Below are 288,358 nucleotides of genomic sequence, written 5' to 3'. Positions count from 1 at the left end.
CCTTAGGAAATTATTCTGTTTAACTTGTAGCCGATTTATATGGTGATTTGCAGCATAGCCCCAGACCTCGCAACCATATAGCAACTGCGGGCGTACAATTTGAGTGTAAAGTTGGAGTTTTTTCCTGCGTGGTAAATTAGGTGCTTTTAACATTGGGTACAGGCTTCTTAAGGATCCTGTTGCAATGTTTGTTGCTCGAGTAATGTGTTTGCTCCATAGTAATGTCCTGTCTAGCGTGAGTCCTAGATATTTTGCCTGTGAAACATTAGGAATAGGTTGGTGAAAAATTTCTATTTCCCTGTCTGGTCTGCCTCTACGTTTTGAAATTACAAGCGTGGTTGATTTAGCTGCATTAATTTTAATTCGCCACCGAGTGTAGTATTGCTCAAGTGCAGTTAGCTGCCTTTGGACGCATACCATGGCATATCTTAGGTTACCAGATTGTTTAATTATGGCTGTATCATCCGCATACATCTGTACGTAGGCGTTTGCATGCGGTATGTCGGCTGTGTAAATATTATAGAAGAAAGGAGAGAGTGGGGAGCCTTGTGGCACTCCAGCTGTAAGTTCGCGAGTAGTCGATTTAGCCCCGTCCAGAGCAACATAAAAGTTACGACGCCATAGATAGTGGGCCACCAGGTATATATATGTGTCTGGAAAATTGAAGTTTATTAATTTTTGAATAAGACCCGGAATCCAGACTTTGTCGAATGCTTTTTCTGCGTCGAGCATTGTCATTACTGTGTAGGCTTTAGATGGGTTATTAAATCCGTCGGTAGCATCTTCAACGATTTTAATTAAGGGGTGGATTGTTGAGTGACCTTTCCTGAAACCAAACTGAATGTCTGGAATCACGTCGTGTTCCTCTGCGTGTGTTTGAAGGCGCGAGAGTAAGGCTTTTTCAAAAATTTTACTCATACTGTTTAGAAGACTTATAGGTCGCCTGTTTTCTGGGATGGCTGGGTTTTTCCCTGGTTTAGGAATTGTGATAATTTTTGCAAGTTTCCAGGAATCGGGGTAAGTTTTGTGTGTTAGTATTGCGTTGAATATCGCCAGTAAATATTCGAGTGCCTCGAGAGGGAGTTTTTTAAGTGTTTCGTAATTTATTGCGTCCGTGCCGCCTGATTTGTTGTTCGGACTGGCTTTAATTTGCTTTAAAAGTTCCCTTAACGTTATGGGTTCAGGAACAGACTGCGTGCCTGTTTGTAAAAAGTTATTTACCGCCTGTGTTGTTGTTAAAGTGAAGTTTCTGTCATTTACGTCTGTGTTCTGGGAGAATTGTTTCTCCAGTAGGTCTGCGACTGCGTTGGCCTTGTCTTCTGCGATGTATTTAGCCCCGGTGGCTGTTATAATAGCTGGGGTTGAAATAAATTTTTTGTTGCCGCGGAGCCTGCGAGATAGTTTCCACATTTCCTGCGGTTTTGTGGCTACTTCGTTTATTAAGTTTCCGAATTGATTTATTTTTTCCTGTTTTAATTTGCGCTGTACGAGATTATTCAGTCTGTTGTATTCGTTTCTGGCTTCTGTTGTGCGGAGCCTTTGTGCTCTGTTTCTGGCTTGCCGCCTAAGAGAAATGTAATAATCCAGATCGGGGTAGTGTGTTCGAGTGAACTGCCTTTTTGTTTCAAAGCGAGAGTGTTTTTTAATGGCATTTTTTACTGTGTCCGTGAAAAGTTTTACGTGTGGATTTATTTCCTCGGGTGAATTTATTTCGGGGGGCTGATTTAGGGTGTCTATAAGTTCTATCTTAAACCCGTCCCAATCTGTAATCTTTAGTTTATTATTAAAGAGTTGTATGTTGGATGTAGCATTAAAAGTTATTTGTGTTAGCACCGGTAAATGATCGGAGTTTAGTTCATCTAAGGTTTCTGTATTTATCTGAGCGTTTGGAATGTTGGTTAGGGCTATGTCTAAAATTTCTGGGGTGCCACCATTTACTGGATAGCATGTCGGGGAGTCAGGCGCAATAATGATGTAGTTTCCTGCAACCGCGTGGCCGTGTAGAATGTTCCCGTTGGCGTTTGTTTGGGTGCAGCCCCAGTCAGTGTGTTTGCTGTTTAAGTCTCCTGCTATAAAAAATTGATCTTCGACTTCCATTAATTTATTGAGGTCCTGTGGTGTGAGTGGGTCTTGTGGCGTCTTGTATACCGCGGACATGCAAACATGCGAATTATTATTACGGACGTTTATGCTGGTGGCCTCAATGTGTTGTAGTCCATTTATTGTTATCGGGTGGTGGTGAATTCCGTGTTTTATTAGTATGGCTGTACCGCCGCCGTGGAGTGCGGGGCGGTCTGTTCTGTATATTGTGTAGCCGCATATGTACGCTCGCATGTGTGGTTTTAGAAAAGTTTCAGAGATGAAAGCGACATCGATTCCGTATACAAAAAGTAACTGTTCCAGTTCATATATTTTATTTTGGAGGCCGTGTGCATTGAAAATTAGGACCTGTAAAAGCTTCCCCGGGTTCTGTGCCATTTTAAGGTGTAGCGAGATTCAGGATTGCGGATAGTAAGATCATCTGTCGCTTCGATGCGTCTGTTTCAGCTCGGATGGCGGCGTAGTGTGGCGAGAGTGTAGCAATGAGCTGTGAGAAATTGCAGAGTTTCAGAATCTCTGCCAGCTCGAATAGATCACCGACGGTGTTACCTTCTACTCTGTCCTGCGCTGGAGTGTGTGTGGTGCGAGGTTCCTTCACGGCTTGCGAATATTTACGCTCCGATCGTGTCAGCTCGGTGGTTGTTGTTTGCGGCTGTGTCTGTGGCTTGTTGACCACCTGGGCGCGCGGCTGTGCGTGAGCGGGGCGGGTGGGGGGGAACTCCACCTGGCTGTGCGTGGCTGGCGGTTGTTGTTTTGTCTGCGCCTGTGTCTGCACGGATTGTCGCTGTGACCTACTCGTGACCATTTTCAAAAATACTGGACACTGCTTCCATGCTGCAGTGTGTCCCCGCACTTTACAGTTAAAGCAGAATTTATCTGCGTCGTCAGCTTTCGGGCAGTCCTTTCGGGTGTGATTTTCGCCACACCTGACGCATCGCGGTGGCTTACTGCAGCGAGTGTGGGTGTGATCAAATTCACCACAGCGCTTGCACTGGGCGATGTCTTGTGGGCGGGCCTGGTATTTTTGAATAGTCACTGTCGTATAGTGAAGTGTACGAACGGCGAGAATGTTGACGTCTGAGGCCGCGACTGTCGCGCAGAAAGTTCCCGACCTAAATCGTTGTTGCTGCCCTGTGGCGTCTGACCGGGTGACTTCGAAATTACGCACGTCATGAACTACGAATCCCTTCTCCGTCAGTTCCGCGGCAATGTCGGCCTCGACGACCTCCGGGTACAATCCCTTAATAACGACCTTTGTGTTGCGCTCGTCGGGATGCGCAAACGTGTGGTGGTAGATGTTGTGGCCTTTCAGGTATGAGAGAGCTTGAGAGTAGCCCTCTCTGTTCTCAAATGTCAGTCGCAGCTCTCTCCTGCGCGTGATCGTGTTCCTGAACGCGATTCTGTGTGTGTTCAGGAAAGTTGCGATCTCCTTGAGCTTCGCAACTTCCCTGACCATTATCGGTACACCCCTGTACCGTGTGCCGGCCGCGGTTGTGGTCTGTGGTTGTGCACTTGTCTGTGGTTGTGTGTCGGCAGGCAAATTTGCCAGCACGCCGTAGCTGTTCTGCAGCGGGATTGCGGATGTCGCTGCTGTGTGTTGTTGTGCGGAGCCGCGCCTCGAAATCCGCGCGTCCTCACTGTTCGCCAGTACCGTCTCCCGACGCCTACCGAGTGATGTGCTCCGGTTTCCCCTCAAGGCCTTTTTACCCGAGACCTGTTGGAAGTCGATCTCATCGTCAGCGCGTTCGCGTTTGGCGTTAGCCTGTTGGGTTTCCATGGCCTGTTCGTGTGTTGTTGTACTCGTACTCGCCATGATCCCTGTCCCTGTCGCGGTTCCGATTCGCGGGCTATCCGACCCGCCGGGTCGCCTAATACCTGAAGCAGTGGTGGCTGACAAACACTGATATGAACAGCGAAGCTAGGCCTTAGAGAGGCTGTCCTCTCTGCACCACTGCCTGGTGCGAAGTGTGAAGCCCCCGACGTCTCACACGACAATTTATAGGTAAATTCCCCCCCTTGGACACAGGCTCCAGCCAATCAGGTTCCGCGAAAACTGCAGCATGGTCAGCACTATTTTGAATTAATGGGAGGGATGAGGGAAAAGTGGGAGGAGCGAGTGTTGCGGGAATCAGGAGGGGGGCAGGAAATGTCGACTGTTTGGTGGGGGGGATACTCACTAGCCAATCAGAATCATTCAGCTCCTGGCAGCTGGAAGAGTTGCCACGCGAATCGCCATGCTCCAGACGAAATAATTACCAACTTATTGAAAATTTATATATTATTACACTTTATAGATTAGGTTATTTTCATCACTTTCATATTTAAATAAGTTACTGAAAAATATCATTTGTTTTTAATTTTATGATTACTTTTTCAATTCCAAATTATTAATTTATAAACGGAAGGGGAAATAAAAAGTCATAACAATAGTTTTTAATTTTTTTTATTACTTCAAAACATCTAACAAGGCAGAGAGTACAGAACACAGGGCGGTGCGAATGGTTTTTACAGAATCGAATTCGTAACAGTCCGTGGCATTATCACTGTAGATGTGTGGCGTATCGGCGCTCAATCCACGTTTCTTGATGCTTCGGCGCCGAGTTGCCGGTTCTAGTCTGGGAGAGGGCCGACGGCGAGTCCTAGTCTTGAGTTCAGGTCTGGACATGTCGCTGCGCTTCGAAGCGACGAGTTTGGACAGGTCGCTGCGCTTCGAAACCTCGTGTTTGGACTGCTCACTGCAGCCCGGGGTGCCGGGGTCGATACCGCTACAGTCTTCTGGCGTGCAGTCGGATGCGTGTAGAGTTGTACCGAGAATTTCCTCCTTGGTGCATGGAAGAACGGATGTTGGTCTGAGGTTAAACACGACGCACTTTTCCGCTCCGCAACAGTTTATTTGTTGTTGTGATGGCTCATAACTGCGTGGCGAATGGACCATTAGGAAATGCAAGACTCCGCCGTAACATATTTCCGTATATGTGCGTAAGTTTTCTTCTTCGTCCAGGAAACTGTATTCAATACAGCTGTAGTCTGGTTTCGCACTCAGGTACTCGGTTTCCGGCTGGAATGGCGTCATCGTGTCCGAACGTAAACTGATTGATAGAGCATGGTTTTCGAGCTATTTATACTAAAATTACAATTCAGGTGTGCCAATATTTGGCACAAAAAAAACGGGTTTGCCAATATTTAAAAAAAAAGTTATTCGCACTGCTGCGCGTGCCATTTCTGCATTAGCTGCGAGTTTGTGCAGGCACAGACACTTTCAAACTTGTCGCTTGGATGCTTAGCTTCGTACATTGAACAGAGTTTGCGCAGGGAAGGACAGCCGTAGTCGGTCTGTATATCTACGATTTCAGCTGCTCCGACGTCACACAGTTCTCGTAGCCATTTCTTCTGTTCAGGTCCGGCGACGTAGATTATTTCGTTTTGCAGTAATAAGTCTTGAAGTGTGTTTTTCACTTGGTGGTACGGAATTTTTCCTTCGTCCCACTCTAGTCCGTGATAATATTTACATAGCCATTCGTTCGACCGTTTACTTTTTTCGTCTAGTAGTTTCCACGGATACGGGGGGCGGAAGCTGCGGGTTCGAGTCCGGCCGTCGTGAGTGACGGCAATTTCCTTGAGCACGAATCCATTTTGGCTCTGGAACCCCTGCATGTTACAGTACATCCTGAGACCAACTGATGATGGGACGGTACATGCAGACGTATTTATATCTAGTTCATTATTTTCACGAGACCTGAAAACGCATCATAATTAATTACTCTGTCGTGTAGGATTAGACAGAACGCCGTTGTGAGTGGCGGTACGTCATCTTTCGTGGAAATTTCCAATCGACAATCAATCATAGAACTGCGAATCGATTCGTCTTGTTTGCTCACGTCAAATACGATTAGCGGAGCTAATGTTTTATAGGTGTCTGGGCTCAGGATCGGGTGCGATTCTCGTCCGTGGTACGAAGATTGGAACTGCGTGTACATGTGATATACGGCAAGGAAATACCGCCATTTTCAAAATCAATGTTCATGTCCACGTACGGGTAACTTTCGCTGTTTAAAAATAATTTTACATTTTCCATAAAACAGTGGTAAAACACCGATCTGTCGGTCTTGAGGTTCATTTGTCTGTCTGTCTGCAAAGCTAATATTATATATCTAGGTTTTTCCGTACTGCTCGACGTCTTGACGACCCAGTGATTGCGTCTATTCTGGGTCAGTAAGGGGCACGTTACGAGATTCCAGCTCCTGAACGCAATTTCGACCGTCTTGTCCTTTTTGACGTAACTTAATAGTCTGAGCCTTTCTTTCGTGCTGACGGTTATGTGCGGAACAAACCACTCGGTGCTCGTGACGGTGACTGCGACCGGCTGGGGGTCGTTTCCTGGTGCTCCCACGACGGCATTCAGGTGCGATGTCGCTAGAATTAACACGAGTTCTTGGCGGGCTTGAATCAATATTTTCTTGTAATCCTCCGCGAAGCCGAGAAGCATCGATAGCGGTATGCTAACTTCGAATTTTCCAGATTCGTAGATGGGAATTTTGAAATCCGGTTCCATTCCAAAACCTGCGATTTTGGTCGCGCTCAGGTCGTTCGGTGTTAGAGACAGGTAATTTTTCATCGTGGCAGTAATGCCCAAGTCCCACGATTCATCGATCGCAATATTATTCAATTCGAAAATAACTCGTTCGAATAAATGCAATATTCCGTTTCGACCGAAGTATGCAGTTGTAGGATGTGATCCGTCCGCCTTTGTCAGCGTGCCTCTTATACGAATAAACGACTGGCAGGGTAGAGTATAAACGTCTTGTTTCTGTACCGGGATGCGTATTTCCCTACCGGGCATGTACGGCCCTTGGAGGTAGGGTGCGTAGCAGTGATATTCAAATTTATTTACATCGTCGCTAAACTGAGCTTTTTCTGACACGTTTAAATAATCTTCCATGCTTGTGAACTTTGTAGCCTAAACTGCGGAGATACTTAACGTTAAGAGGTGTTAACGCGCCGCGGCCTCGCAACAGACTGGTCCTGGGTTCGTGTCGCTTATTTGATTTATAGGTCTTGAAAATCAGTCCCATCGCTTCAAGTGTAAACGTAGTGTAATTTCTTCGTTTCTAAAATTTACTAGTTTATCGTTTTGATCGACAATGTCCACTACCACTTCGTGTACTGTTTTGGCGAGCACAGGGGCGTAAATGATACTTTGCGGTACTTCGACCAGTTTATATCCGGGCGAAACCGTTGGCGAAAACTCGTGTAGCATGTTGTTTAGTTTTCCGTCGAGGTACGTTCCACTTGCCAAATTACAGTTTATGCGTATTACATTTGTCGACATGATATTTACAGGTCGCGTGGAGACGTGCAAGGTCTTGGCTGCGTATATTTTCGGTTCGAATCCGAGCATGGTACCTATGGTGCCAGGTTTCGTAAAGTCGACATTTTCACTGCAGTAAAGTTCGCACTGTAGCGTGTTTGGATTATCTCGCAATTCGAAAATTGTGTTTGGAGACAGGGCTTGCTTGATGTAATTTGTAATATCGCTCAACTCGTATGCGCCGGTAGGTATGGCAACTTCCCGAGCTGTTGTTCCATCACTTTTCAAGAAGCACATTTTGCAGTTTTCCTCGTCGATATTAGGTATGGCATTATACGTTTGAAAATCTACGAGCCCGATGCTCCATTCTCCGACTAAATCCAGAGGCGGATAGAATGTGGCTCGTAGCTGCGAGCTACGACCTGTCAATATGAGTGTTACAGACATGACTGATTGATTTTCGCTACTGTACGTTTATTTTATATACGAAAAAAAATACTTGTTTTTCATACTTCATATTTGGTCAGAAATCTCAAGCACAAGTGACCACAGTTTGTTTGATTAGGCCTCTGTTCCGTTTCGTAATTGTAAAACAACGTAGTGGTCCGGCCCAGGTACTGTCGCAGTTCGGGCGGAGGGCGTAAATTACCAAAACTGTCGTAGTAAGTTGCTTTTTTTCCCGTCTTTACATAGGCCACCCAGTGCGTGCCGCGACCCACCGACGTGTCTAAATTAATTATGGCGCGCTCACGTGTGTTTGGCTTGCTGGGCAAAGTGTCTCGCATAAACACGCCACGGAAATTTGGTATTTTAAGTTTACGAGCGTACTTTATTAAATCTACGTTGGTGAGCGGTCGTTTCGGTAGGGAACTTAGGATTTTCTCTTTACTCGTTTCTTTTTCATGCCTCGGCCTGCCTTGTTTGGCCGTAGGTACAGTCCTGCGCCGTTTTTTTTACCGATGGCAATGGCTTCCATGCTTGAATTATGTCTACGTGCTTCCTCCAACTGCTTTCGCTGGTTCTTGCTAGTGTTGACTGCTCTAGCGATATTTGCCGCGGCTGCTGCGATCCCGCCTAGTGCACCTATAGCAGGCACCAGCAGCGGTAGAAATCCGCCCTTTTTCTTGTTCTTTCGTTGTATCTTGCGCTTGTGAGACCTGGTCCGGCGACGAGCACCCATTCCTAATTTCGTCTTTGCCTTCATGATTTTAGATACGCTCCAGGCCGCGATTTTCTCTCCTAGTCCCGCGTCCGGCGATTTGCTTATATCTTCGGCTTCCTGTGCCAATATCTGATCTGCTCTGTGCCTAGATTCCAGATCCTTGCTTAATGAATATGTGGTATCGTGCTGCTTGCACTTTTCGTCCAGAGAATTAATTCCCACGTCACCGCGAGCTAACCTTTTCGCTAGTTTAGTTCCGGGGCCGCAAAATCTGTAGCCGGGAATGTGTAGCTCGAATGGTAGGTTGTTTATCAGCGAGTTTACGAGTCCCGCGCCGATGTGTTTTTTGTTCTTACCTCTTCGAGACATTACATGCAACTGACCTAAAATCAATAAATACGATTGCTCTTATAGAATTTCCGTCAGTACGATGGAGGTAGTCAAGCAAGACATTTGTTTTCCAGTGTGCATTACGCAAGACGATGAAACTATCAGTCGTGAATCGCGACATGGTATATTATTACCGTCCACCGTACGTTGCATCATAGCGGGACCGTCAAACTGCGGCAAGACGTGTGTTTTACTGAGTTTACTGGAGGAGCCAAACGGTCTTCGGTTCGAGAACGTTTACTTGTATTCCAAGTCGTTGCAACAGCCAAAGTACCAGCGCTTGGCCACTGTTCTACGCTCGGTGGATGGTCTGGAGTATTTTCCGTTTAGCGCTAATACCGATGTGGTGTCTACCGACGAAGCAAAGCCTAATTCCGTGTTTGTGTTCGATGATGTGGCTTGTGAGAAACAAAGCATAATACAAGAGTACTTTTCCATGGGCAGACACGTCAAGGTAGACTGCGTATACCTGTGTCAGACGTACGGTAGAATACCCAAACATTTGCTGCGTGATAATGCGAATGTCATAGTTTTGTTTCGCATGGACGAACTTAATTTACGCCACGCTTACGACGATCACGTAAATACCGACATGTCGTTTCAGGAATTCAAAGACATGTGTTCCTTGTGTTGGAAAGATGAACACGGATTCCTAGTCATCGTAAAGGACTGGCCTCTATATAAGGGCAGGTACAGACAGGGTTTCGATCAGTTTATCGTCAAACATGAATCATAGCATTTCTAAATTTGGACGCAGCAGTCGAGCTCCGCGTACCGAACTATGCACCGTGAAACACGATGATGAAATACGTAAATACATTTCGCTACTTGGCCAAGACATAAAACGAGCAAAAGACGAAATAATAGTGTACCTCGTAGCCATAGACCAGCGCGTGGAAGCTTCGGATTCTCGAATTCGCGACATGATCGAAGTTTCGAATGCGCAAAGGCGTGACGACCTAAAGTCTCTTCTGTCAAAACTTAATTCACGTCTGGTGTCTAAAGGTGCTTCGAAATAAAAAAAATATGGATGTTAACACCGATTTGGCTAGGCAACTGCACGATGTCATCGAGGCCATACGAACAAAGTACTTGCTCGCCAAGCAACACAGATTAAGCGACGAGGTTCGAAGAGAGGAAAAATTGAAGCTCTTGAGTGCACGTCTGGATAGTTTCATAGCCAGACGAGGGGACGTCGAAAACGAGAAACCGACTAAAATCGAAGTAAAAGAAGAGCCGCAAACTACGTCCACGGGCAAACGAAAGCGAAGTCCACAATTAACAGACGATACCAACGTATCAACTAGCGAAGACGAAGTTCGTGTCGGTCGAACTCTTAGGAAGAAACCTCGAAATAAAAAAGGTTTCGAAGTCGGTCCTCTGGCTAGCGAGTACCTGGCCTCCTCTGTGCCTCGAAACAGCGACGCGACGTATGGCGTGCATAAACGAGGTAGTAAATGGGTCCTTGGTTCGAAGGAAGTACATTTCGTGTCCGGCGATAATATTGAATGTGGAAAAGAGGTGATAAAACTTACTCGTGGATTATGCGAACTTTTGTTTCGTAAAAAACCGCGGCGGTATTCAGAGGTGGATTTGCGAAAATATAGAAGATTGCTGGATGCTTCCAACGCCGTTTACGCGAAAAATGACCCGAAAACGGGTCGATTCAAAGATTATGAACATGAGAAATATCCTTTGATAGCTAGTCTTTTCTTAGACATCGAAGGGGCCGGACTTTATAAACTCGACACTGGTAGAAAATTGGACTATGTATATTATGACGACCCCAATGAAATAGTTGATCGTCTTAGACTGCTGCAGGCATCTCAGAGTGTGGGAAATAATTCGCACACCAACGAAATCGCTTCCATACTTGAAGAATTACGGGAAGCGGGATATATTGAATAGTTATCATGTCAAAGTTTGCCATTGCGGGCGAGTTGCATAAACCCGCAAGACGTAATTATCCGCGTCGAAAAATAAAAATCAAAGGATTGGACGACAATTGGCAGTCTGATCTGCTCGAAATGTGCGAATATTCGCGTGTGAACAAGGGCTACAGGTACATTCTCATAATCATAGACACCTATTCAAAGTTCCTGTGGGCTAGACCCTTAAAACGGAAAACCGCCGTGGAAGTTACGAGTGCCATGGCGAATATTTTGAAACATAAACGAAGACCTTCGTTACTGCAGACGGACGACGGGAAAGAATTCTACAATGCATCATTCAAGACATTGATGAAAAAGTTTGACATTACGCATTATTCTACGTTTAGCGGTGTCAAAGCGTCAATGGCAGAACGTGTGGTTCGTACGATGAAGAATAAACTGTATAGGAATTTTACAGCGAACGGTAATTACAGGTGGCTGAGTTTACTTCCTAAACTCGTGCGAGAATACAATTCTACTGTGCATTCTACAACGAAACTCAAGCCGAAGGACGTAAAGGACAATCGACTGCTTCGAACTGTGTACTCCAAGACGAATATACTAGATTCGCGAAAGAAAAAAGCGAATATCGGCGACATTGTGCGGATTTCGAAAAATCGTGGAATTTTTCACAGGCCTTACAAGGGGAATTGGACTAGTGAACTTTTTCGTGTATGTAGAATAAAAAATACGTATCCACGTACTTATTTTCTCGAGGATCTGAAAGGAAAACGTATAACAGGAGCGTTTTATGGAGAAGAGATTATGAAAACTAAATTTCCAGATACTTTTCTCGTTGAAAAAGTGCTACGGCGTAAGAAGGGTAAGGCATTAATACGATGGTTGCATCATGGACCAGAGTTTGACTCGTGGATTGATGAAAAGGATATTTTAAAACAATGAGTTTGTGTAAAAACTTGTGTGTAAAACATATTTTGTATAAATAAATCTTTGTATGTAATAAATTGTATTTTTTATTTATTTCTGTACGTGTATATATGCGTCATGCGGGGAGCGTACAAGAAGCGCGACCGTCCCGGCCGAAAGACGTTGGACGACTGTCGTGGCTTTTACCCCCTCCACAGCGCCCGTGGCGGTGGTGGGGGGCCCGGCGTCACCTGGCCGCGGCGGTGGTGGCAGGGTGGGGTGGTGAAAATCTTACTTTGCAGAAATATGATCCCTCCTCACACCTGCCCCATGCAGGTGCATCTTCCCCCTCCATGCCGCTCGTCGGACCGTGGGACACGGCGCTGGGGGGCACAGACTAGATGTCCTCTTCCAGGACACGTGTGCTGGTCGCCGCTTGCTAACAATATATTACAAAAATTATTTTATTAAGAGTAACTTTTAATATTTTTAACTATAAAGACGAAATGAAAAGGTTTATTCCAAGTATAAGGTTATAACGAATTAATTTTCTTTACAAGTATAAAGTCATAAAGAATTTATTTTTTTACAAGTATAAAGATGTATAATTTTTTTCCAGGTATAAAGTTTTAAAGATTATATTTAAAAAACAATTGAGTATAGTGACTCGAGGATTTATTATTACGATAAAACACAAACATTACATTTTTTTTCTACGTAATCGTACATACATATATACATTAGTTTTTACCTCAATTCCTCCTCTCCCCTACCGAGTACCTTCTTCGTGACAAATAGACGTAGATTTTTTTTTAATACATACTTTATCATCTAAAACCTTATTAGGTTTTTTTATTTATTTTTGTAGAGGTACATTGAAAAGAGAAAATAAATTATAAGAGGGTGGTGGGGGAGGGGCGGATCTTCATGTGCGAGAAAAAAATAATAAATTAAAAAAGGGGGGGAGGGGGGTTTAAGTTCGTATATGTGTTGGTAAAAGTGGTGGGGGTCATTCTGCCTGCGTCCACCGCGGGGGAAGGATCGGTCGTAATTTTTTAATTTTTTTTTGCCTCTGTCGGGTTCGAACCGAGGACTCCGAGCTCCGTGTCGAAAAAGTAATTTTTTATTAATATTTTATTAAAATTTTATTAAGTGAATTTTTTTATAAATTTAAAAAAAATCGTTAAAATCGGATAATAAATAAAAAAGTTAAAGATGGCGGCCGTAACGAAAATTGCAACGGTGACGTCATCATCCAATATGGCGGAAAACACATAACCGGAATTTTCTAGAACACACAATTACGTCATCCAAAATGGCGGATCCAAGATGGCGGATCCAAAATGACCGCCGTGATCTACTTGTCCCGTTACGTTATCTCCCGTTACGATGTGTCCCGTTACGCTGTGTCCCGTTACGCTTATCCAAGATGGCTGCCGTGACGTCACAATCCAAGATGGCCGCCGTGATGTCAGAATCCAAGATGGCGGACACCGGCTCCCGGCTCCACACCCTGAACCCTGATCTCGGACCGGCTATCCTATACTACTTTCGTTGTATTTACTTTTATACGCCAAGTCGTGCACCATTGTTCGAACTCAGTGAGCGCGACTTGCAGTCTGTTGGTAGCTAGCCGGAGGTTGTGGGACCTGCTATACAGCACTGTGTCATCTGCATAACAGCCCAGCTTTACTATACGGTGTGCAGGGCGTGGCATGTCACTGACATATATATTAAAGAGTACAGGGCCTAAGATGCTTCCCTGCGGTACACCTGCTCTTATTTGTTTTATGTCTGATAGAGCTCCTTCAGTAGATACTCTAAAGGTTCTGTCTGCTAAATAGGACGCGACTAGTTTAATATAACAGTCTGGAAATCCTGTTTGTAAGAGTTTGTAGATTAGCCCCGCATGGAATACTCTGTCGAAGGCTTTCTCTACATCTATAAACGTAGCGACTACGTAATCCTGTACGTTAAATGCGCTTGTGATTTCTTCAGTCAGGCGCACTAGCTGATGTACTGTCGAGTGTGTACTGCGAAAGCCGAACTGTTCATTCGGCAGTATGTTATTCTCGTGAATGTGAACATTAAGTCTGTGTAGTATAATACTCTCCACGACTTTAGACACAGTACTTAGCAGACTGATAGGTCTGTAATTCTGTGGCAGTGTTTTATTTTTACCTGGCTTGTGGAAGACTATAACTCTAGCTTCTTTCCACTGTGAGAGAAAAATATTTAACCGGAACATTGCATTTATGCACTCGGCTAGATATTCGAGTGTTTCGTTCGGGAGTTGTTTGAGAACAACAGCCTGTATGCCGTCATTCCCGGGAGCTTTTCGCGGCTTCATTTTTTTGATCGCGCACTTTATTTCTTGCGCCTGTGTAAGTAATGGCTCAGAGGTTGTGGGCAGTCGAAATTTAACACGGAGTTCGCGGTAAATTTGCTCCGTGAATATCCTATCGCAGGGCTGCATGATGGGCTGGAATGCTGCTTCCAGTGTGTCGGCGAAAGCTTGTGCCTTATCACGGGGCTGAAAAACTACGCCATTGTTTGTTTCAAGGGGCGGGTTTTTGTCCGATTTATTTAAAATCCGCTTCGTCATTGTCCAGGCACTTCCGTCCTGGGTGTCGAGTCGCGCGATTTTAGTTTCCCACTGGCTGCCTCGCCAGAGTGAGATTTCGTCTGAAATGATTGTTTGTAGTTCGTTTATTCGGCGTTTCGTCTCTTGAGTACGACGCCGTGTGTATTCACGCCGCAGTCGATTTTTTTGTGAAATCAAGCTGCGGATGTATTCTGGCAGCTCGTCGTGTGCTAACCTAACCTCCTTTTCTGGGATGCACTGGCTAATACCATCCTGGATTTTTCCTGTTAGTTCTAATATCGCGGAATTTAAATTATCGCTGTTTTCAATGGTTATTTCGGCCGCGTCTGGGAGATTTATCGTTAAGTAGTTTTTAAATTGTTGCCAGTCCGCGTTTTTATAGTCCCTGATTTTTCGTGGCTGGTTGGAGTCTATATTTGCGTCATCGAATATTAAATGAACAGGGAAATGATCCGATGACATGTCGTGTACAACCTCGAGTTCGAATCCCGTGTTGACACGTTTGTTCAGGGCGATATCTAAAATATCAGGCATGTCGTTCAGTCGACCAGAGTCATGTGTGGGCTCTGAGGGAGCATGTACAGTGTAGTTTTTGTTGAGTTGGTGAGTGTAGAGTAGTCTGCCGTTCGCTGTAGCGCGCCTGCAGTTCCACTCTATGTGTTTGGCATTTATATCGCCTACAGCAAGGAAGCTCGGGGCCGCTCCATATAAAGTATCCAGATCTGCCTCGCTGAGGGACCTGCCTGGTGGGGCGTACATTGCAATTAATTTAATTTGTTGCCGATTTATGTTTAAATTAATTTCTATAGCCTCCAGTTGTTGGAAATCAGGGAGCTGGCAGGCAGTGTGTTGTACACTAGTGTGTACAGCAAGGGCTACTCCGCCGCCTCGTGCGTCTCGGTCGCGCCTATGTATGACATAATTTAATATTGTCAGCCTGTCTGTCGATTTTAAATGGGTTTCATTGATCGCAGCTATTTTTATTTTATGTTTATCCAGGTGGTTAATAAGTTCCGGTAATTTATTTTTAAGGCCGCGTGCATTCCAGAATAGGAGGGAATGTAACTTATGTCTAGTGGCCGGGGTTGTGTTGCAACTCGGGGCCGAGTTAAGGCTGGTCATTTATGACGCCAGCAAGCGCACATACGCAATCCATGGTGGCTCGTATTTTGTCGGCCATGGATTTGGATGTGTCCAGCCAGATGACCAGAAGCTGGCACAGAGGGCCGATGGCGCTCTGCAGTCGGGCGTCTCCACGAACGGCTTCGTGGGAGTAGATGACCGCCTGGATGTCCGCGAGCTGCGGCGCCAGTGCGCTGGTGGGGGGTGTCGGCTGGGCAGTTGGCAGCTCTGGCGCTGCGTCAACAGCCATGGCAGCCTCAGGTGCGGCCTGCGGCTGTGCGGGAGCTGGCGTCCTCTTCGCCGGTGTTGGAGCTGGCTTGGTGGCTGCCAGCTTGTCCTGGGCAGGCTGTCGGGGCCTGTCCTGGGCGGGGCGCTGGGGCTTTCCTTGGCCATTTTTGTGGCCCGTGGGGTTCTTCTTGAACCCCTTCTTCCTCTGCCACGGGTTGTTGGCAAGGACTGGGTAGTCCAGCTCATTGTGGCTGGGCTCCCAGTGCTGCTGCAGGGGCGCAAACCGGCTCCCACTGGCCTGCGCCAGATAGTCGCCGAAGCACGGCGGCGGTGGGCCCCAGGGGTTGTGTCGTGGGGGGGCGTGGTGCCCCTGTGGTGCCCGCTGTTGAGGTGGCTGGGGCTGGTCCGTGGCGCGCATGTTGTCGCGCATGTCGCGGCGGGACTGCTGTTCCCGCTTCTTACGCTCTTGGGGGGGAAGGTGCCTCCGCGTCTCCTTCTTGTAGGCACTGCACCCTTTGAAGTTGGCGCAGTGCTGCTCGGTACAGTGGGCACACTTCTTGTGCTCTTGTTTGCCCCCGTTCGGGCAGTCGGTGGCGCTGTGCTGGCCGCTGCACCATCGGCAGATTGGTGCCGCACTGCAGCCCTTGCCGACGTGATTAAAACGCTGGCAGTTGCTGCACTGCGCCGGGCCCTTAGGACGTCGGTAGTCGTCTACGCGAATCCGCATTCCTGCGAACTCGCGCAAAGCCTGTATGCGAGCCGTGTCGCACGATTGCGGGACCTCGATGACGAGGGCGTCGCACTTTTCCCGCCGCTGCCTGTTTTCCAGGAACCAGTGGTTCTGGACAGGCAGGTTTAGGGCGGCGAACTCCTCCTGCAGGAAGTCCGTCGGCGTGTGTCGGTGGACGCCGCGCAGCACGAATTTCTTCGGCACTTCGTGCTGTTGCAAGAGCACCGAATGCTGTGCCCCAATGGCCTGAAGGGCCTTAATCGCGCGTGCGTAGTCCGCGATGGAGGCGGTGTTCACCATGAGTTCGTCTTTGCCGCGGTTGGTACATGTAAAACGCTCGGTGAGAGCGTTTTTCAGCGCATGGTATACACGCGGGTATTGGTGCCCCTGGTCAAGAAACACGAAGAGTGGCTTGACGCGAGGAGCCTTGGTCGCTGCCGCAGGTGGCTGTTGAGGGGGGGGGGGGGGGGTCCCCCGCCTGCTGGTCGGAGGTAGAGGCCGCCATATCATGGTGCGACCTCTTTGCCTTCTTAGTGGCGACTGTCTGCCAGTCACCGTCATTCATTCTCTCCTGAGGGGAGGACGTCATTTCGTCGATTTCCGTCGTCATTATGAAGTCCGTGCCTCACACCCTAGCGCACCCACTGACCGTCCCCCGGGGCTAAGTTAGCCGGGTTCAGGCTAGGCTGTAGGGGATCTAACTCCCCGGGTGTCACAGGGCTCGTTGGTCGTCAGTAATAAAATACTTTTACCTGCTTACCGTAGCTCAGATTACCTGCCTGCGCACACTGAGTGCACAGGCTACCTTTTCAAGACACGGGCTCCGTAAAATCGAGGTTCTAGTGTACTCTTAATTCTGAAGTTAAGTAGGTACTGAACATGTTATTTAAGGGTTTATCAGGGCCGTATTTACACGCAGGCTATCTAGGCTGTAGCCTATGGGCCCGCACCACAAATGGGGTCACCACAAATACGCGTCGACATAGTGTCCAGTTGTTTTGTGTGGATTAATTGCGCCGAACTAAACTCTTCTGTGGAAAGTTGATATATGAATTGTGTCAGCATTTAGAAATTTTCGATTATTTTCATTGGTTTTGGTGTCACTTAATTCCTTAACCTCTAAATACTGTTTGGTTAAATTTTCTAGTTTAATAATAAACTAATTTTTTCAGCGCTTTACTATCACTAAATAAACTTATAGTCATCAACTACTGAATCCATGTGTGCTAATTCTAAATGATAAGCAATTATGATTCATATCGAAACATAGTAATATTCATTTAATTGTGAAACAATTTTTGACTATAATTATAAGCGTAGTTCAGGTGTTACATTTAAAAACAACTATTTTCTGACTGTGATAACTTATTAAAATCGTTTCCCTCCCAAAGTTAAATCTTTTGACCAACACGTTTTAAACTTTATAATCATTTTAATTTAATTTGTACGCAAAATTTTTTTAGGGGTAAAGAGAACAATTAGTCCACGGTGACCTGTTTATGATTTGTAATAAGTAAAAAAGTAAAAAAAAACAAAAGCCTGCTTACATTTGATTGTTGACAAAATCTTAGGCAAACGTGATGTATTTGAGGCAAAGAAAAATTTTTTGGGGTGTCCGGCCTTGAAGGAGTGGCTGGGGGGGGGGGGGGGGCATTAAGGTTTTTCGCCTAGGGCACCAATTTACCTTGCACCAGCCCTGGTTACAGCAACGAATCGAGTCGTATCGCGTACGCGTACAGTATGACGTCGCGTAAATAATAATAAATCTAATATAAACAATTAACAATATTTGATAATTAACAGCTGTTGTTAACCAAGAAACAATTAAATCTCATTACAGCGGCTTTATTGTAATATCTCTTTTAAGATAAGAAAAAAAACGTGAAAATACGCGATATTAAAAAAAAAAAACATATATATTTATAATTTGTAAAAAATACTTTCTTACGTTGTTTCTGTTCCAATCTCAAACTTTGTCTACACACAATACCTTTAATAAACAGTAAAAAACTTGGACGATAAATTTCCAAATTATACTTTACTTATAGCCCAGTTAAAAGACCCTGACGTGGAAAAAATTGTTGGAAAGCTGGAAATCATCTTAAACCCTTTGGTTGGCATCCAAATAGAGTATCCTGAGTAATCGCCCTCACAGGTGGTGAGCTTAAGGAGAGGGGTGGAAAAAACTGTGAAATTATCGGACTTTTTTTGTGTTTTTCACACGTAACTCGAAAACGACGCATCTTAAGTTAAACTTAGTAGTTAGCATAATTAAAGTGTATTTTAGTATGCGTCGAATAAGACCACGAACTCCAAATCGGTTAAGTGGTTTGGCCGCAATCGACATTTTAATATTATACATTTTTTCTATATTTGTAAATATTTTAATTTTTCGCCTGTTTACCGTCAGATATGATCTAAACCACCACTCAGATCAACAAAACGCACAAAATAAAGTTGTAGAGTATTAAATTCTAAGTTGAATAGACATCTTAATTGCAAAATCCGCTTGATTCTTTGCGAGATATGTCCGATAATCTGAAATCCCAGTTATGAAAATGTGCCAACCACTCACCCTACCCTATATCTGTGTGTGTGTGTGTGGGTGTGGGTGCGCGCGCGCCTAAAAAAATGTGTTATATGAATGAATGAGGCTTTTTGTGGTTGACACAAAAAAGTAACTATACTACAAGTAAACTCCCAATTATCCGTATTAATTGGGACCCACAGATGCCTGGATAATTTAAATCCAGTAAAAAAACCCGGATAATCCATTTCACGGTAAGGGCTCTGCCATATATGAGGGCCGCACCATAAATTTGTTTCCAGTAGAATTCTGAGCACAATATAAGTCTTTGTGAACTGTGTCACAGCTTAGTGGAACGTAAACACTATGGCTCTGTGTCGCTATGCGGTCTTACTCCGTCTGCTGGAGAGGAGGCAGTCACCCACTCCTCTTCCTTCCCTCATTTTTTTTATTTATTGTTTATACCCTTCAGCATCAAGTAATTCTTCCTCCCCTCCAGTTTCTCTCCCACCCTCCCCCTCTTGCTCCACATCTTTCCCGTGTGTCCATTCGTTCAGCCGAATGCCAGCCAGATACATCACTCATCCGGCACCAGCTGGGCAGATTGTCGGCTGGCAACACCGGTGTTGGGAAACGAGAGACGGGAAGCAGCAGTCAGGTCATTTCCCTCGGGTCTTAATAGTGACAAAGGTTGACTCCTGAGGGGGTGGGAGATTAGAAGGGTCGGACCAGCTATTTTACGCGGTAACAGGGTGGTTTAAAATATAGACAGGCCAAGCATAAAAATGTGCCACCCTCGCCCCTTGGCCGAAGTGGAAACGTCTTCTTAGGCATCACAAATAGCCCTCCATCCCTTCCCCCCTTCACAACCCGCCCCACTTCACATGATTAGTCTTCACAGTAAGAAGATATGACAAATTTTAGTCTGGCCTATGGTCAGATATGGCCATAGACCTTGATGAAATCTATGAAAACGGAAGGAGGTGTAAGTCGCGGAAGAGGTGTAATGAACAGTGTTCTAATGAAGTGGGTATCGTCCATGCCTGCAATCTTGGAGATATGTCTACAGTTAGAAAATTTTTGTGGGGTCACTTTCAGTACAGTAGAGCAACACGTGGATGCCAGGCCATCAAGGATCACTAGAGACGAGCTGGATGTGTTGAAATTTACTGAGTGGTTATCAACACACAACCCTTTCCTGGAAGTAGAATGCATTATGTCAATAGGCACCGGAGTGGTAGGGGACGGTACAATAAACTGTCACGAGGCATACGAAATTGGGCTGAAGGTCATTAGACAAATAATTGGCAGCAATTTCAAAGATGTGAAATTTCAAAGGAAAATGCGAGTGACTCCATTGGAAAGTTTCAACTCCAAAATCACGAGCCATGAACAGGAAGTGCCAGTCAATCCTGACACAATCTTCAGGAGGATCTCTTTTTCAAAAATTCCAATTCCGATCTCAAAACATACTTTGAATTCGAATTGGCACCCTACCCTCTTTCCATATTTGATTAATCAGGCATGAGGAAAACTCGAAAATCCGTGTTATATGACTTATAAAGCCCCTGGAGAAATTAAGATGAGGAAAATCATGATTTGTATGACCCATTTTATGTCATTGATGGAGGTTTTCTTTTGCACAGAGTTTTTTGGCAGATAAGGGAGAATTATTCCAAAATATTAGGTAGGTAGGTTCAGGGGCGCAACAACAGGGGGGGGGGCAAGGGTATTTCCCCCCCTCTCTCTGAAACCTTGAATTGTGGGCAAACGGGGGCAAAGAAAGTGCTGTGTAATCAATTTTTAGATAAAACTGCTTAAATAGCACCATTTTCCACCTTGAAATACAAATTTTCCCGGGGGAGGACCCCCGGACCCCCCACTTCAATAGAGGGGGTTGGATGATTCTTTATAAAAAGTGATATTGCCCCCCCCCCTTCGGATATTTAGTGGTTGCACCCCTGGGTAGGTATGTGGAATATGTGAAAAAACACTACAACAAAAAAGGCACTGCCATAGTCTTCGATGGTTACCCTGAAAATGCCAATGAAACCAGCACCAAATCAGCAGAGCACCTTCGTCGGAAATCAATTTCCGCTGCATCCACTGTACAATTAAATGAAAGTATGATAGCTACAATGCCGAAAGGAAAGCTTCTATCTAATGACAGCAACAAACAGCGCCTCATATCAATGCTCGCAAATCGTCTAAAACTTGAAAAAGAGTGCGAGTTTGCAGTGAAGATAGCCAAAGAAGATGCTGACAAAGACATTGTCCTAGCCGCTTTGGAACTTGCTGAAGAACATCGATATGTAGCAATAGTGGGAGAGGATACAGACCTACTAACACTGCTTACTGCATTGGCACCAACTACAACCACGGTTGTGCTCATGAAACCAGGGAAGGGGGCAAACTATAGCACTCGTTACTCACCCTCCAAGTTCAAGTTTTCAGACACTGCAAAAAAACTATTCTTTTCTTGCACGCCTTCAGTGGATGTGACACAACCTCAGCATTTTTCAGACAGGGAAAAATGAAATTTGTCAAGACCCTGGAAAAAAAGCAAGGAACCGCAAGATGCTGTGCCTGTATTTCTTTCACCTGTAGTCGACAAAGATCTTATTGCAGCAGTGGGGGAACAATTTCTCGAGGCTGTTTATGGAGACAAGGTTTCCCTGGATGAACTGAGGTACAAAGTGTTCGCCAAAACAGTGGCAAAAAGCAACATGAACCTGGCTTCCTTGCCCCCCACAAAGGCAGCAGCTCGAGAGCATAGCTTTTGGGGCCTACCATCAGGTCCAAAAGTGGCTCGGTGTCGATAAAGATGCACTCAACTGGGGATGGAAAAACAGCAAAGTTGGATTGGTCCCCATCACTACTGAGAAAGAGGCAGCTCCACTGAATGTACTCAGACAATATACTGTCAATCTGAAAAAGGATGCAAGGGATCAGGCTGTAGCTGCCGTAAAACGGGGCTTAACTGCTCCTACATTTGTGTAGCTTCCGAGGGGCAGTCATGTGCTAATGCACCAAATTTAGACACAGCTAAAGCCACTAACTCAGAGCACGATTCTGCAGCTGATGTATTGTCAAGTAAGTCTATTGCCATTTAATGCTCCTGGTAATATTGTTTTAGTTTGTACAGTTATTTACACCACAATAGGTATCAATGTTGTTCACTTATTCAAATTACCATTCATTTACTGTTGCTGATACATCATTCTACTTCTTATTCAGATGCTGAAATCATGGACCCCGACCAAATGAATGACGGTGACGAAACAAGCGACGTTGAACACGACCTATCCTGTGCCTGCACTGAACAGCAGCCATCTACTTCCAGGCTAGTTGATCCCCAGATATCCACATATCAAGATCACCAACCATCAACATCTAAACGTAGAAGATTATCTTCGCTTGTTTGAATTTTGAGAATGCACATATTTCTTCGCAACTGTAAATATAGTTATTTATTTTTTTGGTCAGTCACAAGCCTCATTCATTCCTTTCTATAACCCATTTGGCAGTATGTATAGGATTAGGAAGGGGGTGGGGGTGCACAACAACTTCATAACTGGGATTTCAGATTTTCGAGCATATCTCATGTTGAATCAAACGGTTTTTCGCAATTAAGGTGTCTGTTCAACTGCTTTACAACTTTATACTTTGGGTTTTGTTGATCTGAGTGGTGGTTTAGATCATATCTGACGGTAAACAGGCGAGAAATTAAAATATTTACAAATATAGAAAAAATGTGACGCCACTCCCGCTGCCTGTCTAAGTTTTTAAATGATTATTAATGTTGAAAGTGATCTCAGGGATTTTTAACGGGGATTCGGCCTCGTGGCTACAGGCAGGAGCGCGTCGCGATTCGAAACCTACCCGGGCTGTTCAGGCCACCCAGGTCGCCTTATAAATAACTGGTAAACGAATTGACACGACACTGCACTTTATTCCGAACCGATACACTTATTGGTCCAGGTACTGGCCGCGTCTGTTGTCTGACCGCTGCGACACGCGTATCTCTCTGCGTAAATGGTACGCGCGACCAGGATAGGTTGCAAAGTGGTGTACACGGACTTATACAGTGGCCGATTATAAATGTGAAAGGTGCGGCGGATAGTCACAGGTCTCCTGTGCTGCAAGAGCTTCTACAGGCAGTTACGTTAACATGGAAAACAGCACACATAAACGGACGTTCCAAAGTTATTTGCAATCTAACCTGTGGCGAAATATGAAGGTCCCGAAAAGTACGTAACCCGGTACGCTGGAAACATACACTTTACAGTCACTTATTAATCAGAAATTACTCAGATTGCACGTTACAAGTTACACATTTACATATTATGAAAGTTAAGAGACGTAAATTAACGGGTAAGAACTCGACACACGTTACTAAGAGTCTTCGACGATAATGATTATATGGCTTTGGAAGCCGGAAAGCTGCGTACCTCAATTACGCTGTCCTTAAACTGGACATGGAATTACGTAAAATATGTAAAACTCCCTGCTGGTAAAAGGATTTAAAGAACTTACACTATTGCTGAGACTTGGATGAGGCGCGAAATCTGAAGGCTCTGCGTTCGCGGAGCGACCGACCCCTGCGAGTCCCGGACGGCAACTGGCGCGAGACCGCCCTGCGGCCTTGCGCCTCGACACGTGCAGCGCGGGAAAACATCTACGACCAGTTTTGGACTTAAATGACATATTTCACAATTTATGGTTTTGGACATAATTTCCCTTGAATTAATTCTCTTTTAAATTGTTATTAAATTGGTTGTTTTTGATTTGAACAGAATAATTACATATTTAATTAGGCGCATTGCCACACCCGGCCGGGCACTGTCGTCGCTTTGGTGTTCGTCGCGGCGCACTTTTACACACTCGGCCAACATCACGCTCGGGCGTGTTCGATGCACTTCAGAGTAAGTGTTGTTGTGACATAACGGCCTGTGCGAACCAGAGGGAGCACCGGCGGTCGGCGTCAAATATATAATATTAAAATGTCGATTGCGGCCAAACCACTTAACCGATTTTGACGTTTGTGGTCTTGGTATAAGTATTCATCCCTCAACAGCAACGGCGGTCTCAGGTTTCACATTTATGGATGTGAAAACTTGGAATGTAGAAAACTTTATTTCAAAAGTATTTTCAAAACTTTCCTTGCTCTACATAATCAGTAAGTAAAGTTTCTTTTGTTAGCATGACGCCGTCCCCACTGCCTGTCTTGAAATTAGGTTAATTGAATTTAGATATAGTGAATTTAGTCTCAAGGGCGGGGTTCCTGGCCTCGTGGCTGCAGGCACGGACGCGTCTACAAAGGGCCCCCCGGGCTGTTATGGCCTCCCAGGACGCCGTATCAGAGAAACACACACGTAAAGTTAAACTATTTATTTCGGTAGCACACGTTACAGAACGTTACACGAGGCACTGGCACGTGACTGGCCATATCGTCGTCGACCTCCACTCCGCCTACACAGCCCTCGAATGGCGGCACTGGTTACATCTCGCGGTGTTCCGGAGACTGCTCCACCGAGGGGTGCAGGCTATCCTGAGCTACGGTGACAACGGTTTGTGGCGCGGCCTGTCTGGTGCATAACACGTGGTAGTTCGTAATGCCCTTCCTGACTGGAATTAATACTATCTAGGTGAATTAACTATTAATACTAACTGATGCACGGGCACGATGACGACGACATACACTACTCTAGAACACGTTAATTGACACTGAATAATTATTGATAAGTCCCGGACTCGAAGTGGGTACGGCCTCCAGACTTCTATTGGTCACGGAAAGTGAGGCTGGTCCTCGTAGTGGCGGGGCCACGTTTAAGCTGGGCACGGACGCGACGGGACCCGACGTGGTCTCTCGTTCGCGGCCATGGAACGTCCCAGGTATTGAAGCATTCGTACGTTGATGGGGCGCGTTTGGCGCAATGCCGCCCTGCGCGGGCAAAGTTCAAACTGCTCGTGTGGGAGGTCTTACAGCGTGAGGCGCAGGCACCTCGGCGGGCTGCCTTGAATTATAAATACGTATTACGTTAAAGACCCGTAGTCGGGTCACACACTTTAATTATGGACCACACGACAATTCGTATGGCCGGTTAGGGCCGACCGGGAAGCTGAAGAAAGATGATTCGGAGATGCTAAACGTGGTTATTGGCGCGAAAGTTGGATGCTCCCCGTGCGCGGGGCTGCCGGCCCTGGCGAGTGCTGGATGGCTACTGACGACTCTCCCTGGCGGCCGGGCCAGGGAGGGGAGGAAAACGCGCGGGAAGGCGATGCCGGACAGTTTTGTGCACGGAATTAATTTACAACATTATTAATTAATGAAACACAATTTTTATGCTTGTTAGAATTGTTAGTTTCTGTTTGTTAAATCATTTGCATGGGCACTGAATACCTCATGCGCATGCCACACCCGGCTGGGCGCTTCGAGCATTTAGGTGACCGTGACTGACGTCACGCCGTTCGAGGCACTGCGCTAAACTACACACGCGGGCGTGTTCGGCGCACTGACACTGATTCAGGTGTTGAGGACACATAACGGCCTGTGCTCTCAGAGGGAGCACCGACGGCGGTGTCAAGCATCTTCCACTACTTGTCGGTTACAGTATTGTTACAAGTGGGAAATATTAGTCCAGAAATGATAGCCCAGTTAATTAATTTCAGTTTTATTTATTAAATAATATGTACACTATTAGTTAAATTAGACATCTGTACAAACAAAAATCTCACTTTTGTAGTCTACTATTTACTCTCCCCACTGGAACTTGACTCAGCAGTGGCTCTGTATACTGTATGTCACTGCGAACCTCAGTCCCAGCACACTGATTCGCACTACTCACTGGTCCATTGTACATATAAAACTGTACCAGATACTCCGGTCCCTCATGATTCAATCTTCACACAAAGCTTGTTGGTTGTTACTTGCTATCGATCACAAAGGGGTCACTCATTCACTTCACTGGCCTCGCAGGTCATCCACCCCGGTTATAATCCTTTCAACTCTGCCTCCCAGGAAAGGTCTTGTAGCTGTTGTATCACATTATCAATATCCTTCACTTTACACTATTAGTTGCTAGAACAATGGTATCCCTAGTTATGCCACTTCATGCAGGTGGGGCTCTGGAAACATGCCGAACTTTCGAGGGAGGTAGAGCAAAGTCGCTGTCATTAGGAGTTTAAATGCCAGTATAAGACGGGCAGGCGCCAAGTGCATTGTGTCCCTCCCGCCGGCTGGCCGGCCAGCCAGCCTTGTCGCTAGCCCACCGTAACAGTATGTTGTAATTAAATGATTACTTAGTCTGAATTTTTCATCGCCTATCTTTACATGAGTCAACACGATGTTTGAACTGGGCAAATTTGGTGGTGGAAATATGTCTCCATTTATAACAAGTCATTCCATTTCAGATTTACTGAAAATGCTAGCGTCACCTTTACCATAGGAACTCTTATTGGCTATAAGAAACTTGTAATCAGCATCCACAGTTGCGAAAAGCACAAAATAGAAGTATCTTTTGTAATGGTATAATTTACTTCCTGTTTGGACTATTCTCACATGCAACAACATTCGGGCAATACCTGCGAATCCAGAATTCATCTACCTTTTGTTACTGGTCAATATGGTCTTGAGTGAAAAAACTAGGGATCAATTTTTTCTTGAGTGCCTTTAGAATTTTTGTTACGATTTTACAAATGGCTGAAGGAGATATACAATAGGAAACTGTCGATGACTAAACCCTCTCCAGTGGCAAGAAATCTGTAAAGAGAGGACACAAAAAACAATACAGTAGTGATGAAAAAGTTATTAGATACCTATCACTTTATAAAAAATATTACTATCATAATTAATAAATGTAAATGTCTGATAGTTGTAATAGTAGATTATATTACTTTTAATTAATAACCCCCCCCCCAAAAAAAAACCCAACTAAATTGAACATAATCAGTGGTGAAGCCAGGGAGGGGGGGGGGGTTAGGTGTTCAACCCCCGCCCCCCTTAGCACCAAATCTTTAATTAATTTCTTATTCATCACTCAAACAAATTCCATATTAAAATTAATAAAATTTTTACCATTACAATATTTAAATTTAAGTACCGAAAACTGCTAAAATATCACTATTTTACACCTTAAAATCCAAATTTTCTCGGGGGAGGACCCCCGGACCCCCCGCTTTAATACAGGGGGGGGGGGGAAGCGGCATGCTTCTTAACACCACCCATACACAAATCCTGGCTACGCCACTGAACATAATAATGTGATTGGCTGGTACACATTCATTACTATAAATTCTTGATCATGCTTGAGGGAAATACCCAAGTGCGAAAGCTTCCCAACCTACGCCACCTTGGCCCTATCGGCAAACGGGTGAAGGAATACCGAAACAACGAGACGCTGCAATGTTTTCGCTGCCAGCGATATGGCGACAGATCCAAAGATTGTTATTGAACACCATTGTGCATAGCATGAAGTGTACACAAAAAATAAGAGCAGGGACTGTCATATGCCCTGCACTGTCAAACCCGTGTGTCCAAAATGCGGTGTCGATTTTAGGGGCTCCAAGGAATGCTCGGTTCGGCAAAAACACATCATAGATGTCATACTGAAACCCCAGACACCTCCACAACTTACTCGGGAGGACTTCATGAAGGAGATGAAAATAATTTTCTCCAAAATCTCAAGATTTCATATCAGTAGTTTAGCATGCCGTCACACAACTTCGTAGTGCCCGATCAGCGGCCAACTGAGTAATGTTCGATGGGCAGCAAGATTAAACTTGCCACATGGAACATGCGCTCTGTTCGTAGCAAAACTGTGGATCTACTGCAATTCATCTCACAGTTTACCCCCGATGTTCTCAGTCTCACCGAAAAATGGCTCATGGCGATGGAAACTTTTGCGTTCCTGGCTATGTCTGCATCAAATGAAATCGTAATAGATGTGGAGGAGGCATCGCACTTCTCATCGGAAAACCTCTTCAATGTCATCACCATCAATTACCCCAGCTTTACGTTGAGGAAGAAACTATGGTAACAATATACGACAGACAGCCAGTGACCATAGTGGCAATCTATATACCTTTTGGGCACATGTTCCTAACAGCAAACTTTGAAGCGACGAGGGATTTGGACACCCACCTCATCTTTGCCAGTAATTTCATTGCAGCTCACTATTCATGGGGTTGCACTTCCAACTCCCACTGTGGAGTGAAACTCTTCCATTACCTCCAGCAAACACTGTTTGTAATGCACTTGCTTGACTACCCCACCTCCCTGCTGCTGCCAATAGGGAGCCTACAATAATCGACTTTTTTCCTTACTATGCTCCCAGTGACAATTTACGATGTCGACGTCATCACTGTAGGGTTGACACCGGTCCGGCTGCCTCCTCGTCAAAGTTATCAAGTTTTTGCGGAATGGGTCTCGGGGTTTGGGTTCGGCCAAGTGGCAGGAGGCAGGAGCGTGTCCGTAGAGGTGATCCTTGGGCTGTTTAGGCCACCCAAGACGCCTTACTCAACAAATACACTCTACTACGTGAAGTGTGTTTTTATTACATATCAACCTTTACACGGTGATATCCATCCCCGGGCCGCGACTGTTCGAGGTTGGTGAGTTCTGCACGTGCACGTCTGTTCAGTGATGACCCCGCTTATAATGGTGCGAGGGGGAGTTTGATGAACAATACGTGGCAGACATTGCTGCTGTGATGGTGCTAGGCGCGCGACGGCTTTTAAGACCTGCGCGGTGACGCACGACCGGTGAGGGTCATAACTCACGCTCTTGATGAGGCTGCAGAATTGGCGCGAAGTTGACTTCTCAACATTGCGCGAAGACGACCAGCCTCTCCGAGCTCCCAGTGGATACTCCCGACTCCGTGTAGCGCAGCGCTACAGCGGGCCTGCTAATTGCGCGCCAAAAGCACAGCGTGCGGGGAACAGACGCGGCCATGTTTAGGACATAGTCGCACGTTGAACAATTACATTAATAAGTAAAAACGTTTGAAGAATTATATATTCCATAGTTTATGTCTGTGTTAGTAAACATGTGCCCTTGAATGCTATAGTCCGGCGGAAGCACATTGCCACACCCAGAGGCGTAGCCAGGGGGGGGGGTTAGGGGTTCAACCCCCTCCCCTTTAGCACCAAATCTTTAATTAATTTATTATTCATCACTCAAACAAATTTCATATTAAAATTAATAAATTTTTTACCAATACAATATTTAAATTTAAGTACCGAAAACTTCTAAAATATCACTATTTTACACATTAAAATCCAAATTTTCCCGGACCCACCGCTTTTTTACGGGGGGGGGGGGGCATGCTTCTTAACACCCCCCATACACAAATCATGGCTACACCACTGGCCACACCCGGTGGAGTGCTTCCGCCGATGTGGCCGGTAGTGGTACTAGCTGTGGGTTGTTCAGTGCACTCACACTCTTTGCACCATGTTGCACGCGCGGGCGTGTTCGTGGCACACGGCTTTGAGAGGCGTCGGTAAGGCATCGCGACCTGTGCGACTATGAGGTGCACTATCTGCTGGCGTCAGGGTTTTGAGACCAATACCATGTCACCGGACTGCTCTACTTCTCCGCGAATACCACCAACTCACCTCCGAAATTCGACTACCCGAAGGGAAACTACACACTGTTCGAAAAACACATCTTTATTCACCTCCATCTCGACTTTTCCTCTCCGCTCTACCGATAAATTAGAACATCATACCTTCGGGTTTACGACAGTGATCAAAGAGGTGGCCGATTCCTCGATTTCGTACATCCAAGACAAGAATGCCATGCAAACTCTTCCAAACTCTTGCGAATGGCGATTTTCTTGAGGGATCGTGTCTGTTATATTTGGCAAACACAACCCCATGCACTGCCAGGGCTACACACTACTTTGAGGAAGGTGCCATAAATTGTTTCAACATTGGCAGGTCTTAGAAGCTTTGTGTCGACTAGCCTTCCTTGCCCATTACCCTTGATGGTACTTTTCTCCCACATGATATACCTGGAGATTTGTCAGACCCAAAAGATGCTGCGAACGCTCCCATGACGGTCACTGACATGGCTCTTTTACCGTTGCCAGACTCACGGATGTGTGCTTCCACATTTCCAATTTGGCTTTCGCCCATTTCACTCTACCATGCACGCACTGGCAAGAGTCACCAGGGTTGTTCATGAAGTATTTCCCAGAAAACAAAGAATTGAGCTTCTCCTTATGGATATAAAACATGCCTTGGACTCTATCGACCACATAAAATTGTTGGCGTGCTCATTTCAGCAGAAATCCCGTGAACCCTTCTGCGATTGTTATGGTCCTTTCTTACTCAATGAACATTCAGGGTTTGTGTAGACGCTACCCTGTCCGAGCACTTCCGAATACAGGCGGGAGTCCCACAAGGCTCCATACTAAGCCCTCTACTATTCGCTTTGTTCCTTCTGACGTCGACCCAAGTGTCTCCTCTGCTCATAAAGTCCGTTATGCTGCGCCAACTCCTGAACCACCCCTGCCCGTGCGGGGTGACATTTTAATTTGTATATATTAAGAACGTAATTTTTATTTAATAAAGGGTCATGTATTGTTTTTATGTATTATTTTCCAGTAATTTTTGCAGTTTTATTATTGGTATATGTCTTTCTAAAGTATTATGTTAATTGCTGTCACCGGGCGACTAAGCCAAGGCCAACACCCGGAATCTCTCCGAGCGCTGCACGTGTCGTGGAATGGGGGGGAGGTCGGGCGGAGAGGCAGTCGCGCGGCAGTCGGAGTCTGGCGGCCGGAGAGGACAGACGTGTCCTGGGACGAGAGTCGCAGGGCAACGACGGAGTAGTCATCTGGCGGCCGAGGAAGGCGGCCGCACGGCGAGACGAGTGCGGCAGCGAGACGTGAGCCAGAACTGGTGAGACTGGATCCGGGCGATCAGGACTTTCACGTTCACGGGCGTTATGCTATTGGTCGTCATTGTATCTAATTTAATTGTAAATAAGTATTTTCTTGGTTTTGTTAAGGCGGGACATTGCGCGCATCGGCGGACACGTGTGTGCCGCAACGGGACGGACTTCACGTCGCTGGCGACAGCATTCCAACTTAATTGGTTTCTCACTATCATAAGGAAGGGGCAGAGACAGTTCATCATTCGCATAAAGAACCAGGGGGTGCAGTCCGCACTTGGCGCCTGCCCAACCCCAAACACGTGCAGCCGAGCCTCACTCCGCGGAGGGACTGGTGTGCCACGTATAGTCCCTTTTACCTAGATTACGCGAAGGGCTCAATAAATACTTGTGGTCAATCTGTCGAAACATCATTGTAGCTCGGATAGTGTTAATTTCCCCCGCCACGTGGCCTGAACCCTCCCTGAGAATACTAAGCAAACCCGCATCACGGGGGTGATATCCGGGGCTACGACACTTCATCATGTACCAGTACCTCGTAGCGTAAAACTCGCAATGTATGTCGATGGCACTGCGATCATCGCCTGCAGTGCTACCGATGAAGATTGATGTTACATTACGAACAGCATTATGGTGTTTTTCAACGATTCTTCAACTCCAGGGGTATCAGTGTTAATACCCAAAATACCTCTACCATATACTACTCACGCCTTCGAAATAAATGCTTCCCTGCATTCGACTGGCAGCCATAAAGGTTGAATGGCAATCGAGGGGGAGGTATCTTGGTGTGTTACTAGGCTCAAAACTCAGTTTTCATGGCCATGTCCGTTGGCAATGCCAAGGCTGCACTAAGGCAACTGGCTCCTGTTCTTAAGCCGCAAACTCCCCTCCTTCTGGAGACATGTATATGGATATATGAAACCTATTTTTTACCACTACTTACTTATGCTGCTCCCATCTGAATAACAGCGAGGGAATCCACTTTCAGGTCACAGTTTACGGTGTACCACCAGGCCAGGCGCTACAATTCTTGGCCGGCCCCGACCGACTTCTCGATGTATCATTCTCAAGATGACGCCGACCTCCAATGCTCCTCTATGTCGCATAGACCGCTATGCCTCATCAACGTCTCCTAGAAGCGTGTGCACCGAACGCGCCCGTGCGCGCAGCTAAGTGTAGTGCGTGCGTCGAGGCGATCGCCGTGCAACGAGTGCTGCGCCGGCGGAAGGATCCGGCCGGGTGTGGCATATCCTTCCGCCGCACTACAACAAATTGTTATAATTATGTTTTTCCACAGGATTTTATTAAACATTATTTTTCATTAATTAATAATTCAGTCTTTGCAAAACCATGTTTCACCGTGCGATTTGTCCCGAACCTGGCCGGTTCAGTTTCCCGCGAAATTCACACGTTTCCGCGGGAGGGCTGGCGGGGGAGGGGGGTCGCGCGCGGCGACACAGGCAGTGTCCTTCCGGGAGCTCGAGAGGCCGGCAGCCTGCGCGCAACGCGGAACCTTCAACCTTTGCATTCACCGACATGTAGTTTTTCAATAGTGTAGTTTCTCTTAAACCTTTTACGTACAGTTCCGCGGTCGGCCTACATTTACCATGAGGTACTTAATTTAATTCATCAGTGCTCCGAGATGAGTGTTCTACGTCTTACGTAAGTACTGTGGGGAGATTAGGTGGTTTTACGTCGGCGCTTCACGCCCAACCTAGCCTATCGGCTACCTAGTTTTGGCCCGCACGGGGCAGCCAGCAGGCGACGCGTGCCATCAAACTTTATAACGAGTCAGTCCCTGGGACACACCTAGGCACCACGTAGAGTCGCCGGAGACACGGGCCTACGTGTTGCTAGCCCAGTTTAATTAGAGTTAGGTCATAGTGTAGTGTATTGTGCGTCAGAAATCATGTGCCATATCAGAGTGTATTTTTTGTAACTATCGCATCACGTGTACAAGTCCGCCCCTCACGCGCATAACAATCGTGAGCCGCCACTGAGGAAGTGAGCTGCGCGTGTGACTAGTCGCGTCGGGCAAACAGTTACGGCCAGAACGGGCAGCACCATGTATTGGGCTGTGCTGTATTAAATTCACCAATTATCTTCAGAAGCTTTGTGTTATTATTCAGGCGTCCCGAGCGGCCATAACAGCTCGGGGGGCCCTACTGCGTTGACCCCTACCTCTAGCCACAAGGCCGAACCTTCCCTGAGATCTCGAACTGAACAAAAATCACGTCTAAATAATCGGAGGTAGTGGGGACGGCGTCAAATTGGCGCCCGACTAGTGTGGCTTTCATTTTCTAAAAATTAACTTCCAAATTTTGTTTCAAATTTTTCAAATTTTTTCTCATTTTTTTCAAATTTTGTGCTTCAAATTAGTGTACCAGTAAGGGCTCGCGTAGGAAGTCAGGAATCGCGCGGAAACGGACGCGACGCGCAGACAGCCAAAGGAGCGGGCACCTGGCGATAGGCGCGCGTCAAGTTACACGCCAGACGCGCATCAAGTGACGCGCCAGGCGAGATAACGGCTGTGGGAGCGGAAGTCCGCGCGCCTCACACACGGATCAGGTGGCGCAGCTGCGCAGCTGCTACGCGCCGAACATGAGCACGAACAGGAGTCGTGACGAAGCGGCGAGCATGCATAGTGGAGCAACGTCACAAGTCACCACGAGTCACTAGAAATGAACGACTTCCAGGAGGCCTACGAGGCATGGGCAAGCGAGGGCTACCCATGCCCAGGGGACAACTGGGAGTACGAAGAACAGGACGAATTGAAGGAGGACGACACCGCAGCGGACACCGAGGGGCCGGACGTAATCCGGACACCGCTACGACAGCACATAACGCAGCCCGCATCGCCGCTGCCACACGCGGCCATCCACCACGCCGCGGTAACAGCCATGATGCCGCCCGCGTCACTGACAACCCAGACGTCCGTCCTCAACAGGACGCCGCCTCCGACGCCGCCTCCGACGCCGCCCCCGCCATATGGGGTGGTGACGACCTCACCGCAGATGGAAGACGTCACACCCGTCCAACCACTGTGGTACGATTGGCACGCGGAGACCGGGTGGACACGTCAGGCCGACTCAACCACGCCACCTCCAGCACCTCCGACGCCGCCCCCGCCATATGGGGTGGTGACGACCTCACCGCAGATGGAAGACGTCACACCCGTCCAACCACTGTGGTACGATTGGCACGCGGAGACCGGGTGGACACGTCAGGCCGACTCAACTACGCCACCTCCAGCACCAGCCCTCAGCCGCTGAGAAAGCGACAGGCGCGGCCGTGCACACCGACACAGCCACAGGGAGATGCAGCCTGGCAGGCAGCCAGGTCGCCAATCACACGCAGCGTCACTGCGGATCCACCACGCCACCTCCAGCACCACCGACGCCGCCCTCAGCCGCTGAGAAAGCGACAGGCGCGGCCGTGCACATAGACACAGCCACAGGGAGATGCAGCCTGCCAGGCAGCCAGGTCGCCGATCACACGCAGCGTCACTGCGGATCCACCACGCCACCTCCAGCACCACCGACGACGCTGCCTCCAGCCACTGGGAGAGTGACTGGCACGGCCGCACGTCTCAAAGCGGCCACATCGCGACCCAGTCCGGGAGACAACCAGGTTGCCGACGACATACCACAATGCACTGGGGGCATGTCACCTCTGCCCGCCGCGCACGTCAAAGTGGGCGTGTCACCTCCGCCCACCGCGCACGTCAAAGTGGGCGTGTAACCTCCGCCCGCCACGCACGTCACAGAGGGCGTGTCACTTCCGCCCGCCGCGCACGTCACAGAGGGCGGGTCACTTCCGCCCGCCGCGCACGTCAAAGTGGGCGTGTCACTTCCGCCTGCCGCGCACGTCACAGAGGGTGTGTCACTTCCGCCCGCCGTGCACGTCAAAGTGGGCGTGTCACTTCCGCCCGCCGCGCACTTCAAAGTGGGCGTGTCACTTCCGCCCGCCGCGCACGTCAAAGTGGGCGTGTCACTTCCGCCCGCCGCGCACGTCACAGTGGGCGTGTCACCTCCGCCCGCCGCGCACGTCACAGTGGGCGTGTCACCTCCGCCCGCCGCGCACGTCACAGGGGGCGTGTCACTTCCGCCCGCCGCACACGTCACAGGGGGCGTGTCACTTCCACCCGCCGCGCACGTCACAGTGGGCGTGTCACCTCCGCCCGCCGCGCACGTCACAGGGGGCGTGTCACCTCCGCCCGCCGCGCACGTCACAGGGGGCGTGTCACTTCCGCCCGCCGTGCACGTCAAAGTAGGCGTGTCTCCGCCCGCCGCGCACGTCACCGAGGGCGCGCTGCCGCCACGCACGCCACTGTGGGCGCGCCACCGGCGCATGCCATGCGTGCCGCTGAAAGCACCGCGCCGCCTCCGCATGTCATGCGCGCCGCTGAAGGTGCCGCACCGTCGTCGCCTGCCACGTGCGCCGCCATGGGAGCGCCGCCGCCTGCCACGTGCGCCGCCATGGGAGCGCCGCCGCCTGCCACGTGCGCCGCCATGGGAGCGCCGCCGCCTGCCGCTGAAGGCGCCGCGACGCCGCCGCCTGCCACGTGCGCCGTCATGGGAGCGCCCCCGCCTGCCGCTGAAGGCGCCGCGCCGCCGCCGCCTGCCACGTGCGCCGCCATGGGAGCGCCGCCGCCTGCCGCTGAAGGCGCCGCGCCGCCGCCGCCTGCCACGTGCGCCGCCATGGGAGCGCCGCCGCCTGCCGCTGAAGGCGCCGCGACGCCGCCGCCGCCCACCTCGGCCGCCGATGACGCTGACCCACATGTACCCGACGCCGCCCCGGGTGTACCAGGTCAGTGTGCCGACGTATCTTTAAGTGTGTGTGTGTGTAGTGAGGCGTTGATGCACATAGCGGTCTCAGAGAAGGGGGGGCATTTGACGATGACCGCCAATGCTCCTCTATGTCGCATAGACCGCTATGCCTCATCAACGTCTCCTAGAAGCGTGTGCACCGAACGCGCCCGTGCGCGCAGCTAAGTGTAGTGCGTGCGTCGAGGCGATCGCCGTGCAACGAGTGCTGCGCCGGCGGAAGGATCCGGCCGGGTGTGGCATATCCTTCCGCCGCACTACAACAAATTGTTATAATTATGTTTTTCCACAGGATTTTATTAAACATTATTTTTCATTAATTAATAATTCAGTCTTTGCAAAACCATGTTTCACCGTGCGATTTGTCCCGAACCTGGCCGGTTCAGTTTCCCGCGAAATTCACACGTTTCCGCGGGAGGGCTGGCGGGGGAGGGGGGTCGCGCGCGGCGACACAGGCAGTGTCCTTCCGGGAGCTCGAGAGGCCGGCAGCCTGCGCGCAACGCGGAACCTTCAACCTTTGCATTCACCGACATGTAGTTTTTCAATAGTGTAGTTTCTCTTAAACCTTTTACGTACAGTTCCGCGGTCGGCCTACATTTACCATGAGGTACTTAATTTAATTCATCAGTGCTCCGAGATGAGTGTTCTACGTCTTACGTAAGTACTGTGGGGAGATTAGGTGGTTTTACGTCGGCGCTTCACGCCCAACCTAGCCTACCGGCTACCTAGTTTTGGCCCGCACGGGGCAGCCAGCAGGCGACGCGTGCCATCAAACTTTATAACGAGTCAGTCCCTGGGACACACCTAGGCACCACGTAGAGTCGCCGGAGACACGGGCCTACGTGTTGCTAGCCCAGTTTAATTAGAGTTAGGTCATAGTGTAGTGTATTGTGCGTCAGAAATCATGTGCCATATCAGAGTGTATTTTTTGTAACTATCGCATCACGTGTACAAGTCCGCCCCTCACGCGCATAACAATCGTGAGCCGCCACTGAGGAAGTGAGCTGCGCGTTTGACTAGTCGCGTCGGGCAAACAGTTACGGCCAGAACGGGCAGCACCATGTATTGGGCTGTGCTGTATTAAATTCACCAATTATCTTCAGAAGCTTTGTGTTATTATTCAGGCGTCCCGAGCGGCCATGACAGCTCGGGGGGCCCTACTGCGTTGACCCCTACCTCTAGCCACAAGGCCGAACCTTCCCTGAGATCTCGAACTGAACAAAAATCACGTCTAAATAATCGGAGGTAGTGGGGACGGCGTCAAAGAGAATGGATATTGCATAGAGGTGACGATGTATTACTTCTACATATACCATGCATTCGGACCGACATAGCGTTAGAGTTCGATTGGCTTCAATTTCCAATATGCATTGTGTTTGCTATGACTATCATTATAGTGCAAGGATAATCTTTGCAAGTGTGCGGTTTGAAAATAGAAAACGAATGCTTCTATCATGGGCAATGGTACGGCGCAAGCTGAAGAGTCGGTAAACAATCAGATTTTTATGTTAATGTAGAAAACGGACAAACAAAAAATGTAGTCCATTCACTTGTTTAAAAAAATTATTTTATGTAGAAAAAAAATGTTTATTTTCCTTTTTTATCATTCCAAAGCATAGCCACAGAAATGCAAAGCAGGGTAATAAATTGAATGATGTGTTTCCTCCCAGTTTGCTATCATACTTTAAGTTTTTTTCCTATTCATTTGATTTCAGACTGAGCTATGGCGAAGCGTGGCCGGGTTTAACTAGTACCTACCCCTCCCTTGTCAATATATGGTTCCTTTCCAAAACATAAGAGCCCCAACTACAAACATAAATGGCCCAGGGCCCCTCAAAGATTAAAACCACCATTACAGCCAGTCACCATGGAGAAAGTTCTGATGCCAATTTCTTCATTTGAAGGCCCATTAAAATTGTCAATGGTCCATTAAAATAGAGAATTGCTCGGTAAGCATTTAATGCATTGTCTATTCAGTTTTTAATTTGTTACGCCCAGCATGGACAATACAAATTAAAAAAAAAACGGTTTACATTTTTTCTACGGTTGGTACTTCTCTTCGGGCGCGGTCGTAAGTTGCAAGGGAGTTGTTTGAATCACGTGACCACGCCATCAATGTGATGATTTGTTTGTGTTGTTTCTGTGTAAAATAATTTTGTTTTTGTTGTAAGCTTTATTGTGCTGCAGACGTCTTTGTAATTATGGAATCGTGTACAATGTATTTATTTTTAGTTTTGGTTTTAACGTGTACTCTTCAAACAAGTAAGTTTAGAAAATGTGTAATTGTCATAGCTTCGTTAGGGAATGCATTTGTGTTAATATTAAGTTACATGGTTAAAATTAAATTTCTGAAAGAGAGACACTTTGCTGAAAATAAAATTTGAAATACCTTGATATTTTTTTCTTTAAAAATCCTGACATGATTTTGAATTATTTTGTAAGAGTGTGTTGTGATATTTCAAGAAGTGAACCATTAGTTAACTGTTTTAACGGGTTTTAGGTATTTTTTGATTACTACTTATGTTACGCACTTATTTTTATTCCAAAATGCATTAAAATAATTCCTAACATGTTTTCTAATTATACTGTAGTAGAGCATTGCATATGAACAAGTGGTTCCCCTGTGATAAATCACTTTTAAGTAGTGGTAAGGTTAAGCTCACATGTGAAAAATGGTATTTTCGGTTTAACGGTTTGAGTAAAATTAATGTAAATATTATCTTTGATGTAAATATAATGATGTAAATTTATTTGGTGCTTTAACAACTGTGTCATAGAATGGCTAATCTATACAATGTTTATTTTTATTTGTTTAGTTTTAAGTAATTTGTTACTATAGCAGCTCATCGGAAAAGAGGTAAAATTGGTTTTATAAATACGGAACATTTGAAAAATTATTTTGTAAAGAGGCATTGCGATATTCTAAGTATTTTGCAATCTTAATTAACAGTTGTCTAGTTTAGTTACATTTAATGAAGCCTACTACTGTAAAATATTGTGAATGGTTGGTTAGGTAGGTCAAATAAATTAATTACATGTTACATATTTATCATGTATTAAATATAGTTTAGGTGTGAATTATTTTAGTTAACATAACCCATTTAACCTCTCACTTGTCAACAAACATCAACGGTAGAAATATTTACAATCGCGGTAGATGCCAAAAAAATTGCTAAAAATCCGAAAATACTTTTATTCTATGCTCTTTCACTTCCTCTTTTCAAATCAACCGGCGGAGATAAGAAATTCCAAATACTTTAGGAGATATGGAATTTTTAAATTTTGAACATGTAGAGTAGCGGTATTTGCGAAAAATAATTCTAAAAATCTGAAATTACTTTTATTATATGCTCTTTCACTTCCTCTTTACATTAAAACCGGCGGAGATAAGAAATTCCAAATACTTTAGGAGATATCGAATTTTTAGATTTTCATCACAATACCTGTGAATTCAGGCGGCCACCATTGTTTCTTGTTTACGAGACGAGTATGATTTTTTTCCGCGTAGGTGAACCGACCATTGTTGCTTGTTTACGTTTATGATTTTTTATTTTCGCGACGTAGGTAGAACGACTACATCATTTTCTACTAATGGCAAAGGAATGTACCCGCCTCTAACGTATCTGAGTTTTTAACGTTTCAAATTTTAATGTTTTATTTGTTGCGCAAGTAATAAGTAAAAAAATTACGTGAGTTCCTACCGTTCATCCTTTGTCCCGGTTTGTTAGGTCAGGTCAGCTACATTATAAATACTTTAAAACTAAACAACAATTAAAATTAATTTATATTATTTTTAATGTCTGCTTAGTTTGAAAGTATTAATAATGTAACTGACCTGACCTAATCGACCATTTTAATTAATTAGGCATTCACGAACGGTAAATCGAGACGCACATAAAGTTCTGCCATTCCCGATTACACCCGAACCATTTACCTTCGGCCAACCTCGGTTTTATTTATTAATATTAATATTTATATTTATCTGTTTATTTTAATGTAGCTATACTAACCTAACTAACCGTCCATAGTGTTTTAAAGTGTTTTAATGTATCTAACATAACATAACTATAATAAAAGTATTTTCAGATTTTAATAGTTACTCCTAAACAAGCAACAATGTAGTCGTTCACCTACGTCGCGGAAAAAAAAATCACACTAGTCTCGTAAACAAGAAACAATGGTGGCCGCCTGAATTCACAGGTATTGTGATGAAAATTTAAAAATTTGATATCTCCTAAATTATTTGGAATTTCTTACCTCCACCGGTTGATTTGAAAAGAGGAAGTGAAAGAGCACAGAATAAAAGTATTTTCAGATTTTTAGCATTTTTTTTGGCATCTACCGCGATTGTAAATATTTACCACATCAACTTGTTCGAAAACCTAACCTGTGAAACATTTAGCTATTAAATAAATCAAACTTTCACCAATGCTATGAAATATGAATAAACCTGAAATAAATCACCTTTGAAAATACCTACAATCGGTCACAACAACTTCTAAATTTTAAAACAAAATTTTTTGAATTCTACATGATGAAAATTATATTCTTTCCTAAACATGCTTCTGGAATATTTTTCTGCCTTAGGTAAATAAGTAATAAAATTATAACTTTGACTTTCACGTAATCATAATAATATTTTAGAACTAAATAACATATCGATGTATGGAGTTTTCTTTTCCTGTGTGTCAGTTTATTAACAAATTACCTAATTCTTTGTAAAGTACATTGTGTCAGATCATAGAAGATAGAGGTAAGTAAATATTGCTGATGGTGTTCTGTATTAATATTTTTCAGAATTATATTAAAAATGTTGAAATTTTTTTAACAATTTCTATTAAGATCCTTAGAGGGGTAAAAGATATATCAACAAAATCAGTCTTGCCTTGCATTTACTTTAAAACTGTTAATATTTGTTGGAATAATAAAATGTGTATAGGCTAGGTACAAGTATAAAATTAATTATGTTTAATTTTTTATTTAATTTATGGCTACACTGAACTTAACAACTCGTGGAATTTTATTAAAGCTGCAATCCAAACAATTGCATTTTGCTCTTGTCATTTCCTTATAAGCACATTTAAAGAAGTATGTATTTTGTGAATTAAAACATCTTGTTCATCAACAAACACACTAGTGGTGGAGAAGGGAATGTCATTGTAGACCCCTAGTTTTATTAAAGAAAACAAAAAAAGTTAAGTTTCATGTGAATTTGGTTGCCTGCGGACAATAACTTCTGAATTTCTATATCAGTATTCATTTGGTACTTTTTGTGACAAATCTTTAGCTACATTTTGATAGTTTCTTTTTTATTAATTCATACATTTGATGTCTGGGAAATATACAGATTTTATTAGAGTGATTACACTGCATGAAATTGGGCACCACCACGTGGATTGGCACACGGAACTGGCTTACGACTCTATCCCAGGGCCTTGACTTGGCCAGTGTGGTTGCTAGGCTCGATTTACCCTGTGTTCTTATTTATAAACCCTACCAACCCGCTCTGAGTAGCAGGCACGCTGTTACAATACTGAACGGTGGTTGCCAGTGGGATCTTTAGAAGGCATCCCACAAGCCTGGGTCCGTGTACAAGTGCATTCGTGGCAGAAAGAAGAAGTACTCACAGTTTCTGGTAAGATGGTTTTTATTCACGCAGTATTCCACACGAGAAATGCAATTAACATCTCTACGCACAATTATACTGTAAACACCCCAACAGCAATTCAATCGGCTTAGGCGGACCAGGACAACACAGGACCTGCCCTAGATGTTAGTTTCGTCGTCTCACTTCAAATGCCCATTAACTACTAGACTTAAATCGTAGGTAAAACAGTCTACCACCCGAAGATGAAGAAAAGGTTTAAGAAATAATTATAAGCAGAGGATGCTAAGGGATCAGGAATACAAGCATTCAAGTTCCGGAGGTGCTGTGGTTGCTTCCTACTCAGGGTGGTGGTCAAGGAAAATTGGGGAGGGGTCCACGGGTCATTACCACAGGAGTCTTTAGAATTACCGTTCAGCCATTAGTATCAATTATGTGATGATAATAGTAACATAACATAAAACCCTAAAAACTCTTTCAATTAAATTACAAGTGGAGTTCAAATCTAAACCGCTTGGTTGGGGTTTCTTTCTGACGGGTTGCGCATAGCGTCGCTTAGTCCTTATTATAATAACCTGAAAACACACTTGGGACTTCAAATAAAAAGTATTAGTGACAATTACAGTAATTAGGTAACTAAACATTAGTGGTACATGGCACAGATTCTACATGCGCCTCTTGCGGTGGCGGACATAAAGGGTGGTGATGGGTGGAAAAGTGTCAAGAGACAGAGGGCTCAAACGAGTATGTATGTATGCGTGTGTGTGTATTTGTATGTGTATATAGCATGTACATGTGTGTGTGTGTATTAGGACTCATATTTGATCGTCACATTTATAAACTGAATGTGAATGCTTGTTCAGGGTGCAGTAGTCTATGTTGCGATAAACTCAGAATATGTTTGAATTGCGTGTTCCAGGTATGGCCATCAAGTGTTGGAATTGCAGATCGGACGAAGACCCTAAATGTGCGGATCCGTTTGACAACTCTACAGTTCCAATCACAGATTGCAAACAAGAGCCAGACCTAGAGCATCTTCCTGGCGTGCGACCTAACATGTGTAGGAAGGTGCGACAGAAAGGTATCAAAAACTGTATTGCTCGTAATATTTTTTATTTATTTATTTATTTAAATTTGGTGGGTGGGGCAGAAGATTTAGCATTTGATTTGAAATTTGCTACTTTATAGTAGTCCATTTATGCTAATTCCAAGCAATTTAAATAAACAATATTTTAAATACCAAGAAGTGAAGCTTTGATTAGGTACATTAAAACTTTAATTAGGACATTAATGAAATGAATGGTATTATAACTGAGCACTTTCATGATGTTTATATATTTGTAGTAGTTTTTTTTATTATTGCGTGTATTTTCATGCGAAAAAAAAAAAAGTAGTGAAAAGGTTTTTCTTGCAGTTTGGACCAGATGCTGAAAAATGCTGTTCTGTATGTGAAATTGAAATTGCTAAAGTCATTTTTGAGAAAGCTAGTACAGATGTACAAAAATGGTTTGTTTAAAAATCCATGCCAATGAATTGTCATAATTTAGGTGGATATACCCATCCTTATAGTTTTATAGATAATTATTGATTGTTTGAAATGATTCTATGGAATCTGAAAATTAGTGATACTATTCTCCGTTCACTCTTACCTGAGTTTTGGAATAAACAAAGCCTCTTGTAAACAAACATTCTCATTGGCTGCCGGCCGCCGCGCACATTATTCGTGCGCAAGAAATAGTCCCTTGGTTACGTACCATTTGTAAGTATTTTTACACTGCCTTTTTTATAACAATTGTTGATATATAGCATTATATCGTTTCACCATTAATTTCCAATACAGTTTAATGTGTCAGCAAGTATTTACTCACAATTATGTTAGCAGACGCCGTGTGTACGTGTACAGTGTACAGTTGATGCCCGGCGCAACAGTTGCATTTCGGATTCGCGTGCGCACGGTTTGTATGGCTGACGTCGGACCGAGTTTTGTAAAACACAGAACGGGAAAGCCTTTGAAAAGTGCACAGAAAACTATTGTGTTGAATGTTTTTAAAACATTTTCAGTCAAATATCCCGATTGTCGTGTGAACGATATCGCGAGTTTAACTGCGGAATTTACGGGTGTTTCGAAGAGCAGTGTGCTTCGTGCAAGGAAAGAATTACAGGACACCGGGACATTAACATCTTCCGGGAAGAAAAGGAAACGTGAGAGTCCTGTTATAAAAACTTGTTATGATTTTGTGAAGACTGTTATTAGGCATAAAGTGCATAGTTTTTTCTTCGCAAATGAACCATCTACTCTGAACAAAGTGCTACGGTGCTTCCTGTTGTATTACGTCTCCGTTATTTTATTAGCATCGACTGTACTGAAGTGTGTCTGTTGCAACTAGTGCTTGGCGCGCAAGATGAATTCAGCCTATCACTTGCTGACGCGGTGCAGTGATACGGCGGTGTTTGTTTATTTCAGAACTCGGCTAAGAGTGAACGGAGAATAACATGTGTCTTGGAAAAATATACTTTTCAGTAACTTGGCTGCCACCTTAAAAATAGAAAAATTACACTTCTATGTGTGGTATTTGGCTGTTAATACATGACTGTAATGTGTTTCTGCTTGTAGTACGTGTATAAGTTTTGACAGACCATTACATAAATTTGGTCACTTTACTTGATTATTGAGTATATAATACTGTACTGGATTTGTTGTTAATCTAGAAACTACAGCAGCTAAATTGACTATTTATGAGTTAATGGTGCGAGACGTGGGTCTGACTTCTGGACGAAATCGACAAAAAAGTGAGCTCTGCGCATGCACGGAATTTGGGCAACAGAACAGCTACGGATTGGACACCAAAATCTGTTCCCTAAAAATAAGGGACTGGTCGTGTCCTATTGTGCACTAGGAATACAGTTAGGATACAGGGGTAGCATATTCAACACCTAAGCCCTTATTTTTGTGTCTTGGAGTACCGTTCTTGGTGTCATGTTTGTTTCTCTTGCACATCTATGAAGACACCGAGTAATTGGGTGTGGCAAGGACTGCAGATACATCAATTGAACATTGCACACATTATTCTGAAGCGACGAAATGCTACTAGAAACTGAATTTTCGGGGTTATATAAAATTGTAAAAACATAACGTACATATAACCTGTAATTGTATTGTATGTACTAGCATTTTACACTAAAACGCCTTGAATCGTGAATTTATGCATTATATTTTAGCAAAAATTTAGCTATTGAATTGCTTTGCTAAAAACACAGATGGCTGCAGCAGCACTGACTGTAGCACCGTAGTCAGCCACGTGTCTGTATTTTTTTTTTTGGTTTATTTTAGTTTTACATGATGTACCTGTCACCCTACATTCTGTTTCCAGTTGTAGATTCAGTGCGTGATGTATTTCCAGTGAACGGACAGTGGCGCTACTACCGGAGCTGTGCCTACCTGGGCCAGGTGGGCACTCTAGGGGACGAGCGCTTCTGCCTGATGCGGACGGGCACCTACAACATCTTCATGGAATACTGCACCTGCAACAGCAAGGACGGCTGCAACTCTGCCCCCGGGGCCCACGACATGGCGGCGCTGTGCAGCACAGTGGCGACCTGTTTCCTGGGACTCTGGGTGGCCGGCATTGCGAGGGCCATGTAGTAGTAACTGCAGGGTGTTGAGAGCTCCGCCGCCTGCAGGAACCAATGCTTCCAGCGAGGTGCACTATACTCGATATCTGAAATTAAGTCCGTCCTGACGTGGCAGCTGGAAGGAATGGTATTTTGTATTCAATATACATTTTTATAGCAAGTATTTTACATAGTTAATGCCTTTTTAAGATTGATATGTGTAAAGTTTTAATCTTGTTTGATTGACTGGTACCACTGTAATAATTTGTGTTCAGAAAAGGCACAAATTTAAAGCAATTTTTGTACAATGTTGTGTCAATACTGTCTTTTTGTAGGAATCTAAATATAAAAAAAGTTTAGCATTAATTAGGTATAGTCTAGTCACTTAAATTATATATTTAGCATTTTGATGAAAGTTACACATAGATTTTTGTTCAGACTTTTAGAAAACACTTATTCATTAGAACCCCAGTTAAGCGCGACTTGATCGTCCAATTTGTGGCTTAACAGTGATGTTTATTTGATTGTGTTAGTTCTGTTCTTTCATCAAGTATAAGTTGCTTACTAAACGTTGTTTACTACATCACTTTTATATTAGACACCTGCGAGTACTCGAAATTCGAGTTTCGAGTCGAGTTTTTTAGTAATACTCGAACTCGAGCTCGTGGCTTTTCAACAACTCGAAATTCGAGCGAGCTTTTCTTGCACTGTACCTATAGAAAAAAAACTCTCATTATATCGGAATAAAAGTCTTACAACACTATTATCCTTTACTTTATAATGTAACATGATCGACCGTATACATGAACACATCATTTTTACGTACCCGGGATTTACGAATTTCCGTGATTAATTTTTTTTACTTCTATAATTTTCCGCATAGCATTAATGTATCACTTTCCTCCTTTATGCGGAAGTATTTCCCGCCTTATGCGGAAACATTTCCCGCATTTTACTATAAAAAGCATTTAAATTGTCCGGGGTCTCATCATTTACACCATTAAATGTGTGATATAAAGTCCCGTTTAACATTTTTATGAAAATTCCTGCCAGTAATGGCGCACGTAAATATAAATATGAAGAAAATACAAATGAACAACAACTTACGAAGAAATATGGATGATGTACCATAACTACAGTACAATTCCAATAGTTATCTTAAGATAATTACCATAAAAAGAACTAAAGATTCTTTGTAGATACCATAACTACTGCAGAAGCATGATAGTTACCACATTTGCACTATAGTTGCCGTAATAACCGAGATGTGTATTTACCGTGATGGTAATGTATTTATTTAGGACATATTAAAATTAAAGAACATTATTGAAAAAAAAAAGGATGTTAAATCTTGATATGTACGGTTGGCACATGTTGCTAAGAAATAATGTGATCTGAAAGAATGTAGTACTACTACGAAAAGTGAAAAGGGTACTCGTGGATTTTTAGGTTATGGCAGTCTCTTTCGTTTTTCAGTAATATCGGTCGAAAATTAACAAGAGTATTGGAAGTTGGCAGAAATGCCGATTCAACTAAATATTGGCAAAATCGGCTTCTTCAGTACAGCTCTACATTTGATGACATGAGTAAACATATTTCAGACTACAGGACATTGAAAAAGACTTTAATTTCCAAGTAGGTTTATTGTGCGTAAGTTTTTTTTGCAAGTGTAAATTGAATTAAGTAAAATGCTTCTATTTTTATTACTTTAAATTGATTAAACTTAATGACAAGTTACAGATATTTGACACTAATTTTGAGGTTAAACAATTTGGTAAATATGTAGAGTAACGGTATATGCGAGAAAAAAAATGCTAAAAATCTGAAAATACTTTTATTCTATGCTCTTTCACTTCCTCTTTTCAAATCAACCGGCGGAGATAAGAAATTCCAAATACTTTAGGAATATCGAATTTTTTAATTTAGTAGGCTAACAATGATAATGGTTTCTTTTTTTATTTCCATATTTTTCTCAAAAGTTCTCACATTTTATTACTCCATCACAGTAAATTTATGTGCAATAAACTTAAAAAAAAAACTCGAACTCGACTCGATACTCGCGAGTATTTTAGCAAACTCGCTCGAGCTCGACTCGAAGTGAAAATCTTCTGCTCGCAGACGCCTATTTTATATTAAGTAGTAGTTGGCTCCTATAATATTCAGATGTACACAATATTTAATATCAGATAAACCCAAGAGAAACAAATTTTTATTTTTCTATGTTCACACAGTTAAAGTCTGTATGAACAGACTATATAAATCAGTGCGCCACGTGACAAGGTGCAATGGAAGTCTCACTTTTGCTGGCTATGCTGGCTTAGAACTACCAGTGACCACCTATTTGTTTAGTTACACCTAAAATAAGATTACTGCTAGAGTACAGTTTAGATATTCGGACGTGTAGTAGCATTTTTTTTAAGTGTTTTGTTAAGTAGAGTACCACCTACTGCATTATGTCAGAAAAGGCTCAAAATATAAAGTTTGTACAGTAAAATCCCATTATTATGACCCTTCATGGATCCTGGGAATAGGCTCAAAATTAGGGAGGTTTGCAATTATAATTTTGGACATCTTGACCCACCCAGACCCTTATATGTCAAAATAAGCCATTTTTTGTACCAAGTCCATCTTCAGTGGTCCTTGGCACAAAAATGGAATAGTTTCCTAAATTAAATATAAATTTATTTTAATACCTAGTAGCAGACATCTTCTGAAAAGAAAAGATACAGAATAAAAGCATATTTAACCACCTACTACTGTTAATCAAAACTAGTTTAAACACAGTGCAATGCACTGCACAGTTGTATCTTTTAACAAGCACTAAGTTAATTGGACACTGATTTCTCAACTAAAGTAAAAGTTATTTACACAAAAAATCTAGATTGAATTTAGTCACAAAAAAATTGACACATTGAGTTTTAAACTAGTTGCCTAAAAAAAAACTGTAGTGATGACTATGAAGATAGTACTGTGTCTGACAGTACTTCAAGGTGTGGTACCAATCTCTCTCACGACATTGTAATGTTGCTTTTACAAAAAAGAGCTATGTACATGTCTGATATTTCTTACAGATATTTATAAATTGAACAAAACATTCCATTTGAGAAGTGTATTAACCAAACATTCCATTTGAACAGTGTGTTGTAAATTAGCGAGCATTCCATACTTGATACACATTTGAATACTTTATAATCATTGGGTTGCATCAATGTTATTATTCCATTTTACATTACAGCATTTCTCTATGTTATATACAGCATTTCTCTATGTTATATAATCTTTTATGATAAATGTTTTTACTGTAGTTTTTGCAGTAATAGTCAGCTGCTCAAATATATTACCACTTATGTGACATTCATTAGTTGGGGGTAACTGTGTGGAATATAAGATTTGTTATTAAATGTTTAAATTTTCTTAATACTAAGCTTTTACAGAGCAGGTTTACATGCTTTGACAGTTTTAAATTAAAGTAGTTTTTATTCATTGCTGTTTTTATACAGTATACATTAAAAAATATAAATATGTACATTAATGATGTTTAAATCATTAATTTTACAGTATAAATTTATGTTTAAAAAATTGATAGTCATTGATTTGTAATGGTGTGGGTGTATAAAAAATTGGAGATTTTTGGTACACTGTAATTGTTTGTGTCTAATTGCAAGTCACTGTCTCACATTGCAGAAAGTAAATATTTTGTGTGTCTGAAACAAATTAAAATGTGTACAGTGGTCAGCTACACTTGTCATTGTCTAGTAGTTATATAAAATGTATGGCTTGTTTATTGTTTTAAAAAAAACTTGCGGTGGGGCCGTGATGGTTGAGAGTTTTGATCACGTGCCTCCTTCCAAGGTGTTCCGGGTTTGATTTCCAGCAGGGTATAACCAGGAATTTTTACGAGCAGAAAACATATCCAATGGATTTTCTCTGGGTACTCCCAATTCCTCCACCCATTAATTTTTTCAATGCTGCATTAGCATCTCATCGCCTTTCATTGCCTGCAGTGATTTAGAGTTGAGTAAAGTTTAAGCTCAGTTCATTTAATTTCATGGCTTGCTGCTGAAATTAATTGTGTTGCACTGCGGGTATTTTTACTAAGAACTTGACTGTTCAAATGTAGCTCATTTGTTTTTAATTATATGGCAGTTCAAATATAGCTCATTAGTGTGAAATTTTAGAAACACTGAGAATTATTACTTTAATTGCTTGCCTAGCTATTGATCTGACTCCTATGTTTATATACATGTCCAACAAAATTAGCTGGCAACAGGCATTGGTTTGAAATTACACAGAGCTCGCGATTTCTGCTTTCTTCTGAATCCATTTCTGCCATAGATTCAAAAACATCTTTTTGAGTACTACAACAATTGAGTTTTGTTTGCAGTGGAATTAACGTATCTTGAAGAGACAATGCAGCTACATATATGATATTGTGTCTAAAATATTTCATAAAATCATTTATAGTACTTGTTTGAAGCTTAGTACTTAACTTTTAAGTGTTAGTGGTATTTAACACTATTGACTGAAGATAGTTTGAAGCATAGACAAATGATATAAACTCACAAGCTACACAGTAAAAAGAAAAATTTGTGTATCCTACACTGAATGATTTATTGGTTAATAGAAGAGGCAAAACATTTATGTAATGTCCCATTGTTTGCTGTTGTAAAATCTAGCATTTTGCATGACTGATTTTCAATGTGATATTGTCTGATGTCTTACAACTACATAGTATGTTCATGAAAAAACACGAAAAAAAAATTACAACTTTACACACGGTTCAAACAAAAGCCTATATCTAATATAACTTTTTTGGTTACAAATCACATGAAATTGAATGCATTAGTTGATTTTGATAGTTATACTGACACATTGTACACCCAAGAGCATAAAGACAACTAGAATTGGCTTACACCCACTATTACAGCCCTTTCACACAGGCTACTCGAGTTCTGGTAACTGACTGGTGGGCTATGAAATGCTGGATCATTGTCATGATAGGGATTTCCTTAGAGCGCCCACACGGGCAACTGTACCGTCAGCTTTCGGGCAACTCTCGAGCGATGGTTGCTCGGGGGTTGCTCTCCCTGTTAGTTGTCCGCCACCGCCGTCAACCACTGTTCACTTCAGTTAAGTGAGAGATTTTACACAGGCAACTGAGTCTCGTCAACTTTCCTAATTTTTGGCTGCAGAACACGTGTGCTACGTTTGGGTACACATCGTTTGCCCTACAGGCGTTTGCCCTAAACGTAGGGCAAATGCCTGTAGGGCAAACGACTTTAGTGCAAATGCCGTTTAGTGCAAACGACTGTAGGGCAAACGCCGGCAAGCACTTATGTTTTGGATTAACGAAAACACGCCAACTTTTTGGGCAGACGCGTGTAGGGCAAATGCCTGTAGGGCAAATGACTGTCGAAAAACTTCTTTTAGGGCAAATGCCTTTAGGGCAAATGCCGGAGCTTGGTCCGAATGGGATTATCAAACATTTTGTGCAAACGCCTTTAGGGCAAACGCCTGTAGGGCAAACGCCTGTAGGGCAAATGCCTTTAGGGCAAATGACTTTAGGGTAAACGAAGTTTAGGTTATTTTGGGAAATGTAGGTTTTTTCAATTATGTATTGATTCAAACAGTGTTCTTGTAGTTTATATTTCCTCCGCAGGTGGCAGTACCTAAATAAATGTTTTCCCTCTAAATGCAAAGTTTACAAAACCGTCGCTAGATGGCAGTTATGTAAGCCTCTATCGAGGTTTGGTGGGAATTCATGTGGTATGAACTTCCTAGATTTACCAACAGATGGTTCTCTGCGCTAAGTTCAATGTTATCGAATATTTTTTCTGTAAAATATTTCGGAAAATTAGGTGATGTAAGGTCTTCGACCTAAAAAATCGTATAATAAAAAAACAGTATTGGCGATTTAACAAAAATATCGCTGGAAAAAGTTCAACTTTTTTTCCGGGGCTTTTCTTATTTCAATTTCAGCTGTCAGACGCGCATTACGCTATGATTACTTAAAATATTACGAGCATATAGGTAAATAATGCGAATACTAGCTGTTAATTAGCCTAATAGTACTAATGCGGTTAAACTCCTGCATATTGTTCATACTATTTTATTCTGGAATGTATACACAACATACAGCTGAAGTACACAATGAAGAAGTACCTTTTCCAGTTCGTTTTGTTCTGGGTTTTCCATAATTTGCACTCAGTTTGTAATGTTTGGGTTAGATCATTTTGACGTTCAGTTATAAGAGTTGGCCGATAATAGTCATTGGTTGGCATGCTTCTTAAAATAAGCTACATCCGTAATATAATATATATTTAAATATATCCATAATATTTCCCATATTTCCATAGTGGATTCCACTTATATTCCCAAAATAAAATAATGAAGATACGTAATGGTATTTCTCAATAATAATAATGTCACTTTAGCCCACTGCACACAGAACGACTTTCCTTGCGGGATTGTATGCATATTTTTTGTTCCACAATATTCCTTCCTTCTTCCAAAGTGACTTGCAGTGACGCGATGTAATGTTCACACTTACTTAATAGTTCATTTTCAGGAAGATCACGCCCTTGTACATCAGTAACTTGCCCTGATGAGGATCCATAGTCAACATTTGGTTTAGTCGATTGGAGTTCACGCCGTTTTAGTTTCAACAAACTATCTTCTTGGTAAGCCAGTTTACGCCGAGTTGTGCCGTGTCGAATCTTTTTACGAATGACTTTCTTGTTTATTGAACCAGGGCTCCTACCTGACATTTTTTTGAAAGGACTGTTCTCACAAGCTAAACCTTTTTTGAATCTTGTCCTGCCATGTAACATTTACGCTGAAAAGAGCCTCGCTGTGTCTGTGTGTAGGTAATTTATTATTTTGCGTCCATTAAATTTGGCAACGAGGCTCGTATAGAATTCTGCCAAATTACTGTTTTTGTTTTCTTTGAGATATCTGTCACAAAAAAAATGTCTTATTAAAAAAATTAAAAACCTTTCGTTCGAACAAGATTGTTTTAGATATGAAGCGTCTGTGTGCATAATAGTGTGAAATCATATATCCCATAATTATAAATGAAAAAACCCCGATGGCAGCCAGTCGGAAAGGTAGATTTCGCCGTGCGGCCTACCAATATAAAAATAAACTTTCTGAAAAATTCCATAAGTTTCATTAACTATGTAAAATCTTATGAATATTTCTAGAATATCCAATGTAACAATAAATTGCAAATTAATTGTTGGCTCAACAATATGTATGGGATATAAATCCAATCCAACAATACATAGACATTCATATTTACCTCAATTAGAAATTCTGAAATTCATAGGACCTAGATCGGAGAAAATATCGTGAAATTTTCTGTAAGCCACTCTGCGAAATCTACCTAAAAACGATCTCAGGAGAAAAAAAAATTATAGTCACGTACAAACTTAATTTGTGGAGATGAACTGCGCGTGCACAACCAATACTATTTTTGATACATGATTGTTATGCTAACAGTTTTTGTTATGGTTTGCTGTCCTGTAAGCTTGCCCCGCACGACGCCCAATTTCTGCTTTATATTCTATTATACATATGGGTATAAAAGTGGGTATATAAATTTCATTAGCAGAAGTGAAGAAAGAATTCATTACTCCATACACACGATACCCAGAGTTCTAACAGAGAAAACAGCCAACATATTTGCCGACCTAAGCTAGCAAGTCGGGTTGGATAAACCTATTGCGTACATTTAACCAAATACTGTGTGTGTGTGTGTGTGTGTGTGTGTGTGTGTGTGTGTGTGTGTGTGTGTGTGTGTGTGTGTGTGTGTGTGTGTGTGTGTGTGTGTGTGTGTGTGTGTGTGTGTGTGTGTGTGTGTGTGTGTGTGTGTGTGTGTGTGTGTGTGTGTGTGTGTGTGTGTGTGTGTGTGTGTGTGTGTGTGTGTGTGTGTGTGTGTGTGTGTGTGTGTGTGTGTGTGTGTGTGTGTGTGTGTGTGTGTGTGTGTGTGTGTGTGTGTGTGTGTGTGTGTGTGTGTGTGTGTGTGTGTGTGTGTGTGTGTGTGTGTGTGTGTGTGTGTGTGTGTGTGTGTGTGTGTGTGTGTGTGTGTGTGTGTGTGTGTGTGTGTGTGTGTGTGTGTGTGTGTGTGTGTGTGTGTGTGTGTGTGTGTGTGTGTGTGTGTGTGTGTGTGTGTGTGTGTGTGTGTGTGTGTGTGTGTGTGTGTGTGTGTGTGTGTGTGTGTGTGTGTGTGTGTGTGTGTGTGTGTGTGTGTGTGTGTGTGTGTGTGTGTGTGTGTGTGTGTGTGTGTGTGTGTGTGTGTGTGTGTGTGTGTGTGTGTGTGTGTGTGTGTGTGTGTGTGTGTGTGTGTGTGTGTGTGTGTGTGTGTGTGTGTGTGTGTGTGTGTGTGTGTGTGTGTGTGTGTGTGTGTGTGTGTGTGTGTGTGTGTGTGTGTGTGTGTGTGTGTGTGTGTGTGTGTGTGTGTGTGTGTGTGTGTGTGTGTGTGTGTGTGTGTGTGTGTGTGTGTGTGTGTGTATATATATCGTGCCCACTGTTAAAGTCGTAAGACTGTGGGCATGTAACAAATATGTAATTAACTAAAATTGCAACGGTTTGTATTGAAAATTATGTAATTAGGTGAATTATTTTTTTAAATATTTATTTTCTAAGCTTCACTTACAAAAAATATAGAGAAGTTGATTCAGTGTTTAAAAACAAGATCATAGCAATTTTGAAACTAAATTTTTTTGAAAATATATTAACTAAAATTGCACTTTTTTTGCTGATTCATTAGCATCTGAAACAGAGTTATATTTAATGATATTTCTTTGTGTATTATACTTTTACGTAATTCATTATTGTACATTCCACGACATATCAAAATCGTTCCTAGTTTACACTCATACCTATGACATTCATTCAAATATTGTGGCAATATGGATGATATGATTAAATGCATTTTGAAAAGTTGTACATTTCATTGGCTGTCACACATAAAATCAGTCTTTTATCATAGTTCACTTGTTCCCATAAAACTTATTAGGGGTTAAGCTATAGATGGGCTGGGCGAATTAGCAAAATATGCACACTCTCGATGGAAGTATTTTCACCGCATTCTACAAACATATGAATAAATCGACAGATTCAGTTGGACACATGGTATAAAAAAAATTGAAAATAGGCATGAAGGTCTCGGAGGCTATTTCAACAGTAACTTTTAAACACTGAAAATGTTTTTATAAATGCATATGCATAATCTTCTGCCTTAAATTATTTTAGGGTCATCGTTTTTAACACGACTTTAAGTGAAAATTTCAGCCGGCAAGGATAATAAAATTTTGTAAGCTCCTTTTGTTAACGCTTGTTTTTATATATAGCAGCAATATTAAATTAAGTTAATTCGTTCGCTAGTTAACCCCCCACCCCCCCCATCTTGGAAAATATTACATCATCAACCTCTCTGTTAAAAAATGATTTAAAAAATACAATCTAGTCACTGAGATTGGCGCACCATCTGTTGTAAGGTTCAATTACCAGCTGCATTCTTAGACTTCAACATTGGGAAAGCAAACCGTATGTGCTGCCATCTAATTTGTGAATTTTGTACTTTGTACTCATTTGGAGAATGGTTCCAACATTTGTCAACAGGGGCGACACACGTAAGGACATCTATCTTCGAAAATATTCATAGGGCAAACACCTGTAGGGCAAACGACTTTAGGGCAAATGCCTGTAGGGCAAACAACTGTAGGGCAAACGCCGGCAAGCATTCATTTTCGGATTATTGAAAATTCGCAAACTTTTAGGGCAAACGCCTGTAGGGCAAACGCCTGTAGGGCAAACGACTGTCGAAAAACTTCTTTTAGGGCAAACGCCTTTAGGGCAAATGCCGGAGCTTGGTCCGAATGTGATTATCAAACATTTTGTGCAAACGCCTTTAGGTCAAACGCCTGTAGGGCAAACGCCTGTAGGGCAAACGCCTGTAGGGCAAACGACGCACTCCCCTACGTTTGATACCGAGAATCTCATTGGAGTTGGTTCATGAACTGCCAGCCCTGTGATTTAAGATTTACTGCTGTCCCTCGGAGCTACGTAATAAGATTCCAGGCATACTGCTGCACTCGATGCATTTTGAATGGTCAGAAGGCAACATAAATTAGTCTTAATACTTTTCATTGACAATTTTTTTTTAAATGTTAACAGATGTACAATCATACATTTGTTTTCCAGTAACACTATACTGCGACTAAGTGTCTTTGCTGTCGCAGGGTCTGTTTAGATTATGTCATTACGTTTTATGATAGTTGGCCGGTCTGATAATGGTTTGTGAAGCAATGCTTATTGAGAATTATTTATAAATTTTTTCATGTACTTTGATATTAATTTACATAGTGTGTAAACTTTGTAATTATTCCAAGCTGGATTAGTTATGCTGTGTATTTTCCACGGTTATAAATTTGGTTGGAGAATTAAGTTTACATTTGCATATAGTTATCAAGTTGAGTTGCTCTGTTACCCACTTACAACTAAATTGTGGTCAGAAAATTTTAGTACTTTACGTATGGTACAAGAACTCTCCAGCAATCCGTCCAAGTGCAAGGAAAGTTTACATGTGAAGATATATTCTATATTTGTTACTGTACATTTTATGTGTAGGGCCTACTGTTTGAAATGTGCCTTTTTGTGACCATGTAGATCAACTACTGACACAGTTAATACGTACATATCTTGGAACAGCGTGCTGTATTATCAAATTAGACAGTTTTGTCTGTTCACGTTGTCTTTTTTTGTGTACAAAAGGGTTATGTACTGTAATTTTTTTACTCGTGGATTCGCTGTGGTTGAATGAAACTGTACTATTTGCCTTGTAAAAATAAGTCTTTACCTCACATTGAAGTATGCAAGAGTTGTTGATCATTTTTTTCTGGGCATTATATATATATTTTTGGTAATATGATTCGTAGTTATTTTGCTGTCTTAGCACTTATAATGGTTACAGTTGAGCTTTACATTGCACACTTACGGTATGCTCCAAACCACTTGCAAATATGGCAAATAAAACAAAGGTACCCACATTAAGATATCTAGAAAAAGGTCAAAATTGAAAAGCAATTTTAAGGATGTATCAAACAAATGTTTTAGTACTTTTTTTTTACACTTTGTGTACAACTTTAAGTTGTTTTAGACAGTAAATAATTATTTATAATTATGATATTCACTATATAATGCAAAATGCAAAATTTGTCTTCAAAGTTCACTTCAAATGGAGCTCAACCAAAGATCTTCAACACATTTACTTATCTTTCCAGTTGTTCCCATAATCAGAATAATGTAGTTTGACTCCATATAAATGAATAATTTTAACATGCTGAAAAATAATGCAGAGTTAGCAGATATATACAAATATTCATGAACCGTAAAAAATATCAACTCATTTTATTCATCAAATAGAATAATTAGGCTGTATAGTTATTATAGTTATATTACTTTTCACAAAATACTAATGTAAGGTCTTATATTTGAAATTTTGTTTGTAAAAAAAGTTATTTTTAAAGAACCTGTTGTGTTTCTGTTATTTATTATATCTATAAATTTGGAACTAACAGTTTTTTTATTTAATAGTTTTTTTTCTCTTGTTTTAAATCATAAAATGTTGAAAGTTTGTATTTTTATACTGTACAAAGGTATTTTTTAAATGTCTTTTGTTATTGGAGTAATGTCCAGTTACATAATTATCTTTATTTATTAATGTCCCTACATTGTGTTCAATTATTGATACAGTTGTAGAATATTATCACTGTACAATATATAGAAACTGTGAAAACAAAAGATATGTATATTGTTATTTTATGGAAGTATGAATTACTTTAACCTGTAGACATTAGAGTTTTGTTCTGAAAATACTGCTTGTTTTCTTTAGTGTTTTAGGTTTTGTTTTATTCAATAGTTGTATTTTACAAACTTCCTACCTATTCATCTTTTAGTGGAACTCGATGCTTTTGATTATTAGTTTGGTGGTTAAACCAGAGCTCAAAATGTTATTGCCCCCCCTCCCCTCCAGCTCTTCTTGCAGTATCATTGTACATAACATAATTTTTACTGTAATTACAATATTTCTCAAATACAATCTACTTTTCATATATTTTTTTTATTATATCTGCATGTGTGTGCAACATATCTGTGTGCTTGTCAATATTGCATATAGTTTGTTTTTTGCGATAAAGATGGTGTGTGTGTGTGTGTGTGAGTAAGATTGAAGGAGGTGGGTGGTTTTCATGGTGGTTTATGGTTTTTACCACTCCTGTGTTGCTAGAGGTGCTTACAAAAACCTATCACGTTTAGTTAACTCAATTCACTCTGTCTTGTGATAGAGTTACTCTATCATTTTAAGTTAAACATTAAGTTTCCAAACTAGTAAATTTTTGAAACTTTTGCAGTTCAAAAATATGGATAAGTTTTTATATTGCAAATGTTAAAATTCACAAACATTTGAATCTTTAAGAAAATTTTAGGCAAATAAATACAAAATATTTTATACAAAACCATAACAAGCTAATATCTATTTTCGGAATAAGTAAGAAACTGCTCATTGACTACCTTAATCAGGTGATTAATTTTATTTAGTCAATTTATTTCTTGGTAAAATTATGTATGATTGCACCAAACAAATAAATTGCTTTTACTTGAATTTCAATAAGTGTTTACATTTTCTTCCCTTCTTAGGTAGGTATTTGTTTTTTGCTTTACACAACTCATCCTATATTCATGCAGGGTTTAACCATAGGCGATAAAGTAAAGGATCTAGTTTACCCAATTCAGATTTTGAACACTGGTAAACTATTTCTGAGTTTAATTTCCGAATGGGTAGAATAAACTTTTATTCTGAGTTAATTTGGAAAGGTTTCCTCAAGTGCCTCAGGTGTAATTCAAATTTGGAGGGCTGAAGAGTTGTCCTGGTCATAATTTGACTTGAGACACCTAAGTGATGGAGGAAGGACAGTAACTGTTGATTAAAGGCATTTGTTGGCTTCCTGCACATGCAGAGGCAGTGCATATGGGCCATTTTTATTAATTTATCCTCCATGTCATTCCTCATTTATAGTAGCATTCAAATGGCAGCTCATCATGGTCAGACCTATGTTTTTGTGCCTGTTGAGGGTAAGGAAATGCATTGGAAGGCTGCATTTCCACACCTGTTGACTACAAGGATCATGAAACTTCAATTACTGCTTAGTAAACATTTTTTTAAAGTGTTTAAAAAGTTTTTTACAATTGTATGTTGTCTTCATGGGCATCTTGTGCATATTAAGTAATAGGAAAATGTAATTATGAAGATTAATAATAGGAGATGTTTTTTCTTTAGTTGCTTGACGTAAGTAACACATCAGACTTAAGTTGTGGTTGAGATGATCAATCACTCGCTTGCCGTGATGGCGATTTAACTCTGTTTGAACCATGACGGGGTTCGTATGCCTCTTTAACATCCTTAAAAAGTCCTTAATTTGTCATTAATTCAATAAGGGCCCCAAAAAAGTTCTTAAATGTCACCAAGAATATTTAAAAACTCAAATTTAAAGGTATGTCCTGGATGCCACGGACTAAGGCACATAGAACCTGGACATCTCGGGGTGTGAAAGTTTGCGGTGTTTCTTCTTACGGGACGTCGGTACATTCCCGAAGTGCGTCCGGCCGGAAGGTGAGCTCTCAGTCGACTGTCTGCTGCCCGCACTCCCTGCAACCCATCCTCCACCACAGGTAACATTACCATGCAGGGCAGCTCAGAACATAGGCGTCCAACCCGGTCTCGGGTATCCATGACGTAGTGCCCAACCACTGGGTCGGGAGATGTACAGGCTGTATGGCAATGTAAACACTGTTTTTGATACTATTATATTTATTTAAACTGCATGGTCCAAATTCAAGTTATACAATGCTCTTTTCAAAGCGTTCTTACACTTTGCGGTTACTTATTATTCAAAAGGTGTAAATTAACTTTCTCCGCATGGAATCCCTACAAGCATGCTACGTGTAGACTGGGCGGTGTGATCATGGTGACATAGTGCGTAGTTGAGGATGAGTTCAAGTGGCCGCACTGTTTCACCTACCCTTACTTCCTCCACGATCCAAGGTGTGGTTTGTCTTTATCAAGCATCAGTTTGTGGGCACCAGCTGTCTTCCGCTTGCTTCGCTGATAGCTGGATGGCGACAGATGTGTTCTCGAGTGACATGTTCATTGGAGGAGCAGCTGTATGGTGTATCAATAGGCTTATGATTGGGTTTCATAAACATCTGCAATGACCTGTAAAATTTTTTGCTGAAATTACTTTTTTTTTTCATGGATGATGATGGATGAGAAGGCACGAAACTACATAGTGTCTGCTGTTTCTAATGATAAAAAAATGTACACTGTATAAAAGAAGTATGCTATAGTCGAGACAAACTTACAGTTTTTATGCATTTTGATGACAAACTTTGGAAGTAAGGAGTCATGTTAAGACACTAGTTTTTAAGTAGCAAATCATACTACTACTATGTAAAACATTCACTTTATAAGTGTTAAATTTAAATTATCTGTGCTATCAAAGCTTGTAACTTACATTAATTCTATGACCTACAGGTAGTTTTTGCTTGGCATGGTAGTGATAGTGAAAAACATGACCCAGTGAACTTGATGTTGAAAAAAGGAACTTTTATTACAGACAACCAATTGCAGACAGAAAGTTCAGGTATAAGCAAGTTGGCATAGAATCTGTCTCATATTTAAAAAAAAAAAGCACTATTTTTTAAACTGCCCATGAAGAATTTAATTCACAGAGAAAAATTAGTTCTGAATTTTTTTTGTATTAGTGAGTGTAAGGGCACATATCTGTAGGATTCGCAAGGGAGGGCAGTGGAAATTTCCAGAGGGGGCCTGCACGGCCAGTTTTGCACTTAGGATTAACTGATATGACATCTCTAGATATGATGCTTGTATGTTGTATTGTGCCCATATTTTGACCTACATGTATGCAATAAGAAGAAAACTTAAAAATATACAGAAAGTTTTCCATAAAACATAGTTATTACATAAAACCTGTTTCACAGTCACGCTTTTGCAAGCACAGGCGAGTTCCTTCAGTGAGGGGCTTCTTAATTCCAGGGGGAGCTGGGCCCCTCTTGCCCCTGGAATTTAGGTCCATGAGTCAGTACATGAAAACTGTAAACCTAATGAAAATTTTATTTTTCTTCGTTAATCTGTTTTGAAAACATTTCCTTTTATAATTTTTTCCATGACAATTATCACTGGGGTTGGATAGTTAATAATGTATTTAGTATTCTTAAAATGAAAATTTATTTTATATCACTAATACAGTTAAAATATTCCTGTCTATATATTTTTTTTTGGCTGCAACATGGAGACAAATTTTCATATAACTTTATAGTTACAGTATTTATTCATAGGGAAAGACTTATGATACAAAGACAGTAAAAAATATTTTATTTTAGTTTAAATTTGATTTTTTTGCTTCATAAAATATAGTAATAATAAAATTTATATGATAATTTTTCTCATCTTGAATAAAAATAATTACAGTTATAATAAATTAGGGTTACAATACACAGAACTCTTAAATATTAATTAAATCTAACTCAAAAGCTAGGCTGGATTTACACTAACCCATCCCTTCATCATGTATCTTTAGCTAATTAGACGAACAAAATAGTTATAACATCCAAAATATTTGAATGCCTATCAACTCTTATTATGTTAGAAGGCTTCGAGTACTAGATGAGTGTTATGATCGAAAGGCATTTTTTTTTAATCAAACAATTTATAAAGCTTTACTGAAATTTTTTTATATAACAAAGATTCCATGGAAGCAGTTTGCAGCTGTTGGGAGATAGTGCAATTTGTGGCAGGTTTTATTGCTAATCTACGCTGTGCTCAGCATTCTAGCCCGGCTGTAGGAGGTATATCATCATGTGCAGTAGTGGCTGTAGAAGAGCATGTGTTTGTTTAAACTGTATGCTTAACTGTATTTGTATAACTATATGTCATGGTTAAATTGTGTCGGAAAACATTTTGAAGTTTTGATGGTTTTGAAATCTTGCACAATTGTCAATCTTATTTACATTATACTAGACAAAATTCCTCCAAAGTTCAAGTAATTTTTATGGTTGGCAGCATTTATTTGGATAATTATTGTGACAAACTGGGTTATAGAAAAATCTCTGTGCAAAATGACTGGTGCAATGGGCTGATATATATCCATATTTACTCTAGAAAAGTTCAAAGATAATATTATGATAAATAAATTAGCTTTAACAACCTTTGCTCTTAATCAACTGTTCAAGTCTTTAATCTTTGTTTAAGCTTAGAAATTAATATTACAAAGACTAAATACTGAGTAAATAAATACATAAAGGAATCATTGCACAATTGTAAAAAAAAATTAATGATTACCACTAATGACAAACATATTCAGGAAACTCCAATTCAAAAGTGTCATTTGATCATCATTTACTGACGCATATCAATCTCCCTTTGTTACTTTGAGTGTCACACTTTTCTGAAACACATTAGAAGAAGAAACTGGGTCCATGCCTCTGGTACACTGGCTTTACTAATGCTGGTGGTGCAGTTGTATCATGGTGGTAGCTGACGAGCAGAATATTCTGGGTCTGCCCCCTCTGATCCACTGTGGGGATACTGCCATGATGGGTGAAGCTCGTAGAACCTGCTGTAGGATGGAACACACGGAGAAACTGGTCATTGCTGAGTGATTCGTGGTATTGTGTTTGCCCACGATTGGTCCTGCCGGGTTTAGTTTGTGTATTTGTGAATACATCACGATGGGTGCCGAATTCGGGAGCCTGTACTTCAGTGAAAACATCGAGTGTGTGCTCTCCACTTCGAAGTTTGGAACTAAGTGGTTGAATCCATTGTTGGTGATACCGTTGCCGTTCTTGCTGCTGCCATTGTTGCTCCCATGATTGCTGTTTTTGCTGCTGTTGATGCTCAGGTTGTTCTAGCTGCTGTCGTTGTTGCTGCCAAAGTTGCCATTCTTGCTGCTCTGGCTGTTGTTGTTTTTGGTGCTGCTGCTGTTGATTCTCTGTCTGTTGCTCTTGCTGCTGTCGTTGCTTTTCTTGTTTATTCTGTCGATGCTCAAGCTGCTGTAGTTCTTGATGTTGCCATTGTTGCTGCCTTGTCCTGTGTTGTTTTTGGTGCTGCCCTTGCTGCTTTTGCTGTTGATGTTGAGCTTGTACCTGTTGTTGATAAGGTCGCTGCTGGTTTTCTGACTGTAACTCTGGATTTCTGTTGAGTTTTCTTGACGTTTGTATAGTACTATGCACACTTACAGGAAGCTCTGTTTGGAAAATTTCATGTTCGGTGTATTTCCTAGTGCCACGAGGTCTCGGAGTAGTTGACTGTGTTGATGACTCGTGGTGGTTTTGCAATTGTGTTCTCGGTGGTAATGTTTGGTGTTGTGGCTGGAAGTCGTGAGATTCTGTATTTGCTTCTTGTGAGGTTTTAACGTGGCTTGGTCGTGTCGGTGAGATCGAGAGTTCCTCTTCAGCATGTTTATTGCTTGGTGTCGTAGAGTGACTTCTTGGCGACATCTCAGTTGTAGTTCTGGTTCTTCTCCTTTGGGAGCGCCCAGGGTATGTTCTAACTGTCGAAGACACCTGCGGCGAACTTTGATTTCTGGTACCAAAATCAATATTAGGTTTGCGAAATCTACTTTGACCCTCCTTCGGTCTAGACCTAGTGTTGACCTCTGTTGTAGTCGAACTGCCAATGCTCTGGCCATACTCTATATCATCTCTGGTATTGCTTTCCATGTTTCCTTGATTTTTTCTGAATCTGCTCCTGTAAAAATTTCTTGTATTACTGGGATTGTAAATGTCATTTTTGTTTCGTCTCCTGTGCGTCCTTGTTGGAGGCTTTGGTGAAGTTAAAGTGTTGTAGATGTCTTCAGTGACTGTGGAAGTTGTGGGTGATTTTGAGAATGAATTTTCTTCGATGTTGACATAAGGCTCAGAGTGATTTTCTTTCAATTCCTCATCTGGAATCTCTGCTAACCGTGGTTCTTTTACACCAAATATACTTTTTTCATTCATCTGCCGTACCATATTATTCCCGATTAACGTTCTGCTGTTGAAATCGAAGTAGTCTGGGAGTTGATTTTGTGATGATAATTTATTATTTTCTTCGTCTGTTAATTTGCACTGCTTAGCATTTGAATTCACCCATGTTGAACTGCCACTTATGTGTCGTCTTTGGTTCTGCCCGTTGGCCTCATTGCAGTCTCGGCGCTGGAGTATGTTTTCCATAGGTTCCAGTCTCGCGCGTTTGTAGATCACAGGTACCTGGTCACTATGGGCAGGCACTGGCAGGCCTTCTGCAGCGTTGTTTATTTGAAACTGAGAGCTGTCGAATGGAATTTCGATCGACTTCATCACTTCGAATTGGGTTGAAGGGAATTTATTTGTCGGCGGTGGTGCGCGTATGGCCGCGAGTCTTTGAGCAGCGTTCAAGGAGAATAAGGCTTGGTTTATTTTTGGTTTGGATGCCCTCCTGGCAGTTTTTTCCACATTTATAATGATCTCGGAAGGTGGCAAAGCTACGGAGAACGTATGGAAGGTTTCCTCTGCCTGCAAATCATTGACACTCGTGGTCGACGCCACAGCTTCGGTGGAACTGCTTTCATCTTTCACTTCGTTCTGCGAGGTGGCTTCCGAATTTCCACAGAGTTCTGTGTGATTTTCGGGATTGACGCAGAGTGAAGTTGTGGTTTCTTGTTGTTCGTCCAGCTGAGAAGCAGTTGTTTGTTCGGTGATTGGTTGCTCATTAGTTTTTTGAAGAGCGCAGTCAATGTTGGCATTTAGTATTTTGCCACAAAGAGCAGTGTCTCTAAACTTGACGATTCTTTCAGTTACGTTGGTGGGTATGGCCTCATTGCCAGATGATGTGCGGCCTAAGAGTGCCGTGGTCAGGAGAAGTAGTAGTGTCTCGTGCATCTGTCAAAAAATTAAATATGTTAAAAAAACATTAATAAAACAGTAAATGATGAAATAAAATAAATAATTCTAAAATTAAATTATTTTAAATAATGCAGAGTGATGTTTTGCTATAGTCACAGAATTAAACGAAAAAATAAAACTGCTACTTAAAGGTAATAAAACAGAAAATTCATATAATATTCTAATTAAAAATTTTATATTGATGCTGTACTTAACAAAATTTCAGGATAGACCGTTGTATGAGGATCTATTTTGGTACAATATTATAGTGTTTAAATTTAAGGTTAATGATATTTTAAGTACGAAACTTTTTTTCTTTTGGAAAATTTGTTCAGTGTTCCTTAGAGAATGGTAGCGGCTAATATTAATTTCCTAAACATATTTTGTGGTCGTAGCCGCCAATTTTACCTGCAAACCATTGAGCTTTCGCAACTAATCTAATCGTATCTCAGATGATTAGTGAATCGATATCGTTCGGTTTGGAGAGTCAAGTTCTCGTCGCCTTCCTTCAGACACTGACGCACAAATTCGCGAAGTGACATGCGAACGTTGTAACTGTCGTAACTCGCATTCTGCGTGCATGCAAAGTGTTTTTAGTAGTGATAAGGTGGATATATAGTACCACGCTGGACCTTAACATTTTGCATCATAACTTAGCAATGGTCTTCAACCTTTGCATAATCAAGGACCAATTGTTTCCGCAGCCAAAGTGGCGCGGACCGTAATGAATAATCAGTGTCACGAATACTTTATTTTTCCCACGATGATTTATTTGCCGTTACTTCGCAAGAAGACGAAAGAAAAAACAATCAAATTGCATTTAAGTAAAACATGTTTTAAACATATCAATGTCATCTTTATATGTGATAAAAATTATATTGATGAATAATATGATAAAAGTATTAAATGTTTTATTTTAATTCATGTTTCTCTTTTGAGTCATGGTACGAATTCAGGCGAGATTTCTTTCTTTAGTTGTAAAATGCATCCAGTAGACAGTCGGTAAAGTGCCACTAGACGTCATTGTTTTTAGACGTAGTAGGTACTTTTGGAGGTTAAATAAAAAAAAATGCTAGCTGGAACATGTATGCGGGTCGTGGGTTGTATACAAGTGATTTAGAGATAAAAATCTGACCCCATAATAATAATAATAATATCGCGACTATTATTTTATATATCATAATATTTAGCTGTAATTAATTTTGTCACATTTGAAACCATACTTATAATTCAAATAAATTTTTATTATCTCACCCGAGAAATAATGAACGGCACTCAGTATGTACCAGTAGCAAAAACAAAGCCTGGCTCTGTATATCGCAATGACCTTTGAATTTTTGAAACTATGTCGGTAATGAAATTTAGGAAATGCTATAAAAAAAAAACACTTTCGTTATAACACGGTGTTAGAGATGGGTATAGCTGTGAGTTCCAAGTAGCAGCCTGATATTATTGCTACCGATTCCTGTACCTGTTTTTAATCTTGTTTTGTTAGGAAAAGATACAGAATATTTGACATTAAGGACTGAAGGCTACCTTAAAAACTTATTATTTTTACATTATTTAAAATTAAAAGATTCTATATATTTTTTAAGGAAAATACTTAATTGAATAAATATAGGATTTCCTGTTGCTAGGAACTAGGCAGATATATTTTTCAATCCAGTAATTTTCATTTGTAGCTATAATAAAAATCGTTTATGTTGTTTTCGAGAAAGAATTTACAATTTCAAGAATTGCTCATAGAAAACACATTTAGCTGGTTTGGCACATATCTGCGCACCAAGTGAATAATAAAAAAAAGGGTTAATTCCAATGGCTGGCTTCCAGTTAAAATACCTATTTTGGCCGATACGACGTAGTAAATAGCCATATGTTCACTCACACGATGCTGTAAAATAGATTAATAAATTACCGTTTACGACATTCTGATAGTGCTATTATTTCACAACATAAATGGTAGTTATATGGGAAAAACTAGCAACGTTCCATTGTACTATTTCACATGCCGTTAAAAGCTAACAGGTTGCTATTTCACAGCCCATCTCTACACGGTGTACAAAAAGCGATGGCCTGCTATGTATATTTCCCAAGGACTGGAGTCGATCTAGTCAGTCAATATATAAATGTGTAAATTTTTTGAAAATTTTATGAACACGTGCCCTTGTCCATGACGTAAGAAAAAAAAACATTTTATTATTTTTAAAATAAAATTTTAATTTTTATTAAATTACCCTTGCCGGGATCTAACAGAAAACCCCGGACTCAATGGCGTACGAAAATACCTTTTATTTGTATTCAATTATTTATTATTTTTTTAATAACAATAGTGTTTTTTTTTTTTTGTGATTTCAGGTACATATGTAATCGGGGTGTCAAATTACACACAGCCCCAACCTGTAAATGTGATGCATACGTATCGCATAACTCAGTGTTTTTCAATCTTTTGGATTTCGCGACCCCGGCGACCCCCTTGTGTCACAGAAAGACAAAGAAATTATTTAATTAAAAGACTACGTTAATGGTATTTTATATTTTGGTACAATTATCTATTATTCGGATCTACACTCTGCAGGAAGCCGCGAGAGTTTTGAAAGTAAGTACGAGGTAAGTTGGTAAGGCTACGTGCGACTTAACTTGGACGCCAACTCGCGCGGGCCAAACTGCGTCGGCGACGGCCACGTTGCCACGCCGCATTGTCGTTGCGGCGACAGGAAGCGACCCGCGCGCGCCACCCGCCGCCGCCCGCAATGTTCTTTTGTTTCAACTCTCATCTCACCCAGTTAAGCGTAGTCACCGATGAGTACGGACGTCATTCTTTTGTTTTTTACTTGCTCGGCGCGTTTGTAAAGTGGATAAGTTTCTCAAAAGATCGCAGCCTTCAACATCTGGTACGAGTGTCAATAGCGGTGGTGGTGAAACAAACACCCCCCCCCCCCCAAAAAAAAAAGAAAAAAAAGACATTACGATGACAGTTATTTGAGACACGGGTTTACAGTCATAAATAATAAACCTCAATGTGTAATTTGTGGCGATGGTTATCACGTGAGAGTATGAAACAGTCAAAGCTTATGCGGCATCTCACAAACAAGCATAAAAAAGAAGCTGATAAGCCGTTGGATTTCTTTGAACGAAAGTTGAAAGCTCTTAGTCAGCAGCAAAATACTATGATTCAGGTAATAAAATAGTGTTTCCCTAGTCTCCACAAAGTGTTGTTAAGACCCTCAAAACGCTAGCGATAAGTTCAAGTCGAGTCTATTCTGTTGCTGTTTTTACTGTTGATGTTTTATGATGTTTATTTCTTTGTTGTTTGCATACAACTTTTTATTGTACTTCATTTTGGTGTGCAAAGGTTCCGCGTACTTATTTTTTTTTATTGGCTATTCACTTTTATATTGTCTGGTTTATTTTCAGGCATCCAGTGTTAACGAGTCAGCATTATTAGCTTCAGCCGGCGACCCCCCGAGTAAGGCTTCACGACCCCCCTCGGGGTCGCGACCCACAGATTGAAAAACACTGGCATAACTTGTAAGGTTTCCAATGAATTCTATTAGAAGTATACTTGTAATTTTCGTCCCCTAATATCGGGGCGTAAACTCAGGCATAAAAAAAATCTCGAAACTCAAGAGTTTACAAGGATTCCTCCAAAGTTTTTCTATTAGGCCCTGACTGCACAATTTATTGCATTTCTTTGATGTAGTAGATGTAGAACATTTTCTCCCCTCCACCTCCACCCTCGCACGCGCAGTGTAGGTAATGATACACGCAGTTTCTAGTGGAAAGTGGAGACTCGAGAGTGGTGTTTATCCCCGGTCACTCTAGCGTGGGCAATTAAGAACGGGGGAGTTGCCCATCCGCCTTCGTGTCTAACGGCAACCACCAGATGGAGGCACGGACGTGAACTGTGGAGATGAGGTTGTATTAGGTCGATTCGCTAGCTTTTGAAGCATAATTGGTTTGCACCGGACTGAAATCCGTGGAAAATATTCTCCCCTCCCCCGATTCTTTTCCAGCCACATTCTGTGCTGCAAAACTACATGCCGAGCATCGGGTGTCCAGGCGCAATTTACAAACCGCTCGAGATTTATCAAAGGTGTTTCATTATGAACAGTTTTTAAGAGCCAGTTAAAGTGTGTGCTGAACCGTAGAACCTTTTACTGTATCTACTCATTACATGTCTCCTGTTGCATTCGTTATGTAAGCGCGCATGTCGCTCTGTTTTAGTGAAGTCGTGGAGTGTGAGGAGTTCCTAAAGTTAACTCACCATCAGGTTTCCAGGCTAATTTGCAGCGATCGACTTTGATAGTTTAGTCTCGCGGTTTTAGTTTTTAACGTGTATTGTTTTGACGGCGTTTAAAGGATAAAACAGGTGTTTTCGCGGGCGATTTCAAGCGTAAAACATTTGGGACACACTATTTTCAGCAGACTAGGGACGTGCAGGAACCTTTATCTCTAACATTTCTCCTTAAAATGATAGGGTCACCTAGGCGAAGACCGTACGCCAGTTCAGTGTCTCGCGCGTAGAGGCGAATAGACACATGATGTACGAGCCAGTATCGCCCTTAGCGCCCAGCCGTTTGGCTATTGACTTGATGATGTGCATCGATAACTAAAAGCTATGAAACTCTCAGAAACGTGCTGTTACAAAGACGCAAAGACATATAATTTTTAAGTAACTAGCAATTTAGACTTGGAACTTCAAATGAAATTTTTGGATGTAAGGTATTTTATTTTTGAAAACGGATTGAGGTGGTGTTTTGACAAAACAAAAAGGCTCTCATTGCATATAGTATGGGTTCGTATGTGTCCCTTTCGACCTGTTCTGATTGCAGTTTTCTCGAAACCAGTGCCGTGATCAATTCCTTCCCCAAAAAAATACCTTTGATTTGTGTCGCAGCGTGTCAATAAAAATATAAACAATAAAACATGTAATTAACTGAAATATATAGATCAGGCGCGGTAGCATGGATGTTCAGTGCTCGGTTCCCTATGGGAGCAGGAAATTTTCATTTGAGTGCTTCTGGAACGGTTGGGCCAAAATTTGTTGGAGATCCCTGTTCTATTAATTTGTCGCACTTTCCATATTATTAATATTTTGTGTGCTTGGTAAAATGTTTTATCACGGTGCATTAATAATAGTGTCCCAAGTATTTAATTTTTTTTTACATTCTAACATGGCTTGTAAGTGTTCGAAGGAAATAATTTATTCCACTGTGACAACAATATAAACGTCTATTTAAATACTCAGGTTCAAAGAACCTCAGCTTCGAAAAGTGTACCAAACTAGATCCCATGCACTTTCGGGCAAATAAAACGTAATGTTAACACACGAACTAAGAAAAAAGATGGCGGGGATTAATCATGCACTTGGTAAGTAAGTTGTCTAAAAATATATTTTCTTGTACTTGGCTTAGCGTCTTGTAAACTACGACGAGGCATATAACGTATCCAACCCTACAATTTACATAAGCGATTTTGGGGAATCATGCAAAGCAGAAATCAGTATTTATTGGAATGTGAGTGCAGTGTCTTACCACTTCATCTGTTAAAAAAAAAATTATATATACATATTTAATTTTTGGTATTTTCTCATTACATAAAATCCTCTCCTATTATGACACATTCGCTAACATTTTATAACAAGTTATGACTGATGAACACTGTTGATTGAATTTATACCTTTAAGCCGCAGTGAATGAATGGATTTCGATTTTGTTTTGTCTGTTTCTGTTTTATCTTTGAATATATATACTGTATAGAAGTCGCGAGTGGATAGGATTTACTCTACGTTTTTCAGAAGCTTATGATGAGCAGCTTGGGAACTTCACCGCTGCAGTGCGCTGCCGTAACGCCCTGTATCGTCTTAGTTGTTATTTACACGTTAGAGCGCAGCGCTGTCGCCCGCTGTCATTCCCCGCTCCCCTCTTCCATCATTCACTGCAGCTCAACGTCGTTCAACGGGAGGGGGAAGGGGTGTTTGAAGAGTTCGAGACGTCCGCTAGGGACCACCACAAGTCGATGCCCTAGAGATGGTGGCGATTGCGGCGGTGAATTAACCAACTACCTCAAAACCGTATTAGAAGTTTTAACCTGGGCTGGCGACTTCTATACAGTATATATATTCAAAGGTTTTATCTACGTGTATTTTTCCTCGAGTAGCATTAATGACCTTTGGATTTTTTTAAAATGTGTAACATCTTAGCTCTAGATACAATGCATTTGGTAGGAATAATTTCGTGAGCGGAATATAAGTCGCATGGAATGGAAATGTGTTACCACGGTGCTGCCATCTGTGGCGGATGGCGCTAAACAAAGTTCACAAAGCCAAAGGGAAACTTTATAGTATTAATTGTTTAACAAATTTTAATAAGATGGGCAATATTTTAATAAAAATTTCTTGTCAAAAATCAGTTCTAAAACCGGGGTTTATTTATTTTTTGTATTTTTCGCTTTTATCGGAGCCTTTTCATTATATCATTTTAAATTTCGGTCTGCTAATCAAATGATTCAATAGCTGAGGTAGCTGCTTCGGCAACGAATTCTAGCGGCGGGTGCGTAAACTACGTGTGATTCACGTCAAGAAATATAACTGAAAACACAATTTGCGTGTATATTTATCACGCTTGCATTATTTAAAAAAATTATAAGTTAAATTTTGTGTCCTAGTTTCTAATTATAAGTGTATTTGCAACATGAGAACACATGGATTTGCTCGTTACCGAAATTAGATGTTACACATTTCTGGCGAGTACTAAAAGATTCACTCACATATTTTTTTTAAAAATGTTTATTGGGCCATGTATCACTTTTGAACACAGTAAAGTTACACTGGAAGAAAGAGCACTGTCGTGAAAACCTTTTAACAAAGACAAAACTCAAATTTACGCCCATGCCTTAAGCGGGACTCAAACCCACAACCCCTTGAAACCCGAAAGCGAGGCGTACCTACATCCGACCACGCAAACGCAGGTCGGTTCTTCGGTTCGCTGCGTACAATAAAGGCCGCATTCTTAGGCTGGGCGCACATATAATTAGACAAGACGCAACGCATGTATTTTCGTTATGTTATTTCTTCCCGCACTCTTGAAAACAAATTGTTGTCGCGATACTCCTTCAAAATATGGATTATAATAAAATAGGCCTTCCCTGTACTAACTATACCAATAGTGTCCGTAACTAAATGTGCAACGATGACGTCATACACATTCAAGATGGCGGGCGTAACTAAACGTGCAACGTTTCTAGAATCTGCATCCAGTTACATACTAGGGAAAGTCTATTAAAATACTTTACAAATGAGTATTTACTAAATTGAAATTAACAATCAACTACGGTGTGGCTTCGGTGTGATAATTTTTTTATGCTCGCGCATGCGCAGAACACAAGCCATCAGACAGTCCGCTCGCGACGAAGTTTGAGAAGTCAATTTGACGTTGTCCCCTCGCGTCTGATCGCGACAGTTTTGTGGCGTCGCGCCTCTTCTGATTCTGTGTGCGTTGCTTTTATTGTTAGTGAGTACACGGCAGTCAACTGCTATCGGACAAGAATGTGACGTCGTGTGCGTTGTTGTGTGTGCGCCCGGCCTTGGTCCCGTTGGAGAGGGACTCACCTCGACCGCCGCTGACGGCCGCAGGACTCCGGTGGGGCTTCTGAGACGCCCGCCAATCTCCGACCACTGGTGCTAGCGCGCGCGAGGGTTGTGTCCCGAAGACGACTGCGGCCGAGGAGGATTCCGCGAGGCCCAGCAGTCCCGCACGCAGTGGTCGGGAGAAAGCCACGCTGCCACATCCTCCCCCTTCTCCCCAACGAACACATCCCACCCCACCCCATCCCCTCCACGGCTTGTCTGCAGCGTGCCCTCGCTCGCACGGTCCACGGATCTGGAAGAAATGAAAGAAGGCCTCCCAAGTGTTCCTCGCGTGCGCCTCCACTTCACGAGAGCGGTCGACCGAACCTCTGGAGAAACGGCTCATTTCCCAGCGGCGCAGAACGCGTGGGTACACGTAACGCGATGGGATCGCTCCAGTTTCGTAAGGCGTGTGTGATTTGCCCCCCCCTCCCTTCTCCCTCCGGCCGACGATTCCCAACAAGACAATGGCGCATGGTACCGGCTTCCATGCCGCAGGAAGTCGCTTGGACTGCTCGCGACTGTTCTTGTGTTTCGTAACTCCTTGCCCGCGAACCCGTTTGTTTACATACTTACTCTTGACGTACATACGTCAGACCAGTTGCCTCTGAAAAAACTTGATGTCGCTTTGCATTCGATAGGTATTAAAAATAAGGATTCGTTTTGGTGATAGTAGTATATAATAGCCGTAGCTGGCCCTGGCTTCTGGCTGTGGAGGTGGAGCCGATGTCCGCCATCTTAGATTGTGACGTCATGTAAGCCATGTTGGATGATCTTGACCCGGCAGTTATCTTGGATCCGCCGTCTCGCATTCCGACATTTTGGATTCCATTTTTTCTATAACTTTCTGCCATTTTAAATTATGACAGCACCATTACAATTTTCTCTATGGCCACCATCTTGAAAATCCCTAATTTTTGTGCTAAAAAATCGGGAAAAATTTCTAAATTCATAAAAATTTAATTAATAAAATTTTAATAAAAAATTCCGCCAACTTGAATTACGACATCGCTGTTGCACATTTCGTTATGGTCGCCATCGTGGATTCTAGAAACGTTGCACGTTTAGTTACGCTCGCCATCTTGAATGTGTATGACGTCATCGTTGCACATTTAGTTACGGACACTATATTGGATTCTCGAATGTTACCATTTTGTGTATCCATTGCATGTCCTGTGTGTGTACTGTGTGTCCAGCATGTTCTGTGTGTACTGTGTGTCCAGTGTGTACTGTGAGTTCAGTGTGTTCATTGTGTGTCCAATGTGTATATTTTTTTATTCATTGAATGTTTTGTGTGTGTAATATGTGTTCATTGCATGTGTCATTCAATGTCCCATGTGTGTAATGTGTATGTTCTGTGCGTTCATTGTGTTTACTGTGTGTCCATTGCGAGTACTGTGTCTGTACTGTGAATCCATTTTGTATACTGTGTGTGTTCTGTGTATTCATTTTGTGTACTGTGTGTCAATTGTGTGTATTGTGTGTTCTTTTTTTTTCCTGAATGTACGTCCTTTTCGTTAAATATACATAGTCAAGTCTGTAGTAGCTCTGAATATTTCCTGGTTCAAATCATCTTGGTCTTGATAAAACATTTTTCAGGGATTCTTGGTCCTTCAGTAAGTATAAAACATGTTCTGTTCGTGTAATTGCTTGTAATTGATTTTATCGATACTTGAGGTCTGACAGTTCGATGACTTTTTTTTTGACTGCTTGAAATATGTTACATTAACTTTCGACGAAAAAGGTCTTATGGTTCGGAGACGTCTGGCCTATACATGACCTGGTCTCGTGGTCCGAAGATACTTAGCCTATACGTATAGCATTGTACATGAACTGGTTGGAATGTATTTCATGCATTGAAAAAAAAAAAACCTTCATACTTCCGTGTTAGGCAACGTGGCAACATAATTAACTAGTTGGACCGGTATCATGTATATAATCTTTTTTTTTTTTCGTAGAGAGAATGATTAATAAACTTGGCGAAGTGTAACAGGATACAGAATTTAATTAGATTTTAAGTTTTAGTTACTCTTATCACTGGTCGAGAATCTAACCAAGGACGGATATAGATTGAAGCAATCATTATTACGTAATTTGTTTTATGGATTTTGAAATTTTCTCCGAATTTCTAGTAAAACAATTATGAATTTCCAATATGGTGGTCAAATGTCATTATAGACTTACTGAAGGCTGGTAGTAGAGGAATTTAAGCTTCTCTTAGGACTTTCCACCATATTTATTGCAATTAATATTTTTACAAAAAATAAATAGTTTGCATCAATCAAGTATTCAACCAAGGACAGGAATCGATCGAATCAATCAGTATATTAATGATTGATTTTTTAAAATGAATTTTGGAATTTTTCCCGAATTTATAGCTAACTAAATACAGATTTCCAAGATGGTGTCGAAATTTAAAGATGCGGTTGCCCTGGCACTAAAAAATTACTGCACTCTATCGGGTGAAAATTATACTGATAAGGCAGCAGCACAATCTAGCAAACGAAAACAAGGCAGTCTCCAGCAGACGAAAACAAGATGGCGGACATAACATACTAGCTGACGATATATACACACATATATATCTTTATATATATATTTCTTGTGTGCGTGTGTATTTCACTGAACTCCTCCTAGATGGCTGGACCTATTTTGATGAAATTTTTTGTGTGAGTTCACGGGGATTCGAGGATGGTTTAGATTCACAATTTGGTCCACTGGGAGTTTCGGGGGCGTAATATATCAAAATTTCCAGTTTTTGGTAGGAAATCACCATGGCAACGGCTGTTGCTTTGTTGATGCTTCATTCGTCTATATGGCAACGACTATTTCATTGTTAGTGCATTCCTCATCACCGTTGAAATTTGCGGGTACTTTAAATATAAAAAATTGCCCTTTTTTTTTCAAGTATATATATTTTACAGACTTGAAACTACACAGTAATGTTCCTTATGTTACGCAGGATGACATTTTCCGAAAATTAGATCCCATGGGTGGTTAAAACCAGGCAACAGTGGGTACTTTGTTTGCATGAGAACAGGATTTTGCATTGTTCATGCCTTCTACGTCTCCATGGCAACGGGCATCGCGCGGCAGTGGCGTACCCACAAAGAGGGGCATGTATAATGAGCGGCGCAAGAGTGATCTGCCTGTAGACTGCCGTAGCGAAGTACGGGTACATCAGTTGTACGTTGCGTGCACGAGTCAGGAAACCATCGGTGCTATTCATTTTCTCTCCAGTACATTATACAGCATTGTAATAAATTTTCACTGATTTTTTTTTATTTACCATTACTGTAAATGGGAGAATTAGTAAAGCCGTGTGAAGCCGGGTCAGGCAGCTAGTGTGTGTATATATATATATATATATATATATATATACACACACACACACCTTGGCATTAGTGGTGGGAGGTCAGTCTGGCGATGGCTTTCCCGAGGAAGGATCCATCGCCAATTTTAATGGAAATACATCACCAGGTTTGAATAGAGGATTTCGTCATGAAATGGTGTTTTTAAAATAACATTTTATTAAAATTTGATTAATTAATTTTTTATAAATTTGTTACAATTTTTTCTGATAGTAGTTACGGATTTTTCAAGATGGTGGACATAACAAATTTCAGCTCTCTAGAATCAAAAATGGTGGCCGTAACTAAATGTGCAATGATGGCATTCACATCCAAGATGGCGGGCGTAACGAAACATGCAACGTTTCTAGAAACCAAAATAGCGACCATAACGAAATGTTAAATGGTGATGTCTTAATTCAAGATAGCGGAATGTTTTATTAAAATTTAATTAATTTTACACGAATTTAAAATATTTTCCCGATTTTCTAGCATAAAATACGTATATTTTCAAGATGGCGGCCATAACTAAAATTGCAATGGTGACGTCGTAATTAAAATTGGCGGAAAGTTCTACAAAAAAATGTTGGAAAAACAAAATGTCGGAAGACAATATGGAGGATCCAAGATGGCCGCCGGGCTCTAGATCAAGGTCAAAGTTTAAGGTCATCCAAGATGGCTGGCGTGACGTCACAATCCAAGATGGCGGTCGGCACCAGGCACCACAACCAGAAGCCAGACCCCGAAGGAACCAAACTATACTACTTTAGTATCGGAGCTAGGGAGTTGAGTCAGCTTGATCACGCCGAGCGAAGTCGTTCTATACGAGTGGAATGACAGGTACTAGCAACGAACAAGGAGGGAGACATAAAATTGCAACCATGTATTGCGTGACATGTAACGTTATCTGTTGGGTGGGCCCATAACTACAAGAAAAAAAAAAAAAAAAAACCGGACGGGAAGTTTAAATCCAAAGTGTTAATTAGACTGTGCGAGAAAAATGCTGTTTCGTAATAAAAAAAAAACATGTCATATATAAATTAGTAGGATATGCAAAATTTCTGATATGCCACACATAATTGGCTACCAAAATAAAACGAATTAATTATCACTGGTTTGTTTGCCTGATAATAGCTTATGCATTAGGCCTAGTATTTCTCGTAATCAAGATAGCTATGTTATTAATATATTATTCAAGCTACTATCTAGTGGGCGGGCCCAAAACTACTTCAGAAAACTTATGTCTCAGTCTCGGCAGTAAAGAATTTCTCCCCGACGGGTACTAGTGGCTAGTGAACTGTCCAGTGTAACCAGCCTCCAGGTTCCTGTGAAGCCACTCTTCTAGCCCAGCGGGAGCTGTAGTGGTGGAGGGGACATGTTTTCTGGATCTGGTAGCTTCAGTAGGAAGGGGCTCTGGACTATACAGATCTGCAAGCAGACTCCCAATCAACCCTTAAAGGGCGCACATTTGGGAGGGGCGAAAGGAGGGTGCGTTGGCCTTCGGGCCTCCGAAAACATGTCCAGTGTAACCGAGGCTTTCGTGGAAAGGCGCATGCGCGGAGCTGTGTCCGGATCGGGCTGGCTCGTCCGTCGCACGTGCAGCTGCTACGTGGCTCACGCCGGCAGTGCGGGAAAGGTCGGTGCTTTGTGTGGCTGTGTGGTGGCGCGTTGGTTCGACGGGGGCGTATCTCGGCCGACACCGCGGACTGACGCTGAGGGGCGAAACCTTCCTCGACGACAGTTCCGGCAGAAAGGTAGGGAGAGCCTTCTCACGACACCAGTGCGTAGCGTGTAGCCTCTGTTGAATCGGGCCCATTTACCAGCTACAGGCCCCTGCTAAACACGCTCAACGTAATCCACTCTCCGCTGACTTTGTTCCAGCTGGTTGAGATGCAGAACGGTATACAGGCTATTTCCGAAATTTCACCGGTGCAGTCTTAACTACCTCAAAAGGCTGCATTCAGTGAGAAACTTAGTCGCGAAAGAATATCCGAATTCTTTTCGATGTTAGCACAACCTGTGTATAAACAAATACTCTTATCGGCAGTTATTTTCATGCGTTTACAAATGTTTACAAATGAACATAAAATAGCGTAGGCAGCAGTTGGCTGGCTAAGAAACATCTTTACAAAATTTCTTGGACACACGTCATTGCTGTTTTGCACTGTTTGAAATGAAAAAAAAAATAAGAACGCAAACTAAGAAAAAAAATGAAAACATTTAACACACAGAGAACAAGCCTAAATCAGCTATGTCAACAGATAAACATGTTTAGGTCATGATTGAGTTTATCTGTTTGACATATCTGATTTAAATTTGTTCTCTGTGGATTAATATTATCAATTTTTATTTCTTTAATTTGCGTTCTTGAATTATTTTTTTCATGACAAATAGTGCTAAACTGCAATGGCGCATGTCCAAGAAATTTTATTAAATCAAAATTCCCCATTGTGTGCATCATTTAAAGAACGTAAGTGTTCATGATTTTTTTGTGATGTAATAAACTTCGGCTATAATTATAACATTGATGTAAAATTATATTTATAATCAATAAAAGTAAAATTAATTATATTTCACGGCCATAAAGAATGAAGTCCACTTGAATGTAGGTACTTCTTAATCGTCACATTCAAGGTTTGATAAACTCCATGTATCATGGAGATATATAAATCGTTCCACTTCAGTGGACGAACAGACTGAAAGGGTTAAAGTGCAAAGAGTTGAAAAAAAAAATGTTTGACATGTTTTCTTTTGCACTTCCTCGCGGACAGCGGGACGGTTCGATGCGCATAACACCGCAAAGCGGACACTACTGCCCAAGCGAACAACGGGCGGCCGCAGACAGGCCAAGCCCCTGGCCACGCGCCGGTGCTTTACATTTCTGTTCATTTTTGTCTGTCCCGTATTCTGTTAAAAGTGCGGACGTTAATAGGGAAGGAAGATTACATTTTTATTATCTTGTTAACTTAAATGCGCCGGCCAATACCCATTTAAATTCATTATTTCGTATTAGAAAAAAAAAACTTTCAAATATATATATTTACTGCCACCTATAATTTTGTGGTTGTACCAGAAAATTGGATGCCGAGCATTTACAAAACTGACCCAAGGGAAAGAATATCAAAATATCCTATGGTGAGTCAGCAGAAAACCATCGTCGAAATTTTAAGTTCGAGGTTGGTTTAAAAATGTTCGGAAGATATATATATTTTTTTTTTTCAAATTTTCTGGGGGAGGGCCCTCAAAAAAAAAAATAGCCCCGGGTCCGGCAAAGTCTAGGGCCACTGCTGGGCCCATGAACGTCTGTGACATCATCAAGAAAACATCGCGAGAACCCAACTCAGGATGACCGGGATTCGAACCCTGGTCCACCAGTATTTTGATTCAGTCGCTTTCCTTTACGCCACCTCAATGTTTGATGCAATATTTTTTTGAATGGATATTTAAAAAAGGTTTTCAGAAGCGATTTCATTCGAATATATGCAAAACTCCACGAGACAAGAAAGTGAACTAGTTGTTTAGCCTGTCTCATGTAACTTGTCTCAATATTTAGCATTGATGTTGTAAAATTACTAAAATGTTGGTTAGGTTGGGTGTGTTATATAAATGTAAGTAATCCTATCCGTAATTCTTTATTTTTTTTTTCAGGTGGGGTAGGAATTTTCTCGTCTATGTGACCGTGATTGAAATGAAATGTTGATTATGTTATATCAGTGGCATTTTGAATTCTCTGAAATTGTTACAATGTAACGAAATATCTAAAAATGTTTTTTTTTCTACTTCTTTTATTCCGACCGCGGAGTTGCGTGAGCTAGCGGCGAATTTCGGGTATTTTCGGGATTGATCGGGAGGGGGGTCTGTGAAAAAGTGGGATCCCCCCAGTGGCCAATGAGCAGTTCTCGTGGTGGTCTGCTGCGCATGCTCGCGTGTTTGGGCCGCGGTGGAAAGCTCCCGGCGCGCATGCGCGGGAGAGAGCGTGCCTCGCGCGGCGGAACGAGACACGCACTAACCGCGCCGCCGCGGGAGTGGCTGGAGCCAGTTCTGGTGGCGTCCCCAGGATCCAGTTCAAGGCCGCAGCCAGGGTCCCGTACTACCTTTATACCATATTTTTATTAATAATGTTTCTTTTTGAGTTTTAAAAGAAAGTATTCACACTAAAATCTCAAGGAATTTCACATGTTCAACGTTTACACATGTAAATTTAAGTAATGATTTTGCTTGTTAAAAGTAAACTGAAAATCTTATATATTTTTAAAAAAAATTTCTTAAGTCATTTGTTTAATATTATCGATTGAAAAAATTCATACACACATTTATATTATTAAATACATGACATACCACATGACAATTTTTTTTTTTGGAAATACATGCTTACCGCTAGCTTGTGTGCAAACCTGCATTAAATAATAAGACATCTTGCAAACAAAATTCCTCCCGCTTCTGTGTTATGAGCCAGGTTGGGCAGGATGTGGGAGGAAATTAATTTTAAAGATTTCAATAATCCTTCCGAATGAAGCTCTCTGTGACCTTGTGTAGCTTAGTTGCTGTGATTTTATTATTCTGTCATCACTATTTTTTTTTAAAATTAAAATCCGATAAGGGAATGGTACGGACCCCCCTCCCCACTTGGCTAAGTCTCTGCCCAAATTCCAGCCCCTTTCAGACACCCCCACCATTGCTACGTCCCTGCCCAGATTCCAGCCCCTTCAGGACCCTCTTCACTTTGCTATGTTCCTGCCCAAATTACAGCCCCTCAGGACCCTCCTCCCTTTGCTACGTCCCTGCCCAGATTCCAGCCACTTCAGGACCCCTCCTCCCTTTGCTATGTTCCTGCCCAGATTCCAGCCCCTTCAGGACCCCCCCTCACTTTGCTATGTTCCTGCCCAGATTCCAGACCCTTCCAGACACCCCCACCTTTGTTACGTCCCTGCCCAGATTCCAGCCCCTTCAGGATCCCCCCTCAATTTGCTATGTTCCTGCCCAGATTCAAGCCCCTTCAGGACCCCCCCCCCCTTACTTTGTTCTGTTCCTGCCCAGATTCCAGCCCCTTCCAGACACCCACACCTTTACTAAATTCCTGCCCAGATTCCAGCCCCTTCCAGACACCCCCACCTTTGCTATGTTCCTGTCCAGATTCCAGCCCCTCCAGGACCCCCCTCACTTTGCTATGTTCCTGCCCAGATTCCAGCCCCTTCCAGACACCCCCACCTTTGCTACGTCCCTGCCAAATTCCAGCCCCTTCAGGACCTTCCTCCCTTTGCAACGTCCCTGCCCAGATTCCAGCCACTTCAGGACCCCTCCTCCCTTTGCTATGTTCCTGTCCAGATTCCAGCCCCTCAGGACCCCCCTCACTTTGCTATGTTCCTGTCCAGATTCCAGCCCCTTAAGGACCCCCCCCCTCACTTTGCTATGTTCCTGCCCATATTCCAGCCCCTTCTAGACACCCCCACCTTTGCTATGTTCCTGCCCAGATTCCAGCCCCTTCCAGAAACCCCCACCTTTGCTATTTTCCTGCCCAGAATCCAGCCCCTTCCAGACACCTCCACCTTTGCTATGTTCCTGTCCAGATTCTAGCCCCTCCAAGACCCCCCTCTCACTTTGCTATGTTCCTGCCCAGATTCTAGCCCCTTCCAGACACCCCCACCTTTGCTACGTCACTGCCAAATTCCAGCCCCTTCAGGACCTTCCTCCCTTTGCTACGTCCCTGCCCAGATTCCAGGCACTTCAGGACCCCTCCTCCCTTTGCTATGTTCCTGCCCATATTCCAGCCCCTTCAGGAGCCCCTCACTTTGCTATGTTCCTGCCCAGATTCCAGCCCCTTCCAGACACCCCCACCTTTGCTACGTCCCTGCCCAGATTCCAGCCCCTTCAGGACCCCCCCCTCACTTTTCTATGTTCCTGCCCAGATTCCAGCCCCTTCAGGACCCCCCCTCACTTTGCTATGTTCCTGCCCAGATTCCAGCCCCTTCAGGACCCCCCCTCACTTTGCTATGTTCCTGCCCAGATTCCAGCCCCTTCCAGACATCCCCACCTATGCTACGTCCCTGCTAAATTCCAGCCCCTTCAGGACCCTCCTCCCTTTGCTACGTCCCTGCCCAGATTCCAGCCACTTCAGGACCCCTCCTCCCTTTGCTATGTTCCTGCCCAGATTCCAGCCCCTTCAGAACCCCCCCTCACTTTGCTATGTTCCTGTCCAGATTCCAGCCACTTCAGGACCCCTCCTCCCTTTGCTATGTTCCTGCCCAGATTTCAGCCCCTTCAGGACCCCTCCTCACTTTGCTATGTTCCTGCCCAGATTCCAGCCCCTTCAGGACCCCCCCTCACTTTGCTATGTTCCTGCCCAGATTCCAGCCCCTTCCAGACACCCCCACCTTTGCTACATCACTGCCAAATTCCAGCCCCTTCAGGACCCTCCTCCCTTTGCTACGTCCCTGCCCAGATTCCAGCCACTTCAGGACCCCTCCTCCCTTTGCTATGTTCCTGCCCATTTTCCAGCCCCTTCAGGAGCCCCTCACTTTGCTACGTCCCTGCGAAATTCCAGCCTCTTCAGGACCCTCCTCCCTTTGCTACGTCCCTGCCCAGATTCCAGCCACTTCAGGACCCCTCCTCCCTTTGCTATGTTCCTGCCCAGATTCCAGCCCCTTCAGGACCCCCCCTCACTTTGCTATGTTCCTGTCCAGATTCCAGCCACTTCAGGACCCCTCCTCCCTTTGCTACGACCCTGCCCAGATTTCAGCCCCTTCAGGACCCCTCCCCACTTTGCTATGTTCCTGCCCAGATTCCAGCCCCTTCAGGACCCCCCCTCAATTTGCTATGTTCCTGTCCAGATTCCAGCCCCTTCAGGACCCCCCCCCCACTTTGCTATGTTCCTGCCCAGATTCCAGCCCCTTCCAGACACCCCCACCTTTGCTATCTTCCTGCCCCGATTCCAGCCCCTTCAGGACCCTCCTCCCTTTGCTACGACCCTGCCCAGATTCCAGCCACTTCCAGACACCCCCACCTTTGCTATCTTCCTGCCCCGATTCCAGCCCTTTCAGGACCCTCATCCCTTTGCTAGGACCCTGCCCAGATTCCAGCCACTTCAGGACCCCTCCTCCCTTTGCTATGTTCCTGCCCAGATTCCAGCCCCTTCAGGACCCCCCCTCACTTTGCTATGTTTCTGTCCAGATTCCAGCCCCTTCAGGACCCCCCCCCCACTTTGCTATGTTCCTGCCCAGATTCCAGCCCCTTCCAGACACCCCCACCTTTGCTATCTTCCTGCCCCGATTCCAGCCCCTTCAGGACCCTCCTCCCTTTGCTACGACCCTGCCCAGATTCCAGCCACTTCAGGACCCCTCCTCCCTTTGCTATGTTCCTGCCCAGATCCAGCCCCTTCAGGACCCCCCCCCTTTGCTATGTTCCTGCCCATATTCCAGCCCCTTCAGGAGCCCCTCACTTTGCTACGTCCCTGCGAAATTCCAGCCCCTTCAGGACCCTCCTCCCTTTGCTACGTCCCTGCCCAGATTCCAGCCACTTCAGGACCCCTCCTCCCTTTGCTATGTTCCTGCCCAGATTCCAGCCACTTCAGGACCCCTCCTCCCTTTGCTATGTTCCTGCCCCGATTCCAGCCCCTTCAGGACCCCCCCCCACTTTGCTATGTTCCTGTCCAGATTCCAGCCCCTTAAGGAGCCCCCCCTCACTTTGCTATGTTCCTGCCCATATTCCAGCCTCTTCTAGACACCCCCACCTTTGCTATGTTCCTGCCCAGATGTCAGCCCCTTCCAGACACCCCCACCTTTGCTATGTTCCTGTCCAGATTCCAGCCCCTTCAGGACCCCCCCCCTTACTTTGCTATGTTCCTGCCCAGATACCAGCCCCTTCCAGACCCCCCACCTTTGCTACGTCTCTGCCAAATTCCAGCCCCTTCAGGACCCTCCTCCCTTTGCTACGTCTCTGCCCAGATTCCAGCCACTTCAGGACCCCTCCTCCCTTTGCTATGTTCCTGCTCAGATTTCAGCCCCTTCAGGACCCCCCCCCACTTTGCTATGTTCCTGCCCAGATTCCAGCCCCTTCAGGACCCCCCTCACTTTGCTATGTTCCTGCCCAGATTACAGCCCCTTCCAGACACCCCCACCTTTGCTATGTTCCTGCCCAGATTCCAGCCCCTTCCAGACACCCCCACCTTTGCTATGTTCCTGTCCAGATTCCAGCCCCTTCAGGACCCCCCCCCTTACTTTGCTATGTTCCTGCCCAGATTCCAGCCCCTTCCAGACCCCCCACCTTTGCTACGTCTCTGCCAAATTCCAGCCCCTTCAGGACCCTCCTCTCTTTGCTACGTCTCTGCCCAGATTCCAGCCACTTCAGGACCCCTCCTCCCTTTGCTATGTTCCTGCTCAGATTCCAGCCCCTTCAGGACCCCCCCTCACTTTGCTATGTTCCTGCCCAGATTCCATCCCTTTCAGACACCCCCACCTTTGCTATGTTCCTGCCCAGATTCCAGCCTCTTCCGCCAACCCCACCTTTGCTACGTCCCTGCCCAGATTCCAGCCCCCTCCAGACATCCACATTTGTACTGTTTATTACGTTTATTTTTTACTAGCTGCCCGACCCGGCTTCGCACGGCTATACTAATGGAAAAAAATTAAGCCACATCTCCCATTTACAGTAATGGTAAATTTTAAAAAAAATTCAGTTTAAATTTATTACAATGCTGTATAATGTACCGGAGAGAAAATGAATAGCACCAATGGTTTCCCGACTCGTGCACGCAAAGTACAAATGATGTACCCGTACTTCGCTACGGCAGTCTACAGGCAGATCACTATTGCGCCGCTCATTATACATGCCCCTCCTTGTGGGTACGCCACTGCCGCGCGATGCCCGTTGCCATGGAGACGCAGAAGGCATGAACAATGCAAAATCCTGTTCTCATGCAGACAAAGTACCCACTGTTGCCTGGTTTTAACCACCCATGGGATCTAATTTTCGTAAAATGTCATCCTGCGTAACATAAGGTACATTACTGTGAAGTTTAAAGTACCCGCCAAAATTTCAACGGTGATGAGGACTGCACTAACAATGAAATAGTCGTTGCCATAGAGACGAATGAAGCATCAACCTTTGCCATGGTGATGTCCTACCAAAAACTGGAAATTTTGATATATTACGCCCCCGAAACTCCCCTTGGGATCGGATTTCCGCAGAATCCGTTCTTAGTGAGCGTCTACATCACAAAATGAGTAACTATGCTAAATTTCAAGTCAATCGGGTGTATAGTTTTAGAGATATCGTGATGAGTGAGTCAGTGAGTGGTATTTTATCTCCTTGGGGGTAGAATTAATCAAAATCCTTTCTTAGCGGATGCCTACGTCATAGCATCTACCTGCATGCCAAATTTCATCCCGATCCGTCCAGTGGTTTGGGCTGTGCGTTGATAGATCACTATGTCAGTTAGCCAGTCACCTTTGAGTTATATATACTTAGATTATGTGCATTGGTAGCAGCGAAACTATTTTTCTGCCCCTTATTAATATATCTATATCCTTGTATCTAAAATAAACTTAATCTCACGTTTGCAATAGACTGACTAAACGTTACATTGTTATGCACTTCAGCTATCGACAGGAAATAAACGGTTCTTATAGGGCCTACACTGTTTTTGGCGCATTAGAAACTGCATTTTATGGACTCATTTGGTTTTTAATTACTTGCCGACAGATATATTAGAGTTAATGTTGTTGTGGTATTGTGATCCTACGCCATTAACTCTGTCGTGCTGGAGCAATGCACGACTCCTAATCGGATTCGTCGTGTCGTGTTGGTCGTGGCATTGTGACTCCAGCTTTACACTTCGAAATAATAAATATCCGTTTGTATTTTAAGTTTTGGATTGATTCTTGCAATTTGGAATATTGATATTAAACAATTTTGTAGGCAAACTTACACCGAATGTCATAGAGTAACCTCAAGCGGACAAATAAAAGAATACACAAAACAAAAAAAAAGAGCCAAAATCAGATGATTTCCAATGTTAAATGCATATACAGCACACACGTATTTCTGTGCCTGATGATAGGAGCAGATGTCAGTCCCCAAAATGTCGCAACTGTTTTGTCTCAAGAGCCCTACTGTGTTGTTGTGTCGTCCAGAAGATCAGTTTAGTTTCATCGCTCGTTGCGTCACGGTGTTGTTGCAGTGTTGTCAAGATTATCTGGTTATAGTATGCTATAAATTTGTTTAATAGCTTGAAAATAATAAAAATACCTTTCGACACAGCCTTCAGGCGTAGGTAGATTTCGAAATACCTATTTCTTATGAAAATATTTTGGAAAATTCTTTAAACTACTGGAACATTTTAAGAAAATGTACGTAACATCTTTATGTTCTCCAATAATACAAAATGATCAATTAAACATTTTATTATTTTCCATGCAGCAAAAATATTATGAATGTTTTTAACTGAATGCGTTCAGTATTGAATATAATTTCATATTATGCCAACTAAAGTGATTATTAAATATTTTTTTTTGATTTTTTAACACAATTTTTTATCCTTGCACTAATAACGTGGTCGTATAAAAATTTGTTTTGCGTCAAGGTTTAAGATGGTTTAAAATTAAAACGAATATGATACTAAGAGAGTTTTGACTTTTTTTAAACCTCTGTTTTTACGGTAGTAATTCGTTTAACCAAAAATGTTTTCAGCCAAAGTTTTAGATAGCGTTTAGGATTCATACAATAAATTATTATGGATGTGATAGTACATGTATTGAATAAATGTGATGATTTTTTAAACTTTCAAACCTTGTTATTTACACCCCTTGCAGTAATGGTTGGTTACATAACATTTTATTTTACCAAATATTTAGTCAATATTTAGAAAGTTAAAAAAAATGGATTCCACAGTACAGATGGTAGGGAAGTTTTATTTATTTTCTTAAACCAACCCCAGGTTTTTTTCCACCCCTGGCATTTATGGTTTGTATTATCACAATTTGTTTAAGACAAACTTTTAAGACAAAAAATTATAAGATTTACAAAATATTTTAACGGATTTGATTGTGGGCATACTAAGGGAGTTTACCCGACCTTTGCAATAGTGTGTTGTACCAGAAATTGTTTCAGACAAAAGTTTTAGATAATTCTAAGATTTAAAAACAATTTTAACGGATTCTATGGTATGCCTACAAAGGGAGATATGAATTATCTCCAATCCATGTTTTTTTACACACGTTGCAGTAATGGTTGGTCGTATAAAAATTTATTCCAAACTAAAGGTGTAGATAATAATTTATGGTTTTACAATAAATAATAACGAATTTAATAGTTAACATGATACAGTATTTATGAATTTTCTAATATTATACCTTTATGTTTTTCAACCACTTTAAGCAATGGTTAATCTTATTAAAAATTGTTTCAGACAAATTTTTGGATAAAAATAGGATTTAAAAACAATTTGAACGGATTCAATGGTGTGCCTACTAAGGGAGTTATGTATTTTTTTGACCTCAAACCTTTGTTTTACCACCCCTTGAAGTTATGGTTGATCATATCGAAAAATTATTTAAGACTAAAGTGTTTGATATTACTCTTACGAGTTATAAATTAACGGCAGTTATCGTGCCCATAAAAATGTGAACTTTTGAGTTGACGATGGTTTTGAGGTAAATGGCTATGAAAGGAAAAACTGAATAAAAATTTTCTGGAAGTCGCACCATGGTAACAGCTTCAATAGGTAGTATTTTTTTTTTTTGAAATCTACATAATAGCCAAGAAGAATCGAATAAATGTCATCATGCAGTGAATATTATTGAACAAACATACCATGACACCTGCAAGAAATTAGCGTTTAACTTCATTATAACAAAAAAAAATTCGTTGTCCGAAAAGTCGGTTTACGGACGATAGTTTAACGTGACAACGTCATAACAAAACATTGATGAAATTATTGCATACTTTTATGAATAAAATTGAATCATTTTTATTGAATTATCACTATTTTGTATGGATACAAAGAAGGAGTGAAATGAACTCTACAATTTAATTGATAAATTTACTTTTATTTGCACTCATTAATTCAAATATGTTTATTACTTTAACGAAGATATTTTTTTAAGTATAACTTTTATACATGTTTGCTATTTAACTTCTTCCAATCTGTGTTATTCTGTTAAGGATAGGACGATGATAGGAAAAGTAGGAAACGAATGAGAGTGTTTCAAGTTTAATGTGCCTCGAAAAAGTCAAATCGATGGTTGTTCCAATCGAGTGGAAGAGAGATAGATGCGGCGCAAGCGTACAATGAGCGTAACGGGACACAGCGTAACGGGACAATGTGCGTAACGGGACACTTTTTCGTGCGAGCAGCCGGCGTTCATCGATTTATTAGACGTCACGTCAAAAAATATTTTGCTATGCAGACAGGAAAAGGGGGAGGGGGATGTTCTCATTTTGGCTTCAAGTATTAACATGGCAAGATTGTACACACCAACTCCCTTACTTCTTACCTCCATGGATTTCTCTGTGTATGTATATTCATCCCTGTTCGTTCTTGAAGTTTCTGTATGGAATACAGTATAAAATACCAATGGAGTAAGCGTGAAAAACTGTTTTAAATTTATTTGAAGGTAGCGAAGCTGCTGCATTAACATATCGTGCAACCTTAAAATAAATATTTGTTAAGAGTCATTGTTGTACTATATAAAAGTGTACTTCTCAGTTACAATACATCAGTGGGCGCAACTACCCCGAGTTAACATGGGCGTAGCAAATAGAAGAACCGCTTAGGTTCAGTCTGAGGGATAACTGTAGCCCGTAAAGTTTATGATTAAGTTGAAAAATTGACAAGTGAAACATTAACCAGTTGGCAACCACTACAGAAATAAACACTAAATATCCGGAAGTATAACTCGAATGTAGTTATGTTTGAGTAACTATAACCATGTATGTGAAATGCCACGTACAATAATTTGTTAAAATTCCCTTATATGTATATAACATTTTTGATAAAAGTTATCTCTGTTTCTGACAGCAAAGGCTTTGTTAAGAGAGACTTTTATTGCTCGGACAACTACCAGAAATCTATAAGGATAATCGTTTGTTTTGGTGTATCATTTTTTCACATATACTTCAAACAAAATACATTTATTAATTGAATGAAATGTTACAACTTTGAAAAGTAAAAATATGCCTTGCTAAAAAATATTTTTACAGCTTCAGATATTTTTGCTTACATTTACTTTTTGAATAATTTTTATTTCACATTAATTTTTTAAACTTTATAAGTACAAGTATATTTATTACATTTCCATGTGTTGTTGATTATGATTAGATTTTCAGAAAACATACAAGCTTGTGAGTATTAATAGTACACAATTATTTTATTTGCACGTAAACCTTTAAATTTTTTTCCTACTTTTAGATTTTCGGGTAGAATCATAAGTAACCGAGATTCTGATTTTCTTTTTGTTACGTGCATAGCACAACAGCAGAAATACAGACCTTTTACCAAATAATATAATAGAGACAATATAGGAAACCGATTTAAAAAAAAGTGAGAAAAGTGACGTGAGAGAATCTGGTGGCGTGGAGTGCATCTACTTTTTTCCCTCCCCGAAGTCATGAAAAAATTAGCATAATATCAGTAAAGACATCATGTTATTTAGGGTGATGCAAGGTGAGTTGTTACAACACCTGCAAATTCAACTGTGTGAGAAGCGAAGGTCGTTTACGGCCATTATTGTAAGCCCATTTGTCAATGTGTTAGTGTCAATTGTAAGTTTTTTTGAATACACGTGTTCATATTTTTAATTTATTTATATTTTTTCAATCCCCCGAAAAATATTTATGTATCCGCCCCCTGTTGGCCTGAGTTTTCCTTATTGTCCTATAACGATATTTGATTGATCTGTGACACGTTTATAAATTATCATTTACGTTAAATTTTATTTGGGACTGTTTGAATTTGTAAGAAAAGTAGTAAAAATGTGTAACATTTTCTTAAAAACACAAAATAAATATTTCTTTTTGTGAGAAATGTAGAGGATTCAGCTTATATTCAATTAACGTAATGCATATTTTTTGCAATGTTTACTAAAATATTTTACAAAATATTTAAATGATAACATTATACTTAAACTGTGCTTAATACATTATTATTTTAAAATATAAAACAGTAATACTATTCTAACCAATTTATTAAATTCACTTTAAAAAATATTTTCTAGTGTCTAAGATTTGAAATTTTCACACACACTTGATTAACAAAACTTATTCACATAAATCTTTGATATGCCTGTCAATATTAATCACATAGAACATGTCTTTTAACAACGAAGTTTTATGTCACTCTTAAAGAAATCTTTTTTCTTAAACGACTTTGCATTAGTCTTATCAACAATTAAGAGATAATACATACAAATAATTATTTTAAAAATCCTTTGGCTTACAATTGCCTGCAGTATAAAAAAAATTCATCAAACAGCACTTTCTCAGTTGCATGTCGAGTTGGTCGAGAACCAACATTCAGCACAGTGTCCTTAAAAAATTATTTTCTTTTAGAGAAAAAAAATAAGCAACAGAGATCTACTGCAGAGCTGATGATTCGGAGGTTTTCATTTTTTGTTATTGTCACTGATTGTCCTCTTGACTTTTCTTATTGCAGCCTCTCCAAAGCAACGTCCCACGCCATTTTACCGAAACAACATGACAACGCTTTCACAAAACACTGATTGCGAATGAGTTTCGCGAAGCTCACGTTGTGGAGCTGGGCAGTGGTATTTTTATGGGTTACAATTTAACATTTTCAAAAGTAAATCCAACGAAATATTGTTCTGAAAAAAAAATCCGATAATTTTTGTATCGTTATTTTCAATTTTCCTAATCATCTCGTTTACATTTTTGGCCGTGGACCTTATCTCGTTTCTCTCAGCTTATCGATTAAATATTTTAAAACCTACGGTTTTTGTCAGTTAATGAAATTATACTATCGGGATGAAGAAGTATTACGCAAGTTATATTTAAAAAAAAAATGGGGGCAAGTGTCACTTATTATTTATTGAAATATTTCGAAGTGTATGACGAAATTGAAAAAAAAAAAATTCTTTTCTGTCGAAAACAAGTTGTGTTGATAACGAAATACTTTATCCAGGTAAAAAAAAAAAATCAAACTTTCCTGTTATTGTGAAAACCGGTTTTTTGTGAAACCGGCCCCCTGTGGGTGACAATCGACTGACGAGTGAGCCGTCGAGGGACGAAGCAAGGTGGGAGCGCGTGACCCGCCCCTCTGGTTCTAGATGACACCCCTCAGCTCCCGAGGGTCGCGGGTGCTGGGGGGGTGTTGGTAACTCCAGGGGTGGCGGCGGCGGCGGCGGTGGGGGTTGCAGGCAGCCGCCCCCTAGTCGGGGGCGCAGCGACACACGCAGCACGACGGGAACAGGAACCAGTCCATGAAGATGCCCTTGCAGTCGTTGTCCGGGTCGTAGGCGAGCAGGCGGTGCCACTTGTACTTCTGCTCGCAGCCGCAGTCGCCGCTGCAGCGCTTCGTCTGCGCCTTGCTGCTGGCGGGACCACAAGGACACAAGCCACAGTCAGACGCCGCGTGGAAGTCACCGTTAAAAAAAAAACAACACAAAAACAGGCCAAGCACACGACTGTGCGAAATCGGTTCGCAATTGAAATCTTACTGTTGATTTCAGCCGGTGATATTTCGGTATGTATCCAACGTCTTTTGGTAGCGTTAGCAAATAACTGTACCAAATGGTTATCCGACGACATATGACCAGCAATTTGAGAACATTAATTTGGGTTATGTAAGAATTTTTTTTTGTTACAATTTCTACTCGCCAAACATTTTTATTTACATTAATATTGCTAGTGACTTTCCGTAAGTAATATTAGCAATAATTAATTTTTAAAGCAGGAAATTGCATACACCTGAGTATTGTAACACCACAAAAATTTCTTGACACAATATTATTTATAATTATAAACAATTCTCTATTGCATACTACTCTACACTAATTGGCTGTTACACCATGCGTCCGTGACAAAAAATGAAATATATTTATTTCACTCCCATGCACACGAAAGTCCAATGCGCTATTGTGAAGCAGTTGGTTCGAAATAATGGCAGTCAAATCTTGTGCACGTGGCCTATCGTTACTGTTACTGTTTTTTTTTCTTTCAATTGTGCACCCGGCTGTACGAATACGCGCACAGATTAACAATCGACATGCAGTTTCCCGCCTGAGGCAGGGTCTCGCAGGAGCCGGCTGCTCTACCCGAGGAACAGGACCTCTCGTTCCGGCCGGACTGAAAGGTGCCTGGCTAGAGATGGGGTGGAGCACTCCGAGAAAACCCACAGGCCACGGCCGCCGGGAATCGAACCCGGATCGCCTTTGTGAGAGGCGAGTATCCCAACCACTCGACCTCACCCGCCACTTGGTTAGCAATAACACATGATGATAGGAAATTGCGGGTCATACATTTTACGAGTAATAGGAAATGCCAAAACGCGCAATTTTTTTTTCTTCTAAGAAATACATGTCGGGAAACGCGACCCTGCAAAGTTAACAAGCACGAGCAGTAATGCGCGAATTAAAAATTTCGCGCGCATTCAGGGCGTTTCTCCATTGGCTGAGAGGACGAGCGGTGACGTTCAAAAGCCCCGCGGGAAGCAGGAGCTAGCCACTCGCAGTTTGGCGTGCATCGCCCTTCGCGTCGTTTAACTTCCCAGGTTTCCAGGCGGTCGCCGGTCAAGACGTCAACACGGCTGTCACGGAAGCGCACTTGGTTAATGCTCACAGCTCTCGCTACAATTAATTCCTTAACGCCTCTACTGCACACGTTGGCCGAAAAGCCTAAGATGTCCATCAAGTTCTGTCCCTGCCCGAACACGCCTGAATATTCACCTTCGGCCAACCTCGGGATTTGTTTAATTTTGCGCATAACGAAATGCCTAGTTTGTAAGTCATTTATCTTTTTTCTGTTTTAGTTTCTTAGTTTTTTAGGTGCTGACTGGCGGCGGAGTGAGTGGTCAGTGCAACCACTCACCACCAGGGGCGCTTGCGTCCCTGGTCACTAAATCCAGTACTGGACAATTATCAAGGCGGACCACGAGTCCAAGTGCCCAACCCCCGCATGGTAGACTCTTTTCTACTCTGTCCAACACTTCATCCAGACCATCCTCTGTCTCCTGTAAATTCCTACACGTAATGCATGCCAATTTGCATCCCGCATGAATGTGCCCAGGGTTTTCCCTGTGTCTATGCAGGTTTTACCTGGGCCCAACCTATCTCTAGTTATAGTCTAGATTTAAGAGTGAGGGGAGTTAGTCATGGCGCCAATCGCTGCCATGGCTGGCCAATCCCCTCCTAGCACATGATGCATGCGACCCTCTCCCTGCATGGCTAATCCCAGCATGACTAGGCGTATAGGCTTCGGCCTGAGACGCACCTAGGTCCCTCCCTAACCCGGACCCCTCCAAAATACACTTAGTTTTAGTTAGGTTAGGAAAAAATCGCGCAGGAAAAATGAATTCAATTATTAAAAGTGGTCGGTTAGGTTAGCTACATTAAAACACTTTAAAACACCATGGACGGTTAGTTAGGTTAGTATAGCTACATTAAAATAAACAGAGAAATATAAATATATATAAATACACCCGAGGTTGGCCGAAGGTGAATATTCGGGCGTGTTCGGGCAGGGACAGAACTTGATCTACATCTTAGGCTTCCCCACGTCGGCCATACCTGCGAATGTATTGTGAAATCTGTCAGCCCGTTGCACTTGTTCCAAACCTATAATCGCAACACCCAACTCGCAAACAGCCAACACTGCTCTAATCGCCCAAAGCCAAACGTGTTAACGTACCGCAACTAACCACCCACTGGGCTGTGCACCAGGCTGCCGTTAGCTGCCGCATTTGACTAACTGTAAACGTCTGCGCCCGTCTCTTCACCTGCTTCCCGTGGGGCGTTTGAACACCACAGCGCTGCGATCGCCACAGCGCTGCGATCGCGCGTCTTCTCAGCCGCACTGTTTAAATTATTCACATTAAATTTACGACGAAAGATTTTTACAAATTATCCACGGATATCAGCAAATTTACCGTTACCTTCGTACATTTTTCAGGTACTAAGTTCGCTTACGATGAACATTAATCAAGAAAAATCTTAAACTTGTTAAAGACTCCATCACAAAAACTCTTTTATTTATTCTACGTGTGAGTTTTCCTTAAAAACAGAATATTGAAGACTGAATATAGTGCAGTTTTTTTTATCTAAGATTTAGTTATTTGATCTAACGTAGATCTCTAAGTTTATTTGAGGCGAATTCTTAGTTGAAAATTCCGTAAATTCAGTACTAATTTCTAAGTGTGATACACTAATGCGCAGATTCCCGTGAAATTTTAATTTTCGCGTTACTGTTCACTTCTATAATTTTGCAGGGTTGCGTTTCGGGAAATATGTTTCTGAAATCATTTTTTTTTGCATTCCCTGACGCTAATTAAACTTATGCCAGCAATTTCCGAACTCTCTGTATACATGACTTATGCCTATAAAGTGCATCCCAAAGCTAGCACACGTCTTTGAAGTTGGAGCTGAACTAAATTTTTTATTGCAAACAATATTGATAAAGTATTTAATGTGGAACTGAAAGGGTCTGGATAACAAACTGAATACATTTTTACAACCAACCTGAAACTTGTTGCTATCATTAATTGATTTTTTTTTCAAAATTCATTATTTGGGTTGCAAAAGTCAGAAAGTTTAGAGAAAATAATGTGTTATACCCAATTATTTCAACGAAATCCTACTAAGCGTTCTATAAATTAAATATAATTTATATGTTGTATGTGAAACACTAAATGACCTCGTCAACGAAACTCAAAAATCTAATAGCATAGGTCATGAGAGATGATAAAAAAATAAAAAAAACACAGACCAGGAATATTGAGAAAAATAACGGTAAGAGCCTATAGTAAATAAATATCCTAGCATTTTCCTGGAGAGGTTTCAGTAACCGTGGGAAGCCGAAATAAAAGATGGCCGGACTGGATTCGTAAACAGGTAATCTCTAAAGTGAGCGAATCTTACCACTGCCCCCATCTAGCCGCCAAACCAACTAAAATAAAATACGATAATTTTAGAAGGTAGTTTTTTTTACACGTGTACATTTCAGAAATATAACTAGGACAAAAGTCTGTCTGGCTGAGCGGCAGTGAAAGTTCTATACACCGTATTAAGTAATTTGTCTCAAATTTTTAGAGTTTTCGAACGTAGCACCAATTATCTACGTTTCCTTTTGCCACGTGGTGGGAGATCGGGGTAGGCGCAAGCAGTGCTGACAAAGTCTTAGGGCTCAGGACACAGCCAACTGTCTGGTTAGCTGAGTGGAGGTACGGGTCTGAGGCGGTAACTATGCTGGGTTGGTGGCCCCAGCTGCTGGTCATTGCCGAAGCCCTAATACCCACCCGATCAAACAAAAGGGAGCGATCCCTAACAGTTCTGTTTTTCTTGCAAGCTCTGGAATGTTTATAGAAAGCGAACTGCAATGTTACTCTCACCCTACCCTACTAGGGCGCATATGTGGGAGGGTAACGTGAGAATGCCGGCCGTAAGGTCGGGATAATCTGTCCGGTTAGCTGAGTGAGGCAGGGGGCAGAGGTGATGACTATGCTGGGTTGCCCTAGTCTGGTCATGGCTGAAGCTCTTAACACCTTCCTGCTCAAAGGGGGAAGTAATCCTTGAAATATTTGTCTGAATATTACTTGCTCTGGAATGTAAAAAAAATTAATGGATCTGTATGCCGACCCCTGATATACCCTACAAGGGCACACATTTGGGAGGACAGGTGGAGGATGCCGACCATAGGTTGGAACACAGCTGCCACACGGTGATCGTAAGCGACGGTTGGGACTGTCAGATTGGAGACGCGCTCCGGGCCACAGGACTCGACGTCGCGACGCTGGTACTCACGAGCACACCTCCTGGTGGATGGCCTGCTCGAAGTGCTGCGTGTTGACGACGGCGCGCACCTTGCCGGCGCTGTTGGACGCCCAGTAGGGAGTCACTATCTCCACCTTGGAGTCGCACACGTCCACCCTGCAACCACGCGCGCCCCGACCCTGTCAGCGTCTGAGACAACCACTAGGGGTGATGTTCAAGTTAGCGGGGTGGTGTATGTTCAAATAAGCGGGGCGGTGATGTTCAAATTAGCGGGTGATGATGTTCAAATAAGCGGGTGGTTGATGTTCAAATAAGCGGGTGGTTGATGTTCAAATTAGCAGATGATGATGTTCAAATTAGCGGGTGATGATGTTCAAATAAGCGGGTGATTGATGTTCAAATAAGCGGGTGGTTGATGTTCAAATAAGCGGGTGGTGATTTTCAAATAAGCGGGTGGTTGATGTTCAAATAAGCGGGTGGTTGATGTTCAAATAAGCGGGTGGTTGATGTTCAAATAAGCGGGTGGTTGATGTTCAAATAAGCGGGTGGTTGATGTTCAAATAAGCGGGTGGTTGATGTTCAAATAAGCGGGTGGTTGATGTTCAAATAAGCGGGTGGTTGATGTTCAAATAAGCGGGTGGTTGATGTTCAAATAAGCGGGTGGTTGATGTTCAAATAAGCGGGTTGTTGATGTTCAAATAAGCGGGTGATTGATGTTCAAATAAGCGGGTGGTTGATGTTCAAATAAGCGGGTGGTTGATGTTCAAATAAGCGGGTGGTTGATGTTCAAATAAACGGGTGTTTGATGTTCAAATAAGCGGGTGGTTGATGTTCAAATAAGCGGGTGGTTGATGTTCAAATAAGCGGGTGGTTGATGTTCAAATAAGCGGGTGGTTGATGTTCAAATAAGCGGGTGGTTGATGTTCAAATAAGCGGGTTGGTGATGTTCAAATAAGCGGGTGGTTGATGTTCAAATAAGCGGGTGGTTGATGTTCAAATAAGCGGGTGGTTGATGTACAAATAAGCGGGTGGTTGATGTTCAAATAAACGGGTGGTTGATGTTCAAATAAGCGGGTGGTTGATGTTCAAATAAGCGGGTTGGTGATGTTAAAATTAGCGGGTATTGATGTTAAAATAAGCGGGTGGTGATTTTCAAATAAGCGGGTGGTGATTTTCAAATAAGCGGGTGGTGATTTTCAAATAAGCGGGTGGTGATTTTCAAATAAGCGGGTGGTGATTTTCAAATAAGCGGGTGGTGATTTTCAAATAAGCGGGTGGTGATTTTCAAATAAGCGGGTGGTGATTTTCAAATAAGCGGGTGGTGATTTTCAAATAAGCGGGTGGTGATTTTCAAATAAGCGGGTGGTGATTTTCAAATAAGCGGGTGGTGATTTTCAAATAAGCGGGTGGTGATTTTCAAATAAGCGGGTGGTGATTTTCAAATAAGCGGGTGGTGATGTTCAGATAAACGGTGGTGATGTTCAAATCAGCGGGGTGGTGATGCTTGTATTTGCGGACTGGCAGGCTGGCAGGCACAGCGAGGACGAGACCTACCTGCCGGTGTCGGACTGGTTGTTGCGGAAGGACTGGCGCGAGTGGCGCAGCTTGCTGAAGTACGACTCGCCCGGTTCGGCGGCGGGGTCCGGGGGCCCGTGCTTGTCGGGCACCCCGGGGGCAGGCTTGCCGGACCTGCCCCCAGCCCCCGCCCCCGCCGCCTCCCGCTTGGTCGCCCGCCGCTCGCTGCGCATGGCCCCGTACTCCGGGTTCATCTGGAACTCGCCGTACATCCTCTTCATCAGCGCCTTGTTCTCGTCTATGAACAGCTCGATGCGGTCTCTGGAACACGACACCAAATAAAAACTTCATGACGCGTGCAATCAAGCAGTTTGGTAATATTCATATTTCAATGATAGATTGAACCAGTTAAAAAGGAAAGAAAGGCATTTTTAATTGTTGCGTAGTTAAAATGTAAAACCTTTTCTATATGTTTAACAAAAATATTTTTCAAACATTTATTGTACAAATAAAAAAATATCCAGCACTAATATTTATTAATGTCAGTAAAATTTAGCGTGTAACACACCTTTTATACAAATAGTAGCTAACGTCGCCTTTGAGAAAGTTTTTGCACAATTTTAATGATAATGCAACTGCGTTTGTATTTTTTTGCAGTATTGAAAGATCTCAATGGTTAGTATTTGAAAAAAAAATCTTTGCTACGTAAAAAACAATGTATGTATATATATATTTTTTAAGTGTATGAGCAGATTAGACCTACTGAGATTAGATTAGCCTATAGTGTGCTTCTAACCACCTGGGTACCACTCAGTGCTCATAATATATTTGATTCATTTTCCGGGGAAGGGGTTTGTGGGATAAAACCCACGACTATGATGTCGCCTTACAATGCATTAGCGATCTCGGCCAACGAAGATTCCGCCGGGCGTGGCTTTCCAGCTCGGGTTTGGTTACACTGCAAGGTGCACGAGGCCAACGCGCGCAGGAGCATCGAACAGTAAGGTGTACACTGGACATTGGAAGAGAACGATTCGCAAACCCCTGATCAGTCCCTCAAACATTCAGTGTTTCTCTGAAGCTCGCGCGAATACCCCTCATATTTATAAAAAATAGAAAAAAAAATTGGAGCCTTGATGATACGCTAATTATTGGTTGGATGGATAATACGTTGCCACAAAATAGTTATAAAATATTGTACACATTTCAGAGTACTGTATTTTTTACCAGATGATTTTTTAATTCGTTCGGCGCGTATATAAAGTGCGCCGAATGATTTTCTCTCGCTAACGTTCCCGTGTCAGCGCGAATGTTGATTTATTAGTTTATTTACTTTTTCCACGGAGCTTGATTACATTTTAAAGAGGCGTAAGCTCACGATTGCCTCAAATGAATACATACATATAGGTATACTAAAATAATTCGAGTTTTGACGAATCCTAAGATAAATGCGTGTGTTGTATAAATAAGAAATAAAAATAACTGTTTTAGCAAGAAATAATGGTTGCCATATACTTTTGAGTGATTTATAAGGATCAAGGTGGTTTTAACGTAAAACATAAAACGCCTCGGCCGTGCGGAGTTTGCGCGAAACTTAGTTTTTGAGTAAACTAAACAAACGTCAGTGTTATGAACAAACCAGTTTATGTTACGGTTTTCTTTATTATCAAGTTGATATTTTACAGTAAACTGTTATTGAAATTAAAAAAATATTAAGCATCATTGTAATAAAAATAATAATAAACGTAGTGCAAAAACCATTATGACATATCTAAAAAAGTGTTCAGCGAAAACTAGGGGAAAAAAATACAACTCAGTGTTATGGTTACTGAAGAAGTGACTGAGGAACACTTCCAATGGAATAGATTCCGTAATTGTGTGATTTTTTTTAAGAATGACACAAAATATAAATCTATTTGTAAACGTATGTCATTCTGATAAATCGTTTAAAAAAATCCACTTCTTCCACTCATCAGAAAATTATAAAACTCTTAACATTCGTCTTAGTAAATATACAAGATATCCATAAAGTCCCAGTTGCAATTATATATTATATAACAGTTTAATTTAGACTATTCACAACAAATCACACTTCAAAATTAAGTTAAACTATCTTAGTTTTTCTAACAAATGTTTACTATGAGCAAATTTAATTATACGGCACACATTAAACCTAATGTACAATTCTTCCCTAACTTTGGTAAACAAGTCCGGAGTAATGGTAGCAAAACCGTCTTAAATTCTGTGTCTCATCTCTGGAAAGTTATTAGGTAGCGACGGAACGTAGACACGATATTTTATAAACCTCAAAAAAAAAAAAAAAAAAAAATTCTCATGTGATTATGTCAAGTGAACGTGGCGGCCAGGGAAAAGAGCTTTGTCTAAATTATTACGACTAATCCAACGGTCAGTGACTTCGACGTTCAACCACTCTCGTACAAGGAGATTCCAATGGGGAGGGATCCACCCTGTTGCCAAAAAAAAAAATATATTTATTATAGGTTCACCCTCTACTAATTGAGAATTTACGCTCCGGAATCGCCATTTTGCATAGGTGGCGCTGCAAGTGAGAAAAAAAAAGCATTACTCTCGCATGAGCTTATCTAAAACTATTTGAGTTACTCTTTAATTGTAACCTTGAACCAACACTCTACAATATTTATACTATTAAAGTTATAACTGGAACATTATTTTATGGACATACTGTACCAAACGAACAAGAATTCTTGAATTAATTTTAAATATCCCTACAATTAAAAAAAATTAACTCATATAATAATACATTTTATGGCAACACATTTAATGAGTTGTTATTACATGAAAAGGCTCTACAATAAGTATTATTTTTTACTGAAAATATTGAAGATTTTAGCATACGTTGGTAATAACTAAGAATTCTACTATCCTTGTGTGTATTATATTCAGCCACGGATTTCTTGTTTACAGAAAAGTTTCCTTTGAAGATGGATTCGTGATAATATCTTTGACGACGAGTATGTAAATCAGCGAAGTACCTTGAGAGTCTTGTAAACCTCCTAATAGAGCTAGGCCACGAGGAAAATAAGTTTGTTGGATTTGGACGGATGCCATTTTAAAACCAATAAACGGGTCTTCCTGGCAAACGAAGCAATCGAGTCTTCTTCTTTTTTATCGCAAGAATGTTTACGAGATAACGAAATTATGAGATGGGGGAAGCCGGTTGTTTATGTCCTGAGTAAAAAACAAAATCGACGAGACAGCCGAAATTGTTTTTGACGTGGATTTTGTTACGACTGTAAGTCATTTTCTCGTAAAACTGCTCAGTGTTGCACTGTTAATCTACATAAGATAAATATTACGTAGAAACTGTTAGAAACTATACAGTACATTTATGGACTTTTCAGCACAATGTACGTAATTAACAATGTGTTCATAGTTCCAGGTAATTAGTTTTGTTTTAAACCGGGAAAAAGAAGCTAGTCTCTTCATGAGGAACATCTAACCTCGGTGTTGAGCAAATTCGTGTGCACTCAGTTTGCAAATGCACTCATTATACGAAACCGGGACACGAAATGTAACTTAGAATTGTTTAAAATAATTCCGAGCGTGATTAGTATACGAAAGTAGTGTTTTCAACCAAATTCTTTTAACGGAAATCACACGTAGTTTCCGAGCCCGTCGCTAGAATTCGCAGCCGGGTTAGCTACGTTAGACTATCGAATAATTACAAATTTTAGACAGAAATTTTAAACTATATAATGAAACAGCTCCGATAAAATTGAGAAATACTTGAAGGAAAAAAAAAACTAAACCCCGGATTTTGGACCTGAATTTCGACAATGATTTTTTTTTTTTACTAAGATACTGCCCATCTTGTTAAAATTAATTAAACAGTTGATGGTACAAAGTTTTCCTGTGGCTTTGTGAACTTAGGTTCGCGTCATCCGCGACAGATGGCAGCACCGTTCCACGCGACGTTCACGAAAGGACTCCTGCCAAACACCGTATACCGAACAGCTGAGATGTCACACGTGAGCAGGCGGCAGGTCGATGTTTCCCGGAGCGAAGCACTGGTCTCGCGCCGCTGCCGGAGGAGGACGGAGAGACTCGTATCTCTCGAATCTCTCGCATCTCTCGCATCTCTCGCATCTCTCGCCCGGGAGCCTTGGCCAGACCGGTAGGAGCGTGGCGCGACCTCCGACCCCGCACGGCGGCGCGACAGGGCGGCCTTGGGGCGGACGACCTGCCCGGGAAGTGTAGCAGCGCTCCGAGCACCTCCGCTTCACGCTGGGATCACATTAGCCCGACTGCAGGCGGAATACGGGAAACCTTCTTTTCACAGACGAGACAGCCAAACGCCCGATCGTGCAACTTCAGGTTTTTTTTTTTGGTTCATTGTAAATGTGTTGATAAAAGGATACTAATGGTCAATTAGGTTAGGTTAGCTACATTATAAATACTTTAAAACATGGTGGACAGTTGATTTGGTTAGGATAGCTACATTAAAGATACGGAGAAAAAAAAAGCGAGCATGAACTTCGGGGAACTTCGGGTTTTGGCTCTATCGTCTGTGAAATGAAGGCTTCCCGGCGGAATACGGCCAACTAAACATATGTGCGGTGGACAAATACCAACATAATAAAATGAAGTTTGGAAATATGAAGAAAACATAGGAATATAATAACGTAAGCAAAAAAAAAAAGTATTTTACGAACATTCTTAGCTCAGAATTTACGGAATACTGCATTAACGGGTTGGAGTATTCAGTATAATAACAAAAAAGTGCAACGAACGCGGGAGACGCGCGCCAGTTACCTGAGCGGTTAGGCGGCCCCGCGCTGTCATTGACGTCACACGCATACCTTGGGGGACTATAGCGGCCCGGCATAGCCACCTCCTGCCCTCGCGCCCACCTTGCCCGGGTGATGTTATCTTTCCCTGAGTGGACTTTGATATCCGCGGGCGTACAGAGGCTGTAGTGTGGAGTGGCATGAATAAGCGACGCTATTCTGGATGCTTCGAGCGTCTGGGTCGACCCGGGATGACGCGACACTTTATAACAACTCAAGTCGGTTCCAGAAAGACGGCCATGGATATAAAAGCGGTGACGCTGGCCTCCGCGGGAGTTCCGAGAATTCGTCCAGGCGAGTGAAGTGAAGAGTCTGTGCGCGTGTGACCACGTTGCGCGAGACTGTGTGTGTGGATTGGCGCGAAGTAAGGCGAACTATTGTTGAACCTAGCTCTTGGGAGGAGTGTGAACTGTGGACTGGACAGATACTTGGTGTTTTAACAGAAATTAAGTGTGGTGATTTAATTAGTAATGTAAATATTAGTGGTAAATAGAACTGTATAAAATTAATTGGGATATTCTTACAAACACGTTTTCCCAACTCATAATAATATTATTATTATCAAAAAACGTACCTGACTTAGGTACCTGGAGTTGCATATAATTTAATGTACAAAAGTAGCGTTACTAGAAGAAAAAAAAAATTCGCTCGGATCTGAAACGCGTCAAGAGCCACACTATCAGAATCTCGGGTCCTAACCGTTTAAGGATCCTACCCCACCATATGAAGCCGCTCTTGTGAAATATCCATTGTGAAAAAAAGCTTGGTGAGCTATCATTTAAACCTTGTGGAGCAAATAATTACTGAGATGTTTATTTTAAAATATCAGTTTCAGCAAAAAAATAATATTAAAAAAAATCGAACGTGGTGGGATACGATTCCCCTTTACTCTCCTATTCAGAGGCGTATCTTTGTCGGTGAGCGGTGAGGCGGGATGATAAGCGCGACGCTCGCTGATGCTTCTAGCGCGGTGTCGCGCAGTCTTCTAGTCGCGCGTGGGGCAAATGTGTGATCTGAACGGTAACCGTATCAACATATTGCGGTGATAATGAAGATAAAACGTGCAATGCAAATCCCTTGAATGCTTTCAAGAATCTGTACCGGTTGATTCTGCAAACACGTTTTTTTTTTTTTTTTTTTGCGATTTTCACTTTTATAAAAAATACTGCTTAAATACGGAAACAGAACTACTCATTCACCCTCGCGGGGGCAAGCAGACCCCACAGTGATACGTTGAGAGTTTTCAAATCGCGCGCGGTTTTCCTTGAATACAGGTACACCGCCAAGTGTGCCCCGGTAGGCGGTAGACCCTTAACGCGCTCATCTTTAGGGTAGGTCAGGAAGGAAAATACCTCCGAGGGAATATTCTCCAGGAGTATTCGGTTGTTACCTCATCCGCGCTCTCTGTCTCGCTCTCCCGTGCCACCTGAATGGGCGTGCCGTCAATGGAAGGCCATCCTCCACTTCCATCGCGGGGATAGCAGGCCGCCCTCCATCCTCCCCCCTTCTACAACCACGTGACAGCGGCGCGCCGACTCGCGGCAACAACCGACTATCCGACACCGTGTCACGTGGTGCAATGCGCACGTGGTTTTTCCCTCGGCTCCAGCGAGCAGGAATCCCACTGTTCAATGATATCCCGGATCAGACGCTCGAGTATCCCTTTGGTAACGAGCAAATTCACTTGTTATCATGTTGCAAATTAACTTAAAAACAATATACTTGGACACGAAATATCTTTATAAATTATCCGAGCATGATAAATATTCGCAAATTGTTTTTTTAGACTACATATATCTTGACGCGAATAATACGTAGTTTCCGCACCCGCCGCTAGAATTTGCTGCCCGAACAGATACGTTGACTATAAAATCATTCGATTTGCAGAGCGAAAGGTGAAACTACATAAATGAAACGGCTCTGCTAAAAGCGAAAAAGGTCGTGGTAAAAATACTAAACTCCTGCTTTGGATCTGATTTTCGGCAAGGAATTTGATAAAATTACTGCCCATATTGTTAAAATTCATTAAACAGTTAATACCACAAAGTTTCCTTTTTGGCTTTGTGAACTTCGGTTCGCGCCATCCGCCACATTTCCGTTCCAAGCTACTTCCGTTACTTTCACGAAATTTCTCCTACCATCAATATAGTAATTTTATTTTTTGTTATTTGGTTGAATAGGTTTTCACACGTCTAGGTAATTGTAACTAAAATGAAATGTTGGTTAGGTCTGTTTGATAAATAATAGTAGTAGTTCAAATATTAAAAATCTCTCCAAAAATTTGTTGATTATTTTAAGTCAGCGCCATTTAGAGTTGTGAACATCTGTGAAACCTCGCCCATCAGTTTCAATACGACCGCGAAGTTGCGTGAGCGAGCCGCGAACTTAGGATACGTTCAGAAATTGTTCAGGAGTCAGTGAAACGCAGGTTCCCCCGCAACAGACCTTGGACGCGCCTGTCTACTGTGAGATACACTTGCTGCTTGTCAAACGATCAACCTGCTTCGAATGCACATAGTTATTTTCCTATATGATAGTGATAGAGATGAGTTGTTAATTAATGTTCCCAATCACGTCCTTTGCGAACAAGAATAATTAGGCTAAAGTAGCTACGAAAAGTACTATTTTTTCTCCTTTACCCATTTCAGAAACTAGAAAAAAAAACAATTTTGCTTAACTATGGCTTTACAGGAACACAGGAAAATGTTTGAGTAGAACTGCCATGTCCGTGACTTGGAGCGACTTGCACAGTCGTGACTTGAGGCAAAGGAGTGTATTCCCCCATTTGGTTAACTTGACAAGTATTTGCTGAGGTTTCACTTTCTGACTATGCAAGTGGCCCTGAGGATCACCATAAATGGCACATTAATGCCGCTTACAGCACAGTCATTCGGTGCAGATAAACCAGTTTAAGAGTCAATCTTTAGGTAGCCATATTTGAAAACATTTTCTTGAATGAGAACAAAGTGGCTTGTCAGGTCACGTGGGAGTCGATTGTTTACAGCTCGAACCAATCGAAACTTTCTTGTTTTTGATTTCTTAATTACGTGCTTAAATATGACATACCACAAAAATTGTTCTGTATTGCCACTCACTCACACAAAACTAATCAGATGACACATTCATTTTGTTTAACTGTTAATTTTTCTGCTCCTCCTTGCCTCGTTTGGTTGTATTTCTAGATATGATTGGTTAATGTTTAACCTACCGATTGCAAGCAAGCATATAGTACACGTCATTCTGAAGGATCAGCAAAACAATTTAGTTTTAATAAGAAATACATGTAACAATTTCGAAGTTGAGCAAGTTCCAACAAAGTATCTACCAGGTAACCGTGGATTTAAAAACGTCATTCCAATGCTTATGCTCTGAGCTGACAGGAAGCGTCAGCATAAGCGAACGATGTCTGAGTTAAGGCTGCTATAACGCATTCTCTTAAGTAATTAGCAAAAAAAAATATTATTTACACTTTGCTGTCGGGTTTCACCAATTCTTCCAATTGCACGAATTACATGGATCGGTCAATCAGGAACGATTTAACAGACACGAATTTAATTCTTATGGAGAGTAAAAATGAAATTGGCGTTAGGTAATATAATCTACAATGAGAAAGCTGCTAATTTGATTTCGGGATTGAAAAGTTTCGTATCAGTTGACATTTCGGGACACGTGGCAGGCGATGGCACGAGGCAGCATAATTATTGGAAATCTTGCGAGCTTGGATAGCGGGAACAGTCGAATAAAATCTCTTAATTACCCGGGTTATTGCATGAAAATCAACAAGAATGCAGTTTAAAACACAGCGCACCCGCGTGGCAGTGTGATTCACTAAACTGTGAAAGGCTGTTCTAGGTTCAACAAGGCACAACGGTTGCCTGCATCTCAGGCGTACCACGTCTGGTCCTGCTTCCCAGGTATAGCACGACTGGTTGCCTGCCTCCAAAACGTTGAACGACTGGTTGCCTGCCTCCAAGGCGTTGGACGACTGGTTGCCTGCCTCCAAGGCGTTGGACGACTGGTTGCCTGCCTCCAAGGCGTTGGACGACTGGTTGCCTGCCTCCAAGGCGTTGGACGACTGGTTGCCTGCCTCCAAGGCGTTGGACGACTGGTTGCCTGCCTCATAGGCGTTGGACGACTGGTTGCTTGCCTCCAAGGCGTTGGACGACTGGTTGCCTGCCTCATAGGCGTTTGACGACTGGTTGCCTGCCTTCCAGGCGTAGAATGACAGGTTGCCTGCCTTCCAGGCGTAGAACGACTGGTTGCCTGCCTTCCAGGCGTAGAACGACTGGTTGCCGTACTTCCAGGTATATTACGAAAAGTTTCCTGCCTCTCAGGTATAGTACGAAAGGTTTCTTAGCGAAAGGAATTCTCAAACGATTACTTATGTTGGTTACATAATATTATGTTTCTGACCTGAGTTTTTCTAACACATATCACACGTATTTATATTACTTATAACTACCCCTTCCTTTCCTACAACCAGTTCGTGTATCGGCTTAGATCAGTAGTTAAGTTAGCTTTATTTATTTCAACAATGAAGCGAGTACTTAAAAGCATTACTTAAATTATGTTGACGTATTTCCGACGTATGCAAGCGTACCTTTGAAGGCTTGAAAGAATGTCATCCTTCCTGTATCAACCGAAGTATATATTCCCGCTCATTAAGGTGCGCATAAGGCGAGAATAGAATTGAGGCCAAGAACGACCTGCGATTCTCTAAGAACACTGAGAAAATGAGCCAAAAAACATAAGTGAATTGATGTGCAGTGTAGTGTTAATCTAACTTTAGTCCCAGCAACAGAACGATTTTTACATAAAACATTCTGAACCATAGTTATTGGCAGTTTCATATGTCGCAGGAATAGTTTTACGGTACCATTGTTTTATAGCTATTAGTATATTAACAGTCCATTACTGTTTCCAAATAGTAAGGATGTGTCATTAAGTCCTAAACAAAGGATCCTTCAATTTCAAGGCTGCATGCAGTGAGAAACTAGCCGTGAAAGGATATTCGAATTCACTGAATTTCTCAAAAGCTAATATTACTTAATGTATAAAAAATGAAATTTTTCGGAAGGACAACTATGCACTTTTCGAGATCTTTTGAGGATGTATTCGTAAACAGTCTAAGTCAGGTGTTTTTTTTTGAGCGGCTGCGAACTTGATCCATGTAGAAACGACCAAATGGTTAGTGCTACGAAAAATAGTGCAAAGTGTAAAATAGTGTAAAAGAAGAAAATTCAGAACATTACCGATTGCATTGTGAAGTAGTTTTTTTCCTCTTACATTTAATCATAATATTGTAATCTATTAACACAATAATTTGCCCAATATAATTATTTATTTCTAAACTATAAACGAGAGGTTTTTTACACTTACTTTCCTCTCATTCGTTAAAACATTTCACGTAATATAAGGTGTTGGTTTTAAAGTAAAGATTTAATAACGTCTCCAATTGCAGTGGAAGATGCCAAGAGTCAAGATGAGTAACATTTAACCTCGGTAACGAGCAAATGCATGTGTTTTCATGTCGCAAACATACTTATGGTACGAAACTCTAAAAAGAAAATTAACGCAGAGTTATTTTTAAATAATTCAGAGCGTGATAAGTGTACGTGAATTATGTTTTCTACTACATTTCTGGTGTGAAACACACAGCTTTCGCACGCGCCGCTAGAAATCGATGCGCGGAGCAGCTTCGTCGACTAGCGAATAATTCGATTTGCAGATCGAAATTTTAAACTATACGACAAATATGAAAAAAAAAAAAAAAATGAAAAAAAATTAATTAAATCCCGGTTTTGGACCTGATTTTCGACAGGGAGTTTTATTAAAATACTGCCTATATTGTTAAAAATTCATAAAGTTTACACTTGGCTCGTGAACTTTGGTTCCCTCCACAGATGGCAGCTCCGCGGTTGTTACACTTCTCCGTTCCTTGACTTCCGTCGCGTTAACGGAAACACGCCCTAGAAAATGCCGCATACCAAGAGCTGAGATGTTGCGCTTTAAAAAAAAAAAAAAAAGTGAAACTATTTGTGTGTGTTGGGATGGACTGATTATTCCGAACTTACGGCCGGCATTCTCACGTTCCCCTCCCACGTATGCGCCCTAATAGGGTAGGGGTGGGAGTAGCATTCCAGTTAGCTTTTCATGAACATTCCAGAGATTTTTTTAAAAAACAGAACTGTTAGGGATAACTCCCTCTCGTTTGATCGGGAGGGTATTAGGGCTTCGGCAATGACCAGCGGCTGGGGCCACCAACCCAGCATAGTCACCGCCTCAGCTGACCAGACAGTTGGGATAAATGGACGCATATGGCAACCAAAAGGCAACCGGACGCCCGGAGACAGGGCCCAGCGAGCTGCAGGCTCTGCTAGTTCCGTATTCGCGCGTCCTTGGCCAGCGATCAGCCCGCGGAGATAAGGAGAGCGAGTCCCGGCGAAAGGAAGGAAAACGCGCGCCCAGCAGACCGCGACGTGTTTGCTTCCCGCCGCAGCGCTCCGCGCTGTAGTAGCGCCTTGTTCGGCGCTGCTGGCTCCTACGCTGTTAAAAAAAATTGGTTGTCTGTAAAGTCAGTTTACGGACGATAGTTTAACGTGACAACGTCATAAAATTACATTGATGAAATGATTGCATACTTTTATGAATAAAATTGAATAATTTTTATTGTATTATCACTATTTTGTATGGATACAAAGAAGGAGTGAAATGAAATCTACAATTTAATTGATAAATACTTTTATTTTCACTTATTAATTCAAATATGTTTATTACTTTAACGAACAGATTATTTTAACTATAATTTTTATACATGTTTGTTATTTAACTTCTTTCAATCTGTGTTATTCTGTTAAGGATAGCACGATGATAGGAAAAATAGGAAACGAATGGGCGTGTTTCAAGTTTAATGTGCCTCGAAAAAGTCAAATCGATGGTTGTTCCAATCGAGTGGAAGAAGGATAGATGCGGCGCAAGCGTACAATGTGCGTAACGGGACACATCGTAACGGGACAATGTGCGTAACGGGACAATTTTTCGTGCGTGCATCCGGCCTTCATCGATTTATTAGACATTGTCACGAAAAAAAAAATTTTCACCCCGTTTACACGAAGAATGCTGGTTGCATAATCTCCAACGACGCCCCGTGAATTCACAACGTATTTTTTTTGGTTGCAAATTGAAATAAACTAAGTAAAACTACAGACATTTGTTTTTTGTACATTTAAATGAAAGCAGATGTATCGCTTGAAAAAAATATATTCCCAGTGAAACTGGATTTGGATACACTGGTTAAAGTTTTTTGTAAAGTTAATACTGGGGAAGTGATTCAGAGAACGGTTTACAAATTAATAACTTTTGGAGGTACTGATACAGCACAAAGCATAAATCCGGGTTAAACATCCGACCCCAGTATGACTGCGAGCACCATTTTGTAGTGATGTGGTTGTTTTTATGTTAATGTGCAGTACGTACAATATCTGTAATTTTACATCAATGTTCTGTCCATTTACACAATAACTTACAGTGCGCCGCAGCTATTGCTAGCCGCAGCCTAGCTGCCTTCACCGCAAGTAACAGACGTCGAGGACTTAATGCCCGACTTGGGAGTCGAACCCCGGAGTCCACAAGCAGTGCCAGGCATGCCACAACAACTTTTAATTTTGAAGCTAAAAATAAAAGGTGTTAAGGAGATGTATATTATAAAGGAATAATAGTTTTTTCTAAGAAGGTGTGCTTGAAATATTAAATGGTGTCCCGCCATAGTTTTCAAAATAGTGGATGTATATTTTAATTTAAATAGTTATATAAGTTAGCATAATTTTAAGTTTGTCGGAATTTAGATAAGATAATGCGGGGAATTTGTTGTACGCTCAACTATCCGTGCATGATGCCCTGTTCTGCAACAGTTGTAGAATTTATTATTGAGTTTGAAGTTAATGTGTGGTAGTTATTGAATTTATTGTATCATTATTGGTTTACGTTTTTCGTTCTAGAATGTTGGCAGTTCTGCGAGGTGTCTAAACCGTGGGCCACTCCCCCCTCCCTTTAATTGAATCGGAGGCAAGGCCTGCGGACATATGGGCAGTTTATGAAATAGGCAGATCTAATTGAAGTTTGCGGTGGAAGGAGGCTACTAATAGAGGCTCATCGCTTCGATATCTCTCATAATTAGCACGATCGAATTGGATTTCTGCAATTGTACTTGTTGCATTCGACATACAATGATCATTTTCAGGAGTTACGCGGATGGTTAATGCTAGCGTCTGCGCCAAGGAAAATTAGTATTCACCACGCAATCATGGTTTTCAATCCAGTAGAAAAAGAAAAGAATTGGATGTTGTTGCGACACGTCTGGCCTGTCAAGGACGGATCTTGAGCTCACGTCTTCATTCGAGCTAAGGTTTTTTTTCCAGTGCATTGTTCTGGTTGTGACTGTACAGCCACACAAGTCTGATAACTCAGTATTCAGCTTTATTGTATTCAGCAGATACCTGACAAGTTTCGATGTATTCAGTAGATACCTGACAAGTTTCAATGACCGCTGTTTTGGAACTAAAAAAAAATACCTACGTTATTTTTCAAATTTCATCCTTAGTTGTTTGTAAAACAATTTCTTAGATCAAACTTAAACTGACAATTGTGTTAAAACAGCTAGAAAAACATGCATATGTAATTAAAACGAAGATTTTGGGGATATATTTTTATCTTTCACGACAAGTTAAGAATAAAAAATCTTGGAAAGCCTTAATTTTCACTGATATGTATGTATACGTGCAGACTTTTCTCAGGGTACTACCCTCCTAATTGAAAACCATTCCCATAGCTTCACCCAGCGACGAGACTTAAAACACTGATCCATGAAATAATCTATTTACTGTAAGGGTATCATATATAATATTGCCAGTGAATATGGCAAGTCGTTAAAACAGAAGAAGCAATCAGGGTGCAAAGGGAGACACAGGCAGAGTGTGAAGCTATCAGCGGGCAATGATACAATCGTCGAGATGACATGGAGTGTCATTTTCGGGATACTGCGGCTTCACCTAGAAAGTATCCCGATGGTGTGAAATTTCGCTTAGGCCAGTTCCACAATGACACGTAAACGGAGACGGATCACGTAAAAAGAGACGGATCTCACGGAAGAGAGTTCATACAATACCACGCAGACAGAGACGGACCCGTGTGGATTAGCTCAGTATGCGACCAATAGAATCCGAGTATTTGGCTGTGATGGTATACATGTATGTTTATCTTCTAAATATGCTAAAATTTGTTTCAAGTACAAGAATATCTCGAGTTTAGTAGCTTGGCTTCTGGGTTATAGCCGCGTCCTTGGCGAAAAATTCACCGAAGGATCGGTCGACATTGCAGTCCCTGATGATGGCTACTGCAATGTCGACCGAAACGTCGGTGAATTATTCGCTAATGACGCAGCTACAACCCAGAAGCCAAGCTACTTCAGACAATGGGCGTGAAAGCCCGCGAACATTATTAATATCTCGTGTTATATTATTACTTTTGTCATTTATTTGCATTATTTATATAAAGTCTGCCCGTTATATGATTTCTGAGCAAATGTTTTTTAAAATTTAAATTAATATCGCGTAACCTTGCGATGCAATCTCACTGGTTGCCATTTGTTATGTTCCCGTGCACTGTGGAAGCAGCAGACGCGACAGTGAAATGTTCCAGGGGACTATTCTCCGTTTACGTGCCATCGTAGAACGGGTCTTGCAACGTGTCTAGGAGTCAGGAAGTTAAGTGCCTGAGCTAGAGAGCCGTGCATCTCTCTGTGAGTGGCTGGTTCCAACTTGCTGATCTGCGTGACTCTTAAGGCCCCCGCCTACCCGGGCACACACATGCGGTGCACAGAGCTTCGGGAAAAATACAACACGATTTCAAAACTGCTCAACATATCAGAGCGGTGTTTGCTCACGAAAATCATTTAAGAATTCGTTGAGGGCGGATAAGTTGTTTGGTTTACGGATCAAGTTTTTAAAGTGTATTTTTATATGTGTTAAAATGGCTAAAAGACGCTTTCTGAGTTATTAGTAGGCATAAAACAACAGGTACAGATTCTTGAAAGCACTTAAGGGACTTGCATTACACCTTTATATTCATTTCTCCGCCATATAATATGGTCACCGCTCAAATTTCATCGTTGTCCTATGCACGACGAGAAGACTGCCTGCCACTTCAGAGCCTTGAGCTTAGAGGTGACACCGCGCTAGAAGCACCAGCGAGCGTCGCTTCACTGACATAGATACACTTCTGACGAGGTCAAGTTCTGGTTCATGCATACGCGTCTAAGTTAATTTAGGCCTATCATGACTCAAACATTTCTCAGCACCTTTGCAGGAAGACTTCAAACAAGCTGGAATCAACTATCTATTTTTAACCCTAAATTTAACTCATAACTAAGTTAAATAACTCAAATTATATTTTTTTAGAGGATTTAGGTTTTCAATGGCTCCGTAAAGTCATTTCTGGTTCATTGTTTAATGTTTACTGCTCTACTTAAATTTCGACAATATGTTAAGTTTTTAACATAGGTCGCAAAAAAAATTTTTATTTAAATAATATCACGTTGGTTTAGGTAAACACCTGAAACACTTACCGTTTAAAATTACTATTTAATTTATCCCAGCCCAATATGTGAATATTTCTGAGATACGTATTTATGGTAGGTTAGTATTGTGCAGTTGTATGAATTATTTGTGAAACCGTTGCAGTATGTAAATTTAAAATGTTTTTAGCCTTGCTTTCGTAGACTTACGACTTAGCTTAATGTAATCATTGTTTTGTGGGATAGACCTCAAAGTGCGAGGGGTGTTAATTAATTATTTTTACATCCACATGACTAAAAAACTGAACGAGTCAGGAATGTTAAGGAGACGGCACATGCTGTGTCTTAGATGAAGGCACCTTTTAACCTCAAAATCGCCGTGTTGCGACACCCGAAAAATTGCGGAGATAATGCTCAGGAGCTTATGCCGAATTTCATTTCTGAAAAAAAAGGGGGGGGGGGTATAGAACCACTTTGCCCTTTGCCCTCATTGCGTACGCCCCTGACGGCGTTCGACCATGCCTGGTGATTAATACGCATGGGTTAGAACACGTCGTTAAACACAGTTGCCGTATATATACATTCCTATAAAACTGTTCCCACAGTCCAAACTTTGCACTTCAGCCATTGTACCGGGTGTCCCGCAGAACAGGCGCGGATCTCTTGTTCCTGTTGGCTCTTTATCTTAAATTTCTTCATATCCCGATAAGGGCATTCTAAAAGTATACCATCATGTATTATTGTCCTTGTGATATTATTTTCTTAAGCCGGTCCTAAGTTCGTTTTCTCGACGTCTTCGTTTTTTAACGACTTTATAACAGGTGTAGTTGTTATCTGTATTTTTTACACTTGTTTCTTTTTATAATCTAACATTCCTTCATACACACTTAACATTGATATAAATACACACATTATATAAACAATGTTGCAATCTACCGCACTAATGTAAAGTTCGTCCATAAAAGAATGTCAATTTATAAATTTTAGTAGAATCAACTATAAGCGTTGTAGTGTGTTAGTTCAAGGTCACAATTCAATAGTAACTCAAACAGTTTTAGGTAAGCGCATGCGCGAGTACTGCTTTGTTGTTTTATCGATTGCAGCGCCACCTACGCAAAATGGCGACTCATGAGCGTAAAGCGTTTTGTTTTTCTGCAATTTGCTGAGAGTGAAACGGTAATTTCATTTAAACGTGCGTTTAGTTTAAAGTCTACACCGGTTACAGTTGCTACATGTTTTTAAGCTAGATGACCGTTGGATTGGTCGTAATGGTTGAGATGACAGACCTCTTTTTCGCTTGCCTCCTCGTTCACCTGACATAACGCCATGCGAATTTTTTTTTACTTTGGGGCTTCATAAAAGATCGTGTCTACGTTCCGCCGCTACCTGATGATCTGCCAGAGTCGAGAGCCAGAACTGAAGAGGCTATTGCTTCCATTACTTCGGACGGGAAGAACGGGACTTCAGGTTGGATGTGTACCGTGTAACTAAAGGTGCACCTGTTGAACATTTGTAACATTTGTAAGGAAAAACTCGGTTCGTTTACCTTATATTTTATGTATGATTTTTTTAAAATGGTCTAAATTAAACTGGTATAGAATCTCATTGAAACTGAGACATTCTTTTATGGACAGCCTTTACTGTGTCGGCGCTTTATACCGTTGCAACATTAAGTACATATGTATTAACACCGTTCCGATGGGCTGTTATATAGCAATTTAATAACCATCTCTTTGATTATAGTGTAATCGGCAAAGACCGGAAAAATTCGCGAATTCATTTCGCGATAGGCTAAAATACAAATAGTTATACCTCAGTGCCGCCTCTGCCATTGGCTCACAACTCACCTATGGTTGACTCTGGGCCAATGAGAAACACCTGACCAAAGCTTTATCGAATCACAGGCTGCTGCAATGGGACGTCTCACAAGACAGCAGCCAAATGAGTGGGTGACATTTGACCGAGTGTACGTAAAACTACGGAGTTCATCCAAGAGGTGATTGAACCCGCGAATTTTTTTCCCGGTCCCTAGTAATCGGTATAAGTGTCGTGCAAGATTGGTGACGCGGAGTTGCGATTCTTGAGAAGAGCCGGCTATCATCTGGAGAGACGAGTGGCTTAGAGTGTCTGCGTGCGAGGGCACACCCTGTGCGCACCCCGGGCAGAAGCGACGGCGCGGCGCTGACGTGTTGACGGACGTCTGGGCGGACCGTCGAGGCCGCAGCTGCGCCCGTGGGGTCGTGACGTCACGCGAGGGGTTAGGGGAGAGGGGATGGGGCCAGCCCTTGTTGGCGCAGTGACGTCAGGTGGGGGGGTAGGAGGGAACACGGACGCCCACGGGACGCCCACCCTTCGCCGCCGGCGTCCTAAACGGAGCATTGTTCGGCGCGCCAGTGGCTCGTCACCCGTCCTTCTGGATCTCCCGGGGGGGAGTCGGATCCTGATATTCCGCGAGTTGGAAACGAGGCGGACGTTGCCGGGTTGCTACTTCCTCCGATGGCCACTCGATTCCTACCGATGTTCCTCCGTTCGTGCCTCACGTAGGGGGAAAAAAAATTCTGCGCTTTTTTTTTTTTCAAAAGATTCCTTTGTTAACCAGTTTCCAAAAATTAGTTTGTAATAACTACAAGAAACATTTTTTTTATCTTTGTGCAACACTGGTTTTTCGAGACAATACTGAATATTTCCTACGGAAATTGGTCCTTAATTTGATATTTTAATTGATGTTTCATTCAAGCAATTTTTTTTAAACCATGAAATATATATTCGAATGTTCAATAATTTGACTTTAGTTTGTTTAATTATTATTTTTTAATGTGTGCAGTTAGTGCTGGAAAACTATTCAGGGAATGGTTTGCAAATAACTTCAACCATTGGAGGTATTGGGACCACGCAAAGCATAAATGCCCGGAGAAGTATCCAAACACTCTTTGGTTTTCATGTAAATATTAAAATTTATAAAATATCTGTAATTTTACGTGAATATTGCTGTTCCATTTACACGAGAAAAAAGAATCAGTGTAATGCGACTGCGAGATCGAGGAGACGTAAAGTCCTATTTCATTAATTCATTCATTCTGTTCTTGCTGAGATGTTCCTCATGTCACAAACGAGTTGCTAGCAAGAAGTGTTCATTTCACACTAAATTTTACTATCAAGGTTCACTAACTGAAATAAACATATTTCAGAAGACAACCATTTTTAATGTAGCATTTAAGAATATTTCGGGAAAAAAAAATACTATAAATCGTTACCACGGTGCGACTTCCGGACTTTCTGTATAATTTTTCTTTTCATGGTCCATAGACCCCAAAACCATCGTCAAATCAAAAGTTTGTATATATTGATATATCACATTTTTATGGACACGATAACTGCCGTAATTTTTCACAAATCACTTCCAAACTGATACATAAAATACAATAATGAAAAATCTGTATCGAGTTCGTTAATGGGCAATATCCGACCAAAAGGGTAGAAATGGGGAACGTTTTTTGAACACCCCCCCCCCCGAAAAACTGCTGTAACTTCCACAATATGAAAAATATCACATCTGTTTGAACTATTATAACTCGTAGAAGAATTATCATTTTTTTGTATAAATACAGTTTTGATACGACTAAACTTAACTACAAAGGGTAGAAAACACAGGGGTGGTGCAAGGGAAGAAAAATAGCGCTCGAAGGTCAAAAAAATTAGTAACTATCTTATTTGGCTTAATATGAAATTTGTTCTAAGCTACCTATTCAATACTGGATACACTGAGTAAAATACATTCCTAAAATCTTTGCTACATGGAAAATGAGAAAACATTGATCATTTTGTAATATTGAAGAACATATATATGTTATGTACATTAAGTTCGTAAAATGTTCCAGAAATTTATATATGTTTCCTAAATATTTACAGAATAAATAGGTACCGAAAGAGATTTTTTAAGTCGCGAAACTATTGCTTTCTTTCTTTCTTGATTTGCTACCAACTTGACGGCTTGTAAACCTGGGTAAGTTTGCTTTGAAAACAAACGCAGTTACAGTCAGTGAATTATTTTTAACGGTTGATTCCAAAAGTGTTCAAATAAATTTAAATATACTGTAGGTAGACTTCATACGATGCCCCTCTGGCTGTACTACACATAACATGGACATTGACCCGGTGGAGGGCAAGGAAGGGGTGGATGCTAGTACTGCCAACCTGGAGGGCAAGAATAAGATAATACTTACATTTTGGTCACTTTGATGCAGTTAAAATAATTATACGCATCTTCCCAATAGACTTGTTTACAACTATCTTCAAACACTGGTTTCTCCTTTTTTCCTTCGTGTACGGCTGTGACCCGCAGATAGGCACCAATGTATTCATGTTTAACTTTTTAATAAAATTATTTTATTATTAAAATAGTAATTATTACACTTCATTTTTGTTATATTTCTGGTATTTGTGACATTCGTTTATTTATTAAATTCTAAGCAAAAGTTTATGTAAAAATATTTTTCTCCTCTTTTACTTCATTCTTCGGGAACATGTCATCTTTGGAATCGTCAGTAACGGGACTAATTTTGTGGAGGTTAAATATCACGTGGATGTTAGGCAGCACCTGAAAGAATCGTCCCGTTAATATTCGTCTATGTCAACGTCTCAGTTGTTCGTGTTGTCTTGTCATTTGTTGTTCTCATGAACTTGATGAACAATGAATTATTTAAGACGTTGCTTGAAGTTGCCTGGCTTATTGGTTCTAGCCGCCGTCGAAGGAGATTTAACAGACGTTTTGGTCAACCTTGCAGTCACCATCTTCAGGGTAACAGTTTCCTACTGACGCTATTGAAAATTTTACTGCCTTTAAATACTCTCGCCTAACAGGGGACTGTTTTTTTCTGGTTGGCTGTAGCTGTAGGCCGATTAGTGTCTTTCTTATTAATGAATTATGTTTATTTAAATCTCGAGTGTATAATTTTTTAAGTCCAACTAAAGATTAGATAGATGAAGAGTTATTCAACCACGGGCTTGTGTGTTTATTGCTTCTTAAGTACTTGATCATGATTTGTTTATCAGCAAATGATTGTTTTGCAGGTGGCATTTATTTAAGGATTGAAAGATAAATACGTAGCAATAAAAAAAATTACAGAAGTTTATACAAGAATCCGTTTATCTTTTAGTTTACAAGTAAGAGTGAGCATGCTAACACGCGATAAATATTGTTCACACGACGTTTAGCCGTTACCTTGAAGTTTATAGCCTTTTAGGATGATATACAATAGACGGTGACTTTAATAAAACCCTAGAGCCAGAACAGGTTTGCGAGTCTGTTTTGATGAGAGAATAAGTCAGAAACGATTAAACGAAATTAAATAATTTACACCATACACTGTGAATTTTCTTTTATTAAATTGAACTGAAATTATCATGTAAAATAACAAGTATTTGTAAATTTGTGCATTTACATGATAGTAACTGTATCACTTCAAAAATAAAAATTTTGCGTTACTTCTGGGTTAGGATTCTTGTCGGGGCATTTATGCTTTGTGTTGTCCCATTTCCTACATTAATTAAAATTATACTTTCCTGAAGAACTTTTCAGTATTATCTGCGCACATTGATAAGCATAATAAAACAAAATAAGGTCCATTTCATGAATATTCGATTACATTAAAAAACATTATCTATGGTTGTGTAAAACATTATAAAAATTTAAAATTGTACTCCAATTTTCGTGTGGCAAGAAATATTTAGTAATATTTCCAAAAAAACATATTTCATTCATGCAAAAATAACCATAGAATTGTGTTGTACAAATTTACAGTAGTTTTCTTGTAGTATAATAAATTATTTTTTGGCAACTGGTTTCCGAAGTAATCGTTTGTAAAAATCTTAACATTTATTTTTAATGTTCTAGGGACTACAATCACAGTTGCTTTCTAGGTCAGCGATGTTTAGTGTTGCGGCTTTTATTTGTTCGTGTTGGCATGTGTTTCGTTGCAGTTTCTAGTCATACTTAGCAATTATGTCAATTTTAATTCCCATATTAATCAACATAACCATCTATACTTTCAGAGAAAACGCTGAAAAACGTCTAATTTTCAACAGCCTGGATAACACTCATGTAAGACCCGTGATATGTCTTTTCCCTTAATTGACTTAAGTAGGGATATCTTCTGTCCTCTGTGTTTGGATTTGTATATATTTCTTTGTAACTTATGTGTTTAAAACTAGTCGCTTCAGGGCACAAACATACATTGCGAGTTTTCTTTCAAGTTTCACGAAACTTAGTTTCAATTAATTTTTGTTGAATCTGTAACCATTATAAAAACTTATTCATTATATTCATCAATAATATTAATACCTCGCTAGACACTGTATGCCTCAACTAAGTTTTTTTTTAAATTTTTTATCCATGACGTAATTTATAAACTGAAATAATTTTTTTTCACTGTTTTAAAACTGTCTCCTATAAAGGAAATATATATTTTTTTGTTCTTCTACCCATATTTTTCTTGTTCACTTAGCTATTGTTACCACAAAAAAAAAAAACCTTACAAATAAATGTTTTTGGTACACACAACTCTTACGAGTTGTAATAACTTCAAACAGGCGCATTATTTTATTTTCATATTAAGGAAGTTATAATTCATTTTTTTTCAAAAATCTTCCCCATTTATACCTCCTTGGTCCGCCCGACCGAAATTTCTCATCTCTGTGGTTTATGTATCCGCCTGGAGGTAATTTTTACAAAATTACGGTAGTTATCGTGGCACAGAATTGGCACCTACGTAATCTGGTTAAAACATATTACCAATTTTTTTTTACAAATTCATAAAGGTTTAGCTGAAACACTAAACATAATAAAATACAATAAACCTGTTTGCTTCTAATAGTCGCGACCTTCACTTATAATTTCGGAAACAAACAACAGAATATCGTGCCTAAATTTCGAAAACACGCACAGCAATTTTCACCAAAACGTAATTAGTAATGGCGCTTCACTTATATAATTCTTAAAGTTTTTAAAAATTCTAACAATGGGTTTTCTGATACATATCACTTTCGTGCGAATTTTCTTCTCGTAATAGCGTTCATTTAGAGACGTGGGAAAACTAAAGATTGTTCATCGTGGAAAATAAAACATGTCTTGCCAGATATCTCTCATCTGACGAGTTGGCGCGCATGTCTCAACTATTGTTTTGAAGAGTAAGATACTTTCAGCCTGAGCGCTCAGTTAAAGGCTGTAGTTAATTGGGGCTTTACTATTTTCATGTTTTTAATGTACCCTAAGGTCACCTAGTCTTTGTTCACAACCCTTGTTGTGTGTATACGACTGAAAAATGACTAGAGATTCGTATGAGCAATGTTCATTTCAAAAGAAGAAAAAGTGGCTACTCAGTGACGTTTTCCCAACGGTTAAAACATTTAACTGTCGTTAGGTAGGGCTCAGGTTTTGCCCGTATTCAATGATATGGCTGTCAACAAGACGTAAATAATAACACTAAAAATATTTATTCATTTAAGTGCTGATCAAACGTTATTTGCAAACACTGACATGAAGGCATTACATACAAAAATAAAAGTATGAAGAGAAAAGTTACATACCTGCAACGTTTAATGGTTATATATAGTTTTATTTATACATAATATTTTTTTAAAAAAGCAATTATGTAAATATAAAATATTAAATACTTAATTTCTAGATAAGTCACTCTTCTAAAAAAATAAAATAAAATTATGATAATTGTATTTTTTATTTCCTCTCATTTTTTGATAATTGCTAAACAGCATTGCGATATTTAAAGTAGTTTAACTATAGTTCTCGGTTTTGAACAGTTGATATGTTAACGTTAGCTACATTTCAAACTAATTAAAATGTTGTCAATGGTTGGTTAGTTAAAGTTGGCGACATTAAAAACACTTAATGGGGTTTTCCGGGTCATCAGTACACATAAATACCTTTTTTTGGAGTGTTCATATATATATATTTAATTTGATATTTCAGATATATATTAGAAAATTAAAATTTTTATAAATGTTATGTTTCACGGAATCATTTACAAAATAATCGATTTACAAAAATTCGAGTTTTGAGTAGTAGGTTTCATTGTAAAAAATGTTGTATGATGTCTCATATTTAAAGTTAGGTTGTTTTTTCATTATCATTAAGACAATATATTTTTTTAGGTTACGAAAACGTGTTTCGATTATGTATACGTTGTATTCATACTGACGCCCGATGAGTAGAGACCTGTAATATTCGCGATTTCAAATCTCAAAAGGTTAGACTCCATTATCCTCTATGCACTCGTGCAAATTACATCTGCTGATTGGTTACCGACTCGTAACACCTGTTGACTGGAATGATCGTGATTCGCTAATTCTTCTGTTAAAGATTTTTCATTGGCCCAGAGTCCTTCAGATAAACTGTGGCCCAATAACTGAAGCAAAATAATGTCAAAAGTATTTGGACTCTTTCCTATCGCGAAATGAATCCGCGAATTTTACAGGTCTCTACCGATGAGGTAGGTGGTAGGTCGGGCATTGGCTAGCAGGTCGCACGAAGACCCTAAGCTCTCCGAAGTGACGTCGACACTTGGAGCTGTTAGAGCTGTTAGAGCTGTTAGAGCTGTTGGAGCATTTGGATCATTTGGAGCTTTGGAGCAATTGGAGCATTGACCATTGGAGTAAATGCCTGTTGGAGCCAAAGACAGTTGGAGCTTAAAACTGATGGATCCAAAGACATTTGTACTTTTCTTGTCATCAGGCTGAACATTTATCAATCAGCTTACTGATGAAGTAGCTACATACGGACCTTTGAAATATAACTTGTGGTTGGACTGAATATGGCAAACCATATCCGTTTGAGGACTAAGTGAAGAAGTGTGCATTCAAGACAGTGAATACTCCCATTTACAATTACGACGATGTGAAGAAGTCAGTTAAACATAGTATCGAGAAACTCTGTCGGGAAGAAAGATGCTATGTAGGCAAAGGATCTGGCTGGTCTCTGTCTTCATAAAACCGAGTGGAGCTGAGAATTAGTCAGTTCAAGCCGACACAGGACTAAATTTTTATAAGATTGCTAACTTTCACAAGATTTCCTGTAGTAGAATATAAATTATGTAATACATTGTATTTGTAATAATAAAGTGTTGTTTTTCCCCAAATTTATAGCTAATTGATTACGAATTTCCAAGATGGTAGTCAGAACAGCTTACTGGAGGCTAGTATATGAGGAAATTAAGCTTCTTTGGGGATTTACAACCAAATTTTATTTATTTGGTTACTTTTTACATAAAATTATTACTTTTTGCATCACCCAGGTATCGAATCAAGGACAGGAATCGATCGAATCAATAAGTATATTAATTGCAGATTTTTAAAATGATTTTTGCTATTTTCTCGAAATTCTAGCTGAATAATTACACATTTCCAAGAAGGCGCCCAAATTTCAAGATAGCGGGTGCCCCAGTAATAATAAATGAATACTGCACTCTAGTGGACAAAAATTAAACTATCATGATGGTAGCACACTCTAGCAGACGAAAACAAGATGGTGACCTATAGAAGACGAAAGCAAGATGGCGGACATGACGTCATACTAGCTGGCAATATGTACTTTGGCATTAGTGGTGGGAGGTCAGTCTGCCGGCGGCTTCCATGGAATAAGGATCGGTCGCCATTTTTTTTATTTTGCTCTCACCGTGTTCGAACCGATGACTCCGATCTCCATGACGTAAGTGCGTATTGAAAATAATATTTTATTAAAATTTGATTAATGTTTTATAAATTTTATATTTTTTAAAATTTCAAGCATAAAAATTACGGATTCTTAAGATGGCAACCGTAACGAAACTTGCAATGTTCTATAATCCAAGATGGCGGCCATAACGTAAAGTGCAACAGTGACGTCATACACATCCAAAATGGCGGGCGTAACGAAAATTGCAGCAATAATGAGCGGGATGTTCGTTTTAAAGCTGGCGGAACCAAAATGACCGCCGGAGTGGTCAAGGTCATCCAAGATGGCTGACGTGACGTCAAAATCCAAGATGGCGTACCCTGGCACCGGACCATAACCTGAACCCTGTGCCAGTATGCCCTATTCTACACTACTTTCATAACCAATATATAAAACAAGTGGATATCATTAAAAACAACACTAAATGAAAAAAATTAACATGTACGAATCTAAAAAAATGAGTAAAAAATTTTGATACGACTTCAAGTCTAGAGTGCTTCCCAAGGCTGGCAAACGTCTTTGTAGTTGGAGCTGAAAACATTTTTATTGTAAATAAGAGTGAAATTATTTAAGGTGGAACACTTGAGTGTCTGGATTATGTTTGGTTGAATAAAGTTCTACAAACACGGAGGATTTTGTCGCTTTCACAAAATCATTCCACTGAGATAATTTTGCGACAGTGACAAATATATTTTATGGTGGCTGTGTGGAACTAAGTTCAATTAGACATAATTCAGGCGCTCAGTAGTTTGCATGTAATTTTAACTAGAATTTTTTTTATCAGCTCTAAATTAAAAAAGAAAGTATGTTTACCAGTCTTGAGAAGCAGTTCAGAGCAAAGTCGTATAGAAGTTTTTTTTTTTGGCTTGTTTTGTCGTGACGAAGCTGCAAGCCGACGTTTGCCGGTCGAACATTCGGGCCAGGGGGGGGGGGGGGAGAATTAAGGGTTGGGGAAGGGGGAGGGAAGACGGTGGGAGGGGAGAAGGGGGAGTCGTGCACTCACATGGGGTAGCTGTTCCCGGCCGTGGGGCAGAACAGCTGGTTGAACCTCTTGATGCACGGCGCTCCTCGTATCAGCTCGGCCCTGATCTCCAGACCCAGCGCCACGGACAGCGCGGTCCACAGGATCTGCAACCGCGCGGAGCCACCCCGTGAGACCTTTGAATATATATATATATATATATATATATATATATATATATATATATATATATATATATATATATATATATATATATATACTGTATAGAAGTCGCCAGTGGATAGGATTTACTCTACGTTTTTCAGGAGCGTATGATGAGTAGCTTGGGAACTTCACCGCTGCAGTGCGTTGCCGTAACGCCCTGTATCGTCTTAGTTGTTATTTACACGTTAGAGCGCAGCACTGTCGCCCGCTGTCATTCCCCGCACACCCCACCTATCATTCACTGCATCTCAAGTTCGTTCAACAGGAGGGGGAAGGGGTGTTTGAAGAGTTCGACAATTGTCCGCTAGGGACCACCACAAGTCGATGCCCTAGAGATGGTGGCGATTGCGGCGGTGAATTAACCAACTACCTCAAAACCGTATTAGAAATTTTAACCTGGGCTGGCGACTTCTATACAGTATATATATTCAAAGGTGAGACGGACCAACAGCGCAACACAGGGGGAAAAAATTTTGAATTTAAAACTTCTATAGGAAGGTTTGGATAGGGAGTAAATTCATGTAAGTCGTCATTGACATGGTCACTTGATGTGTTATTTTTTTTATATATTTCAAGAATGAAACTTAATTTAATATATATTAAAAAATACAAGTTTTTAATTTTATCTTTATTTTCCAAGGAAATTTTTAACGTTTTTGTGTTGTACATATTGAGAATATTGGATATTTTTTAGTAGGTAGTTAAGTTGAGGTTATGTTTTTTCTTTTGTTTGTATCATTTACGATGTGAATTTCTTCAAATGTCAGGTTATTGATTTATTGGAGATAATGTTGATTATTTGTAGATTTAAGTTAATATTTTTTTTCTTGTTTCAATGAAAAAACTTCATTTCTTCTAGTTTTAAAGTTATTATTGGTAGGGGCAAAACGTATGGGTTCGCATCACCGACATGATAGTGATATAATACCAAAATCATTTTCTTGCGTACATTTGACGTAGAAATGATTTCATATTACACATTTAAAAACAAAATTTTTAGTTTTCTCTTCTGTCGACAGTCCCCATGACTGACTTTTAGTATTTTTTATCCACTTTTACAAAAGATTCCTCTGGAAAACAGTTGCCAAGAAATATACAGTAATTCTACAATAAAGATATAGTAGCTTTGCACAACACATAGCTATTATTTGTGCTGTCTTGATATTTATGTTTCAATGTGTTCGTATGTGCAGTCCTCTTTATGTTGTCCATAATACCTGTTTAGGTTCATCGTTTGACATCTGCTGATTTAGGCTTGTTCTTTGTGGGTTTATGTTTTCATTTTTATTTCTTATTTTGTACTCTTGAATTTTTTACATGACAGACGGTGTAAAACTACAATGGTGTATGTACAAAAAATTGTAGTAATCAAGCGCTATACCACTGTGCTACCAAGCCCGTGGACATATTGAAAGGAGCATGTGTATTATAATCATTGTAATGTCAGTGTTCTTAGGTATTTTAAATTTTGAGATTACTTTTGACAATTACTATTTTAATTTACTATGTAAGTATATTTGGGGGCAGTTTTAACATCAACAATTTTCATGTGGCACACCAATCCGTTTTGGTATGTACCCTGATGTTTACGAAAGTTACTATACACGGGTTTATGTTGCTGCACGTGTGTCAGCCATCTTTGTGACACATCTCCGTTCATCGACTTCCCTTCCATTTCACGAAATTACTCCAACCAAATACCGTTTACAGAGAGATAAGATTTTTTAAAATTAAAAAATCAACGTCGTGTGTGAAACTCACCCTCAAAGTTAAGGTAAGGTCTATTACATAATTGAAATTGTTGAAAAATATTCGTTAATTTTTGAAATGAAACTTCTTTGGGCGCGATGCTAGTAAAATTTCAAGGTGGAATTTTAATGCAACGCTTTCGTAAAACATTTTTTGCGAAACATTTCTGACGCGAAAAGGACAGAGAATAGGTACTTAGCCAAAGAGATATCAAGAGAGCACTATGCTATATATGTTGTTGGGCTCGTTTTCGTTCTCCTTTTGTGTGATCAGTCGTCCCCCGCACAAAAAAAAGAAGAAAATAGAACCAAGAGATATAGATGAACGAAATAATAATGCAGAGAGTGTGCGAATGCGTTTGTTTCGGAAAATAGATATAGGTAGCCTATACAGTCAGCTGTGAGTGCCTTGAATTTTATATTTGCTACCAGCGCGCTCGCGTCCTCCCTTGTTCAACCAACAGCGTAGAGAGCGCTAGTTATACAGTCTGCATTCCCCGCATACATAGCGCTACCTGTTATGATTTTCATATTTCGTTCAGTGATCTGACACGTTTTAAAAGCATAATTTTTTTGAAGAAACAATAACATTCGCAGTTTTTCTTTTTGGTGTGAGTATTTCAACAGTGAGTAATTATTTTGTTTATTCAGGATTATTAATCTACTTTTAATTTTTAATCAAATTTATAATAGGTAAATACGAAGGTTAGGAATATTAAATACTTAAAAAAAAAAAAAAAATGAAAGACAAAAAAATTCCGAGCTGTTATTTTTAGAAAATTTCTCTCTCTCTCTCTCTATCTCTCTCTATCTCTGCCGTTTTACCCCTTACGATGAAATTACGAGTCTAGGTTTGAATTGCCAAAGAAGTTTCACTTCTATCACGTGTACTGAACTACACGCGCTCTTTTTGTCGTGTTCATTATTCATTATTATAATTTGCGACCGCGAAGTGGCGTTGAGCGGGCGGCGAACCTCGGCCCTGCTCGACGGGCGAGACAGCGGGGCCGGTCGAGCCGTCCTCGGCGGAGCGCTGGCTCCAAGGCCGCCGCGCGCAGGCCTCTGGGTGCCCCCACCTCCACCCCCTCCCTCCACACGAACGCCTCTTCGGAGCCGCCTAGCGGTGCCCCACTTCCATTTCCCTTGTTTCTCCAGTTTTAAATAAATACGTACGATGGTAGAAAAAAAAAGAAACTTAAAATATTCATTGAAATATTAATTAAAGTACCGACCAGTACATTTTCACATTCATTATTTCGCGTCTCATACAATTCCTTGGAAATTCGCTATCGCAATTTTTTTTAAACTGTTTTGTCACGGGAAAATTTTTTCATAAATGCAAAATAAGAAATACAAATGAAAACATAAACCCACAGAGGACAGGCCTAAATCAGCTTATGTGAAACATACACACCCAACAGGTATGACGGACAGCACGACGATTACATTACAGATAAACAAACACATCCAAACTTAAATATCAGACAGCACAAGGATTTCGTGGAAGCAGATTTACGGTTTTTTTTTCTGCGGGTTTATGTTTTCACTTAAATTTCTTAATTTGCATTTATGAATTTTTCCCCATGAGAAACAATGCAAAACTTGCAATGTCGTATGTATAAGTAATTGTGTTGAGTAAAAATTTCCCAATTCATTAATCATTTAAAGAACTTATCATGATTTCGTATTAGAAAAACTTTACAATAATTTATTGCCACGTATTCCACCGGAATCTGAACGTAAAAATTTATAACTCTGAACCGAAAATAACATATAAGGAAATAATGCCAACCATTCTTAAGATGAATTAGAAAAACCATCGTCGAAATTTAAGTTCCAGGTTGGCTTACAATTTTTTCTTGTAAGAGTTAATTTTTCAAAATTCCCGAGGGGAGGGCCTCCATAAACGTAAAAAGCCCCGGGACCCCGTAGAACCCAGGGCCGCCGCCGCTGGCTTCACAGCAGGCCAATCTTGTGCACACACGGCCTACTGTTGCTGTTACTGTTATTTTGTTCAATTGGGGACCAGTTTTAGGCCGTCTCACAGTGGGAGATTTGCCCGAAAACGTGGTCAAAAATACAAAAACCAATGTTATGTCATACAAACTCCATTATAGGGGTTTTCGAGGTCGCTGATTACGAATTTAATGTTAAAATCGATTAGTTAATGGCCTTTCATTTTATAGAGGCTAAAATAACAAAAAAAAAAATACATATAATTTGTAGTCTATAATATGCATATTAAATGTTTGTAATTTTTTGGAAAATTGCTCATCATGGTAAATAACATTTTGTATGTAACAGATATCTCATTCCCATTTATTGTTACAGTCAGTGGAACAAGTGATTCAATTTGCTGCTCGATATAGTATTTTTCTCTTACAATGCATTCAGTGTTTTCATGGAGAAACTGCAGTCTGATTGGCCTACAAAACCTGGGAGATGAAGGCCTCGGATTGTTCCATATAACAATTTCGTCCCGAGATTTCAGTTCAGAAGAAACAAGTTGCAATGGTACAAAAGACGTTAAGAACACATTTTCATCCGAATCAGAATCGTTGTTGAATCTTTGCTTTTACTCACTGTGTCCCGAGCTCCCATCACATTCCCATTTACAAATTAAACTTAATACACGCACATCGTCGGGATGTAAACTTTGTATCACTTCTTGGACTAGTAAAATACGTTGACAGATGTGATCTAACAGACTTTGAAACTTCACTTCTGCACTTTTCTCAGTAACTGTGATACTCGTACGCGGTGCACAACACCTCGATTTCGCTTCCCTTACTGCTTCATAACTGGGATACAATTTGCAGTTATGTTTTCGCGCTGTTGATCTAATTACACTGTATTGATACCTACTCAATTTAGCTTCAACCATTGTAGACAAAGCCTCATCTGCAGATATTGTCTTCTCGACTTGCATACTATATAACGCTTCCGATATTTCGAAGCTCTTGTTGGGGTAGTTGTGGTTATGTCTTTTACTATGTTGGCAGAACCTATATTACCAGACGAACGAAGGCTCATCTGAGTGGCATAAGACAACATCGACATGGCTACATTTGTATTTTGTACGTAGTTGCTCTGTTCTCCTTCGTTTCGTTCGTTCACTACTTGAACAAAATTCCACAGAAGGGCATCCACGTTTCTTTGCCGACTTTCCAGAACTGGGATTACTTACCGGAATACAAATGTTCTTGTTGAGCCATGCTTGATTTTTATTCAGAAAATAGTCAATGTTTCTTGAAGATTCTTTTCATTTAGTGTTTAGCTTAGAAAAAACGTGGACAAAGCAGGCCTTGCACTCGCAGGTATTGTTATAATGCAACCCCGTTTCTCGGACAACACTTTCTGTAGGTGTTCCAGACTAGTTCTTGTATCTGTAGTTAAGAAGCCCTTCAGCATAAAGAATAGCTCCCTCCTAGTATATGCCAGTTCTTCTTCTCCTGATCCTAAAATGAAAATTTTGCATGACTGCACTGCAATGGCACTTATTAAAATCATTGGGTGGGTAAAAAAGTTCATTAAAATCATTGGGTGGGTAAAAATGTTCAGATCGGGGAAAGAGGGAAATTGGTTCGCAGTAATGGAGTCCTTTCTTGGATTTTTTTCTGTATGAATATAGTAACATAGATTAAAAACAATTTGGAATATTAAAAACATAATATTCACAAATTATTAATACCATTTTGTTGAATATAATTACAATAGTGTAATAAAATGCACTGATATTTTTATGCCATTCTGTTATAGTGAAAAAAGAAGATACCAAAGAAATAGTCAACAAAATTCTACTATAATTAAGATGTCAAAAATTGTTCATTACATTGTGTTGTTTTTGGTGAATTCGTTTACAAGTTCTTTGTTCAGTGCTCATTTGCGTTCGCAACAGTATACCCTTAGGAATAATGTCTTATTCGCGGGATTCATTCTTGGTTATGGTCGATCCGGAATTTCTTAAGGGGGGAAATGTAACTGACTTGGCCCTAGAAGAGCTAGTTTTCTCGGAGTGCTTCCCATTTCACTGTTGTATTCCATTCATGCTTCGATTCTACCCCAAATCACAGTCACTGGCACTGAAGACCTAGGCTGTTAAACTTCGCTCAAATTTCTCAATTGTTGCCATTTCTTCCATCCCATCATTCCATACAGTCTCGTGAACTAATTTAGAAAGTTTCTTCATCTCATTAGATAACAATCATTGAATTGTAAAACAACACAAGACATAAACTTAATAAATTACTTATGGGTTTGTGTGTACCCACCCATCATTATATGGTTATTTTACAGCTGGAAAATCTAAAACAATTGTCCTTATTAGTGAACAACTTTGAAGGACTTTAGATTTGTTTCTTACCAGTATTAAAAAATTCCGTATCAATAAAAAATCTCACTATACCAACACTACATGTGGTTTTCATCAAAGATTTCTGAAAGGCTAGACCACCACTAGTAAAATTCTCCAGACTTTAACAGACATCGATGACGATGTCGAGAATGAACTGACAATTAGTGAAGCTTATGAAGGAATAAGAAAAAAGGCATCTGGTATTAGACGGACTATGCACATTGTCGACAATGATGGGTCGGCTTAGACCCGCCATAGCCTCAGGGAGTCGCCACCAGTGCAGCAATGAAGGAAAAAATATCGTACACAAAGGGTAGCACATATTAGCAGCTAGTTATTGTAAATTCGTATTACTAAAACAATAAACTAAACGCTCTATTTCGAAAGAAAGGTGCATCATGTGGCATACCTAACTAAAAGCCTCGATGTAATATGATAAAACTAAATTTTCATTATGTTCACAAAGTAGCTTTAGAAGATAAAACAAAAAAAACATTACAGCTTTATATATAACAACATAAGGCAGCGATATAGACGCCATATCTCCAGGAATTGAATCCATTTTACAGAACTCAAAAATATCAATTTTTACGGCCGCGACATTCACTTTAGTACAGCATGGAATTATCTTCAACATAGTTAGGTCCGCCCAACGCACTCGACCCTCACTTGTCAACTGCCGTGAAACCTCAGGATATGGGAATTTCTCATTGCCATATCCGGTTTCACATGCAGGGATGATCTAACATTACTACCACATCGCCAGTTTGGTCGGGATTTTAAGTTCGCGATTTGCATTTTGACCACGTTTTCGGCCAAATCTCCCACTGTGCGTCTTTGCAAACTACGCAAGGAACGAAACAACGCAAAATGCTACCAAAAGATAGTTGTAAGATGTCACCAACCCTACCACAACTTGAAATTGTAAAACAGTTGAAAACAAATTGATTTCCTCGGGCTTATTTAATTAATTCGTTTTATCACAAAAACGTGTGAAAATTTTCAATAATATGATTTAAAAGTTTATCTTATATGCCCCTATCACTGTGCGGAAACTTAAATGAGTGAAACCGTAAGGCATATCATTGAAAACATCGTAGCATTCCTTCTATACTTAAAACAATTTCAAATGTAGAAGGTGAATAGGCAAGAAGTCAAAAGATGGCCGAAGCTTGCGTTGGATTTTTTTTTTCGTGATTTATAAGACGAAATTTGTATATAAAAAAACGCTATTTAACTCCTTGCGCCTTGCGTCTTGCGATCTTTCACGCCTTGCGCCGTTAAAAGAAAAGGCCTAACATAACATAATCACAAATAAAATACCATTAACGGCCTCGGGTCGACAGATTCCATGCGGGGATGAACCCCGGAAGTTTTGGAAATGGGGAAACTCGGTGGATGTCTGCACTTAGTTGGCTACTCCATCACACGAGTTCGACTCCCCAAGACATTCGGTCGTTCATTTGAGGATTCAAAACCAGAGGAGGACATTCTTCTTGTGACAAGACGTAACCTTTCGTGAAGAAAGGACCTTCGGCGCGGTGCCAACGCAAGGCTTGCGTGAAATAAAACGAGTACAGTACGATGAACACTGTTAAAAATTTCCGAACTTCAATTTCCGAAGAACGCTGGTTACATATTGTCTAGGGATCTTCGTAAATAAACGGACACTGGAGTTCATATACTTTGAACATGATTCCAAATGAATATTCTTGGTGTATAAACACAACATTCGAAAACCGGTTTAAGTCCACAGCAAGAACTCTCTTATTCTGTCAACGTGTTGGTTCACCTTTGACTAACACGAAACAAGCTACTCGGAAGTTGAAATACGGCGTAGTTTCTCTGAAGATTCAGTTATTTTGAAATTACGAAGAACTCTTCTCTTATTTGAGTTGAATTCTTAATTGGAAAGTTCGTAAAGTTTGTGTGATTTCCAACAGTGAATACGAGGTGTGTGTGTGAGCATGTGAATGCAGTGGCGGCTGATGGGCTGTTGAAAGCTGTGCTACAATTCTCTCCGGACTGTACACGCTTGATCCCATGGCTGACGTAACCGCCATTCAGAATCTGTCCACGTATGGAAACTGTCTGCCTCTCCCGATTGTACGTGACTGGTGCTCAGCAAGGGTCTGACTACAAACTAGACACTATACAGATTGAGTCTGAATTCAACAAAAAAATTGTCTTCAGATTCATCACGACAAAATAGGTTGAAAACATTTATATATGACTTGTGGTCTAAACTGCTTCCCACGTCTTTGTGGTTAGGGCTGAACAACATTTTTCATTGTGAATAATTGAAAAATTATTTAAGATGGAACACTGGGCGTCTATATTGGGTGTAATTGAATGAAGTTCTACAACCACAGCAAACTTAGTGGCTGTAGCTAAGTTATTTTATTGAAATATTTAGATGAATAAGCACGCCAAAAATATAGGTGTAAAATAAAGGTGTCACCCTCAATTATTACAATGAACTAATTTTGCAAAAAAAAAAAAAAAATTCGCTGTGGTTGTTTAACTTTCTTCATTTAAATACAATTCAGACGTTCAGTGTTTTTTCTTAAATACTTTTTATATTTTTAACGTTAAAAATGTTGTTCAGCCTCAACTTTCTGAAACAGTTTTAGACCCTAAGTTTTATAGGTTTTCAACCTGTTTTGTCGTGATGAACCTGCAGTCGAAGTGTGTCGGTCGAATTCAGACTCACACTGTACAGGAGTTCAAAAGCTCTTTATCTGAAATTAGTCCCTCTGATGATACCAACTTAGGAATAATGCACCAACCAGTATGATTTAAAGGTTTGTTTTGTATCAGAGCGAAAAATAATTGTTTTCATGACCCAAAAAATTATTCTTTTACCTCTTTCAATATTTGATGGTCTTAAAACTATAAAATATTATTTTATATAAATTATTTTTGTTGTGGACGTATATGACCCCACTTAGATATGTTAAACAATTTTCCAATCACGTGGTTGTTTCAGAGACGTATCCACGGAAGAGGTCTGTGGGGGTATGGACCTCTCCCTTTTCGGATATAAAAAATCACAAGCAAATACATAAAAAGAAAATTAACTGATTAATGTTAAAGCGAGATTATTTTAGAATGTATATTGTATTCCTCATTGGGATAAAATAATGATTTCCCCATCCCCTCTCCATTTATGACCGACATGACTCATACACAGAAGTCCCAAGCAGTCTATATATATTTGACGCCGGTTTGCACTTTTTTTCTTAGAAACTAGATTCGTGTTTCATTTAATTAAAAAAAACAGTAATATTCATGTATTTACGACTTGTTTTTAACGAAATCCACAAAGAATTTATGGTGGAACAAAGAATTGAAAACAAATCAAATGAAAACGAAAGTAATAAATGTTAAGCTTTATTTTCTTCAAAAAAAAAAAAAAGTCTGTAAAGTCGGTTTACGGACGATAATTTAACGTGACAACGTCATAACAAAACATTCATGAAATGATTGCATACTTTTATGAATAAAATTGAATCATTTTTATTGAATTATCACTATTTTTGTATGGATACAAAGAAGGAGTGAAATGAAATCTACAGTTTAATTGATAAATTTACTTTTATTTGCACTCATAAATTCAAATATGTTTATTACTTTAACGAACAGATTATTTTAACTACAACTTTAATACATGTTTGCTATTTAACTTCTTCTTCCAAACTGTGTTATTCTGTTAAGGATGGGACGATGATGGGAAAAGTAGGAAACGAATCGGAGTGTTCCAAGTTTAATGTGCCTCGAAAAAAGTCAAATCGAAGGTTGTTCCAATCGAGTGGAAGAGAGATAGGTGCGGCGCAAGCGTACAAAAGGAGCGTAACGGGACAATGAGTCATCCTTTTTCGTGCGTGCAGCCGGCGTTGACGTTGTCACGTCAAAAAATATAAAGAAAACTTGCTCCCGTGAGTATGATATGATGGTGGTACTGGACAACCCTCCTGGCTACGGCACTGGTTGTTGTTTCTTCCGGAGCTCTGCACAGCGCGCGGGGGCAGACGGGGGCCTTCATCGGTCCCCGGCGCGAGGCTGCAGGAGTGGTCGGCCCCGCGTGTGTGTGAGTGTGTTGCACATGCGGCGAGGGGGCGGCAGCGAGGGGTCGTGGGAAAGTGAGAGCGAGACTCGCCGGGCCTCAGGGGGTTTGATTGGGAACCTGCTCTCGGCTCGATTCCCCCGCGCCGAGCCGCGCGCCGTGTGTCCGAGGTGTGCGGCCACTCCCTCTTTGGCTGGTGTCCCGCTACGCGTTTCTGCCTCGGCGTCTTCCAACACCGCAAATATATTTATTTATTTTTGATGAACGGAACAGAAACATCCATGCAAGATTACATATATTTGTAAATTTGTACATTTACACTACGTAACAACTGTATCACTACAAAATAGTGTTCTCATCGTTCATTCAAGTCTCCAGTTTTTGCAAACCGTTCCCTGAATAGCTTTCCAGTATCAATTACGCACATTATTAAGCGCGATATAATAAAATAAGAGTCAAACTGTTAGGTTTTAGTTTATCTTTTCATTCTTCTAAATGTACAGTTTAAAAAAAAAAATTAAAATACCGAAGTTCTCATCCGCCCTCGGTGCATTCTCAAATTATTTTCGCGCACAGACGCCGCTCGCATACCTCGGGAAAGTTTTCAAATCGCGCGAGTACTTTCGAAGCGCTGCATGCCGAGCGACCTGCTGCGGATCTTCTCGCCGCCGCGAAGCGACCGGTGACGTCACGAGCAGACCGGCTCGGCGGTCGGCAGGTCGCGCGACTTCCGGCGCCTTACGTCACCTCCTTGCACGCGACCGATTACTCGCCGAGGACGTAACACCTAGCTTACAAACTACGTAAGAAACGCAATTATGCCAAGAAACACAAGACCCAAAAAAAAAAAAATCAGCAACCACAGTTTAGAGTACAAATTTTTTTTGACGTCATAACGTCTTATAAATTGATGTACGTCGGCTGCACGCACGAAAAAGCATGACTAATTGTCACGTTCCGCCTGAGCCGAGCGTGCAAGGACCGGCCAACCACCGTGCGAGAAAATCTTCTAGAATATCAAACAGGTTAAGGCGGGCTTTTTAAAAGCAGCAATTCAAAAAAATTCGATTTGTTTGTCCAATTTCGTCATTTCAAATTAACAATTTACTGACATTGATTTTATTTCAGTTTATTTCTATAACTAATTGTTCGTGATTATATCTAAACAAATTATTTAAATTAAATTTGCAAAACCTGTAAATAAAATTTGAAAATTAAAAAGTATGCAATTTTTCATCAATGTTTTCTTATGACGTTATCACGTAAAATTATCGTCCGTAAATCGACTTTACAGACAACCACCCCTTATTTTTTAACTACGCAAAGCGCAAGAGCACAACAGAAGTAGGTATTATACAACTTCAAACTTTCTTGTGTTTTGGCTTGCGTTCTCGACGACCATACCCCGAAAACTTTTAAGAGACGGAGTTGTCGTGTGCACAGAAGACCACGATGTAGTTTTTATTATAAACATGACGTTTTCATTTATTAAACTTCTGCATAGTAAAAGAAAATAACACTTTTAAATCATATCATTGAAAATTTCATAGTTATTCTTGATAAACGAGACTGCAAAAAAAAAAAAAGCTCAGGGAAGAAATTTGCTCTCAACGGTTTTAACAATTTCAAGTTGTTGGGTTGGTGACGTCTTGCGACTGGCGTGCTTATAAACGACCGTGGATTTCCTTGCTTTTGATTGCGTCGCTGCATTCCTTGCGTAGTTTATAAACACGTTCTAAGACCACACAAGCGTTAGTCTTACTTATTCTCAGTTTGGACACATTTCCCCCTCTCTCCATTCTTATTTTGAGAAAGACATCAGGCTGCAATCACTGTGATGGTAGGTCTTGTTGGCGTAATGTTTTTTCCAAGAAACCATAGAACAGTGATGACGTAGACCGCTGTACAGTAAATAAAATTCCTCCCCCCCCCCCCCAAACAATGAAGGAAAACTAACCTCGAGTCAGACGCCCGATTCTCCGAATTTTTTTCTATTATAAAGGTTCGTTATAGGTTAGGTCTGTTACAAGGATAACATTTTCGTAAAAATCCTTCTTTATCAGTGTTGAACTGTATGAAATATTGCAATTTTTTTTACTAAGACTGTAAGTTATATTGGAGATAGCTGCGAACTTCGGATGTTTTCGGAAAGGTTCGGGCGTCCGACTCCATTTCAGAGAATCGTATTTGCCAACCAGCCGTGTGTCCGATTGGAAAGTATTTAATATTCATTTTGGATGAATTACAAAAAACGCTAAACGCCTAAACACAAATTTTAATATTTATAACTTCATAAATGACAAACTTCCAAACAAATTCTCGTCCCTTATTCAACCATCTTAGGGGGGGGGGATTTTTCAAAAATTATTTCTTAGTGCTCACCTACGTTATACAAGGAACTTCTATGCAAAAATTCATGTTTCTAAACCTAACGGTTTAAGATGTGCGTTTACTGTCAGCGTTAAAGTTTTATTAAGTAGGTATAAGTGTCAAAAAACGTGTCATGGCTGCATTAAAATAATTGTGATAATTTCAACAAATGTGTGAATTTGTGGGAATACTATTTGTTTACAATAGCGAAATGCTTTTTATTTTCATACCAGCAGATTTGACTATTCTATTGGTCGGTCGTAGGAGCCACGCGCAGAAGACAAGAGTCTATCATTAGTCTGAGTGGTTGCCAGAGTGATGTTACTCAACGCGTGTTAGTGTTTGTTGGGGTTGTTTGGACCAAGTTTTGCAATGTGGAAGCAACTACCAAAATTTTATTTCTTATAATTGTGTAGCAAAATTCTATTAAATGTTTTCTATGATTAGGTAGTACCTGAAAAAAAAATCTATATGTAAAGTGTTTCGTACATGCTTAAAGGAACACAAATGTACTGCCATTATATTATAGAACTCTTGTGTATGCAAAATGGATTCAACTCCAGATCTCATTGGTAACTGGTTACTTCTTGCATAACTAGGCATATTTGTCAAAAACTTGAAAACGCGTTCCTCCTCAAATGAAAAATAAATTTCTTCCAAAAAAGATACATGTAATAAGTTATAAAAATTATATAGTTTGTAGTGTTTTTCTAGTGCACTCGAAAAGTATAAAGTAAAAAAAAAATTAAGTTAAAAATGGATCAAAATTAAGTAAATCAAAGCAGTCGAAATCTGATTCATCACAAGGACTAACATAAGGAAATGAGGCCCCGAGAATTGCATACTGATTTTTTTAATTCACATTATTAACACTTTAGTAATAAGACAGTGTCAAAAAAATTGGAAACTACGTTAGCACAAAACCCATATTTAGACCACAATATCCTAAAAAAAAAGTGCGTAATGTTAGTATTTTCAATATCAAACAAAAGGACTCAATTTGATTAAAAAAAAAGTTTTTTTTGACAAATTTAAATATTTTTTATGCACTAGATTAGTGTCTTTTTAACATTCAGACAAACAAAAACTATAACAAAAAATTCAACCCAATCGGTAAAAAATGTAAACCATCTTGGCTGTACGATCAAAAAAACGCCCTTGAATACAACTCGGGAGTGATGCGGTCCACTACCGACTAAGCTCTCTGGACCCAGTCCCTCCAGGGGTGTGTGGGGTGTAAGGGGGGTAGTTTCCCCGGATGTCACGTGACGCAGAGAGCGCGGCAACCCCGACCTCCCTGTTCGCGCCGGGCGACCTTCGAAGGTGCAGCTCTTCCGGTTCCGCCGCGGAGACTATATCTGCCCCTCGAAGGCACGAGACGATATGTCACATAAACCTTATTTCCCACGGGAGCAGTTTGGAGAATTTTTTTAATAGTGCCTCACTTATTTACTCAACTATTTTACACCCAGATTATGTGTGAGTTTTTTTTTTAAATATCGTAGATCCAAGTGCTGTACGCCAATATAAAGAACGTCAAATGATGGCCAAATTTATGGTTAAAAGTGAATGTTCCCCAAAAGTGGACTTAGTGTCTTATGCCTCTGAGGTACAAATATATACATACAGTGACTCACTCTTAGTTTGCGTCCACTGTTGCCAGACTGATGCTACCTGTCTTGTTAGCATTAAAAATCATATTTTTATAGCATTATTAATTGTACGTATTAATATATATATATATATTTAAAATTTTCTAATTGTTGATTTTTCAAAGACAATAAAATAGCGTCTATTGACAGTATTATTGCCGTTATGAAAAAAAAATCATTGCTAAACACAGGAAAATAAAATTTTGTAGCAGTCGGTCGCTATTAAAGCCATTAAATAGTGTGCAATTTGCAAACAGTCAAGAATTTTTAATATTAAATTATATAAATGAATTTGCGAGGACAACGGTTGAAACCAAGAATGAGTTCTTTTTTTAAACTTCGTCTTGGAAGTAAAATTTAATGATGAAGTACAACATGAAAAAGTATTTCCAAAATTGCCATTCCCAATTTTCCTTTACAAATTACAATGATTTAGATATATGTAAAAAAAAAATCCATTACATAATATTTTTTGTGTCCAAAACCTTTGCCTCTGTGGCGTATATCGGGTAATAGAACTCGCCGAAATAAGGACTGCGGTAATGGCAGATATCGTGCATTGTAAAGAGAGAGTAAGTGTCCATTGAAATGCACACTGAAAGCTAAGGAGGAGACGCGCTACATATAGACAAGCACAAATCACCATACAATGCTAGTGAGCAGGTATGCGAGTGCGCAAGTATCAGAGTGCGGAAGTGTTTCAGTGAGCTATAAATGCAAACATGCCATCGAGCGCTGCTGCAGATATTTGTTTTTCAGGAAAATAATTGGGTAGTAAAATATGAAACATAAATTCGATTTCAACAAAATACGCACTGGAGATTCAGACTGTAGGTTCGCAATTGTAACAAACACGACGACGAGAAAAGACTTGCAAAAAGTCTCACAGTTCCACTCTCTAATTAATTTGTTATTACCCCACTCTGACATCCAGCGCTCCACTCCAGAGTGTTTTTCGTTTAGCTCTGATCTCTACCTACTCTACAGGCTTTAGAGAAGTTTCACTTAAAAAAACGAAGCGTGACACAGTCGTTCAAGTTTAATGAACAACGGTTATGTGAGGCGGTTTGACGGAATTTTGTGGTTTGATAAAAAAATCGAGGAATCGCATTACTCGATGCTATGACCGGCGTGTTGGTTGGCTACTAGGGTGCCATGTGTTTTTCATGAAAATATTTCCAGATCAACTAGGAGTTAAGGTTTTTGTAGCATTGTTTGTGTTTTTTTAGTTTGCTGGGTTTTTATTTCAGGCACATGTCTACTATCAGCACACCAATCACAGCCATCCAGTGCGGAAGCAAACGCGTCCTGAATGGCCCGACGAAAAAAGGGCAATGGCTTCTCTCGCAGACTACCACCGATTACAAGGCATACCTTAGGTACTGCAGTATAATGACGATCAGATTTTTTTCCCCGCGAAATATAAATGCCCATACTGACTACCAAGATTTAAGCTCCCGAGTCAGATTAGGGTGTCGAGTTATAAGTATTAATACTACTCCATTGGAAGTCAAAGAAGGTGACGTTTGGGATTTTACTGCGTGAACTAACTTCCCAATAAAATAATCATCCTACTCTTTAACATGCCGTTAAAAGTTAATCAGCCAGAACTTGTCTGTAGTATATAAACTTTTAATTGGTTAATACAATGTATTATTAAGTCATGTTGTGAGCTACCTTGACAAGGATGGGGAGGGGGGAAATAATTTGACCAAACCATTCGCTAAATAAGTGCACTGTACAGTGTAACTAGAAACTTGATTCAACGGCGATAGCTTCGAGCAACACTTAAAATTGCACGATATTAGTACATTAGCAAGTGGTGGTCACATGGGGAGTATTCTATTACAAGCATTGTTTATGCCAAGGAGTGGGACAATTTGTGTGTTCATCGTCATCCAGGACAGACTCCACAGACCTCTGAATACTCGGGCAAATGCCATCTTGTTCGTTGGGTGTTGACGTGTGAGACTACCAAGTGGGTGACATGTGATACAACGCTGGTTTTTAGTCGAAGGTTTCTCTTTGGCTCAAGAGTCCTCCCGGATAAACTGGGAGCCAATGGAACGGGAAGCACACAGGTATAGTCACTGTCACATTTGGCAGCTAACAGAGTAGTATATAACCGCTGGGCTGCCTATCCTCCTGCCACACGTGATGCTCTTCGAGTGACATTTGGTAAATGGGTGACTGTCCAAATTCTTAGGCGAGTTGCACGACACTGTCTTCACGTTGGTATTCATTTCAGAGCGCGTCGGGAAACGAATCCGCGAACTTCATCCCGGTAGCTGTGGCCAGAACTTGCGATTGGCAACACCGTCATTACGGAAACTTCCGGGGAAATTTCTCTCGCAATTATTTCCCGCAGCCTGTGTGTCACTGTAACGCGACCCTGAGCGCGAGCAGGCGGCACTGATGGGCGGACTGTCTTTCCTCGTGTCGCCCGACAAGGGAAGCCCCGGCCGAGCTTAACGAGTTTTTAGCGAGGCAATCTCTCGGTCTCTCTCTTTCTCAGCTCGCTCACACTTTATCTGTTTTTCCCCCCTTCTGTATTTTTCTCCATGTCTCTTTTCTTTCTTACTCTCTTCCTCTTATCGGTTTACAAAGGAATCTTTTGTAAAAGTACAAAAAAATAATGTTCTCTGTGTAGGACTTTAAAAGCCACTGAGTAATAAAAAAACAGATAGATTTTTCAAAGGATGTTATATGATGTTCGTTGCATGAGTCTGTCTGTAATGGTCTCTCAGTTGACGAGATGTAAACCCCAAATAAGAACTTCTGTAAATTACGAATTTGCGGCTTAAGTATGCCGACATACATAGAGCACTTACACTGTAAATATTATTATTTTTACAAGGAAAAATCCTTGGAAACCCTGTTGCCAACGATTTCACTTGTAAAACTTACAAGGCAGAGCTTTGCAAAAATTGCATATAGCACAAAGCCTTGCCGTGCAATCTTACAAGTTGGTAACAGGTTTTCAAGGACTACCCTTGAAAAGTAAAAAAAATATTTTTTTAGATTGTCCGGGTTGAGAAGTTCTGGGTTCTAGTCCCGGGTAAGGCATGGGTGTTAATATGTAACTGTGTAAATTGGTCATTAATTTTTTGAAGCGAATGAAACTGTAAAGCTATAAAACTATAAAAAATAACAATTAAATCAAAGGAGTAATGATTGGCTGTTTCATGATTTAAATCACCACCAGCTAAAAAATTTTATAAATAGATATAAATATAAATATAAATGAAAAGCAGCGGGATGGCGTAGTGGTAGGACACTCCACTCGCATTTAGGAGGGCCCGGGTTCGAATTCATGTCTGGCCAAGATTTAATATTTCCATTGAATTCCCAAATCACTCCACTGGTAGCTAACAACAGGCCACGGCTGATTTCTAGAGGAAGGTATTTCTCGCAGCGAAAAAAAAAAACAACATAAATCTGTACCCCTCTTAGGCAGCAACATGGCATGCCCGCGCCAGAGAATGTCATTGCCTTATTTGGCACAGACTAACTGATGACGTGTTTGCTTCCGCACAAAAAATAAAATTGCTGTGGTTCTTCTGTCGACTGCGGGCATGAGCTCCTGAAGGAAACTCAACCAGTCACGGGGAAAAAAAAATGGGTGCGTGTACTTATGTACGCGCGTGATAAGTTATACTTCTTTGGCATCATTAAAATAGTTTTTAATTGCATGCAAATAATTAATTACAATAAAATAATAAAATGGCTAGAAAAAGATAGTCAACACAGTCAATAAAGTTTAGTTTAAAATTTGAAAAATAAAATAAATAAAATTTAGAGAATAATAAATATTTATGACATAATTTGTACTAAATATTATAAGATTCTTAATTTTAAATATTTGTTATTGATTATTTAATTTTTTAAAAGAAAATAAATAAATTTAATAATAAATTCAAAATTTAATTTAAGTTTATTCATTTTTTAAATATTTATTTTATTAATTTAATATTCACTTTTCATTTTTATAAAAAAAATCATTTAATTTGTTAATTTATTTTTATAAATATTTATTATTTATTCAATTTAATAATAAATATTAAAAATTAATATTTTAATTTAATGTTCGATTTTAAATTTATATTTTTTTACTAAATGTTTCATTAATTTTTTTTATTATTTTGTAAACATTAAATAACCAATAATAAATATTTAACATTAAAAATTTAATAATATTTAGTATTATATTAAATAATAATATTTTAATTTAATAAATAAATCATACATACGGATAGTTAACCTCAATTATATTGGAGCACTTGAAAAAGTATAAAGGCACAGACACACACAGATAAATCTTTGCGCAAAAATAAAATACATGCTCCCACTTAATTTATCTTACCCAGTTTCCATGAGTATGTTGAAAGAGTTCATCCTTCCCTAATTATCTCGTTATTTGATTACCTTGGAAAACTAGTTTCCATGAAACGGTATGTAGTACTACGAGAAATATATTGTAACTTTGTACAACACATGGCTGTGGTTATTTTTGAATATATGAAATACGTTTTTCTAGATAACACGTAGCGTTACGAAAATTGGCGCATAATTTAATACTTTAATTGATGTTTATTTAAGGTGAAATTTATTTTTAAACCACGGAAAAAGATATTAAATAATTTGACTTTATTTTGTTTTATTATGCTTATGATATGCTTATTATGTTAGTACTAGAAAGCTATTCAGGGAACGGTTTACAAATAACTTTAACTATTGGAGGTACTGGGAAAACGTACAGCATAAAATGCCCTGGTAAGAATCCGAACCCAGTATTACTGCGAACACTATTTGGTATTGATAAGAGTTGTTTTCATATAAAAATGTACAAATTTTCCAGTATCTTTAATTTTACGTGAATACATCTGTTCCATTTATATATTAAAAAAACGTTACAGTGAATCAGGTCAGTACTAGGGAATGTATTTTTCGCGAAAAGGTTTTTGGGGTCTAGCTGAGAGCTAAAACACTGTAGCATCGTTTGTGTTTTGTGATTCGTTGAATTCCTTTCATGTTCATGTTTAATGTTTGGCGCACAAATCACAGCCCTTCAGCGTGGAAGCAAGCGCGTCCTGGAATGGCTTGGCCAAATAAGGCCGTGGCTTTTCTTGTGGACGATCGCGAATCACGAGGAAGAATACAAGAGGCGCGGCAGTACCTTATCGAAGTCTTAGTTTGCATTCAGATTTTTTTTTTTCCCGCAAATAATACATGACCCTAGACCTTAAGATTATTTGTAAATTTATAAAGATAGCTGCTCTCTCTTGAAAATTTGTGCTTAGATTTGGTCATCAGATGTTCACAAATGTCGAGAATGAGTAACGCAAGTGTTAATTTTTAACTTAAATTGCGTGACCTACAGCTCGAAAAAAAAAAAAAAAAATCCAGTGAGATATCTTGTGGCAATTATTTTTTTTTTCAAACACGAAATGAAAGAGAGCTATTGGGGGAAAAAAAATTACACTAAATATTCCTTAAATCGGTTTGCTTATTCAGTGGTGAGGCGGGATGATAAGTGCGACACTCACTGGTGCTTCGAGCGCGGTGACTCTGTAGACTTAGTGTAAAGAGCAACTGTTACATTAGATGGCGGAGAAATTAAGATAAATGTGTAACCTACAGGTCCCTAGAGTTCTTTCAAAAAGCTGTACCAGATATTAAATGCAAAAAAAAAAAATATTCTGAAGACGCGTGTTTCAGCCATTTTCACTCTTCTAATAATGCAGTCTAAAATACGGTTTATAAATAGTCTAAAATACGGTTTATAAATAGTCTAAAATACGGTTTATAAATAGTCTAAAATACGGTTTATAAATAGTCTAAAATACGGTTTATAAATAGTCTAAAATACGGTTTAAAAATACGGTTTAAAATTAGTCTAAAATACGGTTTAAAAATTCAGTCTAAAATACGGTTTAAAAATTCAGTCTAAAATACGGTTTAGAAATTCAGTCTAAAATACGGTTTAAAAATTCAGTCAAAAATACGGTTTAAAAATTCAGTCTAAAATACGGTTTAAAAATACAGTCTAAAATACGGTTTAAAAATTCAGTCTAAAATACGGATTAAAAATTCAGTCTAAAATACGGTTTAAAATTTCAGTCTAAAATACGGTTTAAAAATTCAGTCTTAAATACAGTTTAAAAATACAGTCTAAAAAAACTGCCCTCGGCGTATTCTAAAATACTTTCGTAAACAGATTGCGCTCGTGAATGAAGGAGAGACTTACCAAGAGCAGAATGTGTTCTACGGCCATGGTGTCAGGTGTCAGGGGTCGTGGAAGAGGAAGGAGGGCGAGTCAGCACCCAGCGAGGTTCATGGCTGCACGTCCGTTCTTCCGCGCGCCGCGCCGCGCACTGCCGGCCCCGGATCATCCGCGCCTCTACTCCTCGTGCGCCTCGCCGGCGACCTTCCCCCTCCTCCTGCTCATCCGCCCCTCCCCCTTATCTTCCCCCGTGGGCGTCCGTCGCCCGGTCGCTGACGAATCAGAGCCCCGGTGTTCCCACGTTGCAAATATACTTGACAACACGAAACTCGGACACGAAACTCAACGTCAGGAGCGCAACAACTAAATTTCCAAAGGGAGGGCAATATACCTTTATATAAGGAATCATCGATCCCCCTATTTTTAAGCGGGGGGTGGTCCTCCCCCGGGAAAATTTGTATTTCAAGGTGAAAAATGGTGCTATTTAAGCAGTTTTATTATCTAAAAATTGATTGCACAGCACTTTCTTTGCACCCGTTTGCCCCCACTTCAAGGTTTCAGAGGGGGGGCAAAATACCCTCCCCCCCCCTGATGTTGCGCCCCTGCTCAACGTACAATTATTTCAAACGATGCCGAGCGTGATGAACATACGAAAGTTGGGCTTTCAACTACCTTTCTGGACCCAATTCTCACGTGCGGTTTCTTCACCGGCCGCTGGAATTCGCTTACCGGGCCAGCTGCGTCGGCTTATCGATCATTTGATTGGCGAACCAAAAATTTTAAAACTGTATAAACGATAAAGACTTGAAGAAATAACTAAACCCTGGCTTTTGACCTAATTTGATTAAAATATGGCTGCACCGTGGTTACAAGATACCGTTCCATGCGACTTCCGTTCCATTCAAGAAAGCTATGATGTTACACATAAAAAAATTATCGATATTTACCCCCCTAAAAAAAGGAAATAATTTGCAAGCAAACAGCGAGCAAAGTGATATTATCTCCACTCTCCCTCCTCCTTATAAAGCAACAACGAAAACTTTCAGGCTTGATTAATACGTATAGATCATAAAAGTAAAGGGTTAAAATTTTTGCTAGAAAAGCCACACGCTGACATTTGATTCAAATCTGTATACCACACGATTACAAGCAGTATGCTCACGCTGTGATTGGATATCACTAACAAGAGAGGAGAATTCGTGGGATTTCAAAGTGAAACTTCGTGATTTAATAAGATATAATTACGTAGCTAAATATTTGTGTTCAAAATGTAACAAACGATTGTTGTGATTTCGTGTTCCACGTTCCAGCGATTTCTAGCGACGTGAGAAACATACGTATAAATACTTGTTCGCAGGCTTTCACGGCCATTGTCTGAAGTAGCTTGGCTTCTGGGTTGTAGCTGTGTCCTTGGCAAATAATTCGCCGACGTTTCGGTCGACATTGCAGTCACCATCATCAGGGAGCAGTTACCTACTGAGGTTCTTTACAGTTGTCCTGCCTTTATGTGGGGAAGGTGCTTCCTGATAGGCTGCTGCTGTGGGCCAATCAGAGTCTCCCTTTCTTCTGGACAGAGCGATGCTGCGAGACGTCACACTCACGAACCAAGTATAGTTTGATAGGCTGTCGCAGTATTTCGCGGGCATCCTCGTGTTCAGGTAGCAGATACCTACTCAATTGTTACCCTGAAGATGGCGACTGCAATGTTGACCGAAACGTCGGCGAAAGCTTTGCTTTCGTCGCGGCTGGAACCCACGAGCAATGCAACTGCTTTGATTTCCGAGCGTTCTCTCACTTCAGCGCGTGCTTTTGTGCGCAATGTCGATCAAATAACTATGTAATATCGCCGTCTGTCCAATGCACGGTTTTTTTTCTGTGCTTTTACAAAAGATTTTTTTTCTTTTCTTTTACCAAAGATCACTTTGGAAACCAGTTGTCAATAAATATTTTCTAATGCTACAAGAAAGATATATACATATATATATATATTTATATATGTATTAACTTGTTCAACATATGGCCATGGTTATATTTGCATATATGAAGTACGTTTTTCGATATGATGCTGAGCATTTCTTAAGAAAATTGGAGGTTAATTTTATATTTCAGTTGTTTCATTCAAGAAAAACTTCTTTTCTAAACCGCGGTAAAGATAATCAAATATTCAATTATTTGGATTTATTTTGTTTTATCGTTCTTATAATGTGCGCAGTTAATACTGGGAAGGTATTCAGGGAACAACTCAAAACATTTATTCCCGGGCAAGGATTTGAACCCTAATTTGTAGTGGTACAGTTGTTTTGAAGTGAATGTACAAATGGACAAATATCTATACTTTGAACTGTCGTAAGTTAGATCAGTCATGACTTAAAACCAAATGACTTCAAAAAATTGCAAATTTAGTTCCACCTAACTTAGAAAATCACAGCTCAAAATAGTCACACTTAGAAACACACAACTAAGATCAGTTATTATTTATACACATAAAAATTTAAAACGATCACCAGTTAGAAATACGTAACTTGGAACTAGCAAAAGTTAGACCCCATATAACTTTGAACATGCATAAAATAAAAAAAGAATTGGTTGTCTGTAAAGTCGGTTTACGGACGATAGATTAACGTGACAATGTCATAACAAAACATTGATGAAATGATTGCATACTTTTATGAATAAAATTGAATCATTTTTATTGAATTATCACTATTTTGTATGGATACAAAGAATGAGTAAAATTAAATCTACAATTTACTTTTATTTGCACTCATTAATTCAAATATGTTCATTACTTTAACGAAGAGATTATTTTAACTATAACTTTTATACATGTTTGCTATTTAACTTCTTCCAATCTGTGTTATTCTGTTAAGGATAGGACGATGATAGGAAAAGTAGGAAACGAATGGGAGTGTTTCAAGTTTAATGTGCCTCGTAAAAGTCAAATCGATGGTTGTTCCAATCGAGTGGAAGAGAGATAGATGCGGCGCAAGCGTACAATGAGCGTAACGGGACACAGCGTAACGGAACAATGTGCGTAACGGGACACTTTTTCGTGCGTGTAGCCGGCGTTCATCGATTTATTAGACGTTGTCACGTCAAAAATACATAGCATGTTAGTGAGTTCTGACGGCACTCTCTACCCGGCCAGGGTATTCCCTGCCCGGGAACCTCCCCCCCTGCACCCCGGACGTGGTCCAGGAAGAGGATGTGACTAAGGGAAAAAAGGGGGGGGGGAAGTCCCTGGTTACAAATACCGCAGTCGCAGATCGCGGAACAGTTCTCATCTCGTTGGGGATCTCTGAAAGAAAGGGGTGGGGGAGGGGGAGGAAGCGGCGCTCCATTGGTTGCACGGCGTGACGTCATCCCGTCCTGGACGGAGCTCCGCATGGCGTCTGACGTCGGCCGTTCCCGTGATCCCCTGCTTCCGCGGGGAAGAGAAGCCTGAGATGTACATCGAGTTCTGTCCCTGCCCGAACACGCCCGAATATTCACCTTCGGCCAACCTCGGGATTTGTTTTATTTTTTTTGCGCAGGAAAAATGAATTCAAATATCTAAAGTGGTCGGTTATGTTAGCTACATTAAAACACTTTAAAACACTATGGACGGTTAGTTAGGTTAGTATAGCTACATTAAAATAAACAGAGAAATATAAATATATATAACATATATATATATATAAATAAACCCGGGGTTGGCAGAAGGTGAATATTCGGGCGTGTTCGGGCAGGGAACCCGAGACCCCGTCGAGCTGACTTGTGTTCACGTGCGACGTCTCAGCTCTCGGCACACGGCAGTTGAAAGTGGTCACTTCGTGAACGGAACGGAAGTCGCGTGGAACGGATATGTGTAACCACGGTGCTGTGGTCACCTGTGGCGGACCGTGCGAACCAAAGCTCGCAGACCAAAGTGAATATGTATTTATATTATTAACGGCTTTGTGAATTTTAACAGTATGGGCAGTATTCTAGTAATAAATATCCCTCGTCAAAAATCACGGGCGGGGTTTTATTATTTTATCAAGTTTTTTTTCCTCGTTTTTATTGGAGCCGTTTCATCTATACTAATATTATAAAGATGAAGAGTTTGTTTGTTTGAACGCGCTAATCTCAGGAACCACTGGTCCGATTTGAAAAATGCTTTCAGTGTTGGGTAGTACATTTATCGAGGAAGGCTATAGGCTATATTATATTATCAATAACATTAGGGATCCTTACTAAAAGTCCAATTTAGAATCAAATGCGTTGGAGGGGGTTAGATACAACATCCAGAACACGTACGAAGTGTGTGTTGACAATGCCGCAGGCGCTAGAAGTTTATTTCCTATTGCCTATTAACATTGTTGCCACGCACTAGATGCCTTATCATTCTTAATTTTCCCATACAAGAAAAAAACACCCGTGTGATATAACAACGAAGCAATCAGTACCCTCATAAGAGTTCAATTAGTATTTAAATACTTTTTATCACTTTAAATCGCAAACCTAAACTATTGTTTTTTTTCCTCTCTCTGTGTTTAATTTGTTTTTTTTATTTCCCTTTTTTTTCAAGTACATATATTTTACAGACTTGAAACTTCACAGAAATGTTCCTTATGTTACGCAGGAAGACATTTTCCGAAAATTAGATCCCATGGGTGGTTAAAACCAGGCAACAGTGGATAATTTGTCTGCATGAGAACAGGATTTTGCATTGTTCATGCCTTCTGCGTCTCCATGGCAACGGGCATCGCGCGGCATTGGCGTACCCACAAGGAGGGGCATGTATAATGAGCGGTGCAAGAGTGATCTGCCTGTAGACTGTCGTAGCGAAGTACGGGTACATCAGGTGTACGTTGCGTGCACGAGTCGGGAAACCATTGGTGCTATTCATTTTCTCTCCGGTACATTAAACAGCATTGTAATAAATTTTCACTGAATTTTTTTAATTTACCATTACTGTAAATGGGAGATGTGGCTTATTTTTTTCCCATTAGTATAGCCGTGCGAAGCCGGGTCGGGCAGCTAGTTATAATATATAGTTCACACTTTACGCTCTCCAAATCAAATGATATGATAGTCGACGTAGCTGCTCTGATAGCGAATTCTAGCGGCGGGTGCGAAAACAACGTGTGATTCGCGTCCAGAAATGTTTTTGAAAAACAAAATTTTCGTATATTTATCACGCTCGGAACTATTTTAAAGAATTCCACGTTTATATTCCGTGTCCGAGTTTCGTATTTAAGTGTATTTGCAACATGAGAACACATGAATTTGCTCATTACCGAGGTCAGATGTTACACATCTCTGGCGAGTACTGAAAGACTTACAATTTATTTGAATCGTTATTACATTCCTTCAAATGCTTTTTATAAAATTTTAATTGGATACCTTACTTGCATTTATTTTTCTGCCAAATTATTTTCTACAGGTATTCACTTACTGTAATATCATGGGTGTAAAAAGGTGCTCAAGTATTCGTAATTAAAATCACTTGCGCGATTTTGTGTGATCTCTGCCTGGCCAAATAATGCAATTTGCTTCTCTAGCAGGTAACCAATTACAAGTAAAAATAAAAAACCGCTGGCGCGGAATAACTTATTGCAATCTCGAGGGTGTTCGGATGCTTTTTGCGAAAAAAATAATAATACTTGGCCCTATTTATTAACTCTACTACAGATTTCATATAGTCGTCTGCATTTTTGTTCAAATTCCCCCTGCTTATTGGCTGCTGACTCGTGAGACGTCTCAACTGATGGGTAGCCTGGGATTCGAAACTGTTTCGGTTAAAGATTTTCTCAATGGCCCAGAATTATGTGGTTATCCTGTCAGCCAATAGCGAATTTTAGAATATTGTGAAATAAAACATTTTTTTTCCCTCAGCTGTTTAAAGATCACCTGTGGTCAAGTTGGAACACGAGTTCTCGACCTTAAGGTTAGAGAACCACTGCATTACTGGAGCCGGTTCGTACGATTGTATATTTAACGTTGTTTGTGAATAACCAAACCGGTCGCTATAAACAGTTCGGAATTTCAGACTGGTGTATCTTGTACTCAAAACCGCTGCAACATCTCAAGGCTGCGAATTATTGCTTTCAAGGCAGCTTTTCACGTGGGACTTATTTTTCTGATATACCACTTTATAATCATTGAATTTTATGTGCTGAACCAAATATAACCGCTGGATAAAGATTCTTGTTTGAAAATCGCTCACGCATATATTTATAAAGCAAAAAGAATTGTGGTTTTTCGCTAGAAGTTACTTTTCTCATTTTCCGCACATCTGAGCAACACATACAAAATTGTTTCTATAATATCATACTAGAAATATGTTTATTCATAAAAATTCACAGTTAAGGAAAAAAAAATCCATCATGGTGAATGAAGCCAAATTGAAATGAGCCAGATTCTACCAGTAGCCATACTTAACCGAGTGCGGGCTTATTTTTTGACCGGCCTGAAAACTGCACGACCAGGCTGGCTGTTCGGAAAAACAACGGCAACACAAGATACGCACAGGCAGAAAGATCAGTTGCGTGACGGGACATGTATTCTGGAAACCACAACGACGACAGTATAGGCTTCCTGAGACAACAGTTGTGACGTTTCGGGACCTGCAGATCTGTCCCCGTGCTCCACCTATTGTGAAGAAGTGAAGGTCTCGCGGCAGTCTCAACGGCGGCCCATTACGGCTAAGTGTGAGACATAAGCTGGGAAATCCGCACTCCATCGTGACGTCATCTCTGTCAGGGCCGCAGCCAGGATTTATTGAAGGAAGGTGTACAGTATAACAACAAAAAAAACTTTTTTAAAAAGCGGTATCTAGAGTAATCTTATTCTCGAATAATTACAAAAGATGACGGGACCAAAAAAATTGGTTGTCTGTAAAGTCTGTTTACGGACGTAGTTTAACGTGACAACGTCATAACAAAACACTGATGAAATGATTGCATACTTTTATGAATAAAATTGAATCATTTTTATTGAATTATCACTATTTTGTATGGATACAAAGAAGGAGTGAAATGAAATCTACAATTTAATTGATAAATTTACTTTTATTTGCACTCATTAATACAAATATGTTTGCTATTTAACTTCTTCCAATCTGTGTTATTCTGTTAAGGATAGGACGATGATAGGAAAAGTAGGAAACAAATGGGAGTGTTTCAAGTTTAATGTGCCTCGAAAAAGTCAAATCGATGGTTGTTCCAATCGAGTGGAAGAGAGATAGATGCGGCGCAAGCGTACAATGAGCGTAACGGGACACAGCGTAACGGGAGAATGTGCGTAACGGGACACTTTTTCGTGCGTGAAGCAGGCATTCATTGATCTATTAGACGTCACGTCAAAAAAACTTTATTTAAAAGTTTTTAAATAGAGTATTTAAAGAAAAATGTCACACTATAATCTCAGGAAACACTAGACTTTTAGAAGTCCAACGTGTACGGATATAAATCAAGTAATGATTTTGCTTGAGAAAAATCTAAACTTTTTATACTTTAGTTATACTTAATTTTTTAAAATATATATTTTTTAATGAATGTTTGATTATTTCGTTACTAAACAAGTCATAAACACATTCATGTAGTAATGTTATTTAATACGTGAACGTTACATGTTACGTTTGTATGAAAACCATGCTTACAACTAACCTGCGTGCAAACCGGCATTAAATATAGACTTCTTACAAACACAATTCCCTCTTCTGTGTATTAGCCATGTTGGGTATAAATGTATAAGGTAATGAGTTTATTGTAGCTCACTATACGGGTTACTTTGTTTAAATAGTTTTTTTTTAAATTAATCCTTAAACGGAGGGGTCCGGAGCCCTCGGATATCCCCCCCCCCCCGGCTGCGTCACTGGGATATTTACCTCCCCTTCCCCTCCACAAATCTAGTTCCTCTAGTTTTAGCTCATTCTTCCAGGAGAAGGGTGTGGTACTTGTAAGCTCATTTCAAATTTCTATGCGGTAGAGAGTAGTTATATAAACTTGGTTTCAACAGTTGTTTAAGCCATTACAATTTTTAATGTTTGATCTTAAAAAATATTGTTTCTGTTAAAGCATAGTACATATATAATTTAGTGAAATGCTTGAAGTTAATAGTTACTGGCTGCTACAAACTATTTTCCCTGTGAAGTCATGGGCGTGTAGTAATGAATTCAATTTTGGTAATGACAACAGTTGTAATATGTTTTGAACTTTGTAAACATCTGCGTTTACAAAAATATTCTCAATATTCAACGGATAAAAAAAAAAATTATGTCCTAAAAACTGTTGGAAACAATATGGCGTCTTTCCAGTGGCTATCGCCGGGGGGATAAGGCGGATGTATTCTCCCTCCCTTTCAAGTTGGGATTTTTTTTTTTTTTTTTTTTCAAAATATCAGTTAATCAGTATGTTGTTTTGGGTGATGCATGGTGAGCTGTTAAAACACCTGCAATTTCAACTGCTGTGAGAAGCCGCGTCTTCAACTGCTACTTCTGTAGGGCCGTATGCCAGTTTGTCAGTGTCAATAGTAGTGTGTTTTCTTAAACACGTATTCAAATATTATATTAATTTCTTTCCAAAGTACCTCTATACTTCCCCCCCTCCCCGCCGGGGGGTAGAAATTCCTTTATCCATCATTGCATCTTTCTGTTGCTAACACTTCTCCGTTTATGATTTATTTTGTCTCTTTGTTAACAGCAAATGTTTAAAGTGAAATAGTTTATAGACTCCAAAGCTCTTCTACACTACAATTCTTCCCTGTGTATTTTCTCTCGATTTTTTCCTGTTTCGATTAAACTTTAAGAAGATTGCTTTCGACGGGCCACGTAAGGCGAGAACAAAAGCGTACCGCAGGCGGAGTGGATTACCAAACGTCCGTCGTAGCGATGACTGCGCGATTTGTTCTCTGCGGAGAATCAACAAGGAGCTGCGATCAGACGTGCGTGACAGTTGCGGAACTTGGGACGCGGTACACCGTAAAACCACTTTCTTCACTGCGAAGAAACAACCAGGACTACGATCAGAACGTACGTGACAGTTGCGTATCTGTCTTTACGGGGAGGAAAAATATAGAAAATAATGTTAAAATTATGTCAAATAAATCTTAAATTTAATCAATAATAGAGATCAATCAATAATAAATAGTTATAAAAGGAAAAAAAGTATATTATATAAAACATACTGTTTCTCCTAATAGTTATTTTTTGACATGTTTCAATACAAAATAATAACTAGAATGGGGAAGAGACGCCCTTGAACGATAGTATGATTTTTGCTTAGAGTTATTTTTAAAATATATATATTTATATATTAATACTTTTTGAAGGTTACATTAATTTGGCTTGTACCACAAATTTTATTTACAACAGAAGTAGTTAAATTGTTAGTAGTATCCTAAATTATTATGTTTCTATATGCTTGTGTGTTTTCTAATAATTTAAAATTAATTCTCAATACAACCATGAGCAATTAACTTTATGTAAATGGATATCAATTCAAACTTACGAAGAAAACTTCATCGTGAGTTTTATGTTTTGAATTTAACTTTTGGTGTACAGCCATATCGTAATTTTTTTGTAGGATGACATTTGTAAATAAATATATTTTTTTTTACTAAAAAGGCTGAAATCCTGAGAAACTATTAACTACGGTTAGGTATGTTATTGATATAGTTTAAATTATAGGTAAAAAATATAAAATAATTTAGGAAACCACCCTGTTAAAAAGTTGTTACCACATAAGCTTGCTTTTACTGTAAAATACACGTTAAACAAAAAGTTTGTTTGGCGGAGACATAACTTAGCATTGGCTTATGTTTAAACAAGCTACTTGTTGCAAATAAAGCGGTTTTATAGTGTAGGTTGGGCGAAGTGCTGGATTGCTAAAAAAATAAGGGGAGGGGGGGTGGTGGATTGAAGAGGGGGAGGAGATATTAAGGGAACAACGTACCCTACAAGGTTGTTCGATCGGTATCCGGATCCTAGAAGCGGGAAGTCCCGAATATTCGGCCAGTCCCATTGGAAACGCCCAAATGAGTGCGCGCAAACACAATACACAAATACACGCGCATACACACACACACTCTCTCTTTCGATTCTCTCTCAAGGTGGTCAACTATAACGAAAGCGGTTCAACGGAATTGACACGTGGTTTTCAGATATGAACAAAGCTGACTGTCTGTAGCTGGTCCCACGCGAAACGCAAAAGAATAAGGACGTGGTCCTTTACCAATGCGGTAATAATTAATGCATCCTTTGGTTTGGAGGCTTCATTCAGTGAGAAAGTTAGCCGTGAAAAGAGATCCGAATTATTTCAAAGTAACTATTAACGCAACCTGGTGTGCTGGCAGTTACCTATGTGTGATCTTTGCCTTAGCGAAGGCAAATTGTTTGGTTCTATAAACACTTGAAAATATTTCGGCAGAAATTTGTTTGAGCTTAAAAATTATTTTCACCCAGTATTTTCATACAAATTTAACTTCCACACGTTAAAGTTTCTAATTTGGCTGTAAAAGCTTAAAATTAAAAGGGCGAGGACTGCAGTTGGCTGGCGAAGGCCTTTGTCACACTTTGCATTTCTGCCACTGTGACTAAAATTTCAGCAGCGTTTTTTTTGGCGAGAGATTGTTTCGACATCAGTAGTATACGAATGGGGCTCCGGAAACAGGCTTTAAGGCTGTGGTGCCGGTGCCGGTGTCCGCCATATTGGATGATGACGTCACCGATGCAATTTCCGTTACGGCCGCCATCTTTAACTTTTTTATTTATTATCCGATTTTAATGAAATTTTTTTTAAAAATTATAAAAAAAATAATTTAATAAAATTTTAATAAAATATTTATAAAAAACATATATTTACGACACGGAGTTCAGAGTCCTAGGTTCGAACCCGACGAGTGCAAAAAAATAAAAATGGCGACCGATCCTTCCTCAATGGTGACTGCAGGCAGATTGACTCCCACCACTTTTTTAAAGCATATATATCGTCACCTAGTATGACGTCATGTCCGCCATCTTGAAATTTGGCCGCCATCTTGAAAATCCGTAATTATTTAGCTAGAAATTCGGGAAAAATTCCAAAATTCATTAAATAAATCACTCATTAATTTACTTATTGATTCGATGGATTCCTGTCCTCGGTTCGATACCCGATCGATGCAATAATGTTTAATTTTATGTAAAAAATAATAATTTCAATAAACCATGTTCAACATTCGTAAAGAGACTCTAAATCCTCTACGACCATCATCCTATCAGACATCAAGACCACCATCTTGGAAATCCGTAATTTTAAAGCTAGAGATTCGGGAAAAGTTCCAAAATTCATTAAATAAATCACTCATTAATTTACATATTGATTCGATCCGCTCCTGTCCTCGGTTCGATCCCTGGACGATGCAAAACATATTAATTTTAAGTGAACTATAATAATTTTAATAAATAATCATCAAAGTCCTAAATGAAGCATAGTTTCCAAATCAACCATCATCCTATAAGTCATTATGGTCACCATCTTGGAATCGTGTAATTATTTAGCTAGAGATGCGGGAAAAAGTTCAAAATTCATTAACCTAATGTGGAATCTATATATACTGATTGATTAGATCGAATAAGGTCCTTGGTTCGATCCCTGGTCGATACAAATCAACTTTAATTTTAAAAAATACCACAGAAGCGACAGGTTTGAGAAATAAAAACACCGCAAGTTCTTTTAAAAAATTTTATTACATAAATTCAATACACTACTACAAGTACAAAAAAAAAACACTGACAAATTAATAAAGCCTTTTTGGATTCCTCGATTCAAACAGTCTTCTTATTGTACGGACTAAGCCTTTTACATGACTTTAAATGTCTATCCGATCCGTTCATCACCACAGCCAGAGACGGACTGAAGTTCATATCACTTATATAGTCTCATTAGCCGGTACAACACATGAGTCAAATCAATAACCATGTTCATTATACGTCTCGGAGCATTTTTTATAATGACGATGTAAGCTATCGAGACGTGAAATTAGTTTATTGCACTTATTGCACTGAAATTGTATTCTTTGAACATTATTAGAACAACCGCTTCTTTCATGTCTGCGAGCATTTGAGGTGATAGTAAATGATGCACCACAGTATTTGCACTGATGCGAAGTACGCTCTTCATTAATTGAAGTATTCAATGCTGATGAAACTTTAGCTGATGGTGGAACAGCACATATCGAAGTCTCCTCCAGTGTTGTCAGAGGCGTTGCCAACGGGATCTGCTCCAACATCGTCGGCGCCGACGTCATGGTTCCCGTAGTCGATGGTACATCCTCCATCGAGTACGACGTTAAAGTCGGTAAAGATGCCATCTAGGTCTCAAGAACAGGCAATTACGCGACTTATGCACCAGAAGAAACAAACTAGGCGATCCTTACACCGTCGACAGCAGTAACAAACTGAGCGTCCTGCTGTCTAGGACTCGTTTATATACATGCACCGTATGGAATAATACGCTAGTCAAATCAAGAACCATTTACAATAATACTAGAGTAAAATCTACAAATTAAAAAAGAGGATCATTTGATCGAAAAAAAAATTCGATCTCTATACGCCAGGCTCCAAGAGCTACAATTCGCGTCATCAGATCAATATACATTTTGCTCCTATGCTTCAATTGACCATTAGCTTCAAGTTCTCCAACAGCTCCATCAGCTCCAACACGTAATGTACGCAATTTACGCGCAATACATGCAATTTACGTACAATAAATGTAATGATCACACAGTACACACAGGAAACGGAATGTACACACAGTACACACAGAAAACGGAACGTACACACAGTACACACAGGAAACGGAACGAACACGTAATATTCACGCAATTGACGCACAGTACACGCAAAGTACACGCAATTTACGCAAAGTACACGCAATGTACGCAATGTACACAATATATATGCAATGTACACACAATGACTACGCTTCGTTCGCGCACGACAAGCATTTAATGAAAACGAAGCACGTTTGGACGGAAATTCTATAAAACGAAAGCTCATTTAACGAAAAGGAGGCACATTCTCTCGTTCATTCAACTTGGTAGGATACGATCGTCAATGATAAGTTAGGATATAATCTCTCCAACAGTCTATGAATCCAACAGTTTATATTTCCATTAGCCATCGTCTCCAACAGTCATTGGCTCCAACAGTCATTGCCTCCAACAGTCATTGCCTCCAACAGTCATTGCCTCCAACAGTCATTGGCTCCAACGGCCTTTTGATTCATCAGCTCCAATGATATTTGGTTAGAATGCTACGACTCTAAGAGACTATGAGACTACAATTCTACGAGTGTACAAGACTCCTCCAACTACCTTCAAGTGTACAAAGCTCCAACTACTACTTCAGCAGCATTATGTTATAAGATTACATGACTGCTTGTTTACATAGCTACAAGTCAACGAGGCTACTTGGCTACGTAGCTACAAGTATACGAGGCTCCAAGCCATCATGACTACGCGACTACGAGCCATGAGGTAACGAGACTACGTGACTACGGGTATTCAAGCTTACGAGACTGCGAGGCTACAGAGCTACGAAGCTTCTAGAACATAAGTTTACGAGACTGCGAGAATACAGGACTACAAGTGTACACGAGTACTTGACTACTTCTTAGCTTCATCAGCTCCAAATGGCTCCAACAGGTCCAACAGCCTCCAAATGCTTAACACAGCTCCAAATGGCTCCAAATGCTCCAAACGGCCTCCAAATGCTTGACAGCTCCAAATATCTCCAGCAGCTCCAACAGCTCCAAAAGGCTCCAAATGCTCCAAACGGCCTCCAAATGGCTCCAACAGCTCCAACAGCCTCCAAATGCTTAACACAGCTCCAAATGGCTCCAAATGCTCCAAACGACCTCCAAATGCTTGACAGCTCCAAATGTCTCCAAATGCTTAACACAGCTCCAAATGGCTCCAAATGCTCCAAACGGCCTCCAAATGGCTCCAACAGCTCCAACAGCCTCCAAATGCTTAACACAGCTCCAAATGGCTCCAAATGCTCCAAACGGCCTCCAAATGCTTGACAGCTCCAACAGCCTCCAAATGCTTAACACAGCACCAAATGGCTCCAAATGCTCCAAACGGCCTCCAAATGCTTGACAGCTCCAACGGCCTCCAAATGCTTAACACAGCTCCAAATGGCTCCAAATGCTCCAAACGGCCTCCAAATGCTTGACAGCTCCAAAAGGCTCCAAATGCTTAACACAGCTCCAAATGCTTCAAAAGGCTCCAATTATCGCATCTGTCTTCGTCGGCATTTTCTCTTTTGCTCCCACAGCTCCAACAGCATTATGTTATATGATTCCATGGATACTTTGTTACGTAGCTACAGGTCTACGATGTTCCAATGCATCATGTTTACGAAGCTTCCAGAACACAAGGTTACGAGACTGCGAGGCTACAGGACTACGAAGCTTCCAGGACACGAGGCTACATGGCTACGAGACTACATGACTCTAACTGATTACAATAGCACCACTCAGTGGTGAGAGTTAGGTTATCTAATGCAAAGCAAATTGATGCAAGTAGTTCTGGCTGTCATCAACAGATGTAGCCACGTGTTGCTTGCAGGTGAATATTAATTAGTTATTTTATGTGGGATGCGGGATGCTCACTAACGATCGCAAAAGAAGGAGGGCTTCGCTAGACACCAAGGAGAAGGAAGTTCGTCCTTCCTGCTAGTGCTTCTCAGATTTCTCACGGTCCGCCATCTTGGATTGTGACGTCACGGCTGCCATCTTAGATGGGTGTGACTTTGACCTTTGACCGAAACCGCAGGAATGATCGCAAGCACACGGATTAACCATCAAAATATATATAAGAATTATCAGGAGCACACGGAGAAAACCATCATAATATTGGCAAGAATAATCAGGAGCACACGGAGAAAAACGACACATGTTTTCTTTGATATCATAAAATTACAGAAAAAAAATATTTAGAAATAAAAAAAATTAATAAAAAAATTTAAAATAAAAACAAAAAATACATAAAATTATGGCTTGTACTAGAACTCTATCTTTGCTCAGCAATGATAAGTTTACAAGCTAGCAGAATCTATTTATGTATTTTTTGTTTTTATTTTAAATTTTTTTATTAATTTTTTTTATTTCTAAATATTTTTTTTCTGTAATTTTATGATATCAAAGAAAACATGTGTCGTTTTTCTCCGTGTGCTCCTGATTATTCTTGCCAATATTATGATGGTTTTCTCCGTGTGCTCCTGATAATTCTTATATATATTTTGATGGTTAATCCGTGTGCTTGCGATCATTCCTGCGGTTTCGGTCAAAGGTCAAAGTCACACCCATCTAAGATCGCAGCCGTGAAGTCACAATCCAAGATGGCGGACCGTGAGAAATCTGAGAAGCACTAGCAGGAAGGACGAACTTCCTTCTCCTTGAAGACTATCGATGCCATTCTTCTTTTGCGATCGTTAGTGAGCATCCCGCATCCCACATAAAATAACTAATTAATATTCACCTGCAAGCAACACGTGGCTACATCTGTTGATGACAGCCAGAACTACTTGCATCAATTTGCTTTGCATTAGATAACCTAACTCTCACCACTGAGTGGTGCTATTGTAATCAGTTAGAGTCATGTAGTCTCGTAGCCATGTAGCCTCGTGTCCTGGAAGCTTCGTAGTCCTGTAGCCTCGCAGTCTCGTAACCTTGTGTTCTGGAAGCTTCGTAAACATGATGCATTGGAACATCGTAGACCTGTAGCTACGTAACAAAGTATCCATGGAATCATATAACATAATGCTGTTGGAGCAGTGGGAGCAAAAGAGAAAATGCCGACGAAGACAGATGCGATAATTGGAGCCTTTTGAAGCATTTGGAGCTGTGTTAAGCATTTGGAGCCTTTTGGAGCTGTCAAGCATTTGGAGGCCGTTTGGAGCATTTGGAGCCATTTGGAGCTGTGTTAAGCATTTGGAGGCTGTTGGAGCCATTTGGAGGCCGTTTGGAGCATTTGGAGCCATTTGGAGCTGTGTTAAGCATTTGGAGACATTTGGAGCTGTCAAGCATTTGGAGGTCGTTTGGAGCATTTGGAGCCATTTGGAGCTGTGTTAAGCATTTGGAGGCTGTTGGAGCTGTTGGAGCCATTTGGAGGCCGTTTGGAGCATTTGGAGCCTTTTGGAGCTGTTGGAGCTGCTGGAGATATTTGGAGCTGTCAAGCATTTGGAGGCCGTTTGGAGCATTTGGAGCCATTTGGAGCTGTGTTAAGCATTTGGAGGCTGTTGGACCTGTTGGAGCCATTTGGAGCTGATGAAGCTAAGAAGTAGTCAAGTACTCGTGTACACTTGTTGTCCTGTATTCTCGCAGTCTCGTAAACTTATGTTCTAGAAGCTTCGTAGCTCTGTAGCCTCGCAGTCTCGTAAGCTTGAATACCCGTAGTCACGTAGTCTCGTTACCTCATGGCTCGTAGTCGCGTAGTCATGATGGCTTGGAGCCTCGTATACTTGTAGCTACGTAGCCAAGTAGCCTCGTTGACTTGTAGCTATGTAAACAAGCAGTCATGTAATCTTATAACATAATGCTGCTGAAGTAGTAGTTGGAGCTTTGTACACTTGAAGGTAGTTGGAGGAGTCTTGTACACTCGTAGAATTGTAGTCTCATAGTCTCTTAGAGTCGTAGCATTCTAACCAAATATCATTGGAGCTGATGAATCAAAAGGCCGTTGGAGCCAATGACTGTTGGAGGCAATGACTGTTGGAGGCAATGACTGTTGGAGGCAATGACTGTTGGAGCCAATGACTGTTGGAGACGATGGCTAATGGAAATATAAACTGTTGGATTCATAGACTGTTGGAGAGATTATATCCTAACTTATCATTGACGATCGTATCCTACCAAGTTGAATGAACGAGAGAATGTGCCTCCTTTTCGTTAAATGAGCTTTCGTTTTATAGAATTTCCGTCCAAACGTGCTTCGTTTTCATTAAATGCTTGTCGTGCGCGAACGAAGCGTAGTCATTGTGTGTACATTGCATATATATTGTGTACATTGCGTACATTGCGTGTACTTTGCGTAAATTGCGTGTACTTTGCGTGTACTGTGCGTCAATTGCGTGAATATTACGTGTTCGTTCCGTTTCCTGTGTGTACTGTGTGTACGTTCCGTTTTCTGTGTGTACTGTGTGTACATTCCGTTTCCTGTGTGTACTGTGTGATCATTACATTTATTGTACGTAAATTGCATGTATTGCGCGTAAATTGCGTACATTACGTGTTGGAGCTGATGGAGCTGTTGGAGAACTTGAAGCTAATGGTCAATTGAAGCATAGGAGCAAAATGTATATTGATCTGATGACGCGAATTGTAGCTCTTGGAGCCTGGCGTATAGAGATCGAATTTTTTTTTCGATCAAATGATCCTCTTTTTTAATTTGTAGATTTTACTCTAGTATTATTGTAAATGGTTCTTGATTTGACTAGCGTATTATTCCATACGGTGCATGTATATAAACGAGTCCTAGACAGCAGGACGCTCAGTTTGTTACTGCTGTCGACGGTGTAAGGATCGCCTAGTTTGTTTCTTCTGGTGCATAAGTCGCGTAATTGCCTGTTCTTGAGACCTAGATGGCATCTTTACCGACTTTAACGTCGTACTCGATGGAGGATGTACCATCGACTACGGGAACCATGACGTCGGCGCCGACGATGTTGGAGCAGATCCCGTTGGCAACGCCTCTGACAACACTGGAGGAGACTTCGATATGTGCTGTTCCACCATCAGCTAAAGTTTCATCAGCATTGAATACTTCAATTAATGAAGAGCGTACTTCGCATCAGTGCAAATACTGTGGTGCATCATTTACTATCACCTCAAATGCTCGCAGACATGAAAGAAGCGGTTGTTCTAATAATGTTCAAAGAATACAATTTCAGTGCAATAAGTGCAATAAACTAATTTCACGTCTCGATAGCTTACATCGTCATTATAAAAAATGCTCCGAGACGTATAATGAACATGGTTATTGATTTGACTCATGTGTTGTACCGGCTAATGAGACTATATAAGTGATATGAACTTCAGTCCGTCTCTGGCTGTGGTGATGAACGGATCGGATAGACATTTAAAGTCATGTAAAAGGCTTAGTCCGTACAATAAGAAGACTGTTTGAATCGAGGAATCCAAAAAGGCTTTATTAATTTGTCAGTGTTTTTTTTGTACTTGTAGTAGTGTATTGAATTTATGTAATAAAATTTTTTAAAAGAACTTGCGGTGTTTTTATTTCTCAAACCTGTCGCTTTTGTGGTATTTTTTAAATTAAAGTTGATTTGTATCGACCAGGGATCGAACCAAGGACCTTATTCGATCTAATCAATCAGTATATATAGATTCCACATTAGGTTAATGAATTTTGAACTTTTTCCCGCATCTCTAGCTAAATAATTACACGATTCCAAGATGGTGACCATAATGACTTATAGGATGATGGTTGATTTGGAAACTATGCTTCATTTAGGACTTTGATGATTATTTATTAAAATTATTATAGTTCACTTAAAATTAATATGTTATGCATCGTCCAGGGATCGAACCGAGGACAGGAGCGGATCGAATCAATATGTAAATTAATGAGTGATTTATTTAATGAATTTTGGAACTTTTCCCGAATCTCTAGCTTTAAAATTACGGATTTCCAAGATGGTGGTCTTGATGTCTGATAGGATGATGGTCGTAGAGGATTTAGAGTCTCTTTACGAATGTTGAACATGGTTTATTGAAATTATTATTTTTTACATAAAATTAAACATTATTGCATCGATCGGGTATCGAACCGAGGACAGGAATCCATCGAATCAATATGTAAATTAATGAGTGATTTATTTAATGAATTTTGGAATTTTTCCCGAATTTCTAGCTAAATAATTACGGATTTTCAAGATGGCGGCCAAATTTCAAGATGGCGGACATGACGTCATACTAGGTGACGATATATATGCTTTAAAAAAGTGGTGGGAGTCAATCTGCCTGCAGCCACCTCGGGGGAAGGATCGGTCGCCATTTTTAATTTTTTTTTGCACTCGTCGGGTTCGAACCGAGGACTCCGAGCTCCGTGTCGTAAATGTTTGTTTTTTAAATATTTTATTAAAAATTTTATTATTTAATTTGTTTTATGAATTTTAAATTTTTTTTCATTAAAATCGGATAATAAATTTAAAGATGGTGGCCGTAACGAAAATTGCAACGATGACGTCATAATTCAAGATGGCGGTCATGGTATCCTTATTCCTAGAAATGGCTTAACTGAGGCTTGAGTTAAGGATGCTTAAGCCAGTTTTAGGAATTTTCAGCCGCTGGGATTTTTAAGGACTAAAAACGGGAATTTTTCCCTCGAAACGGGAAATTTTTCCCTCGAAATGAGAAATTTTTAATTTGTGGAATTTTTTGAGATTTTTTGGCGGAACTTTTTTCCACAGAAATGGAAATTTTGGCGATTTTTGAGGAATTTTGGGCAAATTTTGCCCAATTTTGGCGGATTTTGACACATTTTGAAGGTCAAATGTCAAGGTCAAGGTCAAAGGTCAAGGTCACAACCATCCAAGATGGCCGCCGTGACGTCACAATCCAAGATGGCGGACACCGGCACCGGCACCAGCGCCTTAAAGCCTGTTTCCGGAGCCCCATTCGTATACTACTGACATCTGTTGCTTAAGTGCACAGTTCAGGTCTCTCAAGAATGCACCAAGTAAATTGATGGAAACTGAACACGTAAGCAACTGATCTAAGAGAAATCGGAGTAAAAACGGGTAACCGCTCCATTTCAACTGCATATTGTGAGACCGGCCTAAGAAGCACACTATCGTTACGCTTACACTAAAAGAAATTGGGAAGAACCCCTGAAAGGCCACAAGGATTCACGAGAGGACGCGAGTGACTCTTTTTTTTTACCTGGAAGGTTGCATCGGCGAATCTTTAAATGATCCTTGCAATTGTATTGGGAAGGTCAAACAGAAAATCCAACATCCTACAATATGCAATTTTCAAGGATTATTTTGGCAAAAATGTTTTTTAAGTGAGATTAGGAAACGTTCAGAGTCTCCAAGCGTAATAAAAATGTTGTCACAATGGCGTTCAAAGACCAAAGCAGGATCCGTTGGGGTTGTAAATGTCCTGATCCTCATGAGGAGCCCCGCCTCTGTTCCTGTTGTTTGGACGGATGCAAGGAGGCGATAAGGGCCACGATGTATAGCAAATCAAGTATAAGCAAATATTTAAAAAATAACTTCACCCTATCCCTTCGCCCCTCTGCGTAAAATTGCTTCCAACACCGTCCATCCGTCGCGAACACAAAACACATTGTGTATCATGAAATGTTGCCAAGTTATTTATTGAAAATGCGTTTAAATCCGATGCAAAATCTGCCAAAATTTGGTGTCACTACTTATAGACGAAACGAATAAGGAAATAATTAATTATTTAAATCAATACAAATAATATAACATGTTTTTAAAATTTAATAAAATATATAAAATATTTTTCATATCCCCATGCAGATTTATAACCCCTTACAGATTCCTTACCCGATTCAGATTGTCCTGAAAATTTGTGAATGTGAATTTTTTATACCTATGAAAATACTTGTAAGATTTAAAACGAAAAACGTGGGGCGATAACTGATGCTTGAACATTTGCATTGCAAATGATAGGAACTTTTGTGTGAGTTTTCTCAACAGCTACTCTCTACTCTCATTACTACTAGAGATATTCGTAAAGTAAGCTCCGTTTGGTCATTAAAAAAATTAACTCTTGAGAAAAAGTTTTTATTGACAGTTTTAGTTTACTACATATCTACTTCACATTTTCATATAATCGCCATTCAGTTCCGAACACTTTTCGTAACGCTTCACCAGTTTCTTTAAACTCAATGCATAGAGAATGAAACGGACGCCTTGGCCATAGGCATCATGGAATTCAAATACGCAATGCATGTAGCCTGAGTACAGGCGCTTAGTAAACATCTCCGGAAAACGTTTGAGCAATTTCCGTACTAGTCGAAAAATTATGTTTACCGTTTTTTTTGGGACGAAAAAGGAGTTATTTTGGTTGATCTAATGAAACGTGGTGTCAACAATTACAGCAAAACTTACAACAATTATAATGGTCAACTAGTTCAATTTCCAAGCGCCCTACGTTTTCTTTTCAAATCTTGCGAATGCTTTCATAGGTTTTTAAAAATTCACCATTAATAATTTTCAGAACAATCTTATTCGGGTAAGGAATCTGTATGGGGTTATAAATCGTATGGGGCAAGATACATTATTCTATACATTTTAGTCCGTTTTAAAAACGTGGTGGTTAAAAAATCACTTAAATAATTATTTTATGCTCTTTAGTCTTGTGGTGCGAGTTAATAGGCCTATTGCATTGTCATCCAGTTCTGAGTTATGTTAAAAGTTTTCATTACTCTAGCTCATTGGGATATTATTTCAAAACCGATTACAAAATTGTACCAAACAAACAGATAAGAAAGCGAATTAATAAACACATGCTAAAATATTATGTCTCAAGTTAAAGCTGAAAAATAATTTACAAGTGTAATTAAAAAAACTAAAACTAAAACAGCGATTATATTAAGTTGATATATAATGAAGAATTAATTTTGTTTTAACTACGTAACCAATGTCATCTCCGTAAGAAAATATAAATTCGCCTAGCATTCTGCTACGCGTTGAAGTAAAAAATTCTCCATTACATGCTCTATAAGTAGCAGAAATCCATTGAATTGGTAACACGTGGTTTTTGTAGAAGATAGCTCATTTACCTTGCGCGCGGCATCTAGTTTTGTCCTTGAGAACTACAGCTGGTCTCGTGAGTTTTTTTAATGATATTGGTTCAAAGAACTGCCGTCAGAGGCGCTAAATTCCGTGACCCCACCGTAGCCAACCTACATCGTACAATTGACGTCCATGGCGCAACTCCAGCGCTGCAGACTTCGTAGCGGACATTTGGAGTACTGTTATTAGGCAGATCGATTAAATTATTCGTGCTTGGATTGGTTTGAGTTGTTACATCTTTTTTAAATTTAATAATGCGGTTTTTCAAAATTATTAATGCATGTTTGATTTTCTTTTGTAACCATATAATTAAAATTTTACAATAAAAGCAAGGATTTAAAGCTTACTATTTCAAAACCTTTTTAATAGGGCATCTTGTCAATAAAAATTGTAATTATACTGTAGATAAAAACCACTAAAACGTAGAATTTTAACATCTCAAACTCCTTAATGGATATTTAAAATTTATTGTTTAATAAATATATATTACGAAATGAATTGGGTTTTTATGTACTGGCTAAATGCGATCAAAAAATGTTGCAAGGTTTCCCTAAAAAATGCTTATTAATTTTTGCTCGGACTGCATGAAGTTAATGTAATTACGAAAAATACAACATACACGAAAATAAAACCCATGTGTTAAACATAAAGAAACACGATAACACTGACGATTGCAAACAAAAACGCCGGGAGATTATGCATTACACGGTACTAAAATACTCTGGTTACCTATAAACAGGCGCTTCTGTCTCGTTAAGCATTTTTTTTTATTTATTTAATATTAGAGTATTTGGATACGTAATTGCAATAAATTTAGCACATAGTCTCAATTAAAACTCAAAACCTAAAACTCACATTAAAAATAATAAAGATGCAAATAATCTTTCACGTGTTACATTCCAAACACCATCATTACCTCGCCTACCAAAACAGTTTATTCATAACAATTTTTTTTTTACTTTTTTCAAATAGCTTATTTATTGAAGAGATACGTGCTTAAATATCAGCATTCACTCATACGTTTATTGCAAGGTTTTCCACTTGCGTGGCCATAAATTTTAAAAAATTCTGCAAACATTCTGCGTTTAAAGTGTGCTCAACAGTTTACTTGGCCTAGAAAAAAAAAGTTATTAGCAATGTATTTTCAATAAAAGCTTGAAATTTCAAATTCGCAAGCTATCGTAAACTTTGTGTCAATGAATATGCTGATACGGGTATCACACAATAAATTAGTATAAAACACGTAAAAGCGTTCAGAAATATTGGAATTTCTATCTCGGATTGCTTTTAATTATTTCTACAATTATGTGATCAAAATTCCTTAAACATTCTTAAGATAAATCATTTAAATTCTGCAGGTTGATCTCCGAGTTAAAAAAGTTAAAACTTTATAATCACATTTCTTTAAACAAGTATTATTGTGTAATGCAAGCATTCAGTATGTCCAGAAACAAAGGCAGCCATATTAGGCAGTGAAAGTTCTTGAAAGTTAAACTGTTGAACAACTTGAAACGCCTGCAAGTTAGGCCACTGGTTGGATAGTAAAGCGTTGATGGTGGTGGCCTGTTACGCATTATGTCCAGTAAAAGTAGTGTGTTTACTGCTGCAGAACCTCTACATAATTGTTTCAGGGGTAGCAAAAAAAACTTTACTGTTGAGTCTCAAATAAGCCCTTGATAAGTTAAATCAAAATAGTAGATATTTGTTAAAATTTATTCACATAAATTCCTTCTCAGGAATGTTATATATTTAACTGTTTTTCTTTTGTTTCACATGAGTTGAGGTAAAACGAAGTGAGCTGTGCTTGCAGACAAATCGGTGCAATACGAAAGTAGTGAATCTAGTGTAATTTAGTGGTTCAGAAATAATGCCATTAAAATGATTTTGTATATATGCCATAAAATAAAAAATTGGCTTTATATATCTATACTATTTTTAATGACGATCGTTAATGAAAGCTAATCGTTAATTCTACGTGGTTAAGCACAGTTACTGCCTTAAAAATATAATCCTTTATTTATTTTTTTTTACAGTTTCAACGCTAAACTTTGCCCAATGTTTTTGGGTTTGTCGCAATCATGGCGCAGACTGAATGGCTGGAAGAAATGTGGCATCGAGCATCTCATCCTTAGATTACAGTGTGCATTAAAATGGGTATTTGCTTCTCTTTCCAATTCACGATTTCTGCCATTAGCGCTGTCGTTGTTTCGGTGTGTATGCTACCAGATGCATGCCATAGAGTGAAAAAGTTTCAGACACAAGTAATGAAAATTTGTTTAATGTATCAGAAAAGTTGTATTTTATAAGGTAAAATTTGGAATGAGAATTGTGAAAACATTTTCTGGTGTATTTCATCAAGAGCATCATCTGATAATTCTAATTTTTTATTTCCAATTTTTTATATCCAATTTTTTATTTTAAAGACGCCATTTGAGTTACAACCATTCTTAACACATTTTTTAAATCATTAAATTTAAGAAGTTTTCTCTTTTCATAATTGCACACACTTTCATGGAATGTCTTGTTATTAATGGTGACAGGGTGTTACAAATAGATTCTTGTTTGAAATAATAATTGTTTATTTGTTTTTTGTCAGCTCGACTATAACTGTAATAATACTATCATTAGACAGTATTTTATGGTCTTAGAAAAATTAAGAAATAGTGTAACAACAAGTGCAATAAAACTTATTATGATTAACGTTGGTATACAGAAAAAGACTTTTAATTTTAACGATCGGATAGTAACTACCAATCTGGAAACAAAGCTGGCCATTCAATCTCAAATGCAATCTAAGCGTGAAACAGACTGTAGTTAATGCATGCATGACTACAGCCTGCGACCGAAGGGCTTTATAGTCCGCGAACTCGCGCGCGCCCGACCGGCCGACGTTCAACCGGCCGACGTTCAACCGGCCGACGTTCAACCGGCCGACATTCAACCGGCCGGGCGAGCATTTAACCTTTCCACGCCTCGTCGACTCTGTTAACTGTCGCTGCGGATGCTGTCGAATACCCCCCCTTTTCCATTCCTTCGCCACGGCTATCACCCCTCCCCTCCCGTAGACACCACCCCCCCCTCCAACGGCACCTTGATCAAACTGCCACTCCCCCTTCGTTCCTGACCAGTTAAGGCTGGCTGTCAGCCGAGAGAGGTCTCCACTGTCGGCTGCTTCAAAGTCGCGACGGTGAATATATCTTGGAGCGCACAATTATCAAGGGAGTAGTTTCCAAAATTTTACTGCTTCTGCAAGTAACATGCCACCCCCCCCCCCCCGTGGTTTTAAATGATTTGATAATATAACCACGGGTGATCGTTTATTAATGATTTTACCAGTTAAATAAATGTTTGTTTACTTTTTTTTTAAAGTTTTTAGCTATACTTCCTAAATCAATAAAAAAATTCGTTTTCCAAAATAAATAAATACCTTTCGGCACAGCCTACAGGCTTATGTAGATTTTGAAGTATATATTTCTTCTGAGAATGTTTTGGAAACTTCTATAAACTCCTGGGACATTTTAAGAACTTAATGTACATAAAAAAATCATATATGTTCGCCAATATTAAAAAAAGATTGATTAAACATTTTATAATATTCCACTAGGCGAAAATATTTTGAATTTTTTTTAACTCAATGCAGCTAGCACTGAATGTCTTGACGAATTCATATTATGCCTACTAAGTAGAGGTGTAAAAGTAACGAAAAAAAGCGTACCCGTATGTATTCGTTACTATAACAATTAGTACTCGTTACTATCGTATCGTTACGTTACTCGTTACTTCTGATACCGCATAAGGCAGCAACGAATCGAGTCATATTGCGTACGCGTACAGTATCAGTATGACGTCGCGTAAATAATAATAAATAGAATATAAACAATTAACAATATTTGATAATTAACAGTTTTTGTTAACCAAGAAACAAATCTCATTAGAGCGGCTTAATTATATTATCTCTTTTAAGATAAGAACAACAAAAAAAGTGAAAATACGCGATAATAAAAAACTAAAACATACATATTTATAATTTGTAAAAAAATACTTTCTTACGTTGTTTCTGTTCCAATCTCAAACTTTGTCTACACACACAATACCTTTTAATAAACAGTAAAAAACTTGGACGACGAATTTCCAAATTATACTTTACTTAATAAACAAACATCGTTCTTTGTAACGTAAATTCATCGAATATGCGCGCGCATGCGTGAAACATACGAAAAATGCGAGTAACGAAATGCGACCGTGTGTAACGTTTCGTTACTCGTTACTAGACGGCGCACCCGTTACTCAGTACCGAATACATACGGTTTGCTACAGCTCTACCACTAAGGTAGTTCAGCAATTGTTTTTGACCTTCAGACACTATTTTTCATCCCTTGCACTAATACATAATCGAATAATTTTTTTGGACAAAGGTTTAAGGTAATATTAAGATAGTTATAAATAAAATTTGACGAATTTGATACTAAGGATGTTTTAATTTTTTTCCAACCCTGTTTGTACGGTAATATTTTGTTCCATCAAAAATTTTGTTTCAGCTTAAGGTTTTGGATAAAGTTTAGGAGTTTTACAATAAATTATAACAGATTTGATAGTATTTCTATTAACAAAGTAATTACATTTGTCACCCTTGTTATTTCCACCCCTTGCAGTGATGGTTTGTTACATAAAATTTACTTTAGACAAAAGATTTCAACAAATTAAAAAGTTAAACAAAATTAAACATTATTTCAATATAGTACATGGTAGGGAATTTTTATTTATTTTCTTATTTCAACCCCGTTTTTTTTAACTCCTTACAGTAATGGTTTTTATTATCAAAACGTTTTTCAGACAAAAGTTTTAGATTAAAATTGTAAGATTTACAAACAATGTGAACGGATTTTATGGTATTACTGCTAAGGAAAATATTAATTTATTTTTATTCACCCCTCTTTACCCTCCCCTTGCAGCAATGGTTCGTCTCATCAAAAAATTGTTTCAGACAAAATATTTAGATAAAAAAATTATAAGATTTACAAACAATTCGAACGCCGTTTTGCGTGATCACGATACGTCTCGGCTTCCGTATGATTGCTAGAGACCGGAAAAATTCGCGGATTCATTTCACGATATGATAGAATCCAAACAACTGTACCTTTATATTGCTTCTCTGATTAGCTCACAGTTTATCTGAAGGACTTTGAGCCAATGAAAAACCTTTAACCAACAAAGTATCGAATCGCAAGCGTCCCAGTTGACACGTGTTACGAGTCGGTAACCTATGAGCAGGTGGCATTTGCCTGAGTATGTAGGGTATTGTGGAGTCTATCCTAGAGGTCGTCTTAAGCACGAATTTTTCCAGTCTCTAGTGATTGCTAGAGACCTGCGAAATTCGCGGATTCATTGACCTCTAGGATAGACTCCACAGTCCTTTAAATACTCGCGGAAATGACACCTGTTCATTGGCTACTGACGCGTGAGACGTCTCAACTAGGCTGTCCGTAATTCGGCACTTTCTTGGTTTAGTGTTTCCCATTGGCTCACAGTTTCCCGGATAAAATGTGGGCCAATCGCAGAAGCGGTATGAAGGTATAGTTGTTTTGATGCTAACCTATCGCGAAATGAATCGGTGAATTTTGCATGTCTCTAGTGATTGCTAGAGACACGGAAAATTCGCGGGTTCATTTCGTGTTATGCTAAAATTCAAATAATTATACCTTAGTGCTGCTTCTGTCATTGGTTCACTGTTAATCTGGAGGACTGAGGGCCAATTAGAGGCCCTCACTCACAGAAGTGCTGAATCACAGGCCACCCAGTCGAGACGACTCACAAGTCAGCAGCCAATGAACAGTTGGCATTTGCCCCGAGTGTGTAGAGGATATTGGAGTCCATCCTGGAGGTCATTGAACCCGCGAATATTCCGGGTCTCTAGTGATTGCACGACGGGCCCCGGCCCGGCCACGTGGGCGTGACGTCATCGCGGGACGGTCGTGACACCGCCCGGGGTCTAGTTGACGCGCGGGGGGTCGGCCGCCGGTTGCAACACGTGCGACCCCGACCCGGTCTGCGTGACTCACCCCCCGCGGTGCGCAAGCAGACAGGGTGGGGGGAGGCCGAGACCCGACAATCGCCGGCGACCCTGAGGCCCGGGTGCGCTACAGTGGCGGATCCAGAGGTTCACCTCGGAGGATTTCAGAATAGCCGGAGAAAAAAATATCCTAAAATTACTAAATCTGTATTTAATCCACTCACACTACACATAACATCCAACCACCAGATTTTATGATTCTACAAGAAATTCAATAATTATATTAAAATATTTTATTGGTTTCAGAAACAATCATTTTTGTCGGCAATATTAATGTAGCAGACAACTGGTTTTTCGGGGGGGGGGGGGGGGGAGGCCATTTGCCCCTGGTGCCCCCCCCCTCCCCCCCCGATCCGACACTGGGTGCGCACAACTTCAGAAGAAACCACGCCATCTGAGATCTCCGAGCGGTGTCTGTTAGCGGATAAAGCACTTATTAAGAATGAATACACCGAGGGCTGATCGGTAGTTATTTTTTCCTCTTATTACTGATTTTTAAACATCTTAGCTCTCGGTATTCAGCGTTTTTCGGGAGTAATTTTTTTTAAAAAAAAGGGGGGGGGGGCGGAAGTCGATGAACGGAATTTTCACCAAAGATGGCGGACCGACGCGTAGCAACATAAAACCCGTACATAATTTAGTCACTTTTCGTAAACATACCAAACGTGTTGGTGAGCTGATTGAAATGTTATGATAGTGAAATTTGCCGTGCAATATATTTGGTAAACTAATTTAATCACAGTAAAAAAGAAATCACAAGTTTTAAAATACGTAAGAAAACTGGCTTTACAAAGACTATAATACATGCTCTCCTTAATTCTCAGGACGCTTAGTAGCGAGGTTCAAATCTCGTCACTTGAGGTCGGTTTGTACCTCGTCCTAGTTACGACCCTGGAGGTGAAAAGTAAAAACATAATTCTCCTAAATTATTTTCAAGTATATAGAAATAAATTAAAAAAACCTTGAAATTTAAGAAGAAAAATTAAAGAATAAATGGATGAAAAATATACATAATTATTTTCAATATATATATGAGTATAATTATGGGTCCTGAACAGTGACTGTTGACAACTTGTTCCGCATGTTTGCAAATAAAGACGAACACTCTACAGCATATAACTGATAATATTACAACTTTTTATGAGCAACATAAAATTATTATACGGGCTGCCAGTTGGTCGACACTGACATAGTCGATACCAAGTCTTCATTAGTCGCGGCCACAGTTCGCTCTCTCTCTCCGCGTCGCAAGCGATTCATTAGTGCGATTTTCAGGATTTTCTAATTGGCTGGTAGTTTCTTCAGGGCGTGTCGAATTAGGCTAATAGTGATCCAATGACGAGAGTAATTAGAATGTGTCAAACCTCTGGACAGAATAGAGCTTACAGCTCACTGTTACGAGGCTGCTGGAGACGAGGCAGGCCAGTCGGCCCAGCGCAACGCGCAGCGGAGGCCCCCATCTCCCGGACACAGGTAGCACCCGGTTAGAGCGGCGCCTGTCTGTCCCTCTCGAGTGTTCGGCACGTCCCTAGAGCCCCGTCCGCGTGAAGTGGCGTAACCGGGACGCCACTGTTCTCGGAGCTTCGGGATTCTGATGACGCGACACTTCTGAGGGCTACGAGACCTTTTCAGGGCGGAAATTGACATATGTATACTAGTTGGACACCGCTGGTATGTGTGTGCGAGGACTGGTGGCGATAGTGGCTAATCCTCAGAGCGATCTGCGGGGGCAGTGAAGTGAAGATGGTGAGTGATCCCTTGGCGAGCGATAGCGGGCGACGAGCGACGGGCTTCACGTGAGGAGATGGGTGCATCCGGAGCTGTGTTGTTTGTGCGTCGGACCAGCGAGCAGTGCGAAAGAGTGTGTGGAGACCGAGGTGCATGTTAAGAGACGAACAGTAGAGAGAACCACACTTTTTAACCGGGCTCTATTGGTGAGAGTAAACGTGGACTTATGAAGTTGTGATTAATTTATGGACAGACATTTATTGTGGTAATTTAAGATATAGTTTTATAAGTAAAGCTGTATTTAATTAATTTAGCTATCCTTTCGGACCTTTTTCCCTGCTAGTAACAATACATTGCGAAGTGAGAAAATATTTTTTCCCCCCATTACCTACCTATATTTACATTATTGAAGGTAGGTTGATATATATTATACACTAATTTATTTTCTACAAATTTGTAGGTATTTTTTTAAAAAATATTGTTTTGTTATCAGTTTATAGCATCGGTACTAACTCCCAATAGTTAAGTGAACTGTTAAGGTGGTAAAGAAAAAGAAAATGTAATTTTTATTTTATTCTTTTTGTAACTGTAACTCGTTGGAAAATTTTACCGATTTTGCAGAAATATTTTCCGATAAATTACAGGAAATATTTTTTTCCCCCTAAAATTATTATTTTTTCCCTGAAAAATAACATCTCTAAAGATACTACCACAAAAAAAAAATTATAATTCCACGGGCTTAGTTTTTCCAGAAACGAGGGCAGCGCGTTGGACGGTAGTAATTCGATGGTAATTGCCGTTAGATCGACAGAGCGTGAAGTTTGCCGCCACACCACTTGTCTCGCCAAGGCAGTCCAGTTGGCCGACTAGGCGAGCTGACCACTAGGCATGTGTGCGGTTCCGCTCAACTTGTTCAGCGCGCACGTCATAGTACGTACTGTTTTTTAAATTTGAAAAATTCTCTTTACCGTAACTGCGCATAATTAAGCATGGCATGTTTGTTAAGGGCCCCGTCTAGCCAGGCGTAAATTCGGTGCGCAGAGCTTCAAAAAATTAATACACGAGATTTGAAAACTGCTCAAGATTATACATTGGGGTCTGTTCACGAAAAAACATTTATGGATACGCTATGGGCGGATGATTACTTCTGTTTCCGTGTTTCGTTTTCAAAACTAATTTTTAGAAAAGTTGAAATTGCTAAAACGTATTTTTTTCAGATTTTTTTTGCAATGAAACACCCATTACAGAGTTTTTTTAATCACTCAAGGGACTTAATTTATACGCCTAATATTATTACAGTTACCACTCAAAATTCATATTTGCCGCGCCAGTTCAGAGCTGTCATAACTAAGAAACGCACAACTTTAAGACAAAACTTAAAAAAAAAAAGATAGAATGTTCTAAGTTATGGCTTTAAGTTATTAATTACTAAGTTACGAACTTCTAAGTTACGACTTTCTAAGTTACGACTTTCTAAGTTACGGCTTTCTAAGTTGTATATTTCGGCGTTGTGTGTTTCTAAGTATGGAAGTTCCGAGTTATGTAGTTTTTCAAGAATTCTAAGTTGTCTGTTCTAAGTTGTAACTTTCTAAGTTATTTGGGGACCCCCTTAGAGGCATCCTTAGTCATCCTGTCTCTCTGATAACAAATAAACCCCTCGGTGAGCGAGCCCCTTATGCGGCTGTTTAATTTCGTAATGAATAAGGAAAATAAAGCTCCTCGAATTAAGGTGCCTGCCTACTTGGTCACCCAGCCGTGTGCTGTGGTGGAGTTATATATGTTAAATATTATTTAGAAATGAATTTATAAATTTCGAGGGATAAAAGAAAAACATATTAATAAGAGTATTTCAAGAAACTTCTATCCCTCACCAGATTTTGCATATGTTAAAGCTTTTAGAGGGGCGGGGGGAGGGAATGATGGCTTGGTGAAATATAATTAAAATCTTTCAGTGAAAAAACGTTTTATTTTAAAGCATATAATTTACTTTTAGTTGTTCGTCTTAGTGCAGTACTTATTGACACTTCGTGCATCACTTACTTAAACCATTTTAAAGTGTAAGTGATTATGTAATTTATTACATTTTACGCACATTTATTTGGTATGACTGAAGAACCAATGTGAATTGAAGACGGTGTTTTTAAAACTTTTAAACACTGTAAAGATACTCAATAACACAGACAATCAAATCTACAATTTTTTTTATTTGACAGCTATATTATTCTTTTTAAAATGCATGGTGCAATTTTTTTAAATTATAAAGTGATATTACGGAAAAAAACACTAAAACCGTGCTAATAGTGTAAATCACGTAGAACCCATGGCTGGGACAACTTGTATAAGCGTGCAAAAAAAAAAGGGGGGGGGGACAACTTTACCGAGGCTGTAGCTAGAGCTCGTTATTTCAACGCGTCAGTGAAACACTGCAAAAAAATTCATTGCTTTGCTAGTAAAATATTTTACGATCTACTAAGCAAACACCAGAACATAAAATACTCTTAGCAGCGAGTGATTTTATAAAATACAAGGTTCAGTTTCTCAGAAAGGTTCAACTTATAGCTTTTAAATTCTTGTGCGTAGTTTCTACGATTATATAACTAAGTTATAGGAAGCTGGAATCTATTCTCACGTTGATTCTTTCTGTGATATGTACAGTAAGTCCATAAAATAATGTCCCAGTTGTAAGATTTAATAGTATCAGCTGTAAGTGTTGTAGAGTGTTGGTTCAAGGTCACAATTACAGAGTAACTAAAACAGTTTTAGATAAGTGCATGCGCGAATAATGCTATGTTGTTTTCTCGCTTTCAGCGCGAAAGAATGGCTTTTACTCCAATTAGTAGAGGGTGAACCTGTAAACTTTATGTTTGCAACAGGATCGAGTCCTACCCCATTGGAATCTCTTTGTACGAGAGTGGTTGAACGTCGAAGTCCTTGACCGTTGATTGGTCGTAATGGTCGAGTCGACAGAGCTCTTTTTCGTTGGCTTCCACGTTCACCTGACGTAACACCCTGTGATTTTTTTTCCTTTGGTGCTTTATAAAATAATGTGTCTACGTTCCGCCGCTGCCTAATGATTTGCCATAGTTTAAACACCGGATTGAAGAGGCTATTGCTTCCATAATTCCGGACGTGTTAACCAAAGTGTGGTAAGAATTTGGACTTTAGGTTGGGTGTGTGTCGTATAACTAAAGGTGTAACATATGTAAGAAAATCTAGGTTAGTTTACCTTCAATTTGATGTATGATTTGTTGTAAATAGTCTAAATTAAACTGTTATAATATACCATAGAAATTGGGACATTATTTTATGGACACCCTATATTTTATTTTAAATATCACACTTTCTACCATGATAAACTCCATACAACTTTACACAATGTACTTTCCTCATTGGATGCTGCCACATTTCATCATCCGTCCTGATCCTATGTATTGGGTCATTTGAAATTTCTTTAACCCTATTGGTTTCTTGTCCTTCAGCATTGCCTTCAGGGCGTGTATAAAACTACCAATGATTAAAAACGAACACAATTCAATTTTACGTTTTAATTTTCTCTCCAAATAATAAACGCGAATTTAAAGGTTCGATGCATAGTTATTAAGTAACATTTAGGACAATTTTTTTCCATCCCGATATATCACATCGTCTGCAGAGGACGCGCAACATCGTTTTGCACACATTGCTCTGAAACTATTCAAAATAATTTTTTAATTATATTTTAACAGTAATATATTACATAAAAAATTAGGGCAATGAAAAATTCGCCGGTTCATTGACCTCTGGGAATAGATTCCATAGTAGTGCTTTACATACTAGGGTAAATAACAACTATTCATTGGCTGTTGACTTTTGAGACGTTTAATCGGCGGGTAGTCTGTGATTCGTTACTTTTCTGGCTAAAAGATTCTCCATCCAATTAGCGTGCTTCACATAACGGTGATCCAATAAAAAAAGCACCACTGTTATGTAAGTACTTGAATTTCAGCCTATCGTGAAATGAATACGTGAATTTTTCCATTTTATAATAATAAACGTTTAAAAGCAACAATTAAACATCGTGACGTTATATTCAAGTCAGAAACACACGTTTCCTGAAAACGAGTGATATTCAGCACAACAGCAACAATTGTGGATTTAATACAATTATTTAGACATATGCTATTGCAATTTTGCAGTATGTGTCATCGGAAAAATTCAATAATGCCAAATAATAAATGAAAATAAAAACAAAAATCACAGAGAAGAAGCCTAAATCAACTGATGTCGAATATATGGACCAAACGATGAAACTAAAGAGGTATTATGGACAATGCAATGACGACAGCATAGATGAACACATTTAAACTTTAAATATCAGACAGCACAGAATTCCATGAAAGGAATTTAGTCATGAAGAAATAATAACAACATAGACGAACACAATGGGTTAACAACGACGAGACAGTTTCAACAAGAACAGTAAATGCAAACGCATTTACAACGCACCAAACATACAAACATAGATGAAAAATAAACAGGTATTATGGTACTATGTGATAACATAATGACAACAGCAACGAACACAGTGGATTATTTTATGACGAAACAGTTACGACGTTTCGGGAACTGGCATCTGTTTCCGTCATCAGGCATAAACAAACTGAGGAATATTTTCCATGAGAGAACAGTGCAAAAATGCAATGGCGTATGTCCAAAAAATTGTATTAAATAAAAACATCACATTGCATAAATCATTTAAAGAACGTAAAAAAAAGTCGGACTTGCATTCGGGAGAAATGGTTTAGACCCTGTTCCATTAATCCATACTGATTAAAGTTCTCCGTGAATTTCCGAAATAACTCCACGCAATTGATGGGATAGTTATTCGCCACAGGCATTGACTGATTGCTTTCCCAGTTTACACGTCCTATGTGTCCGTATGCAATTACTTCGGTGACGACGAGACACGAAACCGAATAAAGTCCGTGTCACACGGTTGAAACTTAACACCTTTAAATTTACGAAGAACGCTAGTTACAAATTATACCGGGATATTCGTAAATTTTCGAATTAGCTTCAAATTATTTATGGCACTGATTTTTCATATTCTGAATAGGAATCAACAATGATAATCTAATTATACTAAAAAAAAATTACATTAACAATACCCATCTTGTGTTTACCCTGTTTACAACCAAACACTCAACTCGAAGTCGGAAACATGAGTAGTGTCTAAGAAGATCCAGCTATCTGAGATTACGAAGAACTCTTCCTTTGTTTCAGGTAAGTTCTTTGTTGAAAAATACGTTAGTTTACTGTGATTTCTTACAATGCACGTAACTTTTTTCAGATTCGGCAGTTTTCGAAATTAGTGCCGAAGGCGCCTATTTCCTAACCGTCGTTTACAGGGCATCACGCGATGTTTTTTTTTTCTCGGGAACTTGTGTAAACTTATGTAAATTTGTAAACGGAACAACACACAAGATGGCGGAAGGATACGCAGACCGTCGGTACTACTTTAGAGGACCGTCGTATCCGAGACAATTTGTACGACACGGACTGTACCTAGCACCAACCAACCCACACGGCTCTCAAGGACAAGTTGCGCGCTACACAGTAGCAGAAAACCCCGCGTCTGAATGCGACGTACAGGTCTTTTTTATATTATTCGTCACATGGTCGATCACGTTCGATCAGAGGGAGTTGGTCCGAATGTTCCGCCTGGAATCGGTCACAATAGATTTCCTCCTTCCTGGCACGGACGGCAGCAAGAGAGAGAGAGAGAGAGAGAGAGAGAGAGAGAGAGAGAGACAGAGAGAGAGAGAGAGATAGAGAGACAGCGTAGCCTTTCTCCGATACTCAAGGCAAAAGCTGGCAACGGCAGGTTACAATCGTTTCTCAATCACAATAGGACTTCAGTATCCTTTTTTTCTACCAGAGACTCCGTAATAATGAGCATTGTTTTACACAAGTCATCCGGAAAGAAAATAAGATTCTTCTAACAGAGCAGTGGAATTAAGAAATAGAAAAAAAAAAATTAGTCAACGAACGATAAATTGTAATTTTTTTAAAACTTTTGGACATTAAAACGTTTATAGTTTTACACTGTACGTCATAGAAAAATCTCTAGAACTGATAAACATACATAAAATAAGCCAAAATCAGCTGATGTCAAAATTTAAATGCATAGACAGCGTAGAGAATTCCGAGAAAGGAATTCGTCAGAAAAATATCACAGGACAGCCGAACACAGTAGGCTGAGGATGACGAAACGTGTACAAAAAGAGCAGTACATAAAGACAAAAAACGACCTTTGACAACACAGTGGCAAACAGGTAAACCCAACAATCGCACCAAACAGATATTCTTGACAACACGACGACGACAGCACAAAGGAACACAGCATGCTTCCTAATCATCTCTTTGACAAACCGTGTAAACCAGCAATTGCGTATGGCTGATAAAAAGTTTGAAATCAATATTTGTTTCTTTGTAAGAACCATTCAAAGTTACAGTTGAGAAATGGAATTTAACAAGAACGAGGTTTTTTTTTTCCACCCAGCGCAAACAAATAAAATGTTATCAAACTTACGATACTTACTTTGAACATGGAATTACAAGGATAATCCTTGAGTATGAAAATTAATCTTTGAAACTTGCCAAGTCTACAGATAAAATAACACTATTTTTTATTACATATTTTTCTGTTTAAACATTTCGCAACAAAAAGAGAAACAAGAAGTCGCAATTCAGTGTAGTTTCCACGAATATTCACTTTTTTAATACTATGAATAACTCTTCGTTTATTTTACGTACATCATTTTCGAAAAGTCCGTAAATTTACTGTAACTTCGAACTGCGTAGGTATACTTATATACAAGGAATTAATAAGCGGGTTAAATTGTATAGCTAAATTAAGGATCTCACGTTTCGAAATATGTTCATCGCCTATTATTAGGTTTCAATGAAAATAACTCTTAAGTCACGCGAATAGGCAGATATTTTGCTGAATTAATCGAGAGCACAAACATAGTGTTTGAATTCTCACCTCACCGATATTGCGTTTTGATTTTCAAAATTTTACAACCTTTCGCTGTCGCAGAATGATTTTATTTAAATAATTTGGGGCAACATTCTTATTTCCCATAAGTATTTGTAACGTGTTGTTATCCTCCATTTATTTTAATGATTTAATTTTATGATAGCCCCAAGTTTTTGCGTGTTTGTATAACTTTGTTCAGTTATGTGTTCCTTCTTAAATACCGTCTATGTCATTTCAAAAAAAAAAAAAATCAGTTGCGCAGCTACAACTGCAAAGGTGTACACAATCATTGGGAAACACTTTAATCCATATTCGTGTTATGTTTCATACATATACTGCAGATGTTGGTCTGTCTAGTTCAGAATCACGCTGTATGAAACTATAATGTCTTTGGGTCCCCCACATTTTCTCTCGCGACTATTTGTTAATGTCTCAATACTTTGCTGCGTAGTGCGAGGTCATCCTGAATATGGAAATAGTTGATTTAACTCCAAACTTCTTTTGTAAATGTTTGATATATCATAACTTAAGTTAAACGTGCACACCAATGGCATAGCGGAACGTGTGAACATTAGCCAATCTTTATAGCGTTTTATATATTCTATGCGAGTTAATGAAACACTTTCACAGTATTTCCACACAAATATCATTTCAAGCCATTTCACTCGAAATCAAAAGAGATAACCATATCATATTTAAATATAGTTCTAATTATGTTTTGCTGCAATGTATTGATTTGAGAAGCGATTTTTCATGTGTAATTAAGTCTAGAATTAATTTATATTTTTCTTAAGCGAATATTGATGATGATAATGGGTACTCGCAAAACCTTTACTTTTACAATTTTTTAAAAAGCATATTTAAAATTTAAAAAAAAAATTGAATTGTTCAAAAAGATGCGTACATGAATTGGGTTAAAAATTTAATTGCCCCTCTGTTCCGATTACTACATAAGTAAAGACTCGAAACGAATTTATTACTTTTGTAAAACTGTAGTGTAGCGAATTTTCATTTTGAAATATCAATATGCACATGAACATTAACAAAAAAATATTTGTTGTTTTGGAACTCACTTTTGTTTTAACCATTAACGGGATAACATAATTATTGAATTGATAGGTTTTGTACTAATGCTTGATAGTTATGCAGCCAGTTTTTCAGAGCTGCATGGCAAGAAACTCTCAAACAAACAATTTGTGTGGGTTTGTCTGATTCAGAAGCTACATTATTTCTTAAAAAGAGATTATAGTCGAAGATTTATTAATTGGGATCATTTAGGTTGTAATAACTCCAGTGAAGCATTTATACCTAATTGGTTTTTTAAATTTCGTCTTTTTAAACAGATTAAAAGGGTAAAGTTTACGAAAAATAATTCCAGAACTTTTTACTACTAAATTTATTATGAGGTTTATCTCACACATTATGCTTGAATTGTTTTCACATTTCAAAATGTTTACTTTGAAATATTTTAGTAATAAGACTATGGATCTTTATTTATATCTATTATCCATACGTTAAAATTACTACTGTGTGATCATCATGAAATCAAGGTATCGATTCCGTATTCTGAAAAAAATGTATGCCTTCTTAAGTTTCTAGTGATTTCCTTAAAACTAATATTGGGAACATAAAATTAATAAAAAGATACAAATCATCATAGCCAAAGGATACAGTTAACTTGATAATCTTTAAAAATTGCCTAATTTCCATAAACATTGGTAACTATCAAATAGGTACAAGTATTTTGCAGCCAAAAATTAGATAAAAACTTAACATCAAGTAAAAAATTGAATGTAACATACATTGACAGATGCATTTGATCTTTTTGACTTCTTCTGAGGGAAAGCGTTCTCTTCAAATTGGCTATTACAAAACAAAAGATTTAAAAAAACTGGAGTAACCATATTTTTTTGCGATAACCCCAGGAAAATATTCATCAAGTATTGATTAAAAACCACCCATTTAATTTCACAATGATATTTCTTCCATGAACCGATCTCAGGGAGGTTGGAAAAACCATCTAAAAATGTAAGGATATATAATTTGAATTTTGAATTTTTTTAACACACTTAAACAATTTAGAAGACCGGTTTATATGGAATGGAAAAAGTTTAAAACTTGGAGGGTAAAGTAAACTGTCTTCCACTTGCACTCTCGGATCACGCGAACATGATAAACGCCAGCCAGTTCTGTAGTTAAAATCGTGTGCCTCCGCCGAAAACGATAATAAAAAAAAAACTAGTTCGAGAAGGGGGGGTATCACGTCTGCAACGCCTTGTTACGCGATGTTATCAGAGTGTTAACGACGCGGATCGGCGTCACGTAACCGTAACAAGGCGCGTGTTCGGTCGTCGAGCAACAGGTATCGCAGCTTGTTGACTTTTTTAAAAAAAAAAAAATATTTTAACGAGGGTGTTTATGGGAGGTTTTCCACGAGTGATATCAAACGGTTCACGCTCGGGTGCCGAAAAGGCTAAAATCTCCGATGGTTTTATTATTTTTTTAAAGTGAAACTACTTGACACGTCGTTGGGTAAGTGTCTAGCAGAAGACGTCAGGCATGCAGATTTCGCGAAAAGATTTCGAGACTAGATGAAAGTTAAAACACTATAGCATCGTCGGTGTTTCGTGATTGGGTGAGTTTCTCCCAGGTACATATAGATTGTTACAACACCAATCACAGTGATTCAGTGCGGAAGTAAACGCGTCCTGAGAGGCCCAGTCAAACAAGGCAACGACTTCTCTCGCTAGACGGCCGCCAATCACAAGGACGAAACCGTAGGTGCGGGTATACTTTGATGCAGTCTAATAACTGTTCAGATCTTTTCGCGAAAAATGCCTGCCCCTAGTCATTGGTGCGTAACGAAAATGTATCTCTCACAGGGCAACGAAAATTGCGAACATCAGGAATTGGGTGCCCGATGACATGTTTGCGTGATAGCACACTTGCTTATTTGCGCACTTGCATACGTGCGTACAGCGCACTCTGGTACACATGCACACTTGTACACTTACACATTTGTACACCAAAGCATACTTGCATATAGCTATGCTTACTTGCAGACTTGCATTCTTGCAACTTGTATACTCGCAACTTGCATAATTGCACGTGTGCATACTAACATACTTGTGATCTCACAAACTTGCTCACACGCATACTTGTGTATTTGCATACTTGCTTACTTCTGCACTCTTCTCTCCCAAAAAAATGCCCATCTGCTGTCCAACGGCAAGCAGAGATGTATCTCCTCGTAGACGATTCCCCCAGGGTCAAGTGAGGAATATTGACTTCTGGCCTTTCCAACAAAACTTATTGCTTGTCTCCCCTCCTCCCACCTTCCAAACCAACCCCCCTCCTCTTACCCGAGAACTCTAAGATGCACTGACGTGGAGTCGAACCACCGAATAAGCCGCTAGGTCGTGCATCTTCTGATTTAATCAATTATTTTTTTGCTTTATTAAAAGAAAAAGGTAGATTGAGTTAGTTGTCACATAAATAAAATTCACGTATGTTTTTTAGGGAACACATCTAGATTATTGTAACTGAAATGAAAAATTTAGTTATGTTACATCAATTACATATGTTCTCAAAAAAAAATTTTTTCGCCGGGTTAGTAGGAGATGGTAACGAAAATCAAAGGTTAGTTATGTTAGGTCAGAGACATAGCAAAAAAACAAAAAGAACTTTACATGTGTGCTAGTCTTTTAGTACCCGCTATTGAGCTCGGTAACAAACAGATTCACGTGTTCTCATGTTGCAAATACACTTATAATACGAAACTCGGACACGAAATTTAAAAAAAAAATGCTGGGCTTTATAAATATAGGCCTATACGCAAATTGTGTTCTCAACTACATTTATGAACGCGAATAACTCGTAGTTCCGCATCAGCCTCTAGAATTCGCTGCCGGAGCAGCTACATCGACTGTCAAATCGTTTGGGTTGCAGAGTGAAATTTTAAACTATAAATGAAACGACTCAGATTAAAACAAAACAAAAAAAGAAAACTTAAAAAAAATACAAAATTCCAGTTTTGGACCTTATTTTATACAAGGGATTTTATTAAAACACTGCCCATAAATGCTATAAATGCTTTAAAGTTTCCATTCGGCTTTTTGAACTTTGGTTCGCGCCACCCGCCCACAGATGGGAAGAACCGTGGTTACACGTTTCCGTTCCACGTGACTTCCGTTCTTTCCACAAGATTTGTTTTTTTTCCTAACCTAACTAAAACTAAGTGTATTTTGGAGGGGTCCGGGTTAGGGAGGGACCTAGGTGCGTCTCAGGCCGAAGCCTATACGCCTAGTCATGCTGCGATTAGCCATGCAGGGAGAGGGTCGCATGCATCGTGTGCTAGGAGGGGATTGGCCAGCCATGGCAACGATTGGCGCCATGACCAACTCCCCTCACTCTTAAATATAGACTATAACTAGAGATAGGTTGGGCCCAGGTAAAACCTGCATAGACACAGGGAAAAAACTGGGCACATTCATGCGGGATGCAATTTGGCATGCATTACGTGTAGGAATTTTCCCAAAATGTTCACAAAGCCGAATGGAAACTTTAAAGCATTTATAGCATTTATGGGCAGTGTTTTAATAAAATTCCTTGTAGAATATAAGGTCCAAAACTGGAATTTTCAACAAATGCCGTTCAACGAGAGCTAAGCGGTGTCGCACGAGCGAGCGAGCGATCCGCTTCGGACACGTTCGTAACAGTTCGGAACGGGAATCCTTCTTTTCACAGACGAGAGTGCCAAACGCCCGATCGTGCATCTTCGTTTTTTTTTTTTTGTTCATTGTAAATAAATATGGCGGTTTTGATAAAAGGACACTAATGGTCAATTAGGTTAGGTTAGCTACATTATAGATACTTTAAAACATTGTGGACGGTTGATTTGGTTAGGATAGCTACATTAAAGATACGGGAAAAAAAGCATGAACTTCGGGGAACTTCGGGTTTTGGCTCTGTGAAAAGAAGGCTTCTCGTTCGGAACCGCTCGGAGACCTGACTCGATGCTGGTGAATGTTAAGGCCTCGGGCCACACCGGCGGCGCACGCCCCGCGCCACGTGCCTGGGCTCCCCGCCTTAAAGGTTACTGTCTGCACCTGGGGCCCGTGCGTTCAGCTCCCCGCTGGCAGGGACCCGTCTGAACTTCTTTCCCCCCACTCCCCTTGTGCGCACGGTGCGCCGCTCGGGTCGTTCCGTATTCCCCCTCGGTGCGCATCGATGCAGCACGGAAACCGCCGTATGACTTTTTTTTTTTTTAACGCGAGCGTGTTTTTCACAACAAACTAATATACGCATTCGCAGCATTATTTTTTACGCGTAACAATATAAACACAAACTTTTTAGAGACATCTCGCGCCATGGCAACATAAATTTGAAATGTTTACGACCAAGTCAAAATATGCATTTACACGCAGAAAATATAAAAACAACAATAATAATGTGCTGCAAATTTCTTGATAGCAAATTCAGTGCTGACTCTACTTATTCAAGTATGAAATATTTTATTTTTTTCCTTCATATATAATCTATTTGTTACGTTAAAAAAAACTTTTGTTGAAGTCATAACAAAGTTATGCATTTAATTTACTAATAGTTGCTATTTTACGCTATGTCTACCATTTTACAAAAACATCCTATCAACAATTTTCATATTCTACTCTTAGTAGAATTAAATATTATAATAATAAACCTAAGTTATATCACCTTTTTGTGATAATTCAATAGCTAACCTGCTAAATTGGCAAGATAATGAATATTGCGTGAGAGAGAGAGAGAGAGAGAGAAATACTAATTTACTGTCAAACTAGGCGCCATTTACGTTAAGTCGAGGAGCAGGTTTTCACCTAAAATTTGAGAAAGTTAGCGATAACTGTGATAAACGCTATTATTACAATATTGTTTGAATAGTACTCCACTAGAATTCTGCTAAAACAATATTGTTTTAATTTTTTAAAAATATAATTAAAACTTTATTCAGCATTTGTAAATTGTTGAACTGTGAAAACCTCCACAGCTTACCCGGAATTCAAATACAAAATTTCTAAGGCAACGAAAGATCGACCTCGTTTACTGTAGGTCACCTAAAGATTTTTTTTTTAAATTTACTTTTCGTTTGAAAGTCATCTAAATTGTTGTTAAACCATATTTTCTGCGCCACGGTGTGGAGGTACATAAACAGAAGAAAAAAAAATTCCTGTACTTTTACCAAAGATTTCTTTGGAAACCATTTACCAAGAAACCGTTTGTAATACTAAAGGAAAGAAATTGTAACGTTTTAAAACACATGGCTATGGTATTTTTGCATATATGAAATACGTTTTTCGAGATAATTCTGAGTCTTTCTTAGGAAAATTGGCGAATAATTTTACATTTTAATTGATTTTTTATGCAAGCATAAATATTTTCAAAGCATGGAAAAAATAATCGAATATTCAATTATTTGGCTTTATTTTGTTGTGTTGTGCTTATTATGTGCGCAGTTAATCCTGGAAAGCAATTGAGGGAACGGTTTACAAATAACTTTAAATATAGGAAGTACTGGGACAATTCGAAGCATAAATGCTCGGGTAAGAATCCAAACCCACTATTACAGCGCACAGTAGGTTTCATGAAAATGTACAAATTTACAAACATCTGTAGTTTTACAATAATATTTCTGTTCCATTTACAAAATATATATATATATAATAAGCGTGTATATATATATAATATTTACATTGTAGTTGAACAGACACACAACTCAAACTGATCTGTTCAAATTCTCAAGACGGTTGGCTTTGCAAAGGATAAGATATTCCAACAATAAATAATAAACACTATTGGTACCTTATCGAGGCTAAATAGTTAATTTGACGATTTTTAAATATTATATTGGAATAGGGGAAAATAACGTTTTGATGTAAAACGGAACAAATTATTCTGGCTACTATCTAGTGACCATTCCGTGTCAGTATCTCTTAAATAAATTATAAGGTCTTGCTAGCTAACCCTGCTTCTAGTAATGTTTATCTGACATAATTACGATTTCCGAGCGAGAAAATAATAATTTCGTATTTATGAAAATGTGGGCCGGTGACATTTCGCAAACTAAACCACGCAGCGTTTAAGAGTGTGGTTGGCCTTTCAGAGATATGAATGTTCGATGTGCAGAGAAATCTTCGCGCTCGAGAGAACACGGTCGAGTGAATCACTCTCTTTGTGGATTTGAAAGCAAGCGGATAGTCACCATGACAACACTGGTGGAGTGGATTTCCCTTTAGTTTCTTGTTAACTTTATTCTGCTTGATGCTGTCTTCAACTCTGTATTTAATCTATATAACCTTCAATATGTGTGCCAAGGATGAATGATCCCTTCTGATATGACTAACTATCCCATGCCTAACATATTGAAAATGGTTGAGCTAGTATAGTTTTAAACCAACATTCGTCGTATTTCTCTCCGAGATATTGTTACGAATATATATTTTTTCTTCAGTACTAAATTTACGGCCCGATAATTTCTTAGATGTTTGAATTTAAATGCCATCCTACAAATTTATGCAATAACAAAATAACATATTGTGAGCTTATTAAACGTTGGTAATTAATATATAACCAACAGAACTGTTCTCGCATTCAATTCGTTGGTCTCGACGAGAAAAGGTAACCAATTTTATATTTGTATTTTTACAGAAGGAACAAATGTTTATTTTTTTTACTTACGAATTAAAATAATACTCAATTGCAATAATACACAATTAATACAAAATATGTTTTTCTATCCTAACCATTTTGAACATCAAGAAATGAAAATGGCCAAAATGTCTATCTTTTACCCCTAGAAAATCAAATTAATAATTACCTACTTATGAATAGAATAAAAATTGTTCCTTCAAAGTGACTTCGATCCAAGTGTTTAGTCATCAACACTTAAGAGCAGTGTTCATAAATTAAAGAAGCCCTTGTAAAAGTTGAACAAATGTATTGGCCAATCAGCATTGTGGAGACTTCAATGGTTGTACGTACACGTACACTAAAAACCTATACGTAGGTAGACAGTTATTTTACGCAGGGACTTAAGATGACGGAATCTCCAAGATTATAGTTACCACTGAACCACACGAAACATGCCATGGGTTTATTATTGAACACGTGATATACTTCTCCATATGTAGTTATGTGTATGGGTTATTTTTTTAATAGACTTAACGTTGTTTGAATAATTAGTATATATAAGTTGCAATTTGTAAATTTTATTCATCACTTATTAATTATCTTTAGCATTATATCTCTGTTAAAGTTTTACAAGTGTGTGGATAAATGCAGATTAAGTTTTCTACATAGTTTCGGACATTCAAGTTTGTTTCCCGACATACGATTCATGTTGTTTAAATAACTAAGAGTTTAAATGAGTTTTCTATCCATGATTCTTTTAGAGAAAGGACAGATTGTAGTTAAAACATAATTTATGCAGTACAGTGTGGAATTCATATTTTTCGACGTATTGCCGTATTATTCATCGGTCACTGGAAAATGAATCAAAATTTAAATTTAAAAAGCACCTCTAGAGACCTCGTTATTCAGCACATTAACCAACGGTTAACCAAGAAGTTATTGGCTCACCCAATATAAAAATTGATATTGATTCACAAATTATAGGGCATATCCTAAAAATAAATTTTTTTACTAAAAAGCTCAGATGCAATATATTATTCAGAACTGTATGCCATACCATTACATGCTCTTGGGTCATGATATAATTGAAATATAAATTATACACTACGTTTCTCACAACCATTAACTAAACACAAAATGACATTGATGAAAACCATTTATAACAAGTATTATAGTATTATAGTTACGGATTTATTAAAAAAAAAAAGGAATGAAATCTTGGTGCTTGATCTTAATGTGAGTGGCAAGGGAAACTTTACTTTCAAGAATTTACTTGAACGATCAAACAAATATCCAATAAAAGTAATCACAATGGAGGGCCAAACTGTAGGTTCGCAAATATTACGAACATGGCGACGAAAAAACACGCAAAGTCTTAAATAGTTGTCTATCTACTTTATTAAATTTTTTCCTTCTACCATCGAGTAGAAGCTTAATGTAGTTATCGTTACGCTCTAAATGAGTCATTTCATGTACTCACCCTACCGCGTGTAAAGTAATTTCACTTCAAAGAAACCAGCAATTTGTAGCATTTAACCTCGGTAACGAGCGAACTCATGTGTACTCATGTTGCAAATGCAATTATCATACGAAAATGGGTGACGAAATTTAACGCAAATTACTTTCAAATAATTTCAAGCGTTATATATACGTATACGCAAATTGTGTTTTAAACTACATTTCTAGACGCCAATAACAAGTAGTTTCCGCACCCGCCGCTAGAATTCGCTAACGGAGCAGTTACGTGAACTATCGACTTATTCCATTTGCAGACAGACATTTTTAACGGTTCTTATTAAAGGGATAAAGACGTGAAAAAAAATACTGAACCCCGACTTTGGTTTTGATTTTCGACAAGTAATTTTATTAAAATACTGCGAATCTTGTGTAAAATTTCACCAAACTGTTAATATTATAAATTTTACCTTTTTTTCGTTGTGAACTTAGGTTTGCACCATCCGCCATGGCAGCGCCGTGTTTGCAAATTTCCGTTCCATGCGACTTACGCGTTCCATTCGCGAAATTACTTCTACCAAATGCCGAGTACCGAGAGCTGAGAAGTTAACACATCAAAAATGAATTCACCAGAAGCTTGGTGATCCTGGATACTACACCATTTTAACCAGGTGCTGTTGCAGCGACGATGACCTTGGCTTGCTTGGTTGTTCCTGGTAGGAGGCAGAGTTGTTTGTTTGTTTGTTTGTCTCTCTTCCTGCCATTGTCGTCGCTGCTACGTTGGCTCGCGGGCCATTTCCTGTCGATGCTATCCGGCGTCCAGAAGACGACAAGAGGCGGCGAAGAGGCGGGCGTCGCAAGCCTGTGATGGGGAGGGGGAAGGGAAGGGGGCATACAGATTTTTTTCTAAATTTTACAAAAGGTGCTTTTGGAAACCAGTTGCCAAGAAATGAAATAGTTTGAAAAACTACAATAAAGATACTGTAACGTTGTTACAACACATGGATATGGCTATTTTGCACATAGGAAATATTTTTTTTTCCTGAGATAACACTTGAGTAGTTATTAAAAACATTGAAGGGGATAATTTTGTATTTTTAATTTGTGTTTCATTCGAGCACAATTTTCTTCAAACCATGGGAAAAATAATCGAATAATCAATGATTTAAATTTATTTTGTTGTGTCATGATTATTATGTGCCCAGTTAATACTGGAAAGCTTCTCAGGGAACTGTGTACCAATAAATTTAATTATTGGAGGTACTGGAACAACAAAAAACATAAATGCCCGGGAAAGAGGATCAGAAACCCAGTGTTACTGCGAACACTATTTTGTAGTGATATATTTGTTTTCACGTAAATGTACAATTTTAAATATCTGTAATTTTACATTATTTTTTCTGTTCCATTTACAAAATGGAAAGTCGGTGTTATTTAATGCATGGATGGAGGTACGAAAATTTCACAGATTCATTTGTTCGCAAGCTAAGAATGCAAACCTTGCATGGTGTTCAGGATTGTACCACAGTTATTTAGAAACGCCCCTTGCGACCGTGAAGCCAACGATGCCATGCTAGGAGATAAGTAAGCGAATAAGGTAGTGCCAACGAACAAGAAGAAAATTGTTCTTCGCTAATAAATCAGCCAGTGCAAAAGCTAACTCTGGTAGAGCAAACTTTCGTCTTTGATTTTTAGCCTGACGCCAAACGAATACGCGAAATTTCCGGGTGTTATTGTGGCCAACACAACACATATACAGTGAGGCGAGTACAGAGACTTTGGTTTGTTTTCTGTGTTTGCGTATTCAATAAAATTTGGTTGTCCGTTATTTAGGTTTTTCTATGACATACAGTATAACCATCAATGGTGTATGTTAAAAACATATTTTTAACCATAGACCATGGAGATAAGAAGCTCGGGAGTGGATGTGTGCATTCTTAACCATGTTAAAAATTTAAGTCCAATTGAGATCGACCATCCTCTATCCTTTTCCATCAGAATAGGAAAACTTTTTTTTATGCTAAAAATGTTGATGTTAACTCCTTGCATATGCGTAGCTTAAACATCTTTGTTAAACGACACTCACTTCATTTAAATGATTCATGCAATGAGTAATTTTATATTTAATAACATTTCTTGGACATACGCCATGAATATTTTTCCAACGTCAAACAGTGCAAAACTGCATTGACGTATGTCCAAGAAATTGTACTTAATCAACGCCTACTTAACAATGGCATGTTAAACGATTTTTCCTAGCGAGTTCTTTTCAAGCTATTAAAGCTAACCAGTTGCTAACCTAAGTAACTACAAATTTATAACAGATAAGTTATACGTAGACCAATCCCTCTACGATATAGAACCGGTTATTTATTTATTTATTTATTTTTGCACGCGAAACTAACATTGACTTGCGATTTTCCGAAATAAATGCCAAACTTTGACGATATGAACGTTTACAAGTGCGTTTATTTACGACTATTTTTTTTCAAAACTATTAAATTTAACATAATAATGAGATTCAAAACACATTAACATTAACTATTAATAAAATTACCAATACTCGTAATTATATTCGTTAGGTTACTGCCCCTTATTGCCAAATAATCTTACGTATTTAAAACAAAGAGTGTGAATGGGATAAATAGCAAATAAAATTGTAAATAAATCACAAAATTTAGTGGTTTACACACTATCATTATCATTCTGAATAATTTTAATATGGTTTTACCTTCCTGATCAATGAAATTCATTAAAAAATTATTTTAAAACATTTTAATATTGGCCATAGGCTATTGACAAGAAAATAAATTTAATTGCAATCCATGCCTAAAGAACAAAATGAAACAGGACTTGATATAACTTTGAAAAATTATAATCTGATTTTACCTTACCAATCAATTTAATTCGATTAGTATATTCGCATAACCTATTATACAAATATTCATTTAGTAACCTCATCCACGCAATGAATCGAAAAAAAAAAAAAAAAAATTCGCGGAACATTGGACGTAATGCCAGAACTCAAAAAACGTATAGACGTATCAGAAATCAGCACAGGATCAGAGACCTCGATTGGCGACGAGACAGCACAACACAGGTTCAGGAGTGCTGCCAAGGTCAACGCGTTTATAGGTGTGAAAATACTGTCCGCCCACAGTGTTTTTTTTTTTTTTTTTTTCCACGTCGCCACGGCGCGCGGTCTCTGGGGCCGCACACTCCTAATTAGCCCTCGTTCATCACGGCGCGGGCCAATTAATATCGCCGTGCGCTGCCAGACCGGGCGCCATCAGGGTCCAGAGGCGCTGACCTCCTTTTCTCCCCGCAGACACGTCCGGCACCCGGCCACTCGGCCACCTCCGGACTGATGCTGCACTTTGTCGCCTCAAGATTTATTTATTTTTACTAAAAACTTACAAAAAATTGGTTGCCTGTAAAGTCGGTTAACGGACGATAGTTTAACGTGCAACGTCATAACAAAACATTGATGAAATGATTGCATACCTTTATGAATAAAATTGAATCATTTGTATTTTAATAATAAAAGAATAAATACTTGGAACTATACTAGCAATCAGATTTTTAAAATGCAAGAATAATTAACCTTTATTGCCGAAAATTGTTGTTGTGATAAGCAATGACAACCACATTAACTTTTCACTTCACTTTTATAAACAGTCGACGAAACAGTTCGCGTGTAGATGACTTGTAATTAATTTTAAAAACTGGCGTTTAGCTATAAAGTTTAAATATAATTATGAACAAGTTTTCATATAAATAAACTGTAATCAAATATCTATCATCAATGATATGAATCACCATAGTTTTTTTAGTCAATTGTAACATATCCTATTATTACTGCACTCGCCGACAGCGTAATGGAACACAGCGTAACGGAACAATGTGCGTAACGGGACACTTTTTCGTGCGTGCAGCCGGCGTTCATCGATTTATTAGACGTGGTCACGTCAAAAAAAAGGCGAGTGAGTCTTTTCAGTACTCGCTGGCGATGTGCAACATCTAACCTCGGTGAACCGAGCAAATTCACGTATTCTTATGTTTGCAAACACGCAAACTCGGACCCGAAATTTAAAGTAAAATTATTTGAAATACTGGCCAACGTGATAAACACACGCAAATTATGTTTTCAACTACATTTATGGACGCGAATCTCACGTAGTTTCCGCACCCGCCGTTAGAATTCGCTGCCGGAGCAGATACGTTGACTATTGAACCATTTTATTAGCAGACTGAAATTAAAAATATATATATCATGAAATGGCTCCTACAAAAACCGAAAAAGACTCGAGAAAAAACACAACTAAATCACAGCTGTGGACTTGATTCTCGACAAAGAATTTTATTAAAATACTGCCCATCTGGTTAAAACTATAAAACCGTTAATGCTATAAAGTTTTCCTTTGTTTTGGGGGACTTTGGTTCGCACCATTCGCCACAGATTGCAGCACCGTGGTTACACATTTTCGTCTCATACGACTTCCGTTCCATCATTAAATTACTTCTACCAAATGCCGAATACCAAGAGTTAAGCTATTACACTTCAAAAATACAATTTTGTGGCCTATGAAAATATTCTTGTCAATAAAGATACTACCAAATATTTTTTAATTTAAACTTCAATAGCCTACTTGCGTGACAAAACAAAATATCAAATAATTTACTTTAAACCATTAAACCTAACAAAGTTCGCAATAACACACTAAAAACCAGCATGTCTACTAAATCTGTAGCTGGGAGATATGAGGCATACGAGTAGAAAACATCACTGCAAATGTCTACATATTTTCACAATCCTAATTTAATTTTTAAATAGAAAAAACTCTTTGTCATTTCAAACGTAAGATAAATTGAGCTTTGTAGCGTCACTTCACATGTTGCCCTCTCTACCATTAAGAACCCCACTTTTGAGCGATGCAATTTTCGTCAAGTTCTCGTGAGTCAGTGTATAGACCTACCCTACCGGCTGAAAAAGAAGTTTCACTTGAAAGGGGGTAAAGAAAAAAACTGGCCAATTTTTTTGTTGTTGTTTGCGTGACAGCCTCGTAGCCCAGGCGACCAGCGCGACGGAAATTAGAAAGGCTGTGAAGGTCGCCGACGGACTTCCGCGTCCGATCGCCTGACGCCCGTAGCTGACCTTGCTCCGGTCAATTTGTCATATTATTCGTCCTTCCTCCCCTCCTTCCGACTACCTTTCCCGTCGCCCACTTTCTTCCACCTACAAAAATGTAATGCAAATCAGCTGGTCCGTCAGACGTGTCTCACACAAGGATAACGATGCCCAGTTCATACCATGAAGGTTCTTTCTCAGTTGGTTATTTAATTTTGTTGCAATTAATCCCTATTAATTGAGAAATTTTTTTCCGCATAATTATACCGATAGCTGTCTTGGAATTATTTTTGCGGAGGTCACAAATATGCTCAAGCGAGATTTACTGAAATTCATTTTTTTCCGGACTATTACATGTCACGCAAATGGCCATAATTGTTACAGACCGGAAAAAATTACGCGTTTTTTTACTTCCATTTCGCGATAGGTGAAAATTTAAATACTTTCACCTGCGTACCATTTCTGCATTTAGCTCACGGTTTAACGAAGGACTGTGTGCCAACGAGGAACCAAAACGGTATCGAATCACAGACTACCCCAATTTAGACGTCTTACAAGTCAACAGCAAATGAGTATGCAGAGATTGTGGAGTCAATCCTAGAGATCGTTGAACCCTCGACGTTTTTCAGTTCCTAACAATTATAAATAATTGCTATTTATTCAGTAAATATCCACGGAAAAAATATTGAAGAATAAACATAAAATGCAAAAAAGATATGTTGGTAAATTAACAGGAAGAACCTTCAAATAAGAGAAGCCAAAGAAAATGAAATAACCAACAATGCGTATGATACCAAGCCTAAACTTCGATATTAAAGTACAATTTGTTTTTTTAATTTTTCGCTCGTCTCACAAAGGCTGTAGTTAAAAGAATTTAAGTAAAATTATATTTCACCCTAGTTTTTCCTCGCAAAAGTAAAACACGATAAAAACATTGTACAATCGAATAATCCTCCATTCTCTTTTGGTGAAAAAAAAAAGAGTTTATTTTGCTATTTTAATATGAGTGCCGAAAAAATCGAAATAAAGGCACTTACTTGCTTCAAGTAACCATTGTTCGTAATGTTCTAATCTAAAATAATATTTATTTTTTTCGTCAGATAGGCCTTTTTTTAAACTTTTAGTTGGCTGGTTTATTAACCAATAAAATTTTATAATTACAATAATGTCGCGCGTAAGTTGTCATTATGGTGGATCAGAGGTAAATTGAATTTCGGATGTTTATTATTATAATAGTGTAAAATTAGCTTCTTTAAAAAACAAATGTACACATCGTTCTTATAGCTTTAATCAGTTTATTCGTGACAAATTTCATAAATTATTTTCAGTCCAATTAAGTGTTAGGAAATTGGGATGCTCGTTTATATTGACCTTTGTTTGTTTCGTAATAAAACACTTTTATAAAAGACCCATGATCTATCAATGCATTGCCAACTATGATTCAGATAGAACAAAATATTTGATCCAATTTACTTAAATGTTGTAATATATAATAGTAGACTACATTTCGTCATTTAAATTCCGCTCTTGGTAGATAACTATGAATTTATGTTGCGCAGTTACGTTAGGTATTGGCAAGATAAGTAGTAAAATACGAAATTAAGCAATACCAGCACGTAAACATAAGCTCCTATCCGATATTGTACGCAGGCAGTTGGTTGTCTACCAACTATATTATTTGGTTAACTAGAACCAGCAGTTCCTTATTATTTATAACTAGCTGTTCCAGTGATAACGTCCGTGAGTAGTTTAGGAATTCCGTTCAATAGTTTTAAAGCGATTCGTGCAAAACCATAGACTTAGGTGTAACGTTCGTCTTAAAACATTTCATTTTTAGTATATATATTTCATTCATTCAATCAATAAAAATTTGGTTTCCCCAAAATCCTGAAAAACTCAGGTTTCTATAATTTTGGGGAAACCTAAATATTTTTTATTTATGAACGATGTTCATGGCATTGCCTGTGCTCCGACATACAATTAGGTTAATCAAAAACTGTATACCATATGGATGTATGCTTTCAGTACATGCTAGGAGTGACAGTAAATATGTTCCTGTTAAGTTCATAAAAAAAAATCTTATTGAGGACTGTTTTTTGTAAAAAAAAAAAAAATAACTACCTTAAATATTTTTATATTGTGAATTCATTTTAAATCTTGCAAAAACATAAAGAAGTAAAATAAATATTTATCCTGCTCCATTAACTTGCCATCGAGGATTGCGATCGGAAGGCTTTTATATATTTATTCTTATTCCATTCAGGAAAGGCTCCAGGGTCGGGCAAGCCGAGCTGTAAAGTAAAATGCTGATCATTAAATTGCAGAACTATATTCATTGCATTACTTAAACATCCTTTATTTAGATTTAAATACCGTTAAATTCATCTTTATTACTATTAATTATTTTTACTTTTAGATATGAATAAATAAGCAAAACTACCAAGGAAATTTAAGTTCCTAATTGGTTTGAAAATGTGTTTTCCGGGACACAACATGTTTTCTTCTCTGGGAGCTATACTAAACCCCAAGACCTCTTTCTCTCTCTCATCCCCCCTCCCCCCCCGGCCCCGCCCCCTGGCGCATGCACGCGTTTGCAGAATGTTCCTACGTTCTTTATTAATTTTAACTAGCCGGACAAAGCCAGCCAGCTCCTATCATATGTAGATTAAAAAAAAAGAACCTGTAAAAATATTATTAAGCTGAAATAAGTCATCATACTAACAATTTAGTTGTTTTTAATTTTGTGAAAGAAAACTCTGCTTTTATTTGATTTTGTTATCACTTTATTTAAATTTTAACTTATTCTATTACAATACTTGCTTATGGTCCAGAACCGTTAGGAACATTCTAGAACATTTTCGAAAATTCCAGAACAGGAAGTCACTTAAATAACCTTCTGAAACATTCCAGAACATTCTTGAAACTTCTGGAAGAATATAACATTCTGGAACATTCTAGGTGAAGCCATTATTAAAAATTTTAGGTCCTCACCGAAAGTAATAGGCCCGGAAACCCGCAAAGTAGTAATAATAATTTTTATTTCCCTTTTTAACGTTTTGTTAATATTCACTTAATTAACCAGGAGATAGAGCACTCACAAAAAGAAGCTTGTATGTGAGTGCATCTAGTCACTTTAAATTACATGCGGTATTTTGACAAATGTAAAAATTTATATTTTTGTAATAACTGAGAAATAAATATTATAATATAACCTAAGAAACCATACATTAGTTTTATGAAGATGAAAGTTAAAAAGATAAATTTATTAAAATTCAATATAATTTGTAACGTAAAAAACGTATAAAGTATAACATTGTTTCATGAATAAATGAAAATATAATTCAATAAAAATTAGTATTTAAAGTACAGTACAAGTACAAATTTACAACAATATATAAAACTTACTTAAATACTAAAACAATCTCTTCATCAGTTAAATTATCGAGCCAAATATTAATATATTTTTTTATTTGAAAATAATTTTTGTTTTTAGTTTTTCTGGAAGAGTAACTACAATTTTTGGAAGCAAAAATTCTAATGATCTCTGAGAAATTGTTTTATGAAATAGAGAGATTGGTAAATTTTTGTTCTGTCTATGCCGTGTAGGATAGTAATGATCTCAATAATGTAACTGATTTTCCTTTTGATACATATTATTATTGCAGCTCTAATGAACAATCTTTTAATAAATTCAAAGAAAACAACATAAGAAATGTAAAAGAAAACATAAATTCACAGAGAACAAGCCTAAAGAAGCTGATATCCAACAGATGGACCCAAAGATGAAACTAAACAGGTATTATGGACAACACAATGACGACAGCACAGACGTACACATTCAAACTTTGAATCTCAAACAGCACAAGAATTCTGTGGAAGGAATTTAGTAAAGAAAAATCAACAGCACAGAATAACACAGTGAGCTAACAATGACGAGACAGTTTCAACTAGAACAATAAATGCAGGCAGACGACAAACCTGAACAACGAAGCAAACATACAAACACAGTGATGTAAATTTACAGGTATTATGGACAACACAGACAAACACAGTAGGTGTCCTATGATAAAAACAGTTGCGGAGTTTCAAGAACTGGCATCTGTTCCTGTCATCAGGAACAAACAGGCCATAATACCTGTTTAGTTTCATTGTTGCATTCATCTGTTCAAAATTAGCTGTTTTTAGGCTTGTTCTCTGTGGATTTATGTTTTCCTTTTCATTTATTATTTTGCTGTCTTGAATTTTTTCAATGACAAACAGTGCAAAACTGCATTGGCGCATGTCAAATTTTTTTTATTAAATCATCATTCTATAGTTGGCACATTCTGTGACCTGTCACCAATCTAGCTGCCCTCGTTCACGGTTTTTCAGGTGGATTCTGTGTGTACCTTGGCCGGCATTTTTGGTTCATTCAGAGTTTATCGTTACAGTCTGTTCTCATTTTAGTAGTTTAAAAATGGGGTGTGGCTGTGTCATGGACACGGCCGTGTGTTGTACGTGAACACGTTTACGTAACAGGCAATATTTTCTATACAAAATATAAAATACGCTATTTTTTTTAATTTTAACACCATATATATTCACTGTAACTATTTTTCACTAATGTTTTATATATGCAATCGGTAGATTTTGACGATAACTGACGATTGAAACCTAAACGAACGTCGTAGCTTCTCCGAGTCAAAAGTTATACTAAATGGAAATCTCGAAACGCAGTAAAATTACCTCAAAATAGCGATGCTTCCCCCTCCACCGCACGCGATGCGTCACTGGCCTCACTTAGCGAAATTATTTCTTTGATCCTTTAGCTATCCAGTGGTGTAATTAAATTTTTGGATAGAGATGATAAGATATGTAGCTGCAACAGCAAACTGTATCCCCCGATTTTTTTTTGTCATTCGTTTTTTGAATTGCCTCCCACTATGGAAGCAACTTCAAAGACGTATTCACGTCGAAAGTTCCTTGGATGTCTGGGGCCGCCACTGATTCCATCCTCGCCGAGGGCCTCCTGTTACCGCGCGCCCCTGCATGGCCTACATATCCCTCCGCCCGAGGCCCCGGCGCGTGATCGCACTCGCTCTTACAATCTGACGAATGCCAGTGCCCCCGTCTACCCAACCGTCACTTCCAAGGCACCTCGTGACGTTCGCTCGCGAACACCGACGACCTCGTGAAGTTCTGTGCACGAACAACGCCGAACAGCACAACGGTGGCAGAAGGATACGCATGGCTCTTAATTGGTCACTACTGTTGAGAAATGTCAAAATTCGAGGCAAGTTACACGAGCCACAGACTATAAATAAGTCCCAACCCGTGCGCGCAAGGAGTTAATCTTTCCCTTCGTGAAGCGGTTATTTTTTTGACGTGACAACGTCTAATAAATCGATGAAAGCTGTCTGCACGCACGAGAAAGTGTCTCGTAACGCACATTGTCCCGTTACGCTGTGTCCCGTTACGCTCATTGTACGCTTGCGCCGCATCTATCTCTCTTCCACTCGATTGGAACAACAATCGATTTGACTTTTTTGAGGCACATTAAACTTGAAACACTCCATTCGTTTCCTACTTTTCCTATCATCGTCCTATCCTTAACAGAATAACACAGATTGGAAGAAGTTAAATAGCAAACATGTATAAAATTATAATTAAAATATTCTCTTCGTTAAATTAATTAACATATTTGAATTAATGAGTGCAAATAAAAGTAAATTTATCAATTAAATTGTATATTTCATTTCACTCCTTCTTTGTATCCATACAAAATAGTGATAATTCGATAAAAATGATTCAATTTTATTCATAAAAGTATGCAATCATTTCATCAATGTTTTGTTATGACGTTGTCACGTTAAACTATCGTCCGTAAACCGACTTTACAGACAACCAATTTTTTATATAAAATAAGTTTTACAAAACATTTCACATGACGTGTAAAATTTCAGTTGTAGTCTGCCTTAAATTGAATTTCTTTGCCGAATTTTCAGCTATTTTGCGGACATTTCAAGCCACATACATTTTCGTGGACCACAAGACATTCACCATTAAAAAAAAAATTGTATCTTTAGAAAAAGAAATATTTTGTATAATTTTAAGGAATTACGTAGTATTTGAGGGAATAAGAATTAAAAATGTTGACGTCACACATCTAAGATGGCGATTGGCTCTCGGCTTCACAACCTGATCCCTGATGTCGGACCGCCATAACCACACTACTTTTGTAATTTTGTCAACAGAACAGACATATTCATGTAAAATTTCTAACATTTGTAAATTTGTACATTTACATAAAAACAACTCTATCATTACAAAATAGTGTTCGCGTCAATACTGGGTTCGGATTATTACCCGGGAATTTATCCATTGTGTTGTCCCAGTACCTCCAATAGTTACAATTATTTGTAAACCGTTCCCTGAATAGCTTTCTAGCGTTATCTTCGCAAAGCATATTAAAACGAAATAGTCAAACTGTTGAATATTCGATTTATTTTCATGGTTTTTTAAAAAAAATACGCTTGAATCAAAAATCACTTAAAATATAAAATTATACCCCAATTTTCGTTTGAAACACTCAGTATTATATCGAAAAACGTGTTTCATATATACAAAAATAATCACGGCCATGTGTTGCAGTAAAAAATTACAATATATTTCTGGTAGTATTAGAAACTATTTCATGGCAACTGGTTTCCAAATGAATCTTTTGTAAAAGCTGAGAATTTTTTTTTGTGTACTGCTTTACGTCGCGCGGTTATGCACAGAGACCGAATATTCGATAAGAATAGAGTATTTTGTAGGATTTTATGTTGCATTGTCACACAGAGGGTAGAGCCGATTTTAACTCCGAGATCACATCGGGGTCCGAGCCGCTCTTTTACCGACTTGGTGCTCATGCATTTAAGTCCTGTGAGTCGGGGTTGTTAGGGTTCGAACCCATGACCCTCTTCACGTGAGTGCGACACGTTGTTGCACTGTTAAAAAATTTCACCTTCAATTTGCGAAGAACGCTCGTTACAAATCATCCAGGGATCTTCGTTAATTTACGTAAAGTTTCGTGAATTTACGGACAATGAGTTCGCTTACTTTGGACATAAATACAAAATAATATTCTTGGTATATTACCGAAACATTAAAAAAAAAACTTGTTAAGTCTACATTAAGAACACTCTTCTTTTGTCAACTCATGTGTTTACCTTTGTTTGGAACGAAACACACAACTCGAAAGTCGAATTTCGGGGTAGTTTCTACGAAGATTAAATTATTTGAAATTATGAAGAGCTCTTCGTTTCTTTGAGTTAAATTCTTCGTTGAAAAGTCTGTAAATTTACCTTAATTTCTAACTGTGTGTTCACGGCTTCCCAGCACCTGATGTGAATGGTTTGATCCAAACAGAGAAATAAACGTGGGTACAAAGTTCGTTCTGTGCCATGCGTTTTCCATATCTGAAAGGCTAAAGTGAATTTACAAGGTTTTCGTTATGTGAAAGGCTAAAGCGAATGTACACGATTATATATATATATATATATGGCGAACGCCTATGTACAAGGTTTTCCATATGTGAAAGACTAAGGTGAATGTACGTTTTCCATATGTGAAAGATTAAAATGAATGTACAAGGTTTTCCATATGTGAAAGACTTAGTTATATGTACAAGGTTTTCCATACGTGAATGGCTAAAGTTAATGTACAAGGTTTTGTGTCACACAGTTTTGCATGTAATGCACAGAGATTATAAAGCTATGAACGGAATCATTAGAAGCAACAGATGCTGGTCTAATTAAAAAGTCCCAAGTTAAATATATATAATTTTTAAAGAAAATGTTGACCATATACTATTGTTTGTTACTATTTACCAACACTATTTGCCTTTTGGTTCTATGCCTGTTCCGGTCTATGTTTGTTTGTGTGTGTAGCAGTTGTAGTGATCGAACGCTCTTAATAAACTGTTTTATGTACCTGTTTTTCATGAGCTCTTTTTTTCCTGTTGTAATGGAATTATTTCTCCTGAGTTGCAAGCAATAAATATGCACCCTTGTGCCAATACGGTTTTTGCTTAACCGTTTTTCATTCTACTGACTGATCTCAACTAGAGATCTTTATATCACATTTTTTTATATCCCCCTGTGACTGTTATTCTTCGTAAGTGTCGTAAATCTTCAGGTTTCAAACGGTTTTCATTATACATACATTCATTACTTACCCCGACTGTGAAAGCCAGTAAAAAAGATAATCAGTTCTTTTTTTAAAATCTAATAAGGTTCTTTAGTTGCCGTGATCATTGAGGTATCACAATAGTGTGACGAGGTTCAGGAGTTCAATGCATACATCGGCCTTAGCACAGAGTTTGTATTCAGGATGTTGATGGTATCTGTGGTGTTTTAAAAAATGGCGAATTATATATTGGAGTGAAATATCATTATAAATGCGTAATTTTTATGCTATGAATTTGGCCTGGAGATCACTTTTTTATGTTTTTTTTTACTTATCCGCTGTCTAAATTTAAAGAAAAATTAATTTGCAGAATAGACTAATAGGGAAAAAAAGCAAAAGCAACTATTATTTGTAATAAAGTATTAATTTTATTACTTTTTGCAATTGATAAATTATTTAGCACACAATCGGTAGTCTTGTGACGTAAAACCCTTTCTGTACATTACCCCAACTCAAAAAAAAAATTGAAGTAAGGTAGCCGGCCTCCTAGACTCTGGCGCACTGTTGAAGGTCAGTGCCGCCGTTGAAGAATCGCCCACGCGAAAAAAAAAAATATCCCTCGTCTGTCTGCAAGGTAGCAGGTGGTAGTGTGTTGTCTCTCCCCCTTCCCCCCTACCCTCCTTTACACGAACAAACCCCCACAGGGCGCGCGGGACGTTAAACCCGCCTGTACATAATCGGCACCCACGCGCCGACTCGCAGCCCAAGGTCCAAGTTCCCCCGCCCCTACCCCTACCCATTCCCCCTCCCGAGACTACCCTACCACCCAAACTGGAGCAGTGGATCAGCCGGCGCGCGCTGATACACGTCTGGCGCCGACGTGTGGAGAGCCGACAGGAGGGCGTAACTGTGCAGGCGGAACATGGCCGGTGAACTAACTGCGCGGTTGGGAAAAGCCAACATCAAAAATAAAGTTTTAAGTATGAGGAAAACATGAATAAAAAAAATTAATTTAACGAACATTCTTAGCTCAGATTTGATCGAATTTTGTGTTAATGGAGTTGCGTATCGATCATAATGGCAACTTTGGAATAGTTTTTGCCAATGTTAAATTATTTTGGAAGCAATGAAATAAGCATGGCTGCAAAAGTGCTTTGCTTGTGTGTATTTTTTTGCAATAGAAACTAAGGTTAGGTTTTTTTAAATATATGACATAAAATATTAACATTGTGCTTTGGTTGTTCCGTATTAAAAAAATTAATAATCTTAAACGCAATACGTTAGTATTCCCAGAAACGAACGCCCATTAATTTTTTTTATCATGTTTGCCAACATTTACTTTCGAAAAAAATAACGACTTTCATGTTGTTAGGTTGCCTCTAAATCCCGCACGATTCCCGAATTAAAAAAAAAACAACATAAGATCGTTAGTTGTAGAATTGCGTTGCCACTCTTTTATGTTCCTTGTTTTGTACGCGCACTGCACTCTGGGTCGTACAGTCTGTGAAGTGCGTCGACGTAGCCATGATTTGTGGAAGAGACGGGGGTGCCGACGATGATATATATATATATATATTTTTTTAATTTTTCATTTCCTGACCTAATTTATTACAAGTGTTTTGGGTTGTGAGGGGTCTGGGTCAGGTTTTAATTTAACTGGCTCCAAGTTAACTTTTTTTTTAGCTAGTTGAGATAAGGGAGTTTTTTTCGTGTCCTCTAACGGCTGCTGTGGCTGGCCAATCACCGAATAAAGCTAACGATGCGTGCTACCATTGAGAGGCGCGCAAGGCGGTGAAGCTGGCACGGCGCGATACACGAGACACGCTGATGCGGGCTCTCCTTACGTGCGACGGAAGTTGCACGAACTAAAGCCCCTGGGGGCAGAGAAGGAAGGGGGGGGGGGGGGGAGAGAGAGAGATATAGAAATAATGGAGGTTTGGGGGAAAAATACAAGTTGAAGAATCTTAAAAGTATTTAACATTTGATCAACAAATAAATATAAAATTCTCTTAGAATTAAAAAAAAAAAACACAAAAATATAATATCATTAAATTAAAAAGTAATATTCGTGCCGTGAAAATAAATAAAATTGTCACACTTCCTGCTATGTTGTTAACAGCTATTAAATATATGTCATTAGTCTTTATACAAACAATTTTTTTTTTTGCTAAACTATTGTGAACAAGAGTGATTCAAAGCTTAGAACAGACACACACTTCACAAACTTGTCTACTAAAAACGGCCATAGAACCCTACTACAAAATATTTTCTTGAATCAGATGCGTGATAATTTATTTCACGGCACACAAACAAGCATTGTGTTGCGGCGAACAGACTTTCCTCTCAGCGGGCAGCGGGCGCCACAGTTCCAAGTCCAGTCGGTGGAGATGACGATGACGATGACGATGGTACATTTTCGTGGTGTCGAAGGAGTGGTAGAGTGGGGAAGGGTAGAGGTCTAGAGCGACTGAAGACGAGGCACAAAAAGACCTGCAATTGCCTTAGCGAACTCAATGAGTTTGTCTTGTCATTACGTTCTTAGCTCTTGGAAGCTCTATTCCCCAGTAGTGTTGCTGGTCTTCCCTCAGCCGTAAAATTATACGTTTTTACGCATTCAAAGTCAACTGAAAAGAATGACGGTGCTGTCTTAGAAAATTCTCACTCTTCCCTTATTCGTTTCCAAACAGTCTGGCGCTACTAAGACCGGTATTCCAAGACACACAAAAAAAAATAGGGTTTAGGTGTTGTATATGCCACACCTGTATCCTAACCGCATTCATAGTGCACGATAGTACACGGCCAGTCCCTTATTTTTAGGGAAAGGATTTTGGTGACCTATCCGTTGCGTATCTATTGCCCAAATTCTGCGCATGCACAGAGGTCACGTTTTCGTTGAATTCTTCAAAATGGTGGATTCGCGTCTGGCGCCGTTAAAATGTAGTCATTTCTGTTAAAATCGAGGGACCTACCAAGCGTACTGGAGTGCCAAATGAAATTTTATGGCAGCGAAACTATCTTGGAATAAATTTTGTACACTTTAATGGTCATAAAAATAAAAAATTGCAACTTAAAAAGTACTTCAGAAAATTAGAAAGGTGCTTCTATTTTTGTGCGATGGTGCTGCTATCTCTAGTATTTTTGCCGTAACATTTGTATAGATGGTTGCAAAACGTCCATTAGTTTGTTGGGTAGGGATAAGAAATATTATAAAATGTTTCGGAAACCATTACCGCTATTCTTCCAGATAGACTCAACCATAGTATGATATTGCTATCCATAATTGATTATCTCGAGACCAGGCAATTCAAATGTTCGCTTGGCCAAATAAAAGGAATACAAATTAGGCTTCTGTTCTGCCAAGGTTAGTTTTTCCATTGTTGGGATTTTTTACAATGCAATATTTTTATCGTTTAGATAATCTCACAATAAGAAAGAGAAGAAAGCTGAGGCAATCCCTTAATTGGATTTGATCCAGTTACCATATGTGGCGATCATTATAAGCACTTTCTAAAATGTTATGTGCGAGTTACTTGCAAGTCATCTTTATATTTAGGAAACTATTGAGTCTCTTCGTACCAACTTAGGATAATCAACTAGATGAAAACGTGATTATCCAATGCACTTTTCATGCATTAGTTTTCGAAAAATACGTAAGACATTTGCGAGCTTAACGGCAAATGATAAGTAACTATATACAGATTTATTAACAGCATGTTATTGTAATTTACGGAGCCATTTCCTGAATTCGTGTTTATTGGTTTGAATTGTACGTACGTGAAGAGAAGAAATAAAGAACGACGAGAATTATTCAGTGTAGCAATTTTTAAAGTTTAACTGAACTGTATACTTTTTTTCGCGTATTTAAGAGAACGGAAATAAAGTATTATATCACACTTTGTCAAATGATTTAATAGCTGTTACTGCTCAATAAAAAAAAAGTTGTTTTCTCACAACAGATTCCTTTGGAAACCATATGCCATGTAATAGTTTGTAATACTGCAAGAAAGAAATTGTAACTTTGTACAACACTTGCATATGTACTGTCTCTGATGACCTCGTTGTCCAAGGAAGAAAAAAAACGACGGGGCAACGAGTGCAAAGCTCCCGGCGTGAGTCACCGGCAGTCGAGAGAGTTGGCAAAGGCTACGAGAGGTTATTTTTTTTTTTTCTTTTTTGTCGCAACACCGTCTGCGCGGTGCGAAGTCGCAGATTCACTACATTGGAGTCAGACGCCCGATCACAGTTCCAAACTCGCCTCTCGCTGGTGGAACTTTCGTGGTAGGTGCAAAAGAAAACTCAAATTTCGTAATTATTAGCTATTTCAAAATAGCGCAAAGCACGCAGCTGTAGTGTTTGGTACGCCTGTTGCGTCAGGGCTTGTTATCTACGTCCGACGACCCCTCTCCCTGCATGGCTTATCTCAGCGTTTACTAGGCGTATAGGCTCTGTTTAGCCCGAGACATACCTACGTCCTCCCTAGCCCGGACACCTCTCCTAAAAAAAAATTGGTTGTCGGTTTACGGACGATAGTTTAACGTGACGTCATAACAAAACATTGATGAAATGATTGCATACTTTTATGAATAAAATTGAATCATTTTTATTGAATTATCACTATTTTGTATGGATACAAAGGAGTGAAATGAAATCTACAATTTAATTGATAAATTCACTTTTATTTGCACTCATTAATTCAAATATGTTTATTACTTTAACGAAGAGATTATTTTAACTATAACTTTTATACATGTTTGCTATTTAACTTCTTCCAATCTGTGTTATTCTGTTAAGGATAGGACGATGATAGGAAAAGTAGGAAACGAATGGGAGTGTATCAAGTTTAATGTGCCTCGAAAAAGTCAAATCGATGGTTGTTCCAATCGAGTGGAAGAGAGATAGATGCGGCGCAAGCGAACAGTGAGCGTAACGGGACACAGCGTAACGGGACAATGTGCGTTATGGGACACTTTTTCGTGCGTGCAGCCGGCGTTCATCGTTTTATTAGACGTTGTCACGTCAAAAACTTAGGAAATAAAATTGAGCGAGTCTTTCAGTACTCGGTAACAAGGAAATTCAGGTGTTCTCGGGTTGGATTTAAACGACACTCCAAGTAGAGTTCTTAAAAAAATAAAAAATAACGCCGAGCCTAATAAATATACGAAAATGATTTTCAACTACATTTCTCGAAGCGAATCACACGTAGTTTCCGCACCCGCGGCTAGAATTCGGCGCCATAGAAGCTACGCCGACTATAGAATCATTCGCTTTGCATAGCGAAAGGTTAAAAACTATGTAACGGAACTGCTCCGGTAAAAGCGAAAAAGACTTGATAAAAAATTCCTAAACCCCCGGCTTTGGACCTTATTTTAGACAGGGCATTTTATTAAAATATTGCCCGTCTTGTTAAAATTCATAACACAGTTAAGACCATAAAGTTTACCTTTGACTTTGTGAACTTTCATTCGTGTCATTCGCCACATTAGGCAGCATCGTGGTTGTCACACATTTCCGTTTCCTGACTTCCATCGCACTCAGGGGCGCAACAACAGGGGGGGGGGGGCAAGGGTATTTCCCCCCCTCTGAAATTTTGAAGTGGGGGCAAACGGGGGCAAATAAAGTGCTGTTTAATCAATATTTAGATAATAAAACTGCTTAAATAGCACCCTTCTCCACCTTGAAATACAAGTTTTCCCGTGGGAGGACCCCCGGACCTCCCGCTTAAAAAAGGGGGATCGATGATTCTTTATATAAAGGTATATTGCCAACCCCCCCCCCCCCCTGGAAATTTTTTGTTGCGCCCCTGATCGCACTCACGATATTACTCGTACCAAATGCCGTGCATCGTAAGCTGAGACGTTGCACATTAAACCAATGCGATAATTCGTTAATATTTTTTTGTTGCGATTTTAGAGTATTTTCAATTTCGTGGACATAATTGGATCAACTCCACAAGTTAGTTACTGTCAACCAAACGTGTGAATACATACTGTTTCCGGGGAGAAAATTTTTTTTAAAAAAGGAACTTTGGCGTAAATTTTATGTGTGAAACACACCCCTCAACTAATCTACCTTATACCAGAAAAAAATAAAATAATTAACCAATCGAAGCGAAGTCTCCATAACGACTAGAACGATTGGATTTTAGGTATATGTATGTTAGTATGTAACCTTTTTCACGGATAACTTTCCAACCATTGATTGGATTGTCATAAAAGTTTGGTACGTAGGCAGGTATGGCCAAATTGAAGTTTATTTTATTGTATGCGCACAAACGATCGAGGGTTATTTGCCATCTTTAGTAAATACGCGCGTAGCTTTCAAAATCAAACGCATTATTTAAGTTCTGGCTTGTAATTCAAAGAGGATAGTTTCGAGAGATCATAATAGTGCATGCCTCAAAAAGAAGTAGGGAAAATAAAAAGCAATTAAATGTAACTGAATTATAGCTACTACTTCTACAAGAATATATTCGTTGCGTTAACTTAAATATATATATATATATTTTTTTGCAAAATCATCTACGTTTAGTATTATTTGGTTGTTAGTTGTCGATTGCATTGCAAATATTTGTTATTAATTTGGCTTCATTTGAACTTAAACTGTTTTCCTGGTCTGTTTGTTTCTTTGTATCTATATGTAACTTTCTATGGACTTATATCAACGTACCGACATATAGTTCACCTCAGAATTGTTTTCTGATTTAATTCGAAAATATTAGTTAATGGGTTGTAAGTATTTTACTTCAGACTGTTTCCTAGGTGTGTTAAGATAAGTGAGTAGGTACTAAGTTTGGTCAGTACTTACCTACCCTAAAAACGGTACATCGCTAGGTCTCAGTTCGGGGCGAATTACTAGTATGCAGAGTGTCCTATAAATCAACGTCATGCCGAAAACAGTAGATAGGCCAGTATTTTACGATTCTGAATAATAATATTAAACAAAATTAAAAGAATTGAGGTTTTCGAGGTAAAAACTGTTTTTTTCCCCCCTTCAAAAGTTTCCACCCTCCATCAAATTATTAGATACCGTGACTAAACATTTTTGCTACGCAATCATAAATAACCCTACAATCGATAATTCACAATAAAATAAGACACGTTACACTTTTAAGGGAAGCGGTGATTACCTATTTGGAATACTTAATGCAGAAAAAAACATTTTTCTAAATAAATTCAATTAGTCATACTGTTAAAACATTACTCTGCATGCTTAGCAAGTTAATTTTTTTAAGATGGCTAATGAAAGTAAATAACTTTAGTAAAGTAATTTTTAACAGTGTGAATAGTAAGCGTTAACCACTTAAAAATGTTTACCATATAAGTTGCGGAAAGATTTTTTTAGCTTGTTTGATTAAATTTAGAATTTTTATCAATAGAAAATTTATTTATAATTGCGTAGCAAACATTTTAGTTACCAAATCTAATAATTTGGTGCATTGAAGGGATTTGAAAGTTATGAAAAATATTGCTTATAACTTGAAAACAACAAGAATTTATTAATTTATTGAGTTTTTGGTATATTTATTTGGAACAGTGATTAATTAGCCAATAAAGTGTTCTGTTGTACATATTAGATAAAAAATAATTAAAATTAAAATGCAATCATTTTAGAAATAACAATAAGTATTCACGAATAAAACCATTATAAAAAGAAAATGAACCAGAATATATTATTCCATGTTGACTATAAGAATATATATAGCTGCAGTACCCAACGTTGCGCGGTACTGAGAACTGGGTGATATATATTTTCCGCGAGTTAAAAATAAATAAATGGATAGCGCTATACAACAGTGCGGTGGACATAGAGAAATGATTCACAATTATTGCTGTTTGTATGTCTGTGACCTATGATTTTCTGTTTAGCCATGGCGATCGGTTGAACGGTTTAGAAGTTGATTTGTAATCTAGCGGCGAGTTGCGAAAAAAAAAAAAAAGTACAGCATAAAAACCTTATCCTTGAAAAAAAAAAACACTTCGATATGTTAACTTTCACGGCGATCGGTCAAAACGGTGTTGGAGTTTATCAAAGTCATATATACCAACATTATATTATATATATATATGTGTGTATATATATATTTAATCAGCACTAAACATATATAATAATAATGTAAGTATTAAAAGAATCCCAATAAACTAAACTATTAAACTCGCTGAGTTACGGGAGATACTATGTATACATATTTCTGTCGGAGGATGCATGGACCAGGACTAATTCGGGCTTCTGACTCGGGGCAAGTGGATGGTAGGTATGTACCTCCTGAAGGCGCGAAGGAAGAAGAAGATTCTCTCCTCCGTGCCCGGACTGGCCGAGTGCGGCGCCTCTTCCGCTGACTCACTCTGGACAGAGACGGACTAAAAGGAACGGAGAAAGAGAGAGAGAGAGAGAGAGAGAGCGAGAGAGAGAGAGAGAGAGAGAGGGAGGGAGATACCTTGTCAGCGTCCCCGATGAACCTGGATGTCATACCGGTCCAGCGCCGGGTAGCCATGGACCTCCATGAGACAAAACTGATTTTTTTTTTGTGAATGGAACGGAAATATTCGCGTGCAATTACATATATGTGTAAATTTGTTCATTTACGTGAAAACAATGTATCACTTAAAAAAAAAAGGTTCGCAGTAATACTGGGTCAGGATTCTTACCCGGGCATTTGTGCTTTGTGATGTCCCAGTACCTACAATAGTTAAATTTATTTGTGAACCGTTCCCCGAATAGCTTCCCAGTATTAAATGCGCGCATAATAAGCATTATACAACAAAATAAAGTCATTGTTGAACTTTAAATTATCTTTTTTATATTGCGAAAAAATAATTATGTTTGAATAAAAAATCAATTAGAATACAAAATTATGCGTCAATTTTCGTAAGAAATACTCAGTATTTTCTCGAAGAACGTTTTTATATGTACAAAAATAACCATAACCATGTGTTGTAAAAATTTACAATGACTTTCTCTTAGTGTTACGAACTTTTTCTTGGCAGTTGGTTTTCAAAGGAATCGTTTGTAAAAGCACAGGAAATTTTTTTAAATGAGGAGAAGATAGGAAGGCTGGATTCATAAACTACGTAAGGCACGCAAAGACGCAACAGCGCAACAGAAAACCAACGCATGAAAATCAGTAGTTTATAAAGTAGGGCAGACTGGGTACAGTTGTGACAATTTTGGTTTGTTCGTCAATAATTCTGTTAATTTATCAGTTAGCTGGGGAAAAAGTAACACGAATTGTAATTTGTTTATTTGTCTACGTAAAAATACTAATATATTTTCCTTAAAAACGCTGTATTAGTCATAGGATGAAATTAAAAAATAAAGAAAGTGTCACAACCGACCACACCCTAAGGAAGGTTGTGACAGTGGTTGGGGTCGGTAGTGACAGGCATAAACATACAGGAAAATAGTTTATAGTTACTTTTATTGTTAGAAATATGTACCATAACACAACATAAACTTCTTCTAAACAAAGTTAACATTCATATAGCAAGTGAACTAAAATCTGACATCACTTTTGTTCTTATAATTAATAAGGCACTGTAACAACTAATATTATAACAGTCTTCTTAGAATCAGTCAGAACGTTAACTAAACTTAAATTTACTGTAGGTGACTGTAAAATGTTCTACTATAATTTAAATAATAATAGTTTAAAATAATAATAAAATAATAAAAGTTTCTAAACTGAGATCTAGTCAGATTCATCATCACAGTTGCGACAAATGTAATGGTGACTATTACCTGCGCACTCTAAGTGGGACCAGATTCCACATGTTCCTAGCCACTTAATCCATTTTTAGCCAGCCCTACTTTTAGAATATTATACGCCTACACAAACTAGACAGCACTAGTCTTCATCGGATGACGATTGTGAAGTCTTTCTTGTATTGGCATTGGTTTGTCTTTTTCTTTTCTCTTTATTATTTCGTTTTAGTTCAGTTAGATTTTTCTTTACCTGCTTAGCCTTCAAACGTTTTTCTTTTTCCTCGTGTTCTGGGCATCTAAAAGAAAATAAACGAATAAATATATGTCACAACCGTACCCAACGCACAATTTCTAAAACAAAAAATCGCCATGAATCAACCAAACAATCCACATAAAAAGTACTCACTCGTAGTTAACTACTAATGTTCAACTTATAACAAGAAAAAATACGAGGTAATCTATCTGTGTATAAAAAACAGTAATTATTAAAAGAAATCAAACAAAAAAAACTTACTTTTGACTGTTGAAAAGCAATATAGGCTCCTGCTTAGGTTAATGTCGCACGCTGACTTACGCAATCCTAGGGAACGTGTTCAGACTTGCACGCCGCGCCTCTCTTTCCTTATACTCTTCGCCATATTCCGTATAGTTTCGCGGTTATAACGACTGTCACTACCGTACCCTGTCACAACCGTACCCAGCGTACCCTATTTGTAAAACAGCAGAAAACAAAGTTCTACCCCCGGACTTAATTCATATTTATCATTAAAACAAAAAAGTCAATAATTTTATTTAAAAACGTAATTTTTGTTGCATGAAAGTTTTAAAAGGGTAAACATTATGTAAGTTATATAACAAAAAGAACATCATGGGCTCCTATGCACATAACGTCTGAGTTTTCAAAAAGTTTCAAAACACTTCTATTCAATTATGACCGTCGAAAACGCAAGAAAATTGGAAGTTTAATAGTAGGCCCTACTTGCGTTGTGTTAATGCGCATTGCGTAGTTTATAAACCGGTGCTCTAAAATGTGGTTGTTTAACATTTTACGTATTGCGTTCTTCCGTAGTTTACATTCCAGGCCTAAGAGTCGGTACCACGCGCCATTTTGAATTTTCCAATTTCAGGTCATTATTATTATTATTATTATTATTATTATTATTATTATTATTATTACAGGGCTAAAACTGATATTCTAACACTAGCCTATACCTCATTGAATTTGTTGTTTTCTCACAAATATTATCAATAGATATTCAAGTTTAATGTAATGGGTGTTAAATTTGTGCAAGTTTTTGTAATTATTAATAATTGCGAAACCTTGTACACCCTCTTTATTACACTTAGTAAATTTCTGTCGAAAATATGCGTTACAGAACAACAAATGCAAGGGAGGAATAGTTTTAAATTTAAGTTTTAGTCCTTAAATAATAGCAATGACGAGAAAATGAGAAATTTAACATGGCGTGTTTAAGACCTTAAGTTATATTAAAAAGAGTAAACTGGGAAGAAATTTAAAAAAATTAAAATTTTTTTTTTTGTTCTTTTAGACATTTTTAAATAATATCCATTCTGTAAAAAGGCAGCATCACTATATTACAAGTAACTACTTGAAATATAGGTTATGTTAGCTGTGTACTCTTTAAATGCTGTAAAATCGTGTGAATAGTTGGCTAGGTTAGGTTAGCGCCATTTAAAATAGATACTGAACGCCGTTTTGCAGAACAACGAACATTTGCTCAAAAAGTTCAATTTTTGGGAATTTTGTTTTAGATTATCTGTTACTGTTACCGTAATAAATTACCGACATTTAAAACGATAAAGCTGTCTCTAAGAATATTCAATTCTACTATATTCTTACTGACCAGTATACCGGTATATAGTACACTGGCTCATTTGTCTCTGCTACTTTTTGCCTCATTCGATACCTACGGCACTCCTCTGCATTTTAAATTGCTTCTGCTCGGGTGATTTCGCTTGTTTTCTTTCTTTCCTCCAACATTGTCTGTTTTCGCTTAGACATTTTGCGATTAATGGTTCCAAAACCGAAGTAAGTAACTTTATACTTATTCCACTCAACTAGCACCACTTAGTACTCACTCACGAGCAACTGAAGATTTAAATCACGCAAATCGGTGTATTACTATCGGAGTTGCACCTCTCACTGACTTCATTTCGACTTCATCACTGGAAATGTTAATCGAGTAAGTGATACGCAACGACCACGAGCAAAGTCTACTCTACTAAGACATATTTACTTCATATTGTACGAGTTTTAGGCGGTATCCAATCCTCAGCTGAAGTGACACTCAACCCGAGATCAAATACATTCATATTGCTGTTGGAAATTCATGTAAAAAATTGGTTGTCTCTAAAGTCAGTTTACGGACGATAGTTTAACGCGACAACGTCATAGCAAAACATTGATGAAATGATTGCATAATTTTATGAATAAAATTGAATATTTTTTATTGAATTATCACTATTTTGTATGGAAACAAAGAAGGAGTGAAATGAAATCTACAATTTAATTGATAAATTTACTTTTATTTGCACTCATTAAATCAAATATGTTTATTACTTTAACGAAGATATTATTTTAACTATAACTTTTATACATGCTTGCTATTGAACTTCTTCCAATCTGTGTTCTTCTGTTAAGGATAGGACGATGATAGGAAAAGTAGGACACGAATGGGAGTGTTTCAAGTTTAATGTGCCTCGAAAAAGTCAAATCGATGGCTTGTTCCAATCGAGCGGAAGAGAGATAGATGCGGCGCAAGCGTACAATGAGCGTAACGGGAAAATGTGCGTAACGGGACACTTTTTCGTGCGTGCAGCCGGCGTTCATCGATTTATTAGACGTTGTCACGTAAAAAAATAAAAATTCCTCCAAAGATGCGTGAACGCGGATTATTCGGTCGTATGTTAGGTGCAGCTCAGGTTGGTTTTGGAACGGCTGCCGAACCTCCGCGGGGAGCGCTGATTCACCCCGAGCCGCCCGCCAGTCCGGTCACGCCCCAGGCACCCTCGCGCGTCGTGCATTCGAATCTCCAGCCCCCGTCCGGGCGGCGCGCCAGCGCAGCGCCTCTCCGCGCCCGTCGTCAACGGCCGGGCAGGCGTGGACCGAGACGGGGCAGACGGAGGGAAGAAGGCCAACTTCGAAGTATAATTCCTTTCCTTGCCCCTTCCTCACCCTTTTACCATCCCACCTGCGAAACGATCGAAATAAAAAAAATTAAAAAAATCTTTAGGTATGGTTTTCGAATCTCGGGTCGTTCTACGTTGATCGCGGTCTTTTTCTCTTTCGAATGCGTCAGGAAAGTTTGAGAGATGATGGTTCCTATCGAGGGCGGATCAAGACAGTTGGTCAAGGCAGAGCCAAATCTTAAATTGTCTAAAACAATTTTAGTACATTTAGAATTGAAACGTTTATAACATGTTATTTGCTGTTAAATAAACTTCTTATTATATACAGAACTGCATTAAAATAATATTTTTGTAATGTTTGTAATCTATGATAAGGAATTAGGAGAAAATCTGACGGTGTTCAAGGAGAAGGGCGGGGGGGAAGCCGCTACGGCAAGGCGCCCCCCCCCCCTTCCCAGTTCCGCCAGGGGGGTTCCTTACAATCTGCCATGGCCTATTCCTTATATTACTTCCCTGACTTGAATGGTGTATGTCCTGTCTCTAACGACTTAAGTTGTTGATGAGACGTAAACATATTGTTACGAGTGGGGAAAACGGGTTCGTAAGGCTAGTCCAATTAATTTTTATACAGTTTTATTTACTAATAATATTTACATTACTAATTAAATCACCAAAACTTAATGTCTGTTCACAAATCACTCAATATCTGCCAAGGCCACACTCCCCACTGGAGCTAGGCTCGACAGTGGTTTGCACCTGTCCGCACACACAGTCTCGCGCTATTCGGTCACACACGCACGGTCCCGTTGCTACACGTCAAGCCGCTGGCTAAATGGGAGAGGAGGGGGGGTCTTTCGCCAAATTTGAATTTCACAAAACTCCACTCGCCTTCGAAACTCCCGCGGAGGCCGAAATCACCGCTTTTATACCCATAACCCATTATCTTCTCATTGGGCCCATAATCGTATAGGCCAGGGGTCGGCAACCTTTTGAGTCGAAAGAGCCAAAAATTACAATTTACAAAATTTCAAAGTTTTTTAAGAGCCAAAAAATTTTTCTTGCCAACAATAAATAGTACTTGCATAATAAAGATTTTTGATAAAAAACTAATCTATTTTTTTATTCATAAGAAAAATATATTCATATATATAAGAAGTGTTTTTTCACAACAAAATTGATAATATAAATGGTCTTATTAGATAATCACTTATTATATTAGTAAAAAATTAAAACAATTAAACACTTACAGCACAGCCCGTAAGTATTAGTAAAACGAAAACCTCGGGCGGATGGATAGCTTTAAATTGATAATTTAACTGCTTGATGACATATTGTTTAGTAAAATATAACAAGCGTGGAAAAAAAACCAGGCTTACTAATGGTTTGTAATAAAAAAGTATTTTCTGTATAAATGACCTGGTGATGCAGTATTTCTGGAACGGAACTAAATAGCCGCAGCTTCACATCCAAAGAGTCGCATGTGGCTCGCGAGCCGCAGGTTGCCGACCCCTGGTATAGGCTAACTTCAAAATACCTTTAATTATCTTCACGTCCATCGCTTTGTTGTGATATCGCAAATAATGTCCGGTAAACCCGAGTTCCTATTGAGACGTTGTGTCACTCCACGGTAGCAACAGCTAAACTAAATTTTTCAGAAATTAAGTTTTATTGCTGTGGACTTTACGATGTAGCGCTTGTAAATAATGCTGAATCTGCTAGATGGCGTACACGTGCAGAGTTTTAAGTGTTCCAGTTTCCCAAATTGGTTGTCTGGGTGGCTGAACCGACCGGTTCAATCGCGCCTTTCGCGACGACGTGAAAAATTGAGCACTCCTACATACAGCACAACACTCCCGTTGATTTGAGATACACATCGCGCTCAGCTGACACTGGCTGAAGTTCTCACTTAGCCTCATTCATTGCCTTACTAACAAATTCTTGGTCATTCAACTACTGCAATGATTTTGTAAGAACACAAACATTTGTAAGGTCGATAAGTGAAACGAGCTACGTATGATGTTTTATACTTTTTACATACGATATACATATATGTACACACTAATATATCATTAAGAACTATTTTAAAGGTGCGAAAGATCTTGGGTATTCTAAACTGTAAGTATAAAAATAATTTGTATTTCATGAATATACACGTGCGGTGTCTTAAAATGTTCATAAACGATTAAATTTAAAACCTGGCTTAGTACGCTTCGATGTCGTCACCGTATCAGCTCTGGTGATGTTTAAACGGTATTTAATAATCTCCTGCTTAAGAATCTCGTCCAAAGTTCTGGTAACATTTTTGCTGCGCCCCTCTTATCTAGGGATAATGATTTAGGATTAAATGATACCTACTTGAAAAGTGTATCGAAAGGATGTCAGCCTTTTTTGTTTGCCTTCCAAATAGTTATAAGGATTCTTACAGAATCCTTATGCAGCCTTTCGTGAAAGGACGAGTCGTTAGCATCCTTTCATGGAACCTTGTGGCCTTTCAGGGGTTTGTAGCGCCATCTTTAGTAACGATATTCTTTTGCTTAGCCAGCTAACTGCTGTCCTCAACCATTTTTATGTTTCATCTCCGACTGTCGGATGCTTAATCTTGTACGTGTAAAAATTGAAAATTGCCTGAAATAAAATCGCGCAAAATTTGTAAACGCAAACAAACGACTGCCGAAAAAAGTATTTCTTTGTTGCGTGAGCGTCGAAAGATTTTCATCACGGCTATTTTCTCCACTGGATGCTGTCTTGACATTAACCGATCCTTTTGTTAAGGCGACATCTGTAAAGGACACACACCCTTACTATTCGGAAACAACAATGAAGTTCGGTTGCTTTTTAGCTGTGGTGGCGTACTTAGCCCGTGTCGGGAGACTTGTGGCCCCAGGACCGGTGTTGCACGGATGCCCCGCTGTGTTGTGACACAGTGCCTAGGCGAAAGTTACGCCCTTTTCCCCTCGTCGTCGCGCCGTGTCTATGAAAGCGCCCACCTCTTCCGGGCACTCCCATCCATTCACTGGCCTCGGGTACACTCCGGTCTTATCACCGAGGTCCTCTGGACCTCAACGACAACTCAACTCACTTGCCACACACATCCCAGGATATGCATGGACCTTTTTTTTTTAAAAAAAAAAAAAACGTCTCCGTTTATTGTTTATTTTAGTTTGGCATTAACATAATTAGAAATTCTACATATATATTACTTCATCTTCGCCCTCGCCGATTTAAAGAGTAGAGCGCGATCTAAAGAAATTTCAGGTTAAAAATAAAAGGTTACCTGAAAAGAGACATTGGTTCGTGATACCGTGGTGGATGTTGTCTATAATATGGTAATCGACTTGTACAATCCTACATATAGTTACGCTCATCACTGACCTAATGATCGCGTAACGTCAAAGAGATGAGTATACCTTGGAGACAAGCGTACCACGAATCACAAATATTAGCCTACTCCATAGAGAATGCACAAAATAGAAAATGGAAGTGTAACAATAAAGTAACATTTGATAGGCTACGGCTACGTAAGTGGAACACGCCTTGATTATTAAATTAAAGTGTGCGTTATATTAACCATTAGACGCCTTACGAATAATTTTGCTTATAATTAATAAAAAGGCTTATATCCGGGAAGTTTAGCTCTAAACGAAAAAAAAAACGGTGAAAGTTTTTTTTTTTTCCTTTTTGGAAATCTAATTTTGCGTGACTAAGAATCTTTTGATGATAATTTAAATTTTATTTTTATACCCTTTAAATTATTGGTTTTTAATTTTTTAATATGCTTATATATTTGATATTTTAAATTTTTAAAAAGTTCTGCAATTTTTTGTAAAAAAGGTTTTATACCAATTTTTTTTGCAGAATTGCTTTTTTGTAGATACGTCTTTTTGATTGTTTATATTATATTATGGCTTTGTGGTAACTCTATTTCTTGGTGCTAAAATTATTGGTAAATATCACAGATACACTTAATATGTATAAATTATTATAATTTCTTATTATAATATTAATGTTTCAAAAATAATTTTAATTTGCACAATATTAAAAGAAATAGAATTTTTAATTAAAACTTCATTTGTGTACTTATATACGCGCGTTAAAAGTTATACTTACTTGACGTAAGAAAAAAAAACTTTAATTTTGCATACAACATATTTTTAATACAAATAAAATAATAAAATGACTCGAGTGAATTTATAATCACGTACTTAATTATGTATACATTAAAATTCTAAATAAATACTCAGTATTCAATATAATTATAAGCATGTGTACAAATTATTCAATTCAGTAAAATAATTGAGATAAAATTTAATTAATTATGAAAATAAATAAATATGCTGAAAATATAGCGCAATTTGTTAAGTTCAATTATTTATTGAATGATTATATAATAACTTAAAATGCAAAGAAATTTTACGTTTGGGAACAGTATAGCCTATTAATAACTTTGAAAAAGTTTATAAATACAATTTCTATCGCTTATATTCACAATAAAAAATATTTTAATTATATGGACCAGTATTAAATATCAACCACTAAGTAAAGATTTAAAAAAAAACATATATAATTTTTATTTGCATTTAGCCTTTCATCCTACGAAAATTTCGTTACATGGTGCGCGCGGATCTTAAAAATTCACTCTCGTCAATTTTTTTGCAATTTACCCAAAGAAGTATAACTTCAAAAATTTCGTGCATATTAAATTACAGTGTTTGTTGTGTTTATTTTTTAACGGGCGACTCTGGCTCCTTACAACCTCCTAGTAACCAAATATTATGAACATTTTCACCAACTGTCTGAAATGCAATTGCAATTTTAGCTATAAGAAATGGCACGTAATTTGTGCGAAAAGCTGTCTGTAATTACACTGTAGCGTCGTTTATGTTCTGTGATTTGAAAAAAATTATTTCAGTTTCGTGTCTACAGTCGGCACACCAAGCACATCAATTTTTTTTGCGGAAGCAAAAGCGTCCTGAATGGCTCATCCAAAAACAGCCAATGGCTTCTCTTGCAGACTGTTGCCAGTCACTAGGAAGAAACCTCTGGCGCGGACATAACAGTATTTCAATCTAGCGCTTGATCAGATAATTTCGCGAAAAACCTGCCCTAGTTATAAGTTATCCAGCCTTCGACGTTTCTTTGCGTTCACTGTTAATCGTGAATTGCGCAGTTAATCAAAATCTGTCGACGCAAAAACGCCACGTACAACAACGATCAATCGACTGTCCACGCCTTTCGCTATTTATCGATGCTCTCCGTGTACTGTCGCTGTTTTTTTCTTCCTTGTGAACTTCACGGCGTGAGTAAATCATTCTCCCTGCATTTAAAACGTGATTATCCATGCGATTCAAGGCAATATCCTGGCGATTACTTGTAAGTGAAGAGCTCGAACTGAACTGCAGCAGGTAATTACGTCGCAGACGAAGATGCAACTTCGTGACGTACTAAATCTTTGAGCAAAGTCGGGTACGCTGTCTCGTTAAGCCTGAATTATTTATGTTAGGAGGAGGGGTAGGTAATAATCTCATTCTGTTTGGATTTCATTAAAAAATATTATTCATTAGGTTCATCTTTAAAGATATTTTAACCAGCAGCAAAGAACATAACTATAGATCTGCAAAATTAGCGTTATTTGTCTAGATCATAAATGTTTGTTCAGTGAATAACCCTTGTCATTGAAGCACAGGATACTTGACACACCTTGAAGGAATGGAAGTCAATGACGAAACACGTGAAAATCACCTTAACGGACCATACGCGACCTGGAGAGAAAGTGTAGTGTGGCAGCGGTCCAATGAACATAAAGATCGACTTGACTTGGTACACTTTTGTACCAGACACCAGTGAGCATTTGCAGGTTTAGAAGCATGTCGTTGAATACATTATTTATATCAGCAAGAACATTTTTGGTGCACTGAATATAATAATGCATTATATCGATTCTGGAGTAAATTGTTTATTGAATATATACACGCTGCATTATAACTCAATGTCAAGCCGAGAATAATTGATAGGCTAGTATTACGGTTCTAAATAAAATAAAAATTCAATATGTGCCATATATTTCGAATTTTATGCCTTTTTCAAAAATTTTAAATCCACACCAGCTGTGATTAAAAAAAATTGATTCACAATCTTAAATAGCTCTACTACTGATATCAATTGAAAATAAAATTAAACTTGCTATACTTTTAACGGGAAATATTATTTAAAAGACATCCGGAACAATAAATTTACTCGGGTAAATTTGACTAGTCATACCATAAAGATAATTACTTTGCTAACTTAGCAAGTTTTTTGATAATATGACTAATTATAGCAAACCGTTTGTTTAGTTATCAAAGAAGTTTTTTTACATTATGAATAGTCAAAGTTAGGCCTAACCGATTAAAAATTGTTGCTGCATAACTCTTGGAAGGTATTCCCCCCCCCCCCTCAAAGTACAAAATGATTAATTTTAAGTTGAATTATTATCATTAATTATTTATGCTTGCGTAGAAAAAAAATTTAGTCACTGTATCTAATAATTTGGTGCAGGGTTGGTATTTAAAAACTTTTGAAACGTGCCTGTATTTCGGAAACTACGACAGGTTTTGAATTTTTTTATTGTGTTGTTATTTACTGGCCCATCTACTATTCTTGGCTTGACGTTGGTCTATGGGACATTGTGTATTGTGATGTATTTATCGACTCTACGACTTGTTTAAATCCCCAAACCATCACTGCCTAAAAGTAAGAACCTAGAAACCTAGGCGCTCATGGCCTGAGTCACTAACTACTCTGAGGCCAAGTCCATGGAAATGATGTGCCGGACGTTTCGGCATTGTTTGTTGCAGCCATCCTCGAGGTCACGAGTAACAAATTCACGGCCTGGTGTTCTGGCACAGATATATGTACATATATCTGCACCACTAACTGTCATAATCAATTACTAATATATACTCTTCTGTTCCAAAACATCGCAAATCGATTGGATTTTAATTGGCCACGAAAACACATTATTTAACTGAACATAATAAATTTGCTCCCAGATTAAATTTTATGTTTGCCACTTATGTAAGGTTACTAAAGGGCTTAATATAAAAAATAACATTGAAATTAACATTGAAAAGGTTTAGGGGAAAAAATGGGCTGTGATTGGTATTGGTCTCTATGGCAAGCCGTGATTGGAGGATGTTCTGGAAAATCAGGATGCACATGCTTTGTGGGCAGGTTCCGATTTATAACCGGGTCAACGGGGCATTTTTCCAGAGCGCCAGTTTGTGAGAGGCAAAAACAAACGATAAATACAATTTGATGGACGTAAAAATAATTGTTTAACGCAAGGTAATGGTTTGGTTTTCAAAAATCCATATCAAGGGGAAATTTTTTTAGTTTATGCTAACTATTACAGTGCGCTTACAAATATAAGACCTTTAAACAAATTTTTTATAAACAGATTTAAAACTCGTTTGACAATGAACCTGCAATAACTATTTATTAAATTTGAATAAGAAAAAAAATACAACCTATGTTTAGTATTTAGCTGCATAATGTGCTGTTTTAAAAGAGAAAATAAATAAGATTGAGTTCATAAAATTGTATGATGTTTGGCGGGAACTGGAAAGGGGGCAGCTAAAGATTATCTTTTATCTGCCTGGAATCGAAGCTTGTTTGTAGGTGCAGCTAGCTTGACTGTGGCTGACTCTTGGATGGTGACTGTTCAAGATTATGACGGAACAAAGAATTACATATATGACTTAATCTGTAGGCAACTTCTCTGTTAATATTATTGGAATCCACCCAAAAACTGAAAAGTAGTATGTGTTTGAGTAATGCAGACAGATTTCCATCTTTTGTTTAACATTATTCGCTTACATCACTTCAACCGTTATAAATGTGTTAAAAAATAATGAATATGCAATGGAAAATTTATCCAACCATGCATTGTTTCAAATCAGGTGATTTATGTATTTGTTTAAAAATTTTTAAAATATGTATATATATTTAATACACTAAGACCTGAGAAAATCACTTTATTAATTGAAAACCATTGCACGTTTAAATAGCAATTTATTTGGGCCATAGGTAGTTTTGACCTTCTCCCCCCACCAAAAAAAAAACACGAAACCAATAATAAATCACCGAAATTCATATGATACAACCATATGCAACCTCTAGTATGCGAGTGAACGAATCCGTGAATTGCTAGCGTAATTACAGGTTAATTTTTTTTAGGTAATTAAAAAAAACGTTGTGTGGGTTTTAATTCCAGTGTGTTGGCAAACCGCGGTGCATAAGCTTAATGGGTGGCAGATATGCCAAAAGAATCATCTTTTGGCAATGAACCTAAGTCCGGAAACAAAGCCCCCGGAAAGGTAGGTACATGCGCTAAACAGTAGCGCGCAAATTTGAATTTGGCGGGCTTCATCGCGCGATCGCAGCGCCACGGGTTCAGATCCTCGGCGGGAGGCAGGTGGCGAGTCGGGCGCAGACTCTTCTCTGACATCGAACACCCCACTCCCGATTTTCTGCACTTTTCGTTTTTTGATGTGACAACGTCTAATAAATCGATGAACGCCGGCTGCACGCATGAAAAAGGATGACTCATTGTCCCGTTACTCATATTGTCCCGTTACGCTCATTGTCCGCTTGCGCCGCATCTATCGCTCTTCCACTCGATTGGAACAACCATCGATTTGACTTTTTCGAGGCACATTAAACTTGAAACACTCCCATTCGTTTCCTACTTTTCCTATCATTGTCCTATTCTTAACAGAATAACACAGATTGGAAGAAGTTAAATAGCAAACATGTATAAAAGTTATAGTTAAAATAATCTATTCGTTAAAGTAATAAACATATTTGAATTAATGAGTGCAAATAAAAGTAAATTTATCAATAAAATTGTAGATTTCATTTAACTCTTTCTTTGTATCCATACAAAATAGTGATAATTCAATAAAAATGATTCAATTTTATTAATAAAAGTATGCAATATTTTCATATATGTTTTGTTATAACGTTGTCACGTTAAACCATCGTCCGTTAACCGACTTTACAGACAACCAATTTTTTTTTGTGAGCGTGGAACTTTTCGTTTAGCTCTTTCCCGCGTTTGATGCCTCTAACCACCCTTACCGGCTGTCCAGAAGTTTCACTTGAATCGGGAGAAGCGAACGAAAGGTCATCACGAGAACACACCGTGATAAAAAAATTTGTGAGCGAATCCTTCAGTACCCGCCAGAGATGTGTAACATCTAACCTCGGTAACCAGCAAATCCATGTGTTCTCGTGTCGCGAATACACTCACAATACGAAACTCGGACACTAAAATTTAAAGTAGAATTCTCAAAAAAAAAAGTTCCCGAGCGTGATAAACATTGCGAAAAAATTGTGTTTTCAACTACATTTCTTGACGCGTATCACGCGAACAGTAGTTTTCGCACCCGCCGCTAGAATTCGCTGCCGGAGCAGCTACATCGACTATCAAATAACTCCACTTGCAGAGCGAAAGGTTAAACTACGTACCGAAACGGCTCCGATAATAGCGAAAAAAAAAAAATTTGAAGAAATACTGAACCCCGGCTTTGAACCTGATTTTTCGACAAGGAATTTCACTTCAATTCTGCCCAATAAACAGTCACTACTACGAAGTTTCCCTTCGGCATTTGTGAAATTTGGTTTCGTGGATTCCAACACAGGTGGCAGGCACCGTGGTTAAAAATTACTGCTCCACGGGACTTCCGTTTCCATTCACGAAATAATTACTCCCACCAAAGCCGTTTACCGAGAGCTAAGACCGTTAAGTACACATCGAAAAGATTAAAAAAAAAATTGGTTGTCTGTAAAGTCGGTTTACGGACGATAGTTTAACGTGACAACGTCATAACAAAACACTGATGAAATGATTGCATACTTTTATGAATAAAATTGAATCTTTTTTATTGAATTATCACAATTTTTTATGGATACAAGGAAGGAGTGAAACTAAATCTCCAATTTAATTGATAAATTTACTTTTATTTGCACTCATTAATTCAAATATGTTTATTACTTTAACGAAGAGATTATTTTAACCATAACTTTTATACATGTTTGCTATTTAACTTCTTCCAATCTGTGTTATTCTGTTAAGGATAGGACGATGATAGGAAAAGTAGGAAACGAATGGGAGTGTTTCAAGTTTAATGTGCCTCGAAAAAGTCAAATCGATGGTTGTTCCAATCGAGTGGAAGAGAGATGGATGCGGCGCAAGCGTACAATGAGCGTAACGGGACACTTTTTTTTTGCGTGCAGCTGGCGTTCATCGATTTATTAGACGTTGTCACGTCAAAAAAAAAAGTGGAGTTAAAGTTTACGACGCGAGAAGACGACGCCCGTAGCTTCCGGCGCGGGTCCGCCGAAGGAGAACCTGTGGGTGGAAGTCTTGCCCCTTCCCCCCCCCCAACCCTTCTTTCACCAACACACGTCTCTTCTTCCTCCCCCCTCTCTCCCCCCTTTCTCACTCCCTCCTCCCGGAGTCTGCCCGGAGAGAATGTCACTTGCCCCGGCACGTCCTAGACTTCTCTGACCTTCCGGTGTAAGGCAGAAGTTATCGGGACAGGTTCATGGAGAAGGGGGAGGAGGGGAGATGCAGTCGCGCCCTTGTGCCAGTTTACGCGTTGGGCGTCTTCGCCGCAAAACCTTCCCGCGACGAGCGGCCTGGAGCAGGTAGCGAAATGAAAGACAAGTCCCTTTCCAATTTTAATCAACTGCAAAGTTCAGTCATTAACCTAGCTCAGCACATATCTTTTTAAATTATTATTTTTTGTAAACATTTTACATGCGCTTATGTATCCGTTCAAGTTCCTTATTTTTTTTTTTACTTTAAACCCGGTTAATCTTGTAGACTTTTTGTGTGGCCTAAGTTTAACAAAATTAAAAAAATAATAATATATAAAGTTTTTAATTTTTTTTTTGCACAATTATCTGGCGAAAATGGATTTTTAATATTTTTGTGCAGCATGGATAAGGAAAACCAGATCTAATACGTAACTGAAATATAGGTATTTTGCTTTAAAGGCCGTGCTGGTGGCTATTGCGTGGGATGTTTTTTTTAAAGAAAAAAATGTATTTAATTTTTTCTAGCCTTTTAAAACCATAACAATTCTGATGAATTAAAAAAGCCAGACTAAATTCAAAATTTTTTTTGTGAAATAAACTAAACAATAAAATATAGCAACCAGTTAAATAGACTTTAAAACCTAAAAACTTCCAGTTTTGTATTATATTTAGTTCTCCTTATCCCTACTGCACAAAAACGTTTTAAAAAATACATCTTTGCCAGCTAATCAAACAAAAATATGCGTTGTATATATATATATATATATATATATATATAATTTTAATTTTTTGAAAGTTCAGCCACTCAAAAAGTCGGCACTTTTGACCGCGTGGAAGGTACCTAAAAATAAATTTAATGACCAGAATCACGACACACGCCCTTTTCGCTTGTTAAAGGCGAGGTAATTCGAGACTGTAAACGCAAAACGGCCACAGATATTGGGAAAGGAAATGGCCATGGCCTATCGTAGGACAACTATCTCAGATTTTGCTCGGAGTGGTTTCGGGGGGATAGCAAATCGATGGAATACCACACATCAAGATCGTGGGAGCCGTTTCACGGTTTCGATTTTTCAAGCGCAAGCTGGCCCCCACAATTTGGAAAGGGTGGAGTTTTGAATCCAGGGGGGGGGGGGTAGGAGGCGGACCCCCAATACATCACGGTATTTACACCCATGTTTGCCAGTTATCCTGAATTTGTTTATTACATGTTTTCTAAATCCTGATACCAGTCAAAATTTCATCACGAAATTTTTCTTAATGGCGTCAAATGTATGTAGACTAAAAATGTATTGTGTCCCTACAGTATGATGAACGCTGCGCTGTATCTGCATTTCAATGTTAACTAAGGGTTGTCAAAAAAAATTGTAATACCAGGATTATACCGTATTTTTGAAGTTGTCATAATTTACTTTTATAACTACCAATTAAAATAAAATTAAAGGATAGTTGTACCATTATAAAGTTTTTTTTTAAAAAAAATACTTATGCGTGGTGAAAATTCCGCGATGTTCACGAAAGCAATATGTACAGAATGAATCACGCGGGTCCGCCATATATTCGAGATTTCTGAGACTCCCCATTAGACGGCAGCTCTGTGGTGGTTACACATTCGCGTTCCAGTCGACTTCCGTCCCGTTCACGAAATTACTCGCGCCAAATGCCGTGTAACCGAGAGCTAAGATATTACACGTCAAAAAAAGAAAAAAATTGGTTTTCTGTAAAGTCGGTTTACGGACGATAGTTTAACGTGACAACGTCATAACAAAAATTTATGAAATAATTGCATACTTTTATGAATAAAATTGAATCATTTTTATTGAATTATCACTACTTTTTATGGATACAAAGGAGTGAAATGAAATCTACAATTTAATTGATAAATTTACTTTTATTTGCACTCATTAATTCAAATATGTTTATTACTTTAACGAAGAGATTATTTCAACTATAACTTTTATACATGTTTGCTATTTAACTTCTTCCAATCTGTGTTATTCTGTTAAGGATAGGACGATGATAGGAAAAATAGGAAACGAATGGGAGTTTTTCAAGTTTAATGTGCCTCGGAAAAAGTCAAATCGATGGTTGTTCCAATCGAGTGGAAGAGAGAGAGAGATGCGGCGCAAGCGTACAATGAGCGTAACGGGACAATGTGCGTAGCGAGACAGTGAGTCATCCTTTTTCGTGCGAGCAGCCGGCGTTCATCTATTTATTAGACTCTGTCACGTCAGAAAAAGCAATGACAAGGAAAGTGAAGTAAACTACTCTTGAGTGTGGCAACACGTCACGAGCGCGCGTGCAGTGGGATGGGGAGGGGGGTAAAGCGGCGACAGGAGACGGAACAGTCCTGGTGTGCCTCGTGGTGCATATCTCCCCGACTCTTCGGGACGCTCTGTCTGGGGCGCCGTGGGAAAAAAAACTCGATCCTTCTCCCGCGCGCTGCCCTAAAGGTCGCCAGTTTGCATGCAAATGCTCGCGGAACTGGTTTTGCGTCGGCTGAATGGTTGGATCCCGAGCGCCTTTTCGGCAATTTCGCGCCGGTTAGATCGCGTGATGCAGCCCTGAGAACAAGCCGGCCCCCATTAGGAGCGGTTTCTTGTTTTACAAAATCGATTTTCATTAAAAAAAACAGTAAAGTCAAAGCAATTTCATGTACTTTTTCTTCTTCTAATATTGTTTATATATATATATATATATATATATATATATATATAATCATTATGTCTATCACGTCTGAACATTCACGTTCACCAAACATCCAATTTTGTTAAAAAAAAAAAAAAGGGGCAATTTCGGATCCGTGCCGTAGATTTTTCGTGAAAACGTCGGGATAAAAACACAAATGTTTCGTAGCAATATGTAATTTGATTATCTGTATGTTTTAAATACGATGGTTTACACAAGAGTAGTTTATCGCATGTAGCAAGGGTCTGCGGTAGCTAAAGCATAGCGCCTCGTTGTGCACAAGATCAACACGGCTGCAAGCACAATGACGTCACAGGAAAAACAAACACTGCGCGAAAAAGCACGTACAGACACGATCTCTCAGTTGTGGGTTCAATCAATGTTGACACATTAATTAGTGTCGTAGTTATTAGCGTTTTTGAAATCTGACGGTGTCAAGCGGTTAGACTAAAACTAAAACTAAAACTAAACATAAACACACAAAACATGCCTACATCACAGTTAACGTAAATATCTTTTACAAATAATTGGAAGTGTTTTATTAGTAATATCTATACTATCTATACTAATATTATAAAGCTGAAGAGTTTGTTTATTTGTTTGAACGCGCTAATCTCAGGAACCACTGGTCCGATTTGAAAAATTTTTTCAGTGTTGGATAGTACATTTATCGAGGAAGGCTATAGGCAATATTATATTATCAATAACATTAGGGATCCTTACTAAAAGTCCAATTTAGAATCAAATGCGTTGGAGGGGGTTAGATACAACATGCAGTACACGTACGAAGTGTGTGTTGACAATGCCGCAGGCGCTAGAAGTTTATTACCTATTGCCTATTAACATTGTTGCCACGCACTAGACGCCTTATCATTCTTAATTTTCCCATACAAGCAAAAAACACCCGTGTGATATTAACAACGAAGCAATCAGTACACTCATATAGAATACATAGAGATAGTATGAGGTATATATGTAGATATAAAGAGATAAATACAGATAGAGAGATACATAGATATATAGGACTATAGATGTAGATAGAGATAAATATATATAGAGACATAGATAGATTATTTGTATATGTGTAACTACTTCAAAAATATTACAAAACAAAACTGAATGAGGCATTGCAATGCATGCCGAGCATTAGCTAGATAATGGAATCTTTTCAATATTAGTAATCCCTTATTTTTCAGTTTTTTTTTTCTATATTGCTTTATAGAGTCGAGATTACATACAGACCAAGTAAATAGCTATAAACTGGCAGAACAACGTCTGTCGGGATCTGAAAGTGTTATAAATTATTTTGCACACTTGACATTCAAATTAATAAGACAATTACTAACTACATCTGATCTCTAAACAGTTCCCCTTCACCCTGTGTTCAGCCCGGGCAACGCTGGGTACTGCAGCTAGTAGGTACATAAACTGATATACTATTCACCGTTTCCGTGTCTATAAACGAAACTATTTCCTTTAAAGTATTTCCAACATCCATGGAATATATATTAATACAAATAAATACACTCACGCATATAAATACACGTTTATAAGCGAATTAAATTTTGACAATACCTTCAAGATAATTAATTACAATTTCGAGGAGTTCTCATTATATATTACCAATGATTTTACGCTGATAATCAAATAAAAAATAATAATTCACATATTAGGGGTTATTCGTGTTGAGTTTTGGTGTTGAAAGTAGAGAAATTTTACGAACTGACAATTTGTGATTTGTCTAAAGCTTTTGATCTTGTTAATCATAAAATATTTCTTGAAAAACTTAATCATTAGGGTATCGGAGGCAAAAGCGCTTGAGCTAATGAATTCATATTTGCACAACCGTGAACAGAGAGTGGAAATTAAATCATACAATAAAATAGTGTTCTCAGACTGGAAAGTCATTAAACATGGAGTCCCTCAAGGTAATAACCTAGGACCTCTATTGTTCTTAGTATATATTAATGACCTGCCTTTAAACATCCCACAAGCCAGCAGAGTGCTATTTGCTGATGACACCTCAATACTAGTGAATGGTAAAAATGTAGACATCGTATCCAAAGCATATTTAATCCTTGGCCAACTAAATCACTGGTTGGAAGCAAATAAACTTGTACTAAATACATTTAAAACAAATTGTATAAATTTTAGGAACAGACATAATCCAGTAGAAGAAAAGTTTGAATTATAGGTTAACAGTAATATCATAACTAGAACATCAAATTTTAAATTCCTTGGTGTGAACTTAGATGAACAACTAAAGTATAAAGACCATATTAACTCTTTCGCTAACAGTCTAAGTGTATCCTCTTATGTACTAAGAAGACTGGCAGACGTAGTTAGTATTGAAACATTAAAAACTGTCTACTAAGCTCACTTCCACTCTATAATGACATATAATATAGAAATCTGGGGAAACTCAGTGGGAATTAAAACAATTCTAAAATTACAAAAAGAGCTATTCGTATAGTGACACATGACAAAATGTCAGCTCACTGTAAACAAAATTTCAGAAAACTTAAAATCTTAACAGTTATAAACGAGTATATACTAAGAATACTCTTATTCATACATAAGGAGAAACGCTATTTAAAAAAAATCTAGATATTCATTTATACAACACAAGAAACTCCAATAAATTGAGGATAACAGTTCACAATACCGGTCAGTATGAAAAGGGCACAAAAAATTACATAGGCATAAAAATGTACAACTTATTGCCACAAAATTTCACAAATATAACCGATTTATCTATATTGAAAAGAACAATCAATCAAGTACTGTTAGAACATCCTTCCTACTCTCTGATAGAATTCTTTGACCTAATAACAGATAAGAAAACTAATCTCTGGTAAATCTTATTTAAATCCATCACAAAACGAGGAGAAAAATATTGAGTTTTGTTAACTAACTCTTCGCTCTGAGCCTTAGACTTGAGTTTATACAATTTCTTAAGTACCCATGTTTTTTTTCCTTCTCTCTTTCTTACTTTTGAAATGTAAAAATACTCTGTAATATGTAGTCTTTGTGGTTGTACAGTATGTTTGTATATATGTATATATTTGTATTAATTGACTTGTTCTATATCCCGGAGTCCTTACCTCCATATGGGATTTACAGATCAAAAAACTGAATAAATAAATAAATAAATACACTTAAAACATCTTGCTAAACTTGAAGACAATATTATATTATAAAAATGAATTTTTGTGTGTTCGCCTTCTATACGCCAGGCATCGTTCACCCCATTGAGATTAAACTTTGTACACTTGACCTTCGAAAAACGGAGAAGGTCTTTGTCTAAGTGATATTTCAATAAAACAAAATCTTAAAGCATAATTTAATTATTTTTGGTAAAATCTCGCCATTCCATCGAAAGTATGCGGGCTATTAAATGTCGTTCACTCGGCACGATACAGATCGTACGCATTGCATGCAATGAGTGAGCAAACTCTATACAGTAATCAACTTAACCAAATATGAATACGCTGCAGATAAATATTATAAGATTGAAAACGTCTGTGAAAGAAACTTTACACATCACCAACTTTGTAATTCTGTTAAATAAGTAACCGATAATATCCTAACAAATAATGGTATTAAACTTCAAAATACATCGTGTTATACTGGAAAAGAAGTTTATGGGCAATATATTACATTGGAAAAATAAAAATAACGTATATCTTATTATTGACGTGTCGGGCGGGAAATATTTGTAATGATAATTACCGTACTGTCTAGGTGAGATTCTGATAAAACCAATCCTTGAAAGTAGAATCTATTTATTCTAGATAAAATTTCGTTATTGCATTGATAACTCATTGTTCATTCGATCTCTATGAAATTTTGCACTCCTGACCTTTGAAACCATGGAGGTATTTGTCTATGAAATGGTTGTCTGTTCTGAAGTACCTGATTAGTAGCTGTAAGCTGTATAAAGGCTAATATGTTATAAATTTGTTTAATAGTTTGAAAAGAACTCACTAGGAAGAATCGTAAACACGCCATCTGTAGTGAATTAGCTAAAGAAACAAAATGCCAACATATCTGCAAGACATTAGGGTTCGACTACATTATAAACAAAAATTGTTTTTTCCATGCAGAAGCAAAGAGGTCGTTCTCATTTTGACTTCAAGTATTAAAATGGCAAAGATTGTATACACCAACTCTCTTACTTCTTACCTCCATGTTTAAAACACGAGGAAGATCACTGTTCAGGTAAGATTTCGATAATACTCACCCTTAAAGCAAAAATTACGGTGGCGCGCGAGTAGTATCGAATAATTACCAGTAAGAAGTACTTTATGTCAGTTCCCCTTTTCTATGGTCCGAATATGGTGGCGTACGAGTCTAGATAGATAGATAAAGAGATATAGATATAGAGAAAGCGAGAGAAAGAAAGCGAGGCAGTGTGTGACGGAGTTAGGGAGGGATAGAGATAGTGAGAGTAATAGAGAAATACAGTATGATGGAGAGAGATATAGATATACAGAGAGGTATAGAACTATATATACATATATATAGTTATATAGATTAAAATAAATATATACATAAAGGAGATATATAAAGAGATAAAAATAAAGGGTTTGAGATATAGAGCATTATAAAGTTATATTTATCTAGAGATGTATATATATATAAATAAATATATAGAGATATAGACAGATACGGATATAAAGTGAGGTATAGGGATATATAGATAGTGAGATAAAGAGATATTAAGAGATACATAGAGTTACAGAGAGATAGAGAGAGCTGTGTATGTGTGTACAAACTTAAAAAAATTAAGAAAAATAATTTACAACAAAGAGGCATTGCAACGCATGCCGGTCATTAGCAAGTATTAAATATTTTAATGGGAAATTTCTTCACGAAAAACATTATATTTACAAATAATAAAACCATATATGAATAATTTTTATCAATTATTTAAACTAGCTAATACACCGCACTGTTACTATTGATATGAAAACAAGTAAGCTTACTTTTAGAAACTAAACATAGGAGTAAATATAGGTATATTAACATAGCTAAACTTACTATTGATCCTGTCTCTCTTTGTTATAAACGTCTAAAAGTTCCAGTATTTAGGCTATTTAAACTAGGTCGAGCACACTTCTTGCTTATTGACTACTAGCTGCCCGACCCGGCTTCGCACGGCTATACTAATGGAAAAAAATTAAGCCACATCTCCCATTTACGGTAATGGTAAATAAAAAAAATTCATTGAAAATTTATTACAATGCTGTATAATGTACCGGAGAGAAAATGAATAGCACCGATGGTTTCCCGACTCGTGCACGCAACGTACAACTGATGTACCCGTACTTCACTACGGCAGGCTACAGGCAGATCACTCTTGCGCCGCTCATTATACATGCCCCTCCTTGTGGGTACGCCACTGCCGCGCGATGCCCGTTGCCATGGAGACGCAGAAGGCATGAACAATGCAAAATCCTGTTCTCATGCAGACAAAGTACCCACTGTTGCCTGGTTTTAAACACCCATGGGATCTAATTTTCGGAAAATGTCATCCTGCGTAACATAAGGAACATTACTGTGAAGTTTCATGTCTGTAAAATATATATACTTGAAAAAAAGGGCAATAAAAAACAAATTAAACACAGAGAGAGGAAAAAAAACAATTGTTTAGGTTTGCGATTTAAAGTGATAAAGTATTTAAATACTAATTGAACTCTTATGAGGGTACTGATTGCTTCGTTGTTAATATCACACGGGTGTTTTTTACTTGTATGGGAAAATTAAGAATGATAAGGCATCTAGTGCGTGGCAACAATGTTAATAGGCAATAGGAAATAAACTTCTAGCGCCTGCGGCATTGTCAACACACACTTCGTACGTGTACTGCATGTTGTATCTAACCACCACCAACGCATTTGATTCTAAATTGGACTTTTAGTAAGGATCCCTAATGTTATTGATACTATAATATAGCCTATAGCCTTCCTCGATAAATGTACTATCCAACACTAAAGGAATTTTTAAAATCGGACCAGTGGTTCCTGAGATTAGCGCGTTCAAACAAACAAACAAACACACTCTTCAGCTTTATAATATTAGTATAGATTTGTAACTTCAACTTAGAGGGAATAAAACCATTTGGGCTCAGTGAAATCTGAGGCGATTTTGGTTTCTTTATAATGATTCATTGTATTTATATTTTTGTATGTTAATAGAAAATGTTTATGAATTTTTTTTAAATATATGTTTGTATTTCGATAGTTTCGATTTCGATAGTTATTAGCCTCAGAAAAAACCCATACACATTGCTGTCACTACTGCACATAAATTGCATGACAAGTCACTCACTTTCAAATGTAGGGTTTGGGAAGGAGTTATTTATAATTTTAAACGGCGAGAAAGGGCCTCAAGGAAGATTGAAGTATTTAAGGGTCCCGCCTACCTGGGCACAAGCGGTGTGCAGAACTTCAGAAAAATAACGCGATTTGCAAACTGCTCAATATATACGAGTAATGTCCGTTTACGAAAAGTATTTTAAGAATGAGCCGAGGGTAAACAGTAATACGGTTTCCGTATTTCGTTTTGAAACTATAGCTATTTCTAGCGGGAGCGAAAAATCATTTTCAGGCGTGAAACATCCGGTACAGATTCTTGAAAGCGCTCAAGGGACTTGTATTAACACCTTCCTTTATCTTCATTTCTCCGCCGTAAAACTAAGCGGTTACCATTCAAACGTCACAGTTGTCCTGCGCACGACGGGAAGACTGCGCGCCGGGCCAAAGCCTTGCGCTTAGAGGCGACACCGCGCTGGAAGCACCAGCCAGCGTCGCACTTATCGTCCCGCCTCGCCAACACAGATACACCCCTGACTGGGCGGGCAAACAAGTCGGTAGCTGGTCACGTGGCCGATAATCGCCGGGAAGCGTCGTAAAGTTTCTGGCGGGACGGGCGAGCGTGTTCCGCATACGAGGAGCCATTAATGATCACCGTCTTCCCCGGTCTCGACCTGATAGGTCTGAACGTCGCACCGACGCATGGGAGAACACGAAGTCTCTCCCGGGAGGGTGTGGGACTTTCGCAGGGCTGGCTGCGGGCCTTGACACGGAAACATTACTCTCGGCGCGCATAATGCGCTCGCTCGCCCGCGAGAGAGAGAGAGCGTGACGCAACCCGACCCCCGACGGGCCGCGCGTACGGGACGTCGTTACCACAACGCCGAACGTACAATAACGCCGAAATACCATAACGCCGAATGCCAAATTGATCGCAACGCCGACAGCTAGAAAACTGCTGTGTACCACAACGCCGAAATACAGTAACGCCGAAAAATGTTGCTGCGGGGAGGTGATTGGGGGGGGGGGGGGTGTGCCACAGGAGCAAAATGAAAAAAAAAACTGAATGAATTTGTGTGCTAACCTTACCTAACCTAACCTTTGTGGTAGTCCTGCAATGACATTTTTCTTGGTTAGTGTATTTCGGCGTTGTGGTACACCGCAGTTTTATAACTGTCGGCGTTGTAGTCAATTTGGCATTCGGCGTTATGGTATTCGGCGTTATTGTACGTTGGGCGTTGTGGTGCGTCCCCCGCGCGTACAGGCTTCCACTTCGAGCTCCGCCATCTTGCAGTCTCAGCTTGCGATGAAGCTTCCGGGCTTGAATGTTTTTGGTTTGACGCGTCACAGGACTTAGCTTCGGCTACTTTTGTTGAAAGTCTGAAACTTGTGAACAGGTTGTGATAGTTGTAGTCTCCCGCGCGTGAAACAATAAGTTGTTGTTTCCTACCGGCGCTCACGTACTAAGAGCCAGTTAGTGACTACGTGGTTGCAACAAGGCACAGAACGTCTGGGAGATACGATTTATGCCTTGACATGCAAAAACTTCGGATAAATAGTTCGAAATTAAATTATAGCAAAAACATTGAAAAATTCCAAGATGGTGGGGACCAATCCCCTTAAAGGCTCTCTCTCCCCTCCCCATCCCTTTTCCCCAACACACACACGATCAGTCCGAAATGTCAGTTCGAACCTATCAGTCGGAACTCCCATGTGTTAGACTGATCAGTCGGAACTCCCGTGTGTTGGACTGATCAGTCGGAACTCCCGTGTGTTGGACTGATCAGTCGGAACTCCCGTGTGTTGGACTGATCAGTCGGAACTCCCGTGTGTTGGACTGATCAGTCGGAACTCCCGTGTGTTGGACTGATCAGTCGGAACTCCCGTGTGTTGGACTGATCAGTCGGAACTCCCGTGTGTTAGACTGATCAGTCGGAACTCCCGTGTGTTGGACTGATCAGTCGGAACTCCCGTGTGTTGGACTGATCAGTCGGAACTCCCGTGTGTTGGATTGATCAGTCGGAACTCCCGTGTGTTGGACTGATCAGTCGGAACTCCCGCGTGTTGTACTGATCAGTCGGAACTCCCGCGTGTTGGACTGATCAGTCGGAACTCCCGTGTGTTGGACTGATCAGTCGGAACTCCCGTGTGTTGGACTGATCAGTCGGAACTCCCGTGTGTTGGACTGATCAGTTGGAACTCCCGTGTGTTGGACTGATCAGTCGGAACTCCCGTGTGTTGGACTGATCAGTCGGAACTCCCGTGTGTTGGACTGATCAGTCGGAACTCCCGTGTGTTGGACTGATCAGTCGGAACTCCCGTGTGTTGGACTGATCAGTCGGAACTCCCGTGTGTTAGACTGATCAGTCGGAACTCCCGTGTGTTGGATTGATCAGTCGGAACTCCCGTGTGTTGGACTGATCAGTCGGAACTCCCGTGTGTTGGATTGATCAGTCGGAACTCCCGTGTGTTGGACTGATCAGTCGGAACTCCCGTGTGTTGGATTGATCAGTCGGAACTCCCGTGTGTTGGACTGATCAGTCGGAACTCCCGTGTGTTGGACTGATCAGTCGGAACTCCCGTGTGTTGGACTGATCAGTCGGAACTCCCGTGTGTTAAACTGATCAGTCGGAACTCCCGCGTGTTAGACTGATCAGTCGGAACTCCCGCGTGTTAGACAGATCAGTCGGAACTCCCGTGTGTTAGACTGATCAGTCGGAACTGATGAACAGACGAACTTACGGCTTCCCATCAGATCGGACTGCTGGTTCGAGAACACTCAGTCCGAACTGCCGTTTGTGCTGGGAACGGCGTCTCACCAGTACAAACATCCAGTCCAAACAATTAGTTCGTCAGTCCATCAGCTGAGTGCCGTTGGCAGACATCTTTGTTTTTAATACTTAATTGGTTGCTATGTGGTTGGTTCACAATTCCCATCAAACATAGCTAAACGGTTTCTCTTCCTGAATTCCCGTCACAATATCGGCACTCGTTCCAACAGCAACTTGGCTTTGTTTGATTCCTTTGCATCACTCCAGGGCAATGTTCCAAATCCTTCTCTGTAGCTGCTGCGCGTGCTTGGAATGCACTCGGAGAGCCAGCACGGCAACACGTTTCACGTACAGCCAACAGCAGGCCTGTTAAAATATATTTTTAAAAAATTCTCGTATCTTGAAACGGGGAACGACTGTGATCCAGCTACGTGTGTGTGGTTGGCGTAAACATTTTACAAGATAAGTAAATATGTATAATATAAAGGATTAAATAATAAATAGTTTTTAGTTTTTTTTAAAATTAATTCTGTGTAGTTTACGTAAGTTTTATTTTTGTAAATTATAGTTTTTGTTCTTGTTTTATTTAATTGGTTTTTAATTTGGTATTTATATTGTGTAATTTTTCTCTATAAAATGGGACTACCATTCAGGAGCACATATTGAAAAAAAATTAATTTAATATAGGTACATTTTCTCCCGTTTTTTAAAGTGGTATCTATTTTCTTAGCTTAGTAACTTTTTTAAGAGATCAATTCTTTGTTTTACTAATTAATATTCATTTTTATTTGTTAAAGTAATTTATTCTTATTATTATTTTTAATCTGTGTTTAAGTGTAAGTGTAAGATGTCCACGCCTTAACTTTGCCACATGTAAAAACAAGACAAATAAATAAATTATTTGCTTTACCCTTTTGCTAACTAAAAGTGCAACTACAACTGCAACATCCAAAGTTTCTTCCAATTTCTACGATCAAACGATACATCCAACAGCAACGTCACTCAGTAGACTGGTTGATGGTGTGTGCTTCAGTTCAGTCCACCGGGACTGATCGTGTGTGTGTGTGTGTGTGTGTGTGTGTGTGTGTGCGGGGGGGGGGTGGCTTAAAGGGCGAGAGACAATAACCGACAGACGCTGTGTTGGTTTCAACAGTATTTTTTTTTAAATTTATTTGAATGCTGGAATCACAATGGCGTGGATGGCGTGATGCGATGGACACGAATATTTTTTCAGTCAGGTGAGGAAAACTTTAAAATTGGTCTTTGGTCGCGCTAAAAGATGACATGGATTGAAGTAGGTGCAAATCATCATAAGAAGCCTCATATTTGGGGCCTATTTTTACCAATCGCAATTACAAAATACATAAAAACTAATCTTTAGCTACCAGTGCAGAATAGCTTGACGGTTGCATAGTAGTTGAAAATCATTCACTCCCATTGTAACATTTTTATTATTGATGTATAACGTCTTAACTCTCGGTAAACGGCATTTGGTGGGAGTAATTTCGTGAATGCGACGAAGTTACGGAACGGAAATGTGTAACCACGGTGCTGCCATGTTCTTAGAGACAAAGAAAAACATAATATTAACTGTTTATTGAATTTTAATCACAGATGGGCAGTATCTGTTACAATTCCTTGTCAAAAATCACGTAAAAATTCAGAGTTTAGTATTTTTTTTTTCAAATCGTCTTTGCTTTTATCTGAGCAGTTTCATTACATAGTTTAACCTTCCAATCTGCAAATCGAATGATTTAATACTCAACATAGCTGCGCCGGCAGCGAATTGTAGTGGCTTGAGTATAATTATTAAGCTCGGCATTCTTTTTAAGAATTCTACGTAAAAATTTGCAACATTAACAACATGAGAACACATGAATTTGCTCGTTCCCGAGGCTAGGTGTCGCACATCGCTGGCGAGCGGAGGAGGAATCGCTTACATTTTTATGTATAATTTCTCCTCGCGGGAATGTTTTCTTGGAATTTCAGTTTCCCCGCTGACGCATTCGAGCGTCACGCCGATTTGCCAAAGGGCGAATTTGCATGCGAATCCGGGCCCGAAGGTCGACCTTACGGCTGACACACCAGCGCAGAACGCGGAGGTCAAGTGCCCGGACCTCGGTTCACGGAGACCACGGTGCTTGGGACTGTCAGGAGATGTCATACTGTGACGTGCAGTTGATGCCACCTTTTTACTTCATCAACGCCACGTTGTGAAGCCCAAAAACACTGCGCAAATAATTTTTGACCATGCCTGGTTATGGTTAGTATGTATGAATTTGAATTTTTGTCGTTAAACCGCAAAAATACATAGTAATTTTTTTTGACGTGACAACGTCTAATAAATCGATGAACGCCGGCTGCACGCACGAAAAAGTGTCCCGTTACGCGCATTGTCCCGTTACTCTGTGTCCAGTTACTCTCATTGTACGCTTGCGCCGCATCTATCTCTCTTCCACTTGATTGGAACAACCATCGATTTGACTTTTTCGAGGCACATTAAACTTGAAACACTCCCATTCGTTTCCTACTTTTCCTATCATCGTCCTATCCTTAACAGAATAACACAGATTGGAAGAAGTTAAATAGCAAACATGTATAAAAGTTATAGTTAAAATAATCTCTTCGTTAAAGTAATAAACATATTTGAATTAATGAGTGCAAATAAAAGTAAATTTATCAATTAAATTGTAGATTTCATTTCACTCCTTCTTTGTATCCATACAAAATAGTGATAATTCAATAAAAATGATTCAATTTTATTCATAAAAGTATGCAATCATTTCATCAATGTTTTGTTATGAAATTGTCACGTTAAACTATCGTCCGTAAACCGACTTTACAGACAACCAATTTTTTTTGTTGTGTAAACAATTATCTCCTTGGTATAAGGTATTTGTTGGAGTATTTTCGTGAAAATGGAACGTAAGTCGATGAACGGGAATGTGTCACAAAGATAGTGGACCCACGTGTACCAACATAAACTCGTATATAGTCACTTTTGTTTAACTTTAGGGGACACACAAACTTATTGTTGTGCTAAATAAAACTTTATAATAGTGAAACCACCCTCGAATATATTTGGTAAACCGAAATAGTCATGGCTTGTTTAACTCGCTATATTAGTTTGCCATTTTCTTGCCGCGGCTGTTAATTATGGTATTGTCCTTTAATTTTTTTCCGATAGGTTAATCGTTATTGTTGTTTAGTCACCAATTAGTGCCACTTATTCATTGTAGCAGTTGGCTGATTTTTCCCTTAACAGTTCACGTATTTATTTTTATAAAAATTATGCTTCTTAATTTTTACATGAATGTCACTTGTGTGATTTTTGTTCTTAGCCTCTCAAATGTTAACCTCTAATGTAAATTTTTCGTTCAAAAGGATTACTGAAGTGTGATGTTTCACTTTTAGCACCCGTGGCTTTTTTTTCCACTACACGAAGCTTTGAAAAATGTGTAAAAAAGACACACTATTAGCGAGTTAAAAAACCGTAGTTTTGAAACCAATTTAATCTAAATTAACTGTTGCATTTATATTGACTTTTTTTCTATTACTTTTTAAGACTCAAGATATCTCAACAAACCTTTTTTAATCCACCAACATTAAGTAAGTCAGCAGCGAACATGAAGTATAAAAACTAGTGATGGGTCAAAACCCAATTTTCTCGAATCCGAAACTCGAATTCGAATTCCAGAACCCCTCGAATCCGAATCTAGACGTTAATTGTCAAAAAAAAAAAAAACTACAATAAAAATATATTAATTATGGTGGTGAAACATGGTACCCTTTAAAATGGTTGTTTCACGAACTCAGTTTCCAAAATAAATACCTACATTTTGTATTTTTATTTAAGATATTATAATTACATGCTAAGAGTACATTATGTTGGGAAATGGTAACAGGATAGGTATGCAACAAAAAATTGACCTATAATCTTCAGAGATTATCAGTGTTAATTTTTTAATTTACTCTATTTCATTTAATATTTTGTTCGAATCGTTTTCCCTCGAATATTGAATCCTTCGATTCGATGGTGATTTGAGGATTGATTGGCCCATCCCTAATAAAAACAACCTATAAGTAGAGACCTGAAAAATTAGCGGGTTCAATGACCTGTAGGATGAACTCCATAGCTCTACGTACACTCGGTCAAATGTCACCCACTCATTGGTTGTTGTCTTGTGAGACGTCCCAACGTAGCAGCCTGTGATTCCATAAAGCTTTGGTTGGGTGTTTCTCATTGGCCCAGAATCATCCACGTGAGTTGTGAACCAATAGCAGAGGCAGCACTGAGGTATAACTATTTGTATGTTAGCCTTAAGAGCGTGCATCAGATGGAGTTAAACTTTCTAATACAGTCATCCAGGATTCGGAAGATTACTACTATACTTTTACACGTTTAGCATTTCTGTTGACGCATTAAAAGAATTTAAATGTTGGTGAACATTTTAAATGCATAACATTTTGAAAATATCAATTGAAAGTTGCTTTAAAAGCATACTGTAATTGCCATTTTTAGCCATTTTCAAACGACGTTGTAGCCAAGAAATATAGGCACATCTCCATTCTGTTTTAATAGGCAAAAACTGTATTTCTTCGCCAGAAACTTTGTCGCTTTGTCCCCCATTGTCACCGCGACAAATCTCGAGTAATCTTCCTAAACCGAAGGCACTGCATGCGTTTATAGCATACTGCTGGGCGCGCCGGACTGCCGTGTATGTGTGAGAATGGAACAAGAGATACTCGCGGTTCCTATCTTGGAATGCGAAGAAGCGTCAAAGAGGAGACGAAGATAGATTTCTACCTGACCCGGCGCGCCGCGGCATTGCTGCGTAAGCTCAGATTACCAGGAAGTATTACCACCCTCGTAAATAACCAAAAGAAAATTTTTTTTGTTGTAAATTTGTAAATGTACTATTTTCCTAACTCTGATCATTTAATGTGTTTTAAAGGATAACTATATAAGAAAATAAGCTTAATTAAGTTGTAAGTAAGTTTATTCAAAGTTAATTGCGATTTTGAATGCATTAATAAGCCGCACGATGACTGGTTGTTAGACTGTAAGGTATAACTAAGTGTCTAAATTTTGGCTGTTAGGGTGTACAGAGAGTTTCAATCCTCCAATGAATACATAAAAATGTGTTTAGATGTAGCACCAAGACTTGGTGACCAAGTACTAAACAGCTATATCGTATTTGTTAGCACTTCGAAAATTCTAATTCATAGATAGTGTTGATGATTTTGGTGGTTGCTACCAGTGTAAAAAAAAATTAAGTACTTAATTATTTATATCAATTACATCATATTTCTGCACGAATTAATTATTTTGAACTGATTTTTGCTACAAGTTGACGCTTCATTTTCAACGAATATCCAAAAACTTATTCCACAAAGTATTTTTTTGTAAAACCATTTCTAGAGTTCAACAGTTTAATGGTAAACGATAGTTTTACCATTATAACTAAATTTATGTTATTTATTTTAAAGGTCCTCTGATTCATAATGGTTCGTGTCAAAATAATTATATAACTATCTAAATTAATTATAGGTTAAACCCGACATTCGTTTTTATGAATTTTATTGTCAATGTAATTAAATTGATTATAACTAAATTTGCTACTTGATTATAGATATAGAGTTGATTTATTCAACCTGTGAAGTTAACTCGCCAATACATATTTTTTTTTGATTGCTTGAATTGATACATTTTGCTTAAAACTTCACACCATTAAAGTATTTTATAGTCTGAAGTTAATTTGAAACCAACAATTGAGAAGGTCATTTGCAATAAAACCTGTGTTCATAAATTAGTTCAATTGCAATTATGTAACTTTTAAGTTACAGACAATATTTAAATTTTAACTGGACAAATATGTGAACAATAACTTTTACATTCAAATTCTGGAACACATTATTCCTTATTATTTTTTTTGTACTTTGTAGGACTGTATCAACTTTAAATGTACACTACTGTATCTTATTTATGTTCACGTCGTTTGTTATATTGTGTATATGTTGTATATGTGATTGTGTTACTGTATCTTGACCAGTGTTCTTTGCCGTGTGTTCTTGTTAGCCTACATTGATAAAAATAAAACCACTGTAACTTATGTACTGGTACTTAATCATGCAATTATGTAAATTAAAATTGTTTTCATAGGATAAAATGTCTGTGCTATACAACAGAAAACCAAGAACAATCTCTGTGTTGCTGTAGTTTATGTAATTTTTGTTTTTCATTGTCCTTCTGTTGGTGATCGTTGTGGAAGTAACTGAGAAATCGAGGTCGAGGTAACTCACAGGAATGACTATCGCTCGTTACTAACACACTAATTACATAATGTATAAAAATTGTGTGCGTGGGTGCCACGCGTATTACAAGTGACATTTAGTTCCGTACTAAATGCCATTTTGTTTACGAAATGCGAACTGTGTTGCTATCAACACTACGTATTTTTTATTTGTACTTGTGGCTGAAATTGGGTATTACTAATTTATATATGAGAAACAAAATTGTTTGTTTGAAACGCAAAAAATTTGGTTCTTTTTTGAAAGAAGTAAATACATCAATGTTATTTTATACACTAAGACTGTATTATGTACGGTGATTATAATTTATTAAAATTGTGATCCATATATACTTAATCGTATAAAATGTGAACTAAGCTACTACGGAGATTGAAAAAAGAACTGTTGGCGACTTCAGCGTGTATCTTAGAGTGAAAACTACGAACTTATAATTGTCCTGCGAAATATCTTGCTTCGACTATTATGCTGGACCACGAACTTCAGGACGAGGGATAACTAAATCAAGAACCCCATAATTCAAATTTCATAATACCTTGAAGAACCTGGGTATACATGATGATAGTCAAACTCCGAATTTAGAGTTGATGTCTAAGGATCTACTGGTTATTTCTACTGCTACCTACCAACAAACGCCGTGACAATGAAGACATTTATGGAGTGTCATGACTATATGTTATGGTTGGACGAATAACACCACGATATCCTTTGACTTATGTTTGGAACTACAGAAGGATTAAAGTGGTATGGAGTTACTGTTAATTGACAGTGTAAATATGTATGTGAAGTGCTTTGAAATATTAGTAGGTAATCCAAACGACGTGTTGATCTGTAGATTTATTCCTGATTAATTAATGTAACATCAATATTATAATATTCAATTTGCTGCACCAATTATTGTGAAGTAATTTTCCATAACTATCATCAATTTAGAAAAGTTTATCGTAAAGTGCTTTACCATAACTGACAAGCCTGTACCAGCTATATTTTGTTTTATTTAACTTTGAGTTCTCTATAATTGATTATGCTAGTCTAGAGTTGGTTTGTATTATCCCAGATAAAGCAAATTAAATGAATTTAAACTAATTTGGAATGTTAATATCTCCGACTTTGATTTTACATTGTTTCTCATAGAGGAAACTGAACCTTGTAATTTGGCGACACGTACTTCATGTTAAATTCAGTGTCACATCCAGAGATTAGAGAAATATACAGATGGAGAATGTCTGACTTTTGACGAGGGGGTTTAGATTATCGTATTTTGTCCGTAGTATTTAAAGATCATCAAAAAAAATTGGTTGTCTGTAAAGTCGGGTTACGTACGATAGTTTAACGTGACGTCATAACAAAACATTGATGAAATGATTGCATACTTTATGAATAAAATTGAATCATTTTTATTGAATTATCACTATTTTGCATGGATACAAAATGAAATCTACAATTTAATTGATAAATTTACTTTTATTTGCACTCATTAATTCAAATATTTTTATTACTTTAACGAACAGATTATTTTAACTATAACTTTTTGAATGAAAGTGATTGTTTAATTGGAATGTTCAATTGGCTCCATAAAATAGTATATTCCCTTGCACGTCGGTTAGGCGGTTCAACTTGATATTAAAATTTCTAAATATTTTTAAAATTCTCTTTTATGTTTCTTTTTGTTTATTGCTCTTTATTTTGGAAAAATGAAAAAAAAAACCAAAAAAATTAATTAATAAAAAATAGTTTAGTTAAAGTACTAAATTTAAAAGCTACTTTTGAAAAGCCCGCCTTAACCTATTTAATATAATAGTAGATTCATAGGCCAAACGAGTGGAAGATAGATGCGGCACAAGCGTAGAATGAACGTAACGGGACAATGAGTCATGCTTTTTCGTGCGTGCAGCCGGCGTTCATCGATTTATTAGACGTTGTTACGTCAAAAAATTAATTAATAAAAAAAATTGGTTGTCTGTAAAGTCGGTTTTCGGACGATAGTTTAACGTGACGTCATAACAAAACATTGATGAAATGATTGCATACTTTATGAATAAAATTTAATCATTTTTATTTTAATATTAAAAGAATAAATACTTGAAATTATACTAGTAATCAGATTTTTAAAATGCAAGAATAATTAACCTTTATTGCCGAAATTGTTGTTATAAGCATTGAAAACCACATTAACTTTTTTCACTTTATAAACAGTCGACGAAACAGTTCACCTGTAGATTACTTGTAATTAATTTTAAAAACTGGCGTTTAGCTATAAAGTTTAAATATAATTATGAACAAGTTTTCATATTAATAAACTGTAATCAAATATCTACCAATTATATGAATCACTATAATTTTTTAGTCAATTGTTACATAGCCTATTATTACTGCACTGGCCGACAGCGTAACGGAACACAGTGTAACGGAACAAAGAGCGTAACGGGACACAGCGTAACGGAACAATGAGCGCAACGGGACACTTTTTTTGTGCGTGCAGCCGGAGTTCTTCGATGTATTAGACGTCACGTCAAAAATAGTTTAGTTAAAGTACTAAATTTAAAAGCTAATGATTAATTAATTAATAAAAAAATAGTTTAGTTAAAGTACTAAATTTAAAAGCTACTTTTGAAAAGCCCGCCTTAACCTATTTAATATAATAGTAGATTCATAGGCCAATCTAGTGGAAGAGAGATAGATGCGGCGCAAAGGTACAATGAGCGTAACGGGATAATGAGTCATCCTTTTTCGTGCGTGCAGCCGGCGTTCATAGATTTATTAGACGTTGTTACGTCAAAAATTAATATTTGCACTTATAGAAATTACTAACTAATTTGGAAAATTTTCTATCATAGTTCCTAGTTTCCCATTACAACTATTCGAAATGTATTCAAGTTAAAGTGCGGTATGTATTATAACACCATTTTTACTTTTGTGATTATAATATATTAATATGAAACAAGACTAAATAGGATGAGTGAATCGTTGGAGTGTACATATATACGTATGCGTAGCACTGTGGCTGTGGCTTGCAACTGTTATTGTGCGTCCGTGGCCTTGGGAAGGGTTTATCTTGACAAGGGGCCCGCAAGGTGGGGGGAAGAAAGGTAACACCTCCCGAATGGTGTGGAGAAGACAGTACGAGAGCGATAACCGACACTTTTTTTGTCTCCTCCTTTTGCTCTCTTCGCGGTCACACACACACACACCCAAATGCAGATGCCAGGCGCGAGCTGAGAACTTGCTGCTCTGATGAACGCTCTTAAGCGAAATGAATTCGCGAAATTTTCCGGTCTCTACCTATAACTAACACGTTCCTTAAAACACGTACCTAACTTTAGAACTGTCACAAGTTGGAACCTCATTACCTAGGACACAGACAGTTCTGTCTTGTGTGTGTTTTGTCGGTCGTGTGGTGTCCCGAGAACTCGTGGAGGGGGGGGGGGGGATATGGGTTGGGCAAGGTGGTTCGACGTGAGAAGGGGAAGGAAGGAATTGCCGGCACGTAGTTAGAGCCGGAGCCGTTCAAAGCGCCTTGCCTCCTCGACAATGCCACCTCCAAGGCCCGGGATAAACAGACCCCCCTTCCCCTCCACCAGCCCTGCCGCACCTAGCAGACGAGGGGACCGCACCGGCGGCTCCCGACAGTCAACATTCCTCCCGCGCCGGCCGCGGCGACGGCAGCTCTTGTCACCGGTGCGACGGCCCAAGGTCGTGTCGCCTCGTCAGCCGCGCCGCTGGTGCGAGTCCCTCGCGGAAGCAATTAGCGGTGCTGCCCACACGGGCCGACCCCTCCCCCCCCCCCCTCCCTCTCCAAGAGTCCAGTGTTGCCAGCAGTGGCGTAGCCAGGATTTGTGTATGGGGGGGTGTTAAGAAGCGTGGGGTCCGGGGGTCCTCCCCCGGGAAAAATTTGGATTTTAAGGTGTAAAATAGTGCTATTGTAGCAGTTTTCGGTACTTAAATTTAAATATTCTAATGGTAAAATTTTTATTAATTTTAATATTAAATTTGTTTGAGTGATGAATAAGAAATTAATTAAATATTTGGTGCTAAGGGGGGGGGGGTGGAACCCCTAAACCCGCCCCCCCCCCCCCCGTCTACGCCCCTGGTTGCCAGGCGTACACGTATTCTAAATACTGTGTCTGTACCCGGTACCAGAGAAAATCCGCTCTGTACCCGAATTTAGGAAAACGAAAAAAAAAAAATTAATAGTCAAAAAATATCGAACAATGTTCACTCCGAATAAAAAACCAATTTCTCCCCCCCCCCCCTCCCCCCCAACTGAAGGCGACGGGGGAAAACCAGTCTTTGCCCTGGCAGTAACGCACTGACAAACATCCAACTTTTTTTTTTTCTTTTTTTTAATAGTCTCGGCTACGCTTTATTCCTATGGATCTCTGGAAAACCACAGGATCGAGTGTTTCAGCTAGTGTCAAGTAAAACAGCAGGGCGGTAGACATCAGGATCAGGGATCTCTCTCATTGAAAACAGTCTCGGCTGTTCAACTATTAAAGCACAACACAAAATTTAATTCGCCAGGTTTATATTACGGGTAATATTTCCAATGGGTAAATTTTTCACAAAACTTTAACCTGAAAATAGGTATAATTTTTCACATGTTGCTGGAATAGTAGAAATTCAACGTTTACATTTTAAAAATCCTACTCACGGGCCATAGGAGTAAAGCCAATTTTGTATTTAAACTATAGAAAATTAATGTCACGCTATTATGAGATTTAACAGGACAGTACAGATGATATTTTTGTATTAAAGAAGATTTTCTTTTGATATGTTTTTATTTTATTTACGTGAATGACACCCGAAAATAAGAACTTCGCGTACCCGAAAGTACACGGATTTACAGGTGAGTGCATCCGAATTGTGTGTGCTATGGCTGCCAACACTGCCCGAGTTGGATGCCCGGACAATCCACGATCCTACATCTCTTAATTCTATTTTTATGCGTAACGTCTTGAACTCTTGGTATACAAAAGTCGAATGAAACGGAAATGTGTAACCACGGTGCTGCCATCTGTGGCGGATGTCGCGAACCAAAAGTTCTAAAAGACAAAAAAAAACTTTAACGAATTTTAACAATTTGGGCAGCATTTAAAAAATTCCCCTGGTCGAAAATCAAGTCCAAAACCGGGGTTTGGTAATTTTTTCAAGTCTTTTATTTTTCGCTTTTATCGGAGCCGTTTTATTACACAATTAATAATTTCGCTCTGCAAATGGAATGAATGATTCGATAGTCGACGTAGCCACTCCGGAAGCGAATTCTAGCGGCGGTTGCGGAAACTACGTGTGATACGCGTCCAGAATTGTAGTTGAAATACAATTTGCACGCGTGTATATATATAATGTAAAACACTCAGAATTTTTAAAAATATTTGTACGTTAAATTTCGTGTCCGAATTTCGTATTATAATTGTAATTGCAATATATGAGAACACACGATTATGCTCGTTACCGAGGTTTTCACCGTGTTACCAGCTGCCATACCTGGGTACACTCTTGGATTGACGTTTAGTAAAATTATGCTAGTAAAGGTATTCATTATAACAAATTAAAAAAAAATTGGTTGTCTGTAAAGTCGGTTTACGGACGGACGCATGGGGGTGGAGCTGAGAACACTTCCTCCCTACGAGTCGCGGGATCGAGGGCGATCCAGAAGAACGTTCTGCCGAAGATGAACTCGAGTTGATTGCGATTTACAGCTTTACAGCTGACGGAGAGCCAAGACCAATCGCTGCGTGGATCGCCAGGTAGATGGCGTTTCCCACGAGCCGTGACCAGAGCGGCGTCACGAGGCTGAGGAAATCACCCCCCCCCCCCCCCCGATGGCGGCGACGATTAAGGGCGTGCGCCCCCGTTCCAGGTCGTTATTTCATACATACGTTCCGCGCGTTCAAACCTGCCGACGTTTCCGAGTGGCTGAACTTTCGCAAAATGATAAAATATATATCGCGTAACATTTGCACAATTAACTGGCAAATTTTTTTATTCTGAACTTTTTTTTGTGCAGTATGGATAAAGAGAATGAAGTGGAATATAAAAATGAAACTTTAATTTTAAATTAAATTTAACTGGCCGCATGTGGTATGGTTAAATTTAATTTTAAAAGGTTAAATAAAATAAAATATATATTTTTTTTAAATAATTTTAAACCATATCAAGCAGTAGCCAAAAGCATTGCCTTAAAACCCAAATAGTTTTAGTTGTTTATTACATTTTGTTGTCCTTATTCACACTTAAAAAAAAAGGTGAAAAATTATCAACTTTCCTGCAAATAATACAAAAATTATGCACTACATTTATTTTTACATTTTGTTTAGGTTCAGCCTGGCTGCATAAGTCATGCAAAGAATTTTTTTCCCCCAAAAGTAGAGAATATTTTTATTTATTTTGAGCTGTTATCAATAGTATAGTTATTAATGATTGCGTAAAAATAGATGTAGACACGCCATCTAATAATTTGGCGGAGGGTGGGGATTTAAAAAAAAAAAATTGGAACAAATACCTGTAACACAAAAACGACACTATTTTAATTTTGGTGTTTTTTTTTATTTAAAACTGTAATTAATTGGCTTATCAAATCAAATGTTCTTGGTTCTGCGACATCTGTATGACGTTAAATTGTTTCTTCAATTATTTCCATGGCATATTTAACATCCTGGATAAAAATTTGTGAAATTAATATCACTTCTGTTTATAATTTTAACACAAGTACAACCTCATAAATTCCTAAGGTGATTAACTGTGCCTGCTAGTAGCATGCATTTACTACGCAAACGCATTCATGAGTACATATGCTAGGAGCTCTGCTTCCTATTGCAGTCACTACTATGGCGCTACTTCAGGAAAATTTCTACGTAGCTATTCATTCGATGGTCTCTAGACCACAAAACTGTCACCATATGTAAAATAATCACTTTTTTTTATGGACAAGAAAGCTGTCTGCTTGTGTCTGATGACGAGAACAGATGCCAGTTCCCGAAACGTCACAATTTTTTTTTTAAATAGGAATATTTTAGGGTTCGTCAGTGCTATAGTCGTTGTGTTGTCAATGATATCTGTTTATTTGCGTCGTTGTGTTCGTATGTTGGCTGTTTTGACCAGGTTTGCCATCTGTCTGCATTCACTGTTTTTGTTCAAACTGTCTCGTCGTTGTTAGCTTGCTGTGTTAGTATGTGCTGTAATTTTTTCATGACTAAAGTCCTTCCACGGAAATGTTGTGCTGCCTGTTATTTTAAGTTCGACTGTTTTTGTCTGTGCTGTCTTAGTTGTGCTGTCCGCAATACCTTTTTAGTTTCATCGTTGGAGCTATCTGTTCGCTGTGTTGGTCAGGGTTTCAAATTTTTTCCTTCTTCAATTTTTTCCATGACAAAACAGTGCAAAACTTCAATTGCGCATTCCAAAGAATTGTATTAAATCAAAAGACAAGATAGCTACCGTAATTTTTTTTTTAACAAATTACTTACAGTAGGATACATAAAATAAAGGAATGAAAAATCTTAATCTAGTTTGTTTATTGACAATTCTGAACGAGGGGGTAAAAATGGCGGTCTTTAAAAATAAACTTAAAAAATTACTATAACTTCCTTGATGTGAACATCATAGCATCAATTCCAAGTGACAAAAAGCTTTTTGGAAGGTGTTCTGATAACACCAACCGCAAGCCTTTTACGTAGATGTGCAATTTAATAGTTAATATTTAAAAGGTGCATTAAATTTGTTTGGAAAAAAGCTAGGGATATATTTGGCTGTAAGTAGGAACTGGAAAATTTCGTGATGTCAGTGACCTCTAGGATAAACTTCACTTGAATCTGCATAATCGATCGAAATTCCCATGTTCATTGGCTGCTGACTTGTGCGACGTCTGAAATGGGTTACTCCGTGATTCGACACTTTTTTGGATGATGAATTGTCATTGGCTCAAGAGTCCTCCGGATAAACTGTGAGCCAATAGCGGAAGCAAATTGAAGGTGTAAGTATTTGAATTTTAACTTGTCGCAAAATGACTCCCGGGTATTTTCCCGGTCTCCAGGTGTAAGGCACATTACACATTAAACTCACTCGCGTTTCACAAACATTCCGAGCACCCGATAGGTAACTGTAAAATATTCGTTGCAACAAACTCGCTGGTCGCTATCAGCACGCCATGTTATCTTATTAATTTTTCCAAGATCCAGCATGTGCAACACGTAAAAAAAAAAACTGAAATTAGATTGTTAATATTTAACAGTAATTCCAATTTGAGGGTTTCATAAATTTGAAAATAAAAAATAAATTAATAACTTAATGTCAAAATAGAAGGAAAACAACTGTGGCTTATAATGATTTATTTGTTCTTGCAATATTTGATTTATCGTAGCCTTATAGCATCAGGAAAAAAAACTAGCACAATGCGCCCTATAACGGGATGCTTTTTTTATAACTTAGAACCGCACAACATAGTGTGTTATACGTTATGCCTGTTCTAATTTATGTGGTTCGGATTTGTGTTTTTCTCATTTACATGTTTCTTAGTTTTGACAGTTACAACTTTTGTATCTACGTTGTGTGTTTCTAAGTTACGTAGGTTGTGATTTTCTAAGTTGCGACGTTTTAAAGTTGTATAACTTGACGTTACGTGTTTCTAAAGTATGATAACTGTAACTTACGACAGTTATAATTTACGTGGATTTTGTTTTCCTCGATGATTCTAAGTTAGGACGAATATAAGTTGTGTGTTTCTAAGTTAAAGAGTGTATCCCCGCTGTAGCGTGTCCACCTTGCAGCGCGCCACGTCGCCGCCTCCGAGCTCTTGGGAACAATGAGCGCGCGATCGTGTTTTGTTTTGCGAAAGAGAGAGAGAGAGAGAGATGCGCCAAAGCAGGTGAACAACTGTTCGCAGGAGGCGGCGGCGACCGCAGTGCCAAATTTGGCGGTTTTGTCTGCTGCCCGCCCGGAACTCCGCACTGGGTCATTGTCAGGCCACCCGGTCATGGCTGTTACCTCCTCTTGCTTTCGTCTTTATTTATTTTTTCTCTTCTCTTCTCTTTTTTTTTTCCCCCTTGGGAAGCATTCATCCCACGCGGTCTTTCATAAACCTCTTACGTATTCGTCTCGCGGTTACGTACCTACTCCCGTGCTGTGCGCTGAGTCACTCTGTCCTCTTGCGTCGCTCGCACGACTAAACGGTTCCAAAATACACACACAGGAAAAAAAAAATCTGAATTTTTCCTTTGTAAAACAGTTTTCCAAGGAATGGATTGTAATACTTTGTACAACACAAGGCTATTGTTATTTTTTGCAATTACGAAATAAGTTTTTAGAGATAATACTAAAATTGGCGGATAATTTATAATTTAATTTATATTTCTTTAAGGCATAAAAGTTTTAAACTAGGAAAATAGAATCGATTATTAAATAATTTGACTTTATTTTGCTCTGCCATGCTTATTATGTGCACGGTTGATACTGGAAAGCTATTCAGGGACCATTTTACAGTTAACTTTGACTACTGGAGATATCGGGACAACACAAAGAATAAATTCACGGGTAAGAATTCGAACACAGTATTACTGCGAACACTTTTTTTGTATTGATACAGTTGTTTTCATGTAAATGTATGAATTAACAAATATCTGTAATATTACCTTAATATTTCTGTTCCATTTACACAGTTCATTGCCCGGTTTGTAAGTTCACTAATCATTTAATCATTTTAAAATTACACATAATGTGCACAAACATATAATTCAGTTGGCATTGGGTTGCCAACGGGCAATTCATTGACTTGAATCCTTTACCTCAGAACCAAATGAGTTTGTCACAACTAAGCAACTTTGCACGAGAGAAAAAGAAATCGCTCTTTCAAAAATACTGTTTTTTTTTTTTCATCAACCACATGAGTGTGGCCCGCAAGATGAAACTTGTGGTTAATGTTTAGACAGCTTTAAGTAAATACAACATTGTTACTGGAATTACGATTGTCTAGTTTAACTAAAGTTTTAGGCTAACACTATTTTAACTTTCGCAAGCAAAAATCGCTAAATTTAAATTTAGCTCGTTTGGCTCTTAGATGCAGTAATAATCAAACATAAACCGAAAAGATCAATACAAATTTTATTTGAGAACTTCAGCTTCACCTATGAGAAACATTTAACTTCGTAGGCATAACATTTAAGTAACTTAATCTGGAAATAACCATTACCACTGACATAACGTCGTTTTAATCTCCAGGTTATTCAAAATGGGAAAGACTCAAGCATGTGCTAAAATGCTTGCTTTAATTCACACAATAATATCTACAGTTATCGTTTTTAGATGATCCAGCGAAACAATAGGCATTGAAATGATAGCTATTTTTTTTTAGTACAACCCTATACCAAATAATGTTCTTTCCTTGCAGTTGACACAACCTTCAGGTAACGTTCTTACTTTCTTGGTATGATTATTTGCTTGTTAATATGCATACTTCTCATTTTAAATAAATAAAATAAAAATGCATAAACTTAAAATAAATGTTATAATTAGCTATAATAGGTTACTTAACTATAATAAAATGTGTTTGCATTTCAAGAGCTGTACATTGTAGATTGGCTTCTACGTCCATATACAAAGGGCTTTTGTTAAAAAAAATATCAAAAATAAAGAAACAGCCTAGAGAAAGTTTACAAAACTCAAAATTAAAAAAAAAATTAAAACCGTTGTACTTCCCTGTATTAAGAAGTTAAATAATAAATAAAGAAATTTGTTACAATTATGTACCATCGTACACCATTCATGAAACTGTATGTAACACGTAATTTAGTGATAAGAACTATAATTATTTATACAAACGTTTACACCATTAATGAAAGTTTTAAAAAAAAAAACAATTTCGTTTGAATGGTTGCTTTAATATTCACTTTAAAGTATAAATGAAATGAGCATTGAAAATTTTAATGGCTGTTTAAAAAAATATATTTTTTGCTGAAAGTAGATCGGTTGCATAAAAAACTCCAACAGTGAAATGACGCGAACATAGTTTAAGTGATAGGCTAAAGATTTATAATTGCATAATACATTACTACAGACTGGAAGAAAACTCTCTATGAAAAGAATATATCACATTTAGTATGCTCTGAGGAAAAGACACGACCACATAAAATCAGATGGATTATAAAGTTTAAGCAGTCCATAATGTATCAATACCTACAGTATTTAAGTACCATATATTGCACATGTATGTACACAATTTTTGTTTGTTTGAAATTGTGCGGAAAAGACATGAAAGCAGACTAAACAATACGGCAAGTTCCAACAATGACTTAGAAAATGTGGGCATCTAAAAAAAATACGATTTCTTATAATATAAACCAACTTCTTGCACGTGTATATTAAATGTTAAATCCTTGTTTATTAGCGCTTCTCTGTGTCAAATTGTTTCTTTTAATTATCTTGTAATTAGTCAGACTTTGAAAACCAAACAGAGTAAGTTTTGGCTTTGGTTTCGTTTAAGCTGTACCTTATATTAATAAACATATAGCTTCTACGAGTGATACAGCTACTCTGACAAATCGGTGTTTGTAAAAATATTACGAAAAAAAGCAATATTTAATTTGGTTTCATAACACCTAAACCTTAAAAAAGATAAGTTTTCGATGACCTTTTCATGTACAGTAGTCATCTTGGCCCGCGAAGAAAAGAGTATTATGGCTTGTGTCTCATTCAAATCGTGTTTTGGTTATGAACAACGTGTAGATAGATAATCATGGAGATGTTCAGTAACATTAATTTAATTTTTCTGGTACACAAGTCACTTAAGTACAGGAAAATTATCAATATTTACTTCTGTAAAAAAATAATAATAATTTGTATTCAATTTTTTTTACAATGTACCTGGCACGAAATTACGCTGTATTGTTTGACATATATGTTTTTATAGGAAACCACCACACTTGCTCGCAAACCGTTTTAGAGCGAAAAGAAATGTAAATAAATATAATCTTCAGACTACTAACGATCTCTGCTTACAAAATGTTATTTCTGTGGTTCAAAACCTTGTAACAGAATATAAAGCTAACAAAACCACCCAAGGTGTATGCACTCAACTTTATCACGCCATTTTCAGTGATAACTACAGGACCACAGCTTGTAGACTCGTAGTTTGACGCCACACGACTGCACGTAAAGGCGACTGGGCACTTGATGCGCATTAGAATGTCGCCCTTAGCGTTTTATGTCTCCATAAAAGGTAGTTACTTTTGAAGTTAATGGAATCTAACGCCATTAAAATGTTTTTATCTAGGACAACTTCTACGGATTTTCCACTACGTAAGCACAGCATTTTATGTTTTGTAATTAATTTTTATCTCGTGATATACGATGGCCATTAAAAGTAGAAATTAAAATAGTGTTTTCACAAAATCCAAAAAAATTCGGAAAAACTTTTTTTTTTTTTTTTTTTTTTTTTTTTTTTTTTTTTTTTTTTAGATTTTGGTGAAATATCACAAAAGTTAACAGTTGTACGACAAAGACTACATTCATAGTATTAATTCAAAGTTTTATAACTCATCATACGATGTTCTCAGGTTTTAAAAAACGCCGAATAAACACTTGTTGAATTTAAAAAAAAACTATAAACAAGTAACTATAGCTGTATTATAAATTCCATTTAAAAAATGAGGAAAATTAAGATTAAAGAAGAGATGCAATTTAGGTAACTACCCCATCGAGTAAAACTATGCAACATGAGACACTCATCTTGCCTTATTCAGGATGACGAGGCTTTCAGAAGAGGCCGTGTGATCAGGCGTGGCACGAATCAACCGTGGCAACCTCGTTCTCCGGATCGATCAATCTTTGGGGGAGATCTGAAGGGACAGTTGCAGAGCAACCACACTCAAGCACGTGAAGAACTCCAGAGCAGGACAGAGGAGGACAGATCCAGCACCTTCTTTGCGCGCGTGCGGTAGCCTACAACTCACGTAGTTTCGGTTCCCTACCACGTTCCTGCAACTTCGGATTTCACTCAAATATTGAAATTTAAAAAAAATAATCGAAGGGTTAGGTTAGGTTAGGTCAGTCACAACATGCTTGAACTTCTGATTTAGCGGCTGAAGTGACGTTAATACCAAAACGCAAAACTTCGGAAATCTTCGGGAATTCTTGCAGGGGAACCGAAACTACATGAGTTGTAGGCATCCCGCGCGCGCGCGGGTACTCACGGGTATCTGCACGAGGGTGCCGTTGTTGGTGACCGGGTACGAGTAGAGCGGCACCACGGGCACGCTGCCGTTCCTCAGGAAGATGGGGCCCTGGATGGGCGTGACCTTGGGTAGCTCGCCCGCCGCGTCCTCCTCCTCGTCGTCGTAGTAGTACTCGTCCAGCTCGTCGTCGTAGTCCAGCACGGCGTGCAGCGACGTCTTGCCGCCCGCCCGGTGCGCGTCCACCTTGGTGTAGGTGGGCGGCCGCGCCGGGTAGCCGGGTAGCTGCGGGGCGGCCGACGCCGACTCGGCGGGGTAGTAGCGCGGGCGGCGCGCGCCGTACGGGTCGTTGGCGTAGCCGGGGGCGGCCGTCGCCGTCGCCGGCGCCGGCGGCGGCTGCTGCTGCTGCTGCTGCGGCGGCGGGAGGAACGGCTGCGGCAGCGGAGGCGGCGCCGCGTACGGCGAGGAGTAGTTGGCTAGCGCCATCGGCCGGTGTGAAGGGGGGAGGGCTTCTCGGCTCGTTCGGTCGCTCAGGAGACGCGAGCGCCGCCCATGGCGACTGACTGGCTACGCGGGTGTGTGCGACGCGTCGCGGCGCCCGGACGGTACTGGGCGCGGCGGCTGCCCGCGACCCGGGTCCTTGAGGTAGGCACGGCCCTCGCCTGCTCCGTGGTGGGGCGCTGCCTTCCCTCTCTCTCTCTCGCTCTCTCTCTCTCTCTCTCTCTCTCTCTCTCGCCGCGGCACGGCGATCAAGCACCTCCCGCCCAGCCGCTGCCGCGTTCCTCTGCAGCCGATAACCAGCACCAGCACCTAATATGTGGAGCTTTAGAAGCTATAGCCTACTTACGTTACTTGTCGTGATAAACACATAACTTTAACTTTGCATGCCGATAATCAATATAAATTAAATTATAAAATGATTGGATTGACATTACAAATATTGTCGTTGAAGTAGAATACCTATCAAAAAAAATTTAATAATAAATAATTATTAATCAATTGATCAATTAATTTTTAATTTAGTATAATCAAGATAGATTTTAATTAATAACGAAAATTAATAAATATTCTGAACGTTCATGATTATTTATTAATTTTTATTTATTAATAATGTGATTATTTATTATATATGATGACGATATACGGGAATATAACCCCACTCATATAAATTCACTTGAAAAATACAATGGAATAAGTTTATAAACGCAATTTATATCACAAATCTTGGCATTTAATAAAAAAATTTATGATATCGACCAGTATTCAGTATGAATCACTAAATTATAATATTTAAAAGCACATATATAATTTTAATTTCTATGTAACCTTTTTTTTTCTTCCTGTGAAAAATTTGTTGCATGGCGCGCGCATCTTAAAAATTCACTCTCATATTTTTTTTCATAACGTGCCTTAAGAAGTATAACTTCGAAATTATTTGTTTGCTTAAACAAATAATTCGTTCTTTGGATGGTTCTTGCAGTGGGACAGATAGATGAATGATTTTTTTTTGACATACGCCATTGCTGGTTACATTATATGTCATAAGAAACATCCTCGATAACAAAAAAAAATGACTGCGAACATATTGAAAAGAAGCCTGTTTGTGCCTGAGGATGGGAATATATCTCAGGACGGCTACTGCGTTCGTCTGTGATGTCGTCATAGAGTACAGAATATCTGTTTTACAACGTATTGAATTTGTTATAAACTAAAAAAAAATTATAAACAGTTAACGATAGTTTTGTTATGAATTTATTTAGAACAATGAATCAAAAGATGAAATTATGGAAGCAAAATAATTAGGATAATACAATCTTAAACACGTCTAAGACGCAGTTCTGTAGTGGGCTGTTATTTTTTTGAACCACTGAAAATATCATACTTTTCCTACCTTAAAAAATCCTGTACATCCACGACAAACGCGATATTTGCCATGTCTCGCACAAAATTTTGGTAATTTATTGTATCTTTGCTAAAGGTATTATTTGAAGGAATTATCTGAAAATTAATCATTACAGCTCTCTCACATTTGTGTTATTGGGTCACAAAATTTCTCACCACACATCTACTAAAAGTTTTTTTTTTTGACGTGACAACGTCTAATAAATCGAAGAACACCGGCTGCACGCACGAAAAAGTGTCCCGTTACGCACATTGTCACGTTACGCTGTGTCCCATTACGCTCATTGTACGCTTGCGCCGCATCTATCTCTCTTCCACTCGATTGGAACAACCATCGTTTTAACTTTTTCGAGGCACATTAAACTTGAAACACTCCCATTCGTTTCCTACTTTTCCTATCATCGTCCTATCCTTAACAGAATAACACAGATTGGAAGAAGTTAAATAGAAAACACGTATAAAATTTATAGTTAAAATAATCTCTTCTTTAAAGTAATAAACATTGAATTAATGAGTGCAAATAAAAGTAAATTTATCAATTAAATTGTAGATTTCATTTCACTCCTTCTTTGTATCCATACAAAATAGTGATAATTCAATAAAAATGATTAAATTTTATTTATTAAGTATGCAATCATTTCATCGATATTTTGTTATGACGTCACGTTAAACTATCGTCCGTAAACCGACTTTACAGACAACCAGTTTTTTATCTGTAAAATGTCACTCTTAAGATAACAATAAATAATGAACATTTGCTTGAATTTGTGTGTGTTACAGCTTAGCTTTCGGTAAACGGCATTGTGGTAGGGGTGAATGGATTGCAAGTCGCAAGTAATAGAAACGTGTAAATACGGTGCTGCCATGAGTGGCCGATGGTGCGAACCAAATTTCACAAATCCAAAGTGAAACCTTAAAGTTAAATTTTGAATGAATTTTAACAAGATGGACTACATTTTAATAAAATTCCTTGTCGAAAATTATGTCCAAAGTTGAGATTTAGTATTTTAAGTTATTTTTTTCCCGCCGTTTCATAATAAAATTAAAATTTCAGTCTGCTGATCAAATTATTCAATAGTCGACGTAACTGCTCCGGCAGCGATTTACATAAAAAAAAGGGGAGGGGGGGATAGTGATTCGCGTCCAGGAATGTAGTTGAAAACACTATTTTTCGTATATATTTCTCACGCTAGGCATTATTTTAAAGAAAACTAGGTTAAATTTCGTGTCCAAGTTTCGTACCATAAGTGTATTTGAAAACATGAGTACACACAGTATTTTGCTCATTACCGATGTTTCACATCTCTGGTTCACTCACAATTTTTTTTCTTTACCGCTATTAGGTAAACATCCGTTTAGAAAATTCTAAAAAAGAAACATTAAAACTGTAAGGGGAGCCACCGTGATAAAAACTAACAGGAAAAGCCATGGAATGAAAGTTAACGACTGGAAATCCATAATATACCAACACGGCTCACGAGACGTGGGCTTAGCGAAATGAAATAACAGCACCGCGCGGTTGTAATTTGCCCGCGGCCAGGAAAAGGGAAGGCGAAACACAGTAATTCCGAGGCTAACCAGCGGGTAGATAGACTCGGCCGGCCTATTTGAGATTGCGTACCACCCCCCACCCCCCTCCCAGCCAGGTGATCCCGCTGCATACGCCGTCTGTGCTAGTCCACGGCTAAGCCGCAGTGGTCCAGAGGCAAACGACCTCCGTAGCGCTTTCGGTTGGAGGTTTTCTGGGTTAGAGACTAGGATAAGAGTGGGTGTACAAGTGTTTTTTTTTTTGACGTGACAACGTCTAATAAATCGATGAACGCCGGCTGCACGCACGAAAACGCTTGACTCATTGTCACGTTCCGCCTGAGCCGAGCGTACGAGTACCGGCCAACCACCGTGCGAGAAAATGTTCTATAATATCAAACAGGTTAAGGCGAGCTTTTTAAAAGCAGCAATTTAAAAATTTGATATGACGTTATCACGTAAAAATATCGTCCGTAAACCGACTTTACAGACAACCCCCCTGGCTTGTACTAGAACTCTATCTCAACAATGAGAAGTTCACAAGCTAGCAGAATGTTTGAATTTATTTCGTTTTTATTTTTTATTAATTTTTTTTTTGTATTTTAATGATATCAAAGAAAACTTGTGGCGGTTTTCTTCGTGTGCCCCTGATTATTCTTGCCAATATTATGATGGTTTTCTCCGTGTGCTTCCGATTATTATTGTTAATATTATAGTGGTTTTCTCAGTGTGCTCCTGATTATTCTTGACAATATTTTGATGGTTTTTCCCGTGTTCTTGCAATCATTCCTGTGGTTTCTTCAAGTGTTTCTGACTATTCTGAGAAACCGCTCTCTGCATGGATTTTTTTTTTGTTCTAATGAGACATGTCATTTTATTTGGAGTTACATTTAATTCGATAATTTCTGCTACTAAATCAAAACTTGCAATATTTTTATCAGGTGGAATTAACAAATATCATTACTCAGTCAAATTAATATTACGCCATGAGACATCTGTGGAGCACCAACATGCAAGACGAACTTCCTTTTCCTTGGAGTCTAACGAAGCCATCCTTCTTTTGCGATCGTTAGTGAGCATCCCGCATCCCGCATAAAATAACTAAATATTATTTACCTGCAAGCAACATGTGGCGATATCTGTTGTTGAAAAGCAGAACTACATGCATAAAGTACTTTTGCATGAGATATATTAATTCTCGCTGATGAAATATGAAAAAATTTCTATTTAAGTATTGAATCTAATTTAAAACACTCAATTGGTATCTGGCATTAGTCTCAGTAACTAATATGAATTCCGATTTGGGATCTGACGCTGTTTCGAAAGAACATAGGTGTAAGTTTTGCAGTAAAGAGTTTATCTTGAGAAAGAATAAAAGACAACACGAGAAGAATGACTGTGTTAAAAATCCACTGCGCAATATGATAAGTTGTGTTCGATGTAGCAAGTCGTTTACACGGAGAGAGAGCCTAAAAAGACATGGCAGAACTTGTAGCGCCAAGCCTGCGTACAAGCTAGAGGACAACGATGAATCTACTAGCCTAAGGAAGAGTGATCTGCATTACGACAATAATTTTCTTGGCTCTTCCGATCTCGACAAAGAACTTAAATTGAAGAAGGTTGATGATTTACGGAAGAATGAAGACAATGGAAGAATCCTTAACGTGAAAAGTGAGAATATATTCCAGCCGAATTCAAGTAGATCTTTCCTACTTTGTAAAAATGATGGACTCCCAAAAAGGAAGCACGAAGACGATGAAGACACTTCAACATCATCAACATCGAATTATTACGGTAAATTGGGTGAAGACGATTCCTTCTACGGTGATTGTTACAGTGACTCTGAGGCTGTTGACAAAGACATAGACTATGATGAAGCACCTAAAGCTGCCAAGATCGAAGAATGTGGCGGTGTCCTGAGACCGAAACGATGGAAACGACGTGATATATTAAATAAATCTGATCAAGCTTGTGATGATCACCGTCTCAAACATGAAAGTTACCCTGAGGTTGGTGGTAAAACGGAAGACACCAGAGATCATAATATTTATTATAAAGGTGCAAGGAAGATGGTGGTAGAAGAGAATGATTACACATCATGGAAAGATCCAAACATATTGGTTGACCGGCTAAGACTACTACATGGTTCGCTTTGTGCAGGAAACTATTCGTGCATCAAAGAAATATCCTTCATACTCAAGGAACTGAGGAATGCTGGCAACATACAATATTGACTTGTTTTACTTGCATTTGTATAATGTAAAGCAATAAAATAAATAATTTAAATTATAAGAATGTAATGTTTTTATTTCTTGTATTATGATTTCTTACTAAGACTTAGATCTCGTAACTTGTGCTTACTTTTTGCCTTTTTTAGTTGATGGAGCTTCCAAATGTGCTTCCTTATTCGATGATGCATCCAAAATGTGCTGCCTTTTCGTTGGCGGTGCTTCCAAATGTGCTGCCTTTTCGTTGTCGGTGCTTCCAATGTGCTGCCTTTTCGTTGTCGGTGCTTCCAAATGTGCTGCCTTTTCGTTGTCGGTGCTTCCAAATGTGCTGCCTTTTCGTTGTCGGTGCTTCCAAATGTGCTGCCTTTTCGTTGTCGGTGCTTCCAAATGTGCTGCCTTTTCGTTGTCGGTGCTTCCAAATGTGCTGCCTTTTCGTTGTCGGTGCTTCCAAATGTGCTGCCTTTTCGTAGTCGGTGCTTCCAAATGTGCTGCCTTTTCGTAGTCGGTGCTTCCAAATGTGCTGCCTTTTCGTTGTCGGTGCTTCCAAATGTGCTGCCTTTTCGTTGTCGGTGCTTCCAAATGTGCTGCCTTTTCGTTGTCGGTGCTTCCAAATGTGCTGCCTTTTTGTTGTCGGTGCTTCCAAATGTGCTGCCTTTTCGTAATCGGTGCTTCCAAATGTGCTGCCTTTTCGTTGTCGGTGCTTCCAAATGTGCTGCCTTTTCGTTGTCGGTGCTTCCAAATGTGCTGCCTTTTTGTTGTCGGTGCTTCCAAATGTGCTGCCTTTTCGTAATCGGTGCTTCCAAATGTGCTGCCTTTTCGTTGTCGGTGCTTCCAAATGTGCTGCCTTATCGTTGTCGGTGCTTCCAAATGTGCTGCCTTTACGTTGTCGGTGCTTCCAAAAGTGCTGCCTTTTCGTTGTCGGTGCTTCCAAATGTGCTGCATTTTCGATGATGGTGCTTCCAAATGTGCTGCCTTTTCGTAGTCGGTGCTTCCAAATGTGCTGCCTTTTAGTTGTCGGTGCTTCCAAATGTGCTGCCTTTTAGTTGTCGGTGCTTCCAAATGTGCTGTCTTTTCGTTGTCGGTGCTTCCAAATGTGCTGCCTTTTCGATGACGGTGCTTCCAAATGTGCTGCCCTTTCGTTGTCGGTGCTTCCAAATGTGCTGCCTTTTCGTAGTCGGTGCTTCCAAATGTGCTGCCTTTTCGATGACGGTGCTTCCAAATGTGCTGCCTTTTCGTAGTCGGTGCTTCCAAATGTGCTTCCTTTTCGTTGTCGGTGCTTCCAAATGTGCTGCCTTTTCGTTGTCGGTGCTTCCAAATGTGCTGCCTTTTCGTTGTCGGTGCTTCCAAATGTGCTGCCTTTTCGATGACGGTGCTTCCAAATGTGCTGCCTTTTCGTTGTCGGTGCTTCCAAATGTGCTGCCTTTTCGTTGTCGGTGCTTCCAAATGTGCTGCCTTTTCGTTGTTGGTGCTTCCAAATGTGCTGCCTTTTCGATGACGGTGCTTCCAAATGTGCTGCCTTTTCGTTGTCGGTGCTTCCAAATGTGCTGCCTTTTCGTAGTCGGTGCTTTCAAATGTGCTACCTTTTCGTAGTCGGTGCTTCCAAATGTGCTGCCTTTTCGTTGTCGGTGCTTCCAAATGTGCTGCTTTTTCGTTGGTGGTGCTGTCTTTTCGTTGTTGGTGCTTCCTTTTTTGTTGATTGCGCGTAGTACAAAATGTAGTGATTGAATATTTACTAGTTTATCACCTCTTGGTGTTACTAAAATATTTTACAAGGTTACTTGGTCCTTTAGAATGTATAAAAATGTCACGATGGATTACGAAGGTCATGTGGTCCTGAAATGACTAGCCTATACGTCTGATAATGACATGACTCGGTCTCATGGACTGAAGGCAATTGATCTATATGTGTGGCTTTGTACATGAACGGCTTATATGTTATTCAGATTATTGAAAAATTAGACTTTCATAATAGTCTAATCGGCACTGATTTAATTCGTTGGTCCGGTATAATGACTTGAGTTGATTTTCGTAGAGTGAATGATTAATAAACTCCGCGAAAGGTAATGGAAAACAGAACCTAACATTTATTTCATTTATTTAATAATTAGTTACAACTGTCTCTGGTCAAGAATCGAACCGTGGACAGGGATCCATCGATTCGATTTGTAAATTAATAAATGATTTTTTCGGAGACTATTGGAATTTTTCCCGCATTTCTAGCTAAATAATTACATGATTTCAAGATGGCGGTCAAATTTCAAGATGGTGGGTACCTCAGTAATAAAAAATGATTACTGCACTGTAGCATGTTAGAATAAAACTAGCATGATGGTAATACGAGTACACGCACAAGATGGTGTACTCCAGCAGGTGGTCGCTCCTGGTAGCATGTACTGAACATAAAATGATGGATCCGTGATGGACATCAAGGACAAAGTCAAATTTCAAGGTCAAGGTCAAATTTCAAGGTCAAGGTCAAATTTCGAGGTCAAGGTCAAATTTCAATGTCAAGGTCAAAGTTCAAGTTCAAGGTCAAATTTCAAGGTCAAGGTCAAATTTCAAGGTTAAGGTCAAATTTCAAGGTCAAATTTCAAGGTCAAGGTCAAAGTTCAAGGTCAAGGTCAAAGGTGTGGTGACCAGATAATTATACTACATGATATCGGCACACTCTAGCAGACGAAAACAAGATGGTGGTCTCCTGCAGATGAAGACAAGATGGCGGACATGACGTCATACATGTTGATGATATATACCTTGGTACTGGTGGTGGTAGATCAGTCTAGGTAGCTTTCATGGAGGAAGGATCTGATGTTTGCACTCACCGGGAATCGAACCAAGGATGGGAATCGATATAATCAATCAGAATTCGAATAAGTTAATTTTTTGATGAATTTTGGAATTTTTTTCATTAAAATCAGATAATAATTAAAGATTTTCAAGATGGTGTCCATTTTTCAAGATGGCGACCGTAACGAAAATTGCAACGGTGACGTCATCATCCAATATGGCGGAAAACACATCATCGGAATTTTCGAGAACACACAATGACGTCATCCAAAATGGCGTATCCAAGATGACGGATACAAAATGGCCGCCGTGATCTACTTGTCCCGTTACGATGTGTCCCGTTACGCTGTGTCCCGTTACGCCGGCTGCACGCACGAAAAAGTGTCACGTTACGCTTATCCAAGATGGCCACCGTGACGTCACAATCCAAGATGGCCGCCGTGACGTCAGATTCCAAGATGGCGGTCGACAATCTTCAATCCACCGCCTGAGGCCTGTTTCCGGAGCCGCATTCATATACTACTGCACTGCCCATTTGGTTAAAAATTCATAAAAAGTTAAAACTCTAAATTTTCTCTTTGGCTTTGTGAACTTTGGTTTACACCATACACCTCAGATGGCAGCACCGTGGCTACACATTTCCGTTCCACGCGACTTCCGTTCCTTTCACGAAATCACTCCCACCAAGTGCCGTATACCGAGTATACCGAGTGCACATCAAACGTGGATGTTACAAAATTCAAAACTGGACTTTCTGGCAAATTTTGTACGTTATCCGTTGCAGAATTGTGACGTTTGTATATTGTTTGACAATTCTATGAAACATATTCAGGTTTTACGACGAAATTAAAAAAAAGCTTTTAAACCTATACATATTCAATTCTGTAAACCATAGAAATTTTAAATAAAACTTTGGCAGCTAATTATGTAGAAAATCTGCGTTATATATAAATATATATTTTTAATTAATTTCGTGGAAGTTAAGCTACTTTAAAAAAATATTTAAGTTTAACCAGCTTTCTCGTGCAGTTTGTCTCGGACGTCTATGGATTGAACTGTACGTCATTCTGCGTAGTGTATGGAATGTTACTGCGCCGCCCAACGGTATCAGTGTAGGATACGACTGATTTTGATATAAGCTGATCGAATGCCAACGAGCATGTGACACGTCTGAGTAATTATACCAGGCAGCATGAAAAAAAAATAAAATAAAGTGGCCCGGGTATGAAAAACAAGTTTGAGTGGCCTCGGGTGTTCGCGAACGGCCGACCACCTGCTGAGAGGAAGTTACCGCGCCGGAGACTTCAACGCACCACACGATGCTGAACGTGGCGCTTGCGCGGTTTTCGCTTCACGCTCCACTACGTGTAAGAGTAGGTACATGAAAAACAATTTTATGCCCTTCAAAAAAAAATTGGTTGTGTGTAAAGTCGGTTTACGGACGATAGTTTAACGTGACAACGTCATAACTAAACAATGATGAAATGATTGCATACTTTTATGACAAAAAAATAGAATGATTTTTATTTTAATAATAAAAGAATAAATACTTGAAATTATACTAGAAATCAGATTCATTTTCTTACGTACATTTGACGTAGAAATTATTTCATATCACACATTTATAAACAAAGTTTTAAGTTTTCACTTCTGTCGGTGCGGCGCAAGCGTACAATGAGCGTAACGGGACACAGCGTAGCGGAACAATGAGGGTAACGTGACACAGCGTAACGAAACAATGAACGTAACGGGACATAGCGTAACGGAACAATGTGCAAACGGGACACTTTTTCGTGCGTGCAGCCGGCGTTCATCGATTTATTAGACGTCACGTCAAAAGATTCCATTGAGAACCAGTTGCCAAAAATATATTTTGTAATGCTACAATAAATGTTTTATTGTAAATTATAATACTGAAATTTCCTTACGAAAATTCGCGCAGTTTCACTCAAGCATAATGTTTTTAAAACATGAGAAAGATAATCGAATATTCAATAATTGGACATTATTTTGTATTATAATGCTTATTAATGTAAGTTGTTAAAACTGGAAAGATATTCAGAGAACGGTTTACGAATAACTTTTAAGTATTGGAGGTACTGGGACAATACAAAGCATAAATGCCCGGGTAAGAATCCTAACGCAGTATTAATGCGAACGTTTTTTTGCTTTTGATAAAGTTGTTTTCATGTAATTGTACATATTTACAAATATATGTAATTTTAACATGAATATTTCTATTCCGTTTACAAAAAAAAATAAAGTGTCGTTTGTGATGATGTAATATCAGCAATGTGGAAAATGTGTGAAAGATGGAATGTGGTACAAGTACTGAGATAGTCACATAATTAACAATTTCGTATATTGATTCGAAACGCTTGCAAACCTAGGTCAGCATTTGCGTCGTTAAGCCTAAAGGAAAAATAATATTTAGAAGTATTAAGTACAGTAATTTAGTACGGATTTTATATTGTCTTGTTTATCATTTTTGAGCTATTATCTGGTGTCGTTATAAATCATTTCAAATAAACGTTTTGCACTACATTTAAAGATATTATACATAAAAAATAATGCAATATTTAACCTACTAAGGAAATTATAGTGATTTATAATTTTTTTTTCAAAACCGTTTAATCTTCTTTCGCCTGATTTTGCACTTTAACGAACTCGACCGAAATTTTACTATTTCATATTTTATGGAAGGTTGGAAGTACATTTTGGAAAACTAAGGCATTTAAATTGTCCATAAAAATTCATATACATACATAATATAAACCCTTTAGTTGACGATGGTATTGGGCTGCCGTGAATACCCAGTCTTTCTAGAAGTTTAGTAGTCATTTACATTATTTGGGACACAAATTTAAAATATTTTAAAAAATATTCTCTTTATGTCTTGTTTCTTGTCGGTTTGTTCCAGCTTCACACAAAAACCAAGAGCGGATTTTGATGAAACCTTTTTATTAATAAGGTTTGTATATCAGTGTAGATAATTCTCAAAGTTAAACTTTTTCTACTAATATTCTCGGAAAGAAAAGTGAAATCTTTGAAATGAGGTGACAGAGACAAAACATTTTGGTAAGTCTGAGGAAATTGTTGACGGAAATAGGAGGTCACCTAGTAAAACATATATTTTAAAGCATTCGTGGTTAGTTATATAAAAAAGAGGGTGAATTTGAAAGTAAAACACACAGAGACACCAATGGAATGCTCTAATAAATGTGAAGAAGCTAATAAAAGTTCATCGCAGTATAATAACACATTAAGAGTTTAACCCGGTTGAACCAATAAAGTATGTACATATATAGACAAGAACAAACAAACTAAATAGTTTTTTTTGTAAATGAAACAAAAATAGTCATGTAAAATTACAGATATTTGTAAATTTGTACATTTAAATGAAAACAAGTTTATCACTACAAAATAGAGTTCGCGGTAATATTGTGTTCGGATTCTTACCCCGGATTTTAAGCTTTGTGTTGTCCCAGTATACCACCAATAGTTGAAGTTATTTGTAAACCGTTCCTTTAATATATTTCCAGAATTAACTACGTACATAATAAACGTGATAACAATAACATAAATACATGGTTAAAACAATTCTTGAATGAAACATCAATTAAAAAATAAAATAATATGACAATTTTCGTAAGAAATACTTAGTATTATTTTGAAAAAACGTATATCATATATGCAAAAATAACCATTGAGACATGTGTTGCAAAAAGTTACAATATATTTATTGTAGTATTGCAGACTATTTCTTGGAAACTGGTTGCCAAAAGAATAATAATTATTTTGAAAGTACAAATTTTCTTTCTGTGTAAAAACTACAACATTAATTTTTACCGCGTACTGGAGAGAACTAGGCAGGGGCTGTTCAATGTAGATTACTGTTGACTTGGCGGTTGCTTCGGGCAATGGCGCGGCCCGTTCGCGCCTCGTGCCGGAGATAGCCGGCGCGAATATTCAACAGCCGCGCGCGTAATTGCGTGTCTGCTCGCGTGCTGCGAGATCACATGCTCGCGGGGGCTGCTGGGAAATTCCTGAGCGTCGCTCCAGAACCCGCTTTCAATCGATCACCTCGGTGGCGCGAAGGGAAACACGGGGCCATTGTGGATTTCGATCTCGAATAGTCGATTGCCTTTATTCGTGTTTAATTGGCACACACAGTATCTGTAGATAAAATATAGATTTAAAAAATATAGGCTATATAGTATTTGCATGATTTGCCAAGACCACTACAATTTTCGCATTCGTAAAAACAAACATATTTGTCGTGACAAGGAAGGCTCCAGGTGATACTATGAGATTCCTACAACTATGCATATCTCAAAATAGAGAATAAGCATTTATAATCGACAGCAGCTTTACAAAATATTATGAATTTTTATTTTAGATTTCCAACTGTCTTTATTATTCAAGTTTTAAAATAAGTAAAGAAAAAAATTATGAAACCTTGAATGTTTTTATTTTGCAATAATAGTTTTTGACATATCTTTACCAAACATAGTGTCAGGAAGAAAAATCATATCGGAATTTGTGTCAAGTGACTAAAGTACAAGAAAAATAAACGTTATTAACAAAAAGAAAAAAAAACACACACATACCTACGAACTTTATATTTATATTTCTTTAGGTTTTAAACATTGAAATTAAAATAGCTCATGCATCAGAACAGTTATTGATGTAAGGAAAATATCCTTTGCATTAAATTTATTTAAGTGCCATTAATATTTTTTTTACTGTTAGAGTTTTAATTCCATTCAAATATGCTGTAAAACAATTTTTCACTGTTGCCATTTCCACAATTTCACAGGAAAATATAAGCGTAGAAGGCTTACGTGGCACGGCTAAGCTTAATCTACGTTTACACTGGTAAAGAAAATCTAATGTCTGTATAACAATCAAGAACTTTGTTCATAATTTTGGGAAAAAGTTACAAAACAACACGCAAATTTTGTCACGCGTGCATACCTGTAGTCTCGAGTTTGTGTTGGAACATTCTTCATCGCCGGAGACAATGCTGATTGGTTGATAGCCCCTTATGCGTTAATAATTGTTGATACTCTAAACAGAAAAAAGAAGAAGAAAATAAAGGGCCTATTATACAGACTTACAATGTGTAATAACGTCTCAAATAAATTTGAGGTTGGAAGATACAATGGTATTTCGGAATATTGCGTGGTTGACTACCACTGTTATTCAAATCCAATTTATTTATCTTGGTTTTTTTATTCACTCATTGACGTCCCATAGGCACGATGCACTATGGAAATGTTGTATTAAAATGTCATATTTTAATAAAATGTTCTATAAAATAAGCATGACACGGAAGAAGGAACACTGACTGAGGAAAGATTGAAAATACAATGGGACAGGCATTCAAGGCAAACCATACGTATTTATTTTCAATCAAAATATCAAACAGTCACAGGTTTTCCATTCAAAGTAGGAAACGGATAGACATATAAGACATGGAGATTTTCAGAAAAATATTATACGACTGTTTATCGGTAATCGTTCGTCGACACGAGTTGCGCGATAATGTCTACCGATGTGGACAATTTTTGAGAGGTTTAAGATTTTGAGACCTTCATATCATTTTAATTTCTAATAACATTAACCACAAACTCGGTAATCATAAATTTCAGTCTTGTTGATTATCGAAGTCGAACAAATACGTAGGTACTTTTTCCAAGACCCAGATGCAACTCGTAGTTAAAATATAATTCCGTTTCCTGCTGTTTTCCTTTTTTTATGGCACGAATCCTTGATATACTGATTATTCAACGGCTGTGTGAAATGTTTTTAGGCACTTTAGATTTTGGCTACGAAAATGAGGTACTGCGCAGCCTCACCTCCACTCTAAGGTTAGCAGGTACTATACCGAAAGTCATTTGAACGTAATTTCAGACAAACGACTTTCGGTCTAGTGCATTTCGGTCTTGTGCCTTTCGGAATAGTGCCAGTTCGGAGTAGTGCCAGTTTGGACTAGTGCCAGTTTGGACTAGTGCCAGTTTGGACTAGTGCCAGTTTGGACTAGTGCCAGTTTGGACTAGTGGCTGCTTGATATAGTGGCTGCTTGATCTAGTGGCTGCTTGATCTAGTGGCTGCTTGATCTAGTGCCTGTGCGGTCTAGTGACTGTTCGGTCTAGTGCCTTTCGGCCTACTACCGCGTCCCTTGTGGTATTTACTGTACGGGATTGGTGAGCCTCAGGAAAGGAGGTTAGTTTCAACTGCTGTTAGACCTAATGAATGGTCCATTGCATGCATACCTTGTCAAGTATCAAACATTTGACCCCCACCGATGAGTGTGACGTGTTGGCATCACACTAATTGTGGACCTAAATAATAAAATGGATCACGCTTTAGTTTATGCTGAAGGTGTTTTGGAAATGCTTATTTCTTGAGACTGAATGAGAAGCAAAAAAATAAGTGTCAAAAGGATCCAGTTGGTAAAGCGAAAATATACAGTCTAAACGTCCCAGGAAAGGAACAGTATGTTAGGATTGAATGATAAAATTCACTGTGTGAACTGTTGAGACATAATCTCAAATAAAACAAAGAATAGCCAAATTTAGACTTAAACTAGTTTTGCTCCAAGGTACAGATATGTCTTTGCAGCCAGCGAGCCTGGCGCAAGAAGCCGCAGAAAGTTGTCCAGTTATAATCTGCAATGTGCTACAAGAAAAGGCAGTAATCAACGTACAATATATTGCAAAATGTTGCAACACGTAAGAGCATTTTATCCACTTGTCACTATGATTCATAGATGAGGTAAATATGTCTCTCTCCAGTTAACATGTCCAGTGTACAGTTATGCAACATATCTGCGAGGGCTTATAATATTATTATTTATTTAATATCCAAGATAACTGGTTATTCAACATGATTTTTTTCAGGTTCTTCGGAACTGTCTCTTAGGATGCATGTCGTGGGGTTACTGGAAAAGGTGGTAACTAGTGGGAACATGAACAAATAAATGCTGTCAAAAAAAGAAACAAAATTGTATTAGCCAGAAACCGTTCGAAAAGAATATTTACTGATTTTTTTTTTCTTCCAATAATGCCACGATGTTAATACTCAACGAGAATTTATGAGCAGTTTGGTTGTTGTTTTTTTGTCATTTTATGACAGGTTTTTCTCTATTCACATTAACTTTGAAAATTATTTTTTTTTTTTTTTCATCTTTTCATTGACACTGGTCTTGAATAATGAAAATCAGTAAGATTCACAGGGGCAGGGGCAAGAGGCTATGAAATCCGGGTGAGGTTATCCGACAACAACTTAAATATAGTTTTGGACGTTATAATTACGTTTATTACCCATGTTTTTCAGTTAGAATTACATCCACAGTGAGGGAACACTTCCCCCCCCCCCCCCCTGGGAATTACTCATAGTGCTGAGTGCTGAGTTTTTTCGTTATTACTTTTATGTAAGCGCTGTATCCTAAACTTTAACTTGCATCCTCTTCGCATTTGTAGTTATGTCACAAATGTTTTCAAAATAAAATCGTTTATAATGGGTGTAAAAAAAAGGGTGCGTAAGTCTTCGCAAATGCATCCTCGACTTCAGAGGCTTTTTTTTTTACACCCATGATATCACAGTAAGTGAACATCTAATTAAATTATATGTCGCACGACAACAAAGCCAAATGATGTAACGAGTTAAAATTATATATATAAATAAATATATTGCCCCGTAAATAAAAGTAATGAAAAGAAAAACAACAGTGGTAACTCACTAAGCGACACAATATTGTGAGATGTTTGGGGAAGGAATCTCCCGTGGCTGTCAGTAGGGGAATCACCGCTGCAGTCACCCGGAGTGACTTCCAGGGGAGAAACCATAGAAACCATTGGGAAACCGGTTCCGTCGGGATGGCCGTGCACCGGGCTTCGAACCCAGGTCGTCTGGGCCGCGAGCGCCGAGCAAAGTTCCGCGACGCTTAAAAAAAAAAAGAAGCCTGATGGTAAATACCCTTGGCAAGTTTGTGGTACAGCCTGCGGCGGAGTGAATGAATAATGGCATTTCTTGACGTGTCTCAGAAGTGTACGTCTGGACGCCAGCCAAAAATGTGCTGATGTCTGCAGTTTTTACTTTTTACTCAAGTACGTAATACGTGTCAAGACTAGTTTTCCATTGGCCGTCAGTTTGTTAAACATTGAAATATCCAAGCTTTTTGATACATTTTTCCAGTACATGTTTTTTTATTGACATACACGCAAACGTTTTACTCTTATTTATATGCATATATAAGTATATAAGTACATAGTAATTTATATTTTATTCCATATGTTATATATCTTGTAAATGTTAAAAATTCCAAAATTTAAAACTGATGTCTACAAAAAATGTATATATATATATATATATATATATATATATATATATATATATATATATATATATATATATATATATATATTAATCTTACAAACTAAAAGAAAAATCTAAGTTCTACTAAGTGTTAATGCAAGGCTATTAATAAGTTAAAACATGTGCAGTCAATGACATGATATATATATTTTTTAAGGTTTGATACCGAAAATGCTAGACGAAAATTTACAGACATTACTTTGATTGTCCCATTTGATATAGCTCGTAAAAGTGATAATATAAGATTATTTTTTTTTTTTTTTTTTTTTTTTTTTTTTTTTTTTTTTAGATTGACAACGGACCTGGTCACGATAGCTGATTGATCAGAACTCTCACCTAGGTTTCCCTTCGGTGTAGTTATTACCTCCCCCCCCCCTCCCCTTTCCACAACTCACGCAAACGGATATCTTGGTAAACGTTGCCATGAGACAATGGTGTTTTATCGGTGTATTCCCATTCTTTCACCCACTGTACGCATTCCGTTGTCCCTTTCTTCCTCTCTCGGCACATCTCAAGCTGGAGCAATAACCTACGTCAAAAAAAAAATCTAAATAATCCATGCGAAAAGATTGTAAAAACTCATTTTAAGTTTTAATTATCGGACTAGGCATTTTTTCCTTTTTTTTTTTAAACATAAGATATATAAACTGAAAGACGTCATATTACCTTCAACAGTGCCTTGGTTATTACAAAACACCAGATTTCGGAAACTGGATTTACTGACTCTTTTTCCAATAACTCCGCGGTATTAATAAGCAATGAAAATGTATGAGTTTGGTTGTTGTTTTGTAACGATAAAGATAAAGATAACGAAGTCAATTTTTGAAAATTAAACGTTTAAAAATTGTTATGGCCTAAAAAAAAATGTTGAAACTAAGATTGCAGCTTTCATTTTACTTACGAAATGTTACGGGTGGTTTTCCCCGTGTTGCATAGCTCAACAGGCTCTTACGAGTGCTAACCTAATATCTGTCATTCTGACCCTCCCTCAGGCAGAAGAAAAACATGTAGATTATTATTGTTGTATGTTTTTAGGTATTTCTTCGACCAGTAATACTGAGAATCGTGATAAAAAAAAGTATTATAGTGGTTTTAATAGGACACTATACACATGCGCGCTGAGCGTCTGTCTCTTTACACAGAGCTTGGTAAGTATAACATGGGGTGTGATTTTCTTCCTTTCAGACAAAGTGCGACTTCATGAGATGCTAGCGGTAAAACGTCAATTGCTTGCAGTGCGCAATTTTATGTTAGAAATAGTACTGTTACGAATGCAGACCAGACCGCGACATGCGCCAGGTTCGGAACTGGCTGGTGGTCCCGCACGGCCACTGACATGACGCGCCGTCCATGGCCAAAGGCATGCCACGTGTGCCTGGCCGGATCACAAGGGTCCTCGCTACCCCCTCCCCTTCTGCTACCCGCGCACCCACCCTGCCTCTGGCTACTGTCACTTTAAGCTGTCTGGGAATTCCGGGTTTACAGAGGCCGCTGTGCGGAGTGGCGTGAATAAGCGTCGCTGTTCTGGGTGTTTCGGGCGTCGGGTCGGCCCGGGATGACGCGACACGTCACAGCCGCTCTCGCATCTTCGAGAAGAACGCCATGGGTATATAAGCAAGAGTGAGAGTTCCGAGGGTTTGGAGAGTTCCGGGAGTGAAGGGAAAAGCAACATTGGCGAAGAGGGATCCCCCTGGAGAGCGGCGCGACGAATAGCGACGGGACCGTGAGAGTGCGACTGAGTGGCGCGAGACTGTGTATGAGGACAGGAGCGAGGTAAGGGGCGAACCACTGTTGAGCCTGGCTCCAGTGAGTAGTGCGAACTGCTGAACTTGACAGACATTGAGTGACTTGCGAATAAACATTTTTAAATGCAAGTGATTGTTGGTCAAATATTATAAGTAAAGCTATTTATTAGTAATATAATTATTAGTAATTAATAAAACTGTAATAAAACTTAATTGGACTATCCCTTACCAATCCACTGACCCAGTTCCCTCACATTATACTCGCAAATGTACTTTCCTCCGTTTTTCAGTAAAAAAACTCCATCCTTTACAAACACTTTTTTTATAGTTTTTTATTTATACAATCCGTTTGGCCTTGATTTTGGTTGATAAGATAAGGTTATGGAACACTTTATTTACATATTTACAGTTAACATATCCAAAACATGCTACACTATAAAGTGATACACAGAAATTTACATTTCCAAGAAAATAATACGTACCTAGCTTTGAAAGATATCTAACAATTATTAACATTTACAAGATATATATAATATGGACTCAAATATTATATACTTACTATGTACGTATATACTTATATAAGTATATAAGAAAGAGTAAAACGTTTGCGTGTATGTTACGGAACTCTAGGTGAGCAAGCATGTATTAGCAAGGTAGGGAGTAGGGTAAAAGTAGTCGTTTAAGCGCAAATGCTCTTCAGAAGTACATTTTTTTTAACAACATGATACGTTGGATAATTTCCCGGTTTTAAAATATTTCCTTTTCCCCCCTGTAATGGTTCCAAATAAATTGCCCGGTATACTATTGAGACTATCGAATAAACACAAGTGGTAACACTAATACCTTAGATTCCAGACATCTATATTATTAATGATTTTTAAAATTACGATTTATAATTATTTATTTCACAAATAAACGAAGCTACTTAAGATGCTATCTCAGGAGTCTAAAATTTGTGAAAGATACTTTTTTTCAACTTGGCGTACCTGATTATTTTTAAATTCAACTGGAGTCGTGCGTGAACGGAATATAAAGTGGATACGTCGTAAACAAGCATCGTGATCCTCGTGAACACATTGCAAGATATCAACAAAACAAACGCTCTCAAAACGATAACCATCTGTTATCGTGACTGTGTTAATTGGTTGTTCCTTTTTCCCTCTTCACAAGAACGAGTATAGTTGCTAGCTATTTTAAAATCGCAGAGGGGTTCGTAACACGAGAAAATTGGAGGTACAATAGGATTTTTTTTATCGATAATTTAACACTCAAAACGGTGCTACATTAAGCAGTAATGTGCGCATAAAGTATTTCGAACATATTTTCAAGCATCGTAAAAGAGCACCAGCAGTAATTTTTTTTTTTTTTCATTTTAATAAGGTAACAACCATATGCGATGGATGTTTACCGTTCTCTTTCGTAAGTAATAAATGGCAAGGATTTACGACAGTGATGCGTGTCTTCGTAATTTTACAATCGTGGTGTTTTAACTTCGTAAACTCTTCTTCAGATAGTCACGTTTATGCACATGTAAGTCAAGATCGTTATCGACGATAAAAGTGCATAACAGTTGAGTTATTTCACGAACTGCATATTATATGCAAACGCCGCGTAACTACCTACAAATTTCATTGCGCCTTTCACTCGGGGAAATCGTTTGTGAAGGTGCACTTTGCACTTAGGGTAGCCATTACGTGGTCTACATTAAGATCTCTACGCTTTAAATACGAAACTTATAAAGCTACTGTAAAACAGTGTATTTTCATTGTAACTACTATCTCAAAATAACCCCAAACTTATTCAGAAGTGAACCAATTCTACTGTTTTTTTTTAAATAAAATTTCATTATTTGCATTATTTTACACATGTTCGTATTTTTAATTCCCGAAGTTAAATTTTCATTTGAAATATATCGTTTTGTTGAGCGACTTGAAATATTCGATTTGAAACTCCAGTTTACTTCTTGTTTTATAATGTGTTTCTCATTTCAGTTATCATTTATATAACAAACGAATGGTTATGAACAAGGTAAACACACATTTACTTAACTTTTTTTTATGAATTACATCTTGGCTCTCAGTATACGGCATTAGGTAGGAGTAATTTCGTGAATGGAACGGAACACGCATTGAACGGAAAAGTTTAATATGTGGCGGATGGCGCGAACCATAGTTCACAAACTAAATATAAGATTTATAGTATTTAACAAGATTGGCGGTATTTCAATAAAATTCCTTGTCTAAAATCAGGTCCAAAGCCGGGGTTTAGTATTTTTTCAAGTCTTTTTCGCTTTTAACTGAGCCGTTTCATTATACATTTTAATCGAATGATTTGATGATCGACTTAGCTGATCGGGAAACAAATTTTATTGGTGGGTGCGGAAACTACGTATGATTCGCGCCAAGAAACGTAGTTGAAAACACAATTTGTGTAGGCTATATGTATCACGCTCGGCATTATTTTTAAGACTTCCGCGTTAAATTTCTTGTCCGAGTTTTGTATTATAAGTGAATTTGAAACATGAGAACACACGAAATATGTTCGTTACCGAGGTTAGATGTTGCATATTTCTAGCGAGTACTGAAATACTCGCTTTCTAATGTCAAATATTTGTGCTTGTCTAGAATGTGTTTGTGCGGAAACAGAATTCATGGATGAAACTAAATGCATCTCGTGAAACCAAGTATTCTTAACGCGATAGGCCCAATCTTACATAATTTTTGAGCCAAATATCTCTCTGGGTGTCACTGGGCGTCACTGGGCGCGATAAATATACGAAAACTACATTATCGACTACATTTCTGGGCGAAAATCACATGTGGTTTCAGCACCCGATGCTGGAATTCGCTGCCCGAGAAGATACGTCAGCTAATATATATATGTATATGATCATAAAATGATTTAATAAACTTTATAATGAAACGGCTCCGATAAAAGAGGAAAAGATTTGAAACAAAAAATACTAAATCCCGGCTTTGAACCTGATATTCGACAAGAAATTTTATTAAAATAACGTTCATCAAGTTATACAGTTTCATTTTGAGTTTGTGAAATTTTGTTCGTGCCATCCACCACAGATGGCAGCACCGTGGTTACGCATTTTCCTACCATTCACGAAATTACTCATACCAAATGCTTCATAGCTACCGAGAGCTAAGGTGTTTCACATTAAAAAAATCCTGTGCACCCTTAAATGTTTCCAGACATTTTACCGAATAATGTACTTCAAATACGCGAAGTGTTCTCATAAATTCTAGATAGCCGTCTCTTCGTAGACAGGGTAGCCTACACAGGCTCTTAAAAGGAAAAGTAATTTTTCAGAAACTTAAAACAGTTTTTTTTTTAAATTGTCAATACTTCAATATGATTCGTCTGAGATTATGCTCAAAGTAAGTACTCGTAATCAGTAAATTTACGAAGAAATACTTTTTATTTACGAATGTCGCTAGGTGATTCGCAACCAGTTTTCCTTGGCAAATTATAAGATGGCTTGTATTTGCCCGTTATCAAATTCGCGTAGGAGTAAATTAGTAATCGCATTAACTGGTAACTGTTTCAGGTCTCCCCGGTTTGATTGATACGTTCGACAAGTTTCGCTCAACCTTGAAGCCCGTGTGAATATACGCCTGTCTCTCTCTCTCTCTCTCTCCCTCTCTCTCTCTTCATTCTCGTTTTCTTCCAGGACATCCTGGACGCGGTACGTGTTCGGGAAAATACAGCCCGCAAAGTTGGCACCTCGCGCCGCTAAATGCGCTATGCAAATGGGTCTGGGGGGGGGGGGGACAGGATGTGCGCCCGCAATCGCCTGGCGAAAATAAACTTGCATTCGGGCGACTCGCTAACGAGCGAGTGGTTTCTTTTTTTTTTTATTCCTTCGGCGAAGTGCGGCAGCCTTGGCCGTGTTTCCGCACTCCATTACCGTAACTCAGCATCGACCGCCAGTTCTCGGTACGTGGGAGGGCGAGAGAGAGAGATAGCGAGAGAGAGAGAGAGCGAGAGAGAGCGAGAGCGAGAGCGAGAGCGAGAGCGAGAGAGAGCGAGAGCGAGAGCGAGAGCGCTATGTAGACTGATAGATGAAGCCGTAGAGAGTTACATAGAGATAAAACGAGAGACACGTAGAGATAGATTAAATTTAGATTAATAAGCACAATGAAACAAAATTGTCGAATGATTGAATATTTAATTATCTTTTCCATGTGAATGTTCAAAACTCTACTATATATAAATCTATTTTTCTATTAATTATATTGAAAATATGACACAAAACTGACAAAAAAAATTCTTTTGATCCGATTGCTACAAAACTTCACAGGATCATCAGCTGGGATAATCTGAAGATTGCCTGAAAATTTCATCATAATCGGTCCAGCCGTTTGGAGTCGATAGGGAACATACATACACACATCGATTTATGTATGTCAAAGATGCTTTAATGAATTATGGATCAAAATATAAAATTATACTTCAATTTTTGTAAAAATATACCCAGCATTATCTCGAAAAAACATAAAAGGTAAAATAACCACAACCATGTGTTATATAAAGTTGCAATATTTTTTCTTGTAGTGTTAACAAACTATTTCTTGGCAACTGTTTTCCAAAGTAATATTTTGTAAAAGTAGAGAAATTTTTTTTTTCGTTTATTTTTCGAGACCAGTGTTATCATGCATGCCTGGGTAAAAAAATTAAAGAATGAATAAGGGATGAACACGTAGAGACACCGTGGTCGTTAAAGACGACGAAGGGCCACACGAGATGAGAATGAAGCGTTGACGGAATGAATGGTGGGAAAATGATTCCGTGGAGGAGGAGGGGGGGAGGGGGGTATTCCGATAATAACCCAATGACTCACGGTAACGACCGCCACCTTTTCCAATTGCGAAAAATATAATAAAACGCCGACCCTGCCGGGAATCCAAACGAACCGTTAAGCTTTTGATTTGCAGGCGAGTAGTATGGCCAAATTTGACCAGGTGGTTTTTATAAACCACTAGGTGTCGGGGCAGGGGGGGGGGGGTATTTGTTGAGGAACGCTAGAGCGCTGTAAACGCGAGACGCACAAAGTATAATTAATAAGTACAGATCCGGAAGTCGCGCTGATTCATTCGGCGTCAAGCTAAAATCCAAAGCCGTATAAACGTTTGCTATATTCCATTGGCTGAATTACTTACACTGTAAAAATAATTTTTTTTGTACTTTATACAAAGAAAATTCTTGGAATCCCCTGTTGCCAACGATATCACTTGTAAAACTTACAAGGCAGAGCTTTGTAAAAATTGTATATAGTACAAAGCCTTGCCTTGTAATTTTTCAAGTGATATCGTTGGCAACAGGGTTTCCAAGGACTACCCTTGTAAACGTACGAAAAAAAAAATATATATTTTTTTTTCGTTATAGCTTATAGTGAGAAAGTTTTTGTTCTTTTTAATTGGCGCTACGTGATTCGCTTAACTTTTCTCCTAGCTAGGAACTGTTGGCTCACAGTCACTGCTGTTTTTGAATGTGCACAATCTAGACGCTTCTTCGACAGAGAGATCGTTAGAGAGAAAAAAACAAGAAAGAAAAAAAAAGCCGGGTTCATATATAAGTTTCCCGGCTCCTGGCTGAACAACCCTCCCTTCATTTTAAGAGTTATCATCGGAATTTATCAATATCGTTCTTAAATACATAGTACACGTGCCTGTATTTAAAGTTCTCGGACCTCAAAATGTACACGCAATTTTTTATTTTTTTTGGAAAGGACAGCTCATGTCAATTGCTGGACGACCGACGGTTTTATTTGCGTTTTGGCTTGCAACCAAATGAATCCGCTATATTTCGGTACTTATATTGACAATGTTTGCAAATGCACCCGTTCATAAGTTACGCAAGATGTAAAAAAACCGCAAATCAAGGGTCGGTAAACTTTAAACTTCCCGCGTTTTGGCTTCAGTGTCTGGAGTGAAGTGTTTTGAAATACTTACAAATAAGCAATGGTGATGTGTACAGAATGCTAGGATTTTCATTTCTGACCACACGCTTTTTTTTTTTCACTTAGCTACTAAACTATCGCAAATTATTTATCAAAATAAACCCGGCGAAGCAAATTTTTCCACAGTTTTAATGTAATTCTTAAATGTTTTATAAACTATCAAACGATTTTTTGCGTTTGTAGCGTGTTGCATTCTTGCACTCTCGCGCTTCGAAGGATATAAATAGAGACCGGAAAAATTTGCGTATTTATTTCTTGGTAGGTTAGAATTCAAAAAGATTTACCTTTGACCTGCTCCTATGATTGGCCCGCAGTTTATGTGAAGAACACTCAGCCTATTAGAAACTCTCACTAAAAAAAAAGAGGTATCGAACCACTGGCAACCTAGGTTAAAAAACTCTGAAGTAAGCAACCAATGAGCGAGGAACGTTTTCCCAAGTATGCACATCAGGACAATGGAGTCTATCCTAAAAGTAATTGAAACCGCGAATTTTTCCAGTACCTAGTTATAAAGCCAGCCGTATGGCCGTAGAGGTTTCAGTAAATCGTGAGAGAATGCAGGATGAAGATGGACCGAGATTTCAAACATCGTTTATTTCGAGTGCGAATACGATGTTTTAACATTGCGTAACTTCGTTCGTTGGAAAAAAAAAAAGGAGGGAGTGGCATACTAAGAACGTTTAGTAGAGCGCTAATCACAAATGCAAGCCGAGGAACGTCCAGTCGACACACATATGCACACTCGGCATGACGTCGTAAACTTGAGGCAAACATTTCAACATTTGTTTTAAACGTATTCAACGATTAATATATGTAAACATTTCCCTACAGTGAAATAGGCGAGTCATCATTCAGATGAAATGACAACGGTGTTTTTTTTTTCCCATGAGTTTCTCGAAAACTGGACCACACTATCGAAACGAGTAAGCTGGGTGACATTAGCATAATTCGTCAATGTGCGAATTATCGTCAAAGAAAAATGAACAAAATTCACGGGAACATAACCAATGCATATATTTGACTGTTTTAACTTTTCAGACATACTCAACTTTATTACGAACTTTTTTTTTAAGATCGGTTGCAAACCGCAAAAAGGCTCTATTTACCAGCTGTTTTGAGTTATCAATTTTCTCGTTAAGACAAATAAAAATCTGTCTTCGCTTGTTACAAGATGAAAGTAACTTTACCAGTAAAACTTTTGTTTTTTAATATATTGGGAAACCACCATCCTACCATTGTGGAAATAAATCTAGATCTAGAAGATTTTTATTTTTACTTCCCATGAGCGCTAAAAATGGAGCTACACTCTTCATGCTGGAGATCCAAGTTCGACTCCCGTCGGGGTGAAACGAGAATTTTTCGCAATGCATTACATTGCAGAACCATCTTACAGTTTCAGTCCTCGTGTGTCTCTTGAACACTTCGATTTCACCAAACTTACTCCCTAATTGATAAATTCATTCAAATGACATTATTAGCATCATAAAAATGCGGGGATTTAAATTTTTATAGTATTCCGTTACTAAAACTAAAACACGAACGTGCTTGTCTGCGAAAATAATTCCCTTACTCCATGCGTTTCTTTTCGAAAACAGCAACGAAAAGGCTCGTACACTCGTTTAGGTGTTATTTTATCAAAATAAACGCCACACATTTTAAAAAGACATTACTAATATGTAGGGACACCTGTATTTCGCTATTTAATTTCATTTCAAAGTATTTCACAAAACACTGTAGCGTTTTCTTAGAGTCATGGCAAATTGTGAGGGTGCAGCAGTACGGTGACCACATTCTCATTGGCCCCGTCAAAAGCGGAACGACACCTCTCACCGACCTCAACCAATAACCACAGGAGAAAAGCTACAGTATTTTGTGAAATACCTTGAAACGAAATGTATTCGCAAAATACAGGTGTCCCTACTGATATGTTTTATCAATATATGTTTGAAGTTAACAATTGCAGTAAAAATGAGAATCTCCATCCATTTTTCTCATCTATATGACAATTTTTTTTGTTATAAGCTTTTTGTGTTATCAGCTTTGGTTAACAATACTTACTGCATGATGGGAGTTAAACGATTATTTCTAGCGAATTCATTTCAAGTTACTAAACATCTAGCATCAGCGATACACATGGGAGTATTTGCTGCACTTTTACTCCCCTTAGCAGGTAGTAAAAACTTTGTCAGTTTCGTGTAACTTGTCTCTAAATTGACTACTAATATTCTACTCCGTCCACCCCTTTTGACGTGAAAAGGTCTATTCGCCCGTGACAATGAAAGTCAGTCGAACTTAATTGTGTGTCAAAACACCGTCAGATTTGTATCGCCTATAATTACGAGGCTAATAATGCGTCAATGATGGTTGAGCCCACAACGGATAGATCATGTCTGTACGTGTTTGTCACGCAGTATTTGTTTTGCCTGTGACGTTATCGTACTAGTGTATGCGCATACGCGTCATAAAGTTATAAAATGGTGTAGCGTGGAAACGCGTTCAGTTAGGACAGTGATTATGGTGCCATTGCGAAGAGCTTGTGGAGCATTACCAGGACCCAAAGTGAGATAATAAAAATATTCGCCAGAATCGGTAGTGATTGTAAATTACAAAATAAACACGTCATCTCATATGACTAGTAAATGTGCTCGGAATCATAGGAAACGCAAATCAGAGGAAAGCTCGGATCAAAAGGAATCCCCCCAAAAAAAAAAAGTCAAAAAAGGTCCAGTGCCGAGCGAATGCGAGAGCTACGTCAGCGTCGAAAAAAAAATTAAAAAAAAAATTGCGCAAAGCGATTAAGTGACTGGCCCATCGGGCGTATATAGCGGCCAGGGACAGTCCAAACGTCTACGGATCATGTGACCACTGTATTAAAGAGACTGAATTACATATAATTACGGAACATTTGTTTTCATGGGAAATCTACAGCGTGGACCTGGAACTGTTTTGTTTTTATGTTAACAGGGTTTGTAAACAGACATCTCGCGATGCTTTGCGAGGTGACAGCTTGGTAATAACGGGGACCATTGGTGCTACATTCGGGAACCGTCACGTTCGAGGCAAGTTTACGTGACACATTACTTCTTTTAACGGAACTTGGCGTACTTGGTTCGCCATCATTCGCCAGGCGCGCGGGAGGGGAAAAAAATTGCAGTTCGTGGAATATTTATATATGTATATTTTATCTCTTTCTCTTTCTCTCGTCTCTGGGGGCTTTCTGCGGGAATTTCCACATCCTGGATCGGGTCGCGCGCCGACCCTTCACCGGCAACCCCATGCCTCCCCCTCCCCTCTGCCCCCTTTCCCTTCCAAGACGCTACTCACACTCATCCGACAGCTTCCCCTCAAATGCCAAGGCCGCTTGTGCTTCCAGGGCGACGAGAAGACGCCGCCGACGTCAGCGTTCTCCCCCCCCCTCCCCCCCCCCCCACAGACCGTAAGAGAGGGATGCGTCACGTCGAAATGCGTGAGCTGTTAATTTTTTTTTTTAGGGTAGGTCCGAAACGCCGTGTTAATATTTTGGCCTGCCGGGTGAGCAGGGGCCTTAAGGGGCCCGCCTACCAGGGAACACATACGGTGTGCAGAGCTTCAGGAAAAACAACGCGATTGCAAAACTACTCAAGATATCCGAGTGGGGCCTATTTACGAAAAGCATTTAGGAGTTCACTGAGGGCCAAAAAATACTTTCAATTTCGGATTAAATTTTTAAAATGTATTTTTAGAAGAGTTAAAATTGCTAAAACGCATGTTTTCAGAGTAATTTTAAGGCGTAAAACAATCGGAGCAGATTCTTGGAAGCACTTAAGGGGCTTGCATTACACCTATATCTTCATTTCTCAGCTGTAAAATGTTACGGTCACCTCTCAAATTCCACAGGTATCCTGTGACGACGAGAAGACTGCGCGCCAGTTCAGAGACTTGCGCTTAGAGGCTATACCGCGCTGGAAGCACCAGCGAGCGTCGCGCTTATCATCCCGCCTCACTAACACACATACACCCCTGACGAGGCGGGCCCCTTAAAGAGATCTTGTCCCACAGTCACGAGGACGCAGACAGATAGACGACCGGCGTGGCATGGACACGGTAACTGTGGAACCAGCGCGAGTTGAGGACCGCCCAGGACACCCGGAGGATATATGCAGGCCCTTCATTACGCGACGCGTGCAAACAGGGGACTTTCGAGCAGGGACCCCACTACCTTAACCGCGTGCGGCAAACAACAGAGTTTTTTTTTTTTTTTTTTTTTTTTCGGGGACCTACCTTCAATAATCTGATGCTCTGAAATGTGAATCTTCCAATCTGAAAACTTTTTGTCACGCATACCTGTTTGAACCTGTTTTTATCCATGCGAATATTATTTTTTTTCCCCCTTCTTTTAACGTGTAAACCTCTTAGCTCTTAGGTGTACGGCATTATGTAGGAAACGGAACGGAAATGCGGGACCGCGGTGATGCGTCGGCGCAGAAGTCTCGGTAACCTCGAAAAAAACGTGTAAGCGAATCATAAACCCGTATACCGTAACTTTAGGGTGCATGCCAAACGTATTGGTGTGCCAAATCAAGCTTTATGATATTGAAACTACCCTGGATCGTAATGAGTACACGAGTTTTTTTCTTCTGTGTAGACGGGCCCATGAAGAGAGGTGGAAAGAGCGGTTCAAGAGGCGAGGAGACAAGGGGAGGGGGATGTTTGCGTCAAACTGTGTCCGGAAGGTGAAATAGCGCCTTTGCAACGTTCCCAGCGGAACGCCCTCTGGGTCCGGATTTGCAACGCCGCGCCGTTTGTCGCGGGCGCTCTCGACAGGTCGTTACCACAACGCCGCAATACCACAACGCCGAACGTACAAAAACGCCGAATACCATAACGTCGAATGCCAAATTGACCGCAACGCCGACAGCTAGAAAACTGCTGTGTACCACAACACCGAAATACAGCAACGCCGAAAAATGTACTACAACATAACCTAACCTAGGCTAGCCTAACCTTACCTTACCTTACCTAACCTTACCTAACCTTACTTAACCTTACCTAACCTTACCTTACCTTACCTAACATTACCTAACATTACCTAACCTTACCTAAGCTTACCTTACCTAACCTTACCTTACCTAACCTTACCTTACCTTACCTAACCTTATCTAACCTTACCTTACCTTACCTAACCTTACCTTACCTTACCTTACCTAACATTACCTAACCTTACCTAACATTACCTAACCTTACCTAACCTTACCTAACCTTACCTTACCTAACCTTACATAACCTAACCTTACATAACCTAACCTTACATAACCTTACCTTACATAACCTAACCTTACATAACCTAACCTTACCTTACAGAACCTAACCTTTGTGGCAGTCCTGCAATGACATTTTTTGTCTTTGTGGAAATTCGGCGTTGTGGTACACAGCAGTTTTCTAGCTGTCGGCGTTGCAGTCAATTTGGCATTCGGCGTCATGGTTTTCGGCGTCATTGTACGTTCGGCGTCGTGGTGCGTCCCCGGTCTCGACCACGTGACGTGCCGCACGGCGACGCCCCGCGGGGGACGAGGACGGGTCGCCACAAAGTCTTCTCGGAGAGCCACCTGCGGCGAGGACACGGCAGTCTCGGATCCAGCCGCGAGCGCTGGCGGAACCTTCTCGTCCACTTGTAATGTTCAAAGGCCGACGATTACTTCCCGCATCTCGGACACACTCAATAACACGAAACTCGTGACACGAACATTTAACATAGAATTTCTTCCGTGATAAATATGTACGCAAAATTGTGTTTTAAACTACATTTTCTTGACGCGAATCCCAACGTAGTTTCCCCGCAACCGCCGCTAGAATTCGTCGCCGGAAGAAGCTACGTCAACTATCAAAATCATTCGATTTGCAAAGCGAAACTTTTTTTAACGATGTACGTAATGAAACTGCTCCCATAAAAGTGATCGAAAAATTACTAAACCACGGATTTGCACATGATTTTTGACGAGGAATTTTATTAAAATACTGCCCATCTCGTTGAAACTCATTAAACAGATAATACTATAAAGTTTCTCTTTGTCTTTGTGAACTTTGGTTGGTGCTATCCACCACTAATGTTGGCACCGTGGTTACACATTTCCGTTCCATGCGACTTCTGGTCCATTCACGAAATCACTCCCACCGAATGCCGTATACCGAGACCTAAGATGTTAGACATCAAATTAAAATGTGCAAAGTTGTAATAAAGTAGACAGCAGGCTTTCGCACCCATTGTCTAATAAGCTATATTTTGGGTTTCGAAGTTTAACCACGCCAGAGTGTGCATTGTTCCGACGTTTTGCTCTGCTTGCAGCAAGCATCTTCAGGATTGATAAATAAACTTCGAGTAGAAGGCGGTAAAGCACTGTATATTGTGACGGCATGTGATGTCACGATACTAGGATTTTTGTTTATTATTTTCCCACACTAAATAACGGGGCTAAGAAAATATGGGGAAAATATGTTGCCCTGATGAAAAAGAAACACTGTCGACTAGTCATAGATAGAGTAGCTGCTGTGTGCTGTATAAAACTGTAAACACGCAGAGCAACCATAGTATGGGTAGAGGGGTGGAATAAGCTGTCTTGTTTTCGTTTCTGGGAAAGATTCAGGGTTGCCAGCTGGACAGATTGATAGCTTAGGAATTGGGAAGAATAACAGCGGAAGTCTCAGTATCGATTGTTCCAGAAACAGCATTGATTTCGACCAATTCCACACCATAACCAACATCCGACAATATAAGAAAAGATGCATTCGAGAATCAGTAGAAATATTAAAACCACCAGCAAACACAAATAGAGAAGATGGCTACAAATTAAGCAGGATATGGTGCCTGATTCTTACCCGGCTATATAGTTAAAGTTATTTGTAAACTTTTCCCTGAATATCTTTCCATTATAATGAAACAAAATAAAGTCCAATTTTTAAATATTCGATTATATTATCCATGAATTACGAAAATTATGCTTGGTGATACAAAAGACAGGTCGCATCTGGTTGACCAAACAGCCCAGCCAATCAGAAGAGAAGAGGCCACTGATTTGCCAGCACCTCCCAGCCAATCACAGAAGCCCAGCTCCGATTGGC

General features: G+C 39.1%; 2 protein-coding genes across 5 annotated transcripts; both read right to left on the bottom strand.

Annotated features, from left to right (window-relative positions):
• Nucleotides 1-61,199: 61,199 nt before the first annotated feature.
• On the bottom strand, nucleotides 61,200-71,628 carry LOC134542888 (putative uncharacterized protein DDB_G0271606). The gene is made up of 2 exons (XM_063387473.1): nucleotides 71,503-71,628; nucleotides 61,200-63,890 (listed from the first exon to the last, which is right to left on the bottom strand). The coding sequence occupies exon 2, from the start codon at nucleotides 63,888-63,890 to the stop codon at nucleotides 61,449-61,451; it is 2,442 nt and encodes an 813-aa protein (XP_063243543.1). The 5' UTR covers nucleotides 71,503-71,628; the 3' UTR covers nucleotides 61,200-61,448.
• Nucleotides 71,629-87,363: 15,735 nt separating this feature from the next.
• LOC134543000 (protein spaetzle 3) lies at nucleotides 87,364-257,309 on the bottom strand. Of its 4 annotated transcripts, none has more exons than XM_063387660.1 (5): nucleotides 256,743-257,309; nucleotides 122,443-122,567; nucleotides 96,356-96,637; nucleotides 94,832-94,957; nucleotides 87,364-90,409 (listed from the first exon to the last, which is right to left on the bottom strand). In XM_063387660.1, exons 1-5 carry the CDS (start codon nucleotides 257,205-257,207, stop codon nucleotides 90,247-90,249), a joined length of 1,161 nt encoding a protein of 386 aa, XP_063243730.1. In that variant the 5' UTR covers nucleotides 257,208-257,309; the 3' UTR covers nucleotides 87,364-90,246. The 4 variants fall into 4 exon arrangements, with proteins under 4 accessions (XP_063243730.1, XP_063243731.1, XP_063243729.1 ...); XM_063387661.1 differs by having other exon boundaries at nucleotides 87,364-90,406; XM_063387659.1 differs by having other exon boundaries at nucleotides 87,364-90,406; nucleotides 94,840-94,957.
• Between the last annotated feature and the right edge of the window lie 31,049 nt (nucleotides 257,310-288,358).

The sequence above is a fragment of the Bacillus rossius genome, assembly GCF_032445375.1.
Source record: "Bacillus rossius redtenbacheri isolate Brsri chromosome 9 unlocalized genomic scaffold, Brsri_v3 Brsri_v3_scf9_2, whole genome shotgun sequence".
NCBI lineage: Eukaryota > Metazoa > Arthropoda > Insecta > Phasmatodea > Bacillidae > Bacillus > Bacillus rossius.
This window is presented reverse-complemented; position numbering and strand designations above follow the sequence as displayed.

Excerpts from the sequence above, each read along its gene's own strand:
- LOC134542888 (XM_063387473.1), bottom strand. The coding sequence starts at position 63,890 with ATGCACGAGACACTACTACTTCTCCTGACCACGGCACTCTTAGGCCGC.
- LOC134543000 (XM_063387659.1), bottom strand. The coding sequence starts at position 257,207 with ATGGCGCTAGCCAACTACTCCTCGCCGTACGCGGCGCCGCCTCCGCTG. Across the intron at positions 96,638-122,442 it reads GCCGGGAACAGCTACCCCAT|AGACCGCATCGAGCTGTTCA; the intron begins GTGAGTGCACGA and ends GTCGTGTTCCAG. Across the intron at positions 90,407-94,839 it reads AGCAGGCCATCCACCAGGAG|CAAGGCGCAGACGAAGCGCT; the intron begins GTGTGCTCGTGA and ends TCCCGCCAGCAG.